Source organism: Lissotriton vulgaris, chromosome 1_1 (genome assembly GCF_964263255.1).
Source record: "Lissotriton vulgaris chromosome 1_1, aLisVul1.2, whole genome shotgun sequence".
Classification (NCBI taxonomy): Eukaryota; Metazoa; Chordata; class Amphibia; order Caudata; family Salamandridae; genus Lissotriton; species Lissotriton vulgaris.
Genome location: NC_141685.1, coordinates 1,012,732,373 through 1,013,020,730, shown reverse-complemented (window position 1 = coordinate 1,013,020,730; position 288,358 = coordinate 1,012,732,373). Strand labels below are relative to the sequence as shown.

Here is a 288,358-nt window from a genome sequence, read left to right as displayed (position 1 = left end):
GGGACTTCATCAGCTAAGACACTACACCGAGGCTGCTGTTCTCCTGAGTTTCATTTCAGTGATTGCAACATTTGTAAGTGGAGCTCAAAGAATCTATCAAATGTACATGTTCAGTCAATTTGGAGTCAGGTTCACTGTGCCACTTGATTCAAACTAGCCTGGCTGATGAAGGGGTGATACCCCGAAACTGGTCCCATAATGCTTGTTTCTGGTCCAGGGAAGACCCGGCTTGGCAGTTCAGGCCCGAATGTTCCCATGAGGATCAGGGTCAAGACTGATTTGCATATGGCTGGATCTAAACTGGGGTGGCATGGTGAGGAAAAGAAAAAAGGATTTAACCCCGATCTCTTAACTGGGGTGAATGCTTGATATGTTCCTCATTCCATCAATCATTTGTGTGTATTTTGCAGTCAATTTGGATGGCAACTCTCAACTCGAAACCAGCAAGTAGGATTTGCAGGTGCAGAACGCATTGGAATCTCTGTTCGAGAACTGAACCCAATACACAATGGCTTATTTTTTTGAAAATCCCCAAATCACCAAATTTGTGAACCATCCATTGTCAGTAGTGAAGTTCGAAATTAATATTAATCGGGACTCTATAACCTGCAACAAGTAGGTATCTTTCAAAAGGGTGGATATTGACATTTAACATGAACACGTACATGCCACACAACAGTGGTGCCTCGCTTCAAGAATGTGTTATTCGCCAGGTTAAACATACACTAAAATGCAAGGGTATGGTTTGGCCCTGGGGGCTACAGCCTTTTTCCGAAGCCCTCAAGAAGGATGTAGTGAACCTGATATCCATGAATAACAGTAAATGCAATTTAAAGCTAGAGCAACCACATTTGAATTAATTTTATACAGTTTTTGTTACAGCAAAGTAATTTAACCTTTGCTGGGCTTCGGTCCTTTTTTCTTCTGCATGATTTTCTCTGTTGAAGACACCAGTGCAACAGTGTTCGCTCTAAGCTACTTCGGGGCTCTGGCTTGCCGAAAGCCAAAGAAAGGCAGCTTTGGTGTGGCGCCCAATAGCGGTGCAAAAATGACTGCAAAATACATGGCAGAAAATGCCTTTTTTCAGCATGTGAGGAGCGCTCCAACAGGCAAAATGCTGTATCAACAGCAACGTTTTACATTCTGGGATAGTTCTTCAACAGAATGACATTTCATGATGTGAAATCGTTGTTGCACATCTAACCTGGGCTTCTATTGGAATTCTATAACGCATATTAGCAAGCCCATTATCGCCGTTTTAGCGGCAGTTTCCTGCCGCTAAAACGGCGATCATTTTAACGAGGTTCTTGCTAATACGCCCCATTATTTTTGTAAAGGGAATCGCACTATTTACAGCGATTCAAAACTGAACATTTTCGTTAGGAAACGCGACATAAAACCAGCCATTATTTATTTAAGTTCAAAATAGGAACTTAAACAAATATTAATAAAGGCAAATATTAAGTTTGAGTTTGCAGCCAATAAATAGAGTGTCGCGCGAAACCTACATCCATACCTAACTGGTCTCCTGTTAACCCTAAACACAGGCATTCACCTCCAGGCCTCTGAGGGGTTAAAAGTGCTTCGGAAAAAACACAAAAGTAGTGCGAGTTCAGGTGCATTGTGTTCTCCCTGTGCCTCGGTTTTCACCAAAGAAGCTGGGTTCCTCTGCAGGAGCTGTTGCCAAATTCTCCTCTTCGTATCTGCTGTCATCTGCTGGAGGTCCTTAGAACTGCATTTCCTACTAATAAGAAAAAGTAAATTCTGTTATCTGTCGATTTCACTGAGCGGAAAAAGTAGAATAAATGAACAGAGACATTCGTGTTCTAAAGCCATCAAAATGTATGCACCGATTCTTCATCAAGATAATCAGTCGAATGGCATTCTCGGTGCAAAGCTTTACATTTTGCATCGTATGTCAGACTTGGCCAAGTCTGCGGTGCTACGAAACGAAAGGGACATCAGACAGGGTGGACAAAACGTCGGGTTGCATGACTTCTTTCATCTTTCAGTGCCTGCTTGAAAATCTGCATTAACAGAAGAAATGTGTGAACCCTTTGACGGGATGTGAGAACACCAGCACACAGCAATGGAGAAGAGGCTGGTAACACACAGACATGAGTTACGGATACAGAATTCCCTGAGGAGAATAAAGTAGATAGGGCGACCATGATTCCCCGGTGCTTGGGGGTTATAAATTTCCAGCGCTACTGTTCGCAGACCACATGCTATTGATTTAAAAAAAAAAAAATGGGTAGCAAGACTCCTCCTAAGGTTCCATTCATTCTGCCTTTTCTCTGGACTGACTATAAACATATCCAAAACTAAGTTTATGTCAATCAATGCTCACAGGGGCTTCAGAGGGCCATTGACTTAGAGGGGCTGGAATTGGAGAGAGTTCTCGAATTTTACTATCTTGAAATCCGGCTCTCCACTTCCAACACCTGGGACAGTCAAGTCTTTAAGAGTTCACCAAGGTTAAACCACAGGACCGCTGCTATTCTAAGATTTGCCGGTAAGACTACTTTCCACCCTGTTTCTCTACTTCTGGAAGTTTGGAGAGCCCAGGCAGTAGCAGCTACTACCTAAGGCGCAGAGCTTTGGGGACTAGTTAAATAGGCACATTGGGCACAGCTGAAAAAACATTTTTGAGGATGGCCCTTAAACTTCTCCAGAGAACTTCCTTGATTTTTAGGCAAGACCTTGGTATCTGCCCTATGATTTCTCTGGTGCAACCGCAACCACTACTGGCTACGCCTTTGGTCTGTTCCTGAGCTGTCATACTATTGGGCGGGTCTGACTGACATCTTGGGTAGAGAAAAAAAGTAGGGCTTTGGTACCATGGCTGAGTTATATCAAATAGACCTTCTACTCATTAGGGGTGCAAGAGTTTTGAGTAGGCACTTCTGCCATCATATACTCCTTAATTAAAAACCTGAAGTCTCGTTATTGGGAACACTAGGAGATGAAGCTGATTAACCAGCCAGGTCCGGGTTACCTTAGCGACCACTTTATAGGGTTCAAGCCCTTTTCGGCTTTTGAGGCCTACATGGACCAGTTTGATCTTCCCTCCACCAAAGCCCTTTATATAAGGTTCCGATTTGGCACTCTTTCCCTCGCTTCATTTGCCTCTAGATGGAAACGTGGCGCGGGGTAAGTAGCCTCTGCCCAGCAGGCAATGGGTGTGAGAAAACTGACGACCATCTGATGTTTTTTGCCCCTTTTACCTTAAGCAGAGCAAATGCAGGATTGTCACCCTGCTACATTTGTAAGGAGTGTGGCAGAATAAGGTTGCCCTGAGAATTTGCAGTCAGCACCTCGCCCACCACTGAGTTTTCAATCAGCATGTTTTTAGAGAGTGTTTGATCAATCTGGCGTAAAGCTATTCCACACTAATGTTTAGGGCTGAGATAAAAAATGTTGTCACATAACTATACCAAATTGAACCATTCCTCCTGTACTACAGTTTTTTAATTGTAATATATGTACATTTTATGTGTAATTTAAAAAAACGAGATTATCGTTCTATTTATGGGCTTTTAATTATTATTTTATATTATGGTTTTAAAATGTATGGTATTTGTTTTGCTGTCACATAAGTGAGTCCACATTATTTTTCTTAAAACATTGCGTTTCATGAATAACTGTGTTTTTTAACCGGCCTTATGTACTGTATTTTTCTTTCTCATCTGTGACTTTTATGGTCTATGACTGAAATAACGTTCAAACTGAATGACTTACATATTTACAATTGCTTTTGTAAAGTTGCACAATGGTCAGCTGCAAGCAGGTAAAACAGCTTTTTAATGGCATTGCAGAAAAGAAGCTTTTCACATTCTTGCCCCTTTGACAGAAGTGACTTCTGCTGCCACTGTCGTTAGAAAAGATGGCATATTGTTGGTAGACGGATTCACTGCCAAACGGTGACCCCTGGGTTTTGTACCCAGTGATGGGTATGGTGAAAAGGCTGCAGTGAAGTGACTGATATACAATAAGATTTTTAGTGCAAAGCAGCTTTCAGAAATAAATACTGAAGATTGCCTACAGAGCACCCAAATTCATTTCCCGGCAGTGGAGAGGGAGGCCAGGGAGAGCCTACCAGCTGGGTGCCTGGAGATGGCTGCCCTGCTGTCTCCTGTGCATCCTGCCCCCTCTCAAAGGGACGGAGACTTAAGCCCTGAACGACGTACGGGGCGACAGAGGGTGTGTCGCAGACTGGGGCCGTGCAGCAACGAGGAGATGGAGATGAAAGGAAACACAGGAGGGCTCTCCTCCCCTGGGTGCTTGTGGATGGCTGCCTGTCCTGATATCCATATGCAACCAACTCCCTCTCTGAGGAATGGTAGTCTACGAGGGGGTGCAGCTGTGTCCAGCAGACGACACAGAGCTGTCTGCAGGGCGAGGCAGGCATTTCTGCCCCTCGGCCCCTTACAGGCGCGTGGCTTGCTGGACCTGGGGTTGGGGAGGTGGGGAGGCAATGGCTCACACAGGTGGTAGAGTGCAAAAGGGCAGCAGGAGCGTGACTCGACCACCTGGGGCATCTTGCTCTCAACCACCTGAAGCTCCTGGGTCCAAGCCAGGACGCAACCTGAGTAAAGTAGGCACAGGAGGCACAGTCCCTGATGGCTGCAGACAAAGGCACTGCCATGTGTTTAGGTCTACCACCTGTCTGAAAATGGATCATCCTATACATCCATCGTATACTGTCCATCGTATACTGTTCAACGTATACTGTCCATCATATACTGCAATCGTATACTTCCATCATATACTGTCCATCGTATACTCTTCCACGTATACTGTCCATCTTATACTGTCCATCGTATACTTACATCGTATACTGTCCATCGTATACTTCCATTGTATACTGTCCATCGTATACTGTTCAACGTATACTGTCAATCATATACTGCAATCGTATACTTCCATCATATACTGTCCATCGTATACTCTTCCACGTATACTGTCCATCTTATACTGTCCATCGTATACTTACATCGTATACTGTCCATCGTATACTTCCATCGTATACTGTCCATCGTATACTGTCCATCGTATACTTCCTGCATACACTGTTGTATTGTGTGGCAGATTATGTAAGTTTACATTGCACATTTCTCGTACACACCATTGTGAGGTTTTCTTTTTGTGCTTACTAGATGCATGTATATGGGTTGTATCTGATATACAATTCATTTACTCTATAGTCCTTTTGTAATGTAACTGCTTCCATTGTAAAGTGCTCTGACACCTTCTGGTAAAGTATGCGCTATATAAAAATACATAAGTTAATAAGGAATTCAGTGTTTTACACAACTGGATAAGTATAGCTTTGGGGAAATTTGGACTTTAAGTTAACTGGGAGGGGACTAGGGCAGGGGTAAATAATTACTAACATGAATCGAGATTTGTTTTTTGTATTGTGAGTTAAAGGTTTTGTGCGTTGTTCAACAGCCATTTAGATTTCTTCAAATGAGGATCTTTTCTGCAAGGTAGGTATGAGTTACAGTTAAGAATATGTGAAAATAAATTAACTTGTTTAGTTGCAAATAATTGAACAATAATGTAGCTAACGGGTCTCTTCTAATGCACTTTATGCATGTTAAATTGTTGTAAAGATATTGACTAGGTTTTCATCATAAGGAGGAGACTGTTACCTTACACAAAGTAGACAAAGCGCTTTTGACCACAGAAAAAGATGACCTCTGCCTCTTGATATTACTGGACCTCTCAGCTGCCTTTGGCACAGTCAACAATCCCACCCTCATATGTACCTTGAATATTCGAATGACATTCATAAGCAATGTCTGTCACTGGTTCTCCTCTTACCTTTCCAACATACACCAGTTTGTACACATGGGCCCCTCCAGCTTACCAAAAATCAGAATCAACTGTGGAGTCTCCCATACTGTCTCCTGTTATCTTCAATCTTTACACGGAGCCGCTTGATGCTCTACATGAAGATGACTGCATTAAGATTTACCAATATGCCAATGATGCACAACTGTACCTTAACGTCTCCTCTGCTTCAGACATCCAGTGCCTCAAACGCTGACATCATCCAGACCTGGATGTCCAGCGGCTACCTGAAGCTCAACCCAACCAAGTCATAATTTCTGTCTGTGAGGAAACCGGCTTGTTGCAGGTTCACCACTCCCTCCCACCTCCCATTTTGACTACTAGGCAATGGTGTAATGGCTCTGAAATGCACTGAGCCATACTAATCAGGACTCCGTGCATGTGCTCTGACCCGTAGAAGTGTATGTTTAATTGACTTGTCCTCAATTGGTATAACTTAACTTACTTGTAAGTCCCTAGTATACGGTACTAGGGGCTCCTAGGACCTATAAACTAAAGTGTCTGTCCGAGACTGCAGTTGTACCACCACAAGTGTGACAAATTAAAAGTAAAGTTTGCTGGCTGGAAGTGCAGTTTTAAACTGCTGTCTCAACCTTGCAATTTCTGGTCATGGCAAAGCAAAAGCCTCCCTTTTTAGGTCTCGTGCCTAGCGTTGCAGTGCCCAGCACTGCTCACGCAGCGCGAGACCTCATGTAGGGGGTTCTGAAAGCTGATCACACGCTTGTGGGTGTGCTTTTGTTTTCGTCAGCTGCTATTGGCTATTGGTTGCGTTTTTTTAAAAAGGACAGCACGCCATCTTCACGCTTCTTCAGGAATGTAACCGCCCACGTCCCATTGGTGTCTGTTACGTCAGCAGCGGCATCTGTTTTGCATTATCCGGTCCGATAATGCAAAACAGATGTCTCGCTGTGGCGCGTGCACACGCACCACTTGTGTGCTTGTCCTGCCTACAAAGGCAGCACGACATGCGCATCTGGGACAGGGCCTTTGTTAATGGCGGCGCATGTTTATTTTTTGCATCGCGCATTCACTCAAACTGAAAGCGCGATGCACAAAAATAAACTCAGACCCGCTTTTACCTCCTGTTCTGCTTATTTAAAATCTGAGGTATACTCGGCTTGGATTTAATGCTGTATGGGCCCTGGGAATTCGGATCTTTGCACAAATGTCATGTTTTCTAATGTTTCGTCTTTGTTGCACATCTTGCCAAGGTGTGATCTACAAGATACACTTGAGAATCGATCTGCATTAATGGAGAATTGTCCGCATACATGCCCTTGGGATACTGCCCTGACCTGAACGCCCATTCTGTTTATCAGCGTCAATGAAATATGCTGCAGTTTTTTTCCTATATTGTAAAGGCTGTTTTTATTTTGGACGCGTTGGCCTCAGTTCGTGTGGCGGCGCCTGTTCATTTTGTGCATCGCGCTTTCACTCAAATTGAAAGCGCGATGCAAAAAATAAACTCAGACCAGCTTTTACCTCCTGTTCCGCTTGTTTTAAATCTAACGTATACTCGGCTTGGATTTAATGTCAGCCAGGGTGGTAAAGGCTGCGGCGAGCGGCATCCCGAACCCACCCTAGGGGCATTCATTAAAATCAGGGCTTGTGCACTAGGTGCAGACTAAAGGGGGTACAGTTTACTAATATATACTTGAGAGTGTGGTTGAGTTAAGGGCGGTCAGGTGCCCCTTCCCCATCCTATGCCTCCCACATCTACCGAAAGCTTGGGGTATTTTCCAGAAGGGGAGCTTAGTTCCTGGTTTTGTTTTGTTTGCATTACTATGGGGCTTATGGAAAGGAGTATAGCTTCTCAATCCCCCACGCCTCCACCCACACACACCTCCATGGTGAAGCCCGTACTGCATGTACCGATGAAAGTCGTAAATCTGAGGAGCGCTGCCTTCTTGGTCTGTCCGCCTCCGCCCTTACCCCACCAGCGGCCTATCCGCCCTCTAACTGCACAGCCCCCGGCAGAGCCCCGCCGACCTACGAGCTTTGTCATGGAGTCGATGAAGCGCACGTAGAAGTCCTGCTGCATGCCGATGCCTGCAAAGGAAACACACAGCGATTAAAAGAGTGGCCCCAGAGGGAGGCGCAAAGGGGGCTCGACTGTGGGCATGGTCCAGGCAGAGTATCTGCTTTGCAACCCTTGGAGCTCAATGGGTCACCTCTTCTGCTTACTAATGAAAGGATGCATGCACAAAGTGGGAACTCTTCCAAATAAAATGATAAAACACCTCTCATATGACCCATTGCCTTTCCCGGACCTGGCTGAAGGAGGTGATGTGAGAGGGGGTATTAAACCAGGTAGGAATAGACGCTCTATAGCACCGGTCAGCACATGTGGGACCTGCCACCACATGGCACGCAGTGTAGGCTGACCCCTCCCGGAATGGTACATGCCCTGGCTTCCTGTTACCTATTCAGGGGTGGTCCTGTGGGGAACTTTCTCGGTGCGTGGGGGCCTGTGGGTCAATGTATAGGGGTTTCAGGCCAAGGGTCAAGGTCCCGGATGTGCGCGGTTCCAGGGTGTGACCCCGTTGCTGTACAGGAGGAATGTATGATGTTACAACGCATACTTTTACAACGCATATCTTTACAGCGCATTTTTTACAACGCAACATCCATTACAACGCATTCCATTACAACGCATGCCATTACAATAAATTTTTTACAACTACCTTTACAACGCATTCCATTACAAGGCATACTACCTTTACAATGCATACCATTACAACGCATACATTACATTGCATGTATGGTAAGTATTGGATAGTGTAGGGGTAAAAATTACTATTCTAACTCCAGGGGGTGCCACAGTAGGGTAAGTGTTGGATAGTGTAGGGGTAAAAATTACTATTCTAACTCCAGGGGGTGCAACAGTAGGGTAAGTGTTGGATAGTGTAGTGGTAAAAATTACTATTCTAACTCCAGGGGGTGCAACAGTAGGGTAAGTGTTGGATAGTGTAAGGGTACTATGTGTTGTAATGCTATGCGTTGTAATGCTATGCGTTGTAATGACTGCGTTGTATTGACATGCGTTGTAGTGGTATGCGTTGTAGTGTCATGCGTTGTAATGGTTGCGTTGTAATGGCATGCGTTGTAATGGATGTTGCGTTGTAAATGTTTTGTTGTAATGGTAGTGCGTTGTAAAAGTTGCGTTGTAAAGGTTGTTTCCCTACATAAGCTGCAGGTGGTAGTGGATGCCGTTATTCGTCTTCTCACTGCTGGATTCCTGGATTTTGGGGAAAAACTGAACAAGCATTTGTAATGCAATAGGTCTCGCATTTGCGAGAGTTTGAGCTATTGGCATTGTAAATGACAACGCCTTTTATTTATGTGTTTGAAAACCTGCAAGCTGTGCGTAAACAAGCACTTTGTGCTTATAGCTCTTGCTTATGAGAAGCAAAGCTGGCAGTCTCTTTTACTGACAGCCTTGCTTCTCGTAAGCAAGGACTATACGTACAAAGTGCGTGTTTATTGACCGCTTGCAGGTTTTCAAAACAAATGAATACAAGGCATTGTCAACTCTAATAAATGCGAGACCTATGGCATTGCAAATGCTTGTTAGTGTTTGTAAGTCATCCTTAAAGCAGGCCTACTGAGCCATAATGGCAACAATGCACTATATTAAAAAGTTGGACAGTTGTTTCATGGTTAAAGGTCCTAACAGTAAAAACCTGACATTGTTGTTTTAAGTGCTGAAAGGCTAGTAGCCAGATTGGAGACTGCAGAGTAACATGCAGATACTTCAGGAATGCTAATTTGTGAATGGGACTACTAAGGTTAATTCTTCAATGTATCAAAAGATTTAGTACATTAAATCAGATTTGGTGGTTAAATCGAAGTTAGTGTTACTAGTGGACAAAGTGCTGCTTTAGTAAGTTGCCACTTTGTTGCCCAAGGATTCCAGTGCCTGTTTACGGTTGCACACAAAGCCAGTCTCTCAAGACAGCCTCCTGACCTCCGGGGGAGAGGTATGAATGACCCACAGGAAGAAGAATAAAGGAACTACTGAGAGAAGTGGTGCTACCTCCACCTGGCAGGAAAAGCCAAATGGGGTCTGGTGCACAACTCCATGGCCTGGCAGACTCCACATTGGCACCCGTAAGAAAGCAAACCTTTTTGCAGGCTTACCCCTATTTTTTGCCCTCATTTTGAATATTAGCTGAGGTTTTTTGACTCCTAGAGTGCACTGAGGCCTGCTAACCAGACCTTAGTGCCAAAGTTCTGACCCATTGCAAATGTAATATCGAATTGGCTACCCCCAATTGGCAAGTGCTGACTTACTTATAAGTCCCTAATAAAAGGTACGCAAGGTACCAAGGGCATGTAAGGCTACCCAGGGATGCAGCACTGTTTGTGCCACTCTGAGTGTGACAAACAACAAAATGACTCCCAGCCTGCCAATGCAGACTGGAAGAGAAGTGTGTTCACTGCTAGTTTGACTTTGCCATTAAAAACAAATGGCTAGGCCACCCTTCACATAACAGTATATGTGAGTCTCTTCTAAGGAAGGCCTATAAAGCCCCACAGAGGGGAGCTATATATTGTTAAAGAAAAGAATACAGGTTTATATATGTCTTAACAGTAAACACTTAAAATGTGTCGTTTTGCTGAGGAAAGTTAGTAGCCCCATTGGCTAACACAGAGGCTGGGTACTGTCAGGTATATTAATTGTGGTAATAAATCCAACTTGATGCCCAACTCTGAGCCCCAGCTAGTCCAGTGCCCTCACAAAGCCCCTGACACACAGACAGCTTTCTGCCCACCTGGGGAGATGTGTGAATGACTCCCAGGCTCAGGAACAATATAGGTGCCACAGAGTGAGGTGCGATCTCCTCTGCCAGGAAGGCTGCAAGGGGTGTTAGCCCAAAAGGTGAGCCTCAATGGGGAAGCTGCCATTGAAAGGCTGTCTGTGACAACAAACCCCAGCAGACAGCCTTTTGTTCCTGTAGACATGTTGGAGACCGTGCCAGAGAGGGAAAACCCATCCCCAAGCCAGTTTTCCTGTGGGTGTGTAGCCCTTAGGCAGCCACAATCCAGGGGTAGGCTACTAAGCTCCTCACAGTTTAGGAAAGGTTGAGACATCTTGAGAGTGGCAAGCATATTGCACATTGGGATTGCCAAATGCCACACACCACCAGAACTTTGTCACCAATGAGGAGGGGACCCACTAGTTCATTGGCTAGTGACCGCAATGTCCCCTCGGGGCACTTCCCAGGGCTATATTGGGCAACCCTGGAACCCTGAACTTCAGTACACCATGGATTTGGAGAAGGGGACCAAGAGACTGCTGTCTGGCTGCCTTTGAAGCTGCACGAAGAGAGGCTGCATCATCGGAAGAAATGCACCTGCTGTACTTTGGGCTAGTGAGATTGAACTGTGCCCGTGGCTCCTGGCTTGGGGAAAGATTGATTCCCAGCCCAGATCAAAGCAGTGACTCCAAGGGTCAGTTGACTGGCCCCCTGAAACAGCACCAGGGACATTAAAGATGTGGAAGCCCAAACCAATCAATCAGTAGCCACTCCTGAGGGGTTGCCAAGAGAGAAATTAGAGATAGCCAAAAGCTGCACCCATATCTGCCGGACCCAGGAGTGCTATCAGAGACCGGATTCGTCACCCAAGAGGGACACTAGCCCCCATCAAGGATATTCACTCTGACCGTTGTGTCACAAGAACAAAAGCGCTGCCGCAGCTGGCCTTCTACTGTTGCAGAGAGGACGTTATGGGACCCAAAGTGCTGCACTCAAAGTCATCTCAACCCACCCATGAACTGAAGGATCAACCTCCCTTCACCACCGTCAACCACACAGCTCCAGGAGCATCAATAAACATCTTTTCTGCCTGCATCCCCAGCATCAGGACATCTCCATTATCGTCTATGGCAGTCATTTCCTAAAAGCTGGAACTTGGCTCAAAAAGGGTTTGGTGGCCAGGTAACTGTCCAAAATAACCCTACTGACTACTAGACCATCGTCCTGTCAAATTTGGTCGTCCAACCAGGGTCGGAGTCGGCAACCTGTTTCAAATTATTCAAAAATTAGCAAAGTTTTTGTTGACCAGTGCTTCTTTGCGGTTGGATTTAAAAGTATTTATTCCTTCTAAATAGCTGTATCACCGAAACCCTTCCCAAGGGTGATGTAGGAGTGGCGTAATGAGGAAAAATACTTTTATTTCTCCTCATTTGTTCATCTTTCTATACGTGCTGCATTCTGCAGCACGCACAGAAAGAGGAAAATGCCATTGATAGTTTTTGTGCAGGATGTTCTCCCTTTATGCGCAAAACAATCATCCCTGCAATGCAGGCACCCTTGCAACATGACGCAAGGGTGTATGAGTTGGCGCACAGCTGCTGTTTGTGCGCTGAACAGGAGAGAAGGACAGGAATGAGCTGTATCTTTTAGATACGGCGCATTCCTGCACTTTTATTTTGACGTACTGTAGCACAGTGCGTCAAAATAAAGTAATTGAGGCCCAACCTCTCCCTAACAGACCAGAGGTGATTTTTAAGGGAAATCCCTAAATATACTGGCACTAATTAAAACATTTATCAGTTAACAAGGCCCATTTGCCGAATGGCACTGAGCTAGAACCGCAGGCGGAAAGAGCCACCTTGTGCTCTTTTACAAAGCCTTCAAACCACAGCCTTCAAATGCAACCCTTAGGGGCCAGGCAAGTTAGGAGGAGTAACTGGCACAAATGCCCCTGGGATTCAACACCCACTTCCAAGTGGCACAGAGTGCAGATTAGCCTTTTGTGTCCTTCTGAACTGGGCACAGTGTGTCAGATTCAAACTTCAATAAATGGTTTAAAAAACCTTTAAAACAAGATTTTTAGCAAGATAGGTGCCGCTTATTTGCATCCTCTCATTACACCGTATTATCCATAGAGGCATCTTAGGTCTTCTGAGGCTTTGTTACCTCAGGTCCCGCAGGTGAAGAGAGTTTGTATAGGTGGGAGCGCCTTTAGCTATCTTGCACCCAAGCTTTATAACTCTCTTCCTCTGCCGTTAAAGCAATCCAAGACAGAAACCCTGTTTATGAAAAAATGTAAACCCTGTTCTTTTCTTCTAATTAGGCATTTGTTGTTCTTGTGCTTTTGAGATTTCGGTCAGGAGCTTTGCCTTTAGCAATGGGACTCTCCTATACGCTTTATAATGTTATGTTATGTTATGTTATGTTATTTGAGTTGTAGAGCGCCTGGTTACACTGACCCAGTGTGTCCCCGCGCTAAGATAGCAGCCATAGAACCGGAAAGCCACACAGAAATAGCCAAATGACACACTAGATTAACCTACCGGGAATAGAAAGGTCATCAGACCTTTAAGAAAGATGAATTCATATTCCTTCAGCCGGAAATTCTGAGGGAGGTATTCCACAGCTGGGCCGCCACATAACAAAACGAGCGGCCACCCATCCTAGCTCTCCTGATCTTAGGGATGTGCACCATTCCTCTCCCACTTGATCTAAGCATTCAATTAGGTGCATAGGGAGTAAGAAGGTTGTGTAAATACACAGGAACCTTTTTCTGTAAAATCCTGTGGCTTACACACATAGCCTGAACTTCACTCTCTCCCTAATGGGAAGCCAGTGTAGGGAGGCGAGCGTTTTCTTTACGGACGCTCTCCTAGGTAACATAAGAACAAGTCTTGCAGCTGCATTCTGGATACCCTGCAATATCTGTATGCACTTGTCAGTTGTGCCCAGATACAGGAGATTGCAGTAGTCCAGGCGTGAGGTCACCAAGGCATGCGCCATGATCTTTCTGGATGCAATAGGGAGGGTATCCAGGGTCTTCCATAGACCTCGTAGGATGCCAAAACAAGTGCCTGTCACCCACCTGGTGTGGTAATCAAAAGACAGTTTGTTATCCACCCATACGCGGAGATTTTTTTCTTGCTCACACGGTGTCGGGGTAGAGCCCAACGTATGAGGCCACCATGCCGATGACCAGACTGACGGAGCCTTCCCTATTGCCAGTACCTCGGTCTTAGTACCATTAAGCTTAAGACAATTACTTGCCATCCACTCGGCCAGTTCTTGCAGGCACGACATAAAGTTAACGGCCGCATCGGGCAGAGCCTGAGTCAGAGAGACCACTAGCTGAGTGTCATCGGCATAGGACAGGGCGTTAATCCCAAACGTAGCCGCTATTTTTGCCAGGGGGGCGACGTAGAGATTGAACAGAGTCGGACTCAGGGTTGCGTTCTGAGGCACCCCTGCATCAGCTTGATGTTTCTAGAATAGTGGGCCCCTTGCATAACTTGAAAGCTACACTCAGTCAGAAAAGATTCCATCCATTTCAGAGCGCCATCAATAACACCACCTCTCTTTAAAGCTTGCAACAAGGTATGGTGGGCGACAGTGTCAAACGCGGCACTTAGGTCTAACAAAATTAGTGCCGCTGTTTGTCCGTCGTCCACGTGCTTCCAAATAATCTCGGTGGAATACAATAATGCCGACTCGGTGGAATGGAGGGCGCGAAAGCCAGACTGACAGGGGTGGAGGAGGTTGTTCTTGCAGATGTGCTCTGTCAGCTGTGTAATCACAATCTTCTCTGCTACCTTAGCAAAATAGGGAAGTAGAGAGATGGGTCGCAGGTTGTCTAATTGCTCCATGTTAATATGGGGCTTCTTTTGTGAAGGAAGCACCACTGCCTCCTTCCATCTGTTAGGAACCACTCCTGCGCTAAAAGACATGCTGATAAGCTGTCTAATAAAGGGCTCTAATAAATTCAAACTCCCTCTAAGCACCCTAGGGGTCCCTGGATCCCTGGGTGATCCTGATTTGATAGTACTCGCTATCTTTTTAAGAGTATCCGGTGCAGGCACCAAACATCCCTGGAGATCTTGTATTATAGGAACATCCACTTGTTCACCCTCCCCTTCCACCCTAGCGTGAGCAGAACCAGGGACAGAGGAGTAAATCTGTTCTACCTTTGCCGCAAAATACTCTGCAATCCGATTGCAGGATTTCTCAGATCCCACAAAGGGAGGAGCAATCGATGCCAAGGAGGAAATGTCTTTAAAAACCTTAAAAAGGGGGGCGTGGCCAAGATGGCGGCGTAAGCGGTTGCAGGTCCCGTAAGCTCCCCGACCTGGACCCTCCTGGAGGCCGCTAAGTGTGTGTCCCCCCCCCCCCAGAGCTGTACCGGGGGTGGGGAGAGTTGGCGGACACTGTAGAGTCACAAGGAGGTGCGCCAACCAGGAGAGCTCCTGGCCGCGCGACCTGCAGGGAGGCCAAGCAGTGGGGCCCTGAAGTCCCAGGGCTCGGTGCCGACATCGGGAGAGGCGCAGGTGGCTTCCGTGACCCCACCGGAGGCCACAGAGACACTGAGAGCTGCAGCGAGTGGACACCGACAGCCCCGCGGCCAGAGAGCGGCGAGCGGACCGCGGCGCAGAAAGCAGGGCCATGATGCCGGCACGGGAAACTGTCGGTCCCAAGAGCTCCCCGGCCCGGACCCTCCCATAGGCCGCTCCGTATGTGATCCCCCCCCCCGGAGCTGTATCGGGGGTGGGGGGAGTTGGCGGGCACTGCAGGGCCGCTGTGAGGAGCGCCAAACGGGAGTGAGATGGCACAGAAGAGCGGCACCCCCACCCGTTCCTGGCAGCAAATTGGCACCCACATACTGCACCCAGGCCGGGAATGGAAAGGAGGCCTGGTGGAGGGGCCCTGAAGGCTCGGGGCTCAGCATTGACGTTGGGGGAGGCGCCGACAGCTTGCATGACCTCGCCAGAGGCCGCAGAGACACCAGGAGTCGCGGCGAGAGGAAGCCGCCAGCTCCGCGGCCAGTGAGAGGTGAGCGGGCCGCCGTGGGGAAATAGAGGCCGGAGTCGAGAGGCCTGCAGCTAGGTACAAGTTGGGCTTCTCCTGGCATGGCGGACATTCGCGGCGCCCCCTGGAGAGGTCACTGACGATTCCACCACCCCCCCCATAGCAACAAAAGGTGACCTGCAGGGAGGTGAGGAGCCAGGGGGCTAGACGGTGAAAGGAGGTGGCCCCCTGGGGGGCACCAGGTGCCATTTTGAGGAGAGGAAGTGTTGTGAGGCAAGGTGGAGGCTACACGGAGCCTTAAGGGGATGATGCTTTCGTGAAGGCGGACAGGACACAAAGCTGGCTACAGGTACGCCAGGCAGACCGGGGGACTGTACAAGGGCTTAGTCACCACGCCTGCAGCGTCATAAGAGGCAGACATAGAGGTCGCCGCTGAGCAGCGAGGGCCTTGAGGCGGCCCGGGCGACAACGAGGAGCCCGGGGTGCCCGCTCTGGGGGAGAAGACCTGCCCAAGACATACCTAGGGGCGCACACCCGGTAGTCTGCGTCGCCCTCGGACCCAAAATAGCGAAGCGAGGAGGCAGGGGTGCCCCCGGAAGCGGGACACAAGAGGAGGGGGCCACACGGAAGAGCTCCCAGCAACAGAACGCCCCAAGCCCTTCGCCGGTGTTGAGGGGAACAAAAGCACCATGAAGAGGACACCCGAGGGGGCGGAGAGAGGAGCCTCACACCTATTGCGCGTGAACTGAAGAAGTCAACGCCCCTCTGGAGGAGTTGCGAAGTCCAAGGGGGCTAACAACAGGGGCAGTGGGCAACCACCGGGGCGACCGCCTAAGAGGAGTGGCAGCGGCGAGGACGGCATGGACGCAGGCAGGAAGCAAGGCATGGCAGGTCAACGGACAAAGGGAGATCGTACACTCCCAGAGATGCTCAACAAGGGCCCGCCGAAAGGGGACAGGGGACCGCCCTCCCTGGGGGCACCAAAGCAACACACCGAACCCAGCGAAGGCGAGGTGCCCATCACTAAATCCTTCCTGGAGACATTGTTCAATTTCCTCCGCGAAGATTTTCAAGCGCTGAGGCAGGAGGTCACAGGGGAGGTCAGAGAGATCAGGAGAGAGGTGGACGGTCTCCGTGAGTGAGTAGCATCCATCGAAGAGGCAGATCAGGCCAGGAGCGACAAGATAGAACAGCTCCAGCAAGAAGCCATTCACCCAAAAGATCAGCAAGTGGACCTGCAGGCATATGCGGAGGACTTAGAAAACAGGTCCCGACGTAACAACATCCGGGTCTAGGGGGTCCTTCTTAAGGAGGAAGGGGTGGATATCACGGGCTACCTACAGGCCTTGTTTCGTGACAATCTGGGGGAAGCTGCAGACTTTGACATCAGAATCGATAGGGCCCACAGAGTGGGGTTGGGGAGGCGCACACCTACCCACCCCCAGACATCCTAGCCTTTCTTCCAGACTTTCCGCTTAAATAAAGAATTCTTAGGGAGGCACGACGAAAGCAACCCTTTCAATACCAGTGGCCATGGACTTCTTGCGGGACAAAGGAATCCCTTACTCATGGGGCCACCCCTTTCGTCTGATTTTCAAATGGGGCCGTGTACCAACTACGGTCACTCCAAGACCCATGTGTCAGCAATCGGCTAGGGGAGGATGGCAACGGGTCAGTCGAAGGCACTCTCCCGCTGCGACTTTGAAGCCAGACTCTCATACTATCAAGCAGGAGAGGGCCAATGCTATACAGGAAGTTGCTAGAGACACCTCACCAACAAACTGACATTTTATTGTGAGGGGGGATTCTATAACACCTCTGCATTTCAGGTCCGGGGGGAGGGCGGAGGCCACAGGGGTCGACACGGCTGCTCATTCCACAAGGTAACACTACCACAGCCCTGCGGCAAGGGATGGTAGGACTGGGACAATGCTTATTTGTTGGGGTATTGGAGTTGGGGTTAGGGAGGAGGGGGGACACGGGGGTACGGGAGTTCAGGTGATGGGAGGGTGGCGGTTGGTTGGGGGGGCTTTGAGGGGCGGGTGGGAGACAAGTTTGGTAGGGGGGTGGGTTCCGGTGTGTCGCGCTACGGGGGCACGAGCAGAGCATGGGGGGCCGGCGGCTATATTGGCCGCATGCAGAGCTTGACTCGACTTCACTCATGACTGAGGCTGCCCTGAAGGTTTTCACCTTAAATGTGAAGGGGCTCAACAACCCTATTAAGCAAAGGGCCGTCCTCTCTTTCCTGGAGAACTCAGAGGCCGCAATATGCCTGCTGCAAGAAACACACCTACTCTCCAAGGACTGGCACCGCATGCACTCCAGGGCTTTTCTCCAACAATACTTCTCCTCCACTGCAGAGAAAAAGGCGGGGTCACTCTTCTATTTGCTAAACATTTTAGAGGCCAAGTGGGGGACAAGATCGCCGAAATCAAGGGCAGGCTCCTAGCTTATAATGTTCACGTTGGGGGGTTGTCCATGGCCATAGGGTCGGTGTACGCTCCTAACACCAAACAGGGACCCTTTCTCACGGGAGCCCTGGCGGATGTCCTCGCATTCCAAACAAAATACATGCTAGTGGGGGGTGATATTAACCTGGTGATGGACCCCGACAAGGATAGGTCAGGCCATCGTTATGGCTCCACGGGGGCAATCTCCCAAGAGGGTAAACAGTGGGTGGCCAGCAGAGGGTTTTTAGATCTGTGGAGGGAGGCCCACCCCTACACCTCAGGGTACACATTCTATTCCCATGTACACCGCACATATGCCCAGTTAGATCACTTCTTTGGATCTCCCGACTTGGCCCCTTCAGTCACGGACACCGACATAATCCCGCAGCATTATCGGACCATGACGCAGTCACACTTCACTTGGCGGTCCCACGCACAAAATCACACAAAGGCAGGCGGCGCCTTCGGGAGACATTATTACAGCGCAAGGGGGTCACTTAACAATTACACAAACGCATTACCGAATACCTGAGCATTAATGATAACGCAGATGTACCAATGACAGCGGTCTAGGGGACACTCAAAGCGGTGGTACGCGGGGACCTTATAGCAATAGCAGCAGCTGAAGCCCAGGAGCGCAAGGATAGGCGAGAAGCGTTGTTGGTGCAGGTTTTAGAATTAGAGCGGGTACGCAGTAGAACAGGGGCCCCCAGAATCTGGCGCCAACTGAAAGCAGCTAGGCCTCAGCTTGCGGGCCTGGATCTTGACTGCGCAGAGTACGCAGCCTCGCGCCTCCGCCACACATATTACTTGGGCAGTGACAAAACAGGGCGCCTGCTGACCAGTAGGCTCCGAGCTAGGGTCCTCTGCTCCAAAATCTCTGCTATTCAGGGCCAAGGGGGGCAAATGCTCAAGCAAGATGAGCAGATAGCGGAAGTGTTTTGGGTATTTTATGCCTCACTCTATGCTGCGGACCCAGCCTTAGACCCAAAGGACGGGGATACTTACCTCAGCGTAGCGGCGGTCACGGCCCTTAATGAGGCCAGCGCACTTACTTTAGATGCCCCATTACGGACGGAGGAGGTGGTATCGGCGATAGCACGACTTAAGCCTCTAAAAGTGCCAGGGCTGGACGGCTTTTCAGCAGGCTTTTATAAAGCTTTCTGTCCCCTGATGGCCCCTGTGCTTACCAAGCTGTTCAACTCCTTCCAGGGACCAGGCTCCATCCCTCAGGACATGCTCGCTGCGGATGTTATCGTACTGCCGAAACCCGGCAAGGACACCTCCCAAAGCGCGGCCTTCCGGCCCATTTCCTTGCTTAATCTGGACCTCAAAATCTTTACCGGGATTCTGGCGGCCAGACTAGGTCCTTGCCTGCCGGGCATCATAGAGCCCGACCAAGCGGGTTTCATCCCAAACAGGCAGTGTAGTGATATTACCAAGCGACTCTTGCATGTAATAGACAAAGCCCATTTCAATGACTCAAACACGGCTCTCCTGTTGGTCGACGCCGAAAAGGCATTCGACAGGGTGGACTGGAGATTCCTGGACAAAACTTTGACACGTTCGGCATCGGGGAACGATTCCGGGCGTGGGTTGCTAGCTGCTACGACGCCCCGCAGGCGACGATTCGAGTCAATGGTATCGGCTCCCAACCCTTTGATATCCGGCGTGGCACCAGGCAGGGATACCCACTCTCGCCCCTGCTGTTCGCCCTCTATATTGAGCCATTCACGCAGAGGATTCGGGATAACCCGGATATTGCTGGCGAGCCGCAGACCATTAGTTTGTACGCAGACGACATACTTGCAGCGGTAGAAAACCCTGCACGCTCTGTGCCGGCTTTCCTACTGGAATTAGAGACCTTTGGGAAAGTTTTGGGCTTTAAGATGAATGTAGGGAAATCCCTGATCCTTCCTCTGGGTTGTAATGCCCGCAGAACCGCTGGCGGTCTGCGGCAGTTTGGGGGACTGTCCTCTCACATGTCTCTGCCTTACTAGGGGATCACCCTGACGCCCAGCACGATTCTTATTAAAATCTTTTTCTGCAACAACTAGAATGAACTAACTTATGCTCTGTTAATATCTCTTTGTACGATAAATAAAATGAACTGATGTTATGCGGTATACCATGATATTTTATCAAACCACTGGCTCAAATGTTCTAGTAAACTGTATTAACTACTGTACACTGCCTAGCACAGAGGCAAACTTTTAAAATATTGTTTATCCATTTTTCAGTATCAAGATGGTAGTGTCCTGAGGAAGACACCTTTAACGTGTCGAAACGCGTAGACAGAAACCATCTCTCTACTGTATTATTTTATTGTATAAACAAATAATGTATATCTGTTAAAAGAATTTGTTTTACTGTTTTTTATCAATATGTCAATGAATCATTTCATGACACTTTTTATCAAATGTATTAAATTGTACTTTCTGTGCTAATCCAGTGTCTTATCATTAATTATTATTTTTTGCTAACTGAACTGTGCCAGTGTTTATGTGTTTGCCTGGGTGCATTACTTTCCACAAATTATTCGCCCTCTATATTGAGCCATTCACGCAGAGGATTCGGGATAACCCGGATATTGCTGGCGAGCCAGACCATTAGTTTGTACGCAGACGACATACTTGCAGCGGTAGAAAACCCTGCACGCTCGGTGCCAGCTTTCCTACTGGAAATAGAGACCTTTGGGAAAGTTTCGGGCTTTAAGATGAATGTAGGGAAATCCCTGATCCTTCCTCTGGGTTGTAATGCCCGCAGAACCGCTGGCGGTCTGCGGCACTTTGGGGGACTGTCCTCTCACATGTCTCTGCCTTACTAGGGGATCACCCTGACGCCCAGCACGATTCAGACGGTTGAGTAGAATTACACAACACTCTTTACATAACTCCAAGGGGACTTGAAGAGGTGGCGGCAGCAACCGCTTTCCTGGCTGGGGCGCGTGGTGGCGATAAAAATGTCCCTTCTACCCAAGATTCTATATCTGTTCCAAACTATCCCAGTGACCCCTCCGATTGGAATACTGCAGAAAATGCAGGACGCGATACAGCAGTTCGTCTGGGCGGGTAAACGACCGAGACTCCGCAGAGACTTGGCCAGGCGGGCTCCCATGGAAGGTGACTTGGGCATCCCTGACCTTCTCAGATACTTCCATGCGACACAGCTTCACTATCTCCTGGAATAGAACCGCCCTGAGTCAGAAAAACTGTGGTTATTCCAGGACCGGGCTATGGCCCGAATGACGTTGTGGAAGGTCCTCTTTTTGCAACATTTGGACAGACCACCATATATCAAGAAATCACCTATTACCCGCACGCTACTCCGAGTGTGGGATACGGTGGTGGTCACCAGAGGCCTTACCATATTCCCCTCGCCAATGACGCCACAGTTTGATAACCCGGCCTTTCCTCCCGGGGCGGTCCCAAGGGCCTTCCGCCAATGGCGTAGCTCAGAATGTAGGTCTGCCGGGCATCTCTTTGACGCGGAGGGCTTTATGCGACCAGACACCCTGCAGGAGATGTACACCCTAGAAGCGCCACAGCGTTTTCAATACTTCCAGATACGCCACTGGCTCACAGGTAGTGACATGCTGACGCTGGCGAGTCGGCGCCTCACGGCATATGAGAAGTGGCTTGTCACGAAAAAGTCTGAGAAATAGGCGATCACAGACCATTATAAAATGCTAAGCCCCTCCCCCCCGCCCACATCGCGCTCTGCAGGTCAGAGACGCTGGAGCTGGAGCTCGGAAGAACTCAAACGGATAAGGAGTGGCAAGACATCTACTATAGGGCCCACCACACCGCTAGGAACATGGTAGCAAGGAGTCGTAGTTAAGATCGCCTATTACTGGCACCTCACTCCGGCTCGGCTCCACCAAAGTAACCCAATTCGCAGTTCTGCTTGCTGGAGGGGGTGTGGTCATGTGGGTTCATTGACACACTTGCTGTGGGAATGCGAGGAGGTAACAGACTACTGGAATGAAGTACTTCATGACATCGACACTCACTTCAAGACAGAGATTCCCTGTTTTCCAGCCTAGGCCTTCCCAACACCCTAACATTCCCACTCAAATCGATCAGGGGGAGACAGATGGGGTTGGCAGTAGGGCCAGCGACACATCATATCCTCTCGCTATGGGGCACCATGAGGAAACCTACACGCACAGGCTGGCTCCACAGCCTCTGGTATATAATGGGGATGGAGCGGATACAGGCGACACTCACTCAGACAGCGGACACCTTCACCACTACTTGGCAACTCTTCATTTCTCTTCTAGAGGGGGAATTCAATTAACTCACCTGTCCGAAATACCTCAGGGTTCTGCGATTGGCGGATGAATTTACCAAGGGGACTAACACCTCCAATTAGTGCTCACAAGACCAAGCTTCATGTGCAACGCCCAGAAAGAAACCGCAACACACTGGAGGGTGGGGGGGTGGGGGGTAGGGGGGATGTTTGTTCTTGTTTTTTTTTTATGCATTACTAGTAAAGGGATTCCCATTGCTCGCTCTCATGGACACAATGGTCGACCATGGGGTAGATGTAGATCCCCAACTGCGGGTGGGGTGCTCAGCGTGCAGGCCTGGGGCGGCAAAGTGGATCCTGGATTGTCGTATTGTATTGTGTTCATGCTGTGAAATCAATAAAACAAATTTAAACAAAAAAACTTTAAAAAGCTCCTTAGTGGAATTTTCGGCTGTTTGGATTCTCTCCTTAAAATAGGCTGACTTCGCCTTCTTAATAAGCGAGTGGTAGGACTTAATACAGTTTTTATATTCCTCTTCCACAAGGGCAGAGAAATCTTTCCTCCATCGTCTTTCAAGACGCTTGCACCCTGTTTTGGCAGTCGTGAGTTCTTCCCCAAACCAGGGGGCAGGTTTACGTTTTTTTGTGGACACCTTATTAGACCAGGGTGCCGTGCAATCAAGGGCGTCAGTAATGTGCTTCGCTAAGGCTTCGCACGCCTGGTTTACGTCTAAACCAGAAGGTGGTGCATCTCTCATAAGAGCCTGATTAAAAGCCTCCTGGGAGAAGCTAACCCACTTCCTGCTTTTAAAACCCATTTTAGCTTCCTCCTTTGCTTTAGGGGTCGGGAGTTGTATAGTGAAAGGTATCCAAAAGTGGTCTGACCACGGCACCGGACAAAGGGATTCGACCACCAGAGCATCCCAGTTGGCAAAAACGGGATCGAGTAGATGTCCCTGCTTATGTGTGGGGCATTCCAGCTGTAGTGCTAGTTGAAGTGTCGCTAAATCCTGATGCAACTCTTGTGCTCCTAGGCTGAGTGCATCATCCAGGTACAAATTCAGGTCTCCAAGCACCAATAGTTTATCGTATCTTAGAGCCGGTTGCACCAGATAGTCAATTAGACTAAGAGAAAACCTGGTGCGGGGCCCCGGAGGTCGGTAGACCAATACGCCTTTAATAACATAGTTAGTGGCCATTCTAAGTGTAAATAGTCCTGCTTCACTGTCCTCAATTGCAGCTGGCTCGAGGGAGCATTGAATAGAATGTTTATATATAATAGCAATGCCCCCTTCTCTGCCCGATAGTCTATCCAATCTCATTATCCCATATCCTACAGGAAGGGTCTCCAATATATCTGGTGCAGAATCCGTATCTAACCATGTCTCAGTGACAAATAGGACATCTGTTTGTCCTTCCATGAGTTGGTCATGTATCTCAATCTTATGCTTCCTCATAGACCTACAATTAATTAGAGAAAGGGCGAGCCGGAAGTCTGCTTTCCTGTTCTCCATCAACACCTTCGCTTCAAATGGACAGTGTTAACACTGCCAACATTTGCTATCTAAAATTATACTGTGCTTACACTGCGCTTTCATAGTGGGGCAGCGTGGGCGGAGTGTCTGGGCACTATAGTGGATGGCGGGTCCAAATCCAGCAGGAGTTCTGGCCCCTAGCCCCGGTCGGCCGTGGACGGGCGCAGATGGGCTTGCCTTTGGCGCGCCCCCTGCGCAGCCGCAGAGGCATGATCAATTTGAAGGCTACCTCGCCCAACACTAGAGCGCTGCCCCCGCCGGAAGTGCCTGTCTCTGTCTGCCCCACCCTCCGCGTAACGGTAAACACCGCGTCAGACCAGGGCGGGAAGACCAGGGAATCGAGAACAGGTAAGTGGACCCAAGCCCCTCACACTCGTTAATTAGAAACCAGTATTGCCCCCAAGTTAAAATAAGTGTCACGTTTGTATTTAAAAAGAAAGTGAGCCTGTCAGCCCAGCCGCACCTCAAGCGGACTCGGGAACTCTGCCACCGTCCCTTCTTTATAATTAATATTTTTAAAACAAACCGCGATAACTTATCTTGTGACAACAAACATTCTTTTATCAGGAATGTAAGGATTCATCTGTGGCAACTGAATATTCATTTTCCGGAGAACCACCTCATCTCGGTTATCCAAAATTACAAATCCATTTCCTTTTTTTTCCAACTTCAATGCAAAACTGTCCCACAAGCGTCTCAGTAGAATTCAAACAAGATTTCAACAGTTCCCAATTAGACATTAGTTGCTAAAAAAATGTAAGCGTTCACCCCTGAGCTTTCACTGACCAAACTAATGCATTCCGGAATTTGTAATTACCTTTGCAATTGCTTACATACATGCCTTGCAATTAGCACTGCTAAAACAGCACTTCAACCCATTACTTCCTCAAAGAAGTACATGGACAAAGGAATACTTACAGTTTTTGCTCTTACTGGGCATTCTTCGAGGACTCTTCTAATCAGAGGTGGGGGAGGTGGATTCTGGATCCATTCACTTTCCAAAATAGCATGAGATCATCAAAGGGGAATGGACCACTTGTCCTGCTCAATCATTGGGTATACAGGAAACGAGGATGTCCCAATTGAAAAAAGGCCCTCATGTACGTGATGGGTATGATGGTATCTGAAGCGGTATATGTTGGTTCTCCGCTTATGAATCACGTCACTGCATAATCATTGGGTCTGATTTCGTTTTATGCAGCCTCCACCAGGAGGTTATTACCCAAGTTTGACACAGTAGTGAGCCAGTGATAAAAAAGGGGAAAGTTAAAAAGATCTCAACCTAAGTATTACAGACTTTATTAAGACTTGGTTGTAGGTCTAGATGGCTCTTCAGGAGTGCTTCAACATGGACTGAGTTACGGGTACAGGATGCACTCTGAGCGGTCGTGATTAAAAAAAGGGGGGAAGAAGGGGAATCTACAAAACGGTCGACATGTTTCTGCCTTGATCTGCCTTGGTGTAGGGCTTACGGGCATTCATCAGGACCAGTGGATGGGAAACGTGAGGGTATTAAACAAAAAAGTGCTCAAATGTGAACGGAAAAAGGTATTAACCTGTTTCTTCAGATTGGAGGTCTTATGGTACCTGTGGAGAGTAAACACAAGGTTTCGACATACATACAGGGTCGGGGGGAAGGGACATTCACACCAAGCAGAACATTGCTGCTGATACTCTTATATCACTCACGGTGATGTAAACAACTAAAAAATGGCAATACTTTAAAAACCGGTTAGCAAACATGGCAATGTCAACTCTCTCTTTTTCTCTCCATGCTCATGCAGCGGGTATTTAGCGTGCTAGTTCGACAGTGGTTGCACGGTGTTTGTGTCAAACAAGAACGTTGTACTCGACTATAGGTGGGAATAGTGAGTCAAAGGTGGTCAGCTATGCGGTACAGTGTAAGTGCTGAGCAATGGTTACCTCGCGCATTTAGTTAACACGCTCCTGTCGGATCGTAGAGCTCTTGGAAAGGGCTATAGGGTAAAGAATGGGAGGTTAGCAGGGGAGGGGTATGATACTTGCGATTTTGTGGCGGTATCTTCCCAGTCTTGCTACCTGTTGCACCCGATCCTCGACTTGCTTGGTCAGTGCGCTGTTCTGCTCTTGTTGATCCGGAAACGAAGGGTACCGTTTCCGGGTCATTTTTATACTCAGGGTGGGGCCTGGCGGAGGATACCTATTGGTTGTTCATTGTTTCTATGGAAACCTGGTGAAGCGGATTCGGTTATCATTTGTTTGCCAGGGATAGCCAGGGTATATATTGTCATTCAGGCCTTCGCTATCAGTTCTGAGTCTGTGTACCCATTGTTGTTCCTTCTCGAAGAGGATTTTTTCGGCGTTGTGATCTTTGTTTGGCAAAGTTTCAAGGATGACCCACTGTAGATCTTGGATGGTATGTCCTTTTTCCAAGTAGTGAGTCGCCATTTTCGTCGTGCTCTTTTTGCATTTCACATTGCTTTTGTGTTCGCACAGTCTCTGTTTTGCTTTCCTACATGTCATGCCTATGTATCTCAGGTTGCATGGACATGTGATCATGTAAATCACATGCGTGGTGTTGCAATTGGTATGGCTGTTAAGAGTCCATCTGAAGTTCGGTAGTAACTGGAGTTCTTTGGTGGGTTTCGTCAATCCACAGACAGAGCATGATCCGCACGGGTAGTGACCTTGTACTTGTGGGTTACCCCATAGGTTAGTGTGTTGCTTTGGTGGTTTCGGTGGTGGTCTCGTATGTACCAAGATGTCTTTAAGGTTGCGACTCCTTTTGTTGGCAAACCTGGGTTTCTCCCATTTGAGGTTGCCCGATGTTATTATGCGCCAGTTGTGGTTCACTAATTTTTTGATTTTGTTTGTCATGGTGCTGTATGTCGTGACGCATGTGAGGACATCTTGTGGTTGGTCTCTTGGGGTGCAGTCGAGAAGTGCCTCTCTATTTTGATTTTGAGCACGTTTTTTTACATTTGGCGATTATTTTCTTTGGGTAATCGCGAGCCTTCTGTTTAGTGCAAAGGTCATCAGCTTGTGTTCTGTACTCTTTGGTGTCACTACAGTTACGGCGTAACCTGAGGAACTGGCTGTAGGGTAGGTTCTCTCGTAGTGGTCGGGGGTGAAAGCTGTTAAATGATAACAGGCTATTTTTGGCTGTACTTTTGAAAAAAGTGCGGGTTTTCAAAGTGTTCGCTTCTGCATAAATTGTGACATCAAGGAAGTCGATACTCCTGTTGTTTGCACAGTAGGTGAACTTAAGACACTCATCTCGCTGGATGGCCCTGATGGAAAACTTCTTCCAGTATAAAGACAAATTGTATCTACAATGTCATGGCACCTCGATGGGCAGCACGTTTGCCCCGAGCGTGGCCGGGCTGTACGTCAGCACCTTTGAGGACCAACACATTCTGGATGCAGCAAACAACCCCTATCATCAGTGTATCCACTTTTGGAAGCGGTACATTGATGACATTCTCGTCATCTGGAAGGGAGAGCAGGCACAACTGACAGAATTCCACAACTGGCTCAACCAGCCATGGTTGGGTGCATGGGAATGTCCAGGTACCACCAATGGTAAGCCTCTGATGCAAAGTAGCACATAGTGCTACTTTGTGTTACTTTAGGGCTACTTTCCAATGCTATTCAGGATCTATGCTGGAAAATAAACACCAAAACTAAACTTTGCACCAGGTTTGCATAACTTTTGTGATGTAAACCCTGCGGAATGTACTAGTAAATTTGCCCCGTAAACTCAGGATTTGAAACATAACACTATGATTAGTTGTGTCATACTAATAAAGTTGCATTACTTCCCAAAGGAATATTATTATCCCTGGTCTAGATGCCCAGCTAACACTCTGGTCAGCCGCTACCGTCCACCCGTCTCCCTGCTGTCTGTCCGACACACCGCCTTGCTTCTTTTTTGCAGAAACTGCAAGAGAGGCATGAGTCTGATGGGGCCAGCCACCCTGTGTGGCAACAATGACCCTTTACCCACACATTAACTCTCCTTTATCCACAGATGTCCTCATGCTCTGGAACAACTTCCCTGTTGTGACCCTTCTAATATAAACATTGTTGACCCTTATCACAACTTTCAACACGTCTGTGGTTAGTGTTAGACGGACCGAGAGCCGTCTCCAACGACTGTACAGACAAGTAACTTCCCCCCCACAGACGGACACCACACAAGATTGAAGGTTAACGAGACTTTATATGCAATTCTTAGGTTACGTTGGTATGATACAAGGAGGTCTGGACTCAGGGGTCCCCTCGATTCTAGTCTTTGGTTGAGGAAAGGGGTAGCGGGACAGTCTTAGTTACCAATGAGTACAAAATAGCTCTCAATCCTCGAGCTCGGCGTTCTAGATGATCGGGCCGTGGAGGAGCCAAGCAGGTCCCGAGATGGATGAAGGAAGGACGACGGTCCGCGGCGGAGCCTGCAGGTCCCGGTGAAAGATGACGGTTACAACGGTCCGCGGCCACGCCAGCAGATCCCGACGACGATGAAGGATGAAGGTTACGACGGCTGTGGCAGCGCCAACAGGCAGGACGATGGTGCACAGGACAGAGCTATGGCAGCGCCAGTAGTCCGTCCAGGATGAGTTCCTCTTTACGTCTCTCGACTCCAAGATACAACTGCCTTCCTGCTCTGGAGCTGCCCCAGTTATAGGGCTGGTGTGCTTTGATGTCCGGACCTTCGCACTTGGAGGTCGGGAGGTCCGGGATGAGGGAGTCCAGACACCCAGCAGGGGGGTGGAGCCAGCGCCCGGGGAGGCGATGGGCGAGCGGCACTTGGCGGGGGAGAGCCATCGGCACCTCTTTCTCCCATTGACTTGCCAAGTAGCCCGCTCACCTCCTGGGTGGAGGGTGGTGCCGGAATGTCTGAGGCCGGGCTAAGCCCCGGGTTGAGGTCGATCGGGGGCCAGGCGGCCTCGTGGTGAAGTGTCCAAGATGGCGGCCCGGGCTGGGCGCGTGGGCCGGCAGTGGATCGGATCCACGAGGTTCACGTGCTCGGGGGCAGGGGTCCCTGAGGGGACGGAGGACGTGCAATGGTGGTGTGTGGTACTTGCGTGACCGGGCTCGGGCCTGGTTGAGCCGGGGGAGAGCGGCCCTTCATGTGGCCTGTCCAACATGCGTCCCCCCCAGCTGAAGGCGGGGAGAGTTACCCATCCTCTTGGGGACTCTCCTCGTCGAGGCGGAAAAACCGGGACAGGCCATCCGCGTTGGCGTGGTCTGACCCAGGCCGGTGTTCGACTGTGAAGTCCATACCTTGCAAGGAGATGGACCAGCGTAGCAACTTTGGGTTTTCCCCCCGCATATGCATCAGCCACTGCAGGGGTCGGTGGTCGGTCTGCACCCGAAAGTGGGTGCCAAAAAGGTAGGGCCGGAGCTTCTTGAGGGCCCATACCACAGCGAAGGCTTCCCTCTCTATGGTGCTCCAGCGTTGCTCCCGTGGTAGGAGTCTCCGGCTGATGAAGGCCACCGGTTGATCAAGGCCTTCGGTGTTCACTTGAGACAGGACCGCCCCAATGCCCTGGTCGGAGGCGTCCGTCTGGACGACGAACTCCCGGCTGTAGTCTGGGGCCTGGAGCACAGGAGCGGAACACATGGCGGCCTTCAACTGTTCGAATGCCGCTTGACACTCTGGGGTCCAGTTCACCTTCTTGGGCTGATTTTTTGACGTGAGTTCGGTGAGAGGCCCCACTATGGTACCATAGTCTTTCACGAACCTTCGGTAATAGCCCGTGAGGCCCAGGAAGGCTCGTACCTCGGTTTGGGTGATAGGGGGCTGCCAGTCCTGGATGGCGGCAATTTTCAGCTGTAGAGGGGCCACTAGGCCGCTTCCCACCTGGTGTCCGAGGTAGGTCACAGACCCTTGTCCAATTTGACACTTGCTGGCCTTGATCGTGAGGCCAGCTCGCTGAAGGGCTTGCAGCACTGCTCGGAGGTGGTGGAGGTGCTCGGTCCAATGGTGGCTGTACACAGCGATGTCGTCTAGGTAGGCGGCGCTGAACCCTTCGAGCCCCGCCAGGACCTGATTGACGAGCCGTTGGAAAGTCGCTGGGGCATTCTTCATGCCGAAGGGCATGACCGTAAAATGGTAGTGGCCATCGGGGGTGGAGAAGGCAGAACGTTCTTGTGCTCGGGGTGTGAGGCCGATCTGCCAATAACCTGCTGTCAGGTCGAAGATGCTAAGGTAGCGGGCAGCTCCCATTCGGTCGACCAGTTCATCTGCCCGGGGGATGGGATGTGCGTCCGTTCTGGTGACTTCATTCAGGCCCCGGTAGTCGACGCAGAACCGGAGTTCTGGTGTGGTTCCGGGGGCGGCTGCTTTGGGGACCAGTACGACCGGGCTGGCCCATGGACTGTCTGAGGGCTCGATGACCCCGAGCGTGAGCATCTTAGCCACTTCCGCCTGGATGCAGGCCCGTACCCGATCAGGTACGCGGTAGGCCCGGTGGCGGATAGGAGGGCTGTCTCCGGTGTCCACATCGTGCACACACCAGGAAGTGACACCTGGGGTGAGGGAGAACAGACTGGCGAACCGTGACAGGAGGGCTTGGCACTCTTGGCGTTGTTCTCTGGTGAGGGTCTCCGAGAGTCGGACCCCATCCACGGAGCCGTCTTGCTCCTGGGTCCGCAGGAGGTCAGGGAGAGGCTCGGAGTCGTCTTCAACCCCATTGTCTGTGGCCATCAGTAGGCTGAGTTCTGTTCGTGCAAAGTGGGGTTTCAGTCTGTTGGTGTGGAGGACTCGGAGTGGGTTCCGGGAGGACTCCATATCGATCAGATAGGTGGCAGGACCCTTGCGCTCGATTACCTTGAAGGGTCCCGTCCATTTGTCTTGGAGAGCGCATGGCTCCGTGGGGGACATTACCCATACCTGTTGCCCCGGCTCGAATTCAATGGATGAGGCGTTCTGGTCATACCATTTTTTCATGTCCTCTTGACTGGCCTCTAGGTTGGCTTTTGCTAGGTCTCTGAACCGCCGGGACTGGTTGCGGAGGGTGAGGAGGTACCGGAAGACATCTGGAGGGCTCTTGGCCGGAGGCATCTCCCAGCCTTCTTTGATCAGGCTGAGCGGCCCCCGCACTGGGTGCCCATAGAGCAGTTCGAATGGGCTGAAGCCTAGGGATTTCTGTGGGACCTCTCGGTAGGCGAAGAGGAGGCACGGCAGCAGCACATCCCACTGGCGACGGAGGGGCTCTTCCAATCCCCCGATCATCCCTTTTAGCGTGCGGTTGAACCGCTCAACAAGTCCGTTCCCTTGGGGGTGATAGGGGGTCGTGAATCGGTAGGTGACCCCACACTGTTGCCAGAGGGATTTCATGTATTTAGAGATGAAGTTCGTGCCTCTGTCGCTGACGACTTCTCGGGGGAACCCCACACGGGAGAAGATCCCCATCAGGGCCCGGCCGACCACTGGGGCTGTCACGGTCCGGAGAGGAACAGCCTCAGGGTAGCGGGTGGCGTGGTCCACTAGCACCAGAATGAAGCGATGGCCTTGTTTCGTACGCGGGTCCAGGGGTCCCACAATGTCTATTCCGACCCTCTCAAATGGGGTCGTGACTACTGGAAAAGGTTGCAAGGGGGCCTTTAGTTTGCGGCCGCTCTTCCCACTGGCTTGGCACGTGGGGCAAGATCGGCAATGCTGGTGCACATCGTTTCTCATTTTGGGCCAGAAGAAGTGGGTCACTAGGCGACTGTAGGTTTTATCTTGTCCTAGGTGCCCTGCCAGGGGGACATCGTGGGCCAGGTTTAGCAGGAAGTCTCTAAAGCGGAGGGGCACTACTAGTACTCGGTTGGCCCCCAGCTCGGCGATTCGTTGCTCGCTGTACAACAGATCATTGTCCCAGTAGACCCAATGAGTTCCGGAGGTATCCCCTGCGCTTTGGGCGAGCGCTTGTTGGCGGAGTCCCTCGAGGGAGGGACAGGTCTTCTGTTCCTGGCGAAATTGTTCTTGTGTGGGTCCCCCCTCTTGGGCCCACTGGTCAAGGTTAGCGAGGTCGGAAGGTTGAGCAGGTTCGAGGGGGGTGTCATGGTCGGGGGTCTCGGCTGGGGCGACCGGAGGCGGTGGCGCCGGCCATTCTGGTTCTTCCGGGTGATGGTTGGCACGGGCGGCCATGGACCGGGTGGTGACGCACGCCCAGTCCGGGACGCCCAACATCCCCAAGTGTTCTTTTCGCTCCACGGCTGTCCACGGGGAGCTCTCCAGGTCATTTCCGAGGAGGCAGTCCACGGGGGCGTCGTCTCGGACCGTCACCTTCAACATGCCGGAGACCCCTCCCCACTCAAAGGGGACGCAGGCCATCCGACACAGACTTTCCGAGTTGTCGGCTGATCGCACAGGGCAGAGAATGTTCGGTAGATATTGTTCTGGGGTCACCAGGTGACAGCGGACGGCTGTCACACTGGCCCCGGTGTCCCGAAGGGCTTCGGCCCGTTGTCCATTGATGCTCACCCATTGGCTGTACTTCTGGGTGTTAGCGGGTAGGGGGACCCGCGGGACCATGTCTCTTCCCCCTAAGCACGCGAGAGTCATGGCGGCTGGCTCCCACTCTTGATACTCTTGCTCGTCTGTTTCTTGTTCCTCGGAGATCTGTTCTTCCCCTAGTGCCGCGGCGGCCACATGGCGGGGTTTTGGACTCTGATACTGCGGGCAGCTTGGGTCGTTTGCATAGTGGCCGACTCGTTGGCATCGGTGACACGTGACATTGGCTCTGTACCCCGGTCGCGCCGGTGTGCTGCCCCGGTTGGCCGGGGGGGTGGTGCTGGTAACGGGGGCGGCCGGAGTGTTGTCTCTTCCTCGTCCTTGGCCCCCTCCTCCTCCTCTGGGTCGGTGGTGACCATTGTTGTTCCTGTTCTGCTCGTAGGACCCATTCCGGCCCACTCTGGTGATCTCCCACCGGTCAGCTTCGGCTGCGAGCTGCCGGGGATCGGTTAACTTGCTGTCGAGGAGGTGTTGGCGTAGTTCAATGAAGCAATTGTTGGACAGATGCTCCCATACCATCAGATTGAACAGCTGCTCGTAGGTCGTGACGTTGTTCCCTCTGATCCAGCCTTCGAAAGCTCGGCTAAAGTACGTTACATAGTCCACCCAAGTTGTACCCGGGATGCGTGTGCAGTCTCGGAACCTCTGACGGTACATCTCGGGCGTGAGGCCATAGCGGGTGAGGAGGGCCGCTTTCATATGGTCGTAGGAGGTCATCTGGTGGTCTGGGAGCTGTAACAGGGTATCGCGGCCCTCATTGAGGAATCTGCCCCATAGGCCGGCTCCCCAATCGTTTCTATCGATCCGGTGCGCAGTCATAGCGATTTCATAGGCCTTAAACCATTGCTGGATGTCGTCCTCTCGAAAATATTCTCGGACAACATCCTTGGGGATGTGTACTTTTTTCTCCGTGGTCCCTGGGGTGTGTGGTCTCTCGGGCACCCCTAACTCTTTATTCTGCTTGCGCAGGTTGATCTCGGCTAGGTTCCGTTCGTGCTCGTACGCTAGTTTCTTTTCCTCGAGCTCCCTTTGTCTCTGTTTCTCCTCTCTTTCTTCTCGGAGACGTAGGTGCTCTAAGTTTATTTTTTGTTCGGCCAACTTGAGTTCTACGTCCATCTTGAGTCGGGCCATTTCTAGCTCGTGTAGTCGGGTTTTTTCTCTTTCTTGGATCTCGTCTTGCGAGAGACCGGTTCTTTGCCCTTCAGGGGCCGTGTTGGTTTTTTTCGCGGTGCTTTGCTCAGGGGCTTCGGCATCCCCGGTCTCTGCCCAAGATTCTAGGGCATGCTTAAAATCGTCCTTGGTGCTTAGTCCGGTGGTAGCGATACCTAGTTCGATGCAGAACTGCTTTAGTTCACGATGGCTGTACTCCTCTAGTTTTTCCATTTGGAACTTCTCAGTTGATCCGCTCTCTTTAGTTGTCATTGTGGTTCGTTGTGGGGTGAGCTACTCTCTGTACGTTATGCGGTGATTCGGATCGCGCCGCTGGCCACCAATGTTAGACGGACCGGGAGGGTCGGCCGAGATTACGGGGAGAGGTCTCCAGGGAGAGCCGTCTCCAACGACTGTACAGACAAGTAACTTCCCCCCCACAGACGGACACCACACAAGATTGAAGGTTAACGAGACTTTATATGCAATTCTTAGGTTACGTTGGTATGATACAAGGAGGTCTGGACTCAGGGGTCCCCTCGATTCTAGTCTTTGGTTGAGGAAAGGGGTAGCGGGACAGTCTTAGTTACCAATGAGTACAAAATAGCTCTCAATCCTCGAGCTCGGCGTTCTAGATGATCGGGCCGTGGAGGAGCCAAGCAGGTCCCGAGATGGATGAAGGAAGGACGACGGTCCGCGGCGGAGCCTGCAGGTCCCGGTGAAAGATGACGGTTACAACGGTCCGCGGCCACGCCAGCAGATCCCGACGACGATGAAGGATGAAGGTTACGACGGCTGTGGCAGCGCCAACAGGCAGGACGATGGTGCACAGGACAGAGCTATGGCAGCGCCAGTAGTCCGTCCAGGATGAGTTCCTCTTTACGTCTCTCGACTCCAAGATACAACTGCCTTCCTGCTCTGGAGCTGCCCCAGTTATAGGGCTGGTGTGCTTTGATGTCCGGACCTTCGCACTTGGAGGTCGGGAGGTCCGGGATGAGGGAGTCCAGACACCCAGCAGGGGGGTGGAGCCAGCGCCCGGGGAGGCGATGGGCGAGCGGCACTTGGCGGGGGAGAGCCATCGGCACCTCTTTCTCCCATTGACTTGCCAAGTAGCCCGCTCACCTCCTGGGTGGAGGGTGGTGCCGGAATGTCTGAGGCCGGGCTAAGCCCCGGGTTGAGGTCGATCGGGGGCCAGGCGGCCTCGTGGTGAAGTGTCCAAGATGGCGGCCCGGGCTGGGCGCGTGGGCCGGCAGTGGATCGGATCCACGAGGTTCACGTGCTCGGGGGCAGGGGTCCCTGAGGGGACGGAGGACGTGCAATGGTGGTGTGTGGTACTTGCGTGACCGGGCTCGGGCCTGGTTGAGCCGGGGGAGAGCGGCCCTTCATGTGGCCTGTCCAACAGTTAGAAACTAAAATGTTCTCTTTCCCTTCTAGCCTCTTTACCGGTCTTCATGTGTCACAATTTGCCCTTCATTGCCCACTGCTACTTTTGCCCAGACCCTGTCCTGCTCTACTTTCTCCTTTTCAACGTTTCTCCTTTCCGATTTAGTGAATTAGTTCCCCTTTCTTCATCTATATTTGCACCCATTTCCGGTTTCACTTTAGCATGAGTGCCTCATTTGGATACGGGTTAGACACCATTGGCAGAATTTTCTCCACAATAATATCTCTATCCTGGAAAACAATCCAGCCAGGGGATTCTACTCAGTATTTAAAAATTCTAAATGAGATCCGTGGTTATACTGGTGCGTTTTAAAACATTCCTGCATGACAGTGTTTACTCAGGCAAATCTGCCAACTCAACTGAAGTTTAAAACATTTCCTTTAACCGCTTGCCTGCTTATGACGGAACCATGCCGTCATGAGCCACGGGCGACGTGTGCTCATGACGACGTGGTTCCGTCATGCGGCTGCCGCTCCGCCCATGCTGCAATAATTCCCTGCCTGTGTGGGTGAATTAATGAGCGGGCGGGCGTGACGGAGCCACGCCGTCATGAGCACATGCGGCCCGTGACTCATGACGGTGTGGTTCCATCACAAGCACCCCAGAGCCGCGCTCACCTCCTAATGCCCGCCCCCCCCCCGCGCCGTGACGCAATTCGCGCCACGGCGAAGGGGTTAAATCTGTTTTTTTATAGTGTTTTTGTCCAGCCCACTTCAGCATTCTGTGAATTGGCCCATTTGCGAAGACAAAAATGCTTTGTGCAGGAGCCCCTAAATTCCTAATTAAAATACATGCCTATGTTTTCATGTTCTAATAAGTGGAGATGCATTCCATTAGTCTCACTGGGTGGAATAAAGTACCCCCAGTAGCCATGACTTGTAACATCAACGTGTTACCATTGATTAGTATACAGTTCTGTCATTTGGTAGGGTAAGTTACAAAAAGGGCAAAAATAAATAATGTGTTTTTATCAAGCACTTCCTATTGCACCTAAGTGTTCTGTAAAAGATAATAATATTACCCAAATAAATTGTGCCCATATTACCAACCTCGAAAGCATGTACGGCTCAATCAGTCTTGTAATGATTCAAATCACTTGCAGAACATAGCATGTTTCAGAAGGGAGCATTCAGCTCAATGAGCCATTCTTCCAGATAACAACCTCAACTATCTAAAGAGAATAAAAACAACTGTAAGCAAGGTGTTTTTTGGGTCAACTATATTATATGTTTTTGAATCATCCCATTTAATATCGTGATTTTTTTCAACATCTGTGGGACATTTGTTTTTGTGCACAGGAGGCTTGTATTGAGACTAAATAAACTACTTAAATGTTTTGTTAATATCATTGTAAAATTAAAGCCGACTTCACACACCAAAGATCCTCTCCCAGCTAAATTAGTACATAACCTAAACCATATCATCGCCCTGTGTTGGGCAAAAATAATTCATGTCTCCCTTGCCCCTGGGTGTACCGGATTCCCTTCAACTAGGTCAAATTACACCTATACTCAAAAACCCCAGGGCTGACCCTAATGATCTTAACAACCTCCAACCTATCTCTAACCTCCCGTTCCTAGCGAAAACCATGGAGAAATGCATCTTACAGCAACTTGACAGACACATAGACACATAGGCTAATACAACCTACTTGACTCCTTCCAATCTGGTTCCAGAAAAGGCTGCAGCACAGAAACCGCCATGCTCAACATTGCAGATGACATACATTGTTCCTTAGAGAATGAAGATGCTTGCCTTCTTATCCTACTGGACCTCTCAGCGAACTGGAATCTCTTCTTACCTCCAATATCAAACACAACAAATCAAAATCAATTCTTGCCTCCCAAATCTACCTCCGGTCTCTCTTGGTGTCTGTCCTCCAGGGCTCAATACTCTCCCCGTCAATTGTCAATCTCTTCCTGGAACCCCTAACTAGCATCCTGAAACAAGCAGGGATCAAATATCACCTCTATGCTTATGACACCCAAGTCTACTACAAAATCAAATCGTACAGCAACATCCTACATCTTAACATCAAATTGAGTTAGATTCAATCCTGATTTTACTACAACCATCTAAAATTGAACCCCAACAAAACAGAAATCATTCTATTCGCCCCTAAAAGTAACAACCTCCCAAACCACGGCTGGATTACTGACCTCAAAGCCCTAAACTGTTTGCTCACTTTTTCCAACTCGGATAAATCCCTAGACTTCACCCTGGACAAAAATCTGTCATTGAAAAACCATATCAAAAACTCCGCCAAAGGAGTGCTTTTCACACTTAAACAGCTCAAAAGAATTAAATCATTCATCCTATCAGACGATTTCAAATGGGTCGTTCAATCACTGGTCCTCTCTAAACTTGGCTATGAGAATGCTATATACACCTAGACCCCAGAAACTCACCTTGCCCCCCTCAGATGAGTACTTAACATAGCAGCCTGGCTTATAACAGACTGTAAAAGGTAGGAACACATCCCGCCTGCCCTCAAATACTTAAACTGGCTTCCCATTGAAGGAAGATGCATCTACAAGACCGCCTGCATCACCCATAAAGCACTTCACTCTCATTCTCCAGACTATTTAGACAACAAACTCACAAAAGCAGGAAGTGCCAGACCTATGAGAAGCTCCACCACTCTTCTCCTCGTGACTCCAACACTAAAAAAGGAAAACCACACAGACTTGCTCTTTTTCAAGTAATGCTCCCAGCATCTGGAACTCCCTCCCGAGGGACCTTCACTGCAACCCCTCTTTCCCAGGCTTCAAAAGAGAACTGAAACGCCATCTCCTCAATAAATACTAGAGCCCATGAATCATGCTGAACCTGATTTCTAATAGGCTCTTGTGATCAGTTTGTACCCCTGTTGATCTATTGGCCTTTCTTTCCTTGTAAACACCTTTATTGTTCTTGTTGTCCTTCTCTCCATGGCCCATAATTTGTTTTCGATTGGACCTCATTTCAGTAATTTTCATCCTCGATGACTTTACAATTGTTTCTATGCATATATTAATGTGTGCTCCTCTATAGACTTTTGCTTCCCTTATCTTATAATTTTATGTAATCTTGAACCTATCAGTATTGCCTTGCTCTGGATCTGTACAGCACTCTGATACCACAGGGTCCAGCTTAGCTAGCACTTTATGATCCCGAATTTATATTTGTTTTGATCTCATTTCAGTAATTTCCATCCTTCATGTCCTTACAATTGTTTCTATTAATGTGTGCTCCTCTGTAGACTTTTACTTCCCTTATTTTATAATTTTATGTAATCTTGAACCTATGATTATTGACCTGCTTTTGATTCTGTAAAGTGCTCTGATACCTCAGGGTCCAGCTAGCGCTAATTAAATTAAAACCTTTAACATAAATGAATAAATAAAATAAATGTTACATTGCTATGAACATCAAATCTATAATATCATAAGAAAAGTAAATAAACATGTTCTTTCAAAAACTGCATCACATTCTGAAACAAATATTGGCAATGACAATAGTTTCTCTTACGAATGAAAGTGCCTTTTGCATCACTGATGTGTTTAGGCACTCGTGTCATCATAGATGCACTCTGCACTCATTTTTACTCTCATACACCCATTTATCCATCCACTGACTCATTCTTGCATTCACCCTCCGTCACAACAGTGACACACAAACTCAACCTCATATGCAAGGTAAATTAAAAGAATACAAGTAGAAAAAAAAAAACCTGCTGCTATGAAAAAACTACAGGCGTACGCTTGTAGTAACAAAACTAAGCATAGCAGCAGATATCTGCCTTGCTGAGGTATTGCCAATTCTTTCATTGTTTTAAAGTTCAAGCATTTAATTCCAACATGTTGGCCATCTAAGAATGGTAAAACAATGATAAGCTATGAGCAACAGCATTCCATAATGGCCTCCTGGTTTAGAGGATGTCCCCAGGTGGGATAAGGTGCACTGCAAATTAAATGAGTGGCAATTAAGTGACCCGTTAGCACTGCCAGGAGATCTGTAGTAACCTCTAATAAAATATTAAAATAAAAAGAGTAAAAGCACAGAAATGATATATTCTTCCACCAAACACTTCCTGTAATGCCACCAAAATTCAGGAGCAAGCGCCCCCATTTCAGAATCAGGCTAAAGAAGTAGGCGTCGCGTGACTCGGGTCTCGGCAATTCCTTTATTATTTTCATCTTTTTTCCATAAAGTGCGATAGTGCGGTCATGGCTGACACATTTCGGCTGGAGAGTTCCACTGGTCCATAGAGTTTACAAGTGCAGAGTAACTATTTATAGGGAGAAAGCCCATTTACCACCACCTGTTTAACAAGCATTTGCAATGCAATAGGTCTCGCATTAGGAAAGTTTGAGCTATTGGTATTGTAAATGACACATTTTTTATTTAAGTTTTTGTTTTTGAAAATAGCGAAATTAATAGCTTTGCATTTACAATGCCAATAGTTATAACTTTCGCAAATTTGACACCTATAGCATTTGTAATGCAATATGTGTTGTATTTACGTGACTTACATGTATTGATATTACAAATAATGGCTTTTAATTTCTTTAAATACTTAAATAAAAGTTATTTTAAGAGGGTGAGAGGGTGAGGGTGGCTGAGTGAGGGTGAGAGGGTGAGAGGGTTGTGAGGGTGAGAGGGTGAGAGGGTTGTGAGGATGAGGGTGTGTGAGGGTGTAGGTGGGTGAGTGAGGGTGTGTGAGGGTAAAAGGGTTGTGGGGTGAGGGTGAGGGGGTGTGATGATGAGGGGTGTGAGGATGAGGAGGTGTGTGGGGGGTATGGGGGTGTGAGCGTGAGGGGGGTGAGCGTGAGGGGGGTGAGCGTGAGGGGGGTGAGCATGAGGGGGTGAGCGTGAGGGGGGAGCGTGAGGGGGGGAGCGTGAGGGGGTAAGCGTGAGGGGGTGATCGTGAGGGGGGTGAGCGTGAGGGGGGGTGTGAGCGTGAGGGGGGGTGAGCCTGAGGGGGGTGTGAGCGTGAGGGGGGGTGTGAGCATGAGGGGGGGTGTGAGCAGGAGGGGGGGTGTGAGCGTGAGGGGGGGTGTGAGCGTGAGGGTGGGTGTGAGCGTGAGGGTGGGTGTGAGCGTGAGGGTGGGGGTGGGTGAGGGTGTGTGTGAGTGTGAGGGTGAGACTCGCGTAAATGCGACACTTTTTACATATCTTTACTGGTGCAAAACGCATTGGTACCAGCATGATGCACAGAAGATGGACGGCGTTGGTTGTAATTGGTGTGCAGGGGAGTTAGAGGGGGCTTCGAGACAACATGTTCTTTCCACCAATTCGGTCCATTTAAAAAGCCACCTCTTTAAATAGCAGCAACCGAAATAAAAAATAAAATCTCCAAGTCGCACATGTATTATAGCTACAGCGTGACTTATGGCATTAGTAAAGCTGTTGCCAAGGGAGTCAGGCTACTAGCAGCCAACAAGCGCGTGTTTTTCACTTTCTGACTAAGAACAGAAATTCGGGAGAAAAAGTAATCACGTTTAAAACTTGAATAGGATAACGAAACAGGCTGATTAAGACAAAGCATTTCCGAGGGCGGGACAGGGCTGCGGGCGGCAGGCGCCATTGTTGTGTGCACATGTGATGTTGATTTAAAATTTAAACTAGTCCTTTCTTTTACATATTTCATAATACTATCATTTTTGTACAAGTGTGCTAAAATGTCAAAAAAACACCAAACATTAGTGAGACACAAACTGGCGCATAACTTAATTGCATAATATGGCCTTCCATGGCGAATAATTTAGTGAATATTGCCACATACCTCGAGCCGTTGCAGGATTCTAGTTTGCACACCATGTTACAAAAGCATTGGGGATGACCATGTGGGCACCTACCATATTGTTTTCATGTGAAAAGCTAACGCTACCTGAAATTAACAACAGACCGGTTATGAGGTAAGATGTAGCATCTGACCCAGCGTGGAACAGTAAAAGAACTCGACTGCACCTAAACGTGAACAACTCAATCGAAAAAACAAACAAGGCGGAAGAGACGCGAGACCCGCGGCGCCCCGGAAGCTCTTGGCCGGCCGGCCAATCCCCTCGCGGCTGACCGGAAGTCCCGCCTCCTGAGGTCCGTGAGACGGCCTGCCGGCGCATGGAGCGCCCTGCCGGTCCTGGGTAGCCCGGGTCCCCAGGAGGGGGCCAGGGAGAAGGAGTGTGGGGACTGTTGCGGGGCTCCTCTGACCTGAGGGAGCCCCGATTCAGAAGAGGTGACGAGACGCGCCGTGCCGTGAGGAGCGGAGCGCGAGAGGAGCCCCGCCGGAAGAGCGCAGTCGGTGATTGGGGCCCAGGGCTAATGTGAAGTCCGTGCGTGCATGTGTGTATGCCTGTGGGGGAGGGGAGGGGAGGGGGCGGGAGTGTGTGCGCGCGTGTGTGCATGTGTGTGCGCATGCGTGACTGTGTGTAATTGAGAGAATGCGAGGCAGGGGATAGTGTGCCGTGTGCCTGTATGTGTGCCGTGTGCCTGCGTGTGCATGCGCGCGCCTGTGTGTGTGTGTGCGTGCGTGCATGCAGAGGGGTGGGGGCTGCCTGTGTCTGTGTGTGAGCGAGGGCTTTGCTCCGCGCAAGCACAGCTCAGACGCGCGCTCCCGAGGTGAAATCTGACAATGGGAAAGCGCGCGTCTGATTGCTGTCCACTTTCCTAAATACGGGCAACATAAGTTGTCGAGCTGACAGCATTCATGCTTCGCATGAATGCCACATCAGCTCGACCTAAAAACGACTAGACTGCTCAATGTTTTGATTTTCAGTCTCCCACATCATCCATCATTTTGGTGTTTTCTCTTCACTTTCAGTTTACAATTGCATACATTTCGTTTTAGATTCCTACATATACTCAGAGAGAGAGAGACCAAAGATCGGATTCCATTTTCACAATATCCACATAGTGTCTAATCCAGTAATGAGAAATAAATCACATTTCTGGATAAAGAACCAGTGTCTCTTCTTCTATCAAACCAGTCCTCACTATGTTACAATTTCATACCAAATGTGCGCATTTTGTTGCTTTACCTTTTTGGACTCTAAAGTTATTTCTTGTGGCAACATTACAAAGCTCTTTTTATTTATTTATTTAAAGAGTTTTATATAGCTCTGGCAAGACCCATGGGTATCAGAGCGCTTCACAAATAAACGTATGTACAAAGTCTCAAATTCACATTTTATTACAAACTAGCAGCGTGTCCCGACGTTGTCCGGGTATGAATTGCTGCCGGCCAGTAGTATATTGTTTTGTAGGATTTCGTTTTGATAGCATTTCTTATCTGTGACAGGCCTGTGAAATGCTCTGATTCACAGTGCATTGCTGATGCACTTAAGAGTGCGCTTTCAGTAGTGTGTGAACTCGAGTTTACCTACTCTATTTTTCCTTGCAATATATAGCGCAAACTCGACAACATGGCATGAGCACAATTTACATTACAGAAGAACACATTCATTTGTGGTAGGCACGGGGAGACAAAGCGATTTGCCTGGAATCACAGGATGTTGAGCTGATACCGAGATTCGAACGTAACTCCCCAGCTCTAAAGTTCGCAATTCTAGAACTTGTGGCGGGAGGTGTGTCTAAAAGTGTATGTCGGTGCTGGGCATCAATGAGAGAGACCTGTGCATTTTTCAAATGGGTGGTGAAAAAATATGAGTATGTTGCTGGAGATGTGGGCCGCTGTGCCACCAATGTACTTACCGGGGGAGGGTAAACACCCAATATACCGCAACTTTCTTTCCGCATACCATCACTCCGCATACTTTCATTACGAAAATACCATGACTCCGCAAAGCCATTATAACGCATGGCATTACATTTTATATGCTTTTACCACGCATACATTTACAACGAAATTCGTTGTAAATGCATGAATGGTAAAAGCATGTTTTTTTTAATGTTTGGATAAGGTAAGTATGGGTATAGGGGTATATGTTTTGGGGTACTGAAGTATATGTTTTGGGGTGTTTAGGTATTTTAAGGGTTCAGATATAGTTTTGGGTTATGGGGTACAGGGGTATTTTTAGGGTTTAGGGGTAGGTTTGGGGTTTGAGGTACAGGGGTAGTTATAGGGTTCAGGGCCAGGTTTGGGTTTTGGGATACAGGGGTATTTTTAGGGTTTAGGGATAGGTTTGGGTTTTGGGGTGCAGGGTATTTTTATAGGGTTAAGATGGGTTAGTGTTTAAGGGTGTTGGGGTATTTTAAGGAGTGAGGGTGGGTTATGATTATGGGGTGCAGGGGTATTTAAAGGGAGCAGGGTGGGATTAGCACACAATATGAGACATGGCAGGAAGGTCGGAACGTCCCACATGCCCCCAGCATTTGTCACGCCCCCAGCACACGCCCACAGCACAACGCAGACACGCCCACAAGGAACTACTTTGCTGGCATGGTTCTTTCACCTTTTAAATGTATATGGTGGGTGTCTGCATAGCCTATGTCCTTCTGCTGCAACTGCCCTTTCCAACGCTGTATTGGGTGTTGTGATTGGTGCTGTGGTTCCTGAGATTACCCGCCTCAAAGGTTTGGGCTCTCTCTTTATTATATTAGTATGGACTTTGAGGGAAACAATACAGTTGTTGCAAGATTATATTTCCATGCAGTAACATTCTATCATCTCCAAACTCAGTATAGATCCCTCTTTTCTTCTTTTTGTCTAGCCTTTTACTGATGTTATTTAACTTTTCTGTTCCAAGAACTTAATGGCAAAACTGGTTCTGGGGTCTGCTTGATTCAACTGTTTATCATTTATAAAGTGCAAATGCTTAATATTAGTAAGTGCCTGTAAAGTATATGGCATTCACAATAAAGTGCATACTTTATAAATAGCATAATGCTCACAAGCTCATATTAAACATCCCTACCTTTAAAGGTCCTTGGTTATTAACTTGCTCTCTTCCTCTTTACAATTTAAAAGTGCATGTGTTTCATTGTTGTTCCTTTATGGCTTTATATGACCCTTACTCTTAGGATCCCACCTAGTCATAATAAAGAGCATTGTGTATAAAGTGCATACCAGCTTTTTTTTCAGGTCTTATTCTCATACAGTAAATTCGAATAAAGAACATGAAAATGATGTGATCCCGAGGACCTTCATCAAATAAAGTGCATTCTAATAAAGTGAAGATTCTGAATTTTAAAGTGCAATCATGACTATACGGCATACTTGTTAATAATTCTATGTCTCAAAGTGGTTCACAGCCAGAAAACATTTGCATTTGTATAGATGAGTTCTAAAGTGACCACTGTAAGTACCTTCTTGCCATAGCTGCCAGGTGAATTATTAAATAACATATCAATAAAAAAACATATTATTTCTAGTTAAGGGGAGTGTTAGAAATGGGATCCATGGCTGGCCAGGCCTTGCGCCAAAGTCAGTCAGAGCCCACCTTTCCTAAGTCAGGGCAAGGGAGTAACACGCCAAGATAATGCCCTGCTCACCCTCTAGGTAACGTGACGCGAGCAGCAAGGCTAAACTTGGAGGCTATGTAGGTTAAGTGTTTGCGTGCGCACCCAGCAACAACACCCAAGGCTCACCACAAAGGAAACTCCACACAAGGATATATATAAAAATACAGGTACAGGAGGAACTGTTCTTCGATTGATGTCTATAAAGAACAAGCCAAAGATCTTAGCAGTAGGCTAAAAGCACGGGACTACCCAATCAAAGTAATTCGTCAGGCGAATAAGAGAGCTTTGAATACACCTCGGTCAGCTCTCTTAGAATCGCAAAAGAAAGAAAAATCAGAATGTCTACCAGTGGTCATGACTTTTGACCCATTGGCCTCGAAGATTCGTCAAGCCATTAGAAAACATTGGCACATTCTGTCCACGCAAGAACACAAGATGCCCCCACCCCGTTTTGCCTTCCGTAGGGCCTATAACCTTAAGGACAAATTGGTCCATACAAGGATGATAGAGAAAACCCAACAGAAACAACCACTGTACCAAATGGACATTATCCCTGTGGTAACTGTTCGGTATGCCACTTTACGAACAAAAGCACTACAGTCGTGCTAAAATCCGGAAAGATATGGTCACTGAATCACTTCAGCAACTGCAACACTACAAATGTTGTATATAGATTGAGCTGTGAATGTGGGCTTGAGTACATTGGACTAACGACACGCAAGGTCAAGCTCCGTATACAAGAGCACCTGAGCACTATACGACAGGGCAGACTAACCACAAAACTGGTACAGCATTGTCATCGTAACAAACACTTGTTTACTTGGGTGGTACTGGAAAAAGTGGTAGGCGATATACAGACTATAGAAAAACGTCTGTTGACAAAGGAAGCACGCTGGATATACCAGGAGCGGAGCGAACAGCAAGGATTAAATGAATTGCTGGAATGGAACAAGTTGCGCTGAAATATATGTATAGGTGTTCCTTGGCTCAGCATTCTATGGCCTGATACATAAACATACAACATGAATTGTTAATGAATGCAGGTTCCTTTTCGCGTAGTAGTTTGAACTGTGACATGCCCCCTTTTTAAACTGCTAAAAGTTTCTGGTAACGTGGTATGTTAAATAAATGTAAAAAATATATACCATCTTGTGAACACATTTACCTACCGAGTCCATCTGATATATATAACGGCCGATTCCAGAATGTGAAATCCCCTACTTTAAAAAGTGGACCCTAAGTATTTTATCAATACTTAAAATAACAATCCGGACCGTTCCAATATGGCCGACCGATTTAACGTAGTACAATCGGGATAACTGTAATAATTGTAATCACGCTGATCGTTGACACTAGCCTTGAGTACTGTCCATTATTGCCTAGATAGGAAATGTGATATGTGTTCATAAAATAAAAGATTGGCAATGTAAACATTGATGAAAAACTCGCAGTCTACTGACATGCGAGCCACGTGACCGCGGGGACCAACCACAATCCGAGCGAGGCGGAAGCCGGAAAATAAATAGAATACACTTCACTCGTTCGGCGTTCCGGTGCTGAGAAGACGCCGAACGAGTATTCTCCACTGGTAAAGGCCGTAATAAGGATTGACCCATTGAGAACTGCAGAACCGGTGAGACTAGAATTACCCCTTCTAATGTCCGCCCCGGGGGGCTTTCTCCTTTGTACCTTTCTTTATTAGATAAATAATAGAAGGGAGGAAAGACCATACTCACCGATCGGGAGTGGGTCCATGATTTTACAATTACAAAGACGTAGCTGTAACGGTATGAAAGTTAAAGCCGCCAGTTAGGTAATTATCATTCCATTTCTGGTGTAATACAATACTGTGATACTGTGTTAATTACACAGTGAAATTACTGGCAGTTTCTTATACGTATATGTTCATCTTGATTTGCAGCACGTAAAACACAGTATTGCGGGCAGTGGCTTTTCAATAATCTTTGCCCTGAAGAAATTGCCTGAATTTTACCAAGGCAATGAAACATGTCGGCAGCGAGCTGAATGCGAATCGATAGGTAGTATTCGCATCTCTCCTTTTTATGTATATATGTTTACTGTTGGCAACAAGAGAATACAAATAAAAGGGTTCTGTATCTTGTATGCACAGTATTTGTTGTGTTATATGTTGAACGTTGTTAGTCCTTGTCACATATAAGTTTTTGCGTACACTGCACCATTCACTGCCTTCTTTTTCTTTGGGAGTCGGACACGTTTACGTTAAGCTAGTTGACACCGATGATGAGAACAGGGCCATCCTGGCGAGTTCCAACCAGGGGCCCCATTGGTGGTGCGCCCGTGAGGTGTCATCTAGCTATTCACACATTTTTTCAAATGTCGTCTCTCTAGTGAATGTTTGTACTGTGTTGTCTAGTTATAGGCTTATCAGAGATTGGCTATTTTTATTTATATTTTGGCAATTGTCTGGAACATGGCAACAAATCTCTAGAGTTAGAGGTGTGTTTGGAATGATCTGTTGACAATCCATATGCTCACAGACTTATAAAGAATTTTTGCCCTGAGGACTAGGCTTTTTGTGATTTATGATATATATAAAAATAGCCTTTGTATTATACCAAAACACATTAGATAAGAACACACACTTTACAATGTCCCAACAGGCACGGGCAGAATTTACAGGGGATATGTACAAGACAGGGCCACATGGACCACTGTCAGGAATATGCACTTTCAGACTTAGTACTTGGTAGAATTAGCACTTGTAGGAATAATAATTAGCACATATAATAATAATCACTGCAGCACAAAATAGGACATAAAGCACACAACCAGTAACCCCCTGGTAACAGGTAAGGACCACCTACGCACCCCTAACCACCTTAGGAAAAGGTCATGCAGGGAACCAGGACCTCACTAGCAACACCTGTACTAGGAGAAAAACAATCACCTAGGTATCACCATACATTTAGGGGTATAGGCAAGAACACATAGCACATGACGCATCAAAAACACATTCAGAGGTGCAGGGAAGGAAAACACATGATGCCTAAAAACATTCAGAGGTGTTAGAACAATTGCGCAGCACTCACATAAGTCACCACCTGTGACTGTACCCAGGCCAACTGGCCTTGTGGGGGCTAGGACGCCCTGTGTCCCAATGTCAGGGGCACCTAAACGTAGCAGCTGCCCACTAAGTGCTGGGCAGCTGGGTAGACAATGAGGGGCCAACGTTGGAGCCTAGCAGGCTCTGGCGAAAGGACTGCCCCTGAACCTCTATGGGCTCTAAAACAACAACGTGGGCCTCGAGAGCCCTCGTGGCTCTAAAACGAAGGAATGCCCCCTAGAGCCTCCGTGGCTCTAAACAGTGATGTGGTGCCTCGGGTAGGGGGGGAGTGGCCCGCTGCCAGCTGGGGCCGCTTGACCCTCCCCTGTGCTTGGGTCGCTGTGGGGTCCCTCACGGGGGATCCGTGAACAACTGTGGCGACTGGAGCCTCTCGGGGTGCAACCAAATGCCCCCGCTTTGCTGGAGTCCCCCTCCTGGGGACTTGACAAGGCAATGGGGCAGTTTGAGCCTCTCGGGCTCTGAGGACAAGTGGGGCGCCTAGCTGGAGTCCCTCGTGGACTTTGAGAACAAAGAGGCCTTCAGGCTGCCCGAGCCTGGCTGGGCTCGAACACAAGCAATGCTCCTGAGCCTCAAGACGCCCACACTCACCGGGCCTCTTGTCTTGCGGCGGCTCTCCTTCTCCGGAGCCCCGGCTGCTCCCTCTGTGCTGCGGCCGGTCTCCTGGGGTGGCTCTCCTCCGCACACAGGAGCCTCGCTCCCTGCTTCGCCCGGTCTCTCTCGTCGTGCTGCTCACGGGGGCGGAGACGTCCTGGGAGGCGGGGTGGGCTCCCGTCCTCTCCCGGGACCAGCAGGAAGTCTGGGGCTCTCTCTTTCACTCTAGAGCCCCAGTCAGGACACCGCAGGCGGCTTCTGGCTTCCGGTTTGTGGCGGGCCTGGCCCTGTCACGCCACCGCTTGCCTGACTTCCGCGTCAGACCTCGGGCCGAAAGCCAATCACAGCGCGGCCCGGGGATGTGGAGGCGGGCACTTCCGGGTCACACTAGGCAGCGGCCCGGCAATGTTTCAAGCACTCCTGGGCTGCGGCGGTGAACTCGGTGCTACGAGGGGTGGACTCCCTCTAATTTAAATAAAGAGCGAAGTGCCACGAGAGGCACAAATGCGAGGTGGGCACTCGCTTGGGGGGCATAAAAATGGCAAATAAGCGGGGTGGGCTCCCGCGCCGCAGCTTCGCAAAAAGGGGGGATCCCCACGCCGGGGAATCCCTCGAGGAAGGCAGAATCACAGCACCGGGTGCTAGGGGGCAAATCCAGCGCTCCCAGGCGCTGTAGGACCTCAGCAAAGTACAAATAAAGCGCTTCTCATGCGCTAGGTCCCCTAAAGTCCTGCACAAAGTCCTTCAGGAGGTGGGAGGGGGGGGGCCAGGCTGGGCCCAGAGCCATCTCACAGGGTCCTCCTAGGCAGGGAGGCAATCCTCAGTGGCGGTCCTCCTGGTGCCCAGCAGCAGCCCCCCTCAGCAACAGGATCCAAGAAGAGAACAAATTATAAGGGGACACACCCCCTTTTTATACAGTGAAACCCTTTGTCTTTGTGCAGAGTGGGGGAAGAACCAGTCGCAGCTGGTCTGGGAGCACCCTTGATGTGCTCAGCCCCTCACTCTATTCACTGGCAGGGCTAGGGACATTAGACGTGCCACAGGGGGTGGAGCCAGCATTGTGTGGGGAAAGCCCAGCCCTATTCAGGACCCAGGTGCACTCCTCCCCAGCCATCAGCAGGCTAATCTCCTCACTCACCACCGGGCAGACCCATCCAGACTCCTGGAGCCAGGCTCACCAGCCAGCTCCAGCCAATCACGTGCCAGCACACTCACTGCGCACGCACAACCATGTCTAGAAGCAGCACTTCCACACTAGACACATACACGCCGCATACATCATTGTGCAGCATTCAATCACACGAGTTCGCACATACCAAACTCGAGCGTGCACACAACACGCATCAGGAACTACCAGGGACACAGACATTCCCCATGCATTCCTAGGGGAGGGCAGGCCAACCTTACTCCACGCACTCAGAGTGTGCACGCACTTTCCACTGGGACACAGTGAAAGTGCGCAGAAACCAAAAATCACTCCCACCAATTCATATTCAGAAAGCAAAAAGTTTAGGGGTGAACCTGCCAGAAGTGCCAAGTCCAACAGGGAGCGGCATGAAAAATGTCATATGTCTGTTTATGCCCTTATTAAGAGGGGAAAGGTATATATATGACCATGGAGTCAGCACCTGCATTCAATGCCCATGGGGTTTCTGCCACCATTAAAATGATCCATTTGGACTCTGATTGTAGCAATGACGATCAATGCCCTCACGATCGGTTCGATGCACAATAGGGTTCAGCTTTCAATAGCATCAATTCTGTCTGATATTAAAGCACAGAAGTTTGAGGTAATCAAGTGAGGGAAGGAACGGGAAGGGAACAGCTGGGAAGGAGACTTGGAATAAGCACAACATACCTTAATCACTCATCACATTGTTTAATATAATAAATATATTCCCTTTATCTTAAGCGTTACCTGTAACAAAGCAAAAGAATATTTCTGCTCTTGCAATTCCAATATGAGGAAGAGGTTGTTTCAAAAGTAGTATGTGTGTTCTTATGCTTGTCTAATCACCAAGCTCAAAAAATAAGAAGCAGATGTCATTTATTTATACTATTCACACTCAAAAACATAGTGCCTCTACATGAGGAAACATGTAGCCACCAAAAACAAATAGAAACTGTGCCTCACAGGGGAAGAACCAAACCTCCTGGACTCTACTTGACCCCCTGTTAATTTTTAGTAAAACTACAAAACAAAAGAAACCAAATGAAAACATCTTCATGAGAGAACACTTTTTCCAAGCACAGGTTTTCTTCCCAAGAAAATAATTACTTCTGGTAAACAATCCATGTATATTTCATCATACATTAATTCATACATTAATGAAAATAAGAAATAGTTATTTCTTCAAATAGATAAAGCAATGTTATTCCAAGAGGGGTTTGTAGAAAGCAAAGTGTTCAACTCTTGATTTAATTAAGCAGTAACTTTGTTGTCCTCACAGTTTAAGCAAGCCAGCAAATAATTAACTCCTTCAAGGTTTATGACTTCTTATGGTGACCTTCACACCAATCAGGGCCGACTTTAGGGCTGGTGGCGCCCAGAGTGACAATGTTTGTTGGCGCCCCCAATGAACACCTTCACCACAGATTATCTCACTAGCATTCTTTAACATTGACCAAGCCTCCATAACCACTCTCTCTCAGATGCATTGAATTAGTTATATAGCGCCACTCATACCAGTAAAGGATGTCAGAGCACTTTGCATCACACACACACACATTACACAGAGACAATCAATTATACATGTGTAAATCAGTGTATAGGAAATATTACATAAGCTAAAGGACTACAAGTGTAAGAGTTACATGTCATCCATACTGGTAGGCAGTATAGTATAGGAGTGCTTGGTGTGCAGAAGCACAAACTCAGAGTCAAAAAATAAACAGCATAATTGGGAGTTTTCTTTAATAATAAGAATCGATTTCTACCCACATTAACCCTTTTTGCAACATTAATCTATGCTCTAATGTATACTTTGCAGTGTGCATGCAGTTCTATGATGAACGTAAGTAGCTCACCATTCTATATTAGCACTTTAAGTTATAAATTGCAAGTACCAAAAGGATGTCTCTTTTAAAAGCAGTAACCTGCTGACCTATTTACATTATATGCACTCTGTAATCTACATAGTACATGTTCTTTGCAGCAGGCATATTAACCCTCTGCACTACCTTCACATAAGTCATGACCTCAACTATACAAAACTCCAATCTCTCTCCCGTACAAACATTAATCACAGGAGTTATCTTGACATTTCTGTGGTAATTGCTGGAGGAAAAGGAAGGCAGCAGCAGGTGCTTTAAAACCATAATAAACTTGCAAACACTGCTCACCCAGGAAGCCAGCACCCAGTGCGGTGGCACCGGTCGCACCAACCTAGATCCGGCCCTGACACCAATTATAGCTTCATCTGATTTCAAACTAAGGAACATGGAAATGTAAAAGAAAGCACTCTGTCAACTGAATATGAATAAATACCGCTTTTCAGAAAATCAGCACTGTTATTGAAAGCACTCAGTAGACAAAACTTTACTCTAATGTGATGGAGAAAGCACAGACTTAGGAGCCATATTATCAAGGGCCGGGGATAAATATCGCAAAGCGCGGTTAGCGGTTGCATATTTATAGCCAGCTATCTCTGGAATTTATCGCCTAGTTAGCGAGTTATCAGCAACGCGCATCGCCGAGGCGATAAAAATTCCAGAGATAGTGTGGATATCGTTTTCCATGGTGGAAAACGGAGATATCCTAGATGATAGGGCCTGTGATCTTAGCCATAGAATACACACCCCCATGTTAAGTATGCCCTAGTCAGGAATTTAACAGACATTAAATTCCTGCGTTAAGGTATACTTAATGCGATTTAAATAATTGCTACCCATCCTTGTTAATATCGCAAAGCTGCCTTCGCAATATTTTCCTTGGTTGGTTTCACAGCCACGCCTACTTTGAATTTCATTAGCGATGCAAAGTTAGGTGTGCTGGAAACTGGCGCTAAGTCAGCAAAACATGCAATAGCGTGTCTTTGCTGATAAGGCGATAAAATTATTGCTGCTTTTCGGCCGAAAACAGCTGCAAAAGAGGCAAAATTTTATAGCGCCGCGTTGTTAATATGTCCCTTAGACTTTTAGAATGTATGAATAGGAATCCATGCAAGCACCCTTACCACCTCACAAGTACGAGGATTTTCAGGAAAACAGCAGACATACCGGATAGGATCCAGAGACGGAATAATCTGCCTCGTTCTACAATCGGAAGCTCTTTTTATAGCTCTTCCGGGATATTGTGAGTCATACATTACAAACGGTTATAGAGCAACTGACCTCTACAATGATTTATGGTACATGTACTTCTAACCTTCTCCATCTGAAATTCTGCTTCTGTGATGCCCTATGAATTCTCTCATAAACTCAACCATCTTGTGAGCTTATGAAATGATGTCAGTAACTTCTGTTCTCCAGTAATCTCTACTGGTAAATCTGCTATTATGGAAATGTTTTTCTTTGTGTCAGCATTCATGTCCTGTTTACCCCTCACACTTGTTTTAGTTGTAACACTGATCTTCTCAGATGTAACTCTATATCACCTCCTCTGGGCTTCTTCATCAGATTTTGTGTTCAATAAAATCTTAAATTCGTTTTATTCCCATTGTGTACTTCCCATATGTGCTTGGCCATTGTATATGTGAAGTCTTTGTTCATAATGGCTCATAGGTGTTGCAGGATGCATCATTTTTATTTTTTGCGGTACTGTCCACCTATTTTTTATGCATCCGCATTCAAGCACATAGACTACGTTTGTGGTATCACAGGTGATCCATTACTTGCTTTCCTTTGTTTGTCCATGTTGAAGATCAAAGTTAGTTTTGTTTAAAGCATGCATTGCATTTTGAGCATTTCTAGAAGCCTTTCCTTTTAACTTTTACCCAACTCTGTATTTCCAGTTTATAATTCATCATAAAACTTTTCGTCAGGCGATCTTCCAATGATGGTTTTTTTTTGTATGTAACATTTGGGTGATCTGATAGCATCTCATTTAGGGCTTCATCCATCTTTAGGATTGGCCAATTACTTTTAAGAGTTCCTTCAAATCATGATTTGACGTGTTAAAATCCATAATGTATCTTATTTCCTTCTGTCTATTTATATTCCTTCACATTGGCTTTTTTTTGCTACCATTAGATCCTCTCTCTTTCTGTCTTTATATGTTTTTAATGCATCATCCAGCACCGTTGTTGGATAGCACTGGTTCTTAAATCTTGTGCACTTTTCATTGGTCTGTTATCCAAATTCATCATATTCAGAGCAATTACGGCTTGCCTTGAGAAGCTCACCATATGGTACTGCCCATTTCAATGCCCGTGGATGCCCACTATAAGCATGGAATATGCTGTTGCAGCTTATAGGTTTTCTGTGGATCTTGGCACTGATTTTATTGTTATCAATATATATTCCTATCCCCAAAAAATGTATTTGTGTTGCATTAATGTGACCATCAATGATTTAATAAAATCCTCAAGATCTTTTCTTTTGCCTTCCAGTAATAAAAACAAAAACATCGATATAACAAACCCACAATATCACTTGCTCCAAAATTTCAGAATTCTATTCCAGCCACACAGTCTCTGTCTCCCACCACCCCATTGTCAAATTTGCATATATGGTGGCGAAAGATGTACCCATTGCGGTTCCTGGCTTTTGTAAATACTAGTCATCTTGAAATAAAAAGACATTGTGTCTGAGGCAAAAATCCATCATGTTCACCAGCATTTCAGAATGTTCCATCAGACTCATTGATCTTGATCTGAGGAAATACCTACATGGACTTAAACTATCTGAGTGTTGTATTGACGTGTCTAAATACACAACGTCTATAGCCGCCATGAGATAATTGGACTTTCTAGGGTTTCCATTGAGTGTAAGTATTTTCCAAAAGTGAGCCTATTGAGCTCACAATAGGCCAACCTCAAGGGTTTTCAATGTTTTTATGCACATTTGGTACAAAAGTGTAATGTTGGTCTGATTTAATGATCTTTATTGAGATAGCTATATTCATCATCCTCATAATCAAGTTGGTCTCTCTCATACCAATTCTTTAATGTTTGATGGTCACAGATGGTAAACTCATCAGCTGGATCTTAGGATAGTTTCTCATGATGTTCTTTCATTAGGCTGTCTTTTGGCTTCCTTAATATATTTCTCACTGTCTATCATAACGACATTTGGTCCTTTATTGGATGCTTTAATCAGGAGCGGCCTGTGCAGGTAAGAATGGTAAGGCGGGGTGGGGAGAGGGTCGACAGACGACGAGGGAAAATAAAAGAAAAAAAAGAAAAACACTCACATTGCGGTCTACATACTTTCCGACAAAGAGGGAAAATTACATTTAAAAAAGAAAACCACTTACAATGCGTTTGACGCATCGCCGACTCGGCGATCAAAGGTATGTGGTTTTCTTTTTTTAAAATTAAATTTGCCCTCGTTGTCGGCGGCAACTCCCTCCCCACCCCGCCCAACCGCTCTTACCTGCACAGGCTGAACTTGACTTTAATTATTATGTTCTGATCTTGCTGGATGTCATTCAAATCTATGCAATCATCCTTTGTCATATTATTTCTGGTATTTCCTTTACTTTTATACTGTTCTTGTTGACTTATTCTTTTCAAATACAAAATCATAAATTCCCTGGAACAGATCTATTTTGTTACCTGCTGGTAATTGTGGACAGGATTTTGATATTGATGTACCTATTGTTCAAATATTTTTCTATTTCAAGATTCTGGCACACAGTTATGAAAAGATTCCAGCAAATGCAAATCTTCTTTCCTTAACGGTTGTTAGAAGTGGCACCAACATCAAAATCCTTCCCAACAAAGGTAATTTGTGACATTTCATGTAGCTAAATACCCCCTCTGTAGGCTTTAATACAGAGTAACAACAGTCTTCATTAAACGCCTATTGAGTTTTAAAAATATTTCACACAATCAATGTGTCAGGTCTTTATTGTAACTTTTCATTATAAACAATCAGGCCATACATTTTATCATTGGCTTGTCTTCATAGCCAACTCGGACCTACTGTGTTGGTCATAAGCCTTCTTGCAAGGCAACCCTCAGATATACTGTAATAACGTTACAAATATGTACAAATACAGTTCAATTATGTATTTCTTTTATTTATAGAGAGTTTTATAAAGCGCAAACATGATCTGGGGTTATCAGAAAACTATGCAGAATAAACAAGAAACTAAAAAAAGTTACAAAGAGGATAGTTAGGTCCAGAACAACAAGCAAACATGATAAGTTATAAGAGGTGTACGGGTAGGGCAGATCCAGTATGGCTATGGGAGAGTGCTCCATATATATTCTCATTGCATAATCATGTCCAGCCAGTGCATTAAATGTTTTTTTACCAGAAGAGATTTTATGCTCTTCTTGAAAGCCAGAGAGGAGGGGTTTGTATGTATCTCCAGAGGTAGAGAGTTCCAGATCCTGGATGCATTTCCAGTGTAGGTGTGAAAATAGAATCTCTCTTTCTTGAGATGAGTCGGCTCTAGGAGTAGAGAGTTTGAGTTTCTCAGTGAGAGACAGCCTCCAGAGATGGTGACTTTCTAGGTCAAGTATTTAGAAGTCCCTTAGTGAAGAGCTTTGTAGGTGATACATTCTACCTTTAAGATGCAGCACGCTTCAATAGGGAGCCACTTAAGAGTGATCAATGAGGGGGTGATATGCTCAAAGTGACTTTCTCCCAAGACTAGTCTGGCAGCCAAATTGAGCATGGCCTTTAGTGACTCACGGTGAGATTTCGGTGTACCAGCTAGAACTGTATTTCCATAATCAAGTCTGGAGATTTAAAAGTGCTTGTACCACAATTTGAAGTGCATGTGGAGGGATGACAGGCTTGAGTTTTTGTTTTGCCTGAGTTGTATAAAGCACCCTTGGTAGTGGAATTAATGTGAAAAATAATGTTCATGAGTTTGTCTGGAGAGATCTTAAGAGATTTGGTACAGTTGATTATCTTTTTGTGCAATTGAGTGCGTTTAGGTAGGGGAGCGAGTTGTGAGTTGGAAGAGAGTTGTGAGGGGGAGAAATGATAAGGAAGTCTGTCTTCAGTGGATTAAGTTTTAGGGGGCTAGTTGGCACCCATATTGTATTTTTTTAGAGATGATTTTGGTGAAGTACAACCTGTAGAGAAGATATTTTAAGGTAAACTTGTGTCATCTGCATATAGATAATAAGCAATATTAGCCTGGTGACGGACTGAATTTAACGGCTCCATTAGAGATTGAAGAGCAAAGAAGTTAGAATGGAATCCTGAGGAAACGCTTGGTTGAAAGGGGCAGGGTTTGATAGGTAGTCCTTTAGTTTGATTTGTTGGAGAGGGTTGTTGAAGTACGAGGAGAACCATTTCAGGACTGTGCCGCCAAGCCCTATCCGTTACTATAGGGAGTCAAATGCCAAAGTGAGGTCAAGGAGTTCTATCAGATAGGATTCCCCTTTATCTATAATAGAGAGGGCATTATCCATAATGTTGAGGATAGCTGTCTCTGTACTGTAGCCAACCATAAAGCCTGACTGGAAATTGTCTAGGTCTAGGACGTTGTAGTTCATATGTTGGTTAAGTTGTGATAGCACATATTTTTCGAGTACTTTGGCTAAGAAAGGGAGTTGAATCACAGGGCAGAAGTTGTTCATATCTTCATGGTTGGCTCCAGGCTTTTTGAGGAGTGGTGTGACCTGACCTGTTTTCAAGGCAGTCTGGGACAGCCCCTTCTGACAGTGACAGGGGTATGGATTCAGCAATTTGTATTGGATACAATTCTGTTTAGTTTGTCTTCTCTTAATACACTGAAGTGAGCATTGTTTTTGGATTCGGTGGTGAGCGTGTAAGGTCGTCTGTCTTACTGACACCAGTGCCAGGAGTTGCCCTAGAGAGTGGATGCAGGAGTATTATCAACAGGCACATTAGGCAGAGTAAGTTCAATCATCTAGCTCTTGTCTGTGTAGAAACTGGAGAAAACTGCACATCTTTCTGTTGAGTAATCCATGGCTGTTTAAGTTCTGGTAAAATATGTTCCCTAATGATCCTGAAGAGCTTGTTAGGTTGTTTTTTGCTGTGTCTGGTTGGGATCTGATGGACGAGCCTTTTGCTTTAAAAATATATTTATTTCGAGAGTGAGTTGGGTGGAGATGATACGCCTGCACTATTACACTCCTTAGAACTGAAACAGGCAGATTATAGAGCCCTTGTGACTGATGCTGCTAAGGTGATGCGTACGAATCAGCTGGGCCGTTTGTATGATGTGGGTGACAAGGCTAGCAAGCTCCTGGCGTGGCTGGACAAGGCTGAAAGAATTAATCGCGTGGTGCCCGTTATTACCCGTGAGACTGGTGAATGTGTGACTGATCCCGGGGAGATAGTTGAATGTTTCGTGAATCATTTTCGAATGGTGTACAGTCCAGTGAGTGACCGTGATGAGGCCGACTCCTGTTTACTTTTGCGCGACATTGCACTACCCTGTGTCTCAGAGGAGGATAGATTGGCTCTGGAGGCTCCTATTACAGTGGATGAGATCGCTCTTGCCTTTAGGTCCTTGCGATCGGGCAAAGCGATGGGACCCAATGGTTTGCCTATCGAGCTCTACAAGCTCCGACCGGATAAAATGGCTGCCCATTTGCGCACTATGTTTCTGGATGCGTTTGAGGCGGGCGTCCTTCCGTCTGAAAAGCGCATGGCTACCATAGTGGTCATTTATAAGGATGGCAAGCCTCGTGACCGTTGCACCTCTTATCGTCCCATCTCATTGCTCAATGCCGAGCCTAAAATTCTGGCCAAAGTCTTGGCAAATCGTCTGTTGTCTGTTATTTGCGACTTGATCCATCCGGATCAGTCCGGTTTCATCCCCCATCGAAATACAGCTCTTAATCTTCGTAGACTCCACAGCGTTCTCGCGAGAGCTGGATCTCTTGCTGAGCCTGCAGTGGTGGCCTCCCTGGATGCTACAATGGCCTTCAACACCATAGAGTGGCCATATTTGTGGGCGGCCCTTTCCAAGTTCGGGTTTGGCCCTAGTTTCATTGCATGGGTGCGGCTCCTATATGAGCAACCGTTAGCCCAAGTCGTGGTGAACGGCAGAAGCTCAGATTTGTTTCCATTGGGACGTGGCACCCGTCAGGGGTGCCCGCTTTCACCACTTCTTTTTGCGTTGGCATTGGAACCTCTAGCTGCGTGGCTTCGATGGGAGCCCTCGATTAAAGGGATCCGCTGGGCACCGGATCTGGAGGATCGCGTCTCGCTTTACGCGGACGATATCCTTCTCTACTTCACCTCACCCCAGAAATCTTTAAACGTGCTCTTTGATGTTCTCACCTCCTTTGGTAAGAACTCAGGGCTTGTTATCAATTGGACCAAGTCGTGTGTCTATGTTATAGCGGGGGTATTGCCTCTGCTGCCTCGTAGGTTTCCTATCCAGGTGGCAGAGGATGGCTTTAAATATTTGGGGATTTTTATTTCCATGGACTCCTCGGTGCGATACGATCGTAATCTCTACGCTCCCCTTCGTCGCCTCAAGCAAGATGTGCAACGGTTGCGTGAATTGCCCTTGTCTCCATTGGGTCGAGCGGCACTTTTTAAAATGATGTTGCTTCCCAGGTTCCTATATGCCTTGCAGAACTTTTTCGACCCTGTCCCCGCTCGCTATTTCCGTGAGGTTGAGGGCCTACAGAGGCAATTGATCTGGGACGGACGAGCCCGTATCGCCCTGTCAAAACTTACGCTTCCGTGGTATGATGGCGGCATTGCTTTGCCAGACATCAAAAGATATTACTGGGCCTCACACCTGAGTGCAATTAACCATGTGACGTACTCCCCGGGACCCGCTCCCGCCTACGCTCTTGATAAATTTCTGCTACCGGGTGGCAACTTTAATAGGGCTTTATACTCGAAGTCACCACTCCGTCTCTTGACTGGTCCCACGAAATGTGCTGTGCGTGCCTGGAAGGATGCGAATGTGGCTACGGGTTGGGGCGGTAGATTGACGCGTATGACCCCGCTGTATGATTCTGAACAGTTGGGTAACCTGTGGCGGACGAAAGGGTTTGATAGATGGGATATGATCGGGATTAGCAAGGTGGAGGATCTTTGGGCCAGAGGAACAGGGAAATCCTTTGAGGCCCTAAAGGTAGAATATCAATTGGATGATAAGGAGGATTTTCGTTATCTTCAGGTGCGGCATGCCCTATTCTCTGCCTTTCCCCCCGGGACTGACATCCCCCAGTCGTCTCCGTTGGAGGATCGTATTCTCGACGGCCATGTCCCAGACAGTACGATTTCCTTAATATATAAAAAACTTATTAACAACAGGGCTGACCTTCTGGAGAAGCTTCGGGCCTCCTGGGTGGCGGATGGGCTCGAACTGGATGACGAAGACTGGCAAACGGCTATTTCTTCCCCTAAGGAGGTGGCTATTCCAGCTCGGCTCCGTTTTGTGCAACTAAAGATCCTCCATCGTGTCTATGTGACTGGTATGCGTCTGGTACGAATGGGGCTCGCGGCGGATGGATTGTGTAGGCGTGGCTGTGGTATGAATGCTACTTTTCTTCATGTTTTGTGGGAATGCCCGGTTGTTTCTGCTTTCTGGTCTAGGATCCACGATGTGATGGGACATGTTACAGGGGTCCCCCTTCTTCCTGAGGCGAGGCGCTGCCTGCTTAACGTGTGGGAGCCTACGAATTGTACAGTCGCTCAGACTTTCTGGATCACCCTGGGCAATATGGTTGCCAAAAGGGACATAGCGCAGCTTTGGGGCTCCCATAGGCCGCCTGGACTCAGTGCCTGGAAAGATAACATGGATTGGTGCATGTTTCGGGAGAAGACGGTATATGAGGCTCGGGGTCGTCCTAGGAAGTGGAATAGAGTCTGGGCACAATGGAATGCATACCGAGGTGACATTTGTACCCCACCACTTGATTACGTCGACCCCATTCCCTCCTCCCCATAGTTAACGTTCCTCTCATTGGCTTCCATTCTTAACCCCCTTTCATCGTTCCCTCCCTTAGTGGACTCGCCTCCATTCTTATATACTGTTTCCCGCCTTTCCTCCCCTCCCGTGAGCTTGCCATTGCTTTACCATGTGTTTGTTTTTGTTGTTTGTTTAACTTCGACAAAATTACAAAATTGAACCTTCAGTATCCTCTAATTGCTGTTTTATGCACTACACCACAATGAAGCATGATACGGCCTTCTCCGCAGTATAATGTGTTGCACTCTTTGACCGATTGTCATAGCGGCCGGCCCAAAAGGGTTGTAGGCAGACGCTGTGTACTGTGCATTTGATAAATAAAGGTTTTCCAAAAATATATATATATATATATATATTTATTGTATCTATCGCTCTCTGATCATAGTAGTAATAGACGTAGAGTTAAGGGATCTTGTCTCCATCTTCTTTCTTCATTTAGATCCTTATAGACACATGAGCAGGAGAGGTTCCATTTTTTGCAGAGGTGCTACTGCCTGTAGTATATCCAAAATGGTTGCATTGTAGTGTGAGGTCAAGCCATCCTCGGAGGATGAAGGATTGAATTGTTTTTTGCGGAGAATTCAGTTGAGTTGATTTGTTTAGTATCTCTGAACTAATGTTTCGGCCTATAATTTTGTCCTCTTACGTATAGTTTTTTGAGGTACAGTGGAAAAGGATGATGTGGTGGTCAGACAAGTCGACCAGTTGCATAGAGTACATGATGATTGACTCTTAGTTGCATATGAGGTAAAAAGTAATGCCCTTGGTGTACGTTTGACCCTTGTAGAGTTGGTTCCGGACACTGTTCTACCGAAACTCTTTGAAATGGGCTGTTTGGACATTTCTGGTATCATTCCAGGGTAGGTTGAAATCCCAGAGGAAAATATTCTTGGAGGACAGAATTGATTGTTGGGTAATGAGATCAATTATATGTTTGGTGAAAAGTTACTTGTCATATGGCCGGTAGTATATGTCAAATTTGTCACAAGAAATTCAACCCCCACACTGTAGTAGATCAAATTGTAGTAAATGATCTCTGTTCACTCCGTCTTGGTTTAAGTATAAAGATTTTTTTCATGTTACAAGGTAGGGAGCCCACGGCAGGGGTGTTGGCAAAGAAGAAGAGCAACAGCAACTGCCTTGGAGGGACAGAACTTGGAATGACAGAATGACCTAGGATTCTATAAGTGGAATAAGGATAATTAAAGGAAGAGGTGATGAATAAATGACATATTACACACACATTCAAAGGTGGGGTGTTTTTGACATTGAATCAATTGAGTTGCAGGGAGTTTCAGTGGATGACAGTAATACCACTCCTGCCTCAACCCTCAGGGTCAAGTTGTTGGATGGAGAAGCTGTTGGCCTAACGGCTAGGGCGGTCGACCTCGAATTTGGGGAACTGGGTTTGAGTCTCGGCAATGACGCTGAACATCCTGTGATTCTGGGCAAATCACATAATCTCCCCGTGCCTAACGAAAATGAATGTGTCCTCATGTAATGCAACTGGTACTATGTAAAGCGCTCTGATACCCGATACCTTCAGGTCAAGTTTGCGATATATAAAACTCTGTAAAAAAAGAAAAAAGGTCGGGGAGAAAAGGAGGTCGATCAGTGGGGAGGAGAGGTTGGTCAGCCATATTTTAGGAAGGAATAGGATGTGAATCCCATCCTATAAGATTAAATCAGCTATATCTGTGTTATGTTTGGCCGCAGATCTGCAGTTATGTAGAATATATTTTATGTTGGGTTTCGATGATATGGTAATAAAATCTCAGACAATGGGTACTTTGATTTTGTATTTTAGAGGTCTACTCTCATAAAGTCTTTGCCTACCATTATTGTGTTCCACGATCATCATAATATTATGTGAGTTCAGGTGAGATACTTTAGTGAGGGGGGGCTCATATGAGTTGAGGTAGGAATTTATGTCCTGCATGAGATTATTGGCAGCTCTTCTGAATCTGGTACTTAGGTTGTATATAAGTGTGGTGTGCCTGGGGAGTCAGGTGTGTTCACCTTTCCACTTGAGTTGATAGAGTTTCCAGTTGTTTACTGAGGTTGTATGTTGTGTGGTTGAGTCCAAGTCTGTGGCTATTGATTTCACGTCTTTACCTAAATAGTCTAGTTGCCCATTGTTGGGGCAATTGGACTGTATGGGTCTGTGGAGAGGATGAGATGAGTACAGTCCACTGTGTACATTGTGGGTGCATGTAAGTAGTGTGACATGATGTCAGGGCAGAGCATGTCAGAAGAGAACCTATTCTGAGTTGTAGGACAGCTAGGTGGGGTCTAGGACAGAAGGTGTTGTTACTGTGGACTGGGGACAAGGGATGGGGATTTGGATTACTGTAGGTCTGTAGCAGACATTAGGAACAGAGGGATGAGGGCATGCGGAGGTTTCTGGAGGGGATAGTATACAGTGGGGCTGTCAGGGGAAGAGCCTTATAAGAGGTCGATCATGAGGGAGACTGAATGAGGATGGGGCCAGGTTACAGCTTTGGCTGGTGGTTAAGTGATTCAACAGAGTAGAGTTGTGGAGATTGAGGACTGTGAGGTTGTGGTCCAAGATGTTACCATTTTTAGGTCTCGCCTGTCGATGCACATGCGCATCGAGCAAGCGAGACTATGGGGGCTTATCCACTCTTTATCCACTGCAAGGAATGGTGGCGATTCCTTGCAGTGCCCGTGACTTTTAAGCTCAATGCGCATGCGCATTGAGCTTAAAAGCGCGTGCACGTCCGTCTTGTTTTACCCGCTCCGCCCCCTCCCCTTCCCGCCGTGTCGCATTTCTCCTCCCCCCTCCCCTCTCCTCCGTCCATCTTGTTTGTTTAATTTAACCCGCTCCGCCCCCTCCCCTTCGTGTCGCATTTCTCCTCCCCCCTCCCTTCTCTTCCCTCCGTCTCGTTTGTTTAATTTAACCCGCTCCGCCCCCTCCCCTTCCCGCCGTGTCGCATTTCTCCTCCCCCCTCCCCTCTCCTCCGTCCGTCTTGTTTGTTTAATTTAACCCGCTCCGCCCCCTCCCCTTCGTGTCGCATTTCTCCTCCCCCCTCCCCTCTCTTCCCTCCATCTCGTTTGTTTATTTTACCCGCTCCGCCCCCTCCCCTGCCCGCCGTGTCGCATTTTTTTACAAGTTATACCATCACGCACTTACTCGCGTTCAGCAATAGCCAGGGAGAAACTCCCTTCACTCATTCATTCTCTTACTGCCTCAAGGTGCGTCCCTCGCCGTACACCTACGTGCGCCTGCTCCTTTCTCTCGATAATGTTGGAATGGAAGGGAAGGTGCATATTTAACTGTTTTCCATTTTGCGGGGAAAGTGAGATGCACAGCGCCTGCGGTTAATTACTATGTGCCGGTGTAACTGTCCGTGTTCCAGTGTCCGATGCCGCCTCTGCCTGGGGAGCGCATAATGACATACATCTCCAGCAGGCGTTAGTATTACATTAGTGAATTAGTATTACAAATACCCTGAAGTATAGTCAACATTTTTTTCTTTTTTGGTATGTCAGTGGGGCCTCACAAGATATGCCCGATGTTTTGAGCCAGTGCCTTTTCAAATATCCCAAGTAGAGACTGTCTGGGGGCCGCGTAGTGATGTAACTTCCCCTGCCGTCGCTTTATCTTTCCCTAAGGCTCATGGGAGTTGTAGTTGTCATCCATCGACCCTCATTGGCTGCTTGCAGCTTGTGATTGAGAGGTGCCATGATATGCCTGAATGTTGGTGTCTTTTTTGGTATGATTGTTATACATAATAAATGAATGTACATGAGCAGTGTAATTCAGTTTTGACATGGCGGACTGATTCACACAAGCTTTTTTATAAAAGATGCCATGATATACTATAAGTAGGTATTATTTCTTTCATATAGGATTAGATAAGTGTACATGCCTCAACTTCCAACCAATATCGGTATATAATGGGCCATTTGCAACTTGTTTCTAAGAGATGTCATGACATTCCAAGGTGCTGATGTTTCGATATTATGTTTGTTATACATGCTAAATGTACACGGCCCATGTATTTCAGTTGGCACAAGGCGGTATATGTCAGGTGTCATTTGCATTCTCGCAGGTTGAAGCTAAAGTTTTCATGATATACTATGTGCTGACTAACTGTATTTACAGTTTATCGGTTATCCACAATGTGTGGCTGTGTTTATTTCGAATTATTTCATGATCATGGGCATCTTTTTATGTGATTTGAAGCCAGGGGATTTCATGATTCAGTCCTTTCTCTCCGTCTTTTTTTTTTACCCGCTCCGCCCCATCCCCCAGCTCAACTCGTAAATGCTGCAAAGTTACATGATCAGACCTACCAGACCTGTAATACCTGTGCCAAAGATGCTGAATACTGATTAAGAAGCCCCGCTGGCCTTTTAACAACAAAACATGCTCTAATATTGGCCACTGTACCGTGTGTCTGTGATGTCATACTCCTCTGACGTTAGTAAACAGAATACGGGTATGTTGAAGCAAATGGCAGGTTGTAAGACCCCCTGGCCTTTACATATCGCCTTGACGCGAACGCGCGGCTCTGACTGCGTGTAACAATATGGGTTGCCAGCTGGAGGGGGTGTGGCTGTACATACGTGTGCGCCCTGGAGAGCATGATTGGCAATATATGCTTGATTAGAAGGACGTAAAGAATAGCGGGCCTGCCGGGATTCGTACACCTTTTAGACTATTGGAGATCTCTGCAGTGGATGCAGTAGTCCACTGAGCTATCTTACTAACAAATATATATGTGATGTGTTCCTGCGTATGCCTCCTCTCTTTTTGGTAGAAATAATACACCCTCACTCACCCTCAACCCCTCACCCTCACTCACCCTCACTCACCCTCACCCTCACTCACCCTCACTCACCCTCACTCACCCTCACTCACCCCCACCCTCACTCACCCTCACCCACCCTCAACACCTCATCCTCACTCACCCTCAACCCCTCACCCTCACTCATCCTCACCCTCACTCACCCTCACCCTCACTCACCCTCACTCACCCTCACCCTCACTCACCCTCACCCTCACTCACCCTCACCCTCACTCACCCTCAACCCCTCACCCTCAATCCCTCACCCTCACTCACCCTCACCCTCACTCACCCTCAACCCCTCACCCTCACTCACCCTCACTCACCCTTACTCACCCTTACTCACCCTCACCCACCCTCACTCACCCTCAACCCCTCACCCACCCTCACTCACCCTCAACCCCTCACCCTCACTCACCCTCAACCCCTCACTCACCCTCACCCTCACCCACCCTCACCCTCACTCACCCTCAACCCCTCACCCTCACACAGTGCAATAGGTCTCAGAGCATTTGAGTTAGAGCTTTTAGAAATGTTTATGGCTTTTTTTATTTGTAATTCTTTAGCATTGGCTACAGGAAACAAAAATGCTAAAGATTTACAAAAAAAACCCATAAACAATTCTAAAAGCACTAACTCTAATGCTGCGAGACCTATTGCATTTCCAATGCTTGTTATAGATGGAGGCCATGACTTCCACTCTGAAACGGAGCGAGGGTGAGAAAGGGAGTTTGCGACCGGAGGGAATTTAAGTTGAGGTAGTTACATTGTGGTGATTATTGAGTAGTTCTTTCTAATTCACACTGCTGTGTGTGTAGAAAAAGAGATCAATTTTACGGAATCCCTTTTAACGGCTTTGCTGCGGCACAAATTTTCCCGCTGTGCGGAAGTATTCCACGCATGCGGAAAACGGATGGCCCCAGGCGTCTTCCGCACATGCCCATCGTGACGTCAGATGGCAGGGGTCCGATGCACCGAAGGGGTTTTGTGCTGCATTGTGTTGTCCGCTGGATGGGTATTGTTTACCATAAAGGGCTTGGAGCCCACCCTTTGCTTACTATTCGTCCTACTTTTATGTTTGGCCTGTCTTGGTTTTTGCTTCTCCATTACTGGTCACTCTACTATTTCATTACAGCGTAAGCTTTTCAAAACCAAACTTTATATTTTATGATGGACACTAGATGGAGCTCCAAGACTATTTTTGTGGTAACCCAGTCTTTAGAAAGTTGCATTTTACTTCTTCAGTGACAGTTGTTAACAATGTTATCCATTTTAGGTCTCGGCTAAGCGAGCGAAGCTCGCTCTCGCCAGAGACCTTATTGTTAGCGCCGCAGCTTCCCAGGAGGACAGCACTGGCCGCGCGCGGCGATTTGTTAAGGCCACGCGCACGAGAACGCGCTCGCGGCCAGGTGCTGTCCTCCTCGAAAGCTGCCTCCCTTCCCCGTGCAGGTCGGGCCGCCGCGCTGCCTGCGGCGACCCGGAAGCATTGCCGGCCAAACCGGAAGTAGGTGCTCCAGCCGTGTCACTGATGAAATCTGAGCGCTCGGTGGACTGGTGACTTCTTTGCGCGTCTTATACATTATCCTGCCGGCGCAAGAAGCAAGCAATGCGCAAAAGTACTTAATTATTTTAATTAAGCTCGTTGCAAGAGTGATCATCTTTGCCGTCAGTATCATTCCAGGGCCGAGCACGCGGGACTGCAGCATTCGGCGTTGGTCCAACTCTGATACCCCCGGCCGGACCGTATGAAGACAGCAGGATTCTAGGCTCGCACAACCTCGGCCAATAAACTGTTGCTGCCCGGAGCATTGCGCCCCCAACGTGAACCGCCTATGTTGCTCTGCAGCTCATCGCTGATCCAGTCCCCTGGTCCCACAGCAGAGTGGTGAGTGGTGAGTGCAGAGTGGTGAGGGCAGAGTGCAGAGTGGTGAGTGCAGAGTGGTGAGTGCAGAGTGGTGAGTGCAGAGTGGTGAGTGCAGAGTGCAGAGTGGTGAGTGCAGAGTGGTGAGTGCAGAGTGGTGAGTGCAGAGTGGTGAGTGCAGAGTGCAGAGTGGTGAGTGCAGAGTGGTGAGTGCAGAGTGGTGAGTGCAGAGTGGTGAGTGCAGAGTGGTGAGTGCAGAGTGCAGAGTGGTGAGTGCAGAGTGGTGAGTGGTGAGTGCAGAGTGGTGAGTGGTGAGTGCAGAGTGGTGAGTGGTGAGTGCAGAGTGGTGAGTGGTGAGTGCAGAGTGGTGAGTGGTGAGTGCAGAGTGGTGAGTGCAGAGTGGTGAGTGGTGAGTGCAGAGTGGTGAGTGCAGAGTGGTGAGTGGTGAGTGCAGAGTGGTGAGTGGTGAGTGCAGAGTGGTGAGTGGTGAGTGCAGAGTGGTGAGTGCAGAGTGGTGAGTGCAGAGTGGTGAGTGGTGAGTGCAGAGTGGTGAGTGGTGAGTGCAGAGTGGTGAGTGCAGAGTGGTGAGTGCAGAGTGGTGACTGGTGAGTGCAGAGTGGTGAGTGGTGAGTGCAGTGTGGTGAGTGGTGAGTGCAGAGTGGTGAGTGCAGAGTGGTGAGTGCAGAGTGGTGAGTGCAGAGTGGTGAGTGGTGAGTGCAGAGTGGTGAGTGCAGAGTGGTGAGTGCAGAGTGGTGAGTGCAGAGTGGTGAGTGCAGAGTGGTGAGTGCAGAGTGGTGAGTGCAGAGTGGTAAGTGCAGAGTGCAGAGTGGTGAGTGCAGAGTGGTGAGTGCAGAGTGGTGAGTGTAGAGTGGTGAGTGCAGAGTGGTGAGTGCAGAGTGGTGAGTGCAGAGTGGTGAGTGCAGAGTGCAGAGTGGTGAGTGCAGAGTGGTGAGTGCAGAGTGGTGAGTGGTGAGTGCAGAGTGGTGAGTGCAGAGTGGTAAGTGCAGAGTGCAGAGTGGTGAGTGCAGAGTGGTGAGTGCAGAGTGGTGAGTGTAGAGTGGTGAGTGCAGAGTGGTGAGTGGTGAGTGCAGAGTGGTGAGTGCAGAGTGGTGAGTGCAGAGTGGTGAGTGGTGAGTGCAGAGTGGTGAGTGGTGAGTGCAGAGTGGTGAGTGCAGAGTGGTGAGTGCAGAGTGGTGAGTGGTGAGTGCAGAGTGGTGAGTGGTGAGTGCAGAGTGCAGAGTGGTGAGTGCAGAGTGGTGAGTGCAGAGTGGTGAGTGCAGAGTGGTGAGTGCAGAGTGGTGAGTGCAGAGTGCAGAGTGCAGAGTGGTGAGTGCAGAGTGGTGAGTGCAGAGTGGTGAGTGTAGAGTGGTGAGTGCAGAGTGGTGAGTGCAGAGTGGTGAGTGCAGAGTGGTGAGTGCAGAGTGCAGAGTGGTGAGTGCAGAGTGGTGAGTGCAGAGTGGTGAGTGGTGAGTGCAGAGTGGTGAGTGCAGAGTGGTGAGTGCAGAGTGGTGAGTGCAGAGTGGTGAGTGCAGAGTGGTGAGTGCAGAGTGGTGAGTGCAGAGTGGTGAGTGCAGAGTGCAGAGTGGTGAGTGCAGAGTGGTGAGTGCAGAGTGGTAAGTGGTGAGTGCAGAGTGGTGAGTGCAGAGTAGTGAGTGCAGAGTGGTGAGTGCAGAGTGGTGAGTGCAGAGTGCAGAGTGGTGAGTGCAGAGTGGTGAGTGCAGAGTGGTGAGTGGTGAGTGCAGAGTGGTGAGTGCAGAGTGGTGAGTGCAGAGTGGTAAGTGCAGAGTGGTGAGTGCAGAGTGGTGAGTGCAGAGTGGTGAGTGCAGAGTGGTGAGTGCAGAGTGGTGAGTGCAGAGTGGTGAGTGCAGAGTGGTGAGTGGTGAGTGCAGAGTGGTGAGTGCAGAGTGGTGAGTGCAGAGTGGTGAGTGCAGAGTGGTGAGGGCAGAGTGGTGAGTGCAGAGTGGTGAGTGCAGAGTGGTGAGGGCAGAGTGGTGAGGGCAGAGTGGTGAGGGCAGAGTGGTGAGGGCAGAGTGGTGAGTGCAGAGTGCAGAGTGGTGAGTGGTGAGTGCAGAGTGGTGAGTGCAGAGTGGTGAGTGCAGAGTGGTGAGTGCAGAGTGCAGAGTGGTGAGTGCAGAGTGGTGAGTGCAGAGTGGTGAGTGCAGAGTGGTGAGTGCAGAGTGGTGAGGGCAGAGTGGTGAGTGCAGAGTGGTGAGTGGTGAGTGCAGAGTGGTGAGTGGTGAGTGCAGAGTGGTGAGTGCAGAGTGGTGAGTGCAGAGTGGTGAGTGGTGAGTGCAGAGTGGTGAGTGCAGAGTGGTGAGGGCAGAGTGGTGAGGGCAGAGTGGTGAGGGCAGAGTGGTGAGTGCAGAGTGGTGAGTGCAGAGTGGTGAGTGCAGAGTGGTGAGTGCAGAGTGGTGAGGGCAGAGTGGTGAGTGCAGAGTGGTGAGTGCAGAGTGGTGAGTGGTGAGTGCAGAGTGGTGAGTGCAGAGTGGTGAGTGGTGAGTGCAGAGTGGTGAGTGCAGAGTGGTGAGTGCAGAGTGCAGAGTGCAGAGTGGTGAGTGCAGAGTGCAGAGTACAGAGTGGTGAGTGCAGAGTGGTGAGTGCAGAGTGGTAAGTGCAGAGTGGTAAGTGCAGAGTGCAGAGTGGTGAGTGCAGAGTGGTTAGTGCAGAGTGGTGAGTGCAGAGTGGTGAGTGCAGAGTGGTAAGTGCAGAGTGCAGAGTGGTGAGTGCAGAGTGGTGAGTGCAGAGTGGTGAGTGCAGAGTGGTGAGTGCAGAGTGGTGAGTGCAGAGTGGTGAGTGCAGAGTGCAGAGTGGTGAGTGCAGAGTGGTGAGTGCAGAGTGGTGAGTGCAGAGTGGTGAGTGGTGAGTGCAGAGTGGTGAGTGCAGAGTGGTAAGTGCAGAGTGGTGAGTGCAGAGTGGTGAGTGCAGAGTGGTGAGTGCAGAGTGGTGAGTGCAGAGTGGTGAGTGCAGAGTGCAGAGTGGTGAGTGCAGAGTGGTGAGTGGTGAGTGCAGAGTGGTGAGTGCAGAGTGGTGAGGGCAGAGTGGTGAGGGCAGAGTGGTGAGGGCAGAGTGGTGAGGGCAGAGTGGTGAGGGCAGAGTGGTGAGTGCAGAGTGCAGAGTGGTGAGTGCAGAGTGGTGAGGGCAGAGTGGTGAGTGCAGAGTGGTGAGTGCAGAGTGGTGAGTGCAGAGTGGTGAGTGCAGAGTGGTGAGGGCAGAGTGGTGAGTGCAGAGTGGTGAGTGCAGAGTGGTGAGTGCAAAGTGGTGAGTGCAGAGTGGTGAGTGCAGAGTGGTGAGTGCAGAGTGGTGAGTGCAGAGTGGTGAGTGCAGAGTGGTGAGTGCAGAGTGTTGAGGGCAGAGTGGTGAGGGCAGAGTGGTGAGGGCAGAGTGGTGAGGGTAGAGTGGTGAGTGGTGAGTGCAGAGTGGTGAGTGCAGAGTGGTGAGTGCAGAGTGGTGAGTGGTGAGTGCAGAGTGGTGAGTGGTGAGTGCAGAGTGGTGAGTGGTGAGTGGTGAGTGCAGAGTGGTGAGTGCAGAGTGGTGAGTGCAGAGTGGTGAGTGCAGAGTGGTGAGTGCAGAGTGGTGAGGGCAGAGTGGTGAGTGCAGAGTGGTGAGGGCAGAGTGGTGAGTGCAGAGTGCAGAGTGGTGAGTGGTGAGTGCAGAGTGGTGAGTGCAGAGTGGTGAGTGCAGAGTGGTGAGTGCAGAGTGGTGAGTGCAGAGTGGTGAGTGGTGAGTGCAGAGTGGTAAGTGCAGAGTGGTGAGTGCAGAGTGGTGAGTGCAGAGTGGTGAGTGCAGAGTGGTGAGTGCAGAGTGGTGAGTGCAGAGTGGTGAGTGCAGAGTGGTGAGTGCAGAGTGGTGAGTGCAGAGTGGTGAGGGCAGAGTGGTGAGGGTAGAGTGGTGAGTGGTGAGTGCAGAGTGGTGAGTGCAGAGTGGTGAGTGCAGAGTGGTGAGTGGTGAGTGCAGAGTGGTGAGTGGTGAGTGCAGAGTGGTGAGTGGTGAGTGCAGAGTGGTGAGTGCAGAGTGGTGAGTGCAGAGTGGTGAGTGCAGAGTGGTGAGTGCAGAGTGGTGAGGGCAGAGTGGTGAGTGCAGAGTGCAGAGTGGTGAGTGGTGAGTGCAGAGTGGTGAGTGCAGAGTGGTGAGTGCAGAGTGGTGAGTGCAGAGTGGTGAGTGCAGAGTGGTGAGTGCAGAGTGGTGAGTGCAGAGTGGTGAGTGGTGAGTGCAGAGTGGTAAGTGCAGAGTGGTGAGTGCAGAGTGGTGAGTGCAGAGTGGTGAGTGCAGAGTGGTGAGTGCAGAGTGGTGAGTGCAGAGTGGTGAGTGCAGAGTGGTGAGTGCAGAGTGGTGAGTGCAGAGTGGTGAGGGGTGAGTGCAGAGTGGTGAGTGCAGAGTGGTGAGTGGTGAGGGCAGAGTGGTGAGGGCAGAGTGGTGAGGGCAGAGTGGTGAGTGCAGAGTGCAGAGTGGTGAGGGCAGAGTGGTGAGTGCAGAGTGGAGAGTGCAGAGTGGTGAGTGCAGAGTGGTGAGTGCAGAGTGGTGAGTGCAGAGTGGTGAGTGCAGAGTAGTGAGTGCAGAGTGGTGAGGGCAGAGTGGTGAGTGCAGAGTGGTGAGGGCAGAGTGGTGAGTGCAGAGTGGTGAGTGCAGAGTGGTGAGTGCAGAGTGGTGAGTGCATGGTGAGTGCAGAGTGGTGAGTGCAGAGTGGTGAGTGCAGAGTGGTGAGTGCAGAGTGGTGAGTGCAGAGTGGTGAGTGCAGAGTAGTGAGTGCAGAGTGGTGAGGGCAGAGTGGTGAGTGCAGAGTGGTGAGGGCAGAGTGGTGAGTGCAGAGTGGTGAGTGCAGAGTGGTGAGTGCAGAGTGGTGAGTGCAGAGTGGTGAGTGCAGAGTGCAGAGTGGTGAGTGCAGAGTGGTGAGTGGTGAGTGCAGAGTGGTGAGTGGTGAGTGCAGAGTGGTGAGTGGTGAGTGCAGAGTGGTGAGTGCAGAGTGGTGAGTGCAGAGTGGTGAGTGCAGAGTGGTGAGTGCAGAGTGGTGAGTGCAGAGTGCAGAGTGGTGAGTGCAGAGTGGTGAATGCAGAGTGGTGAGGGCAGAGTGGTGAGGGCAGAGTGGTGAGGGCAGAGTGGTGAGGGCAGAGTGGTGAGGGCAGAGTGGTGAGGGCAGAGTGGTGAGTGCAGAGTGGTGAGTGGTGAGTGGTGAGTGCAGAGTGGTGAGTGCAGAGTGGTGAGTGGTGAGTGGTGAGTGCAGAGTGGTGAGTGCAGAGTGGTGAGTGCAGAGTGGTGAGTGCAGAGTGGTGAGTGCAGAGTGGTGAGTGGTGAGTGCAGAGTGCAGAGTGGTGAGTGCAGAGTGGTGAGTGCAGAGTGGTGAGTGCAGAGTGGTGAGTGCAGAGTGGTGAGTGCAGAGTGGTGAGTGCAGAGTGCAGAGTGGTGAGTGCAGAGTGGTGAGTGGTGAGTGCAGAGTGGTGAGTGGTGAGTGCAGAGTGGTGAGTGCAGAGTGGTGAGTGCAGAGTGGTGAGTGCAGAGTGGTGAGTGCAGAGTGGTGAGGGCAGAGTGGTGAGGGCAGAGTGGTGAGTGCAGAGTGGTGAGTGGTGAGTGGTGAGTGGTGAGTGCAGAGTGGTGAGTGCAGAGTGGTGAGTGCAGAGTGGTGAGTTGTGAGTGCAGAGTGCAGAGTGGTGAGTGGTGAGTGCAGAGTGGTGAGTGGTGAGTGCAGAGTGCAGAGTGGTGAGTGCAGAGTGGTGAGTGCAGAGTGGTGAGGGCAGAGTGGTGAGGGCAGAGTGGTGAGGGCAGAGTGGTGAGTGCAGAGTGCAGAGTGGTGAGTGCAGAGTGGTGAGTGCAGAGTGGTGAGTGCAGAGTGGTGAGTGCAGAGTGCAGAGTGGTGAGTGCAGAGTGGTGAGTGCAGAGTGGTGAGTGGTGAGTGGTGAGTGCAGAGTGGTGAGTGGTGAGTGCAGAGTGGTGAGTGCAGAGTGGTGAGTGCAGAGTGGTGAGTGCAGAGTGGTGAGTGCAGAGTGGTGAGTGCAGAGTGGTGAGGGCAGAGTGGTGAGGGCAGAGTGGTGAGGGCAGAGTGGTGAGGGCAGAGTGGTGAGTGCAGAGTGCAGAGTGGTGAGTGCAGAGTGGTGAGGGCAGAGTGGTGAGTGCAGAGTGGTGAGTGCAGAGTGGTGAGTGCTGAGTGGTGAGTGCAGAGTGGTGAGTGCAGAGTAGTGAGTGCAGAGTGGTGAGGGCAGAGTGGTGAGGGCAGAGTGGTGAGGGCAGAGTGGTGAGGGCAGAGTGGTGAGTGCAGAGTGGTGAGGGCAGAGTGGTGAGGGCAGAGTGGTGAGTGCAGAGTGGTGAGTGCAGAGTGGTGAGTGCAGAGTGGTGAGTGCAGAGTGGTGAGTGCAGAGTGGTGAGTGCAGAGTGCAGAGTGCAGAGTGCAGAGTGGTGAGTGCAGAGTGGTGAGTGCAGAGTGGTGAGTGGTGAGTGGTGAGTGCAGAGTGCAGAGTGGTGAGTGCAGAGTGGTGAGTGCAGAGTGCAGAGTGGTGAGTGCAGAGTGGTGAGTGGTGAGTGCAGAGTGGTGAGTGCAGAGTGGTGAGTGCAGAGTGGTGAGTGCAGAGTGGTGAGTGCAGAGTGGTGAGTGCAGAGTGGCGAGTGCAGAGTGGTGAGTGCAGAGTGGTGAGTGCAGAGTGGTGAGTGCAGAGTGGTGAGTGCAGAGTGGCGAGTGCAGAGTGGTGAGTGCAGAGTGGTGAGTGCAGAGTGGTGAGTGCAGAGTGGTGAGTGCAGAGTGGTGAGTGCAGAGTGTTGAGGGCAGAGTGGTGAGTGCAGAGTGGTGAGTGCAGAGTGGTGAGTGCAGAGTGGTGAGTGCAGAGTGGTGAGTGCAGAGTGGTGAGTGCAGAGTGCAGAGTGGTGAGTGCAGAGTGGTGAGTGCAGAGTGGTGAGTGCAGAGTGGTGAGTGCAGAGTGGTGATTGCAGAGTGGTGAGTGCAGAGTGGTGAGGGGTGAGTGCAGAGTGGTGAGTGCAGAGTGGTGAGTGGTGAGGGCAGAGTGGTGAGGGCAGAGTGGTGAGGGCAGAGTGGTGAGTGCAGAGTGCAGAGTGGTGAGGGCAGAGTGGTGAGTGCAGAGTGGTGAGTGCAGAGTGGTGAGTGCAGAGTGGTGAGTGCAGAGTGGTGAGTGCAGAGTGGTGAGTGCAGAGTGGTGAGTGCAGAGTGGTGAGTGCAGAGTGGTGAGTGCAGAGTAGTGAGTGCAGAGTGGTGAGGGCAGAGTGGTGAGTGCAGAGTGGTGAGGGCAGAGTGGTGAGTGCAGAGTGGTGAGTGCAGAGTGGTGAGTGCAGAGTGGTGAGTGCAGAGTGGTGAGTGCAGAGTGCAGAGTGGTGAGTGCAGAGTGGTGAGTGCAGAGTGGTGAGTGGTGAGTGCAGAGTGGTGAGTGGTGAGTGCAGAGTGGTGAGTGGTGAGTGCAGAGTGGTGAGTGCAGAGTGGTGAGTGCAGAGTGGTGAGTGCAGAGTGCAGAGTGGTGAGTGCAGAGTGGTGAGTGCAGAGTGGTGAGGGCAGAGTGGTGAGGGCAGAGTGGTGAGGGCAGAGTGGTGAGGGCAGAGTGGTGAGGGCAGAGTGGTGAGTGCAGAGTGGTGAGTGCAGAGTGGTGAGGGCAGAGTGGTGAGTGCAGAGTGGTGAGTGCAGAGTGGTGAGTGCAGAGTGGTGAGTGCAGAGTGGTGAGTGCAGAGTGGTGAGTGGTGAGTGCAGAGTGGTGAGTGCAGAGTGGTGAGTGCAGAGTGGTGAGTGGTGAGTGCAGAGTGGTGAGTGGTGAGTGCAGAGTGGTGAGTGCAGAGTGGTGAGTGCAGAGTGGTGAGTGCAGAGTGGTGAGTGCAGAGTGCAGAGTGGTGAGTGCAGAGTGGTGAGTGCAGAGTGGTGAGTGCAGAGTGGTGAGTGCAGAGTGGTGAGTGCAGAGTGGTGAGTGCAGAGTGGTGAGTGCAGAGTGCAGAGTGGTGAGTGCAGAGTGCAGAGTGCAGAGTGGTGAGTGGTGAGTGCAGAGTGGTGAGTGCAGAGTGGTGAGTGGTGAGTGCAGAGTGGTGAGTGCAGAGTGGTGAGTGCAGAGTGGTGAGTGCAGAGTGGTGAGTGGTGAGTGCAGAGTGGTGAGTGGTGAGTGCAGAGTGGTGAGTGGTGAGTGCAGAGTGGTGAGTGCAGAGTGGTGAGTGCAGAGTGGTGAGTGCAGAGTAGTGAGTGCAGAGTGGTGAGTGGTGAGGGCAGAGTGGTGAGGGCAGAGTGGTGAGGGCAGAGTGGTGAGGGCAGAGTGGTGAGGGCAGAGTGGTGAGTGCAGAGTGCAGAGTGGTGAGTGCAGAGTGGTGAGGGCAGAGTGGTGAGTGCAGAGTGGTGAGTGCAGAGTGGTGAGTGCAGAGTGGTGTAGTGAGTGCAGAGTGGTGAGGGCAGAGTGGTGAGGGCAGAGTGGTGAGGGCAGAGTGGTGAGTGCAGAGTGGTGAGGGCAGAGTGGTGAGTGCAGAGTGGTGAGTGCAGAGTGGTGAGTGCAGAGTGGTGAGTGCAGAGTGGTGAGTGCAGAGTGCAGAGTGGTGAGTGCAGAGTGGTGAGTGCAGAGTGGTGAGTGCAGAGTGGTGAGTGCAGAGTGGTGAGTGCAGAGTGGTGAGTGCAGAGTGGTGAGTGCAGAGTGCAGAGTGGTGAGTGGTGAGTGCAGAGTGGTGAGTGGTGAGTGCAGAGTGGTGAGTGCAGAGTGGTGAGTGGTGAGTGCAGAGTGCAGAGTGGTGAGTGGTGAGTGCAGAGTGGTGAGTGGTGAGTGCAGAGTGGTGAGTGCAGAGTGGTGAGTGCAGAGTGGTGAGTGCAGAGTGGTGAGTGCAGAGTGGTGAGTGCAGAGTGCAGAGTGGTGAGTGCAGAGTGGTGAGTGCAGAGTGGTGAGGGCAGAGTGGTGAGGGCAGAGTGGTGAGGGCAGAGTGGTGAGTGCAGAGTGCAGAGTGGTGAGTGCAGAGTGCAGAGTGGTGAGTGCAGAGTGGTGAGGGCAGAGTGGTGAGTGCAGAGTGGTGAGTGCAGAGTGGTGAGTGCAGAGTGGTGAGTGCAGAGTGGTGAGTGCAGAGTGGTGAGTGGTGAGTGCAGAGTGGTGAGTGCAGAGTGGTGAGTGCAGAGTGGTGAGTGGTGAGTGCAGAGTGGTGAGTGGTGAGTGGTGAGTGCAGAGTGGTGAGTGCAGAGTGGTGAGTGCAGAGTGGTGAGTGCAGAGTGGTGAGTGCAGAGTGGTGAGTGCAGAGTGGTGAGTGGTGAGTGGTGAGTGGTGAGTGCAGAGTGGTGAGTGCAGAGTGGTGAGTGCAGAGTGGTGAGTGGTGAGTGCAGAGTGGTGAGTGGTGAGTGCAGAGTGCAGAGTGGTGAGTGGTGAGTGCAGAGTGGTGAGTGCAGAGTGGTGAGTGCAGAGTGGTGAGTGCAGAGTGGTGAGTGCAGAGTGCAGAGTGGTGAGTGCAGAGTGCAGAGTGCAGAGTGGTGAGTGGTGAGTGCAGAGTGGTGAGTGCAGAGTGGTGAGTGGTGAGTGCAGAGTGCAGAGTGGTGAGTGCAGAGTGGTGAGTGCAGAGTGGTGAGTGCAGAGTGCAGAGTGGTGAGTGGTGAGTGCAGAGTGGTGAGTGCAGAGTGGTGAGTGCAGAGTGGTGAGTGCAGAGTGGTGAGTGCAGAGTGGTGAGTGCAGAGTGCAGAGTGCAGAGTGGTGAGTGCAGAGTGCAGAGTGGTGAGTGCAGAGTGGTGAGTGCAGAGTGGTGAGGGCAGAGTGGTGAGGGCAGAGTGGTGAGGGCAGAGTGGTGAGGGCAGAGTGGTGAGGGCAGAGTGGTGAGGGCAGAGTGCAGAGTGGTGAGTGCAGAGTGGTGAGTGCAGAGTGGTGAGTGCAGAGTGGTGAGTGCAGAGTGGTGAGTGGTGAGTGCAGAGTGGTGAGTGCAGAGTGGTGAGTGGTGAGTGCAGAGTGGTGAGTGCAGAGTGGTGAGTGCAGAGTGGTGAGTGCAGAGTGGTGAGTGCAGAGTGCAGAGTGGTGAGTGCAGAGTGGTGAGTGCAGAGTGGTGAGTGCAGAGTGGTGAGTGCAGAGTGGTGAGTGCAGAGTGGTGAGTGCAGAGTGGTGAGTGGTGAGTGCAGAGTGGTGAGTGGTGAGTGCAGAGTGGTGAGTGCAGAGTGGTGAGTGGTGAGTGCAGAGTGGTGAGTGCAGAGTGGTGAGTGCAGAGTGGTGAGTGCAGAGTGGTGAGTGCAGAGTGGTGAGGGCAGAGTGGTGAGGGCAGAGTGGTGAGGGCAGAGTGGTGAGTGCAGAGTGGTGAGTGCAGAGTGGTGAGTGCAGAGTGGTGAGTGCAGAGTGGTGAGTGGTGAGTGCAGAGTGGTGAGTGCAGAGGGGTGAGTGCAGAGTGGTGAGGGCAGAGTGGTGAGTGCAGAGTGGTGAGTGCAGAGTGGTGAGGGCAGAGTGGTGAGGGCAGAGTGGTGAGTGCAGAGTGGTGAGGGCAGAGTGGTGAGTGCAGAGTGGTGAGTGCAGAGTGGTGAGTGCAGAGTGGTGAGTGCAGAGTGCAGAGTGGTGAGTGCAGAGTGGTGAGTGCAGAGTGGTGAGTGGTGAGTGGTGAGTGCAGAGTGGTGAGTGCAGAGTGGTGAGTGCAGAGTGCAGAGTGGTGAGTGCAGAGTGGTGAGTGGTGAGTGCAGAGTGGTGAGTGCAGAGTGGTGAGTGCAGAGTGGTGAGTGCAGAGTGGTGAGTGCAGAGTGGTGAGTGCAGAGTGGTGAGTGCAGAGTGGCGAGTGCAGAGTGGTGAGTGCAGAGTGGTGAGTGCAGAGTGGTGAGTGCAGAGTGGTGAGTGCAGAGTAGTGAGTGCAGAGTAGTGAGTGCAGAGTGGTGAGGGCAGAGTGGTGAGGGCAGAGTGGTGAGGGCAGAGTGGTGAGTGCAGAGTGGTGAGTGCAGAGTAGTGAGTGCAGAGTAGTGAGTGCAGAGTGGTGAGGGCAGAGTGGTGAGGGCAGAGTGGTGAGTGCAGAGTGGTGAGTGCAGAGTGGTGAGGGCAGAGTGGTGAGTGCAGAGTGCAGAGTGGTGAGTGCAGAGTGGTGAGTGCAGAGTGGTGAGTGCAGAGTGGTGAGTGCAGAGTGGTGAGTGCAGAGTGGTGAGTGCAGAGTGCAGAGTGGTGAGTGCAGAGTGGTGAGGGCAGAGTGGTGAGGGCAGAGTGGTGAGGGCAGAGTGGTGAGGGCAGAGTGGTGAGGGCAGAGTGGTGAGGGCAGAGTGCAGAGTGGTGAGTGCAGAGTGGTGAGTGCAGAGTGGTGAGTGCAGAGTGGTGAGTGCAGAGTGGTGAGTGCAGAGTGCAGAGTGGTGAGTGCAGAGTGGTGAGTGCAGAGTGGTGAGTGCAGAGTGGTGAGTGGTGAGTGCAGAGTGCAGAGTGGTGAGTGCAGAGTGGTGAGTGCAGAGTGCAGAGTGGTGAGTGCAGAGTGGTGAGTGGTGAGTGCAGAGTGGTGAGTGCAGAGTGGTGAGTGCAGAGTGGTGAGTGGTGAGTGCAGAGTGCAGAGTGCAGAGTGGTGAGTGCAGAGTGGTGAGTGCAGAGTGGTGAGTGCAGAGTGGTGAGTGCAGAGTAGTGAGGGCAGAGTGGTGAGGGCAGAGTGGTGAGGGCAGAGTGGTGAGTGCAGAGTGGTGAGTGCAGAGTGGTGAGTGCAGAGTGGTGAGTGCAGAGTGGTGAGTGCAGAGTGGTGAGTGCAGAGTGGTGAGTGCAGAGTGCAGAGTGGTGAGTGCAGAGTGGTGAGTGCAGAGTGGTGAGTGGTGAGTGCAGAGTGCAGAGTGGTGAGTGCAGAGTGGTGAGTGCAGAGTGCAGAGTGGTGAGTGCAGAGTGGTGAGTGGTGAGTGCAGAGTGGTGAGTGGTGAGTGGTGAGTGCAGAGTGCAGAGTGGTGAGTGCAGAGTGGTGAGTGCAGAGTGGTGAGTGCAGAGTGGTGAGTGCAGAGTGGTGAGTGCAGAGTGCAGAGTGGTGAGTGCAGAGTGGTGAGTGCAGAGTGGTGAGTGGTGAGTGCAGAGTGGTGAGTGCAGAGTGGTGGGTGCAGAGTGGTGGGTGCAGAGTGGTGAGTGCAGAGTGGTGAGTGCAGAGTGGTGAGTGGTGAGTGCAGAGTGGTGAGTGCAGAGTGGTGAGTGCAGAGTGGTGAGTGCAAACAAGTGTGCAGAGCATTGTGTGCTGTTGAGTGCAGAGTGCTGTGTATTGGCAATGTTAATGACAATGCCCATTTATTTTTGATTTAAAGAAAAAAAAATGGCATGAGCAATGCCAATAGCTCTACCTTTAATGATGCCGAGACCATTGCATTGCAAATGCTTGTTAGGTATGACTTGATAGGGGAGCTGTAGCCAGACATAATGTGATCAACCAAAAAAAGGGCCTTAAGAAGCACTACCAGCAGAGGGGCTTTGGCTCTACCCACATGTTGGTAACATGGAGTACAAGTTTTGACTGGGCAGAAGTTGTGTGCTTCCACAAAAAAGTAGTTGCCCTCCAAGTAGCTGTGATTGCCTGGGCTTTAATTTTCAGGGTCACACATGACATTGTAATACTATTAATGTCTTAGTTAACTTAGATAATTTACATTATTTGTTTTTTTTTGGTAGCAGCACAGATGGGAGGAGGTCAGTCTTTAGACTTCAGAGTGCAGCTTTGTTCTTGAGAGCCCTGGGCTACACTAATTTACATGTTTATTTAGGTCTGGCTAGGCAGAGCAACTGTCGCTCAACTTTTTGTGATCAACAAGAAGAGCATTCAGGGTCCTACTGAGAGAGTTTATTAGGCTCCACCATGTTGGTTCTCCAGACTACAGGATTTGATTGAGCCGAATTTGTGTGCTTCCACTAAAAAGACTACTTGGATTATATGTATGTAAGATGAGAATGTTTTACTCTATATTGAATCCTACAGATAGCCACTTTGTTACATTGAATCACACAAACGACCATAGTGTGCAATGGTTTTGGTATTAGTCACTCACCGTGACAATCCGTGGATTTAGAAGATTTGCTCTGTGAGAAGCTTTGTTAAGAGGTCATAGGAGAGATGGTATTTTGCTTAACCAACTATAATTTTATCTACATTTCTATTTTCATGACTATGTGCCTGGTGGTTAGCTTGTGCTCAAAACTATAGGCCTAGGTTAGTTATGGTGACAAGCTATAGGCCTGATTGGTACTGGGGAATGTTACATCTAAGGCCATATTCCTGGTCTGCTTATTATGAAATGTTATGATAAAGGCAGTCGTCTAGCTTAGTTGTGAAAAGGATTTACTGGTTTACTGGCTTTAATAAATATTTTTACAATTATTAAGCCAGACTACTGCCTTTCTCATAATGTTTTATAATAAGCATACCAGATCTATGGCATCGGACATAATGTTTCCTAGCGCTCCAATCAGGCCTTTAGCTTGTCCTCAGAACCAACTCAGGCCTACAAAATATTGAGCCTGAGCTTCTCCACAAGGCAACCATCAAATACAAAGTCATAAGTGAGAATGTTGTACAAAACTACAGCTGGCTAACCAAAATATTCTCTCTCCTAAGAGGGTCTGACAATGATTCTCACAGAGCAAACCTTCTGTATCCACAGTTTGTCACATGGACCAAACAACACCAAAATCATTGCCTGCTCCGGAAATCTGAGTTCTATGTAACAAAACATCTGTCTGTAGGCTTTAATATAGAGTAATAACAACACACGTATATGCCTATTGACTAAAATAGGCTTTCACAATACATACATCAGGCCAAGTGCCTTTATGGTAACATTTCATATTATACAGATCAGGCCTATGGTCATGATCATTGGCTTGACGCCATCACAAATACAGTCCTGCTGTATCATGTATAACCTTTATCGCAAGCCAGAAAATGTAATACAATTTTATTGGATGTACGCAAATTCAGCCAAATTATATGCTGTTCTCAGGGGAACCAACATATAAGTGGAGCCTATTCCCCTCTCTCAGGGGTACCCTGAAACCTTTTTTTTCTTGATCACATAAGGTAAAGAAATAGATGCACTGTGAAGCCAGCCTTGCAAATCCACGTAGATTAGTGTAGCGCTGGGCATCTTATACTGCTCTGAAACACAAAGCTGCACACACAATGTATGTAGGTGGATGTGGAATAAAGGATCAGACAAAACAAACAGAGAGAGCACTGCACTGTTAGGACGAGAACCCTCACTCACCCGAAGGTGGCATGCTACATCATTGGGTTCCCTCCTCACACTGGGACCGCAACTCTCCAAAGAAAGCAAAGGGGAGGATTAGAGGTGTTTTGTTGTAAGGATGAGCAAGGTCGATGTATAGGGGTGAGGGGCAGAGTGCACGACTAGTGCAAAAAGCGTGAATAAAATATCGCATGGTGGCCGAAAATTGGCCTTTATTCTGTTGCATCCATTGGATAAAGTTAAAACCTGAGTGGATAGGGGTTACTTTAATTGCCCTATGTTATGTCTTACGTGGTCAACATGTTTCTGCCAAGGAAGCCTAAAAACAATTCAAAGGCATTCATCGGGACCAGAAGATGTATGTTACTCTGCTATTGTGTTTAAAAAAATGTAAATAACAGGTATACATTCAACTTGGTGGCTATTCTTGTGACCCGTCAAAGCATTCAGAGAGGAAGAAAAGAGAGAGGAGAGAAGAGCAGACGGAGAATAGGTGGATGGAAAGAAAGAGATTATATGAGGAGACTACTGAGCTGATTTGAGCATTTTTGCAATGGCTGCTTTGATTTCCCAGTGTGGCCTGAATGTGATTGTAAAGTGTCACCCACTGAAACCCACATGGAGATCTAAACTCATGCCCAACTTTTGCCTGCAGCATTAGAGGCAGGCACCAATTATTTGGACGTGTTTCTTCTGCGATTCTTCATGAACTCGCTGAAGAATTTAAAAGTGTCTGGGTTTTTAAACAGCAAACTGTGGTATCCCTGTGCACTCAATTGCTTAAACCGGTATTCAAATTGTAAACAAAGTTTTGGGTAGGCGCCACATCCGACGCACGTAGTCAAGCCATGCCTTTTCAAAATAGTGGAGGTAGAGTGGGAAGGAAATCTTCTCACAAGGATGTGCGCTCAAATATACTGAAAACCATGGGGTTTCTTAACAGTTCAAAAGAAAGTTGCTGAAGTGACCAAGATTTGCCAAGTGTCAGCCGAGACTGGTTTACTCATTGGCCAGGGATATTGGTGACAGTCAGGATTGCGTTCGCTAACCATGATGTGAGACAAAAAAGCACTGGTGGAGGTGCAACTGAGTCATTTAGGTTTTCAAAGCTCAGCTTGCAGGACGCAGACTGTCAATCTGCAGCCGGGATCAGCCTACGTCCAGCGCCTCAAACAGCAGTAAGGAGCTCTCTGGCCACAGGCTGGGCCACTGGACGATAAGGAAACACCCCCCATTGAACTGTAGTCATTCACCAGCACTGGGTAGCTTAAATTGTTGTTTTAACTTCCAACATGAGAAAGTAGTATTACTGCCAGCATCTCTTTGAGTGTCTTACTTTTGTTGACAAAACACAGACCTTAACCGTGTTATGTCTTCAAAGCCAATGTCACCTTGAGTGGTTGTCCACAAAAGCGAGAGAGCAGCTTCAGGTCAGGTCTCTGCTGTTCAGATATGTAGAACCCTCCCCCTACGGAAGCTAAGTTCACTCAAAACAGTAAATGCACTAATAAAACATAATATAAATGTTTTAAGAGATCACCACGATCTAATATGGCCCATCACATTACAAAAGAAGGAATTTACAAAACAACCCTGGTAACTAAGAAGCCAGCTTTTTTTATTGTAGCTCTGCTATATTCATGTTCCGCTGGTGCAGGCATAAGCAGCTCATCAAGTTTGATTTTTTATTTTTCATTGTGTGATTTGCAGCTCTGTTGATCCCACTATAAAACCAGGTGTTCAAATACATGAATGCAAAGAAAAAGCTAGACTAGATGAACTATTTAAGAGTGGAACTGGGGGGAACCTGAAACACTTGTAAATAAAAGTGTAATAATATTAATATTATCCTATTTAGTTAGCTTTTGCTTCATGCCATAGTTTTTATGTCTCAACTGAGACAGAGCATGCACTGTCGCTTGCAAGACATTTCGTTTACACAGGGGGCTTAGGGGCTGCCCATTGCTTGCCATTGGTTGGCATCAATGTCACTTTCATTTGCTTGCTTTTCATAAGTTGGCACTCGCAGAATTCACTTCCCCTTCTCGTGTTTGTCCCTCCCCTTTGTTGTTCCACTGCTCCCTTAGTTGGGCACCACTTTTTTTCTTTTAGTTTAAGCACTCAACCAGAGTGTGCATTTTTTCCAGCAATCACTCTTGCGTACTCATCCTCCGTGTTGCTTTGGGTCCCCATGTGTAAATCGCAGATAATTGTCGTTAGCAAAAGCTGAAGCCATTTTTGTTGTGGCATCCATGTTGTTAGCCATGTGATTCTTCCATCTTCACTATTGCTTGCATTCTATTCTGTTCCTTCAGTACTGAGCCAGAGCACCCTGTAACCTCAGAAAGGCCTGTAGCTGCTGGAATGCACCTGTTTTAGAATGTAACTGTCAGGCTATTTCAACTGATGTAAGCAGTTCTGTCTCCCCTCCCACTTTGCTGACTAAGTGATTTTTGTCTGACCATGTTAGTCGATAGCTATTCCTGTATATGCCTGTACCTTCTATTTTAGTCTCCATGCTTACTTAGCAACAAACCCAGTATATAAGACCCATGGCTTCTGTATTCCATGGACTACCGCCTACAGTGCCTGCGGGTGTTGTATTGATGTAGTCCCACTCATGAGTGAATAATAAACTTGTTTTTTTGAATTCCAGCTTCAGTGCCAATCTCTACTTTGTTAGTCTAAGGACCCGTGGACAGAGAAGGGTGAACCCCTGTACCGGTGGGCCCCTAAAAAGGCTAATTTCCACAATTTGGCACCCGACCCCCGGAGCTCATCGGAGCTGCGGCTGTTCGATAGCGTGGTCTTGACGGAAAACAGGAATCTACTGAGGAGGTACCCTGCAAATTTTTCATTGCAGACTGACGTGTTTTTCCGGTTTTCCCGATCTGACCCTCCAAGTGGTGGCCGGTCCCGACTGAGATCTACTTTGGCGTAAGTTTTTTTGTGACCGTTAGGTCGACCCAGAGCTTGGCAGGTGGAGGCTGGAGACTTTTGTTTTGTTTGTCTTGATTTTGGATTTGCTTGGCCAAGATTCTGGGTTTGTTTGTTTGTTTATTTATTGCAATAAATAAAGGCAGGTAATGAGGAGATTTTGGTCTCTACTTTTGATATACTTGGGATAAATACTGTTTGACTATAATATTATATTTTACTGTAATATTTTTGGCATGCCTGCTCCTAGCACACTTCGTAGAATGTGTTGCTGTCTTGGAGGTACCAATATGGATCTAGAAAGTAGGCAGCCGGCTCCCCTAGAGGGGATACCTAATAGGTTTATGTATATTAAATATGGTATTTCTTCCATAATGTATAGTACACTGTGGAACAAATATACGAAAAAGGATCCTGATATATGATGGCCACTAAATGGGTCATTTAATTTTAAAAAGATTCAGTATGTTGAGCAGGGTCTGTTTAAACAAAATAGTCGACAAGATATGTTTGATTGTGTACGAATGTGGGGATTTTTCTCCTTATGATATTTTGTTTGAATGGGCATACTTGAAAGAATATGCCTGCATTTAGTAAAATTTGTAAGTAGTGATACGGAGCGCTCGTGAGTGTTCCGCCAGGCCACTTGGTAATTCGGTCTCTTTTTGCAAAGGCTTGGGGGTTTTACCCCATCTTGTTTTGGGTGGGTCGGCGGACCCCTGTAATAGGCATGCCTTCTGGAATAAGTATGATTTTGCAAACACTCTGCCAGACCAACTGGTAATTCGGCGTATTTTGGAAAAGGTCTGGGGCTAGAGCCTGTCTTCTTGAACATGGAACAGTCTTTAAGCTGTTTACTTGTCTTGGTGCAGTCTCTGGACTGCTTTTGAGAGCTCTTTTGTTTGTAAATAGGATTTACAATTGGTTTGGTTTTAGTACACTCTGTGGGCTGCCTCTTGTTTTTGTCCTGGTGTTGATTTGTGGGATGATTGTGTGTTTCAGTGTCTATGAGGTTTGTAGACTGATAACAGTGGTAATGCTTGTGAAGTACTTGTATGAGTGAGTAGCAACTGTGCTCTTTGTGTAAAGATGGCTTGCCTCAGCAAGCTGTGTTGTGTGTTATGAGTGTGTAGCCCCTTCTTGAAAATGTCTGGAATGAGCTCAATTTGGTTTGTTGTCGTCATTGTGTTCTGCAGATGCCATTGGAAGAATTACACTTTAAATTTCAAAGAATGAATTATATAAAATATGTTAAGTAGCTGCACACTACTATGGAAAGTAAAGCAGTAAAAAAGTATAGATGTGTGAACATTCAATTATTATATTGTCACAATGGTAAAAAAAAATAGAATTAAAACTCAAGGCAGAATTGTCTAGCATTCCATATAAAAAGAGAATGGACTTTGCATACATTGTCCTGTGTTTCATAGAATATATTGTGTGTTTGTTTCTGTACATAATTGATGTATTAAGCCAATGACCAGGGAAAGTTGAGACATGAGCCAAGCTTAGGCATATGACCCCTTCCTTGCACAAAGTTGAAACATTTGGAAATAATTACACAAAAGTCATACAGAAATGGTATATTTTTTAAATTACCTACTTGTATTTCTCCAACAAGGAGAAACATTTCATCAGACCATCAAATCATATCACTGCATTGAGAGGCATTTTTAGGAGTGATAGTATTTAAACATAAAACAGTCATGGACTCACACCGTCCCTTATGACAATGCTATATTAATGAACTAAGAGGGAAGTCACGTGTACCATACATGTGCCATAGCTTATTACTGCATGGAGCACCTTTATAGTCTGGCAGGGGAGATTTTTGGGCAGTGCACACCCTGAACTCAAGCATTTCAAGGTGCCGTCATGTGTAATAATAAAGAAAAAGAAGACATGATGTAATAATTGTGGGGCACTGAAGTACGTACCTACATGGTCAGAAAGGTACGTCATGTAGGGTGTGTGGTTGGAATAGTGTTGTCATTCTTAGGTGGGTAGTGTTTTGTGTCATGGGTGATGACCACAGATGTGCATTTACAGTGTTAAGGGATGTAACCGTGTGTTGGATGACACGGCATGAGAGACAGACATGCAATTTATTGTTTTCAGTATTCTGGTAGCTTTACAACTTACACAGCTCCCAGGACCCTATTCTTTCTTATGATTGTATTCTAGCTCGTGACTGGAGGCCAGGATCACACAGTTTGTTGAAGAGGAAAGCCTGGATTATTGCTATGTTTTCTGATTTCATGTTGTGCATTGCATACACTAAATGGGTAGTTCTTTCTCTGTAGAGGCCCTTTAGTCAATTAAGCTGCGCGTGGGATAACTTTGGGAACAATTCAATCAATCAATCAATAATTTTTAAAGTGCACTAGATACCGGCGAGGGTCTCAAGGCGCTGGGGGGGGCGCTACTGATCGAACAGCCAGGTCTTGAGTATCCTCCTGAAGGTCAGCAAGTCTTGGGTCTGTCCTAGGCTCAGTGGAAGAGTATTCCAGGTCTTGGCGGCGAGGTGGGAGAAGTATCTCCCACCGGTGGGTGTTCTTTGGATGCGCGGGGCGGTGGCGAGTGAGAGGTTGGCGGAACGTAGTTGGCAGTTCGGGATGTAGGAGGAAAGCCGTCTGTTGAGGTAGGCTGGGCCAGTCTTGTGGAGTGCCTTGTGTGCGTGGGTGAGGAGCTTGAAGGATATCCTCTTGTTGATGGGGAGCCAGTGCAGGTTTCTCAGGTGGGGGGTGATGTTGCCGTGGCGTGGGACGTCGAGGTGGTCACTCAGGATTGGATCTTGTTTAGTTATTGCTGTGATGCACGCTGTGTCAGGCCACGTGGTACCTCTGAGGCGGCAGCAGGGCAGAGAGTCTCAGCTTGATTGAATCAAGCACTGCTCACGCCGGGCTGACGTCACCCACTTTGCTAGAACGAATCAGAGGCCAAAAAGGCCTAAAAATAAACATAATGACTATGATAGAGTACAAAAGCGGGCATCGGGATGCGAGCTACTAATAGGTTGTTGACGAGCTACCAGCAGCTCACAATCGACCGGTTGGAGACCCCTGAGCTAGAGCTATATAATGTTAAAACTAACTTTACCTAGATAAAGACTCTCAATAGGAAAAAGTAGGCCTCACAGAGAAAAACAAATGTTTGTGTTTTACACAACTAGGACTTAACCAAATTAAAAATAGATGCCCAACATTTTGTGGGTACTGCCTATCAGCTGTGCAAAATATTACAGCACTATCCTTAGATACATCATATTAAATATTAAAAGGCATTCACATTATATGAGTAATTGGTTGCTGCTAAAATAAACATGTCCTCCTTTTACTTTTTTGCAAACAATAGATTTTGACTGGCTTGGAATTCTTGGTTTTCAATAGAATGAACTGAGCCTCATTCCCAGCACCAGAAAGACAGCTTTTAACAGCTGCTCAAGCTGTCAGTCCCAAGGAAGCTGTCAGTCAGAGCAGAGAGAGGTAATAAGTAGTTTATCAACTTTTTGGGGTTTGTGTGAGGACATTAGAATACAGCACATTACTGTCATATTGGAAACATCATAAGGGGCCCAGTGCCATTAATTGTCAGACAGGAGTTATCAGTCCTAGAACACAGTGCCTTCTCTCCTGAAAAAAAATGTAGAAGCTAAGACCTGCCGGTCATAAAACACAGCTAAATAAATAAGACAGGCCTTACCCAGGCCCAAACTACAAATAAACGCTGTGGCAACTAGGTTTTAAGTTAGTGCAAAATGGCATAAAAGCACGTGCATTAAAGACAACTAATTTTGAAAGTTAGAAAAACAGCTTCAATATTTTGGATAAAAGAGAAAGGATAAGAGTAAGGACTTTATTTCCTGTTGCATTCCTAAGAAGCACATCTGTGGATATGATGGTAAATAATTACTACTTTCTAAAGGGTGAAACAAACGTTCTATGTTTCAGTAACGCTTCTGTGCTTAGTTTCAAAAGACGTTTTGTAAGTGTTATAAATAAATGCATTTAAAGACAAAAGGAAAGGAATGAGGCTTGCTTTTCATATGTAGAAACAACAAAAGGGTTAGTGATCCTTATTCAAAAAATGACTACATGTAAAAAAATATTCAAAGTCATTGCACTAAAATCGTTTTTGCATTATTATGATCTTTATAATATCTAATAACACTACTGTGAAAATGTAATAATATTTAGCAATGTGAAAAAATACCCTGTGCAAAGTGTGCATGATGATTTCGATGTCTAAATGGTTAAATATATTGTGTATCAAAATTAAACAAGCATTTGCAATGCAATAGGTCTCGCATTAGGAAAGTGTGAGCTATTGGTATTGTAAATGAAACATTTTTTTCAATATGTGTTGGCTTTGAAAATATATAAATTAATAGCATTGTTATTCACAAAGCCAATAGCTTACACTTTCCTAATGCGAGTCCTATTGGCTATGGCAATGCTTGTTGATAGCAAGCAAGGACAGTGCTGTTGTGGAGCTGAGTGATGATGTGGTTGGGCTGAGTGATGTGGTGGTGTCCCAGAGTGATGTGGTGGTGTCCCAGAGTGATGTGGTGGTGTATTAGAGTGATGTGGTGGTGTCCCCGAGTGATGTGGTGGTGTCCCTGAGTGATGTGGTGGTGTCCCCGAGTGATGTGGTGGTGTCCCTGTACAAGTATGTAGTATGAAATTATGTAGGTTGGGTTGGAATTGTTAGTTAGTTGTAGAATTGTGTGACGGGTAAATGTGTGGTGTGGAGTGGATGTGTGTAGTGGAATTATGTGACATAGTGTGCAGTGGCATTATATGGATAGTAATTATGTGATTTTGAATGTACTGGTATTATGTGTAGGTGGATTGTGAGTTGGAAAGTCTGGAAGGGCTGGGGCAGTATTAGCGGAATAGCAAAGCCTGCTTGACGTGCAACTCACTGCCACTGTAAAAGGTGAAAACTGTGGTGCCTTCTAGTAAAAGTAAAAAATTCCATGTTGTCATTTCAGATACACTGTAAGGGCTGGGGACAGTGTCAATGGCCCCTGCTTGAAGAGCAGCTCACTGCCAGTGTAAAATACGAAAAATATGGTGGTTTTTAAAACTAGATATGCTATAAATGTGTGTCTGCGCACAGACGCACACATGAAGGGCTGCATATTCTGTAATCAGTAGTTGCACACAATATATCTCTTAATGTAAACAATATATCTCTTAACACAGCTGTTCGTTGCCATTCATGTCACAATGTGAAGTGACATTGAAAATGTGCTTGTTGATGGAAAACGATTTGACTTCAATATACAAACACTTTGAAATAGCATTTGCGCCTGACTAGATTTGTGCGTGTGTTATATCCAAGCCACAAAACACCATGAACTTAAGCACTCATAAAACAAGATTATTTATGTGCTATAGTTAGAAGAGTTTGGGATCAGGGGTGAGTTCAATAATAAAAGTGGGCTCAATATTAAGAGTGAGTTGTTCACTGATCACTTTTCAGTCAGGAATTAGGAATGTGCTCAGTGGTCAGGTCACACCTAATCCTCGCCGGCGCGAGATCGCTGGCCGACCTCATACAGTTTGTTGGCCTGAGTCCATTGCCATGTGGTCATGTGTCCACTTGTGTAAAGCTCTCCTCTGGTTGGCAGTCACAGCAAATTGAATCGGAAATGTCGGAATGAGGACAGAATGCAATGGGCGCAGTGCACGGCCTTCTAGTGCAACTGATACAGAGTGAGCACTAGTGCGCGTGGAGAATGCTTTTATCTCATGCTGGTTTGCGGTGTGCAAACAAAGCCAGTCCTTTCCTATGCATGTGAGATGATGCCACTACTGCGAAGCCAGGAATTGAATGAGGGGGGAGTATCCCAAGGCCATACTCAATCTGTTATTTGTTTTTCATTTTATGCTTATGTGTCATGGGGGCAGAGGCGCTGATCCAGTAATGCGGAGGAGGCGTGCACGGGGGTGCATGCAGGCTCCCCCCTTTGGTTCACACTGGGGAGAAGGAGAATTTGGGGGATGACGCCTGGTACCTGGCTGTGGACTGCTCCGTCCTTGGGAATGCTCTTGCAGGGATGCCGGCGGTTGGGGGTTGGCTCCACGGTGACACCATCAGGTCAGTCGCGAGGGCATTGGGGTTCTGCCACAGGAGTTGCGGTGAGCGGTGATCAGCGGGGTTAATGGCTGGGGCAGGCCAGTTTGATGTTCATGCAGCTCGAAGCGCACCTACGGAAGTGTCGGCCGTCCGTCATGCTGTGCAGAGCTGTGCCCCCATGTGCCTGCAGTTGTGGTGGCGTGTTGATGTGGGGGGTGCAGATGAAGCGCTTTCGGCCTGCAATGGAGCGTTTGCAAATAGGGTGCCGCCGTAATTCAATTGGTGCTGGTATCATGTTTTTGTTGCCCCAGCTGGTGTTTTGCTGCGTTTGTGACACTGCGGTACCTGTGGCACAGCACGGGGATATAGGGAGGAGGGGGAGCCAGCGTTTACCATAATGGATGACACACGCTAATCAAAAGTATGGACGGAGCTTCCACTCCACTTCCGAATTCGACTTGACGACAAAAGATCTTGCAGAAGACATTTTGCAACAATTTCACCTTTCTCTAATTTAGCAGCAAAAGAATGGAAATAATCCCTCTTTAAATGAGGCGGAGTCAACATCTAAGTATTTAAGATGACCATTATTGACCCACTGCTTCACAATTCATTTGTGTTTCTGAAGTTACTGTTGTTGTCCCGATCTCGAAAGGGCGTCCGCTTTATAGGCATAATTAAAAATAATGAAACGCCGCAGCCCGGCTTCAACAGGAAGCCAGGCAACCTTTGTTGGGACGGGGGCGGGGCCAGACAAATACAGGAAGCAGATGGGAGTCTACCCCGCGCTCCCGTGCCCGCCGGAAGATTTGCGTGACTGCGTCTCAGCGCGGCACCCGCCTGTTGCCCAGAATGACCGGATGGCTGCCGAGGGACACGAACGAAGAACCTGGTGAGTGGGGCGGGTCTGGTGGGGCGGCGGGGGTCTTGGTGCGCTTGTGTGTGTGCTGTGTGTGTGTGTGCGTGCGCGTGTGTGTATGCGACGGCGGGGGTGGGTTCTCTGTATGTATGGGTGCGTGCGTGCTTGTGTGTGTGTCTCTGTGTATGCGTCTGTGTATGCAGTGTGTGTGTGTGTATGCGACGGCGGGGATGTGTTCTCTGTATGTATGGGTGCGTGCATGGACGCTTGTGTGTCTCTGTGAATGCGCATGCGTGTGTGGTGCTTCCGAGGCAGGAGATGGGCACAGCGCCGTACGCGCCCTCGAGGAGGAATCTGAGACAGCGAGGCTCGTGCCTGAACGCTGTCTCACATTCCTCCTAACACGCCAACAAAAGTTCATCGCTACGCTCGACCTAAGAGGTGAGTATAAGTTTCCCTAACAATGACAATATTAGAGACATGTGGATTATATTGCACGCCTTAATGCACAATAGTTTTGGGTGCATTATTTTATTTATTTATTTATTTTTTATAAAGTTTTATATAGCGCGAACAAGATCCCGAAGGATATCAGAGCGCTTTACAATATGATTGGATGAATAACATAAATGGAATATCAACTTCTGAGCAAGTGAGCCTATCCCTCTTAGTGTAATAATTTGTTCATAAGGAATCATATAGCTTCTGATTTGAAAGCCTTCGTTGAAGAGATTCTGCGTACTTCCGGTGGAAGAGAGTTCCAAATCTTTGGTGCAGCGCCGGAGAAAGCTCGGTGACAAGTAATTTTTTTGTTAAGGATGAGTGGTTTCAGGAGGAAGGTAGCAGCGCTTCTTGAGGCTCTAAAATCACAGGATAGTTCAAGTTTTTGTGCAAGGTACCTGGGAATATTGAAGTGAAGGGCTTTGTGAGCCAGAAAGGCAATCTTTAAGTGAATTTGAGCTTCGTAGGGTAGCCAATTGAGAGATTTCAGGACTGGGGATATATGTTCCTATCGTTTGGTGCCAGTGACCAGTCTAGCCGCCGCGTTCAGTGTTGACCTTAGTGGAGCCAGGGCATATTTGGGAAAGCCACAGAGGGCAGCACTGCCGTAGTCTAGGCTCGGCAAGACAAGCGATTGGACCACCTGCTTGAAATCATTTAGTGGAAGGAAAGGTTTGATATTTCTCAGCGACCTCAACAAATGGTTTGCTCCCTTACATACATTGCTGATCTGATTTTTCATGGTCAGGTGCTTGTCAGGTCTGGTGGCTCAGTGGACTAATGCATTCACTGCAGGGGCCTGTGTTTGACCTCATGGTCACAGGTTCAAATCCCAGCGGGTCCACTCAGCCTTTCTTCCATTTGAGGTCGATAAAATGAGTACCATTGAGTTGGGTAACAATATACATCTGTTATTTTAGCGCCAAGATGCCCTGTTGCTGGCGTGAACTTGCACTTTACAAATACACCTGTTATGTTATGTCCATGGTGACTCCGAGAGATTTGTCTGAGTCTATGATGAGAGGAGTGCAATTAAAAGCAGTGAGGTGACTCGGTCATAGTTCTATCTTTGGGATATGGTTCAGAGGGGAGATAATCAGGAATTCTGTTTTGGAAGTGTTAAGCAGGAGATGGTTCTCCGTTAACCAGTTTTGAGTAGCCGTTAGGGTAGTGTTGAGGGAGATGACGTTTTCCAGGGATGAGATTTTCAAATAAAGTTGTGTGTCGTCCAGATACATGTGGAAGAGAATGTTCATGGAGTTTAATGAGTTAGCAAGAGGTTCCAGGAAAAGGTTGAAGAGGATAGGAGATAGGGTGGACCTGTGAGTGACCCCCATGAGTACTGGAGAGGGCTCGGAGAGAGAGTGGTTTGCCTTGACTCTTTGTGATCTGTGATGTAGGAACCATTGTAACACCTGATCAGCAAAACCCGCTCTGTTTAGCAGGATGGATAGGAGGTTGTCATGATTAACCATGTCGAATGCAGAGGAAAGGTCAAGGAGAATCAAGAGGCAGGATTCATTTTTGTCAAGCATTTTTATAATGTCATCCATAATGTGGGTGGGATCCGATTTGGTGCTGTGACCCTTCCTAAAACCAGATTGATGCTGGTCTAGAAGTTAATAATTTTCTATGTGATCGCAAAGTTGAGATTGAACAAATTTTTCTAGAAGTTTTTGCTAGAGTGGGTTGAATTAGGGCGGAAATTATTGAGATCAGATTTGTCAGTGTTAGTTTTTTTAGAATAGGTTATACTTGAGCTGCTTTTAGGCAATTGGGGATCATGCCTTGTGAAAGAGAAGCTTTTACTATCCTTGTCCAGGTGGGGATGAATGCATTCTTGATTTCTTTAAGGATGGCTGGGGGCAACAGGCCACTGAAGTGGTTTGAACGGTTGATATTCTGAAGAATCTTGTGGATGTAATTTTCACTAAATGGGGTAAAGGTGCCCCACAATGCACTGTTCTTGGTTTTCAATTTGTCCTTATCAATGTGGTCAAGGGGGGAGCCGGCACTTGAGGGAGGCAATAGAGCCTTCTTAAAGGCAAGGTCAGCAGAGATGAGTCTTGATTTCTCCGAGAAGAAAGCGGCAAGTTCGTCGTACGAGGGTCGGCTGTTGCCAAGTTCAGAGTGGTTTTGACCAACGACTGATTGCTGTTTGACCAATTCGAACAGTTTCTTGGGGCGGTTTGCTGTTTGATGCAGTTGGTGTCTGAAGTAGCCATCCTTGTCACTCTTGATTTGTTTGTTGTAGAGGCTCCTGACCTCTCTAAGGAGTTTTAGTTGGTCCGAGGGAGGATTGGATCGCCTGGACCGTTCAACTGCTCTGAGGTTGCGTCGTTCTGTGTTTAAGTTGTCATTATACCACGGTTTGGATATTTTAGTTCAGGCATTTTTGTGTTGGAGTGGAGCAATGTCATCCATGATGTTGGTGATTATCGAATTGTAGGCAGTGAGTGATTGCACCTCGACCAAGTCATCTTGGGCGGAGAGGGCAGATTTACATTGGGCAGCTAGATCGTCAGAGTTTATTGATCTGAGGTCTCTTTTCCATATTTTTGATTTCAATTGTTAAGCCTTCCTCATCAATACCTCCCTGTTAATGAAAAAGAGGATGCTATGGTGGTCAGACCAATCACAAGGGGTAATGGAATCTAGGGTGATGGTCTGCCCTTTAGAGATGATGAGTTTCACCTTTAATATGAGTTGGTTGATCGCAGTGCTGAGTCAGATCTTGATAACTTAAGAATGATTTAAAGCAAGATACAGCGGAGTTGTTGGGGATAGACCAGTGAAGGTTTAAATTACCAAGGAAGATTTGGGCCACCGCTGAGCCGACATTGCTAATGATTATTTCCATTAGTTGCTCAATGAAGGGGAGATTGTCACCCAGGGGGTTGGTAAAAGGTGTGAAGTTTGCAAACCAGTAGGTTCATACTAGAGATGCATGCTGAGACACAGGTATTCACTGGAGGAAGGCGCAGAGGACTCCAAGTGAGAAATCGAGAGTGTGTTCCTGTGAATACAGGCTAGGCCACCAGCCAACTTCAGAGCTATGTCTGAGTGGGAGGTACTAGGAGGTCTAAGATAGGAATTGAAGCAGGCTTTAACCAAGTTTCAATGAGGATAATAATGTCTAACTCATTGTGTTGGAAGAAGTTGAAGATATTGGAGGCGTGTTTACTGGCTGATCTACAATTAAGTAGAACACATTTAAGTCATAGTGGATTAGGGGGAAGGAGTTCACACGGGTGAGGTTGTCGGAGTGGCTGCATCTAGGATTGCAAGGAGGTTCTCTGTTCTGTTTGGAAATGATGGAATGTATTTGTCTCGGCTGGACTATATTAGCTATGGACCAAGAAGAACAAGAGTTGTGACTGTCCAGGAGATCAGTGGTCGCCAGGTGTGTCCCACATCCTCTAGGGCTGGCGGAGGCATTGGGTAGGGGAATGTATTTCAAAATGGAGGGGGCTAGAGGCTGATCCATATGGTCGCTATCCCTGGTGGACGATCTGGGCCAATTCAAAGAGGTTAGGAGAGAGCTGATCACGGGAAAAGATCATTTGAGAGACTTTCAGGTCGTGTAGTTCAGAAGTGAGAAGGTGCAACTGTCGAGATATCTCGTCAAGGCACGCAGCCAGGTCTGAGTGTTGGTCTAGGGGTGGAGGGTGAGAGGGAAAATGATCAGTGAAGGGGAGCAGGTGTGTAAGCCAGTTGAGGCCTGTGTGGAGGCTCATTGGCCAGATTCTGGCGTAGCCTGTGGCAAGGTTATATGGATGGGGGAAGGGGCATCGTCTAATAATCGAGGAAACTGTATGTCTTGAGGGAACCTCTCCGCTCGAGAGAAACCCTGTGAATGACTGACAGACTGTGAGGAGATTGAGCCCACAGATCTACCAGCCACCTGAGAGGGAGATTTAGTGGGTTGACATGACTCCACAGGGGACAAGGCGGCTTTGGGGTCACCTATAAGAGATGTGGGGTTAAGGTAGAGGGGGTACTCACAACCTTAAGGGGGAGTACTGGGAGTTTGTAGATATGGGATTTATTTTGGAATTTTGTGTGCATGTACTATAAAAAAACAAACCTATGGGCTTTGTCAATGGTTGCTATTAAAATTTGACATAGGTGATGTATTCATTTTCAAACAATCAAAGGAAGCGACAATGTTAGATGTTACGGTTAAGTACAAGCAAATTAAATCAAAACTGTTACCAAAGTATAACTCTTCGAAGCTCACATCTAAACAGTGTTCATGTTAATAATTAACTGCTGTAGAGAAATAGAGTCATTGCGGGAGAGCCCACCTAAAATATCATCATTAAGTAAATAAATACCAGCATTTCTAAAGCGCAAACAATTGCCCATAAGGGTGTCAAGGTGCTGGGGGCCGTTGGGGAGATTAAGCAAGCTATTGCTCAGAGTCACATGGTGCTGGGCTAACCTGCCGCCGGGGATCGAACCGTGAGCCCCTGTGTTCCGGAGTCCACACCTCTGCAAATGCAAAATGAAGCAGCAGCAAACTGTTTGTGAATAGAGTTCTGCTAATATCACACCACACCAAATGATATGGGTTAATCCAAGATGACATGCAGTATGCCATAATTAACGAACAATGAATTTGTTCCCGCAACCAATTGCCTCACCACCAAAAACAGACCTACCAAATTCCAATTATTTTTAACTGTGTGAGGGGGGATGCTTCTATGGACAGTGCTTTTTACCGAGCATTGCTACCCCATCTCAAAAAAAGCTACTGAGTCTGCAGCTGTTGTACTGGGGTATTTTCACATCATGTAATGAACATCGGCTTTGCAAATGCTCCAAACACAACCTGGAAACCCTCTCAAAAGTAGGGGTTTCTATTCAAACTTTTGATCCACCATGTGATATCAGCTCCAAGGAAGGCGCAGAGGACTCCAAGTGAGAAATCGAGAGTGTGTTCCTGTGAATACAGGCTAGGCCACCAGCCAACTTCAGAGCTATGTCTGAGTGGGAGGTACTAGGAGGTCTAAGATAGGAATTGAAGCAGGCTTTAACCAAGTTTCAATGAGGATAATAATGTCTAACTCATTGTGTTGGAAGAAGTTGAAGATATTGGAGGCGTGTTTACTGGCTGATCTACAATTAAGTAGAACACTGTGAAAAGAAGCAATATTGTTGGCACTGTCTGGGTTGTCAGGTCTGCAAATATATAGGTACTATATCCTGTGTAACATTTGGGCTCGACTTCTAAGCCTGCGCGAGGAGAAGGAGGCATGGAATACAGTTGTGAGCTCCAAGGTGGGAACCTGCCAGTTTCAGAGGAAGAGATACTAAATGGTAACCTTTTGTGTTGAATACATTATTCCCAGGGGCATAGCTTCAGGGGAAGGGTGTGGAGGTGTGGATTCTGAGATGTCAGTCGAATTTCACTCAGACAAAAAAAACACCCACACTCTTCCCTCTTTTTAAAAGTTATCTAAATATTGGTTATTTGACTAAATATTGTGTTTTCTCTCTTAGTACTCTATCAATCCGAATTGCTCTCCCTTTCCACTGCTTTGGGCCCCTCTCATGCGCTCCGCTTGCCTTATAATGTATTTAAACATTATATCCCAGCCTGATTGAGCTCACCACACCAAATCCTATTGACCAAGCTATGCTGCTGATTATCCCTTAAATCAAACTGGAGAGCATGACTGAGTCCCTCAGGGAAAGCGTTGTCATTAACTAAATGGGTGTCGTGCTATAAAATGTAAATGCACTTTAAATTTGATTTATATAGCGTGCAATTACCCAGGGGTGTCTTAGCACTGTCGGTTAGACATCAGATAATACAGTAAAGTGGGAGCGGGGCACTAAACGTGAATAAATGATTCAGTAAAGAGGTCTTCAGCGGCTTCCTAAACTGCAACAGGATGGGTTGGGAGTGTAGTGTTAGTGGCAATGAATTCCAGAGTTTCCCCACACAAATGGAAAACGTCCTTCCACCCCATCTTGCTTTATCAATTCTGAGGACAGTTACCATTCAAGCTGAGCTAGATCTTAGGTATCTACTGGGAGTGCGCCAAGTATACAATTTCTGAAAATATGCTTGACCAGAAAATGATCCTCTTCCTGACCAGGAGCCAGTCAAGTTGTGCAATGATTGGGAGATGGACGTGAACTTGGGAATTTTTAGAAGCATTCTTGCAGCTGCATCACTGTCTTCTGTAAGTCCTGGAAAATTAACGGAAGGATCTTTGTAAGGACCTTGAGCACAATAAAGCCAGAGGAGGTGGTTTGATGTATTTGTTCTGAGAACCACAGTTTAGTGTCGAAGATGACACCCGAGTTTCACGCTTTTTTGAGACGGCAAATGTAGCAGGCCTCGATCATTGGGCCACCATGACAAGTTACAGAAAGTGGTCTCCTTTCCATAGAGCAAGACCTCATTTTTTACTGAGTTTAACTTCAGGCAAATTCTTTGCATCCAGTTAGCAATGTGAGACATACAACCTCCGTTTTAACGTCTGATGATTTAGATACCACAATTTGTATGTCATCGGTGTAGGAGAATACTGCGAGGCCATAACTGTGAATGAGATTAATCAGAGGGGTAACATATATATTAAAAAGTGTGGGGCCAAGAGAGGAGCCCTGATGCACCCCACAAGGGAGGGACAAGGTGGCCGAACAGGAATCTCCCATCTCCAAGAACTGTTGCCTATCACATAAGATTGTACTCAGCAGAGCCAGTGCAGAGCTCTGAAAACCCAGTAAATGGAGCCGGTTTATGAGCAGTGAATGGTGGACTGTGTCAAAAGCAGAGGAAAAAATCTAATAAAATCTGTGCGGCTATGCCTCCCCTGTTGATCACCATATTCAGTTCCTCATAAGCTGCTACCAGCACCAATTTAGTACAGTGATTTGCTCTGAAACTGTACTGTGAGGAATCGAGGACATGGTTCGCAAATAGGAATCATAAGATATCCTCATTCATTGCCTTCTTTAATATCTTAGCAGGTAAGGGAAGGCAAGCTGCAGGCCTATAACTTTTCACATTATTTGGGTCCAGAGAAGATTTTTTCACCACAGGCAGAATGGAGGCCTTCTTCCATAGCCAGGAACTGCGCTATGGTCAATATCTTATTTAGAAATTCCATACGTGGACCAGCAAATTGGAGGTCACATTAAAGACCTGAGGGCACAGGGGTCTGAAGGAGCTCCTGATTTAATGGTCTTTACTTTAGTGTATAATCACTTTTGCATAGTGAATAGGGTGAACATTTAAAAGTTTTGAGTGTCTGGGCTCTTATGAGCTTGTTGTGCAGGGCCCTCCTATACCCGAGGTCTTCTTGGTAAGATTGAAATCTTGAAAGATAGAGGTAACTTTTGTCTTGAAGAATTATGCCAGCTTATTGCAGAAGGATTGGTCAGTGTTGAAAGTTGAAACTGCTGCTGTTTCTCCAGTTTGACAAAGGCTTAACCGTTTCAAATAACTCCCTGGTGGTATTTTTGGCTGAGCTTATCATTTCTGTGACATATTTGGACTTAGCTGCTCTGATTAGTTCCTTGCACTTCACTATTAATTGTTTATATTTGATCTTTTCTTCCTGGCAATACTTTATTCTCCACCTGCACTCTTGGAGTTTACATTTCTGTTGGAAAGCTTTTAGTTGTTGTGAGTACAAAGGTACTAATGGGTTTTTTCAATGACACTTTATTAGTTTTTCTGGCACCAGTCTAAGAACTGCTGATTCTAACCAGTGTGTACAGTTTGTTGCTACAATATCCACATTATTGTCTAAGACTGGGTTCGAGTTGGAAAGAGAGTCCTTCAGCTGATAAGCATTATGCTTTTTCCAGGGCCGCATCTTGCAGATTCTAAGTGCATTTGTGCAGGGCCCTTTTTTGGGAGGGGCCTCAAGAGCAATGCAGAGACTGCACTGGCTGAGAGTTGACAAACGGATCAAGTTCAAGGCCCAATGTGCTTGTACAGCAACATTTACAAAGTGGTACAGTCCAATAGTATTGGACATGGCATCCTTGGTGGGAATTCCCCTAGCTATTTACCTTCTACAAGTCTGTTCATGCCCAGCTGCCAAAGGGGGTAAGCATTGTGGACAGGAGGTCACCTGCTTAGGTTACCTACTGTCGAAGGGAGGTAGGAGACCAGATCCTGGGCAAATAAAGGGTATGCAAAATTAAGTAACACACTGTGTTTTGTTTTTTTTGTGCTTGGTATATGTATTAGTGTGTCCTTTTTTTCTTGGTTTATGTGTCTATTATGTGTAGTATTGTGAGCTATTTTGTGTGGAAAGTACGCAGGGCAGCTTATTGTTGTGTGCTCTCTCTCTCTCTCTCTCTCTCTCTCTCTCTTTCTCTCTTTCTCTCTCTCTTTCTCTCTCTCTCTCTCTCTCTCTCCTCTCTCTCTCTCTCTCGAGCCTGTCTAAGCTGTCTAGGAATGGCCATGAGACAATCGGTTGGGCTCGCTCTAGTCATTCATTTCACAGGATGCTGTGAATATGTTCTTGAATAAACAGAGACAGAGCACCTCACCAGTGCAAGTCTAATTGGCTATTAAGTAATACTGTTGAACAAATTGTTAGAATTAACAAAATGAATAAATAAATGCGCCGTGTTACTGCCCATCCTGTCTGTAAACTGATGAAATTGGATAAGGTTCAAAGGGTGGGTAGAATAGACTGATGTTCCCTAATTTGACTTTTAAGGGGAACTATATGTTGGTGTTTTTTGTTCCAAATTCCCAGGTGGCAACACCATTCTTGTTTATGTTATTACAGCACCACATAGGTTGCAGAGGCATCACAAGTCCCTCATTAGTTAGTCTATGTAATCGAGCTGACAGCCCTTGCTAGAGCTGGTGAATATGTTTCTCCCCTGAATATGATATTACATGGCCCAGATCGTGAAAAGTATAATACATATGGTTCACAGTGCTAGGAAAGATGCCCATATGCCCTTAGCACACATTTTTAAGAACAAAATGTTATTTTGCTTGTTTTCTTGCCTGCCACAAACAAGTTCTGCTGGAAAATTCATGTACCTACTAGGTTATGTTTAGTTTATCAGTTATTCATGTAATATGGATCTCTGTTACATTCACAGTTTTAGAGTTACTCGCTACACCTATAATATGAAAGCATGGTCATAAAAGCAAAACTTGGTTGTTCTTATGCAAGGAAATAATATTAAAGGTGTCTGCAGTTTGCACAATAGTGAAGGTTCACAAAGTAGAAGCTGAATCATGATTTCTAAAGCTTATTAAGTACAAGTTTGTTAAAAAGAATAGTTGTTTTGAAATTACTTTTTTCTTTGAGGTTCCTCAGATGAATAATATAGAGGTGTTTCTGAAATTGAATATCCTCTTTTGATTGGTTATTTGTATGTTGTGTCTAAAGATTTCTGTTCTGTTCACTAACAGATATCTGCTGCCCTACAACCATTGCCAGAGGGGCCAGGATATCATATCCAACCAGAAGACTAAGTGCAAGTCTAATTTGGAGCCAAGGTGAAGGGAGTCAGCCCAGGTGTTGCTGGCCACTATAACAGAGGTGAAGGTGGAAGGCCGGAAGAAACGTGCACCCCTACCACTGTTGGATAATTCTTGGGTGAAAGACGAAGTCACTAATCAGGACGGAGAGCTGATTCTTCGCTTTGTTCCTGTTTTTGATGCCTAGCTTAGAGAGGCACAGACAGATAACAAGAGCAAGGAGGATTTGCGTGAGCGGACCCTCTCTGAAACAAAAATTGCTTCAGAAACTCCAGTTTCTGTGCATCAGGCCTCTGAGACCCGGTCCCCGAGTGAAAGCAAGTCTGCACATTTGTTTGTTAATAAGGAGGTACCTGGGCACATAAGGTACAATTTGCGGTCCCGACGAAAGAGCAGCGCGCCAGCAGGGCAACACAGGAGTTAGGGAAGGCCTTGAGTTTAGGGTACCAGTGCTGTGTCTCTGGTGCCTGTTAGATTAGAGTGAAAAATACTAGTGCACTGCCAGAGACACTGGACAGCATCGTTGAAGGTATTTGCCCTGGTGGATGATTACCCTATCCTGAAAGAAAGACTTTTTCCTTAGCCAGGGCTATGATTGTTTTTCTGGGTTGTAAGTTATTCAGCTCCACCGTAGGAGAAGTGAACACTTGATGAACAATAAGAGCCAGCCTGTGGGGCTCAGAGGGACACAGGGAGAAGACTCCCTTCTGACTGGTTGTACAGGGGTTTCAATTCCCCAAGTACTTTTTTGTTAGCAATGTACCCCTTTGGTCGTCCCATTTTTGAGGAGGAGCAGCCCTCTGCGGCTCCTCGTGGCCTGATGCTCTGTTCCCTTTGTGCTTTTACCTGTACCTCATGTATACCAACCAAACAAAATGCCAAGAATGTAAATGCCCGACTAGTCACTGACCAAAGAAATAAGAAACTGATGTTAATAGATATAGGTGATAACTTTCATGCATAGTGAATGTCTTCAGCAAATGCTAAAAGGGTTGTCTGTGGAAATCGCAGATAATTGCTGTTAGCATAAGCTAACGCCATTTTTGTTGTGGCATCCATTTTGTTAGCCATGTGATTCTTCTGTCTTCACTGTTGCTTGCCTTTCTATTCTGCTTGAGTCATCAACTGTAATTAACTCCTTCAGTACTGAGCCAGAGCACTGTGTAAGCTCAGAAAGGCCTGTAGCTGCTAGAATGCACCTGTTTTAGAATGTGACTGTCAGGCTATTTCAACTGAAGTAAGCAGTTCTGTCTCCCCTCCAACTTTACTGACTAAGTGATATTTGTATGACCATGTTAGTCGATAACTATTCCTGTGTATGCCTGTACCTTCTATTTGAGTCTCTGTGCTTACTCAGCAACAAACCCAGTATATAAGACCCATGGTTTCTATAATCCATGGACTACCTCCTACAGTGCCTGAGGGTGTTGTATTGCTGTAGTCCCACTCATGAGTGATTAAAGATCTTGTTATTTTGAATTCCAGCTTCAGTGCCAATCTCTACTTTGTTAGTCTATGGACCCGTGGACAGAGGAGGGTGAGCCCCTGCACTGGTGGGCCCTTAAAAAGGCTGATTTCCACACCCACACCCCCTTCCTGCATGTTGCTTCGTCTCCGTGTTGGTGCTCTCCCTCGCACCTCAGGTGCTCTCCCTCCCACCTCACCCACTGTCTGTGTTATTGCTTGCGCTCTCCCGCTATCCATGGTGATGCTTGCCCTCACTCACTATGCCTGTTGTTACTCTCCCGCCCACCTCCTCCTGCTGTTGTGTTGTTACTCTCCCTTCTGCTATCCGTGTAGGTGGTCTACCACCCCATTTCACCTCCCCTTCCTCCTTATTTTTCCCGTCCCTACCCTACAATAAACAAAATAAGTGCTATGACTCAGGCAGCGCTGGCTAAGTCATAGCACTTTATTCACAATGCCCTCCAACCTGGTTGCCCCCATATGTCCTCCCTCCTTGTAGCACCAACTCCCCACGCAGTAAAAAAAAGCACTAAGATGTGGCCAGAGATGACCATATTATAGTGCAGTGCTTTTGTTTTACTTTGTCAGTGTTTTCAGCCATGCTATAAAGCAGAAAGGCTGCTGTGCAGCATGGCTGAAAGTAAACAACAAAACACGCTATGACTCAGCCAGATCTGGGTGCCTTATAGAGTGTTTTTTTTTGCTTTCGTGGACAAGAAATATTGGCTTAAGCCATGCTGCACTGCAGCAGTGCGCTGTACAACATGGCTAAACATTGACAAACGCAAAGGGTGTCGTGCACACCGCTTTTCCCCATTTATTTGTCTTTCCAAATTTAATCAAATTGTCCCATGTCGCGTGCCAGCCAGGGTAGTGCAATGCCCGGATGCACTGAATTAACATACAAGTCTGTGGGGAGGGTATGGCTAACCCTCCACTCCCCAGCTGCACTGCGTATTTATGGATACTAGTTCCACGTTTGTCTTTCGTTACTCCAATTTGTTTAACGTTTACTTCAGTTTTGACCATATCACTTAATCATTATTTTCCTCTCATTTGACAAATCCACATTCCAACAATTTGTAGCAGAAAAACTTCTTGCATAAGCGGGTGCCCATCCAGGCCTCTTCTTTTCGCAAACACGATTTCAGTACAACAGGTGGTTCAAAGCAGCAGTTGTTTATTTAAAACCCAATGCATTTCGGGAACTACATTTCCCTTCGTCAGGGGAGTCTAAAAAACAATAATATGAAACAATGCTTTAGGTCTAATAATATTGCCCATATACTAATGAAGATTAATAACATTCTTATCCAAAACTCACGCATACCTATACGTGAACTTGCAAACTTTTCTTATGAGTATCCTTCGCTATCCAACCCCCATGCATCAAGAGCTCAGATCACTCACTTCCGTTACAGTGGTCAAACATCAAAAAGACACATTTAGCTAAGTCATTTTCCTGCGCGATTATGCAGACCCCGTTAACATTTTTATATATTAGCTGAAAAACATGTGCGTTTTCTCAATACACTGCCATCCTGTAGTACGCCTGTTATTTCTTTTATGCCACGTACGCGTTTGAAATGGGGCAGTCTCAGGAATGGTCCGATACAGGCAATACAAGAAATAACAGGCGTACTACAGGATGGCAATGTATTGAGAAAACGAAGGATACTCATAAGAAAAGTTTGCAAGTTCACGTATAGGTATGCGTGAGTTTTGGATAAGAATGTTATTAATTTTCACCCCTCCCGCAAGTCACTGCCTGTTATTATCAGTGACTTCATATCATGTGCCATGCCGTCAGCTCTCCACCCGTTAACTTCTCTCCCACAATTCCCTCTTGCAGCTCCTACACGTCTTCCCTCTTCCCCATGATCCCTTAAAAAGACCCAATGAAAAAAACACGCACAACCGTTTTCCAAACCAACATTATTCTCTTTATTTCAATCTCTCCCTTAATCTTGTCTCCAGCTGTAACCCCCCTCCACTCCCAGGGATCAGCGTGGGTGTCCCTGCCAGAGATATCTTACTGCAGCTCCAGACATATGCAAAGTTCAAAGACCCCCAGGAACATGAACAGCTACGGGCCCTAAAGACCCCTGGACCCCACAAACCCCTTATGCAGCGAGCGCCAATCCTAAGGTTCTTGTTTCCACGGTTCCTCCCAGGCCTTTTCCATGCCGTCTCTTTGAGATCTGCTCCTGCTCTAGAAGGAAGTCTTGCAGTCTCTCGCCTGTGCCACCTGTGTTTCCCTCCCGGGATCTGGTTGGCTTTACAGCCCTCTCCATGCCTCATCCTTGCCAGCCCTCTAGCCTGTCTCTCATCCCCACCCTCTCTGCAGATGCTTCTCCTTGTGCTGATGTCTCTATCTTCTGTAGGAGAGCTCTGTCATAGTCTGTGACCCTATCATTTCTCCCTCCCAATCTACTGGGCTCTCTCTATCTATCTACCCTTGCTCCGTCTCTTCTCCCGCGCTCACCCTATACCCGACTCCATCTCTCCTGCCATAAACGGGTTTGTAGTCCTTGGCCTTTCTTCCTCACTTTCTCTTCTCCCTCATCAAGCCTCTTCCTGTCCCTCCCAAGTGCTCCTCTCCACCTCTCTGCTGGCACTGTCTGCTGTCTTCTCCCCCCTCTCTCTGCATCTGCTGGCTGTGGGATGAGAGTCACTGCCAGCGAAGTGTTACTACAGTTTCAGACATGCCCCAACTGTCTACCTGAGCTCTTACACCTCTCAGCTCTCTTACACCCTCTCCCACCCATTCATCAGCTGCCCCCTCAATCTGTCTGTAGTCGCCACTCCCCCCCAAACATCAGAGATCCGCTTGTGTGTCACTGACAGATATCTCACTACAGCTCCATTGCATGCCCTTGATGTCTCCCTATCCTGTCCCTGTTGTATCTTCCCCAGCCCTCTCTCTCTCTGTTCGGCTGTCTCGCCTAACCCTGCAGGGACCAAGGCGTGGATTGTGGTGGGGCACTTTCACATTTGTTCTATCTCTCCATATCTTTATTTCAGTATCTCCCTTCCTCTTGTCTCATGCTGTAACTCCCCCATCCCAGGGATCAGCTTGGGTGTCACTGCCCGAGATGTGTTACTGCAGCTCCAGACATGTGAAGAGGGTATTCTGCACTCTTTTCCTCTTTGCTATGTCTCTTATTTATTTTCTGTTGCCTCTGTCCCTCTCTGATCCCTCAACTCCTTGCAAGGGATCAGCTTGCCCTTGCAATTGGTGTCACTTGCAGAGATGTCTTACTGCAGCTCCAGACATGTGCAGTGTGTCTCCGGCACTGACCTCCTCCTGCCTCTGGCTCTCCCTAGTTTTCTGTTGTCTCGCTCTCCCTCTTTCTCTCTCTACCCACCCGCCCATTGCATTACACAAGGTCAGCTCCTGTGTTTCTTTTATATGTATTTATTTATTTACTTACGGTGGAAAGTGCATCACTAAACACTTATAAGGTCCCAAAGGCCACTGCACTGCAAACCAAAACACATAGGTAAACACATTGTCATTTACAAAGCCAATAGCTCTATCTCTCGCAAATACGAGATCTATTGCATTGCAAACGCTTGTTTTTATTAGGTAGAGCCTGGGCAGTGCATGCCCTGCTCTGCGAGGCTTGCTTTATTTGAGTATGAACTTGAAGTCCCACTCACTCTCCGCCCATATTTGCCATTGGCTTGCGTCATTGTCTTTCGTAAATTCTGGCTTCTGATTTGTTACTAGGCTTGTTAGTCTCTCTTTATGACCACCTTGTCTTCATTTGTTAACATAAGGAGAAGATGGATTGAGCGCTGAAACGTTTCAGACACCCACCCCCAGTCACAGATCTGGGTTGAATCCATCATCGTTCTTTAGCTCAATTCCCCACCCTAGGTCAGACAGGGGTGTCCACTATCCCCCCTCCTCTTTAATCTGTACATTGAGCCACTCGCATGCTCTCTGAGAAATCACACCTCAATATCTCCTCTCGATTATCAACTGTGGTCAAAGAAAGTGGCACTCTATGCGGATGACTTGACGATATTTACAAATAACTATGAAAATTCCATCAACGCAATAGAGGACACGATCTCTAAGTTTGGCAACGTATCAGGCTACTTAACAAATCAAGCAAAAACTGAGGCTATGAGCTGGAATACACACCCCAACACTCCATACTCCAGAAATAAAATAAAATATTTGGGGATCAACCTGGTCCATGAGTTGGAAAAAATCCCCCAATTAAACCTGAACAGAGTCCTTGCTGAAACGAGAAGACTACTCAAAGTGTGGGACGGGCTACCCTTAACCTTTCTGGGAAGATCTAACATCATAAAAATGTCAATCCTACCTAAGTTCACATATCTTTTCAACACCATCCCCCTGGAATTCTAGAAAGATGCACTGAAGAAAATCCAGGGTGAACTAGCTAGTTTTATTTGGTCGTCTAAAAGCATAAGAATTGCATGGAACAAACTAAGGAGGAAGAAAGAGCAAGGAGGAATAGCCAGCCCAGATCTTTTCGAATACTACAGGGCATTTCATTTCAAGAACATGAGACCCCTGTTAAGGAAATATCAATCCTATCCAAGTTTCCTACAGAATATGACAGGCAAAATAGACCACTTTTTATTCAAATTCGGCCACCCAAAATTCTTTAAAAAAATAAAACTAAAGATTCTATACAATGCGACAAAAATTTGGTACCAAATTAGAAATACAGTAAGTATACCATACTACAGTAATATGGCGCCGATATGGGATTCCCCTGGCACACCAGACTGTCTAAAAGACTGCCTGGCTCTACCATTAAAAGTAGCAAGGATCGAAACCTGGGGACAACTCCATAATCACGTGGGACCAAATCTGCTCAGCCACTAATTCAAACTTATCTAAATTCAAGTTCTACCAGTTGACCAGCTGGGCCAAATCGCTAACCGAAAAAAAAAACGGGCAATGAAGGCTTAGAGAAGGAAATGATAAAATCCTCAACAGTAAAAAAGGAAATGTTGAAATGGTACTGGGCTCTCGTAGAGGCCGGAGAGGAAGATTGCCCAGTTCCCGAAACAACATGGAGGAAAGATATGCCTGAACTAGGCCTTCAAACTATCTGGCAAAATTCATTAGAAAAATGCTGGTCCACCCTAGAACCAGCAACTTTGAAAAGGAACCACTTGCTCACAATTCATAGGGCATACTGGACCCCAATGAGACTATCGAAATTTAAAGGAGCAAACATAAAGTCCTGTCCCAAATGTAGATTGGAGAAGGCAAATGACATCCATATGTTCCAAGAATGCCCACTACTCACCTCCTTTTGGCATGAAGTTGGTAAGACGACAACTTTGGTGTTGGGTCATCAAATAGATGTAAGTATTACTCTAACTAATTTTGGGATCCACCTTACAAATGATATGGAGACAAGTAAGTTGACTAAAAAACAGGAAAAGCTATTGTTTGTATTAATACTATTAGCAAGGAGAGAGATTTGTATCAACTGGGTTAAACCAGCACCTCCTTTGCACGCAAACTGGCTAAACTCAATATAAACAACGAATAAACTAGATAGGAAAGGGAAAATAAGCAAAAAGTCAAACTTCTGGGAACTGTGGGAACAGTATTTCCAAACAGTTAATTAACACCTCTGTATAGATCCGCTAACCATATCCAATGATTAAAGCGATGACAATAATTCAGGCGGAATCATTTCTGCTGAGTAGCCAAGATGGCTAGCTCCCCTCCCGTGTAAGAATTAGAATTATTGACAATGATAAAGGATAGATACTCCCCAACAAATATGAGAAACACGGGGCAGTGACGGTACAGAACGTTGAAACAACAGACTCCCGAAACTCCTTACACATACAATTGCAAAATGAGGATAAAAAAAAAGACTGATTTGCATATAGGATGGCGAAGTGAGCTAAAGAATGATCATGGATTCAACCCATATCTGTGACTTGGGGTGAGTGTGCGAAACATTTCAGCACTCCATCCCTCAACTCCTTGTGTTTGCTTTATCTTCATTTGTAACAACCCATGAGGACCGTCCCTTTTACTTTGGTTATTACACGTCTTATTTAGTCTGTAAGCATTTTCTTTAATGAGTTTTACCAACTGCAGGAAGGACATGCTTTCCTGCAACAAGCTTTCACTTTCCAAGCAGACCAGGACAATGGCGGCCACTTATTTGAAAGGCAACAGGTCTCGCATTTACAAGAGTTTGAGCTATTGGAATTGTAAATGGCAATGCCTTTTATTTATGTTTTATTTATCAAAACAGATAAATAAAAGGCACTGTCATTTACAATGACAATAGATTAAACTTTTGCAATTCTAATGTACGATGTGGTTGACATGTCCCCGAAGTCCTATGAGTGCAGTGCACCATATATGTGTGTTAAATTAATGTACAGGTAAGGTAAACCCAGACCACACAATCGAGCACCAAAAAGCTGGAACATTTCAAAGAGAATGATCGCCCGTCGCTGTAGTGTGTGTGTTTTGGGGGCTCCACACAGTAGGCAGTCCATTACTAGTGACTGTGAATCAACATGCATTGGTACATTATTGACAGCAAATGACTTGCAGATTGTTTTGAATGGAGTTGGAAAGACTTTCATGATAGAAGCTAAAAACAGGATGCAGTTTGGAAATTGTGCATGTGAGAGCCCTTTTGGTGTACTACAGGTTTGTTTAAAATCTTCCTGAGCTATTGGTTGTAAACAAAAACAATATTTACAGAGACAATAGTGTAAAGATGTGTAAGTGTTTATACGTTTGCAGATGTATCACTGAAAGACTCATATATAAGATCATAGAAAAACAAAAACAGTGCTGACATGTCAAAGTCACACATAGTGAGTCCAAATCATGCTCTTGTTTTGCTGTCACTTGCTAGTCTTTCTTCATGGGCCATTTAGTTTCTCCTTTATGTTCTTTGGACCATTTCTTCATCCTTCCTACTTCTTGCAGTACATTTACTCCACTTTATATCCGATACTTGTCCTCGTTTCCAGTTCTCATTCTGCCTTGCTGTCAGACTGCAACACCTTTTCCCTGCTTCTTTTATTCTCCCGGTGCCCCACTTCCGTGTTGGCCTGTGCCACACTTCCCGTGCGATCCTTGCCCCTTTTCCGGCCTCTCCGCCTGCCACACTTCCTGTCCTTTTCTTGTCCTTACCTCATCCTCTTGTCCTACTTCCGGCCACACCTGCACCCAGCTTCCGGCCCCGCCCCTGCTCCCGCCCCGCTGCTGCCCGCCGCATCCCAGCCAGGAGTCCAGCCATGCCGGGCTCGGGGCGCGCGCAGGTGTCGGTCTACCCGTCGGGCCCGGAGCTGGGCGCCTCGCTGGCGGCGTTGGTGTGGCAGGAGGCGGGCCGGGGCTCGGGGCCAGGCGGGCGCTTCTCGCTCGGCCTCTCGGGGGGCAGCCTGGTGCAGATGCTGAGCCGCGAGCTGCCGCGGACCCCCCAGCCCTGCTCCCACTGGCTGCTGGCTTACTGCGACGAGCGACGGGTGCCCTTCGAGGACCCCGAGAGCACGCACGGGCAGTACCGGGTGAGCGGGCACTGCAGGGCAGGGGTGAGGGAACAAAGCACATGGGAAGCGAGGGATGCAGGGGGCAAGCTAGGACGAAAACAGGGCACACATGCTGAGGATGCAGTACAACAGGGGGGACCGGGTAAGGGGTACTCGCTTGCAATTCCGGACGAGAGGTGTTTGTTTATAAAAAAATCAAGTTTTCAGTTTGCTCTTACCAACTCTTTTTTTAGCATAAATGCAGGCTCAATTTACTTGCGGATGTGGGTGCATTTCGTTTACGAGGAACCTTAAGGTGCTCCCTTTAGACTGCATATATAATTCTGCACAGAAACGGTTCCAGTATGAGGGCAATCCATGTCAAGACCTGGTAATATAATAAGAATATCCCCTGCAAAAGTGAACAATAAATCAGTAGTCATTCGTTGCGAAGAAGTCTCCAAGACATTATTGAGGCTCGCTCGCGACACTGCGTTATGACATTGTTGGGTATCAGGGAATGATGGTCCTGGTCTGCCCTCCCATTTGACCTGTGGCTGTGAAGTCTCTTCCCTTTCGACCTCGAGCTAACCACATGCCCCTGCGAGTGGGAGGGTAGAATGGGTTAAGCACCGTTCTTTCTTGTATGTAGGCTCAGTTTGCACTTTTTCACTGCTATTCAAAATGTCGTTTCTGGCGAGATGAAGTTGTGCCGAGTTATAGCTATGGTGATGTCTGGTGGCTTAGTGGACTAATGCGTCCATTGTGTGGTCCTGTGTTCGACCCCATTGTCACAGGTTCAAATCCCAGCGAGTCCACTCAGCCTTTTATCCTTCTGAGGTAGATGAAATGAGCACCATTGAGATAGGCAACAACAAACATATATTCTTCGGCGCCAAGATACCCTTTGGCGAGCCTGCACTTTATAATTAAACGTTATTATGTATGACTTGGACAGAGCCTTCTGTCATCGACCTGTCGCAGGATGTTATTTGTGTCTCGCAGGATGATAGTGCCCTGTTTCTAGTAGAGCAGATCCTATTAGGGATGTTTGGTTGCACCAGCAGAAAGGATTCTATTTCAGGTTATTCTCCAGGGTCACTCCTCGCAGCAGATGATGTTTTGGGTTCTTTAGAGTGTAGTCTATTTTTGTATGTGCGTTTGTGTCGCTCTCAGGTGGGGTGTGTTCTGCTGTGGCCGCAAAACTGACTCCCTGGTGGTACTTTCTCGTGTGCTGATGAAACAGGTGTAGGCTAGGATGCTGTTGAGCTAGGTCTGCGGCGTGCTCTGGCTTGTCAGATACTTTTGCTTATGGACTGAGGTTCAGTATTGGCTGCATAACGTCATCTATCGTTGAATATTTAATTTCGGCGCTGCACTATTTCCGTACCGCTGTGGTTCCTTTTGATGCTGTAACCCCACAGATTGTAGTGGCTGCAAACCGTGATCTCACGTTGGCCATGCTACGATTTAACTGATGAAGTAAGCTCACATTGAACCATTGGGGTGTCTTGCTGTGCATTCAGACCTCACGTTAAACGCTCTCGTCAGGCCAAGTCTCTAGATATAAGCGGTTTTACTGACAAGAGTGCGCCTTTATGCTGGAAGTACGTTTTATACTTTGGTTATGTGAAACATATAGTTTTCATTTCAGAAGGAAGTAATCGCAGAGGAGGAAGCTTTTTACTTTAAATTAAGTGTGGTTGTAATTTAAGTGGTTTCTGTTACCTTAAATGACGCCCAGACCAGGTTGCAGCCCTCGTTGCTTGCATTTTTTTAGCATGAAAATGCTGCGGTATATAATGTGAACATTCAAATGATCATGCATGTTAATGCAGTAACACTTTTCCACTGTATCGGTTGTGCTCAGTGTTTTTAGGTATGGCTTAAGCTGTTCTCTTGCCTTATGTAATTAAAACAAAAGTCATCAAAAGTAACAAAGACTCGCATAGGTGGTGCTGTAGGTCAGATCTCTTCGTCCATGGGCCTGTTCGTGTCATCCACATGTTACTTCCTCCCACCACACTACACAGTATGACGCAACAGGGATATGCCACTTAAGCAATCGACTATGTTGCACAATGATTAACAGCTTTTTGCCCTGACCATGTGTGCCTGTCTGCCTTAAAAAAGAGCATTTCAGTGCCACAATAGGCGGAGCAATACTTAGCCAGTTCGTCGAGTCTTTATACTTTAAGTCATCCATATGTGTTTAAACTATGCTGTTGTTACTGTAACTCGAAACCAGCATTTGTTTTTTTTGTTATTAAGAATCACAATTGTCCATGATTTGCATTAAAATGCTTTCAGCGCCTTTTGTAAGCACACAACCTGTTAGGAAGCATCAGTACAGTTCTGTAAAATTTAAATGCAATGTTTTTATCGCAGGCATGTGGCTGCCACGTTTACACAGCACTATGTTTCTTTTAATTTTTATGTGACATTTGCTTACAATGTAAAAAAATAAAAATCTCCACATTGTCGTGGCCAGATTCATACACTTGGTCAATGCTTGCTTATATTTATTGTTTGTCAAAGTCTGATCTTGGGTTGGTCACAAACCTTACACTCGACTTCCGGGATTATCTAGTTGTGCCTACCCATCCGTGTTCTGTTGTCACTGCATCTTCTGTTACGGCTACACACTCATGCTTATTGGCTGTTGCCAATCGTGCCTTGGCGATTCCTGCTTTGGTCACGTGACAATACGTTGGCCTTTTTCTCTTACCTGTGTGTAGCATGTTGACAAATTAAATAATTCCAGTGAATGTATAGTTTTTGATTGTTGTTCATTTTTTCAGACTCATCTCCTGCCCAAGATCTCCATCCCTGAAAAGCAGGTGCTAACGATGAATCCCTCGCTGCCAGTAGAAGAGGCTGCCTCTGATTACAGCAAGAAGCTAAAAGAGGTATTAACAATCAGGTTACTGGGTGGTTGGGCTACCTCCTGCCGCCATGCCCTTTCTTACAACCAACCTCTCCAGAGCTCTGACGTTCTCAATTTGTTTCCCCATGTGTACTGCTTCTCTCATTGCACTTTAATTGGACAAGCAAGGTTTGGGCTGTGCTTTGAAACCAGCGCATGGCTCCCTCTCCCATCTAAGTTTCTCTCTTTGTGCTCTTGTTTTATAGGAGTTCCGTGGCCAAGAAATTCCTGTCTTTGATCTCCTAATTTTGGGTATGGGACCAGATGGACATACTGCCTCCCTTTTTCCAGATCACCCACTTTTACAGGTAGGAAGTACTGCCAATGTGATTTACCTAAAGGCGTCTTGTGGGCCTTTAAAATTGAATACAAAAGTTTGTCATCGAGAAGTATGTTCCAAGTTCATCAAATTACCCGGTAGGTCAACAGAATGTATTCTCTCAGTTCCGTGCAATCTGAGATCTTGACTGGCAGACACAGGAGTTACCTATATGAACCTTTAGAGGTGGTAACTGCTACAGGTCTGAGCTGAGTGAGCCGTCTCAAGCACAATATGCAATCACATGCCCTGACAATGAGTTGTAGTTCACCTCAGATCCTCACTGTGATAGCGTCCAGGTTTCTGCAGATATTCACAGATCCTATCCGCCTCTGCAAGTGGACAGAGACCTTGAGGCAGAACCCTGGATCTTCCACAGTGGGTTGTCCGTGTGTCTGAAAATAGAGAAAGGTCCTCGCGGAGTGAGCAGCTAGTGTGGCTGTAGCTAGCCGCATATCCCTGTTAGCACCCAGTTCCATTGGCGGTTACAAGTTCTCATAGAGTGAGCTGTCGGTGCCTCCTAAGATAAATGGCTCTTTCTGATCCTTTTAAAGTAAACAAACGGTATTCATAAGTATTCATACTATATACTGTGTATACTCTGACTTTGCATGTCTTGGTGTAACACTATAGATGGCAAATTGTCGCCACTTCCCTCGTGCTCCCGAGACATGAACATAATGCAGCCTTTCATTCTGTTTGTCTGCCATCTCCACATGCCCAATTTTTTTGACATTTGAAAGTTTGTTTCCATTAGTGATCTTCACTAACCACTTGGCATGTGTGAACTTTAAGACACTCTAGTATTCTTCTGTAACAAGTGTTTGACAATCAGCAACATTTTTTTTTTTTGTCTTGCCCAAATTAAATTGTAAAGAGTGTTGTATGGAGCATGTAGATTAGGGGTTTCCATAAAAGGTCCATGAGAGCCGCATCATGTCGGGGTTTCTCTGTAACCACTGCGTAAGTGACTTCCATAACTTCATAGTAGGTACATTTCTCTTGAATGCCTATCATGTAAATGAAACCTAGATCCCCCCTTCATTGGCATTAAAGGAACACCTGCTGTGGAAACTTTACATACTTTCTAAATGTGGACAGAACATGACCACAAAATCGGCATCCTGTCTGGCCAACTTTTAAAGAACCAGTGCATTACAGAAGCTCCCAGCATTTCTCAGTTGTCCTGTCAACCACTAGATCACTGATGTGCTGACATTGAGCAGGCTCTCAAACCTAATTTTTCAATTCCACAGGAGACACAGAAAATAGTTGCTGCTATCAGTGATTCACCAAAGCCACCTCCGGAGCGGATAACAATGACTTTACCAGTTCTCAATGCAGCACATACTGTGGTATTCGTGGCAGTCGGCGAGAGCAAAGCCTCCATTGTCAAGGTAGTGTTTCTTGCTAATGCTTTTGAAAAGAGCGTTTTACACTTGTTTACCTTTGATAAAGATGAATCTTGCCCATCGATAGCTACCTGTTAATGTACTACCTCCCCATCACTCTGTACCCTTTGTCTGCCATGCTATCTTTGAATTCGCAACCCCCCTCCTCCTGCCATCTTTGTTGTTCTCCCTCCCTCCACTTTGTTTCACCTAATGCCCCCTTTCTTCTACCCCACTCCACACCCCTTTGTTGCCACCTGCATACCTCTTTGGGTCACCCACTGCGCCTGCTCTTTGGTGGCACTGCCTGTCGCCTTTGTTCCCCTGTCCCCTCTGTTAACCCTGCCTCCTTTGTCAGCCCCTTCAGCGCCTTCCCTGTGGATGTCACCCCACCTGCATGTCTAGGCCCTCTGCCCCCCGACCTGTCCCCTGTGTCTGCCCAACGCACCTTCCCCCCCGTCATCCCCAGCTCCTGCCCCTCCATTTGCCCTCTGCTGCTGCCCCTTTTGTCAACAATGTTGTTTATACCACTCCTACTTTATTTGCCCCATGGTGTTTTCCTTTTTCTGCCTCTCTATTCTTTTCCTATGTTTATCTTCTTTTTCCCGCTCCTGTATCCTCTTGTTCTTTCCCGCTCTTCTGCCCCTTTGCTCTTTCCCGCTCTTCTACGCCCTTGTTCTTTCTCGATTCTATCCCTTTTTCCTCCCTTATGTACCTTCTTTTTTCTTCTCCCTCCAGTTCCAGAAGTTCTTTCCCACTCCCTTGCCCCCACATTGTTCCTCCTCTTCCCAATTGTTCTTTCTTCCTTCTTAACCCTCGTTATTTCCTTTTCAGCTGATATTTCATGCTACCAGCCATGTTCAGCTGTTGGTATTTACGTTTCTTATACTAGTTCTGGCTTTTATATTTCTCTCCGATTCTGCCTTATGCTCTTCAATCAACCACTGATGGCTCTGAGCCCCTCCGTCCTCTAGTCTGTCCTCCTCACTTCCTGCTTGTGACGCCATACCTTGGTGTCATCTTTTGTTGTCTTACCACCCCTGCTTTGTTTTCCTTCTTTGCCGCTCATTGTCTGTACCTATTTGCCTCATTGGCACTATTTACACCCCATTCCCAATCTCCTATGGCGTTGTTGCAAATCTAACCCCCATCCACCACCATTTCCCCTGGTGCTGTCTTCCCCTGACTCCTGTTGGTCTCGCGTCTCTCCTCCGGCCCTGCTTGCTTTCTTCTTCTTTCTTGCCCCTCTTTCTGCTGTGCTATTCATGAGTCCCTATTCCCTGCCTCGCTTTGCTCATTTACACAAGTCCTACCTCTGTGTCTTGTACCTGCTCATACATTTGATCCGTATGCAATCCACCACGTTCTAACTTAACAACTGTATTTTGTTGGGCAGCGAATCCTAGAGACAGAGGAAGAGAACCCTTTGCCAGCGGCACGAGTCCGGCCAGAGCATGGGAAGCTGTTCTGGTTCCTGGACGAAGCTGCTGCCAAGGAGCTGACTGGGCCAGTGGAGAAGCACTCAGTCCTGTAGAACCAGTGATTGCATCCAGCAGGGGATGGGCAAACCAGAAGCACTTCCTGCCGAACCGGCGCACCACTTGCTGCGGAACGTATCGGATCCAGGGGACCAGAGCAGCAGGCCCACGAGCGGCACTAACCTAGCACTTGTCATTCCGATGTTTGTATGTGTGTATTTTTTACGGATCAGAGGGTAGCACTTTGTGGGGTCACTTTCTGTGTGTGATGCGTAGGATCAGGTGGAGGGAGGGTGGTTGTGTGATTAGGCGCATAGTCCTTCTCCGGCTCAGTAGTAACGAGGGAGGCTGCTGGGAAGGTCTGCAGCCATTTTGTGTGTAACTGTTACCGTGATGTAAAGTGAACGCCAAAAATAAAGTGCACATAGAACGTCTGATTTTTTTCTTTGGGTTTTTTTTTTTGCTCTTCCGATCATTGAGCTTAATGAGTCGCTTGTATGCACTACCACACATCACCTGACATGTTGTCCTCCTCCGCGTCTCTGAATATTAGTTTCTTCTGTTGCCCTTATTCCTCTTGGACTCGAGAAGGATCTTAGTGCCTCTGCATTTGGGGTGTTCACTGTTTGCTTTACTGTTTTTTTTCTTTTCTACATCACAAGTTTATTTTCACTGCAATCTGCCCAAAGCTTACTGGAAAATGTAGAGAGAATTTCTCTTGGCTAGGTATCCTTCATGCAATAATCACACGCCATACCACCATTTAGCGTAAAAGTCCATTTATTTGGACAGCATTGCAAAAGCAGCTAATAAGCCATAACACAACATTTAGAAAACATCAAAACCTCTTTAATACTTTATTCCCTTCTTCTCCAAAGACTTCTGACATCTCACCAAACTTTCACCCCAATGCCCCATACCATGCTTTATTCTTTCCCTTTCACTCTCAGAACTCCTTCCATCCCCCAGTCTCCTTCACTTTCACTCCTCCAATGAAAGCTCTGTGACTTGTAAGAAGAATGCTGTGCACCGTCTCTTACTCATTGACCTCCTTCCATTCCCCAATCTCTCCTTCACTTCCACTACCAAATAAACTCCAGTGAAAAGCTTTTGACCTGGACGAAGAATCCTGCACACCCCACCCCCAAACAGGGTGTATGTCATCTTGCGACTCCCTCGCCAAAAGACCGTCGCCATGGAAAACCCTGTAGGACATTTTACTGCCTCCCCCACTCCCCTTAAAAAGACCCTGCTATTCCTCTTTTATGCCCCATGGGCTATCACCTTGATGTCTCTAGCCGTGCAAAACACAGCAAAACCACTATTGAGCTTCCTCCGTGCCTTGTCAGTTGCTGCATGTTTCATTGCCCCCTCCATTGTCTATGTGGCACCCACCATTGTATTTGTGGCACAAACTCTGTCCAAACCAAACATGACCCAGACAAGTTTTTTGATCGCCTCCCAAGTCCTGCTTTATGTGCAGCTGCAGTGTCAACCCAGACAGCTGGACGAAATTACTCTCTCCCAGGAACCATATCTGGGCAACCAATTTGCAGGACCAGCTTCACCTACCATAGCAAAAATTACCCAAGCTCCTCCACCCCCCCCCCCCCCCCCCCCCCTATTGCTCTGACCATAGCACCTCTTGCTTGTAGATGGACAGTACCGGACTTCGTCCATAAATATACTGCTCTATTTACTCTGCTGCCCAGTATATTAAAGTGTCCAACTATCCAGGTCCCCAGATTGTTCCCGGGACCGCTGATGCATCCTACTGTAAAAAAGAAGGAATTAGCGTTGACCACACCCCAAGCAGAGCCCCCTTCATTTACGCACATATCGACCACAACATCGCTACCGTCACCTGCCTATTTGTCATATTGGTCTCCAATCCCACCCCAAACATGGCGCTCAGTCTGCCCCAATCCTAATGGGCATTTGTCCCGAAAGTGGCTGGATTCCTCCATAGCTTCCGCAATATAATGTGCAACACTACCAGTAACTGAAAAGCAGTAATCCTGCCTCCTCTTTAATGGCAAAGTATAGCCTACGGAGTGGGGTAGGTGACTCTACCGACTTCCTCAGCGGAGGAGACACCATGTTCCAGGTGTCTTGATATTCTTCCGAACAACTGAGTAAAGTGATACTCTCACTACAAATAGGTCACTTCATGACACTGCGAGAAACGTGTACTCGCAGTGTGAACATGTGGTAGGTAGAACTCCTCACCACCACTCTGTGTAGATAGATTCACTTACTAGGTCCTGAAGAATTGCCAAGGATCAACTGACCAGCAGGCATGAAACATGTTGAGCATAGCTTAACTAAACCATTACGTCAGAAAGCTGCCACGCTTCTTTTTAGTTAGGTGGATAGCCAGCCTGAATAAAAGTCTTATTTGGACTATCGTACCTATTTTAGCCACCTTTTCATCACATCGACACTTTTTAGGACCCTAACACCCACTGCACCGTACAGTGAGGAACAAGAGATCTCCGCCAAAGAGCCCCTTTATGGGCGCCCGTCGGGTATTGTAGTGCCGACCCGACTAGGAGCAGGTCCATCTGAATCAGGACACCTAGCTGGCTGGGTATGTGAGGACCCTAGTTTTGACAGGGAGGATTCTCTTGCTTCCTAAACCACCCACTTTACACTCTCAAACAGGGTTTCCCTGAATTGTCTGCCTTATTGGCTCTAAAAATAGAGGAACTGCTTATCTGTAGATAGTAAAGTATAACCTCTGTTTATTGTGATATCACGTTGTCACATGTTTTAGAGCCACTCACTGTAAAATATCTGCACTTGATTCACAGTGCGCCGTTCACGCTGTTCACTCCTTCACTTGCATCGCCACCCTCACTTTGTACACTTCTATGCACCAAGTATTATATGGTTGTCACTAATTCAGTCGATGCAGTGCTGCTTCTAACTGTATAAACGTCCGACCATGAAATTAATGTCATAACATAAAGATGATTAACTATCTTTTTTCATACTGAGTACTCTCCTTCTTTCCTTAAGAGTAATGCTATATGCATGCATAATTGTCTACATATCCTTACCTATCAGGACATTGTTTACACCCAGCACATGTTTAGCCCTGAAAACAATGTTCACACGCAAACGAACCAGCATTAACTGCCTTGACAATCCAAAAACTCAAATCTCCCTCTCTGTCCACCAAGTTAACCACCGTACTATTTGCCTATTCCCTATGCCACACTGTTGGAGCCCCCAGTAACCGGAAAAATTCCAGAGGCGATGCTCCACCCCTGCTACTTCTCCACACACAACCTTTCATCCTAAACCAGTCCAAAACAATGTGCCCCTGCCACATCCGAAAAAAATCTGTGCCTGACAAACTGAGTTCTCCTCCAGAAACATCATAGACACTCCATTGAATTCCTTCAAAATAGTCTCCCAGATACAATGATCAGCCCTCACTGCCAAAGAAATCTGTGATGTGGCAACACAGCGCCTGACATCACCAACTCAATCCTCCGTTCACTGATCACCTCAGCCAAGAATGGTTGAATCTCCTGCGCCTTTGAGTGAGGCTATCGTGCCACCAACAGGTCTGTGTCCAGCTCTGTACCCAAAAATGTCAAAACTTCACTGGAGCCTTCCGTTTTTCTGGAGGCTGCGGAACTCCCAGGTTCCCTTCCAACATCTCAAATTGTCTCCGAGCCCTGACTCAATAACCTGAATCCTTCCTGCCCACAAACAAAAAGTCACCCAAATAATGGGACATCTCCCAATGCCCACTCTTGCAAGTGAAAACCCACTGCAAAAATGTTCTTAAAGCCTCAAACAGTGCACACAGAATGGCACACCCCATGGGCAATACCCTGTCCACGTAAATGGCACTTTCAAATGACATGCCTAACAATAGAAAATCCTCTGGGTGTATAGGCAACAGCCGTAAAGCGAACTTGGTGTCACATTTTACTAGCCCAACCCACACTGGCTCACCAAACAAATTGTGTCCGCCACTGGTGCATATACCACTTTAGTATCTTACCCTGCTATGAAATCAGTGACTGAAACTCCTTTGAGGCCAAGGCTAGTGGTGTATCATTCTGAACTCCCCATTTCCCTTCTTTGGTACCACCTCAAGCAGAGATATAATCAAATCTGACAGCTGCCGATCAAAAATTGGCTTGCAATCCTCCCTTCAATTCTTTCTTTAATTTTCCTGCCACCACTTAAGGGGCTTTTTGTGCTATTTGTACATTGTCCGCCCACCTATGTCCTCTAGGGCCCTGGTAACCCACATGAAAACCCTCCTTTAAGCCCCTTTCCAATTTCAAGGCCTCCTCCCTGTCTGGGTAGACCGCAAGCCTTGGGATTAGTACCTCCACCTTAATGGGCACAGGAGCCCTTTGGCACAGGTGGACCCTGTTGTTCTTGCGCCACCATTGTTTGTTGTGCGGGACTGGCAAGTGTTAAACACTGCGTAAGGGGGTGCTCCCCCTCCGCCCCACATCTTGAACATTTGTTCTTAAACTTATCTGGCTGGCAGCAACAAAAACCTTTATTGAAGGCCCAACATTGGGTCTTGTTGGTTTTGGCACATAACCTGCCTCTTGTTGAGCAGGTCGGGATGAAAGGGCTGGTATGTAATCGGAAGGCTGCTTGATATATGCGTAGAGGCCTTGGATTGTGTAGACAACATCCACAATTCAGAATCAGCTTACATAGCATAGCCCCCAAAGGGCATCTGCACCTACCTAATGATATCCATTTACTTGAAAAATGCAAGGGCCCTGTCAGTGTATTTTTCACAATACATACTGGCATACATTAAGAACGCTGACGTGCAATTTTCCATATTGATGTGCACCCTAGGTGTCCTTCTTTAGCCTGTATATCTGTGTAACAACTTGAACACATCTGTATACTCATGCTTCCAAATCCTGTTCTTAGTCTTATCAGAAATGTGACCCCAGGGGCAATTGCAGACCTATGGACGCCTTTTCTTCTACATCACATCCTCCTTGTTCTCTTCATCCCCTTTGTATCCTCAGTCCCTTTTGTGCCCTCTCTAAACCCCTTCCTTGACCTTGTCACTATCTTCCCCTTGACGTCCATACTTTCAGTGAATTCTTTGCCTTCACCCCTGCTCTTTCAATGACTCCATCCTCGACACTCACCGACTTGCAAGCTTTTGCCCAGACTCCTTTACTTTCCATACTTGCCACCAATCTCCTTTACATGAAGGTCCTTTGCCAACGTCCCTTCTATCCTTGTGAAGTCTGCCTGAGCCATTTTTCCAGCAATATTGCCCTTGACCGCACTTGACCTCTGAAAGACACCAACTGCATTTTCTGTTGCCTCACTCTTCCCTTCGTTTGCATCCCCGACACCTCTACATCGTCTTGATCACGCAGCTCACCTTCTTTCCACTCATCGCTGCCTTCATCATAGTCCAACGTCCACATATCCTTTCCTGCACCCTCCTCACAGAATGCTTGACACACTACTCCGCCACTCTTTCTCGCAGGCATGCCTCTCCAACATTAGCTGGCGCTCTTGTCTTGTACCACACGACCGAGCCCTCGGCGTAAAGCGGTCCACCACAGGTGCCCCACCTTATCAGGCTAACGTACAGGGGGCGTCATGCGCCCCGTCGGCATCGCCAACTGCTTGCAAGCCTCACCTGCTGCCAATGTCGTGCTGTCACCTGTCGAGCTACACCACCCCGTGGGGGGGGTCCCCTCGCACAACCGGGCCTTCGAGCCGCAGCAGCTCTCGGTTCCTTGCACCAATTTATTGCCCTTCAGGCACCCATAGCCATCTACGTCACGCTGTAGCCTGGTTCCATCGCCTTTGTGGTTTGTGCCTCACCCAAATGTTGGCTCTGGCCAAGTGCAGCCTCTCTGGCTCTACACTTGCGATCCCACCTGGCTTCGGTCATTGTTCCTGTATGCTGGCCTGCAAATCCACACCCGCCACCTGGACAAGGTCGCTGGGCCCAACCCACCTGGCCCCTGCTGCACCAAACCACTATCAGCCTAGGCCTGCACACTCCCACACCCCCACCCATTCCTATTTGTATCTACATCGTCCACCTCCCCATCTTAGTTTTCTTAAGGGCTAGGCCGATTGCCGCATTGCTCTCTGCCCCAGGGGCCAGACTAGCTGCCAGGCGTAGAGGCATATCATACCCCTCCCTCCCCCAAGGTCCCAGCCCACTTATGTTTGGGTGCTCGTGTGTACAGGAACTCCCCCTGGCCTCCGCTACCTCTGTAAGTACCTGTCCTGCCGCCTCATCCTGGGCAAGTAGAGTGGGGAGGCTCTTCGCCTCCCCGGGGTCCTCCATCTTGCCGCGTGGCGCATCTCTCCCGGATGTATGACGTTACAACGCATACCATTACAACTACCTACCATTACAACGCGACCATTACAACGCATACCATTACAACGCATAGCGCTTAGAGGTGCTGGATAGTGGTAAGTATAATTTACTATTCCAACTCCAGTCCCCGTGGACACTAGGGAAGGTGTTGGATAGTAAATTAAACTTATTCCCTATCCTAGAGCACCCCCCAGCGCAATGCGTTGTAATGGTATGCGTTGTAAAAGTTGCGTTGTAATGGTAGGTAGTTGTAAAAGTTGCGTTGTAACAGGTGTATACCATCTCTCCCGCCCCACCTTGGCTTTTTCCTTCCCCCGTGGGTAAAACACGCGATAGCAGCTGTCCGACACACAGCACGGTTCTAACCTACGCAGGTGTGGTCCAAGATACTAGGGCTGAGCAGTCCCCGCCCTGCCGCGCCCAGTGCGCCGTGCGGCCCTTACTGCATCGTTCTGGGCTTCAGCGTTCAATCTCCTGGCCTGTTTCTTCCTTCCAAATTGTCCCCCACCCCAGTGGTGCTTAGGGGACAGGAAGAGGCTGGAACCACCTCTTCAGACTCCTTTATAACTGCTCTTCCACCGGGCCCATCCCCCTAAATCTACCTATCCCCTGCCCGGCCCTGTTTTAGCACAAATTAACCTGGGGAAGACTAGTCTGCGACTGTCACTTCCCCCGGGGCTCTTCATTGGAGAGGTTTACTGTGCAGAATGGCATTGAGTTGAAGAAAACTTTTCTGCGAAGTACATCTTATGTTGAGCGACTTTTGTATTTTGTAAGCATAGATATGTTGACGACAAATTGTAAAAATAGTAATTTTTCTGGTGTACTTGGTAAGTTGTTGTGAGGGTCCTATAGATATTCGCATGGGCTTCATATCACAAACCTCCACAGTTTACCTGGGATATTCGTCAGGGTTTCAAGAAGGTGCAGCCTTCATCAGCACATGCAGAGGGACCTTTGTACGCTACTAGTATTTAACAGACAAACTTTGAATGTACGTGTGTTATGTGAGAGGTTATTTCAGTGCGTGTAGAGCTGCAGAGATGGGTGTCTGGCGTTTATGTACCTCTGGAGAAAGGCATTCATCCGTTACTAATCGGTGTGTGTATAGGGGTAAACATGGTTGATTGTTGCATACACCTGTGTAAAGTGGCAGATGGGGGTGATTGATGGGAGTTCTTGTGGGGTGCTCTATATTACAGCAGTTAGTCTCTGAAGGTGATGATTGGTGCCCGTGGAGAGTCACAGGTTGTGTGTAAAGCTGCACATATGGGTGCCCGTGGTGGCGCAGATGTTGGTAACTGTGTGTGCAGCTTTAGATGTTGGTGAATGCGGATAGTCAAATATTGGGTATTGGTCCTGCATCTTTATTACTGGTGTCTAAATCGCTGGCTCTTGGGTGGCTTGGATGGGTCTTGGGCTAGTGTGTCTCCATATGTTTGAGCTGCACAGCATCCTACGGTTGTTTAGAAGGGTTTCAGCATCGTCTTCAGGTCTGGTGCTATTTTATGGGTTATGAATGCAGAATATGGTGCTGGAACATTTTGAAGGTCAGTTTCCAAACGCCAGAAGTGTGTGCGGTTCGATGTTGCTTAACATCCCGTACAATGCAGGTGAAGCGTTCTTCTTCTATATGACATCAGGGAGTTGAACCTAAGAGCGAATGCTCAGCGTTGGCTGCCCTTTCGACATGCTGGAATGGCTGGACACCCGCCAAGGTTTTACAGAAGGCCTCATCTTTTTGGTGTTTGGACTCCGCAACATGGAGACATGAATTCTAATCCGGCATTTCTGCATGACCCAACTACGGAGTCCTGACTAGGCCAATACCAGTCTGGGGTTGCCATCTGGAGGGAGGTTGGAGTGGCATGTGGGTGAAAAACGAAGCACCGGCATGAGTCCCCAAGCAATCAGCAGTGGCTGAGATTAATGCAGTCCTTCCTTCACTTTGTTTGTTCGACGTTGGTTTAGTTGTCTGGAAATGTATAGAAGACCTCAGGATTTATTGGTTAGCCTGCCTCTTTGCTGTCCCAGTTCACTTATTTGCCTACTGTGTTAGTGGCACCTTTTTCAACTACAGCAGGATCTTCGAGGCCACCGATTGGTCACCAGTATTAAACTAAATATAGCAAAAAAAGGTTTGAGGTCTGTTTCAATGTGTAAAGGCTTTAAGAGGAACCGAGAGCAAGGCCAGGTGCAGAGCTGGGGAACAGTGCCCTAAAGCTTGCATCTGATGGTTCTTTTCGCATGCTTTGTTTTGTCACATTCAGACCCGTCCATGTGGTACCAACGCGCATCCTCCCATGGAGAAAGAGCTGCTGTCCTGCGTCTACCAGAAAGACTGCAGTGGGGGCAACCAGCATTGGTGCCCAATATCACCCGTACCCCACCACATCCCCCCAATGTGGTAAGGGGCAAAAATGTTGGGGGTTTTGGGGAACTTTAATGGACTTCTGAGGCGAGGGGCAAGGTAAAGTGGTCTGTTTACTAGGGGCGTCTAGTGAGCGTCTTTTCCATCCATGGCGTCCCTTGGGTGACTGTGGTGCCCGTCCGGGAGGGTATCCCCGGGAATGTGGAGACGCAGGGTGGACTCGCAGCGATGACCTTGAACTGTGGAGGGTTCTTCTAAGGCTGACAGAGACGGGGGGAGGAGGACGGCCCGAAGGACAGGGCAGATCCAGATATGCTTTAGTGACGCACATTGAGGCAAGGAGTCCTTGTCTGTGGGGGTGAGCCCTGGGCGAGCACCGGCCGTGGGGTAGGACCCTGGCTGTGGGTCAGTGGGGTTCCCCCTCGTCGTGCTGTGCCAGCCGCCTCAAGCCTCCGTGATCTAGGAGTGGGCACGCAGGCACGCTAAGCTGGTGTTGTGCACACTGCAGCTGGCCCCTCCTAGGCTGTTTTCTGCTCCGCGTGGGGGCCAGAGAGTCTCTTTTGAATATTCATAGCTCCCCAGCAGGGAGGTGTCTGACGGAGGCACCCTGTCCACTGCCCGGGACTGCCACAGCATATCGGGCGTCTGCCCACCAAGTGAGTCCAGCGAGCCCCGGGCCACGGAGAGGGGCCCATGCAAGACCCCCAGTATATGCAAGTCGGACGATGGGGGGCGGACACTCCCAGCAGCCGGATGTGGCGCAGCGGCGCTACCTGCGAGGTACCTCTGTGCATGTATTCACTGCGGGCGGCAGGGGCGGCAGGGGCTCACCACGTGCACTCCGCCAGAGACATTGGTCTGACAGGGGAACTTTGCTGATTGTTGGCTCTGCTCGGGAGCTAGAGGCGGGTGGCAGCATGGTCAGGTAGGCTTTGTCCAGGGCTGAGCACTGGTGATGCATTCGCATTGCAAGGCAGGTGGCAGGTGGCAGAGAAGGTACTTCAGAGCAGCCTCGTAGGTGGGCATAGTTATGTGTTATGGGGACTCGAAGAAGGAATTCATTGCTGGACACAACACTCACAGGAGAAGAGAGACTGCAGCTGGGGGTGTGGCAGAATGCCACCGACATGCTGGCACGGCTCGGGTGATTTCCTTCAGGCTTCACTCCAGGCGCTACAAAGGGGTTTGTAGTGCTGGCTGCGGCTGTAGCCCATATAGCAATGCCCCCAGGCAAACTTTAGTGTCACTATTGGAAGATGGGAATTGCGGCACGGCAGAGCAGGCGGGCGGGCATTGCCCGGTGAAGAGTGATGAGAGGAAGTTGCTGCTTCTGGGTCGTAGTGCCAATCTGGCAGCTCCATTGGCATTCTATAAAAGGCTGCAAATACTGAATTGGAGGCATTGCTTAAAGCCTCTGTGTTGTTTTTGGCTAAGCTGAGCAGTAAGCGCTTTATTTAGGTGTATTATGTAGCAACAAGTTCCTGCTTTCAGGCGCTGTCTGAACACCTCGTGCCACTGTAAAATGCAACCAAATGGATATCGGAATATGATTGATGCACCTGTTTGCTATTTGTTTTGAAATGATATTCCACCCTGCTATCAGTACTTATCAACCTGAGCATTTAAATAGCGCGGTCAAGGAAATGAATTGCCTCTCGTCGCTTCAATCACGGGTGTGTTCCGGTTATTTAAGCCAATTGCGCACCTTTTGGGGTACGCTCATAAGAGAAGGGATGGACTGTCCTGTCCAAATTCTAATTTGTGATCTACATATGACACAAGGGCTCCTGAGCCGACTGACTCCGAGTTCTTATTCTGTCCCTGTTTCAGTGCTTAATTTGAACCGGTGGTTTCCGGTGCGCGGTACCGACATTGAATTGTCAACATCGGCATTTGTGACAGGCAGTCATATAGTGGCGCTGTTTGTGTGCTCTAGAGATCAGCACAACGGTTGTTTACTAATTAAATATACATTATAAATTACTAATATCTTTCGCCCGCGCTATTCTTATAGCTTTAGGGGCCTGGAATAGTCTGGATTAGCACACTTATAGGAGAGTATCACTTAGTTTTTGTGTTGGTACTACCATTTGGAGTACTTTCAAGGGCAATGGGTGGTGCAAGCTGTAGTGAGCTCCTAAAGAAGGTCCTGGAATTTATATTTGTACAAAATAAGCACTGCCCCTTTTGAGGTGCCTGGTTCGTCGACAATGGGTCCCTGCCTGTCTGTATTAGAATGCGCTGCTCTCTTCCCCAATCTCGGAGGGTTTATGCCAAAATATAATTCTTCAAGATGTGCCCCTGACGTGGGCGTTGTTTTGCGTAAACTGCTAGAGCCGGCGCGTCCCTTGGGGCTTTGAGGGGGTGGGGCGGTGCCATGAAGCCCTTCTTTTGCATTCTCTCGGCCCAGGTGCTGCAGACAAAATGAAACCAAGACACGGGTCTCGCGGGACCCCGGGGACATCGGAACATAGCAAATGCTAGTTAAACTAACGAATTCGTGGCGCAGGTTCTCTGTGACGACAAGATGCAGAAGGCTGGACGGATAGAGCGAGCCAAGTAACAATTGATGCGGTGTGACCACGACTCCCTGGGGATTGAGAGTTCAGAGGCCTGAAAACGGGGTGTACACATTGTCTCATCAGAGGCCCCACCTCTTGTACAATGTAGTCACACCCGGTTTGGGCTGCGAGTGGGTGGAATTGTGGGTCCAGCGCGGGCTATGCAGACATATCATGCTGTGTAGTGTGTCTCTTGGAACACCCCCGTGCCCCCCACCCCCTTCTTCCAGATAGTACTTCCCTCCAGGTGTCCCCTGGTGCCCCTCATTGATGACTCCGAACTAACACAAACCCTGGTGTCTGCTAGGGTGACCAACTAGCATTGGTGCAAATTCAGGTCGGTGAGTGTAAAAATTCAGGACAAAGGGTCAAAATTCAGGACACAAATTCAGGACCAGAAGTCAAAATTCTGGACAAAACTTCAGGACAATTGGATACGTTTTACAGATGCATCAGAGACCGCACAATAGTATATAAGTAAGCCCAGCCATATCCAAACATATTCAACCATTTGCAAACCTATCCATCATGTATCCTTCCATCATGTATACTTCCATCTATCATTTCACTCATCCATCCCTTCATTCATCCTTTCACTCATCCATCCATTATACATCCATCCACCCTTTAACCCAAGCCATCTGTACACTCATCCATCCACTCTTCTACTCATCCATCCATTCACTCATCCATCCAGCCATTTACCCTTTCACCCATCCTTTCACTTACTCATCCATCCACCCAGTCACTCATCCTTCCACCCTTTCAGTCATCCATCCATCCTCCCTTTCTCTCTCCATCGACCCTTTCACTTAGCAGTCCTTCCTTCCATCCATCCATCCATCCACCCATCCATTCATGAATCCATCCATTGACCCTATCACTCATCAATCCTTTCTCTCGTCCATTTAGCCCTTCACTCCTTCTCTCATCTATTCATCCTTTGTCCATCTACCCTCCCTTTCACTCACTCATCCATCCTTACATCCACTCTTTCACTCATCTGTCCATCCATTCACCCTTGCACTTATCAATTCATCAATCCATCAATCATTTCACTCATCCATCCACCCACTCATCATCCACCTTTTCACTCATCTCCATCCTTTAACCCATCCAGCTACCCTTACACCCATACATCCAGCTATTTACCTTTTCTCTCTTCCATCCTTCAACTCACTCATCAATCCATCCATCCTCTCATTATCCATCTATACAATCTTTCATTCATCCATTCACCCTTTCACTAATTAATCCTGCCACCCACCCATCCCTTGACTTGCTCACTCGCCCACCTTTTCATATTAATTTTGAGGGGAAGGTGGACAACAGCCACCACTTATGGGGACAGGAGCCATGGGGGGGGGGGGGGGGGGGGGGGCAGGAGCAATCACAGGAGGGGAACAGAATCCACCAGGGTGGGCATCCAGTAATCTAGTATCATCTTGGTGTCTTCCAGGGTGGGGTGGGCTCCTCACCCCCTCCTGGACAAGACAACGAGAAGACAGGCTCTCTTTCCAAAATGTAAGTTTTGACATCCCCCTTTGTGATGTACAGTACTTAAAGGAGATACTCCAAGAGAACTGATTTAACTGATTGTCCTTCATACTTTGTTAATCAGTGTGGGTGCGATTGTGCCATTTCTTTATTTTATTACATTATAGACTGCATGTTTGAAGAACCGAGGTTTGTTTTCAATTTAGTGACAGTAATTAAGCTCTGTGAAGAGAACCCTGGGTAGAACGAGAATGTGTGAGGCCCCTCTAAATTGCAGAGACATGACGCATTCAGGCCTGTTTGCATCTGAATAGATGCCCCTGCTCCTGAAGCTGCCGCCCCTCTCTCTCAGTCACCTTCAAGCACCTCTTAACAGCTCATCAAGGGCTGAAGGTGTGAGGGTTGCCATCCCGCTGTGCCTCTCCAATGCTGCTGGGTATCAAGCTTTGGTACTGCCTCGAAGTCTGTTACAGCATCAGAGTCAGGAATTGAGGTGGGTGGAAGCTGTGCCAGCGCCAGAGTGTTGCGACCGGTGCCCGGTTAAAATTACGGACAAATGGCGTCCGTTAAAGAATCCTTCACGGATAACGGACGGATGGCCGAAATTACGGACTGTCCGTGAAATTTAAGGACGGTTGGTCACCCTAGTGTCTGCAGAGAGTGCACACCCACAGTCCTCCAGTCTTGCAGCGTGACCGACCACACAGAGGTCCCATTTGCTTTCAAGTCGTGTGGTAGGGCTGCACTGATGCTGCACACGGTACGCTTTCGTCATGTGATGTGTACCATGTACTGCCACAGCCCAAGGCAGCTGACGTAGACCTCAGGCCTGTGATTCGTTGCTGTCCCCACTCTGCCGGAGCCTGTAGCTCTTGTCTGCAGCCTCAGACCTGAAATGTTCTCACAGCCTCCATCTACCTGACCCTGTGGCTTTTGTTTCCAGCTCTTCTAAGGAGTCAGACGTTTCAAGTTGTGGAACTAGCCCAATCTTTGTGGGTAAGGCCCAAGTAGGTCTCAGCCAGGCCTGTGACGTTCTCCTGGGCCTCCGGCTCTAGGGTAGGGGTGGGTGATAAATTCCGTTCCGCTGGCAGAGTTTTCCAACACCACATTATGCTTGTAACATGGGGTTCCAGTCAAACTCCGTTTACTGCTGCGTAGTGGAGTTTTTTCTTGGGTGCAGCTCGCCAACGGTAAGTTGGAAAAGTGAGAATTGGTGTCCCCTAGCACAATTTTCTGGCTCTAGGAGGACACCCAGTAAGATTTTCTAAACGTGGGCGGTCGCAACCATCGCGGTTGGAAAGCTGCTACTCGAGTAGAAAATTTAGTCAAATGGCAGCAAAGAAGCAGTGCCCACTGGCGCATAGCATGGTGCAGTTCACGTTGATTTTACAGCGCAGAGCAAGCTCCCAGCACTAAAAATCAGCGTGAGCAACGCGATGTGCCGATTTCAGCCCTCTCACAGAATCTCATTGTGTTTTCATGGAATTCAATGGAGTGAAGCTCCGCCCACCCCTACTCTTGGGTAATGCAAACACCACCAGTCTATGCCTTTCACTTGCTATGCCCTTTTTCTGAGGAAGCTCAGCTATTCCCCTCAAGGGGCCCTTCCCCAGATTTGTGAACATGGGCACTGGCTCATAGGACTCTTCAAGTTATCACTTTCAGGAAAAACACCCAGTACATGCCAGAGTCTCCCCTCTTGTTGATAGTAGCGGCTGTAGGCATTGTGATGTGGCGAGGCAGAGAAGGGAGAATACAATCAAGAAGACATCATTAAAAATAAATAAAATTGTACTTACCTGCCACTCCGGTGGCTTTCGCCTCCTCATTCCTCTCTCCCGATCCTCAACTCTGGCAGCTGTTGCACACAGCTTGGGCTCTCAGATGCCAATCCCAGCGCTTCTCTCATGCTGGGAATGCTATTCTCAACATGAGAGAAGCGCTGGGATTGGTCTGGGCACCCTGGTTCGCTGCTCAGACTGGGACTGGGAGCCTTTGTCAGTTCTCCACCCATCTGTACAACACAACAAGGTGGAGAATTGCTAAGCGCGTAACATGGTTTGGCCGGCCCAAGACGGCCGGCCTAACCGTTATCCGCACTTATGGTGCCCACTAATACTCCTCCTCCCTACTCCTACATCACATAGCCCAGCCCCGCCCTAACCTGGCTTCATAATAAAAATAAAATAACAATAACGTAATTTTATTGACGTTGTGTTATCATTTTATTTTTTGTTTGTCCTGCTCAGAGAGCAGTGGGCCGCTGCTCCTCCGCGGTTGTATGACATTACAACGCATGCTTTTACTATGCATGCCTTTACATCGCAAGTTTTACAACGCATGCTGTTACAACGCATAGTGTTGAGGGGTGCTGGATAGTGAATAGTTTAATTTACTATTCTAACTCCAGTCCCCGTGGATAGTAGGGAAGGTGTTGGATAGTAAATTAAATCTATTCCCTATCCTAGAGCGCCCCCCAGCGCAATGCGTTGTAATGACATGCGTTGTAAAACTTGCGATGTAAAGACATGCGTCGTAAAAGTTGCGTTGAAAAGGATGTTCCCCCTCCTCTGCGCGCTGCTTGCTGAGTTGTACTCATCACTCCTCACCCGCCTCCGACGCTCACTGTAGCCCCTGCTCAGATTGCACCCTGGGCGTAAATACATTTGCCTTACTCGCTGCTACTGCTGGTGACCAAAATGAGGCAGCAGGGAGTCCTTTCCACAGTCAATGGCTGGCTACCTCAATGATTTGCCTCAGAACACAAACATCTCCTCCCTCCCCCACTGTACCTGAATCCCCCCCAGCCTAGCTCCATCATGCTAGTGCCAAGGTGTTTGTTGGGGCCGGGACGGAGTGTTACTGTGTGGTGGCAGGGTGTGAGAGGGAGATGGGAGGGCAAAGGCAGGGGTCGATAAGGTGTTTAAAGCAGCGGCTGTGGCACGTTGTAAATAATTACAAGCGGTTTAAACTGAATACTGGAGCCACTCTCCACCCAATACCCTGCACCCACTCCTTTTGTTCTTTCTGACTTCTCGATTCTCCCTGTCCTCTTCTCTCCTTTGACCACCTATCCCGCGCCTTCAGTGAAGGACTGTCCTCACGTGTGGCACCATTTTCAATCCCATGTCCCTTATTCTCTGATTGCCCCCTCTCCTCATGAGACTTGTGTCTCTTAATGCATTCTGGTTCTCTCCGTCCTTACGCCCTGCTTTGACGGCTCTCCCACAGCGAAGGGCTGCCAGCTTACCAATGCTTCCATTTTCAGGCCTCTGTCACTTGTTCCTGGCTCTCCACGCGCCAGCATTCCAAACATGTGCGCCCCCTGTCCACGCACAGAATGTCAGAGGGCGAGCTGGGCCCTCACACTGGACGCATATTGTCCAACTGCACCGGGGGCCTGGACGTCTCCACAATCCCACAATTGTCCCAGCCGTCTATTTCTGTGCACAAGACTTTTCCGAGGCATGGAAGGAAAATGTGAGCACCAGGGAAAGGGGACCACAAAGAGGGCGTGGGAGGCGCCCCGGGGGAACCCTGTGCCGAAGATTAACCGGGGGAACCCTGTGCCGAAGATTAACATTGAGTCTAGAGGCAACTTCCTGTTTATAGACGAACAGCAATGAATGTAACACTAGGCACCAAACATGTGTGGTTCCTTACCTCCACCTCAGCAGCTTAGACCCCTCATGGTAATGCAGTCACCACCTCGATGGTATCCTCGGGGGGACGATGGACCCCCTCGCTCCCACAATCCTTTGTTTCTCTGTTCCCTTTGTTTCTCTGTTCCCTTTGTTGGTGGACATAGCTGGCTTCCTGTGTCCCTAACGGCAGCGTTTGCGTTTGCTGAAGACCCATAATTTTTAGATGTGTTTATTTATTATTGTGATATTTATATGGGGCAGGTTCGCCGCGTTATTAACGGAGCCCTTCACATAAGACAACATGTTGCATAGAACTCGTTCCTAATTGAAGTATTATCATTATAGCTGTAACACAGCAACTGAAAGCAAGCTAAGTCAAGCATATACGAGTTAACATATGCAACAACAGCAAAGAAAAGGGCCACTAATGCTCCGATGCATGCCCAGTGCTTACACTGTTAAAAGAAGCATTGGCAAAGCAAATAGGTCTCGTCTTTTGGACACATTGTCTTTGACAATGCTACGCACATCGATAAAAAACAAAGGCGCTGTACCTGCCATTTCATTCTGTAGACATGCATGCATCACCAGACGCTATTTTCATTCTTACTTTTTTTTAATCTACAGTAGTACATGAGAGCGAGAGAACATTGAGTGCACAAGGGCAGGTGTTTGGGGGAGGGAAGCAGCATAAGCAGGAGAGAGCTAGAAAAAAACATACACTCTTATAGAATGGTGAAAGGAAAAGAAAAAACGTAGTTCCCTAAAAGTGAGCAGTTTCACAACCACTCAATTTGCTGTATACAAAGTGAGAGGAAAAAAGTTATAAATGCAGGTGGCTAAAGTTTACAAACACGGAGGTTGCAGATTAGCACAGTTTTAATTCCACCTAGTGACTCTTTGTTGCACCACTCTACGTTTCAGTTTTCTTTTATCTTATGCTTGTGGGTCTTTTACATCTCTGCTTCCTCCCTATGTCACCGTGTTGCTCTCTTTCTCCTCCACTAGCGTTCTCCTAGTTCAGCCTTTCTCTCTCTTGCTCTGGGCCAAAGTCTGATGATGAAAAGCAAGTCCAGTTCTGAAAAACTGAATGCCAGTGCCCATCACCTGCACGTTAAGCACAGTGCATGCACAAATAACCCTCCAAAACTTTGCATGAGAGCCACCACTGAATGATGTTCACCACTTTTGCTTTTCCGTTCATGAAAATATTGTGTGCCAACAAATCCTGACCAACCTCACTTTCATCCTCCTAGCCTGGTCAGTATCTCCAATATCTTACCCTGCTGGTGGTTGGGGTCTCTGTTGATGGCCTCCTGGCCCTCCAACACAATTAGTCGAAGTGGGTTCATTTTGTAGATGCAAAGCCAATTCACTGGACGTCTGAGTTACTTAGCCAACAAAATCAAGCAACGTTATAGGGATATATCTGATCGGTTACAGAGCCCGGTCTTTCTCGCAATGCGTTTGATGAAGATCGTAGGCTGACCATGCTAGTATTCCATTCGTTTCGTCAAAGCATACTGCAGTTCTCCCCATGTGTTCCCCAGAGATCTTAAAGGGGCAATGCAGCTGTTCCATCAGGTTGGCACAAGCACCATTTGTTTTTCCCAAAGCACATGTATAGAGCCAATCATGACCAAGCTAGCTTTTAACATGGGAGCCAAGGCCTTACGCTGCATTTTGCCTGTATCTGCCTCCCACTCGCAGGTCGCACAGAGGCCGTGGTGAAAACCTTCCTCCCCTACTATCATCGACAAGTGGCGGCGGCCATCCTAAGAAGGCTGTGGAGTGAGGGGGAGCCACAGGGCCGACACAGCCAGCAACTCATGCAGTGTCAGGTGAGTAGCATGCCCTGAATTCCCCCTCCACCAACAAGGCTGAGCGAGTTTATCCATAATCTGTATATACCATATATGATGGAAGGAAGGAGGGTCTTCCTGAGAGTTGAGCATGGGAATTCTGGTCATTTATTTACATACTCTCCTATGCCAGTAGACATGAAGAGATTGGAATTATATTACACATGTACTGTGGGTGTGATATGTTGTAGAAGATGGAGAAGCACACACAAATATCAAGGGAGTATGGATTGTATGGCATGAAAACATGATCGGTATCACAGAAGAAAAGATTGTTGAAAAAGACAGTACAGAATTTTGTATGAAAGTGCCCTCCCAGTGTCACAAATGAATGACACACCTTCAGGGTAAAATTGGGCACAATATACATTTTATGGAGCATGTTAGACACCTGTTATCAAAAACAAACAATTGCCAGTTAGCTTCTTGCCAAATTAGTTCCATTTGTTTTCTAAAGAAGGTTGTGTTTTCATGCAGAGCTCACTTTTTACTCTTTTTGGGCGCTAGACCTGTAGCTTAGAGCTCCTTCGTAACTCCTTTCTTGAATTTCTTGTGCCAATATCTATGGGTGTAAAGCATCACACCAGCTTTAACTTTCTTATAAGGTAGATATAAGAGTGCTTTTCTATGAAATCTGTATGTAGTCTCACAATCTTTAGTAGGGCACCTCAAAAGTTCTGAGCTGAGGAAGAATAAGAATGCATCCAGCCTCAATTTTCACCCACTCAGCATGGCCAGTTTTATGCAGATGGTAGTCTGTATTAATGTATTAACATATTTGTCTCTCAAGTTTGCTAAAGCTAAATTGACATATATTTGGTTTCTTATCCTCAATATGTTAGCATTAGACAAGTGGAGGATATATAACGGGTGCAGAGGGACCGTAGTCCTCTGTTGCAATGGTGCCATAAACCATGAGGCGGCACACTGAGTGGGTTGTAAATATCACCAGAAACCCCAAGATGGCAATATAGCGACATATTACCGGTTGTATATTTTTATGTATTAGATGCTAATTTATGTGCAGTTACAAACAGGGAAATGTTTGTTGAAAACAGTATATGGAAAAAACATGAACTGGACAGGTTCATTGTCTGTTAAAAAGAGAAAAGATTTCCATTATGTAGTTAGGAATGCCCAATTTTATAGCTTACAGACTTTTCTAAAAAGCACATTATGTCTGTGAATTCAGAGATTTTTGAAGTGGTTGCCAGCAAGGTAGAGCTACCAATGAGCTCTGATTTCAATGTAACTTTTTAAGCATTTCATGAATAGACTTCTGATTAAAAAACAGAAAATGGATAAGCTCAAATCTTGTAAGCCTTTCCCAGCACTGTTGTGCTAACAGCAAAGGCCCCTGACGTAATTAGAATATTCAGGGCTGCTTAGTATTCATGACGAGGTAGCCAATAGAACAAAGGGCAATACTGAACCTTTATATTGTGCTTTGGGGCTATCATATAAATACACTGCCATGCTTAGAGGCCATTTACCTGGAGGGTATGAAATCGGATAGAAATTGACCTCCCATTGGATGGAATCCGCATTCACAGGGTTTTGTGAAATAACACCTGCTGCCTATAAAATATGACTTTTAGCAGAACTGCATTTTATACAAAATAGCTCCCAAACATAAACCAGAGAGTCAATAACAAAGATGTTGGGTAGATAGTTAAGATGCTTAGTCCACTTACGGAATGTATTTAAATAAAATATACTGGTACAGTAATACCTGTATAGCTATGGTATAATGCATTGTCCATTAAGAAAAGAAAATGTGTTTAATGCATAACTTTGGACTTTTTAAATACAAAGTTCACCAAGTTTTGATTAGCTTCTTGGAAATGTGTGCTCACACTTATCTAAAAAGTGAACATTGGTCAGGGTTGTACGTTCTGAGGTCACGAAAATAGCACTTTGCATGGGTTTTTAGAGAACATAAACAATTAAGATGGCTAAAAAGTGTTCACACCAAATTTCACCAAATTAACAGTGTTTAGAAGCAACTGGGCGCTACAAAAATTGTGGTAATTATTACGACGAGAAAAAAGAAGAGTAAGCAATATCTGGAATTATGGACAGTTTGGGCATGCGCAGAACAAAGAAAGACCTATTGGATGAATATCTGGAAAGCATGCTAGGAACTCACAGAGCTATTGCAAATAGACATGCCTGAGTGGCCGGACATAGCGTCTTGTGCACTAGTTTAAAGTGTTATTATGAAGGACGCTTGTTTAGTAATTGGTTGAAACACTTGGAACTGAGCCCAAACCAATGTTCATTTCATCCAAGGAAAGCACAAGTAAGTGATATGTTGGCGTCATTAGCGTGTTTTTTTTTCTTCACTAGAATCCCTAAACTGTATTCTGATATTTCACCTGGCGCACCACACCTAGCACGGCTTATATAACAAAGCTGGAACATTTTTGCAGTTCTCCTTGCAAGTGCTTCTCTTAATAAAGTGGAAGGGGCAGCAGCTGTTTTCCTTCCTTGTGTGTGTTTTATTTTTTAAGTTGAAGGTGACATTTAATGTTTGAAATGGAAATAGGGAGGGTGGGTGTGTGGCCACTTTACATTTGAAAGCGTTTGTTGCCAGAAAATAATCTGGCTGTTGATGGATAGAGATAAAAATCACTTCTACGTCAGTCAAAATATTTGCAGTGCTAGTTCCATTCCAGTTATATCACACACAAAACAAACTGCATTATTTATCATTTTGCATGTGCTCAGAGTACTTTTATACCACGTTCTATGCGGTTAGTTTGGCCTCGCAGCACTATATTCTAAATGTGTATGAAAAAGAGTAATTTTTTCTCCCAAAATTATGCGTAAATTAAATGAAGCGCACTTTGTGGTAAATTGGAAAATTGGACCCAAGGGCATACCTCATATTCAATAGTGACTCAAAATACTGGCAAGGGAACTGGTTTGCAGAGAAAATGTCTCCCATGTACCTGTTTTACCGCCACAGAATGCTGAGAGAAGAAACTTTTTGCCTGGCTGAGGAACTCCTTCGCAGAGGTTGGCTTGAAAAGTGAGATGTAAGGCCTATGCATGGTGGTGGATGGGGCTGGGGAGTTGGGAGAGGAGTGCGAGTAGTTTTCCTATGATTTTTTGAGTAATGTTCTTTGCTAAAACCGGTAAACCCTATCGAAACTTTAATCTTATGACTTTTGGGCAATATGTGGAAAAGGCTATTGAAAGCATGTGGATTTTTCATCTGGTGTATAAGGTTGGGTAAAATGAGTGGAGTCACTGAGCCCCATCAACTCTTCCTCTTGGAATAGAATATGTGGCAATCAGCTTGTTTCAGTCCCACCCAAAAACATAGCCTCGCGTACTTCTGCACTAGTCCGACTGTCAAAAATACTGGCCTACCCCAGGGAGCTTTGTTACGTTCTGCACCCATTAAACCACAAGTTACTATGTAGCACACAGGCTTCTGCAACAAGTTACTCATGAGCTAGTGGTAGCTCTCGACCTACTTGTAAGTTAAGTGGCTCTCCTGCGTCCAGCCCAGCCCACTAAAATTAGAAGCTTTTGCTTGGTTGAATTAATATACATTAACCAAAATTCAATGGTGTGTATTGTAGTAAAAACTATTTATTTTCAGACCTCATAAGTTCCAAAATATATTTAAAGCTGATATTTGAGTGGTAAATCAGATGGCGCTTGGGAGACATTACTAATATTATGAACTGGACTTGGTCAGTGGCATTGCTGCTATGGCAGTTATGTATTATCCAAGTAGAGGCATTTCAAATTGATAACACCTTTTTTCTATTAGCGCGGACAACCCTGCCTGATGCATTGAGGTGATCACTGCTAGTCGTCTTGCATATGGTGACCACTAATGTATTCTAGTCTGATACGGCTGCCATTACATCACTAATTATATTAGTAGCTCGGATGATTTTCGTTGAACATAAGTAGCTTTTATTACTCAAAAGGTTGGAGAGCCCTGCTGTAGCATATCATTTTTCTTCACAGTCTGCAAACAGTGTTCAGGGGCCATCTTGGATCAGGAAACTTGACCAACCACTTACGGAGCATGACTTGTGTTTCCAAAGTTAAGACTCGGGAGACGCCTCAATGGCAGTGATAACAGTGTACCGGTGCCTCACCCGCCGGTAATCCCTCCCTCATTCACCCAACCTCCTTTTCATCCGTGCTCCGACTGAAACACACACCTTCAGCTATCCTGAGCTGGTCTTTGTTCAGCCTTAACCGCAGTGACTAATGAAAGGACAAACGGACACTCCTCGTTTAACCCAATCCCGGCTTGACATCCTTTGTGCGCCTGTTTTTTGCTTTGTAAGTTCTTGTTCCAACAGGTAGAATTTGGCAGTGCACCTTAATGTCTGTAGAAACCGATTGTGTTTTTTTACGCAAACAAGATGTAATTAATGTGTTTTTTTTCATTAAATATAAGGGTATTTTTTTATTACAACGACCTAAAAAGGCAAATGAAGGATATATATTCACTTCCCATCTTATACATTCTTACAACATAAAGGAAACCCCATTGTTCATATTAAAACATGATAATGTTCATGAATGCATTACTTATATGTACGTAAGAATTTCATTATTACATCCGGTGTGTGCTTTTTACATGAAATCATTTGATTCACAGAGAAAATCGATACCTCTAACCCTGGAAAACTGGAAGAGGGGCTCTTATATGTTGCCTCTGTGGGTCTGCACAACTGGAATGTGTCACAGCATCCAGCCAGCCATTGAAGCAGACATACACATATGTGGAGTGCTTTGTGGGTAGTAGGATAATGGGCCCTACTGTAGGCTTTACTTCTTCAATAAAACATTGTCAGTATCGTTTGATCCAACAGAGGGTACATCAACCATTAGAAAGGCTCAACCTACCCCTCCTCCTACAGACGGGTAACCAGAGTGGACAGGAAACTTTACCCCATTGTGTATGTTTGCGCGTTATCTGAGGGGCTCTGGTGCGCACGTGAAGAGACAGGGGTGACACCAAAGGTCCATATCCGGGTCATCTGCTACTACAGAAGAATCAGTGTGTGTGAAGAGGGACATTGAAGGCGCAGGGTCTTTGTGACCACTACCATCATCGGCGTAAACACAGAACATTGGTACTTGTGAAATCACGAGGTCTTCGGAACCTGTGCAGGTTGCAGCCTTCTCAGTTAGTTTCACGCCTGGGTCTCATTTGAATTAATCTATGCCTTTATATTTTCGAAATATGGGACATTATTTGACGGCAATGCTAAATATGGGAAAACATGTTCCCATCAATTGTGATGTTCGACAATTATAGTTGGATTCCTGTACACTTCACTCACATGATGCCATGTACACCTCTCATCCATCTCTGGCACTTCACTCACATGATGCCATGTACACCTCTCATCCATCTCTGGCACTTCACTCACATGATGCCATGTACACCTCTCATCCATCTCTGGCACTTCACTCACATGATGCCATGTACACCTCTCATCCATCTCTGGCACTTCACTCACATGACGCCATGTCTGACTCTCATCCATCTCTGGCACTTCATGCACATGAAGCCATGTCTGACTCTCATTCATCTCTGGCACTTCATGGACATGAAGCCATGTCTGACTCTCATCCATCTCTGGCACTTCATGCACATGAAGCCATGTCTGACTCTCATCCATCTCTGGCACTCCGTACACATGATGCCATGTCGACCTGTCTTCCATCCCAGGTACTTCATACACACAGTGTCTTTCCTGACTCTCATCCATCTCTGGCACTTCATGCACACAGTGTCTTTCCTGACTCATCCATCTCTGGCACTTCATGCACACAGTGTCTTTCCTGAATCTCATCCGTCCCTGGCACTTCATGCACACAGTGTCTTTCCTGACTCTCATCCATCTCTGGCACTTCATGCACACAGTGTCTTTCCTGACTCTCATCCGTCTCTGGCACTTCATGCACACAGTGTCTTTCCTGACTCTCATCCGCCCCTGGCACTTCATGCACACAGTGTCTTTCCTGGCTCTCATCCATCTCTGGCACTTCATGCACACAGTGTCTTTCCTGACTCTCATCCATCTCTGGCACTTCATGCACACAGTGTCTTTCCTGACTCTCATCCGTCTCTGGCACTTCATGCACACAGTGTCTTTCCTGACTCTCATCCATCTCTGGCACTTCATGCACACAGTGTCTTTCCTGACTCATTCATCTCTGGCACTTCATGCACACAGTGTCTTTCCTGAATCTCATCCGTCCCTGGCACTTCATGCACACAGTGTCTTTCCTGGCTCTCATCCATCTCTGGCACTTCATGCACACAGTGTCTTTCCTGACTCTCATCCATCTCTGGCACTTCATGCACACAGTGTCTTTCCTGACTCTCATCCATCTCTGGCACTTCATGCACACAGTGTCTTTCCTGACTCTCATCCATCTCTGGCACTTAATACACACAGTGTCTTTCCTGACTCTCCTCCATCTCTGGCACCTGATACACACAGTGTCTTTCCTGATTCTCATCCGTCTCTGGCACTTCATGCACACAGTGTCTTTCCTGACTCTCATCCATCTCTGGCACTTCATGCACACAGTGTCTTTCCTGACTCTCATCCATCTCTGGCACTTCATGCACACAGTGTCTTTCCTGACTCTCATCCATCTCTGGAACTTCATGCACACAGTGTCTTTTCTGACTCTCATCCATCTCTGGCACTTAATAAACACAGTGTCTTTCCTGACTCTCCTCCATCTCTGGCACCTGATACACACAGTGCCTTTCCTGATTCTCATCGTCTCTGGCACTTCATGCACACAGTGTCTTTCCTGACTCTCATCCATCTCTGGCACTTCATGCACACAGTGTCTTTCCTGACTCTCATCGGTCCCTGGCACTTCATGCACACAGTGTCTTTCCTGACTCTCATCCATCTCTGGCACTTCATACACATGGTGTCTTTCCTGACTCTCATCCGTCTCTGGCACTCCATGCTCAGGATATCTTTCCTTACTCTCATCCATCTCTGACACTTCATGCACCCAATGCCATATCTGACTCTCATCCGTCTCTGGCACTTCATACACACGGTGTCTTTCCTGATTTCATCCATCTCTGGCACTTCATACACAGTGTCTTTACTGCCTCTCATCCGTCTCTGGCACTTCATGCACACAGTGTCTTTCCTGACTCTCATCCATCTCTGGCACTTCATGCACACAGTGTCTTTCCTGACTCTCATCTATCTCTGGCACTTCATACACACAGTGTCTTTCCTGACTCTCATCCGTCCCTGGCACTTCATGCACACAGTGTCTTTCCTGACTCTCATCCATCTTTGGCACTTCATACACATGGTGTCTTTCCTGACTCTCATCTGTCTCTGGCACTCCATGCTCAGGATGTCTTTCCTGACTCTCATCCATCTCTGGCACTTCATGCACCCAACGCCATATCTGACTCTCATCCGTCTCTGGCACTTCATGCACACGGTGTCTTTCCTGATCTCATCCATCTCTGGCACTTCATACACAGTGTCTTTCCTGCGTCTCATCCGTCTCTGGCACTTTATGCACACAGTTTCTTTCCGGACTCTCATCCATCTCTGGCACTTTATGCACACAATGCCATGTCTGACTCTCATCCATCTCTGGCACTTCATACACACAATGTCTTTCCCGACTCTCATCAGTCTCTGGCACTTCATGCACACAGTGTTTTTCCTGACTCTCATCCATCTCTGGCACTTCATGTACATGGTGTCTTTCCTGATCTCATCCATCTCTGGCACTTTATGCACACAATGCCATGTCTGACTCTCATCCATCTCTGGCACTTCGTACACACAATGTCTTTCCCGACTCTCATCAGTCTCTGGCACTCATGCACACAGTGTTTTTCCTGACTCCCATCCGTCCCTGGCACTTCATGCACACAGTGTTTTTCCTGACTCTCATCCGTCCCTGGCACTTCATGCACACAGTGTCTTTCCTGACTCTCATCCATATTTGGCACTTCATACACATGGTGTCTTTCCTGACTCTCATCTGTCTCTGGCACTCCATGCTCAGGATGTCTTTCCTGACTCTCATCCATCTCTGGCACTTCATGCACCCAACGCCATATCTGACTCTCATCCGTCTCTGGCACTTCATGCACACGGTGTCTTTCCTGATCTCATCCATCCCTGGCACTTCATACACAGTGTCTTTCCTGCGTCTCATCCGTCTCTGGCACTTTATGCACACAGTTTCTTTCCGGACTCTCATCCATCTCTGGCACTTTATGCACACAATGCCATGTCTGACTCTCATCCATCTCTGGCACTTCATACACACAATGTCTTTCCCGACTCTCATCAGTCTCTGGCACTTCATGCACACAGTGTTTTTCCTGACTCCCATCCGTCCCTGGAACTTCATGTACGTGGTGTCTTTCCTGATCTCATCCATCTCTGGCACTTCATGCACACAGTGTCTTTCCTGCCTCTCATCCGTCTCTGGCACTTCATGCACACAGTTTCTTTCCTGACTCTCATCCATCTCTGGCACTTCATGCACACGATGCCATGTCTGACTCTCATCCATCTCTGGCACTTCATACACACAGTGTCTTTCCCGACTCTCATCAGTCTCTGGCACTTCATGCACACAGTGTTTTTCCTGACTCTCATCCATCTCTGGCACTTCATGCACACAGTGTTTTTCCTGACTCTCATCCGTCCCTGGCACTTCATGTACGTGGTGTCTTTCCTGATCTCATCCATCTCTGGCACTTCATGCACACAGTGTCTTTCTCTGGCACCTGATATGTGGAAAAGGTTATTGAAAGCACGTGGATTTGTCATCTGGTGTATACGGTTGGGTAACATGAGTGGAGTCACTGAGCCCCATCAACTCTTCCTCTTGGAATAGAATATGTGGCAATCAGCTTGTTTCAGTCCCACCCAAAAACATAGCCTCGCGTACTTCTGCACTAGTCCGAATGTCAAAATACTGTCCTGACCCAGGGAGCTTTGTTACGTTATGCACCCATTAAACCACAAGTTACTATGTAGCACACAGGCTTCTGCAACAAGTGGTAGCTCTCGACCTACTTGTAAGTTAAGTAGGTCTCCTGCGTCCAGCCCAGCCCACTAAAATTACATACACACAGTGTCTTTCCTGACTTTCATCCATCTCTGGCACTTCATGCACACAGTGTCTTTCCTGACTCTCATACATCTCTGGTACTTCATGCACGCAGTGTCTTTCCAGACTCTCATCTATTTCTGACAACTCATACTCCCAAGGTCTTTCCGGACTCTCATCAATCTCTGGCACTTCATACACACGGTGTCTTTCCTGACTCTCATCCATCTCTGGCACTTCATGCACATGATGCCATGCCTGACTCTCATCCATCTCTGGCACTTATGCATACAGTATTTTTCCTGCCTCTCATTCGTCTTTGGTACCTCATGCGCATTACTTTCCTGACTCTCGTCCATCTCTGGCACTTAATGCACATGATACCATGTGTGAGACCTGGGGTTACCAGCTCTCAAGGGGGTATCATGGCGCGAGCAGCAAGGCAGCCAGGGGCTTGTGTGTAAAGCAGCTACTAAACGGACACATCCAATGTAAGACACAGTGGCACAATAATGGAGACCACACCAGTAGTTGTATTTGAAAGAATCAAGATCTTTTATATAGGCTTTCAAATAGAGCGTTGCATTATTAACTCTTCAGAATTTCATTGAGACATTTCATGAATCGCATTAAGGTACATTTCCCATAAATGGGTAAACATTTCATTACAATCATAACCAGCTCATCTAGCAGTGAAACACTAGATGTCCCCGCCTGTCGTATCAGCCTTTCTGACAGGCAACGGGGTAACTGTATTAACCTGGAGGATCCTACAAGAAGCGACTATAGTAATGCGTTTAAATATCACATCAAACCTCTCATGGATGCTTTTCCCTCAAGGTACTAAAACATATCAGCAAGTACTTATCAGTCCAACAAGGAACTCCACAGAACACAACCTTTAGTTATTTGTGACAAGTTTTTCTTCTTGTAAATTCCGGTTGGCTTGCAACCTAGATCAGATAATTAGAACACTAAGGAAGCCCACCTCTGCAAGAAAATTCAATACAGTGAAGTGAATCTCCCTCTCATGTCAGGCTTGTAAATACGGTGCATCATGAACATTTTCAGCTTGTAAATATGGTAGAGGAGAACATGTTTAACTCTCCAACCTCCAAACTCAGGAGGCACATTCAGAAAGGGGCAAACGGGGCCCAGTCTCAATCCACCCCGGGGGAGGGGCGACCTCGGGCCAGACTCGGCCTACCGCCCTCCTCCCCGGGGGTTACCTGGTACCTTCAGCCCTCCGGGGCCCTTGCGTTGTCTGAAGTCGGCAGGAGAAGCTTCCGCCGGCTGGGGGGACCTCTTGCCGCCTGGCGCGGTGCTTTGGGGATGCAGGCACTGGCGCTGGGGCAAGGTGGTTCCGTGACGCGGGGCAAACGGGAGGGGGCTCTCAGGCTCCACGGCCCCCCTCCGCGACGTTCCCAGGCTTCCCCGGTTGAAGCAGAGGCACGGGGACGGCAGCCAATTGCTGCGCGGCTCAGGCGGGGGCGCGGCCGATGTCGTGGCTCGAGTCCCCAGTCACGTGATGAGGGGAGGCTGGCTTCAGGCCTAGCGCGGCCTGATGAACTCGGTGCAGCGGTGAGTTGGCCTGGGAAGTTAGCGCTTGCCGCCACAGCACGATGACGGAGGCAGCGCTTCGCAGGGTCAATTACGTCACAGCAATTCACAGAGTCAATTACTTCACAGCGCTTCACAGAGTCAAGTACTTCACAGCGCTTCACGGGGGCAATTACTTCACAGCCCTTCACAGAGTCAAGTACTTCACAGCGCTTCACGGGGGCAATTACTTCATAGCGCTTGACAGAGTCAATTACTTCACAGCGCTCGACAAGGGCAATTACTTCATAGCGCTTGACCCACAGAACAGCCAGAGACATACAGGATGGCCCAATTGTAGGCAGGGGATGCGCAGGGCAGCACAGTCCAGTACCTGGTCCCAGAAGCAGTCTTCTTGGCGCTTGGATGGCTCTGCGCCCTTGGTTGCTCGTTTCTTGAAGTTACTGGGGGGGGGGGGGGATGAGTTGAAGGCCTGAAGAATTTCTCTTCAGTCACTGCAGATGGTCTCTGGGGTTCCCTACCACTGGGCCAGATCAAGGGGGCTAGCTTAGGACACCTCACCCAGCTTAAGAGGCAGCACCTAAATCCTGTCACTCCCAGTAGCATAGGTTCCTCACTAGGCCCTTCCTCCTAAACTCCTGTGTGGGTTCCCCAGGTTAGTGATGCCCCAACTGACTAGAAAGTTTGCCTCCTTTTTAGGTTTCGCTGGGGGACGGAGCTGTAAGCTCCGCCTCCAGAGAAATCTGTAGTTTCTAGTATGAGTGCTTTGAACACGCCCCTCTGTCTCATTGGCTAGCTCCATAAATGGAGGCTAGCCATTGGAACAGAGAGGCGTCCGTCATGGCCGGACCAGATTCGGGGGCGTTCCCGAGAATCTTTGGCTTTTGGCTACGTCATGATACGTCAGCCAAAAGCCGGGAACGCCCCCAATCTGGTCCGGCCGGGCCGTGCTTGCTGCTGTCCTGCCTTACTCTGTGTCCCTCCTCCCGCCTTCCCCCCTCCCCCCTCCTCGCTGTCCTGTGCAAGTTTCCCGCCTCCCCCCTCCGTGTGCCCGTCTCCCCTCCCGCTTCGATTATTGGGACTCTGCAAAAATAATTTTTAGATTTTATTTTGTTTCTCATTGAGTTGAAAGACGCTCTTTAAAAAGCCGCTTTACCTCGCTGTTTATTTTAATCTCGAGGGTGCCACCCCTCTGAAATGCCCCCGAGATTCACCGCCGCGGCCCTAGCGCCGCAAAACAGGAAGTCAGGCACGACGGTGCCTGATGCGGGGCGGGACTTCCGGTTTGTCGGAGGAAGTCCCGCCCGCCGCCGCGCTGTGATTGGCCAGCACTGCCACCGGGGAAAATAGAGGAAGAATGCCGGCCGAATCCCTGCGGCCCGGGGCTCCCAGGAGTGAGGGAGAGCGCCGGGGCCGCCCCGGAAAGCAAAGAGGGAAGCGGCAGGCAGGGCTCCGTGGCCGAGGAGAGCCCCGCAGCCCGAGAAGAGGAGCAGCGCGAAACCCGCCAGGAGCCCCCGCCAGAGTAGCCCGGTAAGTGAGAAGGGCTAGGGGAGGCTCCGTGTGGCAGGGTGTCACTGTCTTGAGCCCTGAGAGGCTCACGAGGGCATTCCTGAAGGGGTAGAGTGGCCCCAGAAGGCAGTGGGTCGCTCCCCCAGCGGACATTGTTTCCAATTCCCGGGCATTTCAGCAGAGCCGTGAGGGGCTCCAACGATGGCTTTGGGAGATGATAGGGAGAACAGTCAGGTTAAAAAGGCAGCTAGAGGGTAGCAAGAGGGGGGTGACAAGTGGAGAGAGAATAAAAAGTAGAAAAAGAGGGAGGAGAGGTCGGTAGAGGAGAAAGAGGGGCATGGCAATATAGAGTTAAAAGAGAATGTTGATGTAGGAACATAGAGAGATAGCGACAGTATAGATAAAAGAGAAGAGACGGGCGAGGGGAGAAGCAAGTATAAGGAAGAGAAAAAGGAAGGATAAGAGAAAAAACAGAGTCCTAAAGAGATAGGGAAGAGACAGAAAGAGGGGCAGCAAAGTAGCAGTGGATGGGGAGGGGGAGGGGTAAAGAGAAGGAAAGAGAGAAAGTGAGAGAGGAGGAGGGACAGAAGGGAGAGGTGGCTTAGCAGCGAGCACCAGACAGGAATGAGGAGTTGGGGGAAGGGAGATGGCCCGTGGACTTGATTTCCCTGTTAAAACTTTAGACAGACTCGCCCTGCGGACTGCTCGGGCTCCGGCCTGTACCTACTCTTGCACTATTTTTATCCTTCGCCTTTGACCGTCTCCTGCCATCTGACTCGGCGCCCAGGCTCTTGACTCACCTCTTCTGGGCGCTGGACTGCATGAAGATGGCGTCGCCTGCAGGGGGCAGCACCTCGGACCCTGGACCGGCCGGCAGGGGGGCCCTACTGCTGCTGCTACTAGGTGAGCGACCCCACACCTCGCGTCTGCACGTGTGCCGGGGACGGGGCAGGCTGTCAGTCACGGGGCAGGCCCGCGCCAAGTCAATCACTCCGGGCTGTAGGGCTGTCTCTGAGAAAACGCTGCCAGTGCCTGACTACCTCAGCTGTCTAGAAACTCAGTGGTTAATTTGTAAAATAAAAAGTGCCGGGGCTCTCATCAGGAGACAGCGCTAACCGTAGAAATGTGCAGGTGTAATCTGCCTCCCGACTAGAGCCCCAGCACTCGTTATTCTGGAGAGGACTTGGCCAAATGGCTAGAAGCTGCCTATTTCGGAGCTGGAGAACCGGGCTCGAGTCTCGGCGTGCCTCAATGTCCAGGGGAAATCATGCGACATAATCGCCGGTCCTGAGCACCTGCTCAAATTAAACACTTGGCAGAATGGACTGCCTCTTCCTGGAAGAAGTCTAACATGCAATCGACTGTTCCATCCCTACCGGCTTCGCTTTTCAGGCAGTGACATGACTTTACTCCAGCCCTGCCCCTGACAGCTCCTCTGGCCCCTTCTGGCGCGAGACTGACCCTGTGCCAACCCTACTGCGCAACAGAGGCAGTCTGACGTGGTTCGCCGCGCTTTTACAACACTGTCTTGCTGTGTGTGGACTGTTGCAGGTCAGCATGTGCTATGTGTGTCAATGTTCCCTCGCACTATATTGCCGGGTGGGATTCGAACCTGCGGTCAGCTGGCGATGTGTGTGCAGGCGCAGATACGCCGAGCTTGGCACTTCATGGAAGCTTGCCTGGCAGTTTAAGAAGTTTGGTGATATTTCTTGGGGTGAGTGGGCTGCGCACCACACCCCCCGCTCATGCTTATCGTGTGATAGGGTAAGGCGCTTGCAGGATGTGGGTGAAGTGCAGGCAGGCCGGTTAGTGTCAGCCACACTCGCTGAGAGGGACGGCGGCCCCTCCACAGCTCAGAGGCTGTCACTGGTAAGAGGTGTCAGTCACAGCACACGTGCCCTAAAAGGACACACTCTGCCAGCCGCGGATGGGCACGCCGAGTAGGGGGAGCCAGGGTACTGCAGCTCCACGGGGGTGTGTTTATCCATACATAGGGGATTGTGCATGAGCGTTAGAGAAAAGCCATGTCTGAAGAGAGCATTGCATGTATGCTGGAAGAAGTGTATGTACATGCTAGTGTGTGTGTACCCGTTTAGGTATATAACAATGTGTGCGTGCTTCCGTTTATTCGAGAATTGTGTGACATGCGAGCGTGTGTGTGTGTTTAAAACACTGTGCGTTGTTATGATCTGCTAAATGGGAGATTATTAGGGTTACTGAATTTCTATTAAGGTAGGCAGATTGTGTTATTTCAAAAGGTTTTCCAAAGTATTGGGACATACTGAAATTCTTTGTTTTCTCTTCCTTTGCATTGAAACTTTGGGCAATTGAATCAGCATCTGTATGATGATGACAGAAATCGACTTTGCGTGTAGGGAACAACTTACTGATTCAGTTACTTTCAGGCCATGGATAAAGGTAAAGCAGAATCATGTTTTCTTTTCAGAAATATGGGTTCTCACAAATGCATTTTGGGTGCCCTAAATAGCACTGTGTGGATGTACAAAGCATCAAGGAAGAATTGTCCAAGTTGATGTTTCGGAATACCACTAAAATAGTGTATTTTATTTTTGTTTTAGTTTGGTCCACAGAGAGGCATAATTCATAAGTGCGTTTTCTTTTTTGATTTAATTGTTGTTCACATTGTACAGAATTCGAGTGAATGTAAATCATATTTGACCTTTTGGTGGTCTTCTTATCCTGTTTCTTATTTCAAATATGTCTGGTTAACAATAGTCCTAGTGTGTAAATAAGTATTACTAGCAGGACATATGGAGACTTCCCATGCTTTAGTCATTTTTAGGTTTCGCCTGGCGTTTACTGCGCAAGCAGTATCGCGCAGGCGAAAACTTTTGTAAACAAGTATGGAGCTTTCTCCCGCCTCTGTCTTCCATTGGATAGCTCCATAAATGGAGGCTAGCCATTGGAAGACAGATCTGCCCGTCATTGCCGGAGCTCCTGGGTGTGTGTGTGTGTGTGTGTGACTGTTCCAGGGTGTGTGTGTGTGTGTGTATGTGACTGCTCCAGAGTGTGTGTGTGTGTGTTTGTGACTGCTCCAGTGTGTGTGTGACTGCTCCAGTGTGTGTGTGTGTGTGTGTGACTACTCCAGTGGGTGTGTGTATGTGACTGCTCTGGTTGTGTGTGTGTGTGGGGCTCTGGGTGTGTGTGTGTGGCTCTGGGTGTGGCTGGCACTGGGTGTGTGTGGCTGGCTCTGGGTGTGTGGGGCTGGCTATGGGTGTGTGTGTGTGGCTCTGGGTGTGTGTGTGGTAGTAATTGCTGTCTGCTGAGTTCGTCCGTAGGGTACAATAGTTCTCACATTTGCGAGATATTAAGCTATTGGCAATGTAAATGACACTGCCATTTATTTATCTGTTTTCAAAACCAACACATAAGTACACATTTTGTCATTTACAATGCCAATAGCTCTAACTTCTCCAAAGGCGAAACCGTTGCATTGTAAATGCTTGTTCTTATATAGTGGCAGTTGGCAGTTGGCAGTGGCAGTTGGTGCCTCCCCTATTCTGGAAGGTTCCAGGAGCTTCCCTCATTCTAGCTATGGGCAGGCTGGCAGGCTGGTATGGCAACATTGTTTAAGGGTTCCAGCCAGCTCCTGGCTACTTGAGTGCGCCTAATCAGACCACGCTGCAGTAGCAGGGGTCAGTGGCAGCCATGTTGAGGGTAGAGGGCACCAGCACCTAGCATGGGTTTTCACATTACCCAGGGCATTTTAACCTCACAGGGCTCATACAAATACATTATAAAGGGGGGACATCCTGAATTAGGGGAAGCAAAAAGCGAAAAATTTCAGTGAAAAAGGGCCAAGTCCAACACAACTCCCCCCCCAGCCAAAAGCCAGGGTAGACCAATCATCACAGTGATGGCCTTCCCAGCTTGGGGCGGAAAAAGGTGGACGCGGACCCGAAACTTCCATGGCATCTGCCAGCTCTTCACCATTCAAACCACCCCACTGGTGTTCCCTAGTGGGATGTGGCCAGGACTGGCCTCTAGACAGTCCAAAAGTCTCTGGCCCTAACTCTCTCTCAGAGTGGGGGGCAGTAGCCCCAGGCCCGTAGTACCATTTGACCACTCTCCTTCTCCTCCTTGCAGCTCCAAATGGCCACTGGTCCTTCCACCTGGAGTTTTAACACTCAGGCTGACCAGCCACCAGGGGCGAGGCTCTCCTCCCCCTACCTCTCCTTCTGGGGTTCCACCCATTCCTTCTAAGTGGGACACCCTCAGAAGACCACTCTCTCCCCAACCTAGAGTCTAGACCCTTAGGTTGAACTGGTGACAGGGGCGAGTCCTCCCTCCCCCTGCACTCCCTCCCAGAGTTCCGCACCCTCCTACCCGGAGAAGTACCCCTGAGAGTCAAATCCGGGGGGACTCTGGTTACAGAGGTCCCACCCGCCATGTCCGGCAAATCCTCAACCTGGCCACCCAACCCGGGATCTGCGCCCTGTGGCTGAGCCGGTGACGGAGGAGAGTCCTTCCTCCCTCTGCACCCCCTTCCAGAGTTCCGCACCCTCCCACCGGGAGAAGTACCCCTGGAAGTCAATTCGGTAGGGACCTGGATTACAGGTACCCCACCCTCCAGGTCAGGCAACTGCTGAACCTGAACCCCCAGTCCAGGATCTAAACCCTGAGACTGGTCAGAACCCTGAACCACTGGAGCTCCGGTTACGGATGCTCCGGGTTCTCCTGGCACAAGGGGATCCTCTTTACTGGAAGGCACAACAGGACAGCCTAGGCTCCCAACCTGGGGTCCCCTTATGGAACTCTCCAGGCCCTGTGACTGCGGTTGGGGCACCTCGGGACACCTCCCCGTCTCACTCCCTCCTGTAGATGGGATGTGAGGCTCTACAACACTATCACTATCCTGGGACCTAGCTGGGTTACTTCTCACCTCTCCCGCCTCGCTGGGTCGGAAGATCCCTGCACCACTCCCTTCAGGATCACTCCCCCGAACCTTGGGTACGCTGCCACCATTAGAAGTTCTTGGCGCACCTAATTGTAAGGCTCTCAGCTCCAACTTTTTAAGATGAAGCTCGTGCGCCAGCTTCTTTTTTTCCATTGCTAATCTTTCTCTTTCCCTCTCGTGCTCCAACTTGGCAAGCTCCCACCTCAATTGTCTCTCCTCCCTCCTGTCCTCATACTCCTGCGGTGAAACACTCTCCCTAGATACACTACTCCCCGCCCCGGAACGTCTTCCTGGCAATACATTGTCTGACATGTCAATGTTGAGTAGGCCTGGGTCTTCCTGAGTATCCACCTCCCCATGTGTGACCTGTTCCCCATCCTCTTCCTCCTCTTCTGGGTGGGCCCTTACCCATGCCCTCAAGGCGGCACGAAGCTCTTCTTTAACAGCTCTCGTCCCCACAGGCACCCCCATCACCTGACAAAACTCCCTTAACTGCACTACCGTGTATTTATCAAGGTCAGCCAGCTGGAACTCCATTCTGTCAGGTGAGGACCTAGATATCCTGGAAGAAAAAATTCTAGGATGCGGGCAACAATCCTGGTTCAACACACTTTGTTACAGGCTAAACTGTGGTGAGCAATTGGGTTTGCTTGAACCACGATAGGTGTCCAATTAATTGCAGCACACCCTGTCCCACTGGAGGGTGTTAAGTAGCTACAGGTCCTGGATCCCACCACTGCCACCAATGTGAGACCTGGGGTTACCAGCCCTCAAGGGGGTAGCATGGCGCGAGCAGCAAGGCAGCCATGGGCTTGTGTGTAAAGCAGCTACTTAACGCACACATCCAATGTAAGACACAGTGGCACAATAATGGAGACCACACCAGTAGTTGTATTTGAAAGAATCAAGATCTTTTATATAGGCTTTCAAATAGAGCGTTGCATTATTAACTCTTCAGAATTTCATTGAGACATTTCATGAATCGCATTAAGGTACATTTCCCATAAATGGGTAAACATTTCATTACAATCATAACCAGCTCATCTAGCAGTGAAACACTAGATGTCCCCGCCTGTCGTATCAGCCTTTCTGACAGGCAACGGGGTAACTGTATTAACCTGGAGGATCCTACAAGAAGCGACTATAGTAATGCGTTTAAATATCACATCAAACCTCTCATGGATGCTTTTCCCTCAAGGTACTAAAACATATCAGCAAGTACTTATCAGTCCAACAAGGAACTCCACAGAACACAACCTTTAGTTATTTGTGACAAGTTTTTCTTCTTGTAAATTCCGGTTGGCTTGCAACCTAGATCAGATCATTAGAACACTAAGGAAGCCCACCTCTGCAAGAAAATTCAATACAGTGAAGTGAATCTCCCTCTCATGTCGGGCTTGTAAATACGGTGCATCATGAACATTTTCAGCTTGTAAATATGGTAGAGTAGAACATGTTTAACTCTCCAACCTCCAAACTCAGGAGGCACATTCAGAAAGGGGCCAACAGGGCCCAGTCTCAATCCACCCTGGGGGAGGGGCGACCTCGGGCCACACTCGGCCTACCGCCCTCCTCCCCGGGGGTTACCTGGTACCTTCACCCCTCCGGGGCCCTTGCATTGTCTGAAGTCGGCGGGAGAAGCTTCCGCCGGCTGGGGGGACCTCTTGCCGCCTGGCGCAGTGCTTTGGGGATGCAGGCACTGGCGCTGGGGTGAGGCGGTTCCGTGACGCGGGGCAAACGGGAGGGGGCTCTCAGGCTCCACGGCCCCCCTCCGCGACGTTCCCGGGCTTCCCCGGTTGAAGCAAAGGCACGGGGACGGCAGCCAATTGCTGCGCGGCTCAGGCAGGGCCGCGGCCGATGTCGCGGCTCGCGTCCCCCGTCACGTGATGAGGGGAGGCTGGCTTCGGGCCTAGCGTGGCCTGATGAACTCGGTGCAGCGGTGAGTTGGCCTGGGAAGTTAGCGCTTGCGGCCACAGCACGATGACGGAGGCAGCGCTTCGCAGGGTCAATTACGTCACAGCAATTCACAGAGTCAATTACTTCACAGCGCTTCACAGAGTCAAGTACTTCACAGCGCTTCACGGGGGCAATTACTTCACAGCGCTTCACAGAGTCAAGTACTTCACAGCGCTTCACGGGGGCAATTACTTCATAGTGCTTGACAGAGTCAATTACTTCACAGCGCTCGACAAGGGCAATTACTTCATAGCGCTTGGCCCACAGAACAGCCAGAGACATACAGGATGGCCCAATTGTAGGCAGGGGATGCGCAGGGCAGCACAGTCCAGTACCTGGTCCCAGAAGCAGTCTTCTTGGCGCTTGGATGGCTCTGCGCCCTTGGTTGCTCGTTTCTTGAAGTTACTGGGGGGGGGGCGGGGGGGTGGGGGGGTGATGAGTTGAAAGCCTGAAGAATTTCTCTTCAGTCACTGCAGATGGTCTCTGGGGTTCCCTACCACTGGGCCAGATCAAGGGGGCTAGCTTAGGACACCTCACCCAGCTTAAGAAGCAGCACCTAAATCCTGTCACTCCCAGTAGCATAGGTTCCTCACTAGGCCCCCCCGCCTAAACGCCTGTGTGGGTTCCCCAGGTTAGTGATGCCCCAACTGACTAGAAAGTTTCCCTCCTTTTCCTTATACAGTGTCAGTTGGCAGTTGGCAGTGGCAGTTGGTGCCTCCCCTATTCTGGAAGGTTCCAGGAGCTTCCCTCATTCTAGCTATGTGCAGGCTGGCAGGCTGGTATGGCAACATTGTTTAAGGGTTCCAGCCAGCTCCTGGCTACTAGAGTGCGCCTAATCAGACCACGCTGCAGTAGAAGGGGTCAGTGGCAGCCATGTTGAGGGTAGAGGGCACCAACACCTAGCATGGGTTTTCACTTTACCCAGGGCATTTTAACCTCACAGGGCCTATACAAATGCATTATAAAGGGGGGACATCCTGACTTAGGGGAAGCAAAAAGCGAACAATTTCAGTGAAAAAGGGCCAAGTCCAACACCATGTCTGACTCTCATCCATCTCTGGCTCTTCATGCATACAGTATCTTTCCTGCCTTGAATTCGTCTCTGGTACCTCATGCGCATTACTTTCCTGACTCTCATCCGTCTCTGGCACTTCATGCACACGGTGTCTTTCCTGACTCTCATCCATCTCTGGCACTTCATGCACATGATGCCATGTCTGGCTCTCATCCATATCTGGCACTTCATGCACATGGTGTCTTTCCTGACTCTCATCCGTTTCTCACACTTCATACTCAAGGTGTCTTTCCTGACTCTCATCCATTTCTGGCACTTTATACACACAGTGTCTTTCCTAACTTTCATTTATCTCTGGCACTTCATGCACACAATGCCATATCTGACTCTCATCCATTTCTGGCACTTCATGCAAACAGTGCCTTTCCGGCCTCTCATCCATCTCTGGCACACTGCCATGTCTGAATCTCATCTATATCTGGCACTTCATGCATGTGGTGTCTTTCCTGACTCTCATCCGTTTCTCACACTTCATGCACACTGTGTCTTTCCTGACTCTCATCCGTCTCTGGCACTTCATATACACGGTGTCTTTCCTGGCTCTCAGTCGCTGGCAGTTCCTAGACACAATGTCTTTCGTGGCTCTCATCCATCTCTGGCACTTTATACACACTATATCTTTCCTGACTCTCATCCATCTCTGACACTTCATACACACGGTGTCTTTCCTGGCTCTCATCAGTTGCTGGCACTTCCTGCTCACTGTGTCTTTCCTGGCTCTCATTCGTCTCTGGCACTCCATGCTCACAATGTCTTTCCTGCCTCTCATTCATCTCTGGCACTTCACGCACTAGGTGTCTTTCCTGACTCTCATCTATCTGTGGCACTTCACGCACATGATGCCATGTCTGACTCTCAATCATCTCTGGCACTTCACGCACATGATTCCATGTCTGACTCTGATCCATCTCTGGCACTTGTTGCATGCAGTATCTTTCCTGCCTCTCATTCATCTCTGGCACTTCAGACGCATTACTTTCCTGACTCTCATCCATCTCTGGAACTTCATGGACATAATGCCATGTTTGACTCTCATTCATCTCTGGCACTTCACGCACTAGGTGTCTTTCATGACTCTCATCCATCTCTGGCACATCATACGCACAGTGTCTTTCCTGACTCTCATCCATCTCTGACACATCATACGCACAGTGTCTTTCCTGACTCTCATCCATCTCTGACACTTCATACACACAGTGTCTTTCCTGACTCTCATCCATCTCTGGCACTTCATACACACAGTGTCTTTCCAGGCTCTCATCAGTCGCTGGCACTTCCTGCTCACGGTGTCTTTCTTGGCTCTCATTCGTCTCTGGCACTCCATGCTCACAATGTCTTTCCTGACTCTCATCCATCTCTGGCACTTCACACACATAATGCCATCTCTGACTCTCATCCATCTCAGGCACTTCACACACATAATTCCATGTCTGACTTCCATCCATCTCTTGCACTTGTGGCATGCAGTATCTTTCCTGCCTCTCATTTATCTCTGGCACTTCAGGCGCATTACTTTCCTGACTCTCATCCATCTCTGGAACTTCATGCACATGATGTTCCGGAGGGCTGCCGGGGTTGCGGGCTCCATCTTTGGTGGGGCAGTGGTGGGCCACAGGTGAGCGCAGCAGCCATCGCGCTCCCATTCCTTCAAAAGGGACGCCCCATGCGCACGCGCAGCGGACGCTCAAACCCAGTGGCAGTGGGTTCGCGGACGCTGGCTGTGCCTGGGCTCGCCTCGCATCTTTTAACTGGAAATTTTTTAAAAATCACTCTTGTGCTCTGTTTCCGTCCCTTACCTTCCGCCGCTGCTTGCTTGCTGCCTTTCCCGCTCCCGAGCCCCGGTCTGGCACGGCTGAGTGCCGCTTGTTCCGGAGGGCTGACGGGGTTGCGGGCTCCATCTTTGGTGGGGCAGTGGTGGGTCACGGGTGAGAGCAGCAGCCATCGCGCTCCTATTCCTTCAAAAGGGACGCCCCATGCGCACGCGCAGCGGACGCGCACCCGCGCCGAAGGCGCACCAAAGGCAAGCCTGTCTGCGCCCGTCCGTGGCCATCCGGGGCTAGGGGCACTCCACTCTGCCCAATTTTTAACCTTTTCATCAGCCCAGCTTCGATCCATGCAGGGTCCATGGACTTTGGCAGATTCCACCATTGTCAAAATTTCCAAACTCGGCCTCACGCCGACTCCTTCCACTCCCCACAGTCTGGCCCTGGTCCCTCCTCCCTCTAGCCCACCAGAGCCGTCCCCTTCACTCCCTGTGACCCCTGCAATCTCCGTTCTCCTTTTGAACACCAGATCTGCGGTCAAGCATTATCACAAACTCTTTGTCCTGCTAGACACGCACAAACCTGATTTACTGTTTCTTACAGAGACTTGGTTCTGTCCGGACTCACTTCCAACTCTCTTAGCTACCCTTCCCTCCCCCTATTACGCCATCCGCGCCGATCGACTGGTCTGCAAGGCTGGCGGTGGCGTTGCTCTCATTGCCCGTGCTGACCTTCATTTCCAGATATTATCAGCCCCTCCCATTGCAACGGTTGACTATTTAGTCGTCCGCTCTGCCTCCTTTTCGCCACCTCTCACCTGTTTGCTTATGTATCGTCCCCCACAACCTACCCCTCACTTCCTTCCCGCCATCCAGGATCTGCTGGCCACTCTAGCAGTGAATAACTCCTCCATCCTGGTGCTTGGCGATTTTAATTTCTGGCCCTTCGACTCGGCGGAGGATCTCTCATCTAAAGAATTCTCTGATTCTCTCTGCTCTTTCAATTTTGTGTCCCATGTTCACACCCCCACTCACATCCACGGCCACATCTTAGACCAGGTTTGGTTGCTTAACTGTCCTGTTTCCTCCCCTGTGGTCTCCCCATGTGTCTGGTCTGATCATTTCTCAATTTCCTTCTCTTTGTACCCTAGCCCTGTTAAGAAACCTCCCCTTCCCAGGAACACTTGGGCCCGTAATTGGAATAATGTGGACATGACATCTCTCTGCTCCTCCCTATCTGCCTCTTGCCCCAACCTTCAAGATCTCCCTTTTCATTCTCAAGTGGACTCCTTAAACAATTGGCTCAGCAGAGGCTGCGACCAGGTGGCCCCATTTAGGCGAGTTAATGCCAGGCGTGACTATGACGCAAATAGGTGGTTCAACGCCGCACTTAAGGAGGAAAAGCTGGCTCTCCGGCAAGCGGAGCCTGCCTGGCGACGTGCCTATTGTCCCATTCTTAAAACTCAATATACCACACTTCTGAACCAATATAAGAAGTCCATTCTTCTTGCTAAAACCGAGTATTTCTCTTCCAAAATCTTGCTCGCCGAAAATCCGCCGAGAGAAATCTTCTCCATTGTGCAAGATCTGGCTTTTTCGGATAGAGTTACTCTTAAACCTTCCCCATCCCAGACCCTCTGTGATTCACTCAACAGTTATTTTTTAGAGAAAATTATAGCTATTAAGTCCAACATCTCCCCCCCTTCTCCCTCCTTTTCGGATCCACAGCCCTTCTCCCCCCAGATGCACCTTGACCACTTCCCCCCTCTGACTAAAGAATCATTTCTGTCCCTTCTCTCAATGGTAAAGCCAGGCTCCTCATCCGACATCTGCCCTGCACACAGTCTAAAAAAAATTATTTGGCCTGTCCCTCCCCTCCGCTCACTCTCCTTAATAATTCCCTCGCCCATGGTATTGTCCCTCAGTCTCACAAATCTGCGATTATCATTCCCATTTAAAAAAAACCTGGTGCAGATCCATCCTCACTTGCAAATTATCGTCCCATTTCCCTCCTCCCTCTCCTAGGCAAAATACTGGAACGTCATATTACCCGAACACTTAGCATCTTTGTGGAAGAGAACGGCTGTCTAGCCTCCCGCCAGGCTGGTTTTCGCCCGGCGCACTCCACGGAGTCCGTAGTCCTCTCTGTGATGGACAACCTCAGAGAGGGCATGGACACCAACCAACCCCAAGCTCTGGTTCTTCTTGATTTGTCCGCCGCCTTCAACACAGTGGACCATTCCATGCTCCTCTCCCGTGTCGAAGCGGCTGGCATCAGGGGGACCGCCTTGGTTTGGCTGGCATCCTTTCTGAGGATCGCACTGAGGCCATCCATCTGGCTAACTTTTCTGCACCCTCTCAAATGGTCCATTGCGGAGTTCCGCAAGGATCTTCCTTGTCCCCTCTGCTGTTTAATTTGTACATCTCCCCCCTTATTTTTGCACTTCATCAGATGGATGTTACTATCTACAACTACGCTGACGACCTACAGTTAGTTTTCAATTTATCCTCATCTCCAGAATCCACGCACAATTTTCATTCTGTTATGCTCTTCATCAGGGACTGAATGAGCTTCAACCATCTGAAACTTAATCCCGACAAAACCGAGCTGGTGTTGACGGGTGGCTCCTCCAGTCCCTGGAATTCTTTGTTTTGGCCTCCTTCCTTGGGTCCTCCTCCCACCCCCTGCTTTTCGGTTAAAACCTTAGGGATAAAACTTAACGCTCACCTCACCCTGCACTCTGAGATTAGCTCAGTTGTTTCTTAGTGTGTTCTCACTCTCCGCACTATTCGAAAGGTGTCACGTTTTTTTTCCTTCTGTGCCCTCAAACTTATTCTGTCTGCGATGGTGATCTCCCGTTTAGACTACGGCAACGTCTTGTACACCGGTGTCCCCGCATACAATCTTCGGAGACTTCAACTGGTGCAGAACCAGGCAGCCCGACTTGCTTACAATCTGTCCAAGTCTCATCATGTCACCCCGCTGCTCAAAGCTCTGCATTGGTTGCCTATCAGGGAACGTGCCCTGTTCAAGATGGGTTGTATCACCTTCCAGGCCAGGGCGGGGACAGCCCCCGGCTTTATTTCTTCTGAGATCAAGGCCTACCTTCCCAGTAGAGAGTTGCGTTCTTCTTCACAATCTCTTCTGGTTGTCCCTCATTTCAAGAAGAAAAGGTCAGGAGGCGTTAAATTTTCTATGCTTGCGCCCACTTTCTGGAATACCCTCCCCCCACTCCTTAGGTCCTCCCCCCATTATCTGGAGTTTTCTGGAAGCTCTGAAAACATTTCTCTTTGCCCAAGCCTTCCCACACTAGGAGTTCGTCCTTCCCTCTGTCCTATGGTCTGCGTCCCTAGCGCCAAGAAACCGCTCGGTGTACGTGCGCTTTATAAATATTTTAATTTCAATTTCAATTTCATGCCATGTCTGACTCTCATCCATCTCTGGCACTTCATGCACACAGTGTCTTTCCTGACTCTCATCAATCTGTGGCACTTCACGCACATAATGCCATGTCTGACTCTCATCCATCTCTGGCACTTCACACACATGAGTCCATGTCTGACTCTTATCCATCTCCGGCACTGCATGCATACGGTATCTTTCCTGCCTCTCATTCATCTCTGGCACTTCAGGCGTATTACTTTCTTACCTCTCATCCGTCTCTGGAACTTTCATGCACATGATGCCATGTCTGACTCTCATCCATCTCTGGCACTTCATGCACACAGTGTCTTTCATGACTCTCATCCAACTCTGGCACTTTATACACACAGTGTCTTTCCTGACTCTCATCCGTCTCTGGCACTTCATACACACGGTGTCTTTCTTGGCTCCCATCATTTGCGGGCACTTCCTGGCCACGGTGTCTTTCCTGACTCTCACCCATCTCTGGCACTTTATACACACAGTGTCTTTCCTGGCTCTCATCAGTTGCTGGCACTTCCTGCTCACGGTGTCTTTCCTGGCTCTCATTCGTCTCTGGCACTCCATGCTCACAACATCTTTCCTGCCTCTCATTCATCTCTTACACTTCACGCACTAGGTGTCATGCCTGGCTCTCATCCATCTCTGGCACTTCATACACACAGTGTCTTTCCTGACTCTCATCAATCTGTGGCACTTCACGCACATAATGCCATGTCTGACTCTCATCCATCTCTGGCACTTTTCACAAATGATGCCATGTCTGACTCTCATCCATCTCGGACACTTCATGCACATGATGCCATGTCTGACTCTCATCCATCTCTGGCACGTAATGCACAGGATTCCATGTCTGACTCTCATCCATCTCTGGCACTTCATGCACATGATGCCCTGTCTGACTCTCATCCATCTCTGGCACTTTTCACACATGATGCCATGTCTGACTCTCATCCATCTCTGGCACTTTTCACACATGATGCCATGTCTGACTCTCATCCATCTCTGGCACTTCATGCACATGATGCCATGTCTGACTCTCATCCATCTCTGGAACTTTTCACACACAATGCCATGTCTGACTCTCATCCATCTCTGGCACTTCATGCACATGATGCCATGTCTGACTCTCATCCTTCTCTGGCACGTAATGCACAGGATGCCATGTCTGACTCTCATCTATCTCTGGCACCTCACGCACAGGATTCCATGTCTGACTCTCATCCATCTCTGGCACTTCATGCACACGATTCCATGCCTGACTCTCATCCATCTCTGGCACTTCACGCACACGATTCCATGTCTGACTCTCATCCATCTCTCTCTGGCACTTCACGCACATGATGCCTTGTCTGATTCTCATCCATCTCTGGCACTTCATGCACATGATGCCATGTCTGACTCTCATCCATCTCTGGCACTCCATGCATACAGTATCTTTCCTGACTCTCATCCATCTCTTAAACTTCATGCACATGATGCCATGTCAGACTCTCATCCATTTCTGGCACTTCATGCACATGGTGTCTTATTTGACTGTCACCCTCATGTGTGGCACTTCATGCACATGGTGTCATATTTGACTGTCATCCCTATGTGACACGTCATACACATGGTTTGTTTCCTGACTCTCTTTAGTCAGTGGCTCTTTGAACATATTATGTGTTCACTGCTGCTCCTTAACATGTGTCACTTCATGCACGTCATTCTAGGAGATGTACTTTATGCACACAGTTTATTTTCTCATTGTTCTTCATGTGGGGCACTTCACCACAAGTATCTTATATGACTCTCTTCCACCGATTACACTTTTCTCTTGTCTTGTCGCTTGTTCCCCCCAGTGCCTGATTGCCCTTACGTGGGTATCAGTATGCCCTATGAATGTCCACCCTTTCATTTTATACAGATTGTGGGGCATGTGTACAAGGAGTTAATGCCACCAGAACATCACTTATTTTTATGTTCTGTGGTGTTAACTCTTTCGCCTTATTTACAAGGCAGTGTTAAGCCACTTTTTGTGGCTTTGCGCCACCTTGTAAATATCACTCCTATTCACGCAGCACTTAGTGTGAAAGGGGTGTGCAATGGATGTTGCAGGGGGCCGTTCTGCAGCAACACCCAATGCTAGTTGACGCTGCACCATATTTACAAAATAAGACCAGCCAAACCCTGTTCTTAAACAGGCAATACGAGGAGAAATGTTTTATTTCTCCTCGTATATCTTGCTTTTTAGCGCACGTGGAATCAGAAAATCGCCTTCCAAGATTGTTTATGTTCAAGACGGTGTCCCTTCCTGCACATAAACAATTGCCCCTGCAGCACAGGCACCCTGGCAAAACAGCGCTAAGGGTGCCTGCCTTGGTGCTAGGCAGCTTTTTTAGCTCCAACGCTATGGGAAACGCAGGGGTGTGCAGTATTTTTGTAAATACAGCACATCCTTGTATTTTAAAAGTGCAGCGTTACCAATTTTGGAGTAGCACAGTGCTTTGCCAGTTTATTGTAAATATGCCCGTGTGTCTTACAACGCTAACACTCTATCCACATTGTGCTTCCACCTCTGGTTCCTAATGCAGATGGCATTGGCCCCTGGCAGGAGGGCTTTAATTCGCATTACTTTCCACCCATTGAGGGCTGCATGTGCTAAATACAACAGGTTGAGACGGCGGAGGAGCGTTGGATTGTTAGAGTAGAGGGCACATAACAGAGATTAACGCCTTTTGTCCATCCTTGGGCTAAAACGGGGCTCCCAACATCCTTCGCGTGAGCGCATTAAGTCTGTGCACAACAAACACATCATGGAGCAGTAAAGTCCGGCTGACCACGAGAGCAGGGGGACTCCTGGGTGCTTTCGGTCGCATTATGGATGGCGATTGCAGGGGTGTGAGGGGGTCAAAAAATACAATTTGTGCAGCACACGACACAAACCGCATCATAAAAACTCAGGGGAAGATTTACAAGCCCCTTACGCCACTTTTGTGTCATTTTTAACATGGGAAAAGTGAGTTAAGGGTGGCGCAAGGGGCTTGTACATAAGCCCCTCAGTGCTTTAACAGTAGCTGTTATTGATAATAAAATTATTCATAATAATTTCTTCATAGCGCTTCGTATGGCAGTTTTGTCGTCTCTGAGCAATGCATGTACGCACAGGTTATCGGCCTCAGTACCATGATAGCCTGCGCCTTCCCTACAGGTATGAGAGCATGTGACCTGCGGCCAACGCTTAGTTCTCGGCCGAGGGCTCTCGCCCCACTTATGTTTCCGCACCCTCCCTGTGTATGTTTCTGTCTCGCTGAGCCTGTAGGCGTTTCTTTCTCTCGATCACATTGTCCTGTTTTCCAATCTGTCACGGGTTGTCTGTCCCCTAGGTCTGGAGGTCACCGGAGGCGCGTCTCCACCAGGGGGCGCTGTTGTACTTTAAAGCGAAATCCCGCAAGTGGAAAGAGAGCTGCCTGGCCGTGCGGGGAGATTACACGCTGGAATGGGACGAAGATAAACCGGTAAGGATGCGGCGGGCTAAGAGCTGCCCTCTGATGTTTGAAACGGTGTCTTGATCGAGCCTCTGTGCTGTTGGAAGCAAACTCTGTCTCCAGCTCTGTGATGCTGAGATAGTGCAACTGAATGCAGGTTTACGTCATGGATGTTAATTTACAGGGTAGCAGACGTCACATCACATGTCCTTTGACCCCAATGACATCGCAGGATGTGACGTTATATGACATTTGACCCGTTGTCTTCTCAACTGTATGTCTTTTTTCTTACATCTTGCTGTTATGTTGTGTAATACAGGTATGTTGCTTTAACTATGTTCATTCTACATTCCACTCAGAGTGTTCCTACTAGTTGTATTCCAATGTGTTCAGTTACTCCTGACTGCTAACCTGTCTGGCTGTGTACCTGCTCTTCTATTATATTAAATCCACTTCCTACTTAATTGATGTGTGGTTCATCAATTTAACAACTGGCGACGATCGGGATGATTTTTTTACATTTCTGAGAAGCCTGTGTACCGCTTTTTATTGAAATTCTGACCTTCTTAGTGGACGACGTGGAGCAGAGACGACGTTACTACATTTAAACAGTGCGCTGAGGACAGTAATCGTCTTAGCGCAAGAAATCCTGGTGAGCGACGCTTTATTTTTACTAAGACTTTATTATTAATCATACTTTGGATATATTGCATGCGCTTGGACAGCTGCGCTCGAGGGCTCACCGTTGCTGATTCAAAACGTACATCGAATGCGCGTGTCCTCAAGCCTGGAAGTTCTCTCTGGAAGTCGCGCTGCTTGTTTGTAACGTCATACGTTCGCTGAGAACGTGGCGCATCACATGATGCGTGGCAGCCATTTTGGATTGGGCAGGCCTACTCGTTATGAATAAAAAAAAACGGAAGACGTTTTTTTTGTTTAATTTGCCGGTTTCGACACCCACAAGTCGGATTTACAGCGCGGTCACAGGTAATCTCTCTTTAACGCTTGGAACTATGCTACTTATCTGATTTTAGACATTTTGAAGAATCTCTACATTTTCAACCAATTGGTGGTGAAGACTGGACAGTGTAAAAAAGGAACGTGTGTTATTACTCACTGAACAATTCCACCATAAACAGCTGTATACCTTACTGATAACTTACTTCAGCAAGCATCAATTATTTTTATTAACTCATTTTTTTTTTACATCAACATGAGTCAACAAACATTTTCCTTAAGTAACCCTCAGGAATTCTGGTGCAAAGGTTCTGAACCAACGTTGAAATGGCTAGAGTGGAAAGACTATTTTCTTAATTATATTGACACTGTGGATTCCGATGGTAAAATGTCTGCTGATCAAAAGAAGCATATTCTTTTACACTCTTTGGGTCCAAAAGGGCTCAAATGTTATAACCAAATGAACAAGCCCATTGTAGGGGGAGGGGATAGTAATGTTTTCACAGTAGCTCTATCCAATTTAGACAAATATTTCTCCCCGAAGGTATGTATGGGCATTACGCGTTACAAATTTTACCAAAGAAAACAGTCTAAAAATGAATCTGTGGATGACTATGATGGAGAGTTAAGAAAAATGGGCGATGATTGCGCTTTTGGGGGTTTACTGGAAGATTTAATTCGCGACCAGGTTGTAATGCACGCTAATAATCCTGCAATTCAGGAACGTCTTTGGATGAATGGTGATGCTTGTTTAGAAGACATCCTAGCTTTAGTTCGTAAAGCTGAGTCATCTAGTAGATGTGCAAGTGCTCTAAAATCAGAAAGTGTCAGCAAAGATGTAGTGGCTAAAATAGATGCAAGTTCAAAAATTTTAAACAAAAAAATGAAACATGGGCAAAGCCTAAGTATAGTAATGAACCTCCCAAATGTTATAGGTGTGGTAGTTTAGAACATTTGGCGTTTGCCAAGTCGTGTCCTGCAAAAAAGAGTAAATGTGGTGCTTGTGGACTGTATGGTCACTACACCAAAGCATGTAGAAGAAGGACAAAGACTGTCAAGTGCATTCAAGAGGACCTTGCCTCTGAGGAAAACACTTCTAGTGATGAGGACCAAGCATCAGATTGTGCTGTAGTCTTGAAGAAGAAACTACTCCTCAACATTAGGGATGGATGTTTACTTGTTGATAACAAACCTGAATGTTGGATACATATAGGAGGTGTGCGCATCAAGGTTTATGCTGATTCTGGTTCACCTTATACGATTATAAACGAAGATATATGGCGTAACACATTTGTTGACAGAGTTGGTCCAAAACTGTCTCCTCCAGATATTGACCCTGAAGGTTATAATGGTGGGAAGATTGATATTGTTGGTTTTCGTTGGCTGAAATTTGAGTTCAAGAACCGTAGATCATATGGCAAGTTGTATGTATCTAAAAAAGGTCCATCGGTTTTAGGGTGGAAAGACCAAGGGGATTTACATATTATTCTTGACCCCAACTCTGTGGAAAAAGTTTTAGTGATGGATGAGGGTACCAAAACTGGTGAGGAACTGTTAAAAAGATTTCCTGCAGTTTTTTCAAAGACAATTGGCAAATTAAAAGATTTTGAACACAAAATAATTTTGAAGGATTCTGCTGTACCTAAGATCCACAAAGTTAGAAGTGTGCCAATCGCCTTAAGAAAAGACGTAGCTACGGAACTTGAGAGATTGGTCTCATCTAACATAATTGAACCGATTGAGGCGTCTGCTTGGGTTTCTCCTTTGGTGGTCGTGAAACGATCCAATGGTAAATTAAGATTATGTGTGGACCTTCGCCATTTAAATGATAATATAGTGGTAGATCAATTCCCTCTGCCAAAGATTAATGAGATGTTAGCTTTGCTTGACGGGGCTAAATGGTTCACTACAATAGATTTATCATCTGCGTACCATCAGATCCCTTTGTTTAGAGACAGCAGAAAATACACTGCTTTCATAACCCCACAAGGATGTTACCAATTTAAAAGGATGCCTTTTGGTTTGGCTTCGGCCGCAGCTGTTTTCCAGCGTTTAATGCACAGGTTGTTTTCCACAGTTAAGAACACAAAGTTTTTTCAAGATGATATTCTCATTTTTGGAAAGGAAAGGGCAGATCATGACAACACTTTAAATGAAGTTTTAAGCATCCTGAATGACAAAGGTTTAACAGTTGAATACACCAAATGTACTTTTGCTAGTGATCATGTTACTTACCTAGGCCATGTTATAGATTGTGATGGGATTAAACCAAAACCCAACTTAGTTGATGCTATCAGATGTGCTCCTTCCCCCAAAGGAAAAGATGATGTCAGATCCTTTATTGGTTTAGCCGAATTTTGTTCAAAGTACATTCCAAACTTTGCGACCAGAACATATAATATGAGACAGCTGTTAAAGAACAAGACAAAGTTTGCTTGGTCGGTAGAATGTGAACAAGATTTTGAAGACATCAAAAGCTGTATTACTAATATCGCTTCTTTAAAAAGTTTTAATCCTGATGCTCAATCTATTATCACCACAGATGCCAGCATTAAAGGTTTGGGTTCGGTTTTATCCCAAGTCGGTGTGAATGGTAAGGAACAAATTGTAGCTTATGCTTCCAGGTCACTCTCGCCTACAGAGGAAAAATACTCTACTATTGAAAAAGAAACTTTGGCATGTGTATGGGCAGTTAATCACTTTAGAGCTTTTGTATGGGGTACTAAGTTTATTTTGCGCTGTGATCACAAGCCATTACTCAGAGTCCTAACTACTGAAGGTACCGTTAACACTTCAGCGAGAGTTGCCAGACTTGCTATTAAACTGCAAGATTATTGTTATAAAGTGGAATATGTGCCTGGCAAAGAGAATTGTATAGCTGATTTTCTTTCTAGAATGCCTAAGCAACTCGATGAATGTGAGGATGAATTGTGGAATTCTTTCCAGGTAGCCTATGTACAAGATATGGAAGGTGCAGGCATTTTGAAGCAGAAGTGGGTTGATGAGTATTTGAAAGATGAAGAGTTATCCTTAGTGAAATTCCATCTAGCTGGGTCCTGGCCGAGGAAAGTTGATTGCAAGCATCCCTTGAAGCCTTTTTGGGAAGTTAGATTAGACTTAAGTGTCCAAGATGGCAACATCTGGTTTGGAGAGAGAGTCATACCTCCAAAGACTTTGCGGTCGTCCATCATGGCTTTATGCCATGAGGGGCATTTTGGCATAGTCCGTTCTAAACGCACTATTAAAACCTCTTTTTGGTGGCCAGGTATGGATGCAGAAATTGATAAGTTTGTAAGGAACTGTAAGTCGTGTCAAACAGCTGACAAATCACTAGTTGTCTGTAAGCCTCCTATGGGCAACATGACTGCACCTACTTCTCCTTGGGAACATTTAGCCATTGATATCATGGGTCCAATTGGCGATGAGCAAAAATACATTTTGGTCTTAATGGATTTGTTTTCAAGGTGGCCTTTTGTAAAAGTTGTGAGTAAAGCTGATACTGCGACTGTTTTAAAATTCCTGGATACATCTTTCACTTTGGAAGGTATTCCTTCAGTTTTACTAAGTGACAATGGTGTCCAATTTACCTCTAATAAGGCAAAAGAGTATTTTGATACTCTAGGTATCAAGCACAAGACCACTGCTCTATACAACCCAAACAGTAATGGAATGGTTGAGCGCTTTAACCGTGTTATTAAAAGTACAATTCAAATGTCTGGTAAGAATAAGGAGTGGGAAGTTCAAGTTTTGAAGATGGTTTGGTCTTACAGAACCTCAATATGTGAAGCTACAGGTTTTCCTCCTTTTGTACTTATGCGTGGCAGGAATCCACGTACCAAGTTTACTCCGGGATGGTTGTTTAAGTCCAATGTGGTCAATTGGTCTGAAGATGTTGTTAAGGAAAGGAGCCAAGCTTCGCATCTTAAAAGCAAAATGTTGTATGATACAAAGCATAAGGTGAAGGATGTTAACTTGGAAGTTGGTCAATGGGTAAGAGTCAAGAAACCTTGTAAGTCTTCCAAGGAGGAAAGCAGTTTTTACGAACCTATGCAAATTGTTGAAGTTTTAAACAATTCTGTTCGTCTTTCTGATGGACGTGTTTGGAACCTCAAAAGGATTGCCAAATGTCCTCCTCCTCAAGTTGATCCTTCTTGTCAAGTTTCTTCACAGAGGTCTTCTGATTTGTTTGATTTAGAGGATTTGTTTTGTGCTAAGTCTTCTGATGCTTTCCAGACGTCTAACACTTCCAGTTGTCCTGTTTCAGATGTTTCTGGCCAGATTTCTTCTGATTTGGGTGCTTCTACTTCTTCTAGTTCTGCATGTGATGGAGAGGTTAATGTTTTTAGAAACCCTAGGCGTGAAAAAAAGCCTCCTGTTTGGTTAGCGGATTACATTTCTGAAAATTTTCCTTTGTAATGTTTTTTTTTTCTTTCACTTCAATTTCCAAATTGTTTTTTTTTTGTTAAGATGGGGGGTGGTGTCGGGCACAAGTTATAAGTTTAATTTCTATAATGTTCAAAGGGGGATGTGTTATGTTGTGTAATACAGGTATGTTGCTTTAACTATGTTCATTCTACATTCCACTCAGAGTGTTCCTACTAGTTGTATTCCAATGTGTTCAGTTACTCCTGACTGCTAACCTGTCTGGCTGTGTACCTGCTCTTCTATTATATTAAATCCACTTCCTACTTAATTGATGTGTGGTTCATCAATTTAACACTTGCTCACCAGTCTTTCCCACTTCTTGCTGTCTCTTAAGCACCCTCGCTGTCTCCTGCTCTGTGTCAACTTTGTCACTGTTCTACTTATAATCTGTTTCTCCTCTCTCACTTGCTTCCCTCACCTGATTTTCTCACCAGTTCTGTCTTTTTTCACCCTTCATTCACCTGTCCAACACCTCTTACTCCCTTGTCTGTCTTTGCCCACCTCTCTATCTCTCAGCTTTCCTCCTACACACCTGCCTCTCAGCTGTTTTTCTAACCTGCCTCTGCGTCTCTCTCTAAACTGTATAACCACTCTGTCACTATCTCACCACTCAAATGTATCCCTTTTTTCAGCTGTCACTTTCTCACTCCTCCAGCTCCCCCCATCTCTTGCTGTCTATCTAACCCGTCTCTGTATCGTGCCTCTCTTACACCCATCTTGCCTACTCTTTAAGCTGTCTCTCTTATCTTTGTCGTCATTACTTCTCCCTGCTGTCCCCGGCCTCTACTTCTCTCTCAGCAGACTCTTTTTCGTAATCTCTCACCTGTCTCCCCACTCTCTCAGCTGCATCTGCAATACTCGCCTTACATGCGCATCTCTGAGCAGTACCTTTCTTACAAGTCTCACCTACCCCCTCTGCCACTCAGTTATCTATCACCAGCTGTCCCTCTATTACTTTTCTCATATTTTTTTGTCTTCCATCTCTCTGTCTGTACACGTCTCATAATGTTACCCAGTTTCACCTGTCTTTGCCTCTCTCTGACTATCAGCTGTCTCTTTGTGTCCTATAGTTCAAGTTCAAGTTTGGCATTTATATAGCGCACTACTCACCCATAGGGTCTCAAGGCGCTTGAGGGAGGGGGGGAATTACTTATCAAATATCCAGGTTTTGAGTTGTTTTCTGAAGGAGAGGTGGTTTTGAGTAAGGCGGAGATGGGTTTGGAGGGAGTTCCAGGTTTTGGCCGCTAGGTAGGAGAGGGATCTTCCCCCCATGGTGGACCTGTGGATGCGTGGTATTGCGGCGAGGGCTTGGTTGGACGATCGGAGTTTGCGGGTGGGGGTGTAAAAGGAAAGGCGTGTGTTGAGGCATTCGGGTCCTAGATCGTATAGTGCTTTGTGGGCGTGGGTGAGGAGACGGAACGTTATTCTTTTGCTGACGGGGAGCCAGTGGAGGTCTTTTAGGTGACTGGAAATGTGAGCTCTGCGGGGGACATCTAGAATGAGTCTGGCTGAGGCGTTTTGGATACGTTGGAGTTTTTTCTGTAGTTTGGTTGTGGTTCCGGCATAAAGGGTGTTTCCGTAATCTAGTCTGCTTGTGACCAGTGCGTGTGTGACCGTCTTTCTTGTTTCGGTGGGGATCCAGCGGAAGATTTTTTTGAGCATACGTAGGATGTTGAAGCATGAGGAAGAGACGGCGTTGACTTGTCTGGTCATCGATAGGGAGGAGTCTAGGATGAAGTCCAGATTACGTGCGTGGTCCGTAGATGTGGGGGCGTTTCCCAGAGCCGGTGGCCACCATGAGTCATCCCAAGCGGAGGGGGATGATCCTAATATGAGGACTTCCGTTTTGTCCGAGTTCAGTTTAAGGCAACTGTTTCTCATCCATTCGGCCACTTCTTTCATCCCTTCGTGTAGATTGGTTTTGGCGGTGTTTGGGTATTTGGTGAGGGAGAGGATTAGCTGGGCGTCGTCTGCGTAGGAGATGATGTTGAGGTTGTGTTTGCGAACGATGGATGCGAGGGGGCTCATATATACGTTGAAGAGTGTGGGACTGAGTGATGAACCTTGTGGTACGCCGCAGATGACTTCGGTGGCCTCTGATCTGAAAGGGGGGAGGCGGACTCTTTGGGTTCTTCCGGTGAGGAACGAGATGATCCAGTCCAGTGCTTTTCCTTGAATTCCGATGCTGCTGAGGCGATGTATAAGGGTGCTATGGCAGACTGTGTCAAAAGCTGCGGAGAGGTCAAGTAGGATGAGGGCAACTGTTTCTCCATTGTCCAATAGTTTTCGGATGTCGTCTGTTGCTGCGATGAGGGCGGTCTCGGTGCTGTGTTTGGCTCGGAATCCGGATTGTGATGTGTCGAGGGATTTGTTGGATTCGAGGAAGGCGGCGAGTTGACTGTTGACAGCTTTCTCAATGACTTTGGCAGGGAATGGGAAGAGCGAGATAGGTCGGTAGTTTTTAAGTTCAGTGGGGTCTGCTGTGGGTTTCTTCAAGAGGGCGCTGAGTTCGGCGTGTTTCCAGCTTTCCGGGAAGGTAGCCGAGTTGAAGGAACAATTGATGACGTCACGAAGGTGGGGAGCGATGATGGAGTCTACTTTGTTGAAGATGTGGTGGGGACATGGGTCGGTTGGCGATCCTGAGTGGATGGAGTTCATCAGGCGGATGGTGTCTTCAGTGGTGACTGGTTTCCAGGTGCAGAGGTTGTTAGGAGGGGGATTAAGTTCCGAGGTGGGTGGGGTGGACTGGTCACCCGACTGGTTTATGAAGCTGTTATGTATGTCAGCTATTTTGTTGTGGAAGAATGAGGCTAGGGAGCCGCAGAGGTACTGGGAGGGAGTGATGTCATTGGTGCCGGCTGAGGGGTTGGTAAATTCTTTTACTATGTTGAACAGTTCCTTGCTACTGTGGGCATTGTTGTCGAGTCGATCTTTGAATGCTGTTTTCTTAGTGGAACGGATTAGTTGATGGTGTTTACGGGTGGCGTTCTTGAAAGTGGCTAGGTTTTCGGTGGTTGGGTTTCTTTTCCAGGCTTTCTCGAGGGTGCGGCATGTCTTCTTGGATTTTTTAAGTTCATCATTGAACCAGGGGGCTTTCTTGTGGTCTTGCTTGGAAGGGTTGTTTTTCATTGGTGCTAATTCGTCAGCGCTGCGGGTGATCCATTGTGCAAGGTTGGTGGCTGCTTGGTTTGGGTCTGATGAATAGGCAGGAGGGTATTGGTGGAGCGATGTGAAAAGCTGGTCGGTGGTGATTATGTTCCAGTTTCTACAGGGAATTTGTTGTGAGTGGTTGTGGGTCGTAGTCTTTTTGTAGTTGAAGTGCACGCAGCTGTGGTCTGTCCAATGGAGAGTTGTGGTGTGATTGAAGGAGATGTATTTGCTGGATGTGAAGATTGGGTCGAGCGTGTGTCCGGCACAGTGGGTGGGGGTGTCGACAAGTTGTTTGAGTCCAAGATTTGCGAGGTTGTCTAAAAGGGTGGTACTGTTGTTGTCGTTGTTCTTTTCCAGGTGGAAGTTGAGGTCGCCAAGTAGAATGTAGTCCTCGGAGGGGAGGGCGTGTGGGCGTGTGTTTATCAGTTATCGTTTTCTCTTGCCTCACTCTTTTCACATCTGTCTGTATCTCCCACACCTGTCACACCTATGTTTTTAATTCCTCTGTCTCTCTCACATATACAACCTGCACTTGTCTCTCGATCGCTGACATGTCTCTCTCCTCTCCTCTCCTCTCCTCTCCTCTCCTCTCCTCTCCTCTCCTCTCCTCTCCTCTCCTCTCCTCTCCTCTCCTCTCCCCTCCCCTCCCCTCCCCTCCCCTCCCTTCCCCTCCCTTCCCCTCCCCTCTCCTCTCCTCTCCTCTCCTCTCCTCTCCTACATGCTCTGGGGCAGCAGGGGACATAGAGACGACTTTTGCGCCTGCTCCTCTTGCAACAATAAATAATTGTTTTGCAAGTTTGTTACTTACCTCTGTAGGAGGGTTCACAAGCACAGTGCTAGGGATCTCAGGATGCAAGACAGGGATCGCCCTGGTGACTCCTAAATGGGGAACGAGGGCTACACTGTTGGGAACAGGATCTCTGGACAAGCTGTGAACTATTTAACTGCACACATCCTCTAAATGCAGACGCTGTACTATTGAAATGCATCCCTTCACATCCTCTAAATGCAGACGCTGTACTATTGAAATGCATCCCTTCACAGGCTCTAAATGCAGGCTCTGTACTATTGAAAGCATCCCTTCACATCCTCTAAACGCAGACTCTGTACTATAGCAATGCATCTGCTCACAGGCTCTAAATGCAGGCCCTGTACTATTGAAATGCATCCCTTCACAGGCTCTAAATGCAGGCCCTGTACTATTGAAATGCATCCCTTCACATCCTCTAAATGCAGGCTCTGTACTATTAAAATGCATCCCTTCACATCCTCTAAATGCAGGCTCTGTACTATACACATCTCCTCACAGGCTCTAAACACAGACTCTGTACTATTGAAACAAATCTGCTCACAGGCTCTAAATGTAGGCTCTGTACTGCTTGAATCGCATCCCCTCAAGGCTCTAAACGCAGACTCTGTACTATAGCAATGCATCTGCTCACAGGCTCTAAATGCAGGCTCTGTACTATTGAAATGCATCCCTTCACAGGCTCTAAATGCAGGCCCTGTACTATTGAAAAGCATCCCTTCATATGCTCTAAATGCAGGCTCTGTACTATTGAAACACATCCCTTCACACCCTCTAAATGCAGGCTCTGTACTATTGAAACGCATCCCTTCACAGGCTCTAAATGCAGGCTCTGTACTATTGAAACGCATCCCTTCACACCCTCTAAATGCAGGCTCTGTACTATTGAAACGCATCCCCCCACAGGCTCTAAATGCAGACTCTGTACTATTAAAACGCATCCCTTCACAGGCTCTAAATGCAGGCTCTGTACTATTGAAACGCATCCCTTTACAGGCTCTAAATGTAGGCTCTGTACTATTGAAACGCATCCCTTCACATCCTCTAAATGCAGGCTCTGTACTATTGAAATGCATCCCTTCACAGGCTCTAAAAGCAGGTTCTGTTATATTGAAACACATCCCTTCACATCCTCTAAATGCAGGCTCTGTACTATTGAAACGCATCCCTTCACAGGCTCTAAATGCAGGCTCTGTACTATAGCAATGCATCTGCTCACAGGCTTTAAATGCAGGCCCTGTACTATTGAAACGCATCCCTTCACATCCTCTAAATGCAGACTCTGTACTATTGAAACACATCTCCTCACAGGCTCTAAACACAGACTCTGTACTATTGAAACAAATCTGCTCACAGGCTCTAAATGTAGGCTCTGTACTGCTTGAATCGCATCCCCTCAAGGCTCTAAATGCAGGCTCTGTACTATTGAAATGCATCCCTTCACAGGCTCTAAATGCAGGCCCTGTACTGTTGAAATGCATCCCTTCACATCCTCTAAATGCAGGCTCTGTACTATTGAAAAGCATCCCTTCACAGGCTCTAAATGCAGGCCCTGTACTATTGAAATGCATCCCTTCACAGGCTCTAAATGCAGGCTCTGTACTATTGAAATGTATCCCTTCACAGGCTCTAAATGCAGGCCCTGTACTATTGAAATGCATCCCTTCACAGGCTCTAAATGCAGGCTCTGTACTATTGAAATGCATCCCTTCACAGGCTCTAAATGCAGGCTGTGTACTATTAAAACCAAACGCATCCCTTCACATCCTCTAAATGCAGGCTCTGTACTATTGAAACACATCCCTTCACAGGCTCTAAATGCAGGCTCTGTACTATTGAAATGCATCTCTTCACAGGCTCTAAATGCAGGCCCTGTACTATTGAAATGCATCTCTTCACAGGCTCTAAATGCAGGCCCTGTACTATTGAAATGCATCTCTTCACAGGCTCTAAATGCAGGCCCTGTACTATTGAAATGCATCCCTTCACAGACTCTAAACGCAGACTCTGTACTATTGAAACAAATCTGCTCGCAGGCTCTAAATTTAGGCTCTGTACTACTTGAATCGCATCCCCTCACTGGCTCTAAACGCAGACTCTGTACTATAGCAATGCATCTGCTCACAGGCTCTAAATGCAGGCCCTGTACTATTGAAATGCTTCCCTTCACAGACTCTAAATGCAGGCTCTGTACTATTGAAACGCATCCCTTCACATCCTCTAAATGCAGGCCCTGTACTATTGAAATGCTTCCCTTCACAGACTCTAAATGCAGGCTCTGTACTATTGAAACGCATCCCTTCACATCCTCTAAATGCAGGCCCTGTACTATTGAAATGCTTCCCTTCACAGGCTCTAAATGCAGGCTCTGTACTATTGAAATGCTTCCCTTCACAGACTCTAAACGCAGACTCTGTACTATTAAAACACATCCCCTCACAGGCTCTAAACGTAGACTCTGTACTATTGAAACGCATCCCTTCACAGGCTCTAAATGCAGGCTCTGTACTATTGAAATGCATCCCTTCACAGGCCTAAATGCAGGCTCTGTACTATTGAAATGCATCCCTTCACAGACTCTAAACGCAGACTCTGTACTATTGAAACGCATCCCTTTACATCCTCTAAATGCAGGCTCTGTACTATTGAAACACATCCCTTCACAGGCTCTAAATGCAGGCTCTGTACTATTGAAACGCATCCCTTCACATCCTCTAAATGCAGGCCCTGTACTATTGAAACGCATCACTTTACATCCTCTAAATGCAGGCTCTGTACTATTGAATCGCATCCCCTCAAGGCTCTAAACGCAGACTCTGTACTATAGCAATGCATCCGCTCACAGGCTCTAAATGCAGGCCCTGTACTATTGAAAAGCATCCCTTCACAGGCTCTAAATGCAGGCTCTGTACTATTGAAAAGCATCCCTTCACAGGCTCTAAATGCAGGCTCTGTACTATTGAAAAGCATCCCTTCACAGGCTCTAAATGCAGGCTCTGTACTATTGAAAAGCATCCCTTCACAGGCTCTAAATGCAGACTGTACTATTGAAACACATCACCTTACTGGCTCAAAACGCAGGCTCTGCACTATTGAAACACATCCCCTCACAGACTCTGTACTATTGAAACAAATCTGCTCGCAGGCTCTAAATGTAGGCTCTATACTACTTGAATCGCATCCCCTCAAGGCTCTAAACGCAGACTGTACTATTAAAACACATCCCTTCACAGGCTCTAAATGCAGCCTCTGTACTATTGAAACGCATCTCCTCACATGCTCTAAACGCAGGCTCTGTACTATAGCAATGCATCTGCTCACAGGCTCTAAATGCAGGCCCTGTACTATTGAAACGCATCCCTTCACAGGCTCTAAATGCAGGCTCTGTACTTTTGAAAAGCATCCCTTCACAGGCTCTAAATGCAGGCTCTGTACTATTGAAATGCATCCCTTCACAGGCTCTAAATGCAGGCTCTGTACTATTGAAACGCATCTCCTCACATGCTCTAAACGCAGGCTCTGTACTATAGCAATGCATCTGCTCACAGGCTCTAAATGCAGGCCCTGTACTATTGAAACGCATCCCTTCACAGGCTCTAAATGCAGGCTCTGTACTTTTGAAAAGCATCCCTTCACAGGCTCTAAATGCAGGCTCTGTACTATTGAAATGCATCCCTTCCCAGGCTCTAAATGCAGGCTCTGTACTATTGAAAAGCATCCCTTCACAGGCTCTAAATGCAGGCTCTGTACTATTGAAACGCATCTCCTCACATGCTCTAAACGCAGGCTCTGTACTATAGCAATGCATCTGCTCACAGGCTCTAAATGCAGGCCCTGTACTATTGAAAGGCATCCCTTCACAGGCTCTAAATGCAGGCTCTGTACTTTTGAAAAGCATCCCTTCACAGGCTCTAAATGCAGGCTCTGTACTATTGAAATGCATCCCTTCACAGGCTCTAAATGCAGGCTCTGTACTATTGAAAAGCATCCCTTCACAGGCTCTAAATGCAGGCTCTGTACTATTGAAATGCATCCCTTTACAGGCTCTAAATGCAGGCCCTGTACTATTGAAATGCATCCATTCACAGGCTCTAAATGCAGGCCCTGTACTATTGAAATGCATCCCTTCACAGGCTCTAAATGCAGGCTCTGTACTTTTGAAAAGCATCCCTTCACAGGCTCTAAATGCAGGCTCTGTACTATTGAAATGCATCCCTTCACAGGCTCTAAATGCAGGCTCTGTACTATTGAAACGCATCCCTTCACAGGCTCTAAATGCAGGCTCTGTACTATTGAAATGCATCCCTTCACAGGCTCTAAATGCAGGCTCTGTACTTTTGAAAAGCATCCCTTCACAGGCTCTAAATGCAGGCTCTGTACTATTGAAATGCATCCCTTCACAGGCTCTAAATGCAGGCTCTGTACTTTTGAAAAGCATCCCTTCACAGGCTCTAAATGCAGGCTCTGTACTATTGAAATGCATCCCTTCACAGGCTCTAAATGCAGGCTCTGTACTATTGAAATGCATCCCTTCACAGGCTCTAAATGCAGGCTCTGTACTATTGAAACGCATCCCTTCACAGGCTCTAAATGCCGGCTCTGTACTATTGAAATGCATCCCTTCACAGGCTCTAAATGCAGGCCCTGTACTATTGAAATGCATCCCTTCACAGGCTCTAAATGCTGGCTCTGTACTATTGAAATGCATCCCTTCACAGTCTCTAAATGCAGGCCCTGTACTATTGAAATGCATCCCTTCACAGGCTCTAAATGCAGGCCCTGTACTATTGAAACACATCCCTTCACAGGCTCTAAATGCAGGCTCTGTACTGTAGCAATGCATCCGCTCACAGGCTCTAAATGCAGGCTCTGTACTATTGAAATGCATCCCTTCACAGGCTCTAAAAGCAGGTTCTGTTATATTGAAACACATCCCTTCACAGGCTTTAATGCAGGCCCTGTACTATTGAAACGCATCCCTTCACAGGCTCTAAATGCAGGCTCTGTACTGTAGCAATGCATCTGCTCACATCCTCTAAATGCAGGCCCTGTACTATTGAAACACATCCCCCCACAGGCTCTAAATGCAGACTCTGTACTATTGAAACACATCCCTTCACATCCTCTAAATGCAGGCCCTGTACTACTGAAATGCATCCCTTCACAGGCTCTAAATGCAGGCCCTGTACTATTGAAACGCATCCCTTCACATCCTCTAAATGCAGGCCCTGTACTACTGAAATGCATCCCTTCACAGGCTCTAAATGCAGGCTCTGTACTTTTGAAAAGCATCCCTTCCCAGGCTCTAAATGCAGGCTCTGTACTATTGAAACGCATCCCTTTACAGGCTCTAAATGTAGGCTCTGTACTATTGAAACGCATCCCAGCACAGGCTCTAAATGCAGGCTCTGTACTATTGAAACGCATCCCTTTACAGGCTCTAAATGCAGGCTCTGTACTATTGAAACACATCCCAGCACAGGCTCTAAATGCAGGCTCTGTACTATTGAAACACATCCGCTCACAGGCTGTAAATGCAGGCTCTGTACTATTGAAACACATCCGCTCAGACTGTAAACGCTGGCTCTGTACTATTGAAACACATCCGCTCACAGCTGTAAATGCAGACTCTGTACTATTGAAACACATCCGCTCACAGGCTGTAAATGCAGACTCTGTACTATGGAAACATCCGCTCACAGGCTGTAAATGCAGGCTCTGTACTATTGAAACATCCGCTCACAGGCTGTAAATGCAGACTCTGTACTATTGAAACATCCGCTCACAGGCTGTAAATGCAGACTCTGTACTATTGAAACATCCACTCACATGCTGTAAATGCAGGCTCTGTACTATTGAAACATCCGCTCACAGGCTGTAAATGCAGACTCTGTACTATTGAAACATCCGCTCACAGGCTGTAAATGCAAACTCTGTACTATTGAAACATCCGCTCACAGGCTGTAAATGCAGACTCTGTACTATTGAAACATCCGCTCACAGGCTGTAAATGCAGACTCTGTACTATTGAAACATCCGCTCACAGGCTGTAAATGCAGACTCTGTACTATTGAAACATCCGCTCACAGGCTGTAAATGCAGGCTCTGTACTATTGAAACATCCGCTCACAGGCTGTAAATGCAGGCTCTGTACTATTGAAACACATCCCCTCACAGGCTCTTTGGGAAAAGGCTACACACCCTATCAGATTCCAAGCTCTGAAGTAAAGGGAAACAACTAAACACTAACTCCGAGTCTGCGTTCTGTACCACAGGGATACATTTGCACACAGGCTGTCACTGCAAGCTCTACTCTAAAGCAAAGCAGCTACACACTAGCTGGGACTGCACGCTCTATACTAAAGGGAAACAGTTGCACGCTGGCTCTTTCTGCGAGCTCTACACCAAAAGGGAGCACCCACGCTTAGACGCTGACTGTGCGCTCTGCAGTACAGGTATCCGGCTACACGCTCGGGTGTGAAGCGAAACAGCTACTCACCACTTCTGTGAGCTCTTTAGAAAGGAGAGAGCTACACCCCGGATCTGACTACACACTCTGCACTAAACTGAAGCAGCTACTCATAGGGCCAGATGCATCAAAGGGTTTTGCCCATTCTGTGTCTATGAGAAAATGTGTTTATGCATGTGGCCCATAGGCTCTGACGGTGAGCTCTATAGTAAAGGGAAGGAGCTGTACCTTGCAGTAGCCGCTGCTCAGGATCTGCAGCCGTGGAGTAGTGAGGGCGGGGATACAAAAATAAGGACAGAATTTTTTTTTAAATATGAAAGGATACTTACCTGCCCCTGCGGTCGCCACATGCTCCTCAACTCCAGGGCCGGTGCACACTGCGCAGGCTTCCAGATCGCAATCCTGATGCTGCTCTCATGCTGGGAATACTATTGGGCGGAGCAGCCAGGCTTGCCGCTCAGACAGTGCCTAGGAGCCTGTGGCTTTTCTCCACCCAGCTGTACAACAGAGACGGGTGGAGTAAAGCTAAGTGCACATGAAGGTTTGTGCACACTTAGTAGTGCCCATCACCCCTCCTCCCCGCTGTTGCACATAGAGTGCATGGCCCCACACTCACTGGCAGCCTGCAGGTAAGAAAAAAAATTAAAATGATCATAAAATTGGTTTATTATCATTTTATTTTTCATCTGTTTACATCTGCTGCCACCTAGTGGGCGACGCTCCTCCGCCATAACAGAGGCTCGCCATGGTGCAGAAGCTTTATCAATCTGTGAGCTCTGTTCTGAAGGTAAGCGGCTACTCACTGGCTCTGAAAGAGAACTCTTCCCTGAAGGGAGAGCGCTTCACAGTCACTCTGACTACGAGCTCTGTAGTGAAGGGAGACAGCCTATCAGAAAAGGTACCCCCTAACAATGCTTTTAGGTCCAAGAGTGAGGGGGGAACAACAATAACTAGAAGAGTACTCTTGTCAGACCTATATTGTTTTTCTAGTGGCCTAAGAAGGCTCTTTGCCTGGGCAATTCCACAACGTAGAATCCTTCGCACAAGAATGATGCAAAATTCATGACTTTTTATTAAAAGGTTTTTTCATGTGCAGCTACACACTGGATCTGACTCTGACCTATGTACTATTTGGTAAAAGCTATATATTGGGTAAGACTGCGGCTCTACACTCACTGCAACAACTACACATGGACTCTGACTGCAAGCTCTGTACTAAAAGGAAAAAGTGAAATATAAGATGCTAACTTTGAGCGCTGGACTAAACGTAAAGAGCTAAAACACTGTATCTGACTGTAGCAGCGCTTAATTTGAGCCGCTGGTTTCCGGTGCTCAGCCCTAGCACTACATTGCTGACACCGGCGCTTGTGACAGTCTGACATTAGGTGGCACTGTCTGGGTAATTTAGAGATGACCACAACAACAGTTAGTTATTAATTCAATGTACATTAAAATGACTATTACCTGTCGTCCAAGCCATTCTTATAGCTTTGGGAGCCTGGAATAGTCTGAAATGTCACACTTGTAGGAGTGTGATGGTTAGTAGGTATATTGTCACTATCATTGGCAGCATGGCAGGGGCAATGTGTGGTGCGAGCTGCAGTGGTCTCCTGACGCGAACCCTGGGACTTATTTTTTAGATATTAAGCACTGGACTGTAGTGAAGGGAAACAGCTAGGCTCTAAATACAAGCTGTTTCCATTGATTACCCGCAAGTTGCGTCCAAAGATGGCACTTCTCTCAACTCCCCTTAATTCTCTCTTTCCTCTCCTACTTCAATTTCAATATGTCTTTTTTTCACCTCTCTTCCAAATTCTCTTTTTTGTTTATGCATTCCTCGCTTGAAGATCTTGGATCTGCTTATCTTCTGCTTCTTGAAATGCATCAAAGGTTGCTTCAAGGATTTCCTGTGGAAAGGAAATCCCACAGCGATGCTAGGGCTTTGATTGCGTGTTTTGTATCTACAGGTCCAGGCTAAATGTGGTCGATCTAAAGCATGTTCGAGTCTCTCTGGGTACAAGCTGGCCACCTCTCTCCGGGAGTATGCGCAGCTTGTGGGAGCCTTTTCTCGGGTCCCGACAGGTAAGAAGAAAATAAGACCAACTCATCATGGGGCTTGTTGGGGCCACCAGCTGGGTCTCCTCTCCAGTGAGGTTTCCAGCATATGAGGGCAAAAGAGCAGGTGGGCTGTCTGAAAATAGTGACAGGTGGGGAAAGAAACCCCTTAGAGCAGGTCATCACATTTAGAGCCCAAGAAAAGGTTATAAAACATACAGAGCCCAACAGAAGGCCATAAAAAAAAAAACACAAGAGAAAGCCCTAAAGCAATCAAAGTCCAAGAGCAAGCTGCATTAATGCTGCAAAGCCAATACCAGTTGGAGACTTCCGATTTTGTTAGCCCAAAAAACTTTGCTTCAGCTGTCCCCTGATTAAAATTGCCACTGCTTCCATGTAAGTTAATGGAGACAATAAATTCCCCCTCTTTGCAGTCTGAAAATTGTGGCATGTATGAAGCTGTGAAAAACACAGAGCAGAGGAGAACACTGTAAAGCACACAGACCACGAGAGAAAGCCATAAAACACACAGCACCCATGAGAGCAATGTAAAACACACAACCAGTGAGAATTCATAAAACACACAGATCCCATAAGAAAGCCATAAAACACATACAAGAGAAATCAGCAAATCACACAGAGCAAACTGTAAAACACACCATAAGAAAATGGATTATTATTCAGGGTGGGTGACTAGTCAACTCAAGGAATAATCACACAACCCTTGTAAGGGTGAACCCTCAAAGTCACTAAATTAACCTGAGATCAACCCTCTGGGTGCTATGGCACAGAGCAGACAGGTTAAACTTAGTGTGAAGTATTAAGCATTACCAAAATATTAATAAAGTAAAAATGCAAAACAATAAAAACGCAAACCAAATTTGAAAAACAGTGTTAAAATTCAGCCACCGCCTGTGTAGGGCGTGCCACCGGCGGTGACGTGGGGCGGGGGAGGGGCAGGGTGGGGGGGGTTGTAAAATGCGGGAAACGGACGATTTCAGGTAAGTACCGGAAAAAAAAACGAATTTCGTTGTGCGCGCTGCATCGCCAAATGTTAATATTAACGCCTGGTGGCACGCCCCCTACACGGGCTGTGGCTGTTAATATTAATTAAACAAAATGACACAAAAATGACATACATCTATAAGAGGACCTGTAGATGTGATTTTTAAAAAAGGTTTTAGGTAGAAATAGCACAAAAAAGTACAAAGCACCAAAAGTGGATATATGATGTTACAACGCGGACTTTTACTCCGCATACCGTTACAACGCGGTTTTTACAACGCGGATACTGTAACAACGCATGTATTTACAACGCATTTTTTTACAACGCAGGTACCTTTACAACGCAGACCATTACAACGTAAGTATTGGTAAGTATATGTTAATATTAATAATATAATAGTAACTTAATTTTATGTTTGAAAGCTTTATTGAAGTAAATAATCAATCCAACAAGGTATCACCAGCATATATAAATGAGGAAGAGGGAGTATGATAAAAGGATAAAAATAAAGCTGATGGTACAAATGAGGAACAAAGCATTTTAAGCGTTTTTAAGAGGGGGGGGAAAGGAGGGAGGGAAAAAAGGGAGGGGGAGTGAGAAAAAACCTAGCAATAAGTCATAAACGGAAAATTGCAGTAATTATGAACAACAAGCATAAGAAAGTACAGTAAAGGCACCAATGACTATAAATAACGATAAATATATGATCTAAAAGGCATTAAATAACATATTATGAAGTATAAAACGGCATAAGTGAGAGAGTAAGTAAAATGAGTAGGTATTGGAGTATACTTATTCAAGGGGGCTTAAAGTTGGCAGAGGAAAATGTAGAGGGTTTGGTCTTGGCAGCTTGATCCAAATGTAAAGTTAAGGGCAACCAGTATAAGTCAACATTACGAGAGGGTTTGCACATGGCTGCGAAGGCTACGTCAAGCCTATGGGAGTGGCAGAGTAAGTTCCACCAACAGACCATGGAAAGTTTGTGTAGAGACTTCCAGTTGGAAGAAATGTGTTGGAGGGCAAGGGCAAGCATGAGGTCAAAGAGACCTCTCGAGTGTGGTGGGAGGTCAAGAGAATCAGACAGACTGCCTAGAAACACCAAGGAAGCTGAGAAAGGGATAGAGAAGTGAAAGATATGAGAAATACGGGTCCACACCTGTGTCCAGAAAAGGCGGACGGAAGGACAGAGAAAGATCTCGATTCTATATGGCCGATTTCTCTTTGGGATAAAATTTGGGCTAAATCTCTCAAAACCTCCCGCAATGCCTCTCTGACTCAATCTCTCTTTTTCTTATATCATAGACTCTACTTTTCTCCTCTTTCCCTATCCCGTTTCGTGCCCTCTTCTAGTGCTGTTTGCTGGACTTGCAAAGCTGCCAATAGTAACTTAATTTTAAAAATATAATTTAATGTAATTTTAAATAATTTAATTTCCGTTAATTATTTTAAATTTAAATTAATATTACATTATTTTTACCATGTACCCCTGTACCCCAGAAACTGAAAACTGACCCTAAACCCCAAAAATAAATTAAAGTAATTTTATGAAATATAATTTAAATTAATTATTGAAAATTAAAAAAAATATAACTTTATTTTTACCCTGTACCCCTGTACCCCAAAAACTCAAAACTGACCCTCAACCCCAAAAATAATGCAATGTAATTTAATTTAATTTATTTACTATTAAATAATTTAATTTTAAATTAAATTAAATTTATTTTTACCCTGTACCCCAAAAACTGAAAACTGACCCTAAACCCTAAAAATACCCCTTTACCCAAAAACTAAAAACTGACCCTGAACCCTAAAAATACCCCTTTACCCAAAAACTGAAAACTGACCCTGAACCCTAAAAATACCCCTTTACCCAAAAACTGAAAACTGACCCTGAACCCTAAAAATACCCCTTTACCCAAAAACTGAAAACTGACCCTGAACCCTTTATAAATAAATAAATAAATAAACCCTAAAAATACCCCTTTACCCAAAAACTGAAAACTGACCCTGAACCCTAAAAATACCCCTTTACCCAAAAACTGAAAACTGACCCTGAAACCTAAAAATACCCCTTTACCAAAAAACTGAAAACTGACCCTGAACTCTAAAAATACCCCTTTACCCAAAAACTGAAAACTGACCCTGAACCCTAAAAATACCCCTTTACCCAAAAACTGAAAACTGACCCTGAACCCTAAAAATACCCCTTTACCCAAAAACTGAAAACTGACCCTGAACCCTAAAAATACCCCTTTACCCAAAAACTGAAAACTGACCCTGAACCCTAAAAATACCCCTTTACCCAAAAACTGAAAACTGACCCTGAACCCTAAAAATACCCCTTTACCCAAAAACTGAAAACTGACCCTAAACCCTAAAAATACCCCTTTACCCAAAAACCCAAAACTGACCCTAACCCCTAAAAATACCCCTTTACCCCAAACATATAACATTTAAAAAATAACTATATACTTACCAATACTTACGTTGTAATGGTATGCGTTTTAAAGGTACCTGCGTTGTAAAAAAATGCGTTGTAAAAACATGAGTTGTATCAGTATCCGCGTTGTAATGGATGCGTTGTAACAGTAGTGCGTTGTAAAAAATGCGTTGTAACAGGTGCACACCACCAAAAGTAGTCAATGGTCACTGTAGACCAAGACCTAGGCGCATATTTACGCTGACCGCAATGGAGCATGCACGCATACACAACCCAGGTTCACCCTGATTAGAGATTTTACCTTCTGATGTAGTCATTTAAGTCCCAATCTACCATGGAGGTACACTTCTAAAGCCCCACAGGACCTTTAGAGACTCAGAGGGTGTCAGGAAAAGGCCAACAGCAGAGTCCAGTCCAGGTCGTTTGCCATTTCACAGCTGGGTACTTCCATGAAAAGGGCTCTTTTTGTTTGTTAGATCCCTGTACCATGACGAGGAGGTCAGCCTTATGACCCTTTGATTCCACTTCTTGGTCCTGGGTTCAAGAGGGAGCAGGTCTAGTTCTTCAGGGCTAATCTCAGGTGACAGAATGCAGGTCTACTCCTCTTCTGATCTTGCGCAGGCCCAGAAAGTGTTCTGAAGTGGGTGCCCGAAGGTGGCTTATTTATGTCTGTCACTAGGTAGTGGGGTGCAATGACTCCTTGGCATCCCTTAACCAATGGGGTAAATGTTCTAGGGGCCAACACTACCCACTCTGGGCATATTCAAGATGTTGAAAGGCTTCAGTCACACTCAACTTGGGCTCTGAGGGCCCAGAGGTGTGTGTGGGAAGTGTACTGTGGTAATAGCGGTGCCCCCCCACATCTAACACTAAAATCAAGTTTGCGGCGGCCACTGTACCCACAATAAATCCAGATAAGGAAACCTGACAGGAAAAAAGCAGAGTCCTTCAGCAAACAGACAGTGGATCAACAATAATTGTCTTGGCATCCTGTTCTCTCCCCATTCATGCATACCCCAAGTATTATATGTGAACCCAGCAGACTTGTCAAGCAGGATTTGACACTGTAGTGTCAAAAAGGATGAACTCAGCCGCCAGCCTGCATATTCTGTGGGTTTCCGAGGAGTCCTCCCTACCCATTCGGGTAAGCTTATGGTTTTCTCATGGAAGGCATTTCCAACCTATCCACACCTATTTAGGGCTAATTACTAACTGGGCAGTCAATGCAAATTAGCCTCCAAGAACATCGGACAGGAAAAAGGTACATTTCTAAATGCTTCTTCTCATTAATATTTAGAACAAATCCAACTTCACCCTTGAATTGGATTTTTAAAACTCATTAAAAGAATGGTTTAATAGTTTTCTAGTTTGTCCAATTCCTGAGCTAAAGTACTAGTGTTTAATATTGCTTCCCAGTTTTTCTCTATTGGACAGCCACCTTTCCCACCGTGGAAATAGCTTTTGGGTGTTAGTCATGTCACAGTAACACCAAAACGGTTTCTTTTGACAGGATGATTGCAGTTTTTACACTGATCTAGTCAAGCTATTATGGTAGGCCTGAATCCACGGTTGCACTAACACCGTAACGGATGGCACAATAGGTGCTGCGATCCACTGGTGGCATTTAACTTCCATGCCATGGGTACATTGTGTACCATATACTAGGGATCAATAGGCAAGTTATATATGCCAATTATGAGTATTCCAATTTAACCATGTTTAAAGGGGAAAGCACACACACACTTTACTAATAGTTAGCTGGGGGAAAGTACACAGAAAGGTTGATGGAGACCACACAGAAAAAGCAGATTCCCTACAGATGGTACCTATAAGAAAGCTGTAAAACAAACAGGGCTCAAAAGAAAGCTGAAAAACAAACATAGCCGTGTAAAACCCATGAAACACACAGGCCTTAACAGAAAACCTTAAAACACACAGGGTCCAGCTGAAAGCTATAACTCACACAGAGCCCAAGAGAAACCTGTAAAATACATGGCACCATGAGAAACCTGTAAAACACACAAAGTCTAAGAGAAAGCTGGAGAGTACATAGCCCACTAGAGAAAGCTATAAAACACACAGAGCATGTGAGAGAAGTGTAATACACACAGCCAGTGAGAAAGTCATAAAACACACAGGTCTGAAGAGAAAGCTGTAAAACACACACAGCCCAACAAAGCACATGTTGCCTGTGAGAAAGTTAGCCAGAGTCCAAGAGAAAGCTGTAAGACATGCGTATGTCTTAAGAAAGCCTTAAACCCCACAGATCACTAGAGAAAGATGCAAAAGACAGAGACCAGGGGGAAACTGTAAAATACAAAGGTGCTTATTACTAGTGCCATGGATTTAGGAATGACGATACTAGATGGCTGGATTCTCTGATATCAGCCAGTATCCCCCATCTAAATCTGGTGATTACAAGTTATTTCACCAGAATGGGGAATAACATGTAGACCTCAGAATACCAAGTCAAAGTCTGCGTTTTCCCCCATTCTGAGGGAAATAACAGGCCCAAATCCACACAGTTATAGTGTGCGGGCTTTTAAAAGGCCCTTTTGGTTGGTGATGGATGGGCACATTAGGTCAGAGGAGAAGTGTTTGCTGCTCATTCAGTTGTCTGGGTTTGGTGTCTCCAGGCCTAGAATTTTCAGGTGTGGAGTATTAAGACCTGAAAATGACAAATTTGGCAACTCTGGGAAACTTAGAATGCCACGAAGTAGTATTCCTCCCTTCCCTCTTCCTAGGAATAACTCTCCAGGCCAGTAGTAATGAAGCCCACCAATATAGCCTACGAGAGGACAATAATACAGCCATGCCCAGATTTACTTTTGCTTTGCGCTGTTGCAAAGTGATGCAAAATGTTGCAAATTTATGGAAAGCGAGGCATTAGTATTTACTTTCCAGCGCAAAAGGTATTTTGTGTTGGAAAGGTGCCCTTTTCTGATGGCAAAAAGCTATTTGTGTTGCTTTGCGTTTCTTTGCAGCAAGGAGTCATCACTGAGTTGTTACCTGGACAGATCAGCAAAAACCCAGAAAGGTTTTGACGCAAAGGCAGATCTTCCAAGATATCCAGACTGGATTTTGCATCACACGAATGCTCTGTGAAGCAGACATTACGAGGGGAAGTGTTTTCATGTCTCCAATAATACCCATGCATTCTATGTGTGGTGAATTTCACAGCACACATCAAGTACTTGGGATTCTTTTTAGTTTGCCTAGGAATTAGAATTTATCCTATAGAGTATGCGTCCAGTAAAAACCCTAAGGCTGACAGCTCTCACGCACCTCTGCACCATAGGCCAATGCTGTGAGTCGCTCTATGCATCCTGTTTGTGTGCTGTGGGTGGGGGGGGGGGGGGGCGGGATCACACCAGCAGCAGGCTGATCTTGGTAGACACAGATCTGTGCTGTGCTCACCCCATTGTGAAATGTAGCAGAGCAAATTTGGTTGCTGCACTGCATTGTATGAAAACTTATGAAATCTGCCCATAGAGATCAAGAGACAGCTGTTAAAAACGCATAGTTTATGGGGAGGCTGCAAAATGCACAGACCACGAGGGAAGCATACAAAATGTAAACGGTAATAGAATAATAATACATAATTCCAGATTTGTAAAGCGCAACTTATCACCCCTAAGGGTATCCAGGTGCTGGGGGCTGTTGGGGAGATTAAGCGAGCTATCGCCCAGTCACATGATGCTGACCTGAGCTGCCGCCAGGGATCCAACTACAAGCTGCACGCTCTGGAGTCAGCCACTCTGGCCGCTGCGCCACACCTCTCCCCAGTACAGTACAGTAGGTGGTCAACCCTTGAGCTGAAGGGCAAGTAAAGTTGCCTGATACACATTCCCTTGGGGGAGTGGTATATTACATAAGTACAAAGAAAAAGCACTGGTGAAGCCTATCCGACTAGACTCTAATAATGCTATTTAACAGTGCACACAATACATAGGTGCCTGGCACTGGGCACAGGGAGGAGTTTTCTCTGCACAGGGTGCTCCCTCAGTGCACTCAAACCCCTAGGATTGTGTTGATGTATTCGCATTGTGTTTCTTTCAGTTGGGAGCTCTGCAGACCGGTGGCCTTTCCTCCCTACAGACTTTCCTCTCTTCCTCTACCACCCCTTCTGCCGGCACAACTTCTTCTGTTGCAGCTCGGCGGAGTCACACCACGCCTGGAAGTGCGCCCTTCGTGAAGGGATCCGCCATCACAACACAGGTACGTCAGCAGGACTGGAACCAGGGCACCCTGACTGGAAGCAAGAGCCCCCTTCTCTGAAGGGTGTCTGACAGGATCCACCTCCATAGAGGCCTCGGGTGGACGGTGCAGGGGTCTTCATAACATCTTGTGTGAACCCTCAGAGGGTAAGTCTCCACTAAGGCCACGACGGAGGGTGTGCGGGTCTCCATGACTTCACGTGTGCATCCGATAGTTCACACCGCCATATAGGCAGAAAGGTGTGGGGAGGGGGCTGTCCATGCCACTCATGCACTTCCTGAATCGGGTCTTATAGGGTCCATCTCCACAGAGGCAGCACCTTGGAGGGGAGCCTTCTTAATGCCAATTGTTGTAAATGAAGGTGACGTAGTCCTTGTAGTTCCTTGTAAGTAGTTTATTCAGGTAAGATGGTAAGTTAAGAAGAAGAGGATAAAGCCCCACCAGGAGCAGCCTCCGAATTGGTGGCTATTTGAATTTACTGGGAGCTCTGTGCAGCACAAAGCAGAATGTACTTGGATGTCTGCCTTTCATGGAGCCGCCCAGTCTGCCTGAAGGAGCCCTATTTATTTTCGTTCAGAGCGGCCATGCCTGTGATGTGGCTGTTTGTCGGTTGGCCCTTTGCACGCGTGGGTTCGAATCCCATCCTCGTCGCCAAAAATGTTGTAAATAAAGGTGACGTAGTCTACACACTCAACATTCTAACAAGCTCACACAGCAAACATTCTAGGCTGAGCAGCAGGAATAAGTACAACACCAATCAAGCATCCTTACTAGCTGTACACACATGTATATGGACACCTTACCCCGGAAGTGTTAATGCACCTCTGACCAAGGTGCATTCTGCATCTATTCCACCCTTTTGTTGTCTGCACATGGGAGCCTATCTGTTGTAGATGCATGTCCCGTCCTTGTAATGTGAATGCACTGCCATGCACATTCAGTCCTGTACTTCTCTAAGAAACAACACCCATCCAGTTGCATTCCTCTTGCACTTACGGTGCACACCAAGAGGCGTGTTTACAAGCCCCTTGTGCCGCCAGTGCGTCACTTTTAATGTGGAAAAAAGTGGCATACAAGGGGGCTTGTAAATAAGCCCCCAGTTCTGTAGCTGGTTGTGCATTTCCAATCTCTTGCTTCATCACCTCCACCTGTTGATGTGTGTGTTCATCCCACTTGCTTCTATGCTGTGTATACCTTTTGTTGTCTAAACCCACCCAATCCCGTGGCTGTCTATGCGATCCCTTAGTGCTGTTCTCATACCCATCCGGTGCCTCTCTATGTCAATGTTTTCCTCTTTGTGCACACCCCATTCTTTGGTCTCTGTGCTCTCCCCATATCGCTCTCCATGCATAGCCAGCCCCTGATATTCACGAACGTTCACTGTTCCTTGCAAGTGACCTCCCGCCTCTGTTTTCCATCAGTTCTGCAGAGAGGAGACTCGTCCCACGCGGAGGCCTTCTTGGAGTCCGTGCGCTTCTTCCGGCAGGAGAAGGGACGCTACGGGGCATGGGACCACCTGCTGGGCACCGAGCCAGAGGTTTGTGGGTCACCCTTTTTTTGAGCTGGGCTAGGCCGGAATCATTTGCCCTCCTAGGTCAGAGCCCAATAAAGCAAATTCTTAACCTTTGGACTTCTGTGGACCCCTACTTAATTATTACTGGAATCAGAGGTGATCATTATTGGATTCCGGGGACCCTGGCCTAAACAATATTGATGAAATGAACTCCAAAGCAATACACACCATTATGGAAACACACATTTGTCAAACAAATCTCAAAGGATGAAATATTTGATTTAATTCATAAAGAAATATAGAAAAATCATAATTTTAATTTAATGAGTAATTTGGAGCTTTTCTAAATTCAATTGAGGCCACTCATCATCCATACTACATGTCAGAGCTTAGTGCGGGACACTGGCATGTGTCAGGGTCTCTGGCAAGGACTAGTGGCAGGGAAGACAAAGTAGGCAGAATACTGGGTACAGAGCTGCCCAAGACCACACAATGAGCTAACGGAGAAAGGAAATCCAAAGAGGAAGCTCTGTATAAGAGAATAAGATGGCTAAGGTTTAGAAAGGGCTGGCACTCAAGAGGCAATTTAGCATTTTGAATACCTAACACCCAGGATGGATGTGCAAGCTATATATAGAAAAGAACATTAACAACAAAGGGAATGTGGGGTAAAGCACTTGGGAGCTCTACACAAGACTGAAGCTCGGTAAGTTCCTCACCCACAATTGCTGCTACAGATACTGTTTGCAAATACCCACATATAGGGATACATGCAAAGGCAGGGCCTGTGGAGTTGATACCTATGGTGATGTTATAAATGTAACTCAAAGACAATACTCACAGTGAACAAGAAACACCACTGAGGTTATCAGCTTTATGTACAGGTCCTGGCGATCAAACAGGAACACGCAAGGCAGTAACAGCAAGGGTGTAGAACTAAACACAAGCATGATAGACAAGGAGCTAGCAAGTAGGAGTGCTTAACAGGAAAGGAAGGAAACCACCGGGCACACTTGGCAGAAAGCAAGTAACAAGGAACCTAGAAGCAAGACAAAGGGAATAGAAAGCCCGCAAACTAGGAGATAGAACAAAGGAAAGGCAAGGACTGGAAAATGATAAACAGAAAGAGAGGCTACAAATATATTTTAGAATAGTGCTGGTTAGGGAATCAAGGGAACAAAGTTGCACTGAAGGCGGTGCTGGTTCTGGAACAAGAATTTAGCTAAAGCACAGGAGTCAAGGTAGCACTGCAGGCAGTGCTAGTTCAGGAACAAGGAAAAACTATAGCTCAGAAACAGGAACAAGGAATGCCAGGGCTTGGTAGTCAAAGTAGCACTGCAGGCAGTGCTAATTCAGGAACAAGGAAAATAGCTGCAGCTCACAAACAAGTAATAGTTATAGCGGAGAAACTCTGAAAACAAGTATATCAAACGCTCAGGAAACAAGGGTCAGTATCACCGGTACACAGCTACAATGACCAACGCTAGACTTAAGGGAGCTGGGGCTTAAAAGAGCTCATAGTAATCATGTGCATTAGAAGTGAGCAGGCTAGCAGCACCCAGCCACAGGTGAACTGAATTCCTCCACCCATCCTTGGCCTCCAGGGGTGGAGACGAAGCAGTGAGCAGGGGATTATAGGAAATGGAGTTTCCAGCATGAGCAGACTGGCGTCCACAAAACCCGGCATGGATTGGGAATGGATGTCAATTCCCAAACAGTGTCCAAATGGCTGAAAGGCAGGATATGCATGCATGGGAGTGTCTTGAAGCTTACTGGAACACAGAAAAGTCACACTCTGCAGCACCCTGGTTGTGGGCATTAGAGCGCAGGAAGCTAATCGTTTCAGCACATTCTGTTTGATTCATTTGCACTGCTCCTACAAATAAATCTGGGGATACCAACCTATTTTTTAGCCTCCAATTTCAGATTCCTTCACATTTACAAGACACTTTAAGATTTTAAGTTTTACATTTTGCTTCTATCTATTAGTATTATTTTATTTTCTAAGCAGTTGCTGACTTCCAGAGTAGGTGTTGCGGACCCCCAGGGGTCTCGAACCAGAAGATATGAAACATTGCCTTAGAATGCACTCAGTGGCTAAAAGGCATGACCACTGGAATTATGCGCAGGAGAGGGCCACATTATGTGGTAGGATTGAGTAAATTATGCAGCATAAGGTGCTACACTTTGTAATAGTATTACTTCATTATTTTGTCATTTCTAAACTTGGTAACACTGTCTGGACATTGGTTGCACCTCATCAGTACCAGTTTCATACCCAAATATAGAAATAAGCATCGAAAAGGTGATCAGTCCAGCTTTGCAAAGGGCCTTCGACTGCGCAGCTGTATTTTTAGAATAATTTTAACCATTCCAGTTAGAAATCTGTAGATTATGCAGCAGATGATGCAGCAGATGACGGATTATGTACAAATGTATAATTATGCAACACTCGCCACTGTTGCAAAATCACATAATTCCATTGGCCCTGCTTATAGGCCATGTTTATTGGTCACAGAGTTCCACTGAAGGCAAATCAAGGATCTGGCACCATCTAGTGAGAATAATTAATGGACGGGATTCTGAACAATGTTAAGCACTCACTGCCAGTACAGAGATCTGGGCCTAAATCCATAGTTCTTTTGCTCACCACACCACACTAGTTGGGACCTAGCCAAATGCAATTCAGTCTTCACCCTGCTCCCCATGGGAACAGTCTAGCCCGAACTGCCAGCCCAGGTCCTCTCTGGACCAGAAACAAGCATCTTAGGACCGGTTTCGGGGTATCACCACTTATCAGCCAGGATAGCCTGAATCCAGTGGCATGGCAAGCACGGGACCAACGTCTGGCCCTCCCTGTCCCACTTGGGGTGACGAATGCAAAAAGAACAATTGATGGACGAAATGCTGAACAATGTCAAACAATCACCCCCAGCACTGAGATCTGGGCCTAAATCTATTGTTTCTTTGCTTACCACACCACCCCAGTTTTACTCTTTCTATGTGTGCCGCATTCTGTAGCACACATAGAAGGAGCAAAACACTGTTAACAATTGTTTTTGTGCAGGAAAGTGCCCCAACCTGCACAAAAACAATCATTCAGGCAACGCAGGCACCCTTGCACCCTGGTGAAAGGGTGCCTGCATTGGCGCACAGCTGCTGTCTGTGCGTCGGCACAGGGGAGAGCACAGGGGTGTGCCATATTCTTGTAAATATGGTGAAATCCCTGCGTTTTAAAAATTAAGGAGCCTGGCGCAGCAAAATAGCTTGCAGCGCTGCGTTGCACAATTTCATTGCAAATATGCCCCCAGTGCCATACAATAGGTGATAGTAAAGTCTGATATTTATAGCAAAAGTATACTACGTAGTGGTATATAAAAGGTTGTTATTACTACATGCCCTTCTTCCCTGGTTCTACACTTTATTGAAATACTTCTATTTTTTTTCTATTTTGCGCTCAAAGATCCTTAGTAACCTTGTGATGGAAGATTTGCTCCCTGTCCTGGAGTCAAGCGCTGCACCACTCCGAAGAGGGGCTGAATTACGGCAACAGAGTGCCTGGTTCCAGGTAGGTACCTCCAGCCTGAGCCTCAACAACCCCTCGCTAAGACCCTCAACGATCACTCGCCCAACACCCTGACGTGCCTTAATACTTAAAGCACATGTTCCTCTGAGACCACAGTGTTGTTTTTTTCATTGCATTCCGGTACTTGTTCTGAATCCCTAACACTGACTACTGGCATCGAAAGAAGCAGTTTCTGTGACTGTGAAATCTGAATTTTCCAAATTAGCATGTCATTTTGAGATAGCCACTAATGTTCCTGCATGAAGTGCGTTCATGCTGGTTCCTGTAGGAAGCGAACAGTGCTTAATTTGAGCTGGTGGTTTCCGGTGCTCAGCACCGGCACTTATGACAGTCTGCCAGATGGTGGTGCTGTTTGTCTAATTTAGAGAGAAGAGCAACAACAGTTTTTTTTAATTCAATATACATTAAAATGACTAAACCTGCTGCCAAAGCCATTCTTATAGATTTGGGGGCCTGGAACAGTCTGAAGTCCCACACTTGTAGTAGTGTGATAGTCAGTAGTTAAGTTCTTACTGTAATTGGCAGCGCTGACAGAGGCAATGGGTGGTGCAAATGGAAGTGGCCTCCTGACGAGGGCCCTGGCAATTATTATTTTACAAATTGAGCACCTGAAGCGTGGTGCTGCAGAAGCGACCCGAAGTTCAGGTTCCAAGTGTTTCTACGCCTCGCTTCATTCTTAAATTCCTTCAAGATGTTAACTTTCTGCTGTTTTCCTTGCTTACTGTAGAACGGGTGTTGTGTACTATATGTAGTTCCTGCATGAGGTGCACTCATTGCTGTTTCTCTGAATTCATGCAAGCGCTGCGCAAACTGCTGTTTCATTTAGTACCTGCATGAGATGTAGGCCCTGCTGTTCCTCTCAGTTCCTGGAGGACTGGGGGCCTCTGCAGTTCCCGTCTGTTTCCACCACTTCCTGCAGGTGTTGTACTCTGTTCTGTTTCTCTCAGTTCCTGCAGTGGTGGTACTCTTTGCTGCTTCCATCAATTCCTGCAGGTGTTGTATTCTCTGCTGTTTCTTGCAGTTCCTGCAGGAAGTGTACTCTCTGTTGCTTCCATTACTTCCTACAGCAGCAGTGCTATCCTATGTTTCCATCACTTCCTGCAGGTGTTGTACTCTCTGCTGTTTCCATCACTTCTCGCAGGTGTAGTACTCTCTTCTGCTCCAATCACTTCCTGCAAGTGTTGTAGTCTCTTCTGTTTCCATCACTTCCTGCAGGTGTTGAACTCTCTGCTGTTTCCATCGCTTCCTGCAGGTGTTGAACTCTCTGCTGTTTCTCTCAGTTCTTGCAGGTGTTGAACTCTCTGATGATTCTCTTAGTTCCTGCAGGTATTGTACTCTCTGCTGTTTCTCACAGTTCCTGCAGTTGTGGTAATCTCTGCTGTTTCTCTTAGTTCCTGCAGGTGTTGAACTCTCTGCTGCTTCTTTCAGTTCTTGCAGGTGTTGAACTCTCTGCTGTTTCTTTCAGTTCCTGTAGGTATTGTACTCTCCGCTGTTTCTCACAGTTCCTGCAGTTGTGGTAATCTCTGCTGTTTCTCTTAGTTCCTGTAGGTGTTGAACTCTCTGCTGTTTCTCTCAGTTGTTGCAGGTGTTGAACTCTCTGTTGTTTCTCCCAGTTCCTGCAGGTGTTGAACTCTCAGCTGATCCTCTCAGTTCCTGTAGTTGTTGAACTCTCTGCCGTCTCTCTCAGTTCCTGCAGGTGTTGAACTCTCTGCTAATCCACTAAGATCCTGTAGTTGTTGAACTCTCTGCTGTTTCTCTCAGTTCCTGCAGGTGTTGTACTCTCTGTTATTTCTCTCTGTTCCCTGAGATGCTGATTCTCTCAGTTGCTGCAGGTGTTGAACTCTCTGTTGTTTCTCTTAGTTCCTGCAGGTGTTGAACTCTCAGCTGATCCTCTCAGTTCCAGTATGTGTTGAACTCTCTGCTGTTTCTCTCAGTTCCTGCAGGTGTTGAACTCTCCGCTGTTTCTCTCAGTTCCTGCAGGTGTTGAACTCTCTGCTGATTCTCTCAGTTGCTGCAGATATTGAACTCTCTGCTGTTTCTCTTAGTTCCTGCAGGTGTTGTAATCTCTGCTGTTTCTCTGAGTTCCTGCAGGTGTGGTACTCTCTCCTGTTTCTCTTAGTTCCTGCAGGTGTTGAAGTCTCGGCTATTTCTCTCAGTTCCTGCAGGTATTAAACTCTCTGCTGAGTCTCTCAGTTCCTGTAGGTGTTGAACTCTCTGCTGTTTCTCTCAGTTCCTGCAGGTGTCGAACTCTCTGCTGTTTCTCTTAGTTCCTGCAAGTGTTGAACTCTCTGCTATTTCTCTCAGTTCCTGCAAGTGTTGAACTCTCTGCTGTTTCTCTTAGTTCCTGCAAGTGGTGTACTCTCTGCTGTTTCCATCAGTCTCTGCAGGTGTTGTACTCTCTGTTATTTCTCTTAGTTCCTACAGGAGGTATACTCTCTGCTGATTCTCTTAGTTCCTGTAGGTGTTGAACTCTCTGCTGGTTCTCTCAGTTCCTGCAGGTGGTTTACTCCTCTGTTTCCATCGGTCTCTGCAGGTGTTGTACTCTCTGTTATTTCTCTCTGTTACCTGGGGTGCTGTTTCTTTAAGTTCCTGCAGGTGTTGAACTCTCTACTGTTTCTCTCAGTTCCTGCAGGTGCTGAACTATCTGCTGATTCTCTCAGTTCCTGCAGGTGTTGAACTCTCTGTCGTTTCTCTTAGTTCCTGCAGGTGTTGTAATCTCTGCTGTTTCTCTCAGTTTATGCAGAGGTGGTACTCTCTGCTGTTTCTCTTAGTTCATGCAAGTGTTGAACTCTCTGCTGTTTCTCTCAGTTCCTGCAGGTGGTATACTCCCTGCTGTTTCCATCAGTCTCTGCGGGTGGTGTACTCTCTGTTGTTGCTCTCTGTTCCCTGAGGTGCTGTTTCTCTCATTTCATGCAGGTGTTGAACTATCTGCTGTTTCTCTCAGTTCCTGCAGGTGTTGTAATCTCTGCTGTTTCTCTCAGTTCCTGCAGGTGTGGTACTCTCTCCTGTTTCTCTTAGTTCCTGCAGGTGTTGAAGTCTCGGCTATTTCTCTCAGTTCCTGCAGGTTTTAAACTCTCTGCTGAGTCTCTCAGTTCCTGCAGGTGTTGAACTCTCTGCGGTTTCTCTCAGTTCCTACAGGTGTTGAACTATCTGCTGTTTCTCTCAGTTCCTGCAGGTGTTGAACTCTCTGCTGTTTCTCCTAGTTCATGCAGGTGTTGAACTCTCTGCTGTTTCTCTTAGTTCCTGCAAGTGTTGAACTCTCTGCTGTTTCTCGTAGTTCCTGCAAGTGCTGTACTCTCTGCTGTTTACTTCAGTCTCTGCAGGTGTTGTACTCTGTTATTTCTCTCAGTTCCTACAGGAGGTATACTCTCTGCTGATTCTCTTAGTTCCTGCAGGTGTTGAACTCTCTGCTGGTTCTCTCAGTTCCTGCAGGTGGGTTACTCCTCTGTTTCCATCGGTCTCTGCAGGTGTTGTACTCTCTGTTATTTCTCTCTTTTACCTGGGGTGCTGTTTCTCTAAGTTCCTACAGGTGTTGAACTCTCTACTGTTTCTCTCAGTTCCTGCAGGTGCTGAACTCTCTGCTGATTCTCTCAGTTCCTGCAGGTGTTGAACTCTCTGTTGTTTCTCTTAGTTCCTGCAGGTGTTGTACTCTCTGCTGTTTCTCTTAGTTCCTGCAGGCGTTGAACTCTCTGCTGTGTCTCTTAGTTCCTGCACTTGTTGAATTCTCTGCTGTTTCTCTCAGTTTCTGCAGGTGGTGTACTCCCTGTTGTTTCCATCAGTCTCTGCAGGTGTTGTACTCTCTGTTATTTCTCTCTGTTCCCTGAGGTGCTGTTTCTTTCAGTTCCTGCAGGTGTTGACCTATCTGCTGTTTCTCTCAGTTCCTGCAGGTGTTGAACTCTCTGCTGTTTCTCTTAGTTCCTGCAGGTGTTGTAATCTCTGCTGTTTCTCTCAGTTCCTGCAGGTGTGGTACTCTCTCCTGTTTCTCTCAGTTCCTGCTGGTGTTGAAGTCTCTGCTATTTCTCTCAGTTCCTGCAGGTGTTAAACTCTCTGCTGAGTCTCTCGGTTCCTGCAGGTGTTGAACTCTGCTGTTTCTCTTAGTTCCTGCAAGTGTTGAACTCTCTGCTGTTTCTCTTAGTTCCTGCAAGTGTTGAACTCTCTGCTGTTTCTCTTAGTTCCTGCAGGTGGTGTACTCTCTGCTGTTTCCATCAGTCTCTGCAGGTGTTGTACTCTCTGTTATTTCTCTCAGTTCCTACAGGTGGTATACTCTCTGCTGATTCTCTTAGTTCCTGCAGGTGTTGAACTCTCTGCTGGTTCTCTCAGTTCCTGCAGGTGGTATTCTCCTCTGTTTCCATCGGTCTCTGCAGGTGTTTTACTCTCTGTTATTTCTCTATGTTCCCTGGGGTGCTGTTTCTCTCAGTTCCTGCAGGCGTTGAACTCTCTACTGTTTCTGTCAGTTCCTGCAGGTGTTAAACTCTCTGCTGAGTCTCTGAGTTCCTGCAGGTGGTATACTCTCTGCTGTTTCTCTCAGTTCCTACAGGAGGTGTACTCTCCTCTGTGTCCATCAGTCTCTGCAGATGTTGTACTCTCTGTTATTTCTCTCTGTTCCCTGGGGTGCTGTTTCTCTCAGTTCCTGCAGGTGTTGAAGTCTCTGCTATTTCTCTCAGTTCCTGCAGGTATTAAACTCTCTGCTGAGTCTCTCAGGTCCTGCAGGTGTTGAACTCTCTGCTGTTTCTCTTAGTTCCTGCAGGTGTTGTACTCGCTGCTGTTTCTCTCAGTTCATGCAGGTGGTGTACTCCCTGCTGTTTCCATCAGCCTCTGCAGGTGTTGTACTCTCTGTTATTTCTCTCTGTTCCCTGAGGTGCTGTTTCTCTCAGTTCCTGCAGGTGTTGAACTATCTGCTGTTTCTCTCTGTTCCTGTAGGTGTTGTACTCTCTGCTGTTTCTCTTAGTTCCTGCAAGTGTTGAACTCTCTGCTGTTTCTCTCAGTTCCTGCAGGTGGTGTACTCCCTGCTGTTTCCATCAGTCTCTGCAGGTGTTGTACTCTCTGTTATTTCTTTCTGTTCCCTGAGGTGCTGTTTCTCTCAGTTCCTGCAGGTGTTTAACTATCTGCTGTTTCTCTCAGTTCCTGCAGGTGTTGAACTCTCTGCTGTTTCTCTTAGTTCCTGCAGGTGTTGTAATCTCTGCTGTTTCTCTCAGTTCTTGCAGGTATGGTGCTCTCTCCTGTTTCTCTTAGTTCCTGCAGGTGTTGAAGTCTCTGCTATTTCTCTCAGTTCCTGTAGGTGTTAAACTCTCTGCTGAGTCTCTCAGTTCCTGCAGGTGTTGAACTCTCTGCTGTTTCTGTTAGTTCCTGTAGGTGTTGTACTCTCTGCTGTTTCTCTTAGTTCATGCAGAGGTAGTACTCTCTGCTGTTTCTCTTAATTCCTGGAAGTGTTGATCTCTCTGCTGTTTCTCTCAGTTCCTGCAGGTGGTGTACTCCCTGCTGTTTACATCAGTCTCTGCAGGTGTTGTACTCTCTGTTATTTCTATCTGTTCAATGAGGTGCTGTTTCTCTCAGTTCCTGCAGGTGTTGAACTATCGGCTGTTTCACTCAGTTCCTGCAGGTGTTGTACTCTGCTGTTTCTCTTAGTTACTGCAGGTGTTGAACTCTCCGCTGTGTCTCTTAGTTCCTGCAAGTGTTGAACTCCCTGCTGTTTCTCTTAGTTCCTGCAGGTGGTGTACTCTCTGCTGATTCTCTCAGTTCCTGCAGGTGTTGAACTCTCTGCTGGTTCTCTCAGTTCCTGTAGGTGGTGTACTCCTCTGTTTCCATCGGTCTCTGCAGGTGTTGTACTCTCTGTTATTTCTCTCTGTTCTCTGGGGTGCTGTTTCTCTCAGTTCCTGCAGGTGTTGAACTATCTACCGTTTCTCTCAGTACCTGCAGGTGTTGAACTCTCTGCTGTTTCTCTCAGTTCCTACAGGAGTTGTACTCTCCTCTGTGTTCATCAGTCTCTGCAGGTGTTGTACTCTCTGTTATTTCTCTCTGATTCCCTGGGTGCTGTTTCTCTCAGTTCCTGCAGGTGTTGAACTCTCTACTGTTTCTCTCAGTTCCTGCAGGTGTTGAACTCTCTGCTGATTCTGTCAGTTCCTCTAGGTGTGGTACTCTCTCCTGTTTCTCTTAGTTCCTGCAGGTGTTGAAGTCTCTGCTATTTCTCTCAGTTCCTGCAGGTATTAAACTCTCCGCTGAGTCTCTCAGTTCCTGCAGGTGTTGAACTCTCTGCTGGTTCTCTCAGTTCCTGCAGGTGGGTTACTCCTCTGTTTCCATCGGTCTCTGCAGGTGTTGTACTCTCTGTTATTTCTCTCTTTTACCTGGGGTGCTGTTTCTCTAAGTTCCTACAGGTGTTGAACTCTCTACTGTTTCTCTCAGTTCCTGCAGGTGCTGAACTCTCTGCTGATTCTCTCAGTTCCTGCAGGTGTTGAACTCTCTGCTGTTTCTCTTAGTTCCTGCAGGTGTTGTACTCTCTACTGTTTCTCTCAGTTCATGCAGGGGGGGTACTCTCTGCTATTTCTCTTAGTTCCTGCAAGTGTTGAACTCTCTGCTGTTTCTCTCAGTTCCTGCAGGTGGTGTACTCCCTGCTGTTTCCATCAGTCGCTGCAGGTGTTGTGCTCTCTGTTATTTCTCTCTGTTCCCTGAGGTGCTGTTTCTCTCAGTTCCTGCAGGTGTTGAACTATCTGCTGTTTCTCTTAGTTCCTGCAGGTGTTGCACTCTCTGCTGTTTCTCTTAGTTCCTGCAGGTGTTGAACTCTCTGCTGTTTCTCTTAGTTCCTGCAGGTGTTGAACTCTCTGTTATTTCTCTCAGTTCCTACAGGAGGTATACTCCCTGCTGATTCTCTCAGTTCCTGCAGGTATTGAACTCTCAGCTGTTTCTCTCAGTTCCTGCAAGTGTTGAACTCTCGGCTGATTCTCTCAGTTCCTGCAGGTGGTATACTCTCTGCTGTTTCTCTCATTTCCTACAGGAGATGTACTCTCCTCTCTGTCCATAAGTCTCTGCAGGTGTTGTACTCTCTGTTATTTCTCTCTGTTCCCTGAGGTGCTGTTTCTCTCAGTTCCTACAGGAGGTGTACTCCCTGATCCTCACCCAAGTCTCCAAAGAGCTCGAGGGTTTTAAGGAGGAGAAAGAGACCCTACACCGAACATTGGAGAAGAAAATCCGCCCAGATTTGGATCAGCTGCGGGCCCTGAAAGATCAAATATCAGAAAAACTGGAAGGTGATATGAATTTTGGCTGATTTTGTTAGGGTTTCCTGTGACTGTGTACTGCTTTCATGTGACTAAAGCACCAATGGACCAGCCTCAACTGGGGATCTGGAAAGTTTTTCATGGGTTGGTACTTCTGGAGATGATAGAGCTGGGGAGGAGTCAGTCATCTGTCAGGCTGATCCTTCCCACCCCTGCCAGCCTTAAATCGTTGTATGAATTATCTGAGTATTCCCGTAGCGCCTCCCTGCCTCGTGTGAGTTCCTAACCACTGTCACATTACAGTCACTACATGCACATCTGTGATAAATATCACACTCAGCAGCAGATTCACTAAGATTTTACACCGTTTACACCGTGTTTGGCGCAAAACTTTTGGTCCGATTTTCTTAAGTAACGTGAAGCAGCACATAGCGCTGCTTTGCATTACTTAGCGCCAAGGGTGCGTACCATGGGTGGTGCATGAGCATTCTCATGCAACCACCCAAGCCATGCACCACCCAAGGTTTCTGACACTAAACCCAATTTACTAACTAAAGTAGATTGGGTTTAGTGTCAGAAAATAGTGCACCCATCAATCAAGTGCTATTAACACCTTCCATGCGGGGCTAATTCTCCCGCGGCGTGGGGGGAGGGGGGCAGCGTGCGGGGCCGCGGTGCTCGTGATGAGCCCAGCTCGTCATGCTGCACAGTGGAGCCGTGGTCATGACGAGCTGAGCTCGTCACGACTCCGCCCACTCCCATGGAACGCCCGCACAGGAGGGGAATTAGACCCGCGTGGGCGTTCCGCAGCAGTTATGATGACCTCAGCTCGTCATGAGCACAGCTCCACTGTGCCTTGTGACGAGCTGAGCTCGTCATAAGCGCTGAAGGGGTCAAGGAGAAATGCATTTTTTCTCCTTTATTTTCTGACTACGTATTTATGCTGAACTGTACAGCGCACCCATGCAAACTGGGAATTTATTAAAAATTAGTCTAAGCATAGTATTTTGTACTGGAAGGCTATGCTTCCTGTACAATACATATGCTTGTCTCACGGAGACACCCTTGCACTATGGCGCATAAAGTCTCCGTGGCGCATGGCAGCTAATTTCAGCGCCCGCGCTAGGAAGAGGGGAGGAGAGTGCCATATTTCTTTAAATTTGGTGCTCTCCTGCGCGGCCATACTGGGAATGCAAACCGACCCTAGCAATTGAGTCTGATCGCCCCCTGGGGGAGGGAGTGGGCATGTGGAAAACACTGCAGCAGCTTTTGTTAAAACCGCCCTCCAGAAATTAAAACAGCCACCCAGGGGTCCAAAACCAGCCCCCACCCTGGAAATGGCCGGTGCCCACTAAGGCCAGTCCGGCCCTGCTCTCCTGCTCTCTCCTTCTTACTCAGCGCAACGCAGAATTTGCTGCTGCACTACGCCATATGAGAAATTGGTAAATCTGTCCCTTAGTATGAAGGCCACGAACTTTCCTTCTTCGGCGCTCCCAGCCATGAGCACCGAGAGTCTCTCAAAGAGCCTCTCTCATGCCTCCTTCACCACCTTTAGCCACTGCTTGGGTCATCATCTAAGTAGCTCTCCTATCTCCGACCAGCAGGTGTCGCTCTACCACTTCCTCTTTAGGCACGAGCCAGTAGGTGTCAGCATGAGACCCTTGAAGACCTATTATCCCTGTCACAGTCACCAGGTGACGAAATAACATTTACATCCAAAGCTTAAAACAAGCTATTATTACACTGTAGGACAACCCTCCGTGTAAACCTACACTCTAGGTACTGGCTAGCAGCTCTACAACTACTGTCAGCGTAAGACATGCATCTTTTTAAATTACACACAGTTGGCTCTTGGGTGTTTAGTGTAAAATTTTGCTGCCTATGTGGTACTTCAGAGAGACTATTGTACATCCCAAAGGTACTCTCAATCATCACACATTCTTTTTTTTCTCATAGATTTGAACGCATACAGCAAGCAATCATTTTGTTTTATTACTCAATGTACAAGTTTTCTTTCAGGACTTAAAATGCAAGCCAGGCTGATAGGCTTTGCCAATGTTTGTTTAATACAGTGTTTTGTGGTGCACTTCTACTATTTCCAAGTACTATAAATTGCAGAAGATACTGTTACTCAATTTATGGTAGTCGGAGGGATGAGTCTGCTGTGCTAGAATACAAATGCACATTTGTCAGCGACAGCTGTTCCGCTCGCTGAGCCATACTCTCGGCTACATAACTCAGGAAAAATGATTGACTTTTATTTATTTTGGGATTTAGGATTTCTGTACAAATACCATCTTACACAAAGGTGTCAGAGTGATTTACACTTAACATGAACTTTTATATTAAAATACAAAATGTATATAATAATATATTCATATAGCAAAAGAGAGATGTATATACCTTATACATTTTTATACACACTATTTACATAAATAATCAAATAATTTGATATAAATACACACATAAAAATGTAATTAAATATATATTAAACTTTGGAGACTTGAGACACTTGATATCTCAATCACACAAAACGAAAAAATTATCTGCAAATTCCTATATTCAAAATCTCAGAAATGCAGTATTTTTTTTTTAAGTTTTATATAGCGCAAATAAGACAGACCCCCCCCAAGGATATAGCGGCATGGATTAGCAAATTTAGCGGCACAAATATGGAAATTTAGCGGCACAAATATGGAAATTTAGCTGCGTTTTTCCGGCACTTTATTTTACTCATAAAGTCATAATCATTTATTTTCAGATTTAAAATAATGGAAACTGTTTTAGCAGAGTATTCCACTTTGAAATAGGCCCTGATGTGATGTCATTTCCTTTGATGTCCCTTCCACTACCCCTAGCATTTTTGTGAATTGACGCCCATGCTCTAGTTGGACATGTTACCCCCCCTCACCTTCCATGTCCCATGTGCCTGTATTTAAAATACATCTTGATGCTTTGAGACAACCCATACTTTCATATATTAATGCAATTAGAAAGGTTTATTCTGTCCTACACGGAGAGACAGGCGGCTAAGCTTAGGGTCGCCTTACTGGATGTGGCCCAAATGGGATTACTGAAATGGCAGTAAAACCCTGTATCTTGTTTTTAATTACACAACAAACAGCCGCTTTTTGACTCGGGTTGGCGTATTTTCCACCCCAATGCTGGCAGACTTACTCCCTCTGACAAGGCAGCTGTTGAAAATTCACCTTATGAAGGATTAACCAGCAGGGCACAGGAGGGTTGTCCACCAAAGTTGCAGGATCCACCATGGGAAGGAATACTTTGGTGGGTTTCGGCGTTAATGTTTTATCACCAAAGTGGCTCCTCCCATGGGGGTGCAGATACTCTGTTGAGTAGCATCCAACGCTGAGGAGATTCCACCAGTAACATAGCATAAGTATTTGTAAAACAAACGTTCACCCAAGGGCATCTTGATGCTGCATAACAGCTGTTTATTGTTATCCAAGTCTGTGGTTTAATTTTATTGACCTCAGAAATATGAAAGGCTGAGTGGACCCACCGGGATTTTAACCTGTGACAATGAGGACCCGGCTTAACCATGGCCACTGGGAAGGTCACACGAAGTGGAAATACAAGGTATGCACCAAATATCAGCCTCGATTTGGCACAGATTTGGGGTGCCATGACTACCTTTCCATGAAGGCCCACCACTTACTCCCTGCTGTTCTTGCACAAAACTAACTCCACTGGCCCAATACTGGACCAGCCACACTAGACTGGTCAGGGGTTCTGCACCTATGTGGTTAGTGACAACTAGACATTAGTGGCCTCAAAGGCAGTGCGGGAGGCGTCTACACCGGCTTAGTGCCCCCTTGAGTACACTACACAGGGTGGTATCATGGGTGAGCTATCCCTTGCCATCATTCTCATCAGGATGTTAACCAGAAAGATGTGGCAATCTAAGCCTTTTTTTATGTAGGCCAAAGTTTTTTAAAGGTGACTTTGGCTTTCTGTTGGAACAAAAATGTACTCCTAAAAATAATACACAGCTGTGTACCCCATATGTTAATCCATTCTGTCAAATATATCATTATTTGATTATGTTTAAGATCAGTCACGTAGCTTGCTTTCTCATGGAAGCCACTAAACTTACACATTCACAGTGCGACATGCGGGATAATGTAAAGAGCTTTATGTCCTGTGATTATCCAGATCAGGGCCCTCCTGCTAGTAATGGTGTTGACTGAGGTGCTGTGTATACTTAACTTCTTTATGCCAACAAAAGTGTTGGTGTTGGTATTATCACATTCAGTTACCGAGCACCCAGAGATCACTGCCAGGCTCATGAGCGTGATGGAGGAAATATGTCATCCCTGCACAAATAGGAGCTAACATTTATCAGAGGATAATGTGCAGGAAAAATCTGGTACATGCGAAGTTCAATGTCCCATCACTAACCCATAATGGAAGGTATTTATCACATCCAGTGGATTATATCTCGCCCAGGAGTGACATTATTTACCGGGTGCAGTAAATTCTTCAGTATTCCCTGCCCACTTCATATTCAGGGTCCAGGAAGAAAGCGTTACTTCTAAAAGTGATTTAATATGATGCCCAAACACTTATGGTTTTTACAAGTATTCATTTAAATTATTGAAACTTTTACCTTGGGTTGCTATCAATGTTTAGAATCTCCCCTTTCAACCTTTAGCAAGTATACTTTTCAGCATGAGTGTTCTTTACAAATTGGCTGTTGGGAATCCACTGATGTGTACAGATTCACACTGACCCTTATGTCAATAGCATACACTATCCTATAAGATGAAGAAACAGCAGGGGATTGCCACATAAGTCACGTCGCCAAAATTCCAGAGTGTGTACAGCATGGCAGAGTTCCTCATCACTGGAGGCCATGAGACCTGATTAGCTCTACTAGGATGCATTACAAATGCAGGTACAGGAAGATATATCTGATCTCTCTTGTCACCACACACAATGTTATGCAATCACATTACATTGGACACCCACTGCATCATCTGGAAGGTAACTCAAAGATCCCTCAAAATACCTCATAGATTTAGTTACTCAGTCCAAGTCTGGATGAAAGCTACACTCTAACAAAGACGCTAAGCTTTTCAACCCCGAATGGAGGAGGTAAATACTTGGAGGGAAAAGAAACTTGAAACGGAGTGTACTGAACTCTGGAACTGTCTCTCACATGAAACAAGCCTTTGCAATGCAATAGGTCTCGCATTAATTGAGTTTGAGCTATTGGCATTGCTAAATATTGCAACACCAATTGCAACAAAAGTCTATAAATTGCAGGCCAAAAAAATGTGTATTTATTTTTGTAGCAATGGTGGCATGCTGCGCTTTAGATGAATATGTTTAAAAGTAAAGTGCGCCATACTGTGATTGCTACAATAGTTAATTGTGGATGCGTTAACAAATGATGTGTGCACTGATGGCTGGTGGTGTGTGTGTTGGATCGGGCCTCGTGGCGTGGTCCTCGCTGATCTCCGCCGCCCCAGAACTACGGGTGGAACTGATTCCCGTCCCCCCGGAACTGTACAGGACACTCTTACTTCGGACCTGAGACGATCCCCAGACCGCGTGCCTGCACCCGTGCACGTGACCATCAGACTCCATGTTTGGCCACCCCGGCCGGCCGGCCGGCCGCCTTCTTTCCTTTCGGCAGCCCCTGGCCTCTCCTGGCTACAGCTAAGCCTGCGCGTCCGGCGCGCCCAGATCCGCCCGGGGGGTGAACGACTCACCAAGTACCCGAAACCAAGACTTCCATCACACCTCCGGCCCCCTCCCGAGGAACTGGTTTCCCTCACGCCTCTGAACTATCCCTGGGGGCTGGTTTCGATTGCACCTTGGGCCTCCTAGTGAGCTGGCTCCAGGCCCTGATGGGCGTCTGGGATTCCCTGGGCGCATGGTCCAAAGCATCAAAGAACCAACCGCCCAGACGATCACGCGCCTGGCCCTCGAACCTCCGGCCTCCTGCCTATGAGGGTCCGGACATCAAAGAGCTCGACGACTATAAGACAGCCTGCCTTCCATCTAGTCGGCAGTTGTATCTTGGGCAAGAAAGCCCTGCTGATCTGATCGCGGCTGACCTTGAGGAGAACAGACTCTGACACTGAGCCCTGCTGACGTCGTCGCGGCTCATTCTCGAATCTACAGAACGGAACCATCGGAGCCCTGCTGACGCTGTTGCGGCTCCCTCTTGAAGCACAAGACCTGAACCATCGGAGCCCTGCTGACGCTGTCGCGGCTCCCTCTTGAAGCACAAGACCTGAACATCGGAGCCCTGCTGACGCTGTTGCGGCTCCACCTGCTTACGAGTACGACGGAGTACTCCTGACCAAGCCCTGCTGACCTCGTCGCGGCTTGAAAAACTCTCTGGTCTTTCTGGACCATCGACGCTACCCTCACGATCATCTTGAACCAGAAGTGAGTAGGACAGCAAGTTCCATCGCCAGCCCCCGTACCCCCCAGTTCGAGGATTGAGAACTGTGCGCTGGGTGCGTGGTGTGCCAGCTGGCCTCCTAAGACTGTCCCGCTTCCCCGATCCCTCGTTACGAGACTTTCGTGATCCCTCGATCGCTGTGTAATGCTCCCTACCTTTTATCTTGATAAAGTCTTTTCTGATAAAGAATCATGGTGTGGTGTCCGTTCATAAGTGTGGTGTGCCGACAGTGTGTACGATCAGTCCTCCCCGGCGGGGACTCCCCCTCGATAAGACTCAGCAGTAGTTGTAGGAGAGGAGGTTCCAGGCGGTTAGGAGAGTCCTCTCGACCCCTGGGGTCTCCGCCTTCCAACATTGGTGGCAGCGACGCGATACGAACCTACGTCTAAAAGATCGTACCACTGACACACTACCTGAACCCACACGCAGCAAACGCACAAGAAAAGAAGAGCAACAATGACGACTACAGAATCTGGTGTAAAGACAACCTTCGACAAGGACCTCCTGGAAGACTACACCCATAGAGAGCTGAAACAGTTCTGCAAAGAACTGAGTATTCCGAGTACCGGACTAAGCACCAAGGATGATTTCCGGAAAGCGCTAACCGCTTGGGTAGAGTCCGGAGCACCTCTTCCCCCGATCGAAGACGAGGGAGGAAGACCACAGACCGAACCCGGTACACCGACCGGTGAGAGAGTCCAGCAACCGTCCCGGAGCCCAGCAACCGGGAGAGAGCGGTCATCGGAGGAGATGGCCGATCGAGAACGTGACCGAAGCCATGAGCTCGAACTGGCGCGCCTCAAATTGGAGGGCGAACTCAAACTCGCCGAAAAGAAGTTGGCAGTGGAGCAGTTGCGGCTCCAAGGAGAACTAGAGGAGAAGAAGCTCCAGAGGGAGCATGAAGGATGGAAACTTCAGCTCGAGCACGAGCGCAGCCTCAAAGAGCTCGAATTAAAAGCCAGAAAAGACGCAACCGGATCACCGGGCCTTGGGGAGCAGGTGGTCCCCAAAGAAACAAAAGTGCATATCCCCAAGGACATTGTAAAGGAATTTTACAAAGGGGACGACATCCAGCAGTGGTTCAAAGCCTACGAGGTGGCCATGTCCGCTCACCGGGTCCCCGAGGACTGGGGGGCCGGCCTGTGGAGCCGCTTCCTCAGCGAGGGGAGAGACACCCTGCTGGACCTGCCGACGGCACACATAAACGCCTACCCCCACATGAAAGACGCCCTCCTATTCCGCTACGGCCTCACACCGGAAATGTACCGCCAGCGGTTTAGGGAGTGCAAAAAGATCCCTGGCACCACCTGGGTAGACTATGTGAACTACTACACCCGGGCCCAAGACGGGTGGATCAAGGGCAGCAATGTGACCACCTTCGAAGGCCTAGTCGACTTAGTGGCTTACGAGCACCTGTCTGCCAATTGCTTTGTGGAACTAAGACAGCATCTCCTAGACAGCAAGCTCGCCAACCCACGGAAACTGGCTGTGGAAGCCGATCGATGGGTGGCCACCCGAGTCCAGAAGGGGCCCGGGGGAGACCCTCAGCGGAACGACCAAGGATCTTCCTGCCAGCGGGGTGGGGGAGGTCGGGGCAAGCACCAAGGGTCCCAGTCAGGGCCCCAGCGCAGTCCTCCCAGAAACCAGACCCCACGCTCTCCTCCCGCGACGAGAGCCGCCCGAGTGCAGGACCCCCGGGGCTCCGCCCCAACTCCACGTGCTTCAAGTGTCAGCAACCCGGGCATTATGGCGGTGACCCCCGATGTCCCCTGACCCCGAAATCCACTCCCACTGGGCCCTCCACTAGACAGATATCCTCAGTAGCCTTAGAAGAGGAAGAAATAGAAGAACAGGGGGAGTGGGAACCGCAGCCATGGTCCTAGCCTCCCTGGGGAATAGTGAGATGATCCCCGGAGATTATCTGCCCGACAACACCGAAAAGTACCGCCAAACAGTGAAGGTTAACGGGCGCAGCATAGGAGCCCTTCGGGACACAGGAGCCAGCATCACGTCTGTTAGGTACACGCTAGTTCCTGAGTCCATGATCATCCCCCACACCTCCTGTCGGGTGATAGCAGCCGATAATTCTGTCCGCACCTGCAGGATAGCCCAGGTCCCGTTTGAGTGGGAGGGGGTCTCGGGCGATCTGCGGGTCGCAGTCCGCACGGACATGCCTGTAGACTGACTCCTGGGGAATGACTTAGAGAGCTCCCAGTGGAAAGAGGTAGAGAGAAGGACCCATTTAGCAATGTTAGGACTGCCCCAGTGGGCCTGTGTGAGCACCCGGGCCATGACCGCCAGAATGTCCAACCCTGGGAACGAAGAGCCTGAGTTCCCCAGTTCAGCCCCTGATGTTCCCGAGGGCGGCGGGCACCCCACGGCCCTCGACCAGCCCTCCCTTGAAGAGAACGCCTCCGACGAAGGTCCCCTCGGGCCCGCTGTCGAACCAGTCCCGAACCTAGCAGATCTCCCAGAGTTGGCCCAGTGGCGCCAAGAGGGAGGACCGTCCCGAGAGGAGTTCTGCCAAGAGCAGACCTCCTGCCCTGCCCTAGAGGGGCTCCGCCGACAGGCCGCAGCCCAGGCCGCTGGAGACCAGTCCGGCTCCCATTACCTTTACTGGGAAAACGGCCTACTGTACAGTGAACAGAAGACCGCGGAACTAGGGTCAGCCCATGTGCTGGTGGTACCCCTACGTTTCCGAGGACTCCTCCTCAACCTGGCCCACGATGTGCCCATGGCAGGACATCTGGGCCAAGATAAGACCTTCCAACGACTAGTGACCCATTTCTACTGGCCCCACATGCAGGCTGATGTGGAACACCACTGCAAGTCCTGCCCCACATGTCAGGCTAGCGGCAAAAGCGGAGGCAAGCGCAAGGCTCCCCTCCAGCCCTTTCCAGTTGTCAGTACCCCCTTTGAAAGGGTGGGGATCGACATCGACGGACCTCTGGACCCCCGGACCTCCTTAGGCCACTGGTTCATTCTGGTTCTGGTCGATCACGCCACCCGATACCCCGAAGCCATCCCCCTCCGGACCGTGACGGCCCCGGTCGTGGGCCGGGCCCTCATGGGGATCTTCTCCCGGGTGGGATTCCCCCGAGAAGTGGTAAGCGACCGAGGCACGAACTTTATATCCCGGTACATGAAGTCCCTCTGGCAACAGTGTGGGGTGTCATACCGGTTCACCACCCCCTACCCTCCCCAGGGCAACGGCCTGGTTGAGCGGTTCAACCGCACCCTGAAAGGGATGATCATGGGTCTCGAGGAGCCCTTGCGACGCAAGTGGGACGTCCTCCTAGCCTGCCTCCTGTTCGCCTACCGAGAGGTACCCCAGAAATCCTTGGGGTTTAGCCCTTTCGAGCTGCTCTATGGGCACCCCGTCCGGGGTCCCCTCAGCCTGGTCAAGGAAGGCTGGGAGGCAGCCCCCCCGAGCACACCCCCGACGTATTCTCCTACGTCCTGGCCCTCCGGAACCAGACGCGGAAGTTTCGCGAACTGGCCGAGGCCAACCTAGAAGCCAGCCAAGAGGAGATGAAACGCTGGTACGACCAGAATGCCACTCTGGTCGAGTTTCAACCAGGCCAACAGGTTTGGGTCATGTCCCCAGTGGAACCTTGTGCCTTGCAGGACAAGTGGACTGGACCCTTTAAGGTGATAGAGCGCAAGAGCCAGGTCACCTACCTCGTTGATACGAAATCAGCCAGGAACGCCCTGAAAGTGCTACACGTAAACCGGCTCAAACCCCATTTTGTGCGGTCTGAGTTGGGGTTACTCCTTGCCACCGACGACGGAGAGGAAGAGGAGACGGACCCTCTACCAGATCACCTGTGTGCAAAGGATCAAGATGGCTCCGTAGAGGGAGTGAGTCTCTCCTCCTCCCTCACCCCCTTGCAGCGTGAAGAATGTCGCCACTTGCTGGAACAATTCTCAGACCTCTTCTCCCTCACTCCCGGCGTCACCAGCTGGTGCGTCCACGACGTGGACACCGGGGACAGCCCTCCGGTACGGCACCGAGCCTACCGAGTCCCGGACCGAGTCCGAGCCTGCATCAAGGCTGAGGTCGACAAAATGTTGGACCTAGGAGTGGTGGAAGTCTCCGACAGCCCATGGGCTAGTCCCGTGGTCCTGGTTCCGAAGGCAGCTGCCCCCGGCACCGTTCCTGAGCTGAGGTTCTGCGTAGACTACTGCGGACTCAACGCAGTCACCCGAACCGATGCACACCCCATCCCCCGAGCCGACAAACTGATTGACCGCCTAGGGTCGGCTCAGTACCTTAGTACCTTCGATCTCACCAGTGGCTACTGGCAGATCGGCCTCACGGAGAAGGCCCAAGAAAGGTCTGCTTTCTCCACTCCGAATGGCCATTTCCACTTCCGAGTCATGCCCTTCGGCATGAAAAACGCCCCCGCCACCTTCCAGCGACTGGTCAATCAGGTCCTGGCCGGGTTGGAAAATTTCAGTGCCGCCTACCTAGACGACATTGCGGTGTTCAGTGCTCACTGGCCCGAGCACCTGCACCACCTCTGGGAGGTGTTGGACGCCCTGCGTCAAGCCGGGCTCACCATTAAAGCTAGTAAATGCCAAATCGGACAAAGCTCAGTGGTATACCTAGGGCACCAGGTCGGCAGCGGCCTCGTGGCCCCCCTCCAACCCAAGATAGACGCGATCAATGCCTGGGAGACCCCCACGACCCAGACCGAGGTGCGGGCTTTCCTAGGGCTCACAGGGTACTACCGTAGATTCATCAAGGGGTACGGGAGTATTGTAGGCCCCCTCACCGAGTTGACAGCCAAGGCCAACCCCAAGAAGGTTATCTGGACCACCGCCTGTCAGAAGGCCTTCGAAGAATTGAAACAGGCCATGTGCACCGCTCCAGTACTACAGGCCCCTGACTACTCCCGAGAGTTCGTGGTCCAGATCGACGCCTCCGAGCATGGCATCGGAGCCGTGCTCTCCCAAGTGGACGACAAGGGGATTGATCATCCGGTAGCCTTTATCAGCCGGAGGCTACTACCCCGGGAGCAGAGATGGAGCACCATCGAGCGAGAGGCCTTCGCAGTAGTCTGGGCCTTGAAGAAACTGAGGCCCTACCTGTTCGGGAGTGCCGACCACGCCAACGCTGACGGCCTGTCCCGCTTCTTCCGCCTCAGCGAAGAGAACCCCCAAGAGGATGGGTAGTTCTCCTCGTCCTTCAGCTGGAGGGGACGCATGTTGGACCGGGCCTCGTGGCGTGGTCCTCGCTGATCTCTGCCGCCCCAGAACTATGGGTGGAACTGATTCCCGTCCCCCCGGAACTGTACAGGACACTCTTACTTCGGACCTGAGACGATCCCCAGACCGCGTGCCTGCACCCGTGCACGTGACCATCAGACTCCATGTTTGGCCACCCCAGCCGGCCGGCCGCCTTCTTTCCTTTCGGCAGCCCCTGGCCTCTCCTGGCTGCAGCTAAGCCTGCGCGTCCGGCGCGCCCAGATCCGCCCGGGGGGTGAACGACTCACCAAGTACCCGAAACTAAGACTTCCATCACACCTCCGGCCCCCTCCCGAGGAACTGGTTTCCCTCACGCCTCTGAACTATCCCTAGGGGCTGGTTTCGATTGCACCTTGGGCCTCCTAGTGAGCTGGCTCCAGGCCCTGATGGGCGTCTGGGATTCCCTGGGCGCATGGTCCAAAGCATCAAAGAACCAACCGCCCAGACGATCAGGCGCCTGGCCCTCGGACCTCCAGCCTCCTGCCTATGAGGGTCCGGACATCAAAGAGCTCGACGACTATAAGACAGCCTGCCTTCCATCTAGTCGGCAGTTGTATCTTGGACAAGAAAGCCCTGCTGATCTGATCGCGGCTGACCTTGAGGAGAACAGACTCTGACACTGAGCCCTGCTGACGTCGTCGCGGCTCATTCTCGAATCTACAGAACGAAACCATCGGAGCCCTGCTGACGCTGTCGCGGCTCCCTCTTGAAGTACAAGACCTGAACCATCGGAGCCCTGCTGACGCTGTCGCGGCTCCCTCTTGAAGCACAAGACCTGAACATCGGAGCCCTGCTGACGCTGTCGCAGCTCCACCTGCTTACGAGTACAACGGAGTACTCCTGACCAAGCCCTGCTGACCTCGTCACGGCTTGACGAACTCTCTGGTCCGGCTGGACCATCGACGCTACCCTCACGATCATCTTGAACCAGAAGTGAGTAGGACAGCAAGTCCCATTGCCAGCCCCCGTACCCCCCAGTTCGAGGATTGAGAACTGTGCGCTGGGTGCGTGGTGTGCCAGCTGGCCTCCTAAGACTGTCCCGCTTCCCCGATCCCTCGTTACGAGACTTTCGCGATCCCTCGATCGCTGTGTAATGCTCCCTACCTTTTATCTTGATAAAGTCTTTTCTGATAAAGAATCACGGTGTGGTGTCCGTTCATAAGTGTGGTGCGCCGACAGTGTGTACGATCAGTCCTCCCCGGCGGGGACTCCCCCTCGATAAGACTCGGCAGTAGTTGTGGGAGAGGAGGTTCCAGGCGGTTAGGATCAATCAAGCTATCAGGAGTTTGGTAAAGCGCGACTACTCACCCGTAAGGGTCTCAAGACGCTAGGGGTGGGGGGGTGGGGGGGTGCAGGTTCCATTCCATCAAGGAGGGGGTCTGTTGAAGAGCCAGGTTTTGAGGTTTCTTGCGAAGATGGGGAGCGATGTTGTCTGTCTGAGGTGGAGCGGAAGGGCGTTCCATGCTTTGGCCGCGAGGAAGGAGAAGGAGCGGCCTCCCGATCCAGGGGTCGAGAGTCCTCTCGACCCCTGGGGTCTCCGCCTTCCAACAGTGTGTGCCTGTAGAAATTGTGCACTGATGGCTAGTGGTGTGTGAGCCTGGTGGAAGGATGCGCTGCCGGCTGGTGGTGTGTGTGCCTGGTGGATGCGTGCACTGACGGCTGGTGGTGTGTGCCTGGTGAAAGCGTGCACTGATGGCTGGTGGTCTGTGTTTGCCTGGTGAAAGCATGCACTGACGGCTGGTGGTGTGTGTGTGCCTGGTGAAAGCCTGCACTGACGGCTGGTGGTGTGTGTGTGCCTGGTGAAAGTGTGCACTGATGGCTGGTGGTGTTTGTGTCCAGTGAAAGCGTGCACTGACGGCTCGTGGTGTTTGTGTCCGGTGAAAGCGTGCACTGCCAACTGATGGTGTCTGTGCCTAGTGAACGTGTGCACTGATGGTGTGGTTGTGTGTGTGTGGTTGTGTGTGTGGGTGTGTGTGTGTGGTTGTGTGTGTGGTTGTGGTTTTGTGTGTGTGTGGTTGTGTGTGTGTGTGGGTGTGTGTGTGGTTGTGTGTGTGGTTGTGTGTGTGTGTGGTTGTGTGTGTGATTGTGTGTGGGGTTGTGTGTGTGTGATTGTGTGTGTGGTTGTGTGTGTGTGGTTGTGTGTGTGTGGTTGTGATTTTGTGTGGTTGTGTGTGGTTGTGTGTGTGTGTGTGATTGTGTGTGGTTGTGTGTGTGGTTGTGTATGTGGTTGTGTGTGTGTTGTGATTGTGTGTGTGGTTGTGTGCGTGGTTGTGTGTGTGGTTGTGTGTGTGGTTGTGTGTGTGGTTGTGTGTGTGTTTGTGTGGTTGTTTGTGTGGTTGTGTGTGTGGTTGTGTGTGTGTTTGTGTGGTTGTTTGTGTGGTTGTTTGTGTGGTTGTGTGTGGTTGTGTGTGTGGTGGTTGCTTGTGTGTGTGGTTGTGTGTGTGGTTGTGCGTGTGTGTGTGGTTGTGTGTATGGTTGTGTGTGTGTGTGCTGTTGTGTGTGTGGTTGTGTGTGGTTGTGTGTGTGGTTGTGTGGGTAGTTGTGTGTGGTTGTGTGTGTGGTTGTGTGTATGTGGTTGTGTGGTTGGTGTGATTGTGTGTGTGTGGTTGTATGTGTGGTTGTGTCTGTGGTTGTGTGTGTGATTGTGTTTATGTGTGTGGTTGTATGTGTGGTAGAGTGTGTGGTTGTGTGTGTGGTGCACTGATGGCTGGTGGTGTGTGTGCCTGTAGAAATTGTGCACTGATGGCTAGTGGTGTGTGAGCCTGGTGGAAGGATGCGCTGCCGGCTGGTGGTGTGTGTGCCTGGTGGATGCGTGCACTGACGGCTGGTGGTGTGTGCCTGGTGAAAGCGTGCACTGATGGCTGGTGGTCTGTGTATGCCTGGTGAAAGCATGCACTGACGGCTGGTGGTGTATGTGTGCCTGGTGAAAGCCTGCACTGACGACTGGTGGTGTGTGTGTGCCTGGTGAAAGTGTGCACTGATGGCTGGTGGTGTTTGTGTCCAGTGAAAGCGTGCACTGACGGCTCGTGGTGTTTGTGTCCGGTGAAAGCGTGCACTGGCAACTGATGGTGTCTGTGCCTAGTGAAAGTGTGCACTGATGGTGTGGTTGTGTGTGTGTGGTTATGTGTGTGGGTGTGTGTGTGTGGTTGTGGTTTTGTGTGTGTGTGGTTGTGTGTGTGGTTGTGTGTGTGGGTGTGTGTGTGGTTGTGTGTGTGGTTGTGTGTGTGATTGTGTGTGTGGTTGTGTGTGTGTGATTGTGTGTGTGGTTGTGTGTGTGTGGTTGTGATTGTGTGTGGTTGTGTGTGGTTGTGTGTGGTTGTGGTTGTGTGTGTGTGTGTGTGTGTGATTGTGTGTGGTTGTGTGTGTGGTTGTGTGTGTGGTTGTGGTTGTGTGTGTTGTGATTGTGGTTGTGTGTGTGGTTGTGTGCGTGGTTGTATGTGTGGTTGTGTGTGTGGTTGTGTGTGTGTTTGTGTGGTTGTGTGTGTGCTTGTGTGTATGTGTGGTTGTGTGTGGTTGTGTGTGTGGTGGTTGTTTGTGTGTGTGGTTGTGTGTGTGGTTGTGCATGTGTGTGTGGTTGTGTGTGTGTGTGGTTGTGTGTATGGTTGTGTGTGTGTGTGTGTGTGTACTGTTGTGTGTGTGGCTGTGTGTGGTTGTGTGTGTGTGGTTGTGTGTGTGGTTGTGTGTGGTTGTGTGTGTGGTTGTTTGTGTGGTTGTGTGTGGTTGTGTGTATGTGGTTGTGTGGTTGGTGTGATTGTGTGTGTGTGGTTGTATGTGTGGTTGTGTCTGTGGTTGTGTGTGTGATTGTGTTTATGTGTGTGGTTGTATGTGTGGTAGAGTGTGTGGTTGTGTGTGTGGTTGCATGTGTGGTTGTGTGTTTCTGTGGTTGTGGTCGTGTGTGTGGTTGTGTGTGTGGTTGTGTGTGTTGTGTTTCTAGTTGTGTGTTTGGTTGTGTGTGGTTTTGTGTGTGTGCTTGTGTGTGTGTGGTTGGGTTTGGTTGTGTGTTTGGGTGTGCTTCTGTGTGTGTGGTTGTGTGGGGTTTTGTGTGTGGTTGTGTGTGTGGTTGTGGTTGTGTGTGTGTGGTTGTGTATGTGGTTGTGTATGTGGTTGTGTGTGGTTGTCTGTGTGTGTGGTTGTGTTTGTGTGTTGTGTGTGTGGTTGTGTGTGTGCTTGTGGTTGTGTGTGTGTGGTTGTGTGTGTGTGTGGTTGTGGTTGTATGTGTTGTTTGTAGTTGTGTGTGTGGTTGTGTGTGGTGTGTGGTTGTGGTTGTGTGTGTGTGGTCGTGTGTGTGTGGTTGTGTGTGGTTGTGTGTGTTGTGTGTGGTTGTGTGTGTTTGGGGTTGTGGGTGTGGGTGTGGTTGTGTGTGATTGTGTATGTGATTGTGTGTGTGGTTGTGTGTGGTTGTGTGTGTGGTTGTGCGTGTGGTTGTGGTTGCGGGTGTTGTGGTTGCGCGTGTTGTGTGTGGGGTTTGTGTTGTTGTGTATGTGTGGATGCGGGTGTGGTTGTGGTTGTGTGTTTGTGTGTGGTTGTGTGTGTGTGTGGTTGTGTGTGTGTGTTTGTGGTTGTGTGTGTGTGGATGTGATTGTGTGTGTGTGGTTGTGTGTATGTGTGTGTGTGGTTGTGTGTGTAGTTGTGTGGTTGTGTGTGTGGTTGTGTGTGTGACAGTAATACTAAAAGCATCTCAAAATAAAGGAACACAAACATCGAGTTTGTGGAAAGAGAAAGCATGTTGTAAGTCAAACGGGCAGCAGCAAAGCATTAACCCAACATGTTCTTTGATGTTTGATGTTCTTTGAACGAGAACATCAAAGGGGCGTCGCAAAAGTGATCGCGGACGAAAGTGAAAGTGATCGCGGGCGCTTAATGAGCATGACAAGGTTTGCCATATGGCGCCTCTGATCCTAAGCGCGCGCACATGCACTGTAGCTCTAGGCTGGCCATGGTAGCGTTTTTTGAGCCCTCACTAAAAGTCTCGCCATTGCAGCGCATGCGCTGGGTCAGGCGAGAGCTAAAAAACGACATATCTCTGTAGACTTTCAAAGCCAACCTGAAAAAGCTTCAGATGACCTGACTATCTCTTGCCTGCTTAATGACCTCCTGATTTGCATGTATTGTCCCCTCTTGCAATTCTGTTCTCTCCTCACATGACATTCCCTCCTCCCTCCCCTTCTCCTCTCCCCAAACATCACTCTCCACCGCCTTCATTTTCGCGGGCACTTATGTAAAAATCGTGGCATTTTTACAAAAGTGCCGATTTCGCGGGCACTTTTTGCAAAAATCGCTGCATTTTCACAAAAGTGCCGAATTCCCGGCAAATCGCGAAATCCTGGAGGGTCTGATTAGACCGGAGACATCGGCTATCAGAGTGCTTTACATGAGCACCAGTTTCGTTACAGATGGACACATTTATTTTTGTTAGGCACGGGGAGATTAAGTGATTTGTCCAGAATCACAGGTTGATGAGGGCCCCTGCAGGGACTCGAACCCGGTTCCGGAGCTCCGAGATTGACCACTCTAGCGTTAAGGCTACATTATCTTTAAGAGAGAAAAAATCCTGCATGTCCTTTTGCTTCTCTCCAATACCTCCCTAGAAACTAAACTCGCTCTGCAAAATAAAGGCTCAGGTTTGTCAGTTATCAGCTGATCCAACTTCCAAGTCATAAGGAAAATTGATAGGAATGGCGAAACACAATGTTAATCTTGCCAAAAAAAACAAAAAAAACACAACAGTAATCTCTACAATTTGTTTTCCCAAATATAATATTATTTTGTACTGTCTCCGTCCATGTATATCGAAATCCCTGTGTGTCTACCTCCAAATCTCCAAATTGGAGCTCCGTCATGTTGGCAAAGCTGCTGCTCTTCCATTAACTTCTAGCAGAAGGCGGCTTTGCACCTGGATTTACATTTAATAATAATTAATATCATAAAGGTGGTTAATACTGAATATAATTATATTAATGCTATTAACGTATTAACACTGCCAATGGTGATATTATTCTAATAATACCATTTTGTATATTTATTACAGTCATTGTGAATGCTATTGGCGTTATTGTTGTGCTCAATATTGTTATTGATAATATATATAATGACAGTTATGAGAACTCGCACTGATTGTTAAAACTCTGACTCTAGGCGCTATGGGCAGTGCTGTGCGAGCGTGTTTCAGGGAAAGTGTGCACCCCCACCTGGAGCAGGTGCTTGACGAGCTGGTGGGTCCTGTCACGTCGGGCCTGGAGGCCGCGCGATCAGCGTTCGATAATCGAATAATCGAAGTGATGGCGGACACCGAGGGAAGCTCACCTCTCGCCCTACAGAAAGAGGTGAGGAGGCCTGAGTGATGACGCGAATAAAGGGTGGCACGGGGTATCCCCGGGGGCGGGAGTAGCAAGCTTGAGAGGGACAGGTAGATAAAAGGAGGTAGCGTGAGAGGAAAGGAGGTAGGGGAGATTAAAGATTGTGCGGCCTCTGCTCCATGGCCTAGTCGATCAGTGAGCACAGAGGACACAGGTAAAAGGGTACAGAAGAGCAGGCATGGGCAGCTTGGGGAGCTGCCCAGGGCCTCGTACTCAGCCCACCAGCATGGGGCCCCACACCGATTGTGTGACCTGCGCCTTGGGACCCTACGGGTAAGTAGTGCGCTATATAAATGCCTATACATTTACATTTACATTTACATTGTTTCCCTGTCTCCTTGCAATTAGGGTCCATGGGAGGGGTCCCCTCTCCGGGCCTCTCAGGGATGGTGTGGGGGGGCCTAGGTGAGGGAGACTTCCTCTTGTCCCAATTTCAAGTAGATCCTTCAGAGACATCGCGGGACGCCCATTGTCCAGCGTTTTAGCGCCACCACAGTTTTAACTTTTAGCCCACAAGCAATTCTCACACCTTCAGCCGGATAGGTGTGAGAATTGCTTGTGGGGTGAAAATTAAAACTGTGGGGGCGCCAAAATGCTGGACAATGGGCCTCCCACAGTGTCTCTGAAGGGGCTCTTTTCAAGGGGCCACTTAGGTAAATTAGAGGGGCCTCGCACATTCCCTTAACCGGCCCTGGAGAAGAGAATGTAGTTGTAGTAAAGACGTACGGAGGAGGGGTTAGAAGAGGTATAGAAGGCACGGAGGCCAAGAAAATTGGGCCTACAAAGTGGGTTATGCCAAAGGGTGCAGGTCTTCATGCTGGAAAACGAGAAAAACCCAGCGTGGTGTGCGTGGGCTGTATGAAACAACGTCACTGTCAATAATATGGACCTACAATTATATTAAATCCAGAGGCTCTCCTGCCACTAGGTCAGATAACTAACCACATGAAGTACTGCATTTATCTATTATCCTTAACTATAGTTACCTAGCAGTGTTGATTTACGTCCATGTAGAGCGTGCGATATGTGTCATGCGATATCATGCATATCATTTAGTAGGGCTTGTGGTGCTGGAGTGGTGAGGGGGAGCTGGCCTCCTGACCAGTGAAAGCAGGCATGGAAGTGGGAGGGGATGCGGCAATGGAATGAGGTGGGGGGGTGGGGGGTTTCTGGAGGTAGAGGAGGTACGACAGAGGTCCTTGGTGCCCTGCCCCACTGCTGCCCCTTATTCTACCTGATTTCTCTGCTCTTCCTAAATCTAGACCGCAGGGGACAGCCCTGGGCTTGCTTATATTTATTTTATTTGTTGAGTTTTATATAGCGCGAACTTGACCTGAAGGCATCAGAGCGCTTCACAGAGTATGTATAATAGTAACTCTGTGGGTTACATATTGGGGAGGGTATAAAGACATAATGGCAGCACGTAAACGGAATTTAGCAAAGGTATTAGGAGCAATAGCTGATACAGTTTTGCGGTCGAAACAGCATATATATATATATATATATATATATATATATATATATATATATATATTATATATATATATATATAATATATAAATATATATATATATATGCTGTTATATATATATAAATGGGTTTTCCCCCTGGGTGCTGCAATTTAGTAAATCCCACTTTACATGACAAAGCCAGCTCGTCATAAGCACAGGGCAGGTAAAGCCCATGACGAGCTGGCTTTGTCATCAGCACTGAAGGGGTTAACAACGCATAGTAGCAGTTGCATAGGATTAAATGAGGAATAAGTAAAAATACATTGTAACCATAGTATAACAGAGACTTACAGCGTGAACCATAGTATAACAGAGAGTTACAGCTTGCACTAAAATGGCTCGGCGCTATAGTTCAATGGTAGCCAAGGAGGGGCCTCTTGGAGTGCTCATTCTACCGTAATTCCTCTGTGTTGTGCTGTCTCTGCATTTGGGGAGCACGTCCTGGTGTTCTGTACTGACCGCTCCCACTGATGTCTCAAGTATGTTTGCTGCCGGTACATACCTTGCAACTCTCTCATTCTCACCCCTGCTGTAACTGCTGGATATACTCCGAGAGTTCATGTCCTGGACTCTGTCACCTAATTCTGCCCCGCTCCCTCTCTTCTGCCCCAGGTGTACGCCCTGTCCGACATGCCCTGGGACTCCGTGCTCATGCGGCGCTGCTATGAGAGGGTCCTTCCCTTGCAGGAGGGCCTGAGAGGTCTGGGGGACCGGTTCGACCTCCGCACCGTGGACTGGCTGCTGTTCCGGGCACAGAACCTCATGCAGCAGGTAAGCTGAGGTCAAGGGTCAAGAGGTCAAGGCATACCACAGTTAATGAGGTGAGCGGGTCAACATCTGTGAGAGAATCTGTTCACACCTGACACCAATCTTCTGCTGGGGCCTGGAGCAAAGCGGCTGCACACTGAGCTAAAGGAGGGAATTGACCTTTTAGGTCTCACCAATCAGCTGTCTTCTTGCAAAAGACCTATTGTGAACTTACAGCGGGCTTACAGCCAACCCACTGCTTCCCATAGGTTGTCTTTATTGTCATTTGCGTGCTTCGCATTGGGTGGGTTCCCCTCCTCACTTCGTGTTTGTCCCTCCCCAGGAGCATAGCCTCTTTACTATTCCTTTGATTGTCTAACTTGCACTACTCACATTTAGGGAAGTACTTTTGATTTAGCACTGTATGAGGATCCATGTGTTGTCTTGCTCTCCCCCTCATGTGCAGCTTTCCCCCATCAAAAACCCACCCGAGCTGAGTTGATTCCCATGCTTCCCAGGTGGTCTGTAAACGGACAGAAACAGGGATATTTTTCCTGTCATATAGCAGAAGCACAGACTCTAAGGATTGTTTTTATCTCCTGCATTCCACATCTTTCATGAAAGCAAAGCTTCGGCATATAAAGGCAATTATGGCACTGGGAGAAGGGCCACCTGCTGTACTCACTCGCTGTCATCTGAGGCAGAAGGTGTACTTAGCATTACACTTCTCATGCAGGATCATAAATCTGCTCCTTGGGCAACCATAGTGGGACAAATAGCTGAATGATATCAAATATAAATCTGGCCTTAGCAGGAGTTGCCATTGAATTCTGCTTCCTTATTTTTTTTTTATTCTGTTCAGAGTTTTATGAATTAAAATTATTTGAAAAATAAATCATACCATTTATCAAAATTTAAAACACTGACTTCAATGTACAGTTTAGATATATGCTTGCTTTTTTCCCATTATTTTTAAATGTTTTTTTTTCTTTTACTTTTTCTAAACCAATACTGACAAACAATGGCAAAGTCAACTGCTCCGTGCTCACGTTAAAAAGGCGAGATCTATCGGCTTTGCCAATGATTTTTAAAAGGGAGTGATTGCTTTGAGATATTGTTTGGGACACCCAGAAAGGCCTATTCAGCACTAGCCCTGGGTGGAAAAGCTGAACGTATAGGGGCAAGCTGGGCCTAGGTTGGAGAGGCGTGGTGTGAATCGAGGGCCAGTACTATAATATTGCTCAAAGGTGGGAGGATATTTAGATATTATTCCCAGGGTAGGATAGCTGTGAAGAACAATCCCCAATATTGAAGGACTGTGTAAAAACAGGCCTCTGGGCCAGGGCTGTGAGCTAGAGGGATACATGTGACGTCTGTGGGATACATGAGGCTTCTGTGAAGTACAGGGAGGTATAACACAATGGGGTAACCCAGTAAACCTCAGAGCCTGGGTGAGTATATAACAAACTACAGAGGCTCTATCGGGGAGGTACAGGGAGTCCGGACCCGCTAAGGAATGCTGTGAGCTAAAGGGACACTGCAGGCCCAGCACCTAAGTCCTGTGATGTACAGGAACATCCCCAGGCACAGCAAGGGGGGCCTTTGATCAGTAGGGACAGACAGGCTCAGGATGGGACGGCTGCGAGGCATCGGAGCACCCTAGACCTAGCTCAGAAGGGATGTGAGCTACATCTCCCCGGCAAAGGAACACAAAGGGCCCAGTACACAAGGGCTGTAGGGTGCAGGAACACCACCAAGCACAGCAAGGGAGGGTTGGGAAGTACAGAGATGTATATACAAGTCAATTTTGAGAGGGCTGTGAAATAAAGGAACATGAGGACCTGCTCGTAAAAACTGTAAGCAACAGAAATGCCCCGTGCCCCAGCACCGGTGGGCCTTGACATACAGACTCACGAAGGCCCAGCATCAGAACCCCATGATAATCAACAGCTTGAGACTGTTCGGAACTAGTTACCACTTTGACTTATGAAGCCTTCTGTGTAGTTCTTGCAGAACACAGTCTACACCTTCCAGCAGCTCCTGGGTCCTCACCTGACCGCCTCCGCCGACATCACCAGGCTTGTGACGACTTTGGGAAAGGTAAAAGGACGGGTGCTAAAGGTGAGGCCCACTTGTCTGTTTTACTTGTTGTGCATCATGAGGCACCCTATACCTCAGCTGGGGCCTGTAGGTTACAAAACCACACTCTGCTGTGCTGTGTCCTGTACTTTACACCGGTGGAATTCCGGTGACTCATGATTACCCAGGCATGGCCGGCAGAGGTAAGAGCAGTGGGGCTGGAAGGAGTGGAGGGGGAGTCAACAGGCGAAGTGATAGGTAAAATTAAATAAATAAAAAAAACCACTTACCTTGCACTCGTAGCATCCCTGACTCAGCGATGAGGTGAGCGCAAGGTAAGTGGTTTTATTTATTTATTTAATTTACCTTTTCCATCGTCTGTCAACTCCCCCCACCACCCTGCCCAGGTGCTCTTATCTGTGCCAATCCAATTTGTGCATTAACGGTCAAAAGGCACTTATCAGTGGGTATGCCTACTAAGGTTGCAGTCCAAGCAAAAGTGTGAATGTCCAAAAGACGATAACCATACAGATGATATATTCAAATGAATAATTAGAGATTGATGTACGAATCACAATTGGAATACCTATTGATAAGTGCCTTGTAACCATTGGTGCACAAATTGGACTAGTACAGACTATATAGATCTGTTCTGCCCTGAAGAAGTCCAATGTTTAATGGACGAAACGTGTTGGCTGAGGTTTTATGAATGGAATATACAACGATAAAGGAAGAGAAAGATATATGGGGCGTATAGAGACTGTTATTTACAATTAAGTGTCATATTTGGTTGTGAAATATTGACACTCTTCATTTATTTGTTTGCTTTTTTTAAGGTGTAATAGTGATAAGTAACCAGAAAGCCCAGGACTGGATCACCTTACAAAACAACGATTTACTTACCCTACTCTTCGATTCCCTCGCTCTACAGCTCACCCCAAAACTTGAGTGTACCCCCCATTCATTTACAGACTTTGCACTGCACTCTCTCACCACAGGCACACAATTATCTTACATTATTTGAAACTAATGGCACATAATACTCGCAGGCACTATGAAGGACCATGCAGTCTTTGAATATTACATACGTTTATCATCAGAACTGCTTGTATATTTAGAGATTTTATCCAATATGTTAGTATGCATGTGGTGAAAAATTGGTATTTTTTTTCTAATCCTTGATGGCAAATGTTACCCGGACCCTGCTGGAAAAGGGTCAGGCTGGTTAGCTCTGTGGTATATGGAACTTGTATGAAGTTGTAGTTGAAACACTCCCTAAAATTGTGTTAAGTTTCACCCATGGGTTTATTATCACTGACCCCTTAGCTGAATAAAACCCAGCTACATGGATAACTATTAACAAATGTAAACATCTGCTGTACCTCTGTTACCTACTGAGGCACCCCGTGGTCCTTACTGTTGTCTGCATAGAGAAAAACACAAATTAGAGATAATGTCAAAAGTAATCTGATACAATTAATTTTATGGCTGCATCTGAATTTTTCTGAATAGTGATTTATCCTGCAGAAGGCTTTTGGCACCCAGGGGAAGTTGAAACTTTTCCATATTGGGAAATTTAATAAAAGACGTGTACATTATCTATTCTATTATTCACACTGTTAGCTAATTGTTATAAATTGGCACTGCCTACTTGCATGACAAGCTGTGTGGTCTAAATGAAATTAATTGTGTTTGTGTATGAGGCACACCTGTGAAACCCCACGTTTGTTACGCTAAATTAACAGAGATGTGATTAGCCATGTATAGCCAATAATATGGTCTCGCAGTGCTACATTCTACCCTTTAATTGATGCATATGCATAAGTAATATTTATTATTTATAAAGAAGGTTCATGTTTTCATAAATGTCATTAAGTATATGTGCTAGCTTTTTTGACATTTTAGGGGGACCTCCCAGACAGTTCTGTTACCAATGCGTAATTATTAAGTAGATGTGCCAATTAAACAACTATAGGTTAACTTAACACTTATAATTTAGATTTAAAGCACTTGAATCTACAGTTTCATCCTAATACTTAACTCAGCCACATCAATTGGTCCTGCGTTTTGCGCATAACTGAAGAGGCTTCGGTCTGTGTATGAGGTTTAGCTCATGATTTAATTTCTTTTATCAATGCTTCCCGTAAAGTAAGTGAACACACGGTTTAGCACTGCACCTCTGCGCAGGTGTTCCACAGCACAACCTGGCTTTGTTCACAGTAGTGTCGCTAGGGGGCAGGATGCTGTCTGGTTGGGCTGGTGCCGCATCTATAATGTCCTGCCCCTCATGTGTGCCCCACCACTAGCGACAGCCACAGTCAGCAAAAGCAAACTGCAAGTGATGTTCCTGTTCACATTTCACGTTTTACTTACTCTTGCATTCCTTAAGAGTATATGCTTTTTCAGGTCGGTGTGTTTTTGTAGTTTTTCATGCAGCATATTGTTCATTGGTAGTGCATAGTGTGAAAAGAGTTGCTCCTATGTAGCTGTGTGAGTTCCGGTTGTGGGTTGGTCACGGTCCAGTGCTGTGTGGAGTTCAGATCAAATGCGGTGGCAATAGCTCACACAGCCTGTCAGTGTCATAAAGTGGTTCAGAGTGCATGCTCTTCCAATCTTTGGCCTCTCTGCAGAGCACACAGAGCAGTGGTCAGGTGTGCCAGATGTAATTGTGACTATATGTGAAAGTGTGTGAATGAGGTACACAGCTGTCAAAATATTGACAGGTTGAAAGTGATACAAACTGCAGTGCCTACAGGTGAGTGGGTGTGTAGGGTGGGGGGATTAGTGGAGGGAAGGAGATGCATGCACGAAAAAAGTGAAAACAGGGTGCTGAAGAGGAAAGGGTTAATGTGTGAGGTATGCAGATTGAGTGCTTCAAAAAAATGTGAAGAGAAAAAGAGTGTAAATGTCTCAAGAATCCATGTGCTTGATTAACAGTATCCATAAGGTGCCCACCACCGCCAAAGGTCTCTTGACACATAAAAGTCAACAATCTGAGGAACTACACTCACATACTTCAAGTTAAGCTTCTAAACCCACTGAAACCCTAAATATGTTTGATATAGAACTGTAATATTCAAGCATGACCTCGAAGTAGCTGTCAGATGTGCAGCAGGTGCAGTGGCACCAGGGACCAAGGGTCTGAGGGGCCTACTGCACCCCTATTATAGCTGTGTTTTACTACCACACTGGGGGGAGTGAGCGGCTCATTTTGCTGTTTGTATTAGGGGCCTTGACACCTTTGCTACGTAACTGCCTCCAACTGGGTGTGGCCCTTGCTGTACAGAAGGTTCAAGTTCCCGGTATTTTGTCTATGTATTTGAACGTCAACACAAACTACTTGCATACGTTTAATTCAAGTGTTGAGTTTGGCATAACTGTATAAACTCATGACACTAGGGAGGCCTCAGGATCAGTGATGTTTAGAAAAAAATGTCATCAATGTCAAATAGGGTAAGCTGTGGGAATTAAGAGCCTCATGTACAAAGATTCCAAATAAGAAATCATAAATTGTGACTAATAGTGATTTGCAATTTGTGATTTATTTGGAATGCACTAAAATGGATCTGGTAATAGTGGTTGCAATTTGCGCACCAATTTCTACGGAATGCATTGGCATTTTGCAAACCCACCTATGTATTAAAAGGTCGGTTCTCAAAATACCGATTCATGGTGGATCCCAATTCACCCTACCTCATTTATATGCATAAAGTAGGTCGCAAAGTCCTGGCCTTCACGATTGACCATAACCACAGAAATAATGACTTGCTCGGGTTAGCAGACCACCATGTCTTGCTCGGGTTAGCAGACCACCATGTCCGTGAGTGCTTTTAAATAAAGCAAACTTTATTTTTATGCAGCCAGTCTTCCTTAAATGAAAACTCGATTTTTTTTAAATGAAAAGTTACTCACACCTTTTTTTTTTTTTATTTCAGTAATTTTTTTATTGAAAATAAAAAGCATATTTACATGGTACAGGGTGAATCACATGGGGAAAAAGTAAAGAAAGAAGCACGGGGGGGGGGGGGGGTAATAAGCATTGTCCAGATTGCCAGATTGGCTAGCATTAGTTTGGCTCTTGATAGATTCTTCAGTTTGTTACGTCTTCTTCTCGCCCGGCTTGCACGTTTCCATTTTCCCCCTTACTCCTTTGCAACCTGTCTGGTTATCTTCCGCCCCCCTGGTGGTGTGAGGAAATAGAGGATCAAAAGAAGAGAGGTGTAGGAGTAGAGAGAGACATAGGCGCATTATGTTGTTGAGTAGGATGCTTGTTTTGATTATGCAGTGATGACTGGTCCGAGTGTTTAGGGTGGCTTATGAGAGGACAAGTAGTTGTCTAGTGACCGCCATATCTCGCTCTTTTTCCCTGAGTTCGTTTGGCTGTTGGTCGTTATGGTGTCGGCTCCTCTTAGGAAAAGGACCCAGTTGAACCAGGCTTTAAAGGTGGCTTTTGCTGTGTCCTTCCAGTTGTTCAAAACCGTTTTGACCGCTGCTGTGAGCAGGAGGTCAATCAGGTCTCTGTCATTTTCGGATGTTATGGATGGGTCGGTGTAACCCAGAATTAAGTGGTGAAAGTCCATTGATAGTGTGGCTCCTGTTACGTCATTGATTAGAGTGTTTATGGAGTTCCAGAACTTCCTTGTTTTGGTGCAGTGGAAAAGGAGGTGTGCCAGGTCTCCTTTCTGCATGTCGCAGTTCCAGCAGGAGTCTGTCTCTCTGATACCCATGGCGGCTAGACGTGCTGGGGTCCAGTAGGCCCTGTGTACTAACCAGAATTTTGTCTGATCGAGGGTCGTAGTCACCTTCCTCCTTGATGTGGAGGACCATAGATCTGCCCTTTCCTTCTCGCTTAGCTCTCTCCCCGTCGCTTCTTCCCATTGGCTTAGAGTTTTGTTATTTACTTTGGAGGTTTTGGGGGTCATGGCTCTGTATATGTGTGCTATCTGGTGTCCTGTGATGTTCAGGCCGTTAGCGTATTGTGTTATTGACGAGGTGAGCATGTTTATGTTGGCTTTGGCTATTGCCACTCTTGTCGTCGCACACCCACTATGCAAGTAAGGGGGGGAGGGGAGAGGGGGGAGGGAGGGGAGGGAAGGGAGACGGGGGAGGGGGGTGCGGGGTACACACACATGGGCTGATACCACTTTCTTTTCTTTTTCTATCTTTCTTCGCCCCTATTCTTTTCTTAGAGAGAGCAGACAGGGAAACCAAGCACAGAACTAAGATAAGTAGGAGCCCAACCGGAAGCCAGCTAAGCAGTAACGGAAAATGACACACAACACGAGCCACAATCTCAAAACGGACATAAGAGTAGTATCGATGAATGTGAAGGGCCTCAACCACCCAGTTAAAAGAAGGAAAGTCCTAGAACATCTGTCCAAACTTAAAAGTGATATTTATGTCCTGCAGGAGACCAGGCTAGGTGAAGAGGACATAGACCGCCTAAAGGCAAGATGGATAGGCCACGTAATAGGGTCACCAGCAAAGAACAAAAAAAACGGGGTCATAACGATACTCAGTAAAAAATCAAAATTAACACCAGTCAAAACAAAGAGAGACGAAGAGAGGAGGTTACTAGTCACTAGCCTGCTCAGAGGGGAGGAACCTGTACATGTGGCAAACATCTATGGACCCAACACGGAGGATAAAGCATTCTGGGAACAGACAGGCAGGGAACTAGAAGCACTACCTTTAGGAGAGCTACTAATAGCAGCTGGCGACATGAACCAGGTACTGGACCCAGCCATAGATAGACACCCACAAAGACAGGGCCTAAATACACCGAGGGGCAACCTGCTACGGAACCTCTGCTCAAAACTCAAGCTAGCAGACCCATGGAGGCTACAAAACCCAGATGAGAGGGAATACACCTTTTACTCAAATCCACACAACTCATACAGCAGGATCGACTATATACTAATTTCAGACACTCACACACACCTCATAGAGCACACGGAGATAGGCCCAAGAGTGATTTCAGACCACTCTCACATCTGCCTAACCCTAACGGGCAAACACAACGAGCGCCCAACACGAAGATGGAGGTTTGACGATGACCTCCTCAAAAACACTAGTAGCAGTACTGAAATAGAACTAGCTCTTAAGGAGTACCTCACAAACAATGACACAGCAGACATAGGTAGAGAGACATTATGGGACGCAATGAAAGCTACTGTAAGAGGAACCATAATCAACATCATTGGAAGACAGAACAGAGAAAGAAATAAGAGGATAATCGATCTAGAAAGCGAAATCAAAAGATTAGAAGCAGGTCACATAAGCAATTTAGAGGACAGGAACACCCTCACAACCCTAACAAAGAAAAAGTATGAGTTAAACAGGATCCTTAGTGAAAGGGCAGGAACCTGGATCAACAAGTACAGAGCAATACACCTGTGCTCGGCCAACAGAGCGGGCAAAGCACTTGCGGCGTACCTCAAGGGCAAGCAGAGGCAGCACACAATAACAGCAGTCAAGGACAGCACGAACAAATCACACACATCGAACAAAGGAATACTAGACGCTTTCAAAGAGTTTTACGCACAGCTATACAAAAAAGACGAAACACTAAAGGCAGATGAGGGGGGGGGGAGCTACTGGGGAGCATCACAACTCCAACACTGTCAGGAACACAGAAGGAAATACTAGACTCAGAAATAACTGGAGATGAGATAGAGAGAGCGGTCAAAAGCCTGAAAGATAAAAAAGCCCCTTGGCCGGACGGGTTTACAGCCAATTTCTACAAACACTACATCACAACACTTAGGCCAGTGATGACATCAGTTTTCGCGAGCTGTATAAACAAAGGCCGCATGACGCCGTCGATGGCTGAAGCTAACATTATAGTGATCCCAAAAGAAGGCAAAGACACACAACACCCGAAAAACTACAGGCCAATCTCACTTATCAATGTCGACTGTAAAATATACGCCAAGATCCTAGCTACCAGGCTCAACACATACCTTCCATCCCTCATACATTTCGCGCAAGTGGGATACCTGAAGAACAGGATGTCCCAGGACAATACAAGATTGCTGTGCCACGTAATCAACCACGCGTCCAAAAGCAACAATGCGGCGGTCATGATCGCCCTTGATGCAGAAAAAGCATTCGATAGAGTGTCATGGCCTTATCTAGACCAATGTATGCAAAAATTCGGACTAGGCCAACACTATAGGAAGATGGTAATGGCACTGTACAATGAACCGAAAGCCCGCGTGGTAGTGAATGGAGGCACATCAGATACACTAGATCTCAAAAGAGGAACAAGGCAGGGTTGCCCGCTATCTCCAGGCCTCTTCCTACTAGCTATTGAACCCCTACTGAGCATGATACGTTCAAACCCAGACATCAGAGGCATACCTATAGAGGGAGAATCCTTCAAATTAGCAGCGTATGCGGACGATGTCCTCATTGTAACAGAGGACCCTGAAAGATCCATTAAAGCACTAATGGACACCATAGATCAGTTTGCGCAAGTGTCAGGATACAAACTTAACAGAGAGAAATCTGAATGCAAACGACTGAACATACACACCAACAAGACTGTACTGGGCACCTCGGGCCTAACGTGGCAGAAGAAAGCCATTAAATACCTGGGCCTCCTATTCGAGAGAGACTTGCGGACCACAGTAGACCAGAACGAACAAGCAATCCTACACAAAATAAAGGAGAGACTAGAGGGTTGGTCACCAAGATTCACGACATGGTGGGGAAGGGTTGAGACCATCAAAATGATGGTCACCCCTATGGTAAACTACACGCTCAACATGCTACCACTAACCAACACACCTGACTTTCACAAAAAACTGGACAAACTACTGAACACTTTTCTATGGAGAGGGAAGAAACCTAGAATCAGCCTTCAGAAACTCAGGCTCCCCAAGGCTCTAGGAGGGCTGAACATAACAAACTTTAGAACCTTCCAAACAGCCTGCTTGGCAGCACAGGGGCTACACTGGATATCACCAAAGAGCGACTACACCCCGGCCTGGCTCTCCCTAGAGAGGAGACTACTAGGGGGAATGGAACCCGTGGCACTACTCACAGCGACAAAGCACCCCGCGATCAAACAGAACGCAATCCTTAGGAACACACGACTGGCCCTACTAAAATTAGACAAACTACTAGACATTAGCGTCAGACAAACTCAGCTAGAGTCGCTCTGGCACCACCCTAGAATCAAATATAGGGATAAATCACTGGATATGCACACGTGGTACCGGCACGGCATAACAACGGTGAGCCAGCTACAGGAGAAAGGGACTCAGACCGCGTTTGACAAACTCAGACAACGTTACTCACACCTTTTATAGGAGTAGGCATTGGTGCATTAAAAAAGACAAAACCCGCTTTTGTCAACCTTACAAAGGGGAAGGGGTCCCCTTCCCGCTTTTGAATGGCTCATCACCTCTTTTGAGCTGGTGGTAAAATAATGTTTTTCGATCAGATTTTGGTTGCAAAACATTAATACTCACCATAAGGATTCGGTATTTGGTAGGGACGCCCTAAACACGCTCCTTACAAATACCACTTTATCATTGTTTCTGAATTTTGACAACCTTTTCAGAACCATTAATTGGGTATATTGCATTTTAGAAAGTCAATCAATCAATCAATCATCGCATTTATATAGCGCACTACTCACCCAGGGGGTCTCAAGGCGCTGGGGGAGGGGGGTCCGCTACTGCTCGAACAGCCAGGTCTTGAGTTGCTTCCTGAAGGCGAGGTGGTCCTGGGTCAGGCGGAGGTGGGTGGGGAGGGAGTTCCATGTCTTGGCGGCGAGTGTATTGGCTGTCAGAAACCCTCAGATTTACCAAATGTCTGCAACTGTTAAAACCCTGTAACAGAAATGCTAATGTATTTGCTTATAAAAAATAAGTAATGAAATACTTTGAAATTAAAAATTAAAAATAAAAAAACTTTGTTCATGAGGCCCCAAAGTGACCAGGGCTATTGGGTGGGGCAGAACGTGTGATATTTCTTCATACATCATCACAAACAGTATTTTAAAAGTGGATTCCTTCGACCTTTAACCCGTACCCATTACTGTAAACTTTTTTAATTGGCAGAAGTTTGACTCGGACAGCAGCCGCGCCAGGAGGCGGTTCGCCCGGGACGCCTTGGTTGATATCTTTCTTCCATTCCTGCTGAAGCGCCTGGAGCCCCATTGCAAGCGGGTGAGTGTGGCATGTTTATGTGGATTCCCTCAATCTAGCTCTGTGGGTTTAGCGCCTGCTGCAGAGATCAGTGCATCTGGAAGTTCTCAGTTGTAAACTTAAAGCCCAGTCAGACACACTCATCCTTTTATCGTTGCAAAGTCGATAAATCAAACACCAGTGAGCTTGTTCAATGATAACTACATTTAATATTTCATACACAAAGACACAACTCAGTATGTAGCGAGAGCTGTATAAAAAGTTGCGCGAAATTTGTTCTTATGTCAACAGTCCTCAAACTGTGGTGCAGCCCCACCTGGGGGCATGAATGGATGTAAGGGGGACGTGGGGCTCTCGCAAAGAGGAGTATTCTGCCTTTCCCTGAATAATGCCCCCAATTACACAAACATAAAAGTGGGACTTCAAGTGCGCCTCACGCTCACATTGCATTTTTAGGGGTATCTTTCTGACAATAGCAAGTTGGCATCATGTATTTCAATACACTGTTAAAATGGACATCTGACGTGTCAGCAATGGTCGAAATGTTAAATTAATTAATAGTTAACGAATGGCAAAGTGTCCCATGCAACACCGCCGGGTAGACCGTTTTTTGGGGGGGGACAACTGTGAATCGAATGTTTGGACTTGTAGTTTCGCACTTAACACTGTAAGTAGGGGCTAAAAATCCCAGCATGCAAAGTGTTTTGCTCTAAAAGCAGTAGCAGGATGAAGGTGTCACTCAAGACAAGTGGCGTAATGCAAAATGAGGGGGCCCTCAGCAAAATGTTAGGGCCCTCCGAGTGTGCCATAGCTCACAGATCTTCTTTGGTCTTGGCCTGAATGGGGTCCCGTGAAGAATTAAGGCCCCCTGTGCTGCAGCGGCCTGCTTTATGCCCAGTGGTTAATTTGTAAAGAAATAAGTGCCTGAGCTCTCGTCAGCAGGCAGCTTGCACCAGCCCATTTCTCCTGTTAGCGCCGCCTAAAACAGAACCAACTACTCACTATGAAAGTGGGGAGAGGGTGTGGCATAATGGCCATATCTGCCGACTTCAGTGCTGGGAAACCAGGCTCGAGTCTCGGCGTCTGCTCGATATCCTGTGGTTCTGGGCAAATCATTAATCTAACCGTGCCTCCCATAAATGAAAAGCAGCGGTGTTGATGATTAAGTGCCCGTACTGAGCACCGGAAACCACCGGCTCAAATTAAGCACCGATTATGCCCCTACTCATAATGTGGGGTTGATTGCCAACTTGTCATGATGGAATGAAACATAAAAGACAATTTTTGTCCAATTTTATTAGATGCCATCTAAAGTCCTTCACACATTTCTTAGCTTACAAATGTTTTTTAATTACTCATAAGTGATTTATTATATGAAAACAATATTAGACTTTTTTTAGTCTATCATTTTAAAATATGGAGTTACCACATCAATTGAGTGCCTTGCTTATTTTGATTTAATATGCTTACATTTATTCTGGTAAATTAAAAAGCACGACTGAAGCTCAGTTAAGATAATATTTTTTAGAACATGTACTCTTCAGCCACACTGAAACTCTTCAGCATGCTTGCTGTATTTAACATTTTATGGAATAATGGGGCATATTAGCAGGAAGCTCGTTAAAATTATCGCCGTTTTAGCGGCAGGAAACTGCTGCTAAAGCGGCTATAATGGGCTTGATAATATGCGCTATAGAATTCCAAAAGAAGCCCAGGTTAGATGTGCAGGACATCTAACCTGGGCTTCTATTGGAATTCTATAGCCCATATTAGCAAGCCCATTAACGCCATTTTAGCGGCAGGAAACTGCCGCTAAAACGGCGATAATTTTAACGAGCTTCTTGCTAATATGGTCCAATGTTGGGTGGATGAGGAAATTAGTTCACTCAAGAGGCATGCCATTAAAACGTTTGCAGACCACTGCCCCAGGTTTCTGTCTCAAACATATTTCCTACTAACAAGAACTACACTGGTATATAGATGGACTTAGGGAAAATGGGAACAGTTCTCCTGGGGATTCAGAGTGGAATGAGTGATTTAGAAAACAGGGAGGTGGGTAATACTGATCTAGGAGAGTAGAAGTCACGGGGAGAGGAGTTGGCCTAACGGCTAGGGTGGTCGACCTCGAATCTGGGGAACTGGGTTCGAGTCTCGGCAATGACGCTGAACATCCTGTGATTCTGGCCAAATCACTTAATCTCCCCGTGCCTAACAAAAATGAATGTGTCCTCTTGTAATGCAACTGGTGATATGTAAAGTGCTCAAGTTGGCGCAATATAAAAGTCTGTTAGAAAAAAAAAGTTTCTAGGCTAACCATTGAATATGCAAAATTGTTGTGTTTAGATGCCTGTGTGGAAATTTGCCTCCTCAAAATCTGGCATTGTCCCACCACTGGCCTATGCCCTGGTCATAAACAGTGCGAAGCCAACTCGAGAGATAACAACCTTAGACATGTGTCCCTGGTGCTTTGTAGCCTCATCAGCCAAGTGGACACACAATGCAAGGCAGAAGTGCAGCTTTAAAAGCTAGTATTGAGGTGAAGCCTGGGCTTGAAGTGTTGCATCGGTGCACATGGCAAGTATGGACTGGAGAAAGTTAATGGCAGCAGGAGCTTGGTTCTGACATGGGCGGTGAAGCTGCTAACCTAGGCCATGTACACTGGCCTTCACTCATAAAACCTGGGCAAGGCCAGCAGCTCTGCTTGTTTGCCTGCCAGTCTGCTCCATGTATTAATGGAGCATGCCGGGAGTTGTAGTTTCAAATTACTGAACTTATGGGACGAGTTGTATGGATTGCGCTGCCATTGCTTGGCATTTTCTAACGCATATACATTTGGTTTTTTGCACCTTTAGGAGCTTCCTAAATATGACTGTTATGTGTTTGCGGACTACAGTGCCATCTTGCACGTGGAAAACATTTACGAGGACATTGTTCGTGGAGTTTTGTTGGAGGCAGTAGATGAAGGTACAAGATTTTATATATGCTGCTGTGCTGTGAGCACTTACTCAAAACTCAAGTCACCCACAGGAAGAAATGCATGTTTCCTGTTCTGATCCCTGCTTTCCCTCTCACTCCCTTGCATAGCCCTGTCCACTAACCAGCCGTATGAATATTTAGGTGCTAATTATTTCCTGCCTTGATGGATGCTGTCCACCACTTCCTATTATGTCCTGGCCACTTCCGGTTGTAATGGGTGTCTCCATTTAACAGTAATTACCTTTATTCAGCCCTGTCAATTTCCTCTCAAGATGAGTGCATCAAATTTCTCTAAACTTCCTCTGTTTGCCTCTACACAATTCCTGTTTCAATGGATTCCTATAGATACGTGTCACTTTTTCTATGGGGCCCTGCCTATTTCCTGGTCTTATGGGTGCCCCCAGTTATTTACAACCTCCTCTCTTGGACTCTTACCCTGATGGATGATGCCCATCTTTTCCTCTGTTAGGCTTCTTTCACTTCCTTCCTCGATAGCTCCTGCCCATCATTTCCTACATATATATCTTCCTTCAACAACTTCCACATTTTTGCCATTATCATGTGGAAACAGAACTGTGCCTTGGGATAACAGGTTAACAAAAAAATTGCCAGTACTGTGCGATGAATTAAATATTTAAAGGGCCCCGAGCTCCAAATCGCTCATTGCCACAGCCCACTCGTTCAGTCGAAGTTTATTAAACAAAGTTCAATGATTTTATTTTTTATTTCTCTTTTTGTGGAGAAAGTTTTTTTCAAATGTATATCAAAATTATTTTTGTGAACAACAGAATGTATGGTTTTAGCTTCAGTCTAATACATTCATTGTAAACAATCTAGGAGGAACAATAGGAAAATTATTTTTTATAAGTAAAACAGGTTTTTTTGAAAAAAAAAGGGGGGCGATGACACCAGGGAATGGGGAAAAGAGAAGATTGAACATTTAACACATTTCACTCTTGGACATCATTTGACGACAGACAAGACAAGTGGGTAGTGAAATAAGGGGAAGTTTTTTTCTAGCCAGGGATTGTTTTTATATTATAGGCCCTGCATAGGTACTATTTATATTGGCAGGTAAAACCTATTCCACTCAATGGAAGGATACACTTTTACAATTATATTCACAAAATAGACCATCAATTATTATTATATTTACAAAAACATATTTGCAAACGATTGGTCTATACAAGCAAAAATTATGTTTCGAATCCCTAAGAATCGGGGGATTCTCTTCTTCAGGACCAAACAACACAATCTGGGCTTCTATGTATTGTCTTCAGATCCGTGAAGTTGAAGGTCGGTCGGTTGAGTCCCACTTCATATACTGGATTTTTTATTTTTTTATTTATATCCCAAATCCATCGTATCTTTTTTGATTTGTTTTCAATTGTTTATATCTCTTCAGTCTTTTGGTGTCCTACGTAGCGCGTCTCTGCCATCAATGGAGACATCAAAATGCAGGGACTGAGTTTCTCTTCCACATCAGGCCCAAATCTGGACAGCTCACAGTACCTTACCTAAACTCCTAACCTTCCCAGAGTAACAGGTGATTTTGCAACCTAGAACATGACCCTCTAAACCCCAAGGGAACCATGGAAACAGATCATCACCTTTCATTTTTCACGCATGCATGCCCACAATAAACAAAAGAAAGACAAGAGGAAAGTTTACAATATTTATTGAAACTATCGTAGTCTATTAGGAAGCAGTTGTGCTGCTATTAGAAAACATATACAACTTAGCAGAGAAGTCAAAATTACTAGCAAACTGTATCCAATGAACAGCTCTATCATGGCAAATGATATATCTGCCAAAGCCTGCCCAACCTATCCGAGCACAGGGATATACAAGTGATCTCTGGGATTAGCACCGGGCCCCGTACCTGGTATTTGTAGTTAGGTGGTCCGCACATTAAGTGTATGCTCAGTTTAAACAAGACTGGTGCGCTCATTCAAAGACCTGTCCTAATACTGGAATTATCCTCTCTGTTTTCCAAGAGTGCGAGTCACTTGTTTATATGATAAGCACCACTGTGTTGGAAAGCAGCAGTTGCGCCACTGTGTTGTGTCTAAAATGTTAGGAGATGTTGCTGACTAGGCACAAGAAAAAAGTACACCATCTTGTTCGACCTTGTACGAAATGTTCAGACTGAATCCTGAGAAGAAAAACTAAATAACAAATAACATGTGCAGCGTTTTCTAAAATAATATCATGGCACAGAATAAATGTGTTATGTGTGGCTGTGCAAAGCTAAGGCAGCCTAAAGCGCGTAATGCGCACACCTAAGGGAGAACCAAAGTGGTTCCAAAAGGGAATTTACTACACCATGGCTCCTATTTCCAATGAGGCCACAATATAACTCCATCTGTTGAGGCCTAATGGCTTTTTGTTGCTTGCTTTACATTGCTTCCTTGTTTAGGCCCATTCAGCTTCCTGCTCGTTGTCAGTCACTTCCTCTGTGGTGTTGTGTCCACTGGTCGAGCCTGCACTGGCTTCTTCACAATCCTATTCATCTCAGCAGTAAAACTACATTAATACACTGTATATGTATATTCTATGCTAACATGGTTAGTTAGACTGTGCTATTGAGACTTTCACTATGGTGCCTCCTGAGCTGTGAGACTACAACCTGAAGTGAAACTTAGGCCTGCTTGGTAAAGCAGAGTGGCTTTCCCGAGAGTTTACCTATTTCTTATTCCACGCTATTGCACGCATTCTGCAAGGCATGCAATGGCATGGCTTAGAGGGTAAGGGGGCCCCCTCCAAAATAAGAAACCCTACCCCCACACCACCGGGGGCATCCGGTATGCCCCTGGTACTATGAGACTTGACATTTAAAGCCAGTTTTACTGTTGTCTCAAAATGTGCTGTTAATAAACAGGCACTAAGAATCTGGGCAGAGATCCCAACATGAAGGCGTTTCCTGAGAGAGGAGTCCTGTGGCCTAGGGTTGGGTTAGTGAGGGTGGTGTAATAGCAAGTTGGAAACTGTCCAATTATGAAACTTGGTGTTCAATCCCGTCCTCTCCATGTGTGCACTTTTGGAATACACTCCTCTGCTCAATTTTTTTCTCCAAAGATTAGAAGTACTTGAAATTCAGCAAAGCACAGGCAGCAAGTGTGTGATACAAAAACTAGAACACAATACACATTGAACATCACTATTGGGGTACACAACACCACCTGTTATTACAATCTACTTTCTAAAATGCTTTATGGTGGGAAAGTTATGAAACAAACAATCCTGCATTGAAATCCTGGGGGCATATGAAACGCAGGGTGGTGCCAAATTTACAAGGATATGGCGCAGTCCGGCTTTTCCCCATGCGCTGGCACTAATTTAGCCACCTAGTGCCAATGCAGACACCCTTGCACCATAGCTGCAAGGGAAGATTGTTTATGTGCAGGAAGGTGTGCCTTCCTGCACATAAACAATCTGAAATGGCATTTTGTAACTTCTATGTGTGCTGCTTAATGCGGCACACATAGAAGTTGTAAAACGTCATTTTTTTAATGATTGTTTATGTGCAGGTAGGGACACTTTCCTGCACATAAACAATCAACGGCCATTTTGCTTTTTTATGTGTGCTGCACAACGCAGCATACATGGAAACAGCAAAAATGAGGAGAAATTAAAAATTTCTCCTCATTGCGCCAGAGTAAGACCAGGTTTTCCCTGGTCTTCATTTTGGTGCTGCTCCTTATTTACACCACCCTTGTAAATATGGAGGAGCGCCAAATGAATGGGTATTTCTGTGGAACGCCCACCACAATACCCATTGCTCGCCCCTTTCACGCTAAGTATAGCGTGAAAGGTTGTCTTATTTACAAGACAGCGTTAAGCCACATTAAGTGGCTTAACACTGCCTTGTAAGTAAGTCAAAGACTCTATCGCCACCACAAAGTCCATAAAGTGACGTTGTGGTGGCGATAGGGGCTTGTAAATATGTCCCTTGGGTCTTCTACTTGACCACTTTGTCTGATCCTGGGCAAATTACGTACTTCCTATACTCTTGTCCCAAAATCTGCTACGATTCTAAGAATACAGGTCAAACACAAAAAAAAGCACCAAGGACATATTCCCCGGCAATTTCCCAGCACCGCTCTCATTCATACAGGATTATGATTTCATCAAAGTTGAATTAAATTGTGGATTGCTGCTCACATCTCCAGTGCCTATCTTTTCTGTTACAAACTATTTGTTCTCTCTGCTCTTGTGGTTGCTTACTGCTAGTTTGCTATGATAGCTAGCTACCTACTTGTTATCCTGTAACATCTGTGCTGGTAGGAATTGTTTCTTCCTTGCTTTCCTGTTGCTAACAGGATGTTTTATGATATTTGTTGACCAGAACGTGCTTACTGCTTTCTTGTAAATTGCCTTTGGGCCAAGTCTGCACTATATAAAAACAGCAATAAATAGAAAAAAATCATATTTTAATGACTAAAGGGGGGATAGTCGGCAAGCAATGACCAACTGGACATCCAATATCCCTGATTATCGAAATATTAAAGTGGTGTCTTAAGTTATAGACAGCAATACAAAACTAATTAGGTGTTTAAGAGTGGTGATTCCTGAAGTCGCAAAGTTGTTACTTTCCTGTTTGCAGCTGGGAACGTTGCTCAAACACTCTGCTTAATGAGGGGTTTCAGGATATTTCGCCACCAAAGGCTCACTGGTCATTAATTCAATCTGGCTAATGTAAAGTCTTTAGATTTGCGTCTGGTTCTGTGCATGTTTAGAGCCTCTTCCCTCCTGGATCACATTCCTCCTGATGAGCACCTCAGAAGGCAAGTCTGATAATAACGCCAGACGTGCGGTACACTGCCATGGTGCACGCCCCCCTCCCAGTTACCATTCCAGCAAATGCTGGTCTTCACAGCCCAGTGCACAGCTCTTGCTCAGTGGAAGTGCAGGACATCCAGCCAGGTCATCTACGGTTTATTGAATATTCTCCTGGACGGTAAGCATGAAGGTCAGTTCACCATCAGGCCAGGGTAGCAAAAGTGATATTACTTCTCATGCTGTATTTGAAATCCTATCCTTTTACCACCTCCTGGAGTAACCCTTTGCTGCTCACATATGCAACTGTTGAGACCAGTTTAGAAAAGGACCAACTCAGATATCCATGTAAAATGAAATTGTCTTAATCTTTGAAAACATCAATGGGAAATATCCGTATACATTTTGTTCCTTGCAAGAACCTAGGCCGCGTGCAGGGTGCACATGACAACTGACTTGCCTCTAAATCTACGAATGACATTCTTGTCATGGTGGGGGGTGGGAGACATGAATATTCTTAAATTCGTGTTTCAAAACGGTGCCTCTTAACAAATGCCGCTCAATCAAGTTATATAATCTCAAGTACTGAGTTGCAACACTTCCGCATGTTAAAGTAAAATACTTGTTTTTTAGTTTTGAAGAATCGTTATCATATTTGTGTATGGTGTTATGTTTTTTGCCAGTCTTGGGCAGCTGACTTGAGCAAGGCTGGAGCGTTCAGCCCCCCCTCCCCCTCTAGATTGTGCTCGACTGAGTGTGTATACACATGCCTGGGTATGGGAATGTGATTAAAAAGTGCCAGTACAAACGCAATGCCCTATTCATTGTACATGCGCGCACACGTGTCCACGCCTAATCCACCGTGAATGTCTTTTCCTTCATGTTGTCTTTTTATCTTCCAGCCTTGAAAGACGCCTCGCGGCAGCAGAAGCATCGCCTCGGCAGCGAGAGTCTGGCCTCCATCCTGGAGAGCGCAGAAAACCTGCTGGGACTCGAACAGGCCCCAAGGGATCATGGGAGAGGAGGCCGGGAGACTCCCGAGAGCGGGACGGCCCCGGGCTGGACGAACCTCGCCACTGACGCTGCAGTAAACCTGCCTCGACAAGGCGCTGTGAAGGAATACACTGCCAGCAGGCTATCTAACGACACTGAGGTATCAAGAATTTCTTATCACACTTTGCAGGAATCCACCCACCCCAGGCCCAACCAATACATCAACACCAGGTCAAGGGACAACGCAAACATCCCAGGAAATGCACAGCAAGGGAAAAGGGAAGCCGGAGGCGGCCATATTGCGAATGACAACGGGGTTCCAATTGGGAGTGCATCTCCCCAGACCCTGAAAGATGGCACCTCAACTTCTGCACACCTTCTCCAACCGGGACTGCCAAACGGGACCAGTACTAGAGTCCTATCAGATGTGGAGTCAAAGGGAAGCCAATGTCACAAGTTGTTCCCAACTCAAAATGGAGGTATCGTCCATGCCAATGGCAACGTGCTTATGGAGTCCGCCCAAGTTATATATGGAAACCTTTTGGCCTACACGTCGCATGACCGAACCATCCCAGCTGGCATGGATTCACAATCAGATGAGAGAGACACGGACCCGGAGTTCTATCAGCAGAACCTGGCACTTGATGTTGATGTCACAAAAAGCAGTTCAATGCTTGAGGATCTTTCGCTCGAACTTGAAAAGACCATTTCTCAGATAGATCAAGATCTGCTAGAAATTGACCAGACAGACAACACCAAGTCTTAGATTTACTAAGTGTTGCATAAGTACCTGCGCAGTGCTGAACAATATTGTGTCGGGCCCACAGGCTATTATAATACTATATAAATCGACCCAATGATTTGCATCGTTTTGCGGCACTTGAACATCTGCATAAAACCAGAGTAAATATTCCTCTAACATGATATCTAATTATTGACAAATTCAACACAAGAGTAGCGACTTGGGAAACAGAGGGCACGAACAGTAGGACTTGAGACAAGACTCTATAACTTAATATATGTACAAGGGGGTGGGAGGGGATTGAGTGGTACAGTACAGACCAGGGGTGGATTCAATGCCTGCGCGAACACTGGACCCTCGACACAGTGCGGCCAATGAATCAAATTCCTGACTTGCAACGGTTACTGGTTATCTAGGTCATCTAATTCCGTTTGGCAATGCACCTTGATCCTGCCTTGTAGCACCCCTTGTGCTTTTGCAGAACTCCCAGGCATTACCAGTCCACCTCACTCCTGACATGCTTGCCTCCTTTTTTGCTATCAGCCCTTGGAAGCACAGTTTACAAATGTGTGCTTAACAAACAGAAGAGTACGCATGGGAAAATGTGTCGGCCATCTTGATTAAGTGCATACGCTAGTCAAGATTGACTAAATGTAGCAGTGAACAAGGGAGCAAAGTGCAATAATTCTGTAATTCAATTAAACTCACCCTACCATGTTTTATGCAGACTGGGCTGATCACAACCAGTGGCAGAACTACACTGCGCACCTCATGCTTTACTCCCTGCAAGTGAAACCTACATCTTGGAATGTATAGTAACTCCTAGCCCCCAACAATGGCCCCATAGATGGAACCTAACAGTAGGCTACCATTCATTTTCTACTAAAGATATCATGTTTTCGGTCAAAACCCTTCAAGGTGCAATTTAGCAACGGTAGTGAGGGCACTCAGTGAAACTGTAATTTGGTGCTCCGCCCAAAGGCGTTTATAATGATAACTAAATTAACACAATTAGCCCCCTAAATTTGCACGCTTATGGGCAATTTTGACCGGACAAGTCTACTGCTCTGGATTCTCCCTTCAGCTTCTCTCTGCTAAATTGCACATCTCTCCTTCGTTCTCATCAGGAATATTTGCAAAGCTGCTAAGTCGATCTTGGGATGTTGTGCCACTTTCAGCCAGTCCAAGCCAACCCTGAATTGTCTTACTGGGCTTGTAGATTCACGTTTAATATTATAATTATAGGGGGGCAATAATCCTAGCATGCACGTGCTGCTTTCTAGCAAAGCTGGACTGGCTGCAGGTCTCACAGATGCCACAAGGCGCTTGGGAGTTATTCCCTTTAGCAGTTTGCATTGCTGTTAGGAAGTTATGTATCATTATTCTCCACAAAACATGTGCAGTTTACCACACCCTCGACAAATAGCTAATCAGTCCTCCTAGTTTCTAAAAGGTGCATGTCACACATTCAGTCATTCTTTGCTATTTAAGTTGACAACTCTTTGCATTCTGGGACTTGTAGTTTTGTTTTTCCCATTATGTGTGTGCCTATGAGACCCAACATGCTAAGTGCAGATGACAAAAATAGGACTGGCAGAATGTGTCACAAATTATGTTGAACAACGTCTTATACATTCCAAAAATATTGCAAGTGTTAATTGCAAAATACACCAGGACTTCTGCATATAAGCCATATTAGCTGCAAGCCGATGATATATTGGCATGTATGGCAAAACAAACTTGTTTCAACTTTGTATTGTGAAATTCAGAAACTATATTTTCAGAGAAGCAGCCGTAATGAACTTATGTTCAATCCATTTGAACGCCAATGGTGACAAACAGCAAAATAGTTGGTCTATTTATGCTATTCCATAAAAATAAATCAATTCAAAATACGTTTACACATGTTGCTGTAATTGCTGTAATAAAAAGCAATGGAACTTGCACTCTCCACACAACGAAGAGTTTCCAACTGGCCCCATATAATCAGAAGCACTTTTGTCCAGTGCTGACTTTTTAGCCAGCACCACACCGCATCGTGGCACTTTTAGTCTTTCTTTTTACCCATTACAATTGTAGGCCTGAAAGCTCGAGAATGAAAATAGCTCTTGGCTAAAACTATCAGAACTGCATAGAGCTGCATCTCTTCTGATAGGGCCCTTGGGCTACTGATGCTGGAGGAGGTCTGAACAAGCATTTGCAATGCAATAGGTCTCGCATTAGGAAAGTTTGAGCTATTGGTATTGTAAATGACACATTTTTTATTTATGTGTTGGTTTTGAAAATAGCAAAATTAATAGCTTTGTCATTTACAATGCCAATAGGTATAACTTTCGCAAATGTGACACCTATAGCATTTGTAATGCAATATGTGTTGTATTTACGTGACTTAGATGCATTGATATTACAAATAACAATGGCTTTTAATTTTTTTAAATAATACTTAAATAAAAGTTATTGTAATTTATAATGGCAATAGCTTAAACTTTTGTAAATAACGTTTGTGCAGATTATGTTCAGTGTATTTTATTGTGACAAATCCAAGAACAGAAGTGAAATATTAACATCTTTTTGTGACATTTGTAATAAAGCTTGAAACATGGAGAGAACATATTTGAACCAGTTGTTGTTGAATGGTTGCACAGATTGATGCTATGGTGTCGCTGAGTGATGTTGTGGTGGCGACGGGTGATGCCCCTAAGTGATGCTGTGGTGGTGCTGAGTGATGCTGTGGTGATGCGATAGATAGATAGAGTGAGTACAAAAGATAGATAGATATAGTGAGGGAGATAGATAGATAGATAGATAGATAGATAGATAGATAGATAGATAGATAGATAGATAGATAGATAGATAGATAGATAGATAGATAGAGTGAGGGAGATAGATAGATAGATAGATAGATAGATAGATAGATAGATAGATAGATAGATAGATAGATAGATAGATAGATAGATAGAGTGAGGACGATCGATATATAGATAGATAGAGTGATGGCGATAGAGTGAGTGCGATAGATAGACAGATAGATAGAGTGAGGGCGATAGATAGATAGAGTGGGGGCGATAGATAGATAGAGGGTGATAGATAGAGTGAGGGAAATGGATAGATAGAGTGAGGACGATCGATATGTATATAGATAGAGTGATGGCGATAGAGTGAGTGCGATAGATAGACAGATAGATAGAGTGAGGGCGATAGATAGATAGAGTGGGGGCGATAGATAGATAGAGGGTGATAGATAGAGTGAGGGTGATAGATAGAGTGAGGGTGATAGATAGAGTGAGGGCAATAGATAGAGTGAGGGTGATAGATAGAGTGAGGGCGATAGATAGATAGATAGATAGATAGATAGATAGATAGATAGATAGATAGATAGATAGATAGATAGATAGATAGATAGATAGATAGATAGAGTGAGGGCAATAGATAGAGTGAGGGTGATAGATAGAGTGAGGGCGATAGATAGATAGATAGATAGATAGATAGATAGATAGATAGATAGATAGATAGATAGATAGATAGATAGATAGATAGATAGATAGATAGATAGAGTGAGGGCGATAGATAGAGTGAGGGTGATAGATAGAGTGAGGGCGATAGATAGATAGATAGTAGATAGATAGATAGATAGATAGATAGATAGATAGATAGATAGATAGATAGATAGATAGATAGATAGATAGATAGATAGATAGAGTGAGGGCAATAGATAGAGTGAGGGTGATAGATAGAGTGAGGGCGATAGATAGATAGATAGATAGATAGATAGATAGATAGATAGATAGATAGATAGATAGATAGACAGACAGACAGACAGACAGATAGATAGATAGATAGACAGATAGACAGATAGATAGAGTGAGAGATATAGATAGATAGATAGATAGATAGATAGATAGATAGATAGATAGATAGATAGATAGATAGATAGATAGATAGATAGATAGATAGAAGGCGATAGATAGATAGATTGATAGAGTGAGGGGCGATAGATAGATAGATTGATAGAGTGAGGGGCGATAGATGGATAGAGTGAGGGCAAGAGATAGAGTGAGGGCGAGAGATAGATAGATAGAATGAGGGCGATAAATAGATAGATTGATAGAGTGAGGGCGAAAGATAAATAGATAGAGTGAGGGCGATAGATAGATAGATAGATAGATAGATAGATAGATAGATAGATAGATAGATAGATAGATAGATAGATAGATAGATAGATAGAGTGAGGGCGATTGTGTGGCGGGTAATTATGTGGCACTGAGTGTTATTGTTTGGAGTGTATGTTGCATTGTAATTATGTAGCATATAATTATGTGGCACTGAGTGGTATTGTGTGGAGTGTATGTTGCATTGAGTGCATTGTAATTATGTAGCATATAATTATGTCAAACAAAAAAGGAGGTACCCTCTGAACCAATAAGGGACAGGGTAAACAAGATTTAAAAAAGGAATAAGGTCCCTGAACAACAGAATGTGTCTTGTAAGTCGTGATACTGTCTGCTGCAGTAATACTGTAGGAGGCAGTAATTGACTCACAATTAACGCAAAAGTACTATTAAACTTCCCTCACTGTGAGTATACAGGGAGTACAATCAACGTCAGTGGAAATTCTGTGAAAATACAGTATACTAAAAAGATTGAAAGTTAAAACATCAGTTTTTTTATTAAAAATAGACCAAGGCATTACCCTGGGGTCACAATGTATTGTGTATATAAATGTGTATGAAATTTTTGTGTCATGTACTGACCCCAGGGTAATGCCTTGGTCTATTTTTGATAAAAAAAACTGATGTTTTAACTTTCAATCTTTTTAGTATACTGCATTTTCACAGAATTTCCATGGACGTTGTTTGTACTCCCTGTATACTCACAGTGAGGGAAGTTTAATAGTGAGTCGACTACTGCCTCCTACAGTATTACTGCAGCAGACGGTATCACGACTTACAAGACACATTCTGTTGTTCAGGGACCTTATTCCTTTTTTAAAAGCATTTAATTATGTGGCACTGAGTGGTATTGTGTGGAGTGTGTGTTGCATTCAGTAGAGTGTAATTATGTTGTGTGTAATTATGTGGCACTAGGTGGTATGTGGAGTTTATGTTGCATTGAGTGCAGTGTAATTATGTGTTGTGTAACTATGTGGCACTCAGTGGTATTTGGAGTATATGTTGCATTGAGTGCAGTGTAATTATGTTGCGTGTAATTATGTGGCACTGAGTGGTATTTGGAGTGTATGTTGCATTGAGTGCAGTGTAATTATGTGGTGTGTAATTATGTGGCACTGAGTGGTATTTGGAGTGTATGTTGCATTGAGTGCAGTGTAATTATGTGGCATGTAAATATATGTGGCACTGAGTGAGATTTGGAGTGTACGTTGCATTGAGTGCAGTGTAATTATGTGGCATGTAATTATGTGGCACTGAGTGGTATTTGGACTGTATGTTGCATGGAGTGCAGTGTAATTATGTGGTGTGTTATTATGTGGCACTGAGTGGCATTGTTTGGAGTGTATGCTGCATTGAGTGCAGTGTAATTATGTAGCATATAATTATGTGGCACTGAGTGGTATTGTGTGGAGTAGAGTGTGTGTTGCATTCAGTAGAGTGTAATTATGTGGCATATAATTATGTGGCACTGAGTTGTATTATGAGGAGTCTATTTTGTATTCAGTAGAGTGTAATTGTGTGGCGTGTAATTATGTGGCATTGAGTGCTATTGTTTGGAGTGTAGCAGTGTGTGAGTGCGCAGTCTGTTAGTGCGCAGTGTGTGTGGCCTAAAGTAGTTTGAGGGCACAGTGTGTGAGTCCGCAGTGTGTGAGTGCGCAGTGTGTGAATGCGCACTGTGTCTAAGTATCAGTTTAATGTACATGGTGCTCATGTAAATCACTCCAGTGCCTTCAGATGGGGGCAGGGGTGCAGTGTGTGAAGGTGCATTGTGTGTGAGGGTGCATTGTGTGTGAGGGTGCAGTGTGTGTGAGGGTGCCGTGTGTGAGGGTGCAGAGTGTGTTAGGGTGCAGAGTGTGTGATGGCGAAGTGTGTGAGGGCACAGTGTGTAGGGCCTAAAGTAGTGTGAGGGCGCAGTGTTCGTGGCCTAAAGTAGTGTGAGTATGCAGTGTGTGAGTGCGCAGTGTGTGTGGCCTAAAGTAGTGTGAGAGCACAGTCTGTAAGGGCGCAGTGTGTGAGTGCGCAGTGTGTGACTGCGCAGTGTGTCTAAGTGTCAGTATAATGTACATGGTGCTCATGTAAATCAATCCAGTGCCTTCAGATGGGGGGACAGGGGTGCAGTGTATGAGGGTGCAGTGTGTGTGAGGGTGCAGTGTGAGTGAGGGTTCAGAGTGTGTGAGGGTGCAGAGTGTGTGAGGGTGCAGTGTGTGAGGGCGCATTGTGTGTGGCCTTAAATAGAGTGAGGGCGCAGTGTGTGTGGCCTTAAATAGAGTGAGGGCACAGTGTGTGTGGCCTAAAGTAGTGTGAGGGTGCAGTGTATGTGGCCTAAAGTAGTTTGAGGGCGCAGTGTGTGTGGCCTAAAGTAGTGTGTGGGCCCAGTGTGTGTGGCCTAAAGTAGTGTGAGTGCGCAGTGTGTGAATGTGCAGTGTGTGTGGCCTAAAGTAGTGTGAGTGCGCAGTGTGTGAGCGTGCAGTGTGTCTAAGTGTCAGTATAATGTACATGGTGCTCATGTAAATCACTCCAGTGCCTTCAGGTACACGAGTGAGGGTGCAGGACATGGCTGAAGCAGGGGGCTGAGTAAAACAGAGCACAGAGAAGGATGTGGTGGGTTAAAAAAAAAACATGGCGGCAAGCAGGTCAGGAACTGGGTTCAACTCTCGGCGTTGCCTCATGTCAAAAGCAGCTGGGGTGTTGTTTGTAAACAACAAGCTCTGGCATTGCGCAGAGGGGGGCTAGGGAGCGGATTCCTTTGAAGTGTAAACCAGCATGAGTGCGGAGAGAGGCTGACAGGCTGCCAAATGTTGTGCGATGTACACGCGCCCGCACACATACACTGTAGGCAATCTGCCTTTGGGAGCATTTTTTTAAAGCCCCTACTTAATATCGCGCCAAGCATTGCTAACGCAATGGCTTAGGTGAGACCTAAAAAAGGGGGTTCCTGGTGAAAGCAAGCGCTGTATACTGACATGGACCTTCTATGGTAAGTCAGGCGCATCTACCACAAATGTCTGTTTCAGCAATTCCAGAAGGACTCAGTGCATAGTGATTTAGTATTGAATTTGAGCTGGTGGTTGTACATGGAGTCCACTAACACTCATTTTTGGGGACCAGCCTTTACCTTTCCTCATCAGACTTTGAGCCAGAGCTAGACAGACGAAAACATGAAAGGAGGCAGACAAGAAAGACGGGAAAACAGTGACAGAAGGAGGAAGTAGGGATGAAAAAGTACCTGCAAGAGTGAAGTAAAGAGGCAGGGATTGTCTGGTGGTGGAAGAAAGAGAAATGGGATTTACGCCTATGCAGCCTCCGTATTGAGCAACCCCAGCATTCAGTAGCGCAGGCTGCTGGCTTCTGAGAACAACTTGATGAACTGGTACTTTCTATTTTACAAATGTAGTACTGCAGTGATCCATATGGCCAGGACACAATGCAGTTACAAGCTCCCTGTCCCACGATCACAAAGCCTTTCCTGATCTCGTGCACACCCCCAAAACTCCCCCTATACTGGTCCCACTATAACCTATAAGCACAACAAAGGGTGTAGTTGGTTAGACATCCATCCAGAAGGACCTCAACAGGGATATGTGGGCTATGCAAGTGATGTAATAGAGTACAATATAAGGCAATGGGCGGGTCTTAAGCTTTCCTTTTACAAACCACTGTAACGTCATAAGTAGTCAAAAAGGTTTTGGTGATGTCTAAGAAGATGCTCGCTCCCAGAATGTTTATTGAAAGCAAGTAACAGAAACATTTTGTCCTAGGCGGCATGTCAACCCAATGCATCAAATTGTCATTGAATCCGATAGGGGGTCAGAAGAAAGGGTAAACATTTGCCTTCATCTGTTCTGTAAAGGGTTTGTGAACAGAATTCTGTTTCCATAGGCAATGTGATATTTTTGCTCCCATCCTTTCAAGTCGGAAACTTTGGTGCGCACTGCCATCCTGAGGCTAGAGCCACTTGATGGCTGCATTTTACCGAGACACTGTGGGTTTCCATTTTTCCAAATTCTTGCTAACTCCTGGTTTGAAAGTCAAATATATTCAATGAAAGAGAGCCAAGACTACAACTCCCAAAAATCACTTTTTCCTAATAAAAGCCTAAGACTGTAAAAGGGATGTCCATTAACAAGAAACTGGTCTTGGGCAGCCCTATAATAGCCCTGATTCTGTACCAAAGAGTAGTGTAATTTGTATCTCCAAGAAGATGCCTTCTAGGTAATTCCTGCCCATTGTTCCAAGCAAGCACTATGGTGATGTTAATACAATTTTCATTTGGCCTGGCTCACTTTGAAGCAGTTTGCTTTCTTCGTCTGGTATGAGTTATACCTAGCACTCATGGAAAAACAAATGCTCCTTAGAGTTTTTCCTAAAGTTTTCGTGATTGAAAATAAACAAATGTTGTTGCTAGCAAGTATTTGCGAAGGGGTTCTTTCGCTACCTTCACTTAGCATTCTGGTGTTCCATATTGTTACCATTTGTGTTATCATAGTGGTCTCCACTTAAGCCTCTTGCTTTCCTTTCATGCTCACTACTCCTGCCAAGTCTGGGCTGTTTCACTACCTTCCATTCTCACTAAGTCTGTGGTCCCTACATTGACCACCACTCTCAGTAAGTTATAGGTTTAGGCGCCCTGTACGACTTCCACCTATTCTTTGTTCCAGACACTACATTTTAGGTCGTGCCTAAGACAAACCTTTTATTTGGGTGTGTAGGCTGCCCCCTGATTATCATTGGTTGGCTTCATTGTCACGTTCACTTGCTTGCTTCTTATTCGTCATCTTCCATAGGCTTTCTTTCCTCTTCTTGTGTTTGTCCCTACCCATAGTGCTTGGTTTTTCAGGCACAACTTTTTCTTTTTGTTTATATGAGAGTGTGTTTTTCAGCTGTCTCCATCGTGTACTTCTTCCTCTTCAGTGTTCCTCCCCCAGTCCCCTCCTGCCTACTCTCCATTGTATGTGTGCTGCCACGGCCCCTCACATTCACCCCTGTTGTTCATACAATCCAGTCCAGTACAAGTATCAGCAGTTCAGTTCTTATTGTTATCCACATTAGCAGAGCTTAAAACACCAGACCTTCCTATTCTCCTATCAAATAAGTTCAAGTATAAGACATTTCTAGACAGACAGAGAGGGCCTGCACCAAAATATGCAGTGGGATATAGGTTGTAGTTATCAACATTCCATTGAGTGATTCTTGGTTCCCACACAAAGTTTGCACCCTGATTTGTAGGTCAATTTACCATCTCCTAATCAGTGGAATCAGTTAAAATTACCATCTGATTGCAGGATCCATCCCGTATCCCACGTGTCTACATTGAAACTTGCAGGTAACTTAGGCAGTTCTCAGCCTTCTCTTACTGTAACAATACAAGCACATCTAGAATCTGAGGGAGAGACAATTCTATACTTCTGCACCAGAATCACCTTCAGCAAAATAATTGCAGAGAAGGGATGTGATGCATCTGACAGGCAATGGGAGTACATATAATTTGTTTGTGCACCCCATATGGCAAGAGAATTTCCCTCTGGCATTCCAGAAGAAACTGCTCGTAAAAAGAGATGGAGGATTGCTAGTACGGTGTACTGTCAAGATCCATGCAAAGATAAGGGTAGACAGGCAAATGAGGAGAACACTGTAGAATAAGATCACTTAGGGTCATATGTATCAACAACCAGATTTGCGATTCTGAAATAGCGATTTTTTAGAAATCGCTATTTCAGAATCGCAAATTGGGATGTATGTAGAAATTCGTAATTTTTTTGAGAATCCTTAGTATTCCTTAATTGCGATTAGCAAATTGCGAATCACAATTAAGGAATAATTTCCCATTCATTTCTATGGGCCAGGAGGCCCATAGGAATGAATGTGAAGTTATTCTCAATTTGCGATTCGCAATTTGAGAATCGCAAATTGAGAATAATTTCAAGGGTGCAGGGGTGTCCAAAGGACACCCTGTTGCACCCCTGAAATAAGCATGGGTCCACATGAGGCGCATATACATCCCCTAAGGGCATGTATGTGCGTCACATGGCACTTTGAAAAATGCAAAAATTTGAATTTTTCAAGGAATTTGCAAATTACCACCAACTTGAAGTTGGTGGTAATTTGCGATTCCTTAAGGACAATGTGCATTTTTTTTTGGCTTCATACATTGCATTTAAGGAATCGCAAAATTTGGGATTCCTTAAATGCAATTGCAAAATAAGGAATCGCAAATTTTGCAATTCCTTGTTTTGCACCAGCTTTCCTTTGATACATTCCATTTAGCAAATTCGCATTTGCAAACGCCAAAATTCTGCGAATTTTGGCGTTTGCGAATGCGAATTTGCTTGATACATATGGCCCTTAGTCCCAGACAGAGATAGGTTGGGTGGAAGGTATGGACTACTAGTCTCTCGCCACTGGGTTGCTGAAGGTATGGGAGGGACTTCCAGGGCATAGAGACAGAAGCTGCAGTGTTGGCTCAGAATATATCCAACCAGAAAAGTGTTAAACACCACTGAGGCAGTTTAGGTAGAGGCAGTGGGACAAAACAGATGGAGTGCAGCCTTTAATCGTTTTACTGTTAGAGCTGCTGTTAGTGTTTCACTCACCATTTGGCACCCTTTGCACACTCTTGTTCTTTCCATCTCCCTGGGTCCCTTCCTCTTGAACCTTCCAATAAAGCCCACCTGACCTGTTTCCTTGCCGCTTCATGACTATTGCTTCTACTCCATGTTCAGAGAGACAATGTCTACTCGATACTCCCAGGTCCTGGAGTGGGATTCTTGGTATGTCCTTCAACTTGTCAACCGTCCCTTCTGCAGTACATCAGGTGAACATACTGATAAATGCAAGGAGTCGATTCAATTTATCACTTACACCCTTCTCAATGAATCTGTTACATTTATGCCATCATGCCTTGTGTTCTAAGGGTGGGAGACAAAAGGCTCTATAGCTCTCCTAAGGCATCTAGACAGACTTGTATACACTAAGGCCTGGAGATTCAAGCTGAGTCCAGTGTGTGTTGCTCTTTTACCCTCAGCCCCATGTTCTCCTGGGGAAATTACGACCCGCCAGTAGTACGATTGCTGGACCTCTTGTCTGACCTCTTGTTTCAAATCTCTATATCTGCAAGAATCCAGACACCATCATGCTCTTAAGGGTCTTGTTAAACCTTTCTACCAACCCATTGGTCTTTGGATGATATGCCATGGAGAAGTGGTAGGTCACACCAGCTTGAGCCCATATTTCTCTCATGTAAGAGGAGCTGACATTTGTTCATAGTCAGAAATACCAGTATTAGGAAATCTAACCCTTAAAAAGATTTCTAAAAATGCAGTGGCTACTACCCTATCTGTCATGCTCCTCAGAGGTGCTGTCACTGGATACCTGGTGGTATGATCCACCACAGCCAAGAAATACTTGTTGCCTGATGCTGAGGGGGGACAAACACACCAACAATGTCATAGCCTATCCAGTCAGATGCAACACCTGCTACTGGTAGTGTCAATAAAGAGTTACTTTGGTCTTCCTCCTGACTTGCCAATCAATTGGCAGGTAGGGCAGATTCCACAGAACCTCTCTACTTCTCAGCAGATCTCCAGCCAGTAGAACAGAGAGTCCTATCTTTCCTGAGTCTTTTTTATACCCAAGCCTTTTTGCAGAATTGCAGTCTAACCTTTATGCAACATTAGCACATTGGAATCTGTGACATCCTTGAGAGGTGGAAAGAAATGTTGGGAAGGTCCTGTTGTATGTCAATTGTATTTTAATGATTGCTACTGAAAGTCATCACATTTTTGAAAATAAACTGAGTTTTGTGAAGACTACTACATTGTCCTTCATAGATCCTGCATATTTCTGACCACTAGTGATGGTCTTGTGCGAGGAGCAGGAAGAGGAGACAACCTCTTTCTTACGATAACATTAATTCTTTCACTAAATTTGTGGATCCTACCCTAGAGCAAGTTACTTCACTCATAAAATCCACCTCCCAACTTGACCCCTGTCCCCCTCCTTAACCAATCTGGCACCCAAACCAATTGCTTTGCATCTCACCGCAATCTTTCAGCATATGTTTACACTGGTCTTTTTCCTAACCAATGGAAGGCCACTTCAATACTGCCTCTTATTAAGAAACCATCTCGTAGCCCAACAGACACAAACAGCTCAGGCCTATCTCAAGGCTACCCTTTCCAGCAAAAGTTAGCGAAAGAATCATGAATCTCCAGCTGACCTCATTTATAGAAGACAATAACCATCTAGACCTCACTTAATATGGTTTTAGAAGTGGGCACAGCACATAGATAGCCTTAATTAAGGTAATAGTAGAAATCAGAGGGACACTTGATCCGGGAGGCAGGGCAGCCCTCATAGTGCTCGACCTGTCGGAAGCATTTAATACGGTTAACCACGAGCTGCTGACAAGCCGATTAGCGGACATCGGAATCAGTGGAGCTGCTCTCGCCGTCCTAAAATCCTTACTGACTGGGCAAAAATATTATGTCTCTCTAAAGAAGTTTGCTTCTGATCCTTTCTGCCTGCCTTGTGGAGCGCCCTAGAGCTCTTCACCACGCCCAACTCTGTTTATTCTCTATGTTTCTAATTTAGCAGTTCTGATAAGACAGTTTGGATTCTCAATAACCTCTTATGCTCACGACACACACATTGTCATCTCCTTAACAGAGAAGGATCCCAACATAGACATCTGGCACTTAATACATGGATGGCTAATAACTGCCTTTAGCTAAACTCTAGCAAAACAGAGGTTATGGTTTTCATAAAATCACCATCCTTCTGCTCCCACTCCTGGTGGCCACAAGAGCCAGAACCTTTTTAACCCCAGTCAAAGTGACTCGCAACCTTGAAGTGATCATTGATGAGTGACTTACCTGCAAGAAGCAGGTAAATGCGGTCTCATCTTCAGTTTTTTATATCAGCAGGACACTCAAAAAGATCATACCTTTCTTACCACCCTCTTTGCAAAAAAACAGTAGTCACCTTGATGGTGCTAAAAAAACACGACTACTGCAATGGACTTTATTCCAATTTACAACAACAACATTTGAATAAACTGCAGACTATATAGAATGCAGCCACACAGCTCCTCCTAGGTATTCCCAAATTTAAATCTGTAGCCGAAACATTAAGGCAGCTACATGGGCTGCCCATAAGACAGAGAGTGAAATTCAAGAACGTCTCTATTATCTTTAAGGTCCTACGTGGCATGGGTCCTGATCACCTGAAGAAGAAACGTACTTGGTAAAGGCCATCTAGAATCCTGAGGTCTTCCATAGCTAAAAATGTACTGGTTCCTAAATTTAGATTCACCTCCTGGAGACCTAGAAGCTTTGCCCACAGTGCATCTCTCTCCTGGCATGCCCTTCCAACATACCTAAAAAATATGAAAAATCTCTTGGACGTCCGAAAAACTAAAAAAAAAAAAAAAACTGGCTGTTTAACTCATTATGAGTCATACCTTTTCAAGCTTTTACATTGTTAGGTAGGCTTGCATGAGCATAACGCCAAGACACCTCCGGGTAATCGTTGCGCTCTATAAATAAAAGTAACATAACATAAACTTCACCCCTGGATTGAAAATAAAAAGCAAAGAAATGGATGGCAGTTACAAAATAGCGTGATGCTGCTATATGCATTGTGGACAGACAAGGATGCATTGGAACTAGTGCAAGGAAACTAGATTTTTTGTGTGCTAGACAGGAGGAATTGTGTTTTCCAAATAAAGGAATTATAGTGGATTCAAGCTCATCAAAGAAGTAATCAAGATATTGGGGGACTACTGCAAATAATCTTTTTTAGTATGGTGCTCCCTGGGAATGCTGCCATTGTAAGAAGGAAAGGATTTGTGTGGCGCAGCATACTCACCGAAAACACCTACAAGCACAAGTTCTAAAATATACTTTAGTGATACCTACCATGTGCTCCTAGTTTGATCGTGGTGGTGTGAAAGCGGGACAGTGAACTTAAAAGAGATAGCTGTGGCCGCCAAACGTAAACATCAGCCGCATCTACCTCAAACCACTGACAATACATGAGCAGTTGCAGCAAGACAAGGGACTGAAAGTTGGAATATGTGTGAAAGTTCAAGCAGGTGTAAACAATGGAGCTCAGATCAAGATCGCATCATTGTGACTCGAGTGCTTCCAAGTGGCACACATTGTGAAGGAGAAAAGAAAGGAGAGTAAAATCATTTGTATTGTGAGGGCATGAAGGCAGAGACTATAAGAAACTGTCCTGCAGTCATTGGAGGGTGAAAGTGGGCAACAGAAAGAACAAGCGTTTGCAATACAATAGGTCTCGCATTCGTTAAAGTTAAAGCTCTTGGCATTAAGAAACTTAACAGAAAATGAACAGTTCTTTTGAAATGCAGCTCGATTTCCTTCGAGGAAAACGTGCTGCATCAAAAAAAAGTTTACTTAACTTAAATATAATGACAGACATATAGGGCCCGATTCACAGAACTAACTTAAGACAAAATCCTAAACTTACTACTTTTGGTATTCACAGAAGTTAGGATTGTGTCTTAAGTTTGTCTTAAGACAGACTTAAGACTGACTTAAGTTAGGATTTTGTTTTAAGTCAATCTTAAGTCCGTCTTAAGACGAACCTAAGACAAAATCCTAACTTCTGTGAATACCAAAAGTAGTAAGTTTAGGATTTTGTCTTAAGTTAGTTCTGTGAATCGGGCCCAGTGATCTGGTGACCCCAGTAGGCTACCATCCAGGGGTGGCTCCTTTCAGGGGTTGCAGGGCATAGCACTGCCACCTGTGAGTCCAAGCAGTCACTTCAAAATGTAATTATGACACCTGTTATTATTAAATTTAGCAGTGTTCAAGCAAACACAACGTTCATCTTCTCATTCAGTGTGCTGATCAGCCCTCTCTGCATCTCCACCGAGCTCCTGATGACAGGAGAAGGAGGAGGGGTTAAGGGGGTTGAGCGACAATCCAGCTAAAGGGTGTTGTTTAATAACACAGCACTCTGTACTCTGTGTCTGAATTCGGCATGTGAGGGGCGTAGTTCAACTACGAGCCCCTAACACTGGCACAATCCTTTTTATTTAGCAAACATACTGAGCATGCCTCGGGCAACACAATATATTTGCTAAAATTGGGCTGTCAGGGCAGACATTGGTGCATCCCTGAGGCCAAAGAGGAGCCAAACAATGCAGCAGGGGCATGACCCCCAGCTTCTGATAGTAGTGTGCTTCCAGTCCCATCAGGAAGCAGAGAGAGGGGTTGAGGTGGGTCTTCCTCTGAAACCTGGCACTGCTGCTCTGTCTTGCTCCTCCTTAGGAATTATGGCCTATTGATTCCTATGTCCAGCACTGGATTCCTGCTCTGCTGGTGCTATGGAACCTTTGAGTTGCCAGGAAAGGAAGAAAGGTAACTAAAAAAGTGAGTGTTGTTTCTCTGTGTATGTGTGAGTGAAAGTGTGTTAGTGAGTGACTGAGAGAGAAAGAGATTGAGTAAGAGTTTGGTTTGTTTAGTTTAATGAGTTTGAGAGTGTCAATGGAAATAAAAGAGGGAGAATCAATGAGTGAGTGAGAATGAGTATAAATAATGGAAAGTGAGTGAGTAAAGAAGTGTGAGTGAGTTAGAAGGAGTGAGTGAAAGAAAGATTGGGCGAGGGAGTGGAAGTGAGTCAGGGATGTCTCTATGAATAGTGCAACAGGTGCAGTTGCATCAGGGCACATAGGTCCTGGTGCAACTGCAACTGCTGCACTATTAAAGCAGAACTCCTGTACTCCATCAATTCAAATAAGAGCCCCTGTACACCAGTAGTTATGAGTGAAGGTAAGTGATTGTGAAAGAGCGAGTGTGTGTAAGCGTGCTGGGGAGTGAGGAACAGTCAGTGTGTGTGTATGGGTAAATTTACATTTAAGGGCTGCCAAGGCAAATTTTGAAAACAATGAGGTAAACCTCTGGCAAATATTATGCCTCAGCACTTTCAGGGATCACCAGCCGCCACTGCCATCTTCCCAGTGATGACATCCAATTGTAGTGATCGCAATTTGTAACCTGCCTCATGAATTTTGATGTGGTAAGGCGGATTGTGACCCACTACGATGTAGGAATTTTGTGAACTAACCTTTTTGTATATAGGTTGGTTCTCAAAATTCTTTTTTTTTTCTCGCAAAAAGTGATTACACATTTTTTTGCAACTACATTTTGTGAATGAAAATTTCATACATCATCAGGCTGCAAATAGAAGTACAAACAACAAAAGAGAAAGTGTTGATAAAAGATTCCGCGTTGGAAGAGGCCATACAAATTGATTCACTTAAGTAAATTGTACAGAGGATAATAAAGGATGAAAGGGTAGTAGGAAAAGACGTATGAGGTGAAGCAATATTGGTAAGATAGATTTAACAAAGGTAGAACTGTTGTGAACCCCTCCAAATTGAGGGGCACCCCCGGAAAAATGTAATTAGCCCCAGGGGCATTTTGCTTATTGCACCAGTTTCGGAGAAACTGAAAAAAGACAAGAGCTGTTCATTCTTCCCTGTAATGAGTCAGGCTCATCTAGATCTATGAGTCAGACAATCATCCCAGAGAAGCTCTCATCTGCAGATGCTGTCTGTAGTTGCATGGACCCTCACCCTCATCCCTGAAAGCCGAACACACACACCAGTTGGTATTTATAATGACTGCATAGTTGTTATGTATAATCAGCACACAAACCTTGTGCATCAGAATGATGAACATTATTATTATCTAGACAAGATTAATTTTAATACACAAGAGGAATTTTAGGAAAAAACAAAGCATCTTATATTGCACAGCCCTACTGTCTATAACGAGAAGTCCAATCTCTACCTAACATTTATATATATATATATATATATCATCAGCCTTCTAATTAAGGAACTGGCTTAATAATGAGCACCTTCCCTCACTACTTTATGCCAAGCCATATATTATCCCTAAGAATGTCTCAGGCCTGCAACCAGATATCATCTGTCCAGCATTCTCTCCAAGTAAGAAGCATTCATGTCGCCCCTCCCAAATTCCTAGGTCTCTTTATGTCTTTCTCCCGAATGATTCCCTGTGGAGAGGGAAGGGATAGTCTCTGTGCAGATACTTGTACCTGCATTACTGTGGGAACACTGCCTAGTTTATAGTCTTATCTACAGCCTTGCCTCCATCAATTTGTCTAAGTTTCAGTTGTACTGTTTCCTATGAACTATTTCTTGTATATAAACTGTCTAAATGAAAATTCATATGTGATAATACTGTGAATCATGATATTATACACACAGAATGATAACATCGAAAAAAAATAATGAACAATTAATTATCAAATAAAAGAATATACTTTTTTTAATACTTTGGCTATACATTCATGTATGTCACAATTTAGATATTGTCGTGGGGTAACACATTAAGATTCTTTTTGACCTGTAACTGCTTCTGTCAATAATGTGACTGCCTCAGCTATATATTTTTACCTACAATAGTTTATAGACATATACTAAAGGCATGCAATTCTATCAAATCACGCATCTTTCCACATTAGCTCCATGCCAGCCAGATGACCTTGCAATGTTGCTTGCTATATACGTAGATCTCAGAATAGAAGATTTCCTGTTTGGTGCATTTCCCTTACTTTTGTTAACGCAACAACTGTCAGCCTGTTTATAAGTTGATATGGCGATCTTGCACACTCTGCTTGCTATTACCAGAATAAATATTCATTCTCTAGGCCCTAAGCAATTCGCATACCCAGTCTAAAGTATTAGCGTTGTCATGTTCAGCATACATTAAGGCTTGATTTCTACGTAACATGCAGATATTAACCAAAAAGACCTGGTGTATACGTCACCCCATCTTGTACAATGATTCACAGATGACCTCTGTCTTGTACGCTTTATTTATATTCAATAATGACAAGCATTTTGTTAGGATTATTAAGCTATTCTAATTTGTCTATTTATGTAATACTCACTACATGTACATATGTATGTATAAGGTAATGGAAAGAATATGTTAAGAATAGAATAGCTCAGTGTGTTTGCATAGGCACTTATTGCTTCATGGTGTTATTCTTCAGTGGTTAAGGAGAGTGCCAAGTTTCAACCTTTATTTATCTTGTGGAAGACAACTCTCACCCGGAAGCATTTGAGTTCTTGACAGAGAGTTAAGTGCATTATTGATTCGGTCTACTGAGTTTATTTTTTCATCATTAAGATCGCAGACACTCCAATTGCACCCACCATAAATATCGGAGCCAATCCTTTGAAAAAGTATGATAAAATATACCCTAGTGTATGCGAAGCTGACTCTAATGTTTCTTTGAATAATCCGAAGATATTTGTCCCTGCTTTTTTATTTGTGGTGTTGTGCCTGTCGTGTTAAACACATGAAATATAGCTCCCAACCCTTCAATAAATTAGCATGGATACATTGCTTCTCATAACTGTTATTTTATTTGCACTATATGCAACCTGAGAGTCATAATAATCACTTATTATTCCAACAGTAAATCATGTTTTGGTAAAAATGTAATTATACTTGTCAGGTTATTTAGATTTGCAGACGAGTTTGCGAGTATTTGCCAACAGAGTGTAGTCACTTCTTATGCTTCCAGATGTGGTGTATAACAACAACATTCAATTGTCTCATTCACACTCACTAAATATGTGATTTCTTCTGTAAGTGAGCAACAATTTTCTCTGAAACTATGTAAGAATCATTTTTCATTGTTTCTAAAATTTCTAAGAATATTTTTGAGGTGATACCTTCAATTTGTACTTTTTTTTAATTGTAGTTGTGTTGTATTCAGCATAAAAGATTCGTTTACATGTAAGTGAAGTTTCTACCAGACATAAACAGCCTTTTACATTAAAAATACAGATTGTTCTTCATGTCCTCTAACGACGGAAGCTCGGCTTGTGTTGCTCCCACCTCAGGGTAGAGTGCGGTTCCTCGTTTCTGGGACGCATCACCCTCGAGGTGTAAGGTGCGGTTTTGTGATCCTTTGATGTATATCCTCTTCGTCTTATACCTGGAGGCTGTTTCCCTTTGCTGCGCCCTCTTGGAGTCTTCCGTCCGGTGTGCTCCCTCCCTTATGTGGCTCCTCCACCCCCATTCTCATTGTCAAAGCCACCCACGTGTCCTTGTCTCCCGATCCATATCCTACAACCCTTTGTAAGCCTTGTTTCCCCTGCGGACTGGACGTGCCATCTTATCAATATAAATGATAAACCCTGATCACTATCCTGACAGCGGAGTCCGAGCAATTTGGCTGATGCCCGGTGGCGCTGCATCGACAGTTATAGAGGAGATCAGCCCTGGTCTACCCCCTCTGCCGTCACCTACCCAGCCGGTCATTGGACACAGTTTCTCCAAGGCTCCCTGTTTATGTCTCCCCCTCTCACCTACGAACTACTGTTCATTGCTTTTCTGTCCTGTTTAATCTATGCTTTTGTAACAGATGCAACTTGTAACTTGTAACTCATCGTTTCTCATGTAAAGCGCTCTGATAACTCTGGGTCTAGCCAGCGCTATATAAAACTCAAATAAATAAAAATAAAAAATAAAAATATTTTTTTTTAAAAAATTCCTAGTTGTGCGTTCCATCCAGCATCTTTTTTCATGAAACATCTTTCTAGCGGCATTACATTGATATGTAATAAATCCATGTATTACCCATGTAATAGTTAATTTTTCAGATGGAAATGTGAAGTATTTCTTCAAACTCTTGCACTGAAGCTAAACTGTTCACTGAGTCTCTCTTGCTCAACATTTTCTGATGATCACTTAAATTATACATATGAAATATTTACATTTCATTTATGAGGTTCCATGGAACTCTATGTGATCTTAGTTTTTGTAAGCAAGTATGTAAAGTCAACATAGCCTTAAACTGTTCCGGTATATAATTTGCAATATGTTTTTCACTGCATCAAAACCAATTGAAGTCATTTCTGAAATTGAATGTATCGTCTTTACAATCATCTTTAAATCGTTAACTATTACATCAAATGCTCCTCGCATATTTTTTCCCCCTTTACCTCTTACTCCCATTTTGGAGAGCTTCTGCTATATGTATTTATATATATAAACCAGGCACCGACGCAACCGCAGGAGACGCGAGAGCAGGAAACGGAGTAAATGTAAAAGCAAACAACAGAAAGAGAGGTAATTGGAGACACAAATGCACATGGACACAAAAAACATAATCAATCTCACTGATCTCAACCTCATGGCAGCTGAAAATCAACTCCTCTCCCTTGGTCTGACGTTTTGCACTGAAAGCAGCTACAATTACAGCAACACTCGAATTGAAGTATTTAAATTTATCAGGAAATTGAACCTTTTCACATTTTTCAAGCTCAGGCATACAAACAATTCCAATCAACCATCGTCAACCATAACGGTGCCAACTAGCAACAATCTTTTGGTTTCTGATATCCCCACCATCTGCACGCTGGCTGAATTAGAATCTATGACAGAGACTGTCTCCACACAACAAATACTACGCAATGAGGGTATTGAGAACTTGGCCACCGTTGTCAGCCCATTCAAGCCACAATCCACATTCACCCCCATGATGCCAAGGGATGCCATTGACATCTTCAACAAAGTTATCATTGATGAACTCAAAGATTTACACCCGCAAAAGACTCGTACACAACACAGGCGCAACTACCGCCACAAACAAACAATATTTAGACCTTACGAATAAACTTTTTAAAAAAAAGCAAAGTTATAATCAACAAATCAGACAAATGTGGGAACATCGTACTTTGGCCCAGGAACATGTACCCTGAGGAAGCTCACAGGCATCTCAATTACACCACTAGCTACAAAACACCCAGTCACAAGGAGGCGGCCTCTAGTGGCAAGGAGCTCAAAAAGAGATTGAACACCTATAGATCTCTTGGCATTCTCAGTAAAGATAAATTTGTATTTCCACCCGAAGGTACACAAAGGTTTGTCACCAGTCCCAGACAGTCGCATTATCTCGGCCCGTAAAAGCATGTGTGAAAACATATCCAAATATGTGGACTTTTTTCTACAGAAACTGGTGACCAACTTGCCAACTTACCTAAAAGACACAAGTGATTTCCTGCTTAAAGTTAAAGACATCTCATGGTCTGACGAATATATCCTGATATCCTTAGATATCACTTCAAGGTATACCAGTATTTATCCCTGTGATGGTTTATTGGCGTGTCACCATTTTCTGAGAAAAAAAACAATCCACTGTTATAACTACAATGACTTGATTCTGTTCTTAATTGAATGGTGTTTGCGTAACAATTTCTTCATGTTCGATAAAACAGTTTACCAACAGCTCAGGGGTGTTGCCATGGGAGCCTGATTTTCCCCATAGCTATGCATGTTTACATGTGGGTTGGTGGGAGGAGAAGGTTTTCATGGCCAGACAATCTGACGCATGGAACAATCACATTGTGACATGGCTAAGATACATCGATGATGTTTTTGTAATTTGGAGAGGTGATATTGAAAGCGCCAAATCATTCATTTCTGAGATTAATGTTAATGATTTAAATCTTGAGTTCAATGCTAAAATGAGTTGTGTCTATGTAGAATTCCTTGATGTCATGTTATATGTTTCCAATGGCACACTTCACTCCAAACTACCTAGAAAACCCACTGCAGGCAACTCCACTCTGCATGCCTCAAGCTTTCACCCCAGACATCTGATTGCCAGCATTCCATATGGTGAAATGCGCACTTATGCAAAACTTGCAGCTCCACTAGCGACCTCACTACATGTCAGAGGGAGGCACACCAGAGATTCGTAGCATGTGGTTATTCCGAAAAATACATGATCATGGCTACAAAAGAGCAAACTCAATACCTAGGGAAGAACTTTTGATTGGGAAACTTAACATTAATCCCAACAATACTGACACTTGTTTTGAGGCAGTCAGCCCAGGCACAGTTAACACCCATCTTATTATCACTTACAACACGGTGGAGCGTGCAATCTGATTCATTGTTAACAAACGCTGGAAGATTATTAAATCTGACCCAACCCTGAGGCCACTTGTAGCACAACGCCCTGACTTTACCCACAGGCCTGCATTTTCCATCCACGATGCTTTGGTCAAAAGCAGCCCTGAAATCGCCACCAATTCCAACTGGTTATCTGACATTAAGGTTTTATTCAAATGCAGTAGCTACAGAGCATGAACATTTGGGACCAACACCAGCCAAAACAATGCCACCTTTCTGAAAGAACCACTGACCATCAAAAGCAGACTCACTTGCAGAACAGAGTATGCAGTATATGTACTTAAGTGTAAATGTGGTCTAAGGTACGAGGGCAGTACCAAACTACAGGTCCATCTTCGCATCCTTCAACTCCTGAGGGTGATTGTCAACAGCGACCCTACTTACCCGGTAGCCAGGCATTTCAGGAATGTGCACAACAACAATCTAGACCATTTCAAATACTTTGTTGTGGATTGTGTACCCCCTAGACATGGTGGAAACTGTGAGAAGCAACTCCGATGGTTTAAAACTCAGTACATCCTTGAACTTAACACCAAAGCTCCTGTGGGTCTTAATATTAGTGAGGATCTACACAAATTTTTATAGAACCCCAATAGCGTAGTTTGATCCAGCACACAGTTACAGTACTACATACTACTCAGATGATGGCTGTCGAGGTGTTTCTTCTATATCAACACTCAGTTTATTTATTTTGTTGTTTTAGTGCTTGCCCTATGTGGTATTTATGTTCCATGAACTGTGGTCCACAATTATGATCTACAATAGTGTTGTATTGCTACTGTCCTAGCCACACTGTCATTATGCTATGTAACCCCTGATATCATGGGGTTAATTTAGACTAGGACACACATGAACACTGATTTTGTCCATTTACCCCGCTCATCTCTGCCCTGTTTGGTGTTGCTTCCATTTGAATTATGGTATCCTTTATTATGATAGATACTGGCGATTCAAGCGTTCCGGCTGGAACCTCGATACAGGTATCTCCTTGTTGCAATAACCACTTGCCTTGGTTATTTGGTCAATGTCGTCTGGTAATTCAGTTGTTTTTAAACCACTATTGCACATTTGCACACCTGAGCACTAAATTAGGAGCTGTTCTCAACATCCCCTACATATTCCTCTGGCACTCTTACAACACACTAATTCAGCACTTTCCTGGTCCTAGATCCCATTTTTTATCCCTCGCATATTGACACTGTAGTGCTTCACATACGCACCATCATTCTTTCCAGGCGGTTCCCACTTAGGCTCTATTCTGGCCTTCGTGCTGACACGCTTATCATGCAGTTGTGAATTTTAGACTTTAACACTCACCCTGCGATGCATTATGACTTTACTTTGCAGCACAGTTCTCTGTAGCCACTAGGAGTCCATCCCTCTGACCCTGGATATAAGCCCTCATCATGGTGACCACATCGACATTAGCAACGGGAGGTACTCATCTCCGTGACACATGAATCGTAAACTCAAGTCTTTTTACTCTTGTGATCACTGAGCTTCCCAGACATTGTTTCTTTATTTTTAAACATAGTTGATTTGTTTATTTAAATTCATCCACCAAAATACTAATGTCTCAAAGCTAATGTTTCTATTGCTCATAATGACTATTTTGTATTTATTTCCTGTAAAGCTAGCTAGTCAGTCATTTATGTCATTTATTTGCTAGCATCGTCTCAGTAACACAGTCATATGCATATGACTTAGCATAAGCCGAGTTTAACTTATGATGTCTACGTCGGAGAGAAGGCGTAAAACATGTACCTTCTGTATACTATGTGTGAACATAGTAAAAAAACTACTGTGTCCATATATTCTGTCACTCACCTGCAGCACACCATGTGATCAAGGCCACAGTCCGGCAGTCGAAACGCATAATTTGGGCTTGATGTTGCAATAAAGAATCTTGTTTTTCATCTTCAATGGAGTCTGTGCCCGGTGTGGTCTAACCTTGGGATATATAAATATATCTATATCTATATCTATATATCTATATCTATATCTATATTCACTGAAAAAACCATAGGTTATAGACCATATATAGTTAGAATTCACATTTACAAAACCTTATTTTACTCACACAAAACCATTGAAATTCCATATATAGTTAGTTGCACTAACTATACATCGCGCACCCGCAATCCACTGCTGATGATGTCACATATTACATCATTCATGACATGGTCAGTGACATCACTGATGACATCACTGATGACATCTCAAATGACATCACTGATGACATCACTGATGACATCTCATTTGACATTACTGATCACATCACTGATGATATCATTCATGTGATAATACGATGAACCTCTTCAGACTCTAATATACCCTTAGATACAATCAGTGTAAACAGACACTCACAGACTGTCACTCATCCATGGAGTTACTCACACACCTAGTCAGTCATGCAAAGAATCAATCACACCTCCATTTCCTCAACTATACAGTTATACAAACTTTACTTATTCAAACATATACTAACACATATTTACTCTCTTATACAATCCCTGATACAAGTTCACAATGATCCATACAGCCACTCACACATTCACTGGCTCTTATGCACAGTTATTTATATATGTCAACTCTCACATGTACTGTGTTTTACATATGTACTTACTTTGACATGTAGCACTGAGATATCCATTCACTCACCAATACACTCATGCACACAGTCAACCGCCCATACAGCTGTTTCCACATGCACTTTTGAAACCATACATCTAGTGAACCAACTGCTCACACATCTATGCACAGAGTCATACACCTCCCAGCCACCCACACACACACTTAGTCTCCCATACAAATACTTGGGCAACCAATCAATAACCCATATAGTTACTCATATAGCTACTTATCAACACATGCAACAGTTTACAGAACAACAGACATAATGATGCACAAATTAAGACAGTTTAGTCACTAACCCATGCACTCAGTGAGACACATTTAATCACTCACTCATACAGTCAGTCATGCACCTACTAAATCCTTCATCCAGACACTTATACATCCACTCATTCTTCAATATGTAAGACATATTTTAACTTTACAGAAACATACAGTCACTGGATGTTGTCATCAGTGATGTCATTAGTGATGTCATTTGAGATGTCATCAGTGATGTCACTGACCATGTCATGAATGATGTAATATGTGACATCATCAGCAGTGGATTGCGGGTGCGCGATATATAGTTAGTGCAACTAACTATATATGGAATTTCAATGGTTTTGTGTGAGTAAAATAAGGTTTTGTAAATGTGAATTCCTAACTATATATGGTCTATAACCTATGGTTTTTTCAGTGAATTTTCAAGTTTTTGTAAATGCTAATTCCTAACTATATATGGTCTATAACCTATGGTTTTTCAGTGAATTTTCAAAGTTTTGTAAATGCTAATTCCTAACTATATATGGTCTATAGCCTATGGTTTTTTCAGTGAATATATATATATACATACATATATAAACATATATCATCTGTATATCTATATAAATACAAACATAAATGCATGCATACATATACTTATATGCATACAGATGCATGTTATTTACATGAAAGTTGAAAAAACACTAATAAAAGCAAAGCTAAAAAGCCACCTCATTACAAACAGAATGGCTTTAACTTAAACGAGGGCGAGATCTATTGCATTTTCAATGCTTGTTTACTTTGGTTCCATCAAGAAGGCATTCAGATGTGTCACACATTTGCCATAAATTCTGAATGTTAGCACTCTAGTTGCACATTAGATCACTGTAGTAAAGCTACTGCTCACCAGGGACGTCTGCTGCTGGTATTTAAAGTGCATGTTTCAGTCTGCATGTCAGAATTTTTTTAATGAAATAGAAGAGGATTTGAGAAGTCACTCAAAATGATCCCTAATTTTTCTTTCTGAAGCACTAATCATACTTCCTATGGCAAAATTAACCCCCTCATGTTGTTCCTTTTTAAATTGAGTGTTTTCAGACTTACCACTTCATTCCAATCAAGATGGCTTCTGGTGTGCCATACTTTTGTCATAAGTAAGACTGTTAGCGCTCTAGTTGTTCTTTAGAACACTCTGGGACATTCTGTCATTGGGCTATACTTGGGGTACATCTGGGTGATATTTGGGCTACATTTAGGCTCTTTTGTCTCTGGTGGCCATCTTGGGAGACTGTATGTCAGAATTTTTTTATGAAATTGAAGAGGGTTTGAGAAGTCACTCAAAATGTGCCCTCATTTTTCTTTCTGCAGCACTAATCATAATTCATATGGCAAAATATACCCCCTCATTTTGTTCCTTTTTAAATTAAATGTTTTAAGAGTTACCACTTTATTCCAATCAAGATGGCTTCAGGTGTGCCATACCTTTGTAATAAGTAGGACTGTTAGCGCTCTAGTTGTTCTTTAGAACACTCTGGGACATTCTGTCATTGGGCTATACTTGGGCTACATCTGGGTGATATTTGGGCTACATTTGGGCTCTTTTGTCTCTGGTGGCCATTTTGGGAGACTGCATGTCAGAATTTTTTAATGAAATAGAAGAGGATTTGAAAAGTCACTCAAAATGTGCCCTAATTTTTCTTTCTGCAGCACTAATAATACCTTCTATTGCATAATATACCCCCTCATTTTGTTCCTTTTTAAATTAAATGTTTTAAGAGTTACCACTTTATTCCCATCACGATGGCTCCAGGTGTGCTATACCTTTGTAATAAGTAGGACTGTTAGCGCTCTAGTTGTTCTTTAGAACACTTTGGGACATTCTGTCATTGGGCTATACTTGGGCTACATCTGGGTGATATTTGGGCTACATTTGGGCTCTTTTGTCTCTGGTGGCCATTTTGGGAGACTGCATGTCAGAATGTTTTAATGAAATAGAAAAGGATTTGAGAAGTCACTCAAAATGTGCCCTAATTTTTCATTCTGCAGCACTAATCATACTTTCTATGGCAAAAAATACCCCCTCGTGTTGTTTCTTTTTAAATTAAATGTTTTAAGAGTTACCACTTTATTCCAATCAAGATGGCTTCAGGTGTGCCATACCTTTGTAATAAGTAGGACTGTTAGCACTCTAGTTGTTCTTTAGAACACTCTAGGAGGCTGCAGTAGAACACAAAGGAATCAACTGACAGTCTCTGTCCTTGTTGGATGTACATGTTTTACTGAGAATGTCAGACTTCATTTTCACATGACTGAGAAAGATAGTGTGAATTTACAGAAAATATGCTTTCAGTTTAGCTTATAGATCCCCTTCCAAACCACTGTGGGAAAATCATGAGATATTAGTTTTCTTTCAAACAATATTCATGATATCACAGCAGAAGGTTTTTTCACATGGTAAAATCACCTTAGAACCCACCACAATTCCTAAAACGAGTATGGTACCATCAACAAATGATTTATAATGTAACTAAAGTCCTAAAACCCTCTATTAACTACAATGCTTTTTAATGAGGTGCTATCATGTATATTGGTCCCAAGATGGCTGCCAACACTTCTTGGATGAAGTGCTGACAGCCAATCAGATCAGATGTGTGGTTAGGCTCCGCCCAGATATATATCTTTTTTTGAACCTAAATTACTCAAAATCCACTGGAGCACATATATTGAGACCTAGCAAAGGCACATCGGGCTAACAGTCCCTACAATTTTGCCAAGTTTCGTGCAAATCCATTCAGCCGTTCGAGCTAAAAGTGAGGCCAACCGCTCTATGGAAATTAACATGGGAAAAACGCGTTTTGGGACCCCCCTTTTTTCTCGGTCCCCCCTTGATGAAACCCCCCAAATTGTCAGGGGCTGCTCAGAAACAAAATGTTCCATTTTCCTGAAAATTTCAGCCAATTCCGTCCACAAACGCCAAAGTTATTAGACATAGAATTTTCAAAAATCCCATAGAGAAAAAATCCTAACTATATATACCTACTGGCGACCGCCAGTAGGTAATATCTCTCTCTATATATATATATATATATGCAAAACACTTCCTAGTGTTCACCGCCACACGGATGCCAACCAGGATACGGACCACACAGCAAGATTTCAATTTTCAAGTGCTTTATTTCCTCATACCAACAGACATGACGCGTTTCGTCCGGTAAGCCCGGACTTGATCACATATATATATATATATTATATATATATATATTATATATAGACTTATATATATATATATATACATACATACATATATATATACATGCATATATACACACACACATATATATATTTTATTTTTTTCACAGAAAAAACAAAGATTATAGGGACGTTATAAAGGCAAGATGGCGCCCACGCGAGTGGACGTGTAGGCGGTTTGCTCCCTGCTAAATCCACAGGCAGCTGATGTGGAAGGAAAGTGCGGGCAGAGAGGAGAGGAAAGGCCGCCGAAAGCTTGTTTGCATTTTGCGGAGAGTATTTACCGGCAAAGAGGAACCGTGGTAGCGCCGAGGTGGAAAGACGCCGAGGTGGAGGACGCTGGGAAGATGCCGTGAGCTCTGCCTGTGTTCTCGATTTAGCCTCGGTAGAGCGCTGTGCTGTGCCGTGCCGCGGCGGATCTTGATCTATTTAAGAACGCTTTCCCTGAATTAAGTAAATGGGATTGGGACAGAGAAATTGAAAGGGTGCATCGCTTCCCTTTCAATAATCGAGCACGCACTGGACAACCTGCTGGAGGTTTGGGTGGTCAAAATATGGATAGACCTAGAGCATTGCTAATTTCGTTTAACAGCTTCTTGGCCCGCGAGGATGCTTTTAAACTTGCTCGCCCCGATAAGCGGAGAACTGGTCTAGGTTTCGAATTCTTTGTTAGACCTGATTTTTGTAGATACACGATGGAAACTCGCTGGCAACTACGCCAATTAATTACACCGTTTCAAGCTAAAGGGGCGCAAGTTTATTTAACGAATCACCCAAAATTGAAGATAATATATCAGGAGCGTACACAATATTTTTCTACAGCGGGACCTGCTAAAAGAGTTTTTGAACAGTATTTAGTTAAACATGGGCAAACTAGTTAACTGATTGGAATATAATTTATGATTTAGATTACATAACTCATGCAATGTTCTTTATCAAACTCAGTCCTCTCTACTCGTTTCTTTCACTTCCTTAATCTGGGAGACAAGACGCTTGGTTGAAGATCATTTATTGTTTATTGATTTTGTTCTCCCTTTAATGAATGAGGATAACTCATGTAACAGGCCTGTGGGCAAATGCAGGGAAACCGGCAGCCGGCAACGGCAGGACCATAAGTCCTAAAGTCTTGTTAGAGGGTGGGGTGGGGGGGAAGCGGAGTTTTGGGGGTTTCGGGGATGTGGGAGGTAAGGGAGTCAGGGGAGGTCACGGGGGTGGGCTAAAAGTGGGAGAAAAATTCACAGTTTCAGCAAAACATAAAAAAGTGAGCTAATAAAAGGGCAAAAAAAGCAACAACAAAAACTTTTTGGGGGGACAAAGGCACTGCTTACCTTTGGGCGAACTTCTTGGAAATCTGTTATGTGGTTGGATGGCGGCTAGAGATATCCGAATATGTTCTTTTAATGTCTCTGGCATAAATATTATCAATAAAAGAAAGAGGGTTGCATTTGAACTCCGTCATATTCACCCGGACATTGACTGTATTCAAGAGACACATTTGCCATGGAGTAAACGTCACTTATTAACAGATTTGGTGTTTTCTGTTCTCGTCTCTTCGCAACAATCAGTCATAATTCGGGGGTGGCTATTTTAGCAAAAAAAACATGTTTTCAGTTCACCGAACATTAGCAGATAAATTTGGCCGGTGGGTTATAGCTGAACTTGGTGTCGGGTTTAGGACTTTTACCTTATGCAATATCTATGGGTCTAATTTAGATGCACCCGCAATTTTGGAAGAATTACATACAGTGTTTACAACGTGGCCCACCCCCTTAATTATGTGTGGCGATATGAATATTAACTTAAGTAGACATGACTTTTTGGGAGTGCCAAAAAGTTATAAAGGCCGCAAACCTTACTAAAGGATTATGGCCTGGTAGACGCATGGAGTACATTATTTTCAACAGACCCCGGTCATACGTTTTACTCCTTCCCTCATAAAAAGAAAGTGCGTTTAGACTATTTTTTTCTGGGTACGGTATATCTGGCCAGGGCAAAAATGCAGATTTATCCCAAAATTGCATCCGATCACTCTCCCATTCTTTTAATAATTTCTGGTTGGGGAGGAACTGGAGGACTTAAAAAAATTTCCTTTGACCGTAAACTGTGTGTGAATGATAATTTTAAGGATTATATGTCTGGCTGGCTAAAGGAATGTTTTGATAATAACAGGGATTCAGCTAGTAATAGTATTGTCTGGGATACTTTTAAAGCTTGTTTCAGGGGGGAGGTGCTATGCTTTGGGTTACTCCAGCAAAAACATTTTTAAAGAGAGATGGGGAGGTATTATTATGAGCTGCAGCAGGCTGAGGAAAAATTGACTCAGGGTATCGCAAGACAGGGTATTATCTCTAACCTAGAGGACGAGGTTGCTAGAAAAAGGGCCAAAATAAGGGGGGTTTGGGATGAAGAGATCGCAAGAAAATATTTGACCCAGAGGAAAATATGTCATGAGTATGGTGAATCTGTTGGAAGATCTCTAGCGCTTAAATTACAGATGAATGATGCTAATCGTAATATTGTTACATTAAAGGATAAGGCAGGGGTTTTAAGATCCAACCCAAAAGAGATATTAGCTATCTTTCAACAATTTTATATGGATCTTTATACTTCCCAACAAAGGGGGCCTCTGGAAATTATACCAAATCTGTTAGGTGAGATGCCTAAATTGGATTTAGAGGCGGCAGAAATGTTGAAAGCCCCAATAACGATGGAAGAATTAGCAAATACAGTGAAGATGGTAGCAGTGGGGAAGGCAGCAGCCCGGACTTACTACCTGGAGAGATATATAAACTTTTTTTTGATGATTTGAAGGACACTATGTTAGCTACATTTAGGGCCGGCTCAAAATGGTTCGGCACCAAAATCTTGGGATGAAGCGACAATTGTAGTTTTCAGCAAAAAGGGGAAAGATGCAGAGTTGCCGGGTTCATACCGCCCCATCTCACTCTTAAATTGTGATGGGAAAATATATTCAAAACTTTTAGCTAACCATCTCTCCAAAGTAATATCCTCATTGGTATCTCAAGATCAACATGGCTTTATACCAGGTCGGGGGACGGTTGCACACATTAACAAAGTAATTACTTTGTTTGACATAGCGGAGGTAGAGAGAAAACTTGGGTTGATTCTGCTTGACGAAGAAAAAAACGTTTGATCGTGTAGAATGGCAGTATTTATGGACACTAATGGAAAGTGTGGGATTTGGAAAAAAATGTATGCCTGCATTGCAAGTTCTATACACTGCACCTGTAGCGAGAATAGTGACAATGGGATTTACTTCAGAAATAGTACGGATCACCCGAGGGACGAGACAGGGGTGTCCCTGTTCTCCGGTACTTTTTGCTTTATATATTAATCCCTATATAGAAATGCTTTCTAGAAGTCATTTAATTAAACCTTTTGTGGTACGTAACATTCCTTATACAGTATTTGCATACACAGAAGATATTGCAATTACATCCGCGGATCCGGCTACTGCAATATTGGAGATTGAATGGCAGGCTGTGATATTTGGGCGGATGTCGGGATACAAGTTGAATGTTACTAAGACGCAACTTGTATGTACTGATACTTTAATATTAAATGACGCAAGAGTTGTGACAGAAGCCACGTATTTAGGGGTGAAAATTAGGGCTATAATGAATACCTTGGTTGATGCGAACTGGGATCACTATGCAGTAATATTGCAGAATCTTTGGAGAGATGGATTAGGCTGCATTTCACTTTAATTGCGCAAGCGAATATTTTAAAAATGAATATATTACAGCGGGTACTATATCTATTTAGAGCGATACCATTAGAAATTACATCAACTCAAATGCAGAAGATACAGGCACTTTGCTCTAAATTCTTATGGGCTCCGGGAAAGCCTTGTAGAGCTATGAGATTTATGTTGCTTCCAACTTCAAGAGGTGGGTTAGCAGTGCCTGATTTTGTTTTATATTATTTTGTTTGTTGGTTACAAAAAATGGCTGTGTTATTGTGTGGAGCGGATGAGGGCAACATAAGCACTACTAGTTCTAGTTCTATTTTTTATTTAGTTTTAGGAATAGAAGCTAATCGAAGCTTATTTCGAGAAATTTAGGGGAGCTATTACAAGAGGACTAGGTTTAAGATTTTGGATGCAGCGATAAAAACATGGAGGAAAGTACGTAAATTAATTGACCTAGGTCCTCTTTCTATTATACCCCCATGAATGCAACAAAACTGCTCCCAGCTAGTATTTTTGGTGATCGGACTGTGAGGGGTTGGTAAGATAAAAGTATATGTCAGTTAGGTTATTTATATGATGAGGGAGGACTTATTAAACAGTATAGAGATCTGGTAATGGTATATAATTTATTACAGTCACAGCTTTTTAAGTTTCTTCAAATACAGTACTTTTTGTTAAGAAGGAAATTAAAATTTAATTCCAATCCTCTGATTGAGGCTATTAAATCTCAGAATAGAATTGGTGTGTTGTATAAAATTCTGACGTCATGTAAAAAGGATGATTTGGAGAAATATAATCTACAATGGTCTTCGATACTGGGAGAAACTGAACTTGATGCTTCAATTGAAGAGGCACTGGCGATATCTAAGGAAGTTCTTATATCAGCAAATTTAAAAGTACAATTTTTTAAAACTGTATTCAGATTGTATTACACCCCAGCACGTATGTATAAGTGGGGGGACCGCTATGATGGTCAATGTTTTAGATGTGGGGATGATAACGCTGACATAGAACACATTTTTTTCAGTTGTGTTAAATTGAATGTGTTCCTACATGACATGGAAAATGTCCTATCCATTATTCTGGGGGTTGCGTTTAACATCACTCCAGCCTTAATGCTCCTTGGGATGGGACGGCTAGTCACAAGAGGGAATGTTCTGTATAAATATTGATTGTTTTTGTTTGTTGCCATGACTGTCGCTCGCTTGCATCGATTAGCCAGCCTAGAATTTAGCTTATATTCCGTAAAAGGGGCGACTAAACGTAAATTAGGATTAAATATTTGGGAATTGTTTGTAGCCCATATGAATACCTGAATGTACGATGATATGATATTGATATTGGTTTTATGATGATCTGATATTTTCAGTTTTTATATTAACCATATCCGCTTTGTGTTTGTAACTTGCATATTTTGGACCTATGTCTCTTTTCTTTTTTCTTTTCTATTTCATGTTGCTGAACTGTGGAAATAAAATTTTTAAAAAAAAGGTTATAGGGACGTTATAGTTAGGTTCACGTTTTACCCACACAAAACCATAGAAATGTACCAGCTATAGTTATACTTATGGTTATAATAATGTTAAGAAACGAAAACTTGTGGCCAAAAGTTACTTAATGCAAAAAGAACAGATGATGGACAGAATGCTGAATTAATCAAACATTTACCCCAGTCACAGATCTGGGTCAAATCCATCGGGTTTTTTTGCACGCCATGCCATTCCAGTTTAGACCCAGTGATATGCAAATCAGTCTTGACCCTGTTCCCCATGGGAACAGTCCAGCCTGAACTGCCAGGCCAGATCTTCCCTAGACCAGAAACAAGCATCCTGGGACCAGTTTTGGTTAACACCCTTCATCAGCCAGGCTAGCTTGAATCTTGGTGGTTTAGCAATCATGGATTCCACGTATGGGCATACCCTTACCACTTAGGGTGACAAATGCAAAAAGAACAGATGATGGACAGAATTCTGAATTAATCAAACATTCACCCCCAGTCACAGATCTGGGTTAAATCCATCTTTTTCTTTTTTTTTTTGCATGCCACGCCATTACAGTTGAGACCCAACAATATGCAAATCAGTCTTGACCCTGTTCCCCATGGGAACAGTCCAGCCCGAACTGCCAGGGGTGGCGAAGTGAGCTAAAGAACCAGACATGGATCCATTGCTCACTTTGCCACTGGATTCAAGCTAGCCAGGCTGATGAGGAGTGTTACCCTAAACTGGTCCCTGGATGCATATTTCTGGTCCAGGGAAGACCTGACTTGGCAGTTTGGGCTGGACTGTTCCCATGAGGCACAGGGTCAAGACTGATTTGCATATTGCTGGGGTCTGAACTGGGGTGGTGAAGTGAGCTAAAGAACGATGATGGATTCGACCCAGATCTGTGACAGGGGGTGACTGTCTAAAACATTACAGTGGTCCATCCATCATCTCTTTGTGTTTGTTTTGTTTGCCCTAAGTTGGCAGGGTATGCCCAGACGTGGGTCCCTTTCTCACTTTGCCACTGGATTCAAGCTAGCCTGGCTGATGAGGGGTGTTACCCCGAAACCAGTCCCAGGATGCTTGTTTCTGATCCAGGGAAGACCTGGCTTGGCAGTTCGGGCTGGATTATTCCTATGAGGTACAGGGCCAAGACTGATTTGCATATAACTGGGTTTGAACTGGGGTGGCAGAGTGGGATAAAGAACGGTGAAGGATTAAACCCAGATCTTTTGACTGGGTGTGAGTGTTTGATTGATTCAGATGCTCCGTCCGTCACCACCCCCTTTTGTACCGCTTTTGGCCGCCATAAGTGTGGCAGGGTATGCTCAGACGTGAGTCCCTTGCTCACTTTGCCACTGGATTCAAGCAAGCTGGGCTGAAGAGGGCTGGAATGCCAGAAACCGGTCCTCGGAAGCTTGTTTCCGGTCCAGGGAAGACATGGCTTGGCCGTTCGGGCTGGACTGTTCCCATGAGGCACAGAGTCAAACTGATTTGCATATGGCCATGTCTGAACTGGGGTGGCAGAGTGGGCTAAAGAACGGTGATGGATTAAACCCAGATCTTTTGACTGGGTGTGAGTGTTTGATTGATTCAGATGCTCCATCCATCACCACCCCCTTTTGTACCGCTTTTGGCCGCCATAAGTGTGGCAGGGTATGCTCAGACGTGAGTCCCTTGCTCACTTTGCCACTGGATTGAAGCAAGCCGGGCTGAAGACGGCTGGAATGCCAGAAACCGGTCCTCGGAAGCTTGTTTCCGGTCCAGGGAAGACATGGCTTGGCAGTTCGGGCTGGACTGTTCCCATGAGGCACAGGGTCAGACTGATTTGCATATGGCCATGTCTGAACTGGGGTGGCAGAGTGGGCTAAAGAACGGTGATGGATGAAACCCAGATCTTTTGACTGGGTGTGAGTGTTTGATTGATTCAGATGCTCCGTCCATCACCACCCCCTTTTGTACCGGATTATTCCTATGAGGCACAGGGCCAAGACTGATTTGCATATGACTGGGTCTGAACTGGGGTGGTGAAGTTAGCTAAAGAACGATGATGGATTCAACCTAGATCTGCGACTGGGGCGAGAGTCTGAAAAGTTTCACTGCGCTGTCCATCATCTTCTTGTGTTCGCTGAAGTTGCTTAATGGCACAAGTTATAGTTTCTTCAAATAGGTATAACTATATGTAAATATATTTCACGCTAGTGGCAAGCCCTAACATATACGATGTATTCCCTCTGAATGTAAAGGAAACCTTACGGTATAATTATATATTGTGCTAGTTTTTACAAAAATATAAGCTTATTCAAGCAATACATGAAATGTATTCCATTCTTAGAAATGACAAATATATAATTAGAAAGGAATGCTAGAGCAACATCATAGTAAGCACTCCCTGTGTGATAAAATGTTTTGCAAGAACAGACAGCTGACTTTCAAACTAAGGACAGAGAAAAACACGATCCCCTCAGAAAATCAGTGAAACCATAGCTTTGTTATCTATGCTTTGTGAAAATGAAGGTTTTATTTCATAATGTTTAATAGTGTAATTTTAGAAACAGGGGAAGCAAAGTAGGATGAGAAAGAATGTATTTCTGGTCCCGAAGCAAAGAATTTGAGCCATCTATATAAAATATTTAAACACCATGAATAGTAGTGAAAGTACCACTTTCTGACCTTGCAGCCACAGTCCTAGGTGAGCTGTGCAATGTTTGCCTGCAGATGCACTTCAATAACGGCCACCGACCTCAGACTCAGCGAGCTGGGACAGGCTGCTTACTTCCATTCACTAGCCCAGCATGAGAAGCAAGCCTGGTGTGGCAGGCCTATGAAATACTACTGATTAAGTATGGGCGTAAAATCCGCTCCGCTCGCGGATTTTGCGGATTTTCGGGAAATTCGCAATCCGCGAGATTCGCGGATTTCCCGCAAAATCCGCTAAATTCGCACGCAGCGGATTTTTTTTCTGGGTGATACAATTTTTGCGGCGTGCGGCGTTCACTTACCGTCATTTAGCGTTTGCCGAGTTGTTTTTCTCGATATTTTGCGAGTGCTGCGCCATTTTGGATCTTGCTGCGGGATCCCGCGAGAATTTGGCGAGCGCGATTACATCATCGCGTCTTGCCACCTTGCGCAGCGAGAGTTTGTCAACGCGAGTACGCCGTGTTCAGGTATCGCGGGAATTCGCAATTGCGACTTTGTAGATGCGGCGCGCAGGAATAATCTCGCACTCGCGAAAATATAAAATTTGCAATTCTGCACAAGAAATCCACCAGCAAGCAGCATAAACCTTCTGGAAATGATGATTTTTCTCTGAATAACTCCTCAGGTTGACATTTGCCTGCACTTGCTTTGCGGGGAGTCCATTTTGGGGAGGGGGGGGTGGGAGGAAGGAAGTGCCCCACAGTCTCCAACTTCCTGTTCCTGTCCAGCAGGCTCCTCCCAGTGCTTTGTCCATCTCCTGGTCACTTTTCATTTGGATCTGGAGCTGGAAGGATTACTTTTTGTAGATGCTGCTGGATATTTGGATTTGAGGCCTTTTTGACTTTCTTTGGATCACTTTTGGATTAGAAATTTCACAAGTAAGTTTGTTTGGGGCATTACAGTTGCTGCAACTACAATTTTGGAATTTTCGATTTTTGGGCTGTTTTGGGTCCTTTTGCCCAGGGGTACTCAGTGGTGGGTGGACTGAGTCTTTCTGTGGGGTGTCTTGAATTGAAACATCATGGAGGGCATGGATGGAACGGGATTGTGCTGATTTTTCAGTGATTTTCGTTTTTTGGGGCTGTACTTGTGGCCTTTTCACCAGGGGTATTGAGTCTTGCATGGGCCTAGTCTTTCTTTGGGTGTCTTGAACTTAAACATCATGGAGGGCATGGATGGTGGAATGGGATTGTGCTGATTTTTCAGTGATTTTCGTTTTTTGGGGCTGTACTTGTGGCCTTTTCACCAGGGGTATTGAGTCTTGCATGGGCCTAGTCTTTCTGTGGGGTGTCTTGAACTTAAACATCATGGAGGGCATGGATGGAATGGGATTGTGCTGATTTTTCTGTGTTTTTCGATTTTTGGGGGTGTTCATGGGGACAGGCCATGTGGGTGGGGGCCATTTTGAGTGCTGCTACAGGCCCTGGCCATGTGCTGGGAGGCAAGTGGCCATTTTGAATGCAGGTGGTGTTGTTAGGCCTGCAATCATTTTGCCTACTTTTCAACCTTAATGCCCAGGGGTAGTGAGTCTTGCATGGGCCTAGTCTTTCTGTGGGGTGTCTTGAATTGAAACATCATGGAGGGCATGGATGGAATGGGATTGTGCTGATTTTTCAGTGATTTCCGTTTTTTGGGGCTGTACTTGTGGCCTTTTCACCAGGGGTATTGAGTCTTACATGGGCCTAGTCTTTCTGTGGGGTGTCTTGAACTTAAACATCATGGAGGGCATGGATGGAATGGGATTGTGCTGATTTTTCAGTGATTTTCGTTTTTTGGGGCTGTACTTGTGGCCTTTTCACCAGGGGTATTGAGTCTTGCATGGGCCTAGTCTTTTTGTGGGGTGTCTTGAACTTAAACATCATGGAGGGCATGGATGGAATGGGATTGTGCTGATTTTTCAGTGATTTTCGTTTTTTGGGGCTGTACTTGTGGCCTTTTCACCAGGGGTATTGAGTCTTGCATGGGCCTAGTCTTTCTGTGGGGTGTCTTGAACTTAAACATCATGGAGGGCATGGATGGAATGGGATTGTGCTGATTTTTCTGTGTTTTTCGATTTTTGGGGGTGTTCATGGGGACAGGCCATGTGACTGGGGGCCATTTTGAGTGCTGCTACAGGCCCTGGCCATGTGCTGGGAGGCAAGTGGCCATTTTGAATGCAGGCAGTGTTGTTAGGCCTGCAACCATTTTGCCTACTTTTCAACCTTAATGCCCAGGGGTAGTGAGTCTTGCATGGGCCTAGTCTTTCTGTGGGGTGTCTTGAATTGAAACATCATGGAGAGCATGGATGGAATGGGATTGTGCTGATTTTTCAGTGATTTTCGTTTTTTGGGGCTGTACTTGTGGCCTTTTCACCAGGGGTATTGAGTCTTGCATGGGCCTAGTCTTTCTGTGGGGTGTCTTGAACTTAAACATCATGGAGGGCATGGATGGAATGGGATTGTGCTGATTTTTCAGTGATGTTCGTTTTTTGGGGCTGTACTTGTGGCCTTTTCACCAGGGGTATTGAGTCTTGCATGGGCCTAGTCTTTCTGTGGGGTGTCTTGAACTTAAACATCATGGAGGGCATGGATGGAATGGGATTGTGCTGATTTTTCAGTGATTTTCGTTTTTTGGGGCTGTACTTGTGGCCTTTTCACCAGGGGTATTGAGTCTTGCATGGGCCTAGTCTTTCTGTGGGGTGTCTTGAACTTAAACATCATGGAGGACATGGATGGAATGGGATTGTGCTGATTTTTCTGTGTTTTTCGATTTTTGGGGGTGTTCATGGGGACAGGCCATGTGGGTGGGGGCCATTTTGAGTGCTGCTACAGGCCCTGGCCATGTGCTGGGAGGCAAGTGGCCATTTTGAATGCAGGCAGTGTTGTTAGGCCTGCAACCATTTTGCCTACTTTTCAACCTTTATGCCCAGAGGTAGTGAGTCTTGCATGGGCCTAGTCTTTCTGTGGGGTGTCTTGAATTGAAACATCATGGAGGGCATGGATGGAATGGGATTGTGCTGATTTTTCAGTGATTTTCGTTTTCTGGGGCTGTACTTGTGGCCTTTTCACCAGGGGTATTGAGTCTTGCATGGGCCTAGTCTTTCTGTGGGGTGTCTTGAACTTAAACATCATGGAGGGCATGGATGGAATGGGATTGTGCTGATTTTTCAGTGATTTTCGTTTTTTGGGGCTGTACTTGTGGCCTTTTCACCAGGGGTATTGAGTCTTGCATGGGCCTAGTCTTTCTGTGGGGTGTCTTTTACTTAAACATCATGGAGGGCATGGATGGAATGGGATTGTGCTGATTTGTCAGTGATTTTCGTTTTTTGGGGCTGTACTTGTGGCCTTTTCACCAGGGGTATTGAGTCTTGCATGGGCCTAGTCTTTCTGTGGAGTGTCTTGAACTTAAACATCATGGAGGACATGGATGGAATGGGATTGTGCTGATTTTTCTGTGCTTTTCGATTTTTGGGGGTGTTCATGGGGACAGGCCATGTGGGTGGGGGCCATTTTGAGTGCTGCTACAGGCCCTGGCCATGTGCTGGGAGGCAAGTGGCCATTTTGAATGCAGGCAGTGTTGTTAGGCCTGCAACCATTTTGCCTACTTTTCAACCTTTATGCCCAGGGGTAGTGAGTCTTGCATGGGCCTAGTCTTTCTGTGGGGTGTCTTGAGTTGAAACATCATGGAGGGCATGGATGGAATGGGATTGTGCTGATTTTTCAGTGATTTTCGTTTTTTGGGGCTGTACTTGTGGCCTTTTCACCAGGGATATTGAGTCTTGCATGGGCCTAGTCTTTCTGTGGGGTGTCTTGAACTTAAACATCATGGAGGGCATGGATGGAATGGGATTGTGCTGATTTTTCAGTGATTTTCGTTTTTTGGGGCTGTACTTGTGGCCTTTTCACCAGGGGTATTGAGTCTTGCATGGGCCTAGTCTTTCTGTGGGGTGTCTTGAACTTAAACATCATGGAGGGCATGGATGGAATGGGATTGTGCAGATTTTTCAGTGATTTTCGTTTTTTGGGGCTGTACTTGTGGCCTTTTCACCAGGGGTATTGAGTCTTGCATGGGCCTAGTCTTTCTGTGGGGTGTCTTGAACTTAAACATCATGGAGGGCATGGATGGAATGGGATTGTGCTGATTTTTCAGTGATTTTCGTTTTTTGGGGCTGTACTTGTGGCCTTTTCACCAGGGGTATTGAGTCTTGCATGGGCCTAGTCTTTCTGTGGGGTGTCTTGAACTTAAACATCATGGAGGGCATGGATGGAATGGGATTGTGCTGATTTTTCTGTGTTTTTCGATTTTTGGGGGTGTTCATGGGGACAGGCCATGTGGGTGGGGGCCATTTTGAGTTCTGCTACAGGCCCTGGCCATGTGCTGGGAAGCAAGTGGCCATTTTGAATGCAGGCAGTGTTTTTAGGCCTGCAACCATTTTGCCTACTTTTCAACCTTTATGCCCAGGGGTAGTGAGTCTTGCATGGGCCTAGTCTTTCTGTGGGGTGTCTTGAATTGAAACATCATGGAGGGCATGGATGGAATGGGATTGTGCTGATTTTTCAGTGATTTTCGTTTTTTGGGGCTGTACTTGTGGCCTTTTCACCAGGGGTATTGAGTCTTGCATGGGCCTAGTCTTTCTGTGGGGTGTCTTGAACTTAAACATCATGGAGGGCATGGGATTGTGCTCATTTTTCATTTTTTTTCGATTTTTTTTGGGGTGTATAACTGAACTGATGTTCCTCTGTCTTCCATTGCTTTTAGGTGCACAAGACTCAAGAGAACCACCAGTGCCAGGAAGAAGACCTGCAGCGGTGTGTGTGCAGCATAACGTCACGCGACGTCACGTCTGGCCTCAGACAACTCTGCAACTCGTGCAACTGCGGCCTGCTGTTCTGACCTGCTCTGAAGAAGATGGCCCCAAAAAAATTTCCCCGTAGCTCCTCTAGCAAGAAAGTTGCTAGTAAGGAGCAGAAGAAGCAAGTTACCAAGGAGGCTGGTGTGACGGCCGCCGCGTTTTTTGGGAGTAAAAAAAAAAGTGCGCCTGCAGCAGCAGCGGGATCTGCTGGGGACCAAGCTGGGAGCAGCACCCCCGCTCCATTGGGCTCAGTGCCTCCACCACCACGCCAACTTAAGTCAAAGCCCTTGAGTGCTTCAGAGGCAGTCAGTGTACTTCTTCAATCACCATCGACCAGTGATGTTGGCTCATCGCAAGAAAGTAGCAGCAATGTCCCTGAATCAACACAGGTTGTTGTAACTCATCTGACAAGTGTTGAACAACCACAGCCGCAACAACAACATGTGCAAGTAGTACAAGTCCAAGTACATGTGGAAGGAGAGGCAGCGCAAGGAGATGCGCAAGCAGAGGTGCATGGAGGGTCACAAGTGTCCTCAATAGTTGTTCCTCCCGAAGTAGGGGCACATCAGGAAATTGACAATCAAACCGAGGTATCATTTGAGGAAGCCACTCCTCCTGATGATCATTCATTGTCTTCCACATCCCTAGCAAGGAAAAGATCAAGGGGGGTGTCTACATCTTCTTCATGCCCACCTCCTACTGATGATCTGGATGACGATTGGGAACCACCACGGCAGTCTGAGAGTGAGGCACACCATGATCTGACAAAGATACCTAAGCGTAAAAGGAAGGTCGTCGAAAAACTCATAGCTATGGAGTGTGATGAGGCTCAACAAGAAGTGACGGATACTCCTGCTGATGAAGCCTCTCACGATGACGAGGCAGTCATCATAAAGGTCACTGCAGCCCCAGCGGGCATGCAGCAAAGAGACATTTTGACCCTATCCCGAGAAGCTGCTGAGCGTGATGATGATGTCGACGAGGAGGCAATGGAAAGACAACAATCATTGGATTTGGAGTTAACTAGTACACCAACACCTACCGCTTCCATATTTCTTCCTCGCAAGAAGGGATCTCCATCCACCTCGACCTCAATTAGTGGTGGTGAAGGTGCAAAACGTACTGAAGTTCGGCAATCCACATCCTCCACTTCATCTGGCATTAGCAGCAGGACCACCACCACCAGTATCGCCGCCTCCTCCGGCCCCCAAAGACATTTCAAGTCTCCAGTTTGGGACTTCTTTAGTGTTTGCCCAAAAAAGGAAAACGTAGCCATTTGTAGCATTTGTAAGCTTCGAGTTAGTCGTGGTAAGTTTGGTACCAACTATGGTACCGGAGGCCAGAGAGGTCATCTTAGGAGAACGCATGCTGTCCAATGGTTTGCGCACCTAGAGGTGATCAAGGAAGCCCGAATTGCACGTAATGAAAACGTTGATTTTTCATCTGATGATGACGAGGAGGAAGAAGACGATTCAAACACTTCACTTACACCCAGTACCCCTGTCAGCAGCACACCCCATGTGAGCCACACTAAGAGTGTGGGAGAGAGTGAGACACCAATGCGAAAAAGTTCATCAGCGAGCGTAACTGGGTCGAAGATATCATCATCATCATCCCGTAAATCCTTGGTCCAGGGCAACATTAAAAAGATGTTGTTTACAGAAGCGCAATATGAACGCAACCACCCACTGACGCGTCTGTATAACACTAAGCTGGCTAAAATGCTAGCTCTGGACCTTCTCCCTTTTTCTTTTGTAGAAGGGGTTGGTTTTCTAGAATTAGTGGCAGCGCTCTGCCCTAAATGGAAGGTTCCTAGCCGGTTCTATTTTGCCCGAGTTGCGGTTCCAGCACTACATGAAGATGTTCTGAAGGTGATTGGGGCAGCTTTGCAGAAGAGTGCTGTTCACACTATACATCTGACAACAGACATGTGGACCAGTGGCGCAGGCGCTGATTACATGTGCATCACTGCACACTGGGTCTCTTTTTCAGGGGCTAAAGCAAAGCTAAACACAGGTGTTGACCCGGACATTGTTTTTAAAGCTGCTCAGAAACATGCAACACTAGCCATGTTTGGTTTGGAGAAACGTCACACAGCAGAAAACATTTTGGATGTCTTTAACACAAAGGTCCTTAACTGGCTGTCCCCAAAAAAACGCCAGGTTGGTTATGTTTCCACGGACAATGGCGCCAATATAGTTAAGGCCATGAAGCTGGGTGACTATTTCAGAGTGCCGTGTTTGGCGCACTGTATAAACCTGGTTGTCCAAAAATTCTTGGGTAATAAAGACAGTGCAGCGTACAGAGTAGTGGACATCTGCCGAAAAATGTGCAACCATTTCAGCCATTCTTTTAAGGCCCGGAAGCAGCTGAGGAGCCTGCTATATGAACGTCAAATGCCAGTGAAAGCACTCATCCAGGAGGTGGTAACACGTTGGAACTCAACCTTCTACATGCTTGAGCGTCTGTATGAGCAGTATACAGTACTCGATCACTATTTCTTAACGCAGGGTACAGCTCAAAAGGAGGACCTGAGGATGGGTGCGGCGCAATGGAACATAGTTAAAAGCCTGACACGCATGCTTCGTCCTTTTGAGTTCTTCACGCGTGCAGTCAGCAAGGAGGACTGTAATTTGGGAAAAGCTATCCCATTGTTGCACATGCTGGAGCACCAACTGAAGGAGGTGTGTTCTGTGTTTGAAAAAGATGAAAAAAACCAAGACTCTTTTGTTCTGGCTGAGAAATTATTAGAGCACCTACATGGTGATGAACGTCTTTAAAGGATCCACTAAAACCAGCATTACATTTGTGCTACTATTCTGGATCCACGCTACAAAAAGGCGCTGGCAGGCCAAGCATTCTTTCCTTTTGCTGATGAAGATGTTACAAAGTACAAACAGTGGATAGCCTCCTCAGCCAAGAGGTTTGAAAGAGAACGGCAGCAAATTGAAGGAGAAGGCAGTACATCAGCATCAGCAGGCCATCCCCAGTCGCAACAATCCTCTTCTGCACCTGTGGCTGCGGCACAAGTGACCTCTCAGCCGTTAAAGAGACCGGCAACCGGATCATCTGCACCACCAGACACAACAGTAACATTGGAGGCTGAAGAGGATTGGCTAGCTCGGCTTGGGTTTGGTTCTCAAAAGGTCACAGCAACAGCTAAGCAAAGTGGAGGAACCTTGGAGGAGAACCTTGATTCGATGGTCAAGGACTATCTGAATGACTCAACAGAGGTCTATGTTAATGCTGACCCATTGGCGTATTGGCATGGGAAAAAAGAATTGTGGCCACAGCTCACCAACCTGGCTTTAAACTACTTGTCTTGCCCACTCGCAAGCGTGTCTTCTGAACGTGTTTTCAGTGCTGCTGGTGGCATTGTAACTTCCAAACGGAGCCGCCTCTCACCCAAAAATGTGGAGAGGTTAACAATGATCGAGATGAATCAGCACCTCATACCACCAGATTTCAGAGTACGAGAAAGCGCGCCGGATGAAGACGAGGTGGACAGCAACATAGATGAGGGAATTTCTACTCTGTCAGGTGACACTGACCTCACCCTGCCTGAATTCGCAGAGTATGATGACGAAGCCTTATTCTTATTCACGGACCGTGATACCGAGCCCTGAAAATGAGACAACGAATCACTAACTTTCTTTTTCGTCCTTCTTCACTTTTATTCCTGTGTGTCTGTCTTTCTTTGTTGTGCACAGTTAATATAATTCAAACTTTAATCAGATAATCACAAAAACAAGCCCATCAGCAGAACTGTCTTCACTTGTTTGCTAATTGATTTGAAGGTGCCGCAGTCTGCATTCCTCAGGTTCACAAGTTCAGAAGAACATGCTCCTCTATCGTCCTTTTCCAGACTCCTATTTCCATCAAAGCAGAGGGCTGGTTTACGCCCAATGAAGAAAGACTCAGCACTTGTGGGGGTGTTGTTCTACCTCTTTGCAGGTGAGTTGACGGCTCTGGGGCCATTGCTGGGAAGCTCTAATACTGGATAAAAGTGGTTTGGACCAAATCCCAGGCGGAATTTTTTTTGTGTTTTTGATGACTTGCTTGCCTTTGAGGTGCTCTTAGGGGGGGTTCCGTCTGTTTGTGGGTGAGTTTCGGGGTCCGTAAGCACTGCTGGGACACTCTAATCTTGATTGCATTTGCTTTTCAGGAAATCTGTGGTGGCAAACCGGACTTATGGCCTAGCTACGCAGCGCGTTTGGACCGAAGGCCGAGAAATGTTGTAAGTAGGAGATGTTGCTTTTGGCCTGTTTGGGGGTGTTATGCTTTTTGGCGGGTGGGTTGGCGGGTCTTGGGCCATTCCTGGGAAGGTCTAATACCGGGTAGAAGTGGTTGGGACAAAATCCACGTCGATTTTTTTTGTTGCTATTTCTGACATTTTGCTCAATGTAGCGTTTTCGGGGGGCCTGTTTGGGGGGCTTCCTGGTGTTTGTGGGTGGGTTTCGGGGTCTGGGAGCACTGCTGGCCAAGGATACTTTACTTTGCAAGAGGTTTGAAGTAAATCCATGGTGGCAGAGGGGAGTTAGGGCCTAGCTGCAGAGCGCGCGCGGAGTGATTTGGGAAATTTGGAAAAAAATGACTAAGTCCCCATTTTTGTACTTTTGCTCTTTGGCTGTTTGGGGGTCTTCTACTCGTTTTCTCCTGGGTTGACGGCTCTGGGGCCATTGCTGGGAAGCTCTAATACCGGATAAAAGTGGTTTGGACCAAATCCCAGGCGGAATTTTTTTTGTGTTTTTGATGACTTGCTTGCCTTTGAGGTGCTCTTGGGGGGGTTCCGTCTGTTTGTGGGTGAGTTTCGGGGTCCGTGAGCACTGCTGGGACACTCTAATCTTGATTGCATTTGCTTTTCAGGAAATCCGTGGTGGCAAACCGGACTTATGGCCTAGCTACGCAGCGCGTTTGGACCGAAGGCCGAGAAATATTGTAAGTAGGAGATGTTGCTTTTGGCCTGTTTGGGGGTGTTATGCTTTTTGGCGGGTGGGTTGGCGGGTCTTGGGCCATTCCTGGGAAGGTCTAATACCGGGTGGAAGTGGTTGCGACAAAATCCACGCCGAAAAGCCTTTTGGCACTTTTTGTAACTTAGGGTTTGTTAGCCCTAGCAGCAGGATTGCATGTGTTTCGGGGTGTTCTACATTTTTGCAACTGAGTTCTGGGGTCTTAGAGCACTCGTGAGAATGTGTAATTTTGGTTGCAAGTCATTTGAAGAAAATCCATGGTGGGAAAGGGGGGATTTGGCATAGTTAAAGAAAGCCTTTGCCACTATTCTTAACTTAGGGTTCGTTAGGGTTAGCAGTATTTCGATTGCATGTGTTTGGGTGGGGGGGTTTTCGAGTCTTGGAGCGATGCTGGCTATGGATACTTTTGCTTGGTTGCTTGCAAGTGGTTTGAATGCAATCCACGGTGGGTAAGGGGGTATTTGGGCCTACTTTTACTTTCAAAGTACGTTTTGTCACCAGTTTTCTGCTAGGCCTCGTTTTTTGCGATTTGATTGGGGGTCTTCTACATTTTTGCGACTGGCTTTAGTAAGGGTCTGGGTGGGAGCACTGCTGGGAAGATCTAATTTTGTTCTAAAACACAGTTTACAGTACACTTAGCTTGAGGAGAAAGATCC

General features: G+C 46.6%; 2 protein-coding genes across 2 annotated transcripts; both read left to right on the top strand.

Moving 5' to 3' along the window:
- The first annotated feature begins 109,347 nt into the window (after nucleotides 1–109,347).
- PGLS (6-phosphogluconolactonase) lies at nucleotides 109,348–116,205 on the top strand. The gene is made up of 5 exons (XM_086961333.1): nucleotides 109,348–109,696; nucleotides 112,459–112,566; nucleotides 112,790–112,891; nucleotides 114,159–114,299; nucleotides 115,690–116,205. Exons 1-5 carry the CDS (start codon nucleotides 109,427–109,429, stop codon nucleotides 115,825–115,827), a joined length of 759 nt encoding a protein of 252 aa, XP_086817459.1. The 5' UTR covers nucleotides 109,348–109,426; the 3' UTR covers nucleotides 115,828–116,205.
- Nucleotides 116,206–125,138: 8,933 nt separating this feature from the next.
- On the top strand, nucleotides 125,139–244,129 carry NIBAN3 (niban apoptosis regulator 3). The gene is made up of 14 exons (XM_086961320.1): nucleotides 125,139–125,280; nucleotides 133,913–134,043; nucleotides 162,751–162,882; nucleotides 180,629–180,743; nucleotides 188,222–188,380; nucleotides 189,802–189,917; nucleotides 193,357–193,461; nucleotides 200,558–200,720; nucleotides 218,515–218,702; nucleotides 220,859–221,017; nucleotides 222,998–223,114; nucleotides 232,144–232,251; nucleotides 235,083–235,194; nucleotides 240,888–244,129. The coding sequence occupies exons 1-14, from the start codon at nucleotides 125,226–125,228 to the stop codon at nucleotides 241,742–241,744; spliced, it is 2,517 nt and encodes an 838-aa protein (XP_086817446.1). The 5' UTR covers nucleotides 125,139–125,225; the 3' UTR covers nucleotides 241,745–244,129.
- Nucleotides 244,130–288,358: the final 44,229 nt, after the last annotated feature.

Bases quoted from the DNA above. Each gene is read 5' to 3' on its own strand.
- PGLS (XM_086961333.1), top strand. From the start codon at position 109,427: ATGCCGGGCTCGGGGCGCGCGCAGGTGTCGGTCTACCCGTCGGGCCCG. The intron at 112,567-112,789 runs GTATTAACAATC...CTTGTTTTATAG, and splicing joins ACAGCAAGAAGCTAAAAGAG to GAGTTCCGTGGCCAAGAAAT. The intron at 112,892-114,158 runs GTAGGAAGTACT...TCAATTCCACAG, and splicing joins CAGATCACCCACTTTTACAG to GAGACACAGAAAATAGTTGC.
- NIBAN3 (XM_086961320.1), top strand. From the start codon at position 125,226: ATGGGGGGCGGACACTCCCAGCAGCCGGATGTGGCGCAGCGGCGCTAC. The intron at 193,462-200,557 runs GTAGGTACCTCC...TGTTTCTCTCAG, and splicing joins AACAGAGTGCCTGGTTCCAG to TTCCTACAGGAGGTGTACTC. The intron at 218,703-220,858 runs GTGAGGAGGCCT...CTTCTGCCCCAG, and splicing joins CTCTCGCCCTACAGAAAGAG to GTGTACGCCCTGTCCGACAT.